This window comes from Strongylocentrotus purpuratus, unplaced genomic scaffold (assembly GCF_000002235.5).
Source record: "Strongylocentrotus purpuratus isolate Spur 01 unplaced genomic scaffold, Spur_5.0 spur5_scaffold_2, whole genome shotgun sequence".
NCBI lineage: Eukaryota > Metazoa > Echinodermata > Echinoidea > Camarodonta > Strongylocentrotidae > Strongylocentrotus > Strongylocentrotus purpuratus.
In genome coordinates, this window is record NW_022145605.1 from 10,226,639 (window position 1) to 10,499,330 (window position 272,692).

General features: G+C 37.7%; 7 protein-coding genes and 1 long non-coding RNA gene across 10 annotated transcripts; 5 read left to right on the top strand and 3 right to left on the bottom strand.

Annotated features, from left to right (window-relative positions):
* Window positions 1–7,921: 7,921 nt before the first annotated feature.
* Window positions 7,922–15,581, bottom strand: LOC105444095. The gene is made up of 4 exons (XM_030991003.1): window positions 15,476–15,581; window positions 13,425–13,646; window positions 8,314–8,415; window positions 7,922–8,055 (listed from the first exon to the last, which is right to left on the bottom strand). Exons 1-4 carry the CDS (start codon window positions 15,510–15,512, stop codon window positions 7,922–7,924), a joined length of 495 nt encoding a protein of 164 aa, XP_030846863.1. The 5' UTR covers window positions 15,513–15,581.
* Window positions 15,582–38,896: 23,315 nt separating this feature from the next.
* Window positions 38,897–76,485, top strand: LOC590499 (sodium/glucose cotransporter 4). The gene is made up of 16 exons (XM_030991004.1): window positions 38,897–38,986; window positions 42,153–42,353; window positions 53,590–53,802; window positions 57,631–57,702; window positions 59,346–59,450; window positions 60,140–60,199; window positions 60,779–60,883; window positions 64,303–64,489; window positions 65,467–65,678; window positions 67,143–67,278; window positions 67,952–68,059; window positions 68,578–68,728; window positions 70,817–70,985; window positions 71,665–71,880; window positions 72,884–73,010; window positions 74,407–76,485. Exons 1-16 carry the CDS (start codon window positions 38,897–38,899, stop codon window positions 74,631–74,633), a joined length of 2,379 nt encoding a protein of 792 aa, XP_030846864.1. The 3' UTR covers window positions 74,634–76,485.
* A 4,650-nt stretch (window positions 76,486–81,135) lies between these two features.
* Window positions 81,136–89,094, top strand: LOC583657 (RING finger and transmembrane domain-containing protein 2). Its single transcript, XM_030991624.1, has 9 exons — window positions 81,136–81,344; window positions 82,291–82,762; window positions 83,387–83,463; window positions 83,962–84,062; window positions 85,162–85,315; window positions 86,341–86,487; window positions 87,142–87,207; window positions 87,810–87,911; window positions 88,268–89,094. Exons 2-9 carry the CDS (start codon window positions 82,375–82,377, stop codon window positions 88,397–88,399), a joined length of 1,167 nt encoding a protein of 388 aa, XP_030847484.1. The 5' UTR covers window positions 81,136–81,344; window positions 82,291–82,374; the 3' UTR covers window positions 88,400–89,094.
* Window positions 89,095–95,094: 6,000 nt separating this feature from the next.
* LOC583678 (MLX-interacting protein) lies at window positions 95,095–141,585 on the bottom strand. Of its 3 annotated transcripts, none has more exons than XM_030991626.1 (18): window positions 141,118–141,585; window positions 126,831–126,937; window positions 115,783–115,853; window positions 114,648–114,794; window positions 113,997–114,153; window positions 112,065–112,160; window positions 111,273–111,361; window positions 107,693–109,772; window positions 107,062–107,288; window positions 106,013–106,184; window positions 105,166–105,278; window positions 103,564–103,599; window positions 101,243–101,305; window positions 99,932–100,019; window positions 99,033–99,132; window positions 98,246–98,369; window positions 97,527–97,656; window positions 95,095–96,704 (listed from the first exon to the last, which is right to left on the bottom strand). In XM_030991626.1, the coding sequence occupies exons 1-18, from the start codon at window positions 141,465–141,467 to the stop codon at window positions 96,589–96,591; spliced, it is 4,266 nt and encodes a 1,421-aa protein (XP_030847486.1). In that variant the 5' UTR covers window positions 141,468–141,585; the 3' UTR covers window positions 95,095–96,588. The 3 variants fall into 3 exon arrangements, with proteins under 3 accessions (XP_030847486.1, XP_030847485.1, XP_788672.4); XM_030991625.1 differs by having other exon boundaries at window positions 113,997–114,156; XM_783579.5 differs by lacking the exon at window positions 103,564–103,599 and having other exon boundaries at window positions 95,096–96,704; window positions 113,997–114,156.
* Window positions 141,586–149,385: 7,800 nt separating this feature from the next.
* LOC589275 (ribosomal RNA small subunit methyltransferase NEP1) lies at window positions 149,386–164,445 on the top strand. Its single transcript, XM_030991627.1, has 5 exons — window positions 149,386–149,572; window positions 158,105–158,206; window positions 159,965–160,106; window positions 161,050–161,258; window positions 162,835–164,445. Exons 1-5 carry the CDS (start codon window positions 149,438–149,440, stop codon window positions 162,961–162,963), a joined length of 717 nt encoding a protein of 238 aa, XP_030847487.1. The 5' UTR covers window positions 149,386–149,437; the 3' UTR covers window positions 162,964–164,445.
* Window positions 164,446–166,618: 2,173 nt separating this feature from the next.
* On the bottom strand, window positions 166,619–172,306 carry LOC100894057 (TLC domain-containing protein 3A). Its single transcript, XM_003726068.3, has 5 exons — window positions 172,076–172,306; window positions 171,248–171,334; window positions 170,455–170,656; window positions 169,235–169,330; window positions 166,619–168,290 (listed from the first exon to the last, which is right to left on the bottom strand). The coding sequence occupies exons 1-5, from the start codon at window positions 172,213–172,215 to the stop codon at window positions 167,952–167,954; spliced, it is 864 nt and encodes a 287-aa protein (XP_003726116.1). The 5' UTR covers window positions 172,216–172,306; the 3' UTR covers window positions 166,619–167,951.
* Window positions 172,307–179,254: 6,948 nt separating this feature from the next.
* LOC591930 (serine/arginine repetitive matrix protein 2) lies at window positions 179,255–205,369 on the top strand. Its single transcript, XM_030991628.1, has 4 exons — window positions 179,255–180,540; window positions 193,723–194,259; window positions 194,715–194,861; window positions 204,499–205,369. Exons 1-4 carry the CDS (start codon window positions 179,359–179,361, stop codon window positions 204,934–204,936), a joined length of 2,304 nt encoding a protein of 767 aa, XP_030847488.1. The 5' UTR covers window positions 179,255–179,358; the 3' UTR covers window positions 204,937–205,369.
* Window positions 205,370–240,227: 34,858 nt separating this feature from the next.
* Window positions 240,228–261,335, top strand: LOC115926654. Its single transcript, XR_004065192.1, has 2 exons — window positions 240,228–241,034; window positions 259,474–261,335. It is a non-coding gene; the product is annotated as an uncharacterized LOC115926654 (long non-coding RNA).
* Window positions 261,336–272,692: the final 11,357 nt, after the last annotated feature.

Consider the following 272,692-nt stretch of genomic DNA (forward strand, 5'->3'; position numbering starts at 1 on the left):
CCCTATCAAAATCTGATGGGTGCCCTTTTTCCGTCAACAAATGCCTATTTCCCATTTTCGTAAACGCCTCTTTTTCATCAGGTGAGTGCCTCTTTTCAGGTGAAAAAAATGCCTCATGTTCACCTCTTATAATTATCCTTTGTACTTTGACACGTGCTCCTTTTCTTTTCTAATAAGTGTCTTATCCCTTTCGATAATTGTCCCCTTTTCATGAAATCATTAAACATGCCCCTTATTTAAAGCGACTAAGAGCAATTTCCCCCAAAGTTCGCTCGCTGCGCTCGCTCGCATTTAAAGATGATATAATTATGTTAGTTATCAAAGGTCTTTTCAGTCTTCCGTTAAGAGAATGTGCTTATAACCCCATCACGATTGGCTTTTTTCCTCTTTATAAGATGTAATTTTTCGCACTGCGACCTCGCAGATCTTTAAAATTTTTCTCGCTCGCTTCGCTCGCTCGTAAATGCATATTCAGACATCCCACCCAACTGTAAAGTATGATGCTTAAGCGATATCTTGTATGATGTATGAAGAGAAACAAATATTGAAATCATCCCTGATAATGTAATCACAATGCAGGGGTATGTACCAATGTCTAAAAAATTGTATATTTTCGCTTTGAGATTTCCCACTGTAGGTGCCCTTTTTTCTTCAGAAAGTGCCCTTTTTTGTTGGTGCCCCCCCACTTTGGAAGTCGCTCGACCGCCCCTGACAATCAATCAAAACAAGTTTAATACCAGAAGAAAGCTAACGATTAGTATTTTCATTAACCGCTTGCCCCAAAGTCGCTTGACCACAGTGAAACGAGTGAGAGCTTGCGAGAGCGGCCAAAGTGTGATTGAAACTCGCTATTTGCTCTTCTCCAACGCAAAAAGAGACGACATTGTGCTGGATAAATGTATTTTTTCCGACAAAAGTACAGAAAATTTGCATATGGTCTTTTTATATTATACTTTATGAAATGTTACCCGAGTGAATTCCGGGCGCCCCAATGCTGGAAAAGAACGCACATTTTAGACAACTTGACTTTTTCATGGAAAAATGCTTATTTGTTCTATGCACGCCAGTCAGATTGAGCGGAGGATACAACGTTTCCATATGATGAAAGAGGACACATTTCTGCAAGGATTTTCGAAACAAATGTGTTTGAAGTCGCGGAATATTAATGAAAACAAATAAAAAAAATTAGGTTTCAGTTCTGAGTACAACAGAAAACACAAATTACGTATTCTTGTATCAAAATTTGACTTCACACAATTTTTTTTTTTTTTTTTTTTTTGGGGGGGGGGGGGGGGGAAATCTTTGAACAAGTGTTTTCTCCAATGACATCCTCTTCACATTATGATACAATTTAGGTGAAATTTCGCCATCAATTTTTTTTGGCGAATATGGAGCTCCCAACATTAACGTATCTGTTGACCAAACTGTGGCTACATACTCTGTGAACTATTTTTTTTTTTTTTAAATATAAGCCCTACCTTTTATTTCGATTTTGAACAAAAATATATTGAAGTTGTGGGCCTTGTTAATCTATTAAGTCAGTTGTGGACATCCATTACAGTACAGCTACAGTAAACCACACCTGGATATATCTTAACATCTTATACATAATATGTGTAACCAAACTTGAAGCAAATTGTTTAGGTACCACTTGTACCACCCCCATCCCAGATCCGCCACTGCCTAGACAAGCTCGTGGTTGTTAAAATTCATCACAAAATCCAAGGTGTACCAATCTTTTTTCTTAAACGAACTTGAACTTGCAAACAATCCGAGAGTAATGAGAGCAGACTATGCAGTCAGTCAATTGCCATATCATTCTCGTTCAAACTTCAATATAGTCTGTAGACAGAGACTCTAATTTGACACTTAATTACAATTCCATAAAGTCTTGAGCAAAGCCTAACTCTGTCGATCACTGGCTGAGTAGTCAGAAGCAGCTAATGTACAGAGCCTATGGAGTGCAGTAGACCATGCATAGTCTCACAGTTTAGACTAGCTGCACTCTGTCACGACGACAAGGCATCGAAATCCAAGTAAGTAGAAGGATTTTCCGAGACCGCTGAATTGCACCGCCGTGCGCCATCTTGGATAGAACGAGCGTTGTGAAAGCGAACTGCGACTACGTGCTATGTGTATGCTCAACTTTCGTCTGCTAAATGCCATATTGTGCAGCTTTCAACTGCACCAATCGCCTTAAAAGAGGCTCTGGAATAACCTTTCATATAGTGATCACTTCATTAAAAACATGGCAAAAATAAACAGTTTTGCATGATAATCCGAACGCAGAAAGCCACAGACTAAAGCGTGTATTTGTACATCGGTCCCATCTATTCATTTCCATGTTTGTGAACTGTTTTCGCTCGAGTTCAATGACATCGGCTATGAACTATCAAAAATATTGAATTCCACAGAGCTGCAAAGTATTATAAACCGATAATATCGAATACATGATATCCAGAGAATACTGTACTGTTTTGTGTTGTTGTTTTTTTTTTTTGGGGGGGGGGGGAATCATTGGGGCATAAGCAGGTCACTTTCTTTGTTTGACTTGGTGAAACTTGGTTCAAGTTACTTTGAAGATTAACTTGAACTTATGAACATGTTGCATCGCGGCGCTGGTATTAATAGTGACACAATTTCCCGTGATTCGTCAGACTTTCAAGCATCATTGTAAGAAATTTACTGGAATTTACTCAAAATTTAAACCTTAAATTTGGACATTTAAATTGTTGTAAAACACAAGAAATTTTACTCATCAAAGTTGGTCATTGTGAAAGTTACGACCTGTCAGTCATGGCAGTTGGAAGCTACCTGCATGAACCTTCCTACGTCCTCTAAAACTTACTCCTCAGATGAATATGTGTAGATTATGTAGTGATTTCATATGGCCTAGTAAAGCACAGCACTTGAAATACAAATCAAGACAAAAAACACCAGGCAATATTTTGCGAAGCTCCCATTATTCTGGTACATGTATATCTTTAAAGACATATACATTTTGAAATATTTGAGGATTTCTGCTGTAAAAGGGTAAAAAATTGGTCAATCTTATTTATGTGTATTTTTTACATAATATTTCACCATTGATGAAATAAATATACTAATTCAAACAGACTATTTCATCTTCTCCTTCCCAATGAAATGACAGAATGTGCACTACAGGGATATAGTATACGATATTTATTACGATGTTTGCCCTATTGGTCTATTCTGTGTTTTATACATCTAGGCTTACCCAGAGAGAAAGGAATTGTGTGATTCTATTATTGACACTAGCCTGTCTTCTGTCTGACAGGTTTAGGTATAGTTTGAATCTGATTGCATAAATTAGATTTGAGATTAGAATTTGCGAAAGAGGCATCAAAGAAATTTAAAAAAAAAACTGGATTATTGTCAACGTGTTTCAGGGAAAGGGATTTTCTTTAAATTTTGTATTTTTAACTTGACTCTGATCACTTATGGTTCCCAAAGCTATTTACAAATGTTTCTTGATAATGGATAATGTTTCGGTGATGGCATAGTGCCACATACATGTGTGTACAAACAAATTGTTTCGTCAAATTAGATAAGGAAGTGACTCATTATGTTGTATGAAAATCTGTATACAGAGGTTTACGGTGTATGCAAACGATCCCTGTTTTGTTATAAAATATTGTCCAATGATTTTATTGTTCAATGTGCAGTGTCATCTATTCTACACTATTGAATTCAAACTGTAGTTGCAATGGTTGTATCCATGTTTACCAACTGAAAGAGCTTGAGCTAAATGAAAGTTGCAACTTTCATCTAGAGTAAAAATCTGTTTTAAAAGTTTTCACTGAAATCACATGAATCCATACATTGCTTCATGAACAAACCAAAGAGAGGGAAATACTGATTCATATGTATTATATCTTGTTGATGTCTAGTTTTTTAATGAAGTATGTTCAAGTTTTGAGTGCTAAAAGGGAGAAAATCTTGCCTTTTGTTCATTGTAGTCAGTCAAATGCAAATGTACATGTGATTATTTCTCTGTGTGTTAAAATGAATAAGAAATGTGCCGGTATAAACATAATGTGCCATGATTGCTTGCTTGAGGAACGTTTTTTCCACACCATTGAGGATTTTTTTCTTCATATCCACCATTGCAATAGTTCATGGGTGTTTTGATATGTACTGTATACATTCATGTAATACATAGCGCAATGCCAAGGTTAAAAAAAAAACTTAATAAAGATGAAAGTATTCACAATTATGTGGAAAGACATGTGAATAGTTGCCACAATGTGTCATTACTTAACACTAATTTTCTTAGATAAATCTTTAATATGCCTATATGGGATGAACATAATATCTGGCAGCTAAATGGTAGCCTCCAAAGGGAAAGAAAAGAAATAATATTAATATTCAGTGGGCCTACTTCTGCAGTGCCAAGAATCAAAGGGATAGAGAAAGAGAGAGGGGAGAGAGACAAAAAGAGAGAGGGGGAGAGTGAAAGAAAAAGGGGGAGAGAAAAAGAGAAGGGGATAGAGAGAAAGAGAGAAAGAAAGGGAGAGTGAAAGAAAAAGAGAGGGAGAGAGAGAAGGGGATAGAGAGAAAGAGAGAGGGAGTAGAGAAAGGGGTAGAGAGAACGAAGGGGAGAGGGGGAGTGTGAAAGAAAAAGAGAGGGAGGGAGAGAAGGGGATAGAGAGAGGGGGAGTGGGAAGAGAAACACAAAGACTGAGAATTTACGAGTGTGTGTAAAGAGAAAGTGGGAGTGATTTATATAGATAGAGCCTATATGATTTGATATATTCTTTCTATCACAGAAAGAGACAAAACTAGCCTAATACCACAAATGATATTTAACAAATAGTCTAGCTCTTTTAGTCTTAATGCAAAAAAAACCCTAAAATTTCAACTCCCCTATTGTCCAAGCTGCCGCTCTTATTCTAATATTCAAGTCATCAAACATCTGTATGGGACTTGGAAAAGGGCATAAACAAAATATGTAAAGATATTTTTCACCAAAACTAACAATAAAACCCTGGTTTCTGGACGTCCCTTCCTCCAATTGCAATAGGAGCTTGTACACAATACGTATGCGCAGGCGATTTCCTGTACTACGCAAAATGGCGGCGGGCGCACTCGAGCGGTGCCATTGCGCTGCGTGAAACGTGAACGGACACAATCCTTCTACTTGGTTTGAGTTCGTTGCGACAAGGGCGTGTGCCTGTCAACTAATAACAGTATAGGCTTACTAATCAGCCTGGAGACACGTGTAGGTCAAGTTGAGATACTTCGACGTCCCACCACAGGGGTCCCCGAATTTATCATTTCCAACCTCGAAGTTGCATGCTGAACCCGAGGGTTGGCAAATGTCCGCGGCGACGTCCTCGATACAGGCGGTATTTTCCATCGTCTCTGGACGTTCGTGAGGGCAGGCGACCGGATCAGTGCGTCCGTAGATCGCGGACAGGATGCTGATGACCTCTCCCGGTGGGCATGCAATGTTTATCATTTTATCTTCACAAGTTATTAAGTTGCGGAAATCATCTGGGACGGAGAGCAAAGAGAAGAGAGATAGAAATGTCAATCAAGAAAAGTGAGTCATAGGGTATAACACGAATAAACATGTAACACGTTGCAAAGACTTTGGGGAAATCAACTCAGGGAGATTTCACTGTCATCTCCCTGTTGTAATGGCCGATATAGAAATCACAGGATTACGTAATACCGATCGTCATTGTAATGTTCGCATATATTTAAGGAAGTTGTGATAGACCAGGATATTCAAATTGCATTTTTTGTTTAAAGAGACCGACACCGATCCGACAACAGACCGAAGAAACGGTTTACGTTTTACAAGAATTGGTCGGTTTAGATTCGGTGTGGAGTCGGGTTAGCGGTGTGCGTCACAACAACAACACCGACTCGAGACCGACAATAGAACAAACAAGAAATTACATAACCTACAATGGTACTAAAATTGGTCGGTTTGGAGTCGGTTTCTTGGTGTGACTTATACCTCTTTCCAACGTGACCGACTCGTGACCGTCAACAGACCGAGTAAGCTTTTACATTGGGTTGACTGAAATAAATTGGTGAGTATAAGGTATGGCCGTAGAGCAATCGTCGCCGGAGCGTGTGTTATATCATACAACCAAGCACTAATGACTCGGAAGATAACCCACATCATTGTTTTTGCTATAAATACGTATAAAGCCATACTTTTCTTTCTGATAAAATTTGGTCGGTGGGATTTAAGGAGGAAGTCCCCCTCGATCCCCCGATTTTTTTTCGGCGTTTGACCCCCCGTTCCCGACAGAATTATAATTATAATTTTTGTTGGTGTAATGTACCGGCGATCTGCTTACTTTCGCAACATTTGGTGCATATCCAAGATGACGTGAATTTTTTGAAGGCTTTGGGGATTAACCCGATATCGACGGTGAATGGCCAATGTAACTATGGGATCGACGGGGTGACACTTTCGGAAAAGGCTGTTTGAAAAAATGAAATAACGTGTGATAATCATCGTTATCAAACGATTAGCAAAAGCCATCAAGTTGGAGTGACCCATACCTGAGATTCCCGTTGTAGTAGGTGGGCATGCCGAAGTCGTCTCAGTCGTCATCGCGGCCGTTTCCGTCGTCATCTTTGCCGTTTCCGTCGTCATCATGGCAGTTGCAGTCGTCATCGTGGTCGTCTCAGTCTTCATCGTGGTCGTCTCAGTCGTCATCGTGGCCGTTTCCGTCGTCATCATGGCAGTTGCAGCCGACGTCGTGGCTATTTCCATCGTCATCGTGGTCGTTGCAGTCGACATCCAATAAGTAAATGAAGACGTCAGTGAAGACCACATCGACGATGATTGCTGTGTCGGTTCCTGTGTTGTGGAAATGGAACTGGTGCTCGTCGAATCAGATCGATTGTCTGTCACGTTTGAGGCATGAAGTACCGAACCCGTAGTCATTTGGTCAGCTGTATGAATGTAAAAAAAGGCACAAATAATAGCGTAACGTGCTTCAGAAACCACTTAGACTACATGGGTGGTATTCTCATAAGTTAAGCCGGGACTAAGTCCAGACTAAACAAGAATTTTAGTTCACACTTCTATGGAATGCTAGGTTTCATCTTCCTACTTCAATATTCATGACAAAGATAATCTACCAAAAACTTTGTTGAAATTCAGTTCATACTCATATTATCTTTTTCTTCCCATTTCATTGCAAAATTAATTTTTTGAACACTTTTCATTGAAGGATTAAAATAATCTGTACAGGGTAAATTAGTTTGCAACAGGCACTCCATAGAAGTGTGAACTAACTAAGTACGCGCTAACTTAGTACGCGCTACCGGAATACCACCCAATGTCTATATAAACACAACCTTTTGTTCCGCGTTAAAGGTAAAGACCAGTATTGGAAACGCCCCAATTTCAAAAAATGAAATGGAAGCTCTCATTACCAATCATGTGAAAGAATATGTTTTGACTAATACATGATTATAAAAAATTTGCCGGGAAACCGCCTACTAATTCATATATTTGGTAAATTTGTTTCTCTCATGGTCTGTGAGAGATATAGGGTAGTCCCATATACATCTTTCTGTGTATAGTGCTTGTAACTTTACGAAGAATGGGCCAAATTTCTTATCATTTTGATGATTCCAGAACCTTGCAGATGCTAGGTGCTAGATGATCAACCTTTTCTGATCGATTTCACAACGTTTCTTTCACAATGCAATCGCATGACCATAACTGGTCTTTACCTTTAACAGTGATTCGCATTGAAAGTTGTTTGAAATGGACCTGCTCATTAAAAAAAACTCCTGTCTCTAAAAATCATGTTTCTTGTCTCCCTTGAATGGACTTTATATACAGGTTTCACTGTAGTGGGTTCTTGTCTACCTTTGATACTCTGACTGCTGTCAAGGTTTTCTTTTTGAGTTAACATACCCATCACACCGCCAAACTGACTCCAGAGTTAATACCGACCGACAGATGTATGGTCATTTTTGTTCGGTCGGTTGTCGGTCTGGTGTCTGTCTTGTTGGGTGAATGAGGTTTAATAAGAAACATGCCTGGACCTGGACCTGTGAATGGACAATATCTGTCGAATCATTATGTCTTATATCTAATTTCTTTAAATGCACCCCATACCGCACGAATATCTATGAATAAAACCTATATAGTTTATTATACTAAAATAGCAAATGTGAAATATTCATGTCGGTGCAGGCCTATGATTCAAACCGAAAACTCAACAACAAAAAAGGGTATTAGTTCCAATGCAAACTAATAGAATAAGAAGAAAAGGAAAGGAGAATAAAATCAACTTTCTCCAGATGTACCTATTGAGCAGTCTTTTCCGGAGAATCCCTCTGGACAGTGACAGAGATACGCTTCCATCGTCTCCTCACACCATCCATTCATACATGGTCCAGAAAGGCAATCTATAAATAAATAGAATTTAAGAGGAGTAAAATAATATCTAGGAGACCGATATCTATGCATTTGTCTTGATATCCTTAAATGTTAGACAAAATTGTGTATAGGGCGATCTGTACAATGCTTCCCTCACGAAAATTTTCTTTAATTCTGGAATTACACGTTTTTTCAAAACGTTCATGATCCCTAAACACAAATTTCCCACACCAAACATGAAATAGGATTCATAATTTGGAAATGAAAAAGGGTATATTATTACGAAAGTTCGTAATTCCGAAAAAGTTACAGGGCTATTTAGAATTACATGTATTCATAATTATAACTTTTTTCATTTCGGAATTAGGAAACTTCGGGAAAAAATGAAATTGAAACTATAATTTTATGCCTCATCCTGAAATGAAAATTCTTTGAAATTACCAATGACTAATGGTTATTTCTTGTATTATTATTGATCAGTAGTAAAAGATGTAACTTAATAACGTACAAGGTTAGGGTTAGTGTTAGGGTTAAGTATTGTGTTGGTTCCGGTGAACCGACATTTGCCCCGGTACTTCTGCTCTGGGCTTGATTTCGTCAAAGTATAGGGATAGGGTTGGGGACTTGGGGGTTACAGTTGTGTGTTTATAAGAGAAATTTGAGAAATAATGTATTAAGATTATCATATGCTTAAATTTGAAGGATAATATATTTAGATTATTACATGATAAGTCTTGAAGGAGAATGTATTCAGATTATTACATGATAAATCTTGAAGGAAAATGTATTCAGAATAATAAATGATGAATTTTGACAGAGAATGTATTTAGATTATTACATGATGAATTTTGAAAGATAATGTATTCACATTATCTATCACGAACGCTAAGTATATCCGGACACCTACCCCTGGACATCCATCCCGGATAACCACCCCCAGTCATATACCCTCTATGACAACTACCCCCTATACTACCCCCTAGTGCAACCACCCTCTAGGACGACTACCCCCCCCCCTCCCCCAGGGACAACTACCCCTGGACAACTACCCCCTAGCCAACTAACCCTAAGACAACTACCCCCTAAGACAACTACCCCCTAGGATGGTTGTCCATGCGTAGTTTTCCTAGAGGATGGTTGCCGTAGGGGTTGTTGTCTGGGGGAAGTTATCCGGGTTGCAGTTGTCCAGGGGTAGTTGTCCTAGGGGTTAGTTGTCCGGGGGTAGATGTCCCGGGGCTAGTCGTCCAATAGAGGGTGGTTGCCCTAGGGGCTTTCCTAGGGAGTAGTTGAATGGGGGTGGTTACCCGGGGGCTGGATGTGCAGGGTGTAGGTGTCCTATAGAACCAATGCTAAGACTTTCAAAAATCAACCAAAGACACTCACAAAAGTGTTTGGAACCTCTCACAATGTGCGAACATGACAATAACATATGACATGACCCTAACATAATTTCCATAGGGAATACAATAGGGTATTGAAATCTCCCTTCACTTGATGTCTTTGCGATCTTATCAGTTCTAACAAAATTTGGAAAGATTGTGTTAAAACTATATCATACGATGAAGCTTGGTGATAAAAAAGGTTGGTAACAACTATGAGAATCGAAACTTTTCAAAGGATTTGAATGAAATCTTGATTAAATTGCTTTTACAAAGACGAACTTGGTGAACATATTCAACTGAGGCACATCTAGTGAGACGAAATCAAACGAAATTTGATGCAAATGGATGGATCATCTTGACACTGACGAGCTATCAACCCAATACAAATTTCAAATTACCTAATTCCCTCGGGCAATTTGCACTTTGCAAGATTCGTGTAAAGAAAATATTAAATTGACGAAATGATTTAAGAAATGAATTTGAAACTACTATCGCAGAATGAGCGAAAAATACATGAATATACATATATATATATATATATATATATATGTTTTTTCAAATTGAAATATGAACAAATGATTTCTTCCATTACATTGACTGTAGATGAATATTTAACATAGCTCAGTGTAATTGTTTATAAAGTAGCTTTTTTTTTAATTTGCCGAACCATTTTAAGAGTCTATACCTTATATCAGAATTGCTGATTGGCGATTGCTATTATGGGCGTATCCCTAAGTATCAATACAATCGACGGCCTTGTAATATGCTATTAGTTGCATGCCATGAAAAGAATATCCAAATGACAAGGGCCAAAAACATGTAATTTATAAGATAGAAGCAATTAATCGGCGCTTTTCAACAGAAACCACTTTTGCGATTGGTGGAATTCTATGAAGTGAAAAAGAGCAAATTAACTTCTCGATCGGATCAGTATACTTCGCTGATGATATTCCTGTTATTTCGCATATCATGCATGAAGAAATATATGATGAAAATGTCGCTATTGAAAGGCTGCAATTGGATAATTGGCCTAATGAAAAAAAACATGGTAGCAAATTACGGCAACAAGTGGAACAAATTAAAAGTACAACATAAAACTGTCAGCTCTGAGGAGTCAATCAAATTAATTAAATAGAATAAAATAAAATCAGGCCGAGCGTGAACAAAACAAGTATAATAGGACCCTTTACTTTTGCAAAATACTCGAGGTCGAGAGGGAGAGAGAACTAGAGTAAGAGAGAAAGAAAGAAAGAGAAAAAGGGGATGTATGGCTTGAATTTAGGCCATGAAGACCGGTTCTTTTACATAAAGAAATTATTTCAAAAATGAATTTGAAACTACTATCACAAAATGAGCAAAAAATACATGAATATATACATAATTTTGTTCAAAATTGAAATATGAACAAATGATTTCTTCCATCACATTGACTGTAAATGAATATTTAACATAGTTCGGTGAATTTTTTTTATCGTAGCTTTTTTAAAATTTGCCGAACCATGTTAAGAGTCTATACCTTATATCAGAAACGCTACAAGTATCGATACAATCGAGACGACGTCCTTGTTATATGCTTTTAGTAGCATGCCATGAAAAGGGTTTCAAAAATGACAGGGGCGAAAAATATTCAATTTATAAGATAGAAGCAATTAATCGGCGCCTCTCAACAGAAACCACTTCTGCCATTGGTGGAAGTCTATGAAGTGAAAAAGAGCAAATTAACTTCTCGATCGGATTAGTATACTTCGCTGATGATATTCCTGTTATTTCGCATATCATCCATGAAGAAATATATGATGAAAATGTCGCTATTGAAAGGCTTCAATTGGATAATTGGTCTGTTTACAAAAACATGGTAGCAAATTACGGCAACAAGTGGAACAAATTAAAAGTACAACATAAAACTGTCAGCTCTGAGCAGTCAATCAAATTAACTGAAATATAATAAAATGAAATCAGGCCGAGCATGAACAAAACAAGTATAAAGACCCTTCTCTTTTACAAAATACTCGAGGTCGAGAGGGAGAGAGAACTAGAGCAAGAGAGACAGAAAGAAAGAGAGAAAGGGGATGTATGGCTTGAATTTAGGCCATGAAGAACAGTTCTTTTATATTAATGTAGTAATGGATGTACACTGAATATCAATAAGGTACAGGGTTAGGGTTAGTGTTAGGGTTAAGTATTGTGTTGGACTATTGCTCTAGGCTTGATTACGTCAAAAGTATAGGGCTAGGGTTAGGTTTACAATAGGGTTAAAATTAGGTTTAGGTTTTGGACTAAATATATGTATATTTTTAGGTCTAGGTTGAAGATAGGAACTCGGCTATTGTATTAAACTGCCGGGGGGGGGGGAGGGGTATTGCAGGAACATGCGTTGAAGAACTGTGCGACCGGGATATCACAAGCATCCTTATGTCAGAAATGACATCACTGTCCTTGTGTTAAGATCTTGTGTGATTACTACCTGCACGGGTTTGGTTGTGGTAGTGTACGTAGAGTTGTGGAAAGTGTTATTTTATACAGTGCGACCCAGAAAAAACGAAACCGAGAATTATCGATGTGTTATCATAACTTTGTCACATTTTTAATTAATAAATGACACATATTTGGAAAGCTGAGATCCCCCTCTTTCATTTGATGCAACTCATATGATGCATATTTCACGCATGAGTGATTGAAATGAATTTGAAGAGAGGAAAGCAAAAAGTCATTTGGCGGACGGTATCACATTTCCAGAAAGTTGAGTTTCTGCCCTTTCATATGACACCTCAATCAAATACAAGTGATAGGTAGAGGTTTAATGCATTTTACTAATGAAAAGGGTATCGAAATGACGTGGGCGAAAAAAAAAGCAATTTATAGGATATACAAGCAATATATTGGAGTCTGGCTCCTGTCAACAGAAGCCAATTTCGCGATTGATGGAAACATATGAAGTGAAACATAACGATTTGATACCTCGATTGTTTTCATCTAATTCACTAATGACACTGGTATTTCGCAGATCATGCATAAATAAATGAATACAATTTCACGGCCGATCATTAACAAAAGGTACAGGGACCCTCCTCTTTTGCAAAATACTCCAGAGAGAGGGGGAGGGGGAGAGAGATAGAGAGATAGAGAAAGATAGAAAGAGAGAAAGTGGATGTTTGGTCAGAATTGCGCGATGTCGATGGCATGAAATGTTTGCCATTAAAGTGACATCCTTCGACTTGGTTTCGAGCCCACGGCTCTACCAATGAGCCATCGCCCCCCCCCCCCCAACTCCGGGGTCGGAATGACCGCATGCGTGTTACCAAAATGTCCGGTAAAGGGGTACTTTTCGTGCGAAAAAGTCCGGCCCGAGAATTGTAAAAAAAAAAGGGGTGTATTTGACTTTTCACCCGGAGATTTCTTTAAAAAGGGGGTGTTTTTCTTTTTTTTTCTCTCATCTCTTTGGACTCCTGAGAAATTATTCCGAATTTAGGGGGGTACATTGAGCATTTTTCCGTATTTAAGGGGGTCTCCAAGGCAGGAAAAGCCCGCGAAAAGCCCGCGAAAGGGGGTTCAGAAATGTTGGCAGTCCTCAGATAGGGGGTGCTTTCAAAAAGAGGGAACGAGCATATGCGTACCCTAAATAACACTGAGTGGGGGGGGGGGGTCGCGCCCCTTACCTGGCCTTCGGCAAATTCGGTAACCAGCCGGTATGTTGTCCCTCCGGCAGCTCTTCATCAGTGGTCTGGGGATCAATTTAGGGATCTTGATTATCATGGAACCGTTGCTCAGCCGGAAGTCACCACAGGGAGGGTGGATGGGCAGGGAATAATTCAGTTCCATATCCCCAAAGGAACTGCGTTGGCAGGAGGTCGGGGTCTTTGCTGAGGTGAATCCACATACTGAAAATGATAAATGGATGAAATGAGGCACTGATGACATAAATTTAACAAGATCATTGCAGCCTTATGTAAAACTCACCAGGGACGTTTCGATCTCATCAACTAAAATCAAACCAACCAACAAACTCATGTTCAAAATATAGCAGACTTCGAGATCATAAATTCAAATATGATCCGAATTATATTTGGCGCCATATTTTTGTTTAAAACAGACTTTCAAAGGCACAGGCTCTTCCTACTTTTTATGCGCCATTGAGCATCTCCTGGATACGTGCGCAGTATGAAATTTGAAGCCATTATTATCAACTTTGCCAACATAATAAATATATGATATGATATTACATTTATCAAGCGCATTTTCATGTCAAAAAGCGCATAAACAAGGATTACAAACAATACAAAGAGAGAACATTAGGATAATAAGCTTAGTACGTCAATTACAAACAGAGGAATATTACGACAAGTTTAAAAGAAAAGTTTTCAGACACTTTTTGAAAACTGTAAGAGTATGGCAATTCTTAAGTAAAGCAGGTAAGGAGTTCCAGGTTTGGGGGGCAATAACGGAAAGAGCCCTATCCCCTATCGGATGGTATTAAGTTTTTTTATACTACTGGCTGATGGTGCGAAAGGATTAGATCACCTAGGTATGCTATGGGGCCCGATTATTGAGACACTTGTAAGTTAGAGTTAAAGATACTATGTCCCTTTTGCAGCCAAAATCAAATTCTGTAGAACTTTGCAGGAATTATGAAGACGTTATGTACGTCCTAACTGTGAAATTTAAACTTTAGCAGTGTCCTAATATTCAAATTATGCAAGAAAACCCGTTTAATCGCTAGACTTCACTGTCGGACACTATTGAGTGACTGACTGGCTTTTTTTTCTTGATTGGTAATAACATACATAAAAATGAGCTGTAAAGGGTACATGAGCATTTGTCTACATCAATAACACACTTCTTGTAATGGCCAATTATTAAACTGAGTGAATCTTAGTATAAAACGTACGACCATTCGGTACAATGGTCTGAAAATCAGACTATTACTTACTGGCTCTATAGCTCTTAAGTCTATTCGACATCTTATAGTTGTTATTTTTCCACTTAAAGACTTTTTCAAGCCCCCGTTCTAAATTAGTATTATCTTTCAAATGCCGTTGGAATTTAACCTTTTCATTTTGGGGGCCTGCAAATGGGACATAGTACTTTTAAGGTCTTACGTATGATGCTTTATTTTGGGGGAGTTGAAGGGAATTAAGATCTTTAAGCGATTTACCATGGAGTAGGGAATTACAATGAACTAGATGAGACAAAACAGGAGATCTTACAACTGCCTAAGAGGAATCTTTATCTTCCATGAACGTATTGAAAGTGGAAATTAACAGATTTGGATACAATCGGAACATGATCTGACATATTCATACTGTCAGAAGTATTGATTTTCCAAAATTTGTTACTCAGGAAGGTCTTTCCTTTGTAGAGGGTCGATGACGATATATTATTAATAGTAAATGTTGAGTAGTGCGCAAAGGGAGAAAACAAATAAGAGAAAAACTGAAAAAAAATTCTACAAACGGGAAAAAAATGTCTCAATATAATGACTTAATTGCCAACTTGATATTCGCACAGATTTAGTGATTTCGTATTTCAAATATTCATTATATACTTTCTTATTATTGGTCCGGTTTATTTCAACTATCGTCATTCTCTTTCTCTTGTTTTTTCTGCTTTCATACAAATTAACTCATACGATTTAATCAGACACCAAGGCTACAACATACGATCTGAGGAAAAACAAATGGAATATTACAGCTTTTAAAGTGCTACTAACCTGATGTGAAGAAGACTACAGTTACGATGAGAATCATGACTAAGATCTTATGATGCCGGACTTTAAAAAGAGTCTGCTGGATGAGAGCGGAGAGACCGTGGATAAATGGAATCTATATGGGTAAATCAGTGAGAGAGAGAGAGAGAGATGTAATTTTTCTTGTTATAATATAGGAGGCGCGATAGCTCAGCTGTTGGTAGAGCAATAGTGTCGTAATCCGGCGACCCGGGTTTGGAACCAAGTCGATGCGCTAGTGCCCTTTGGTAAGGATTTAATCCTCATAAGCAGGACCCTCGGAGGGGACCTAAAGCCGTTGGTTCTCTGGTTGCTTTCTAACAAGGCTAAATACACCACTAAATATATCTCCTACGGTTGTTTCATTATTTCTTCTTCACTTCTATATATTTATATTGCATTTGTCCTTGGTCTAGTTAGTAACTTAAAAATTGCTTTAATAATCAATTTGGAATTTATAAGAATAATATTGGGCAGATATAATCGTGTATAATCAAAAGCAGAGACACTGTCAACATATTACTTTTTGGTTAGGAGTTAGAGAAGAAAGATATACATGTACTTCTATGTCGTGAATAGATGAAAATCTTTAATTCAAATACCCTATGGCTTTCTTCCAATTACGTCCATACAATATATGACATGCTTTGCGGCAATATATTGCAAAGTGTGTGCTATTGCAGTCAGCTTGTGATTACCATTTACAATTGCCAGCATACTTCATGCGAGGCTCGTTAAAAATGTACTTGATTGTGAATAAGACAAGTGCAAAATACCACAGGAACGAACATCAATAATGTAGAGATTGAGTACAATGAACCGATTGGACCCAATTTTGAATGAACGTAAGAGCTGTCATTTCATACACTCGCAGTTCTAAAGCTATTGTTAAGTAAGCACTCTAACATAGACAGTGGGGTAGTCACAGGGGGTACGAGGGCACGTACCCTCAATCGAATGGCGAAATATGATAGAAAAATGGGGAAACGAGAGAAAGTGGGTGGAGATGGGTAAACAGGGAACTAGAAAAAGAAGATGATATGACTGTGCGTATCCGGACACCTACCCCCTGGACATCCACCCCCGGATAACCACCCCCCAGTCAACTACCCCCTAGGACAACTACCTCCTAGGGCAACCACCCTCTAGGACGACTAACCCCGGGACAACTACCTCCGGACAACTACCCCCTGACAACTACCACCTGGACAACTACCCCTAGGATAGTTGTCCGGGGGTAGGTGTCCTGGAGAATGGCTTTCGTAGGGGTTAGTTATCCGGGGGTAGTTGTCCTTTGGGGTAGTTATCTGGGGGTAGTTGTCCGGTGGTAGTTGTCCTAGGGGGTAGTTGTCCTAGAACCGCAAGTATTGATTAACGACAAAATACGTTAGTGCTTGCCTGGGATTAGAACCCTCAACCTTGAATTGGGAGTCAAGCGAATGCACCACTATACCACAGTCATGGTTCTAGGACAAGTACCCCCTAGGACAACTACCCCGGACAACTTTATTAAAGCCGATGAGGCTTCCCTGGGTAAACAAACTTATCATTATTATATTGTAAACACTCAATAAATTCTTAATCACCCCCAGAATCAATCAAAAGCCTCGGTCACAAATGCCATTACGAACTGCTACGAACGCCGTACGAACGATTTTCAGACAATGGAAAAACAGGGAGATTCGTACGAACCTTTGTGACCGTAGCAAAACTAGAAACATATATAGAGAGAGCACCAAATCAATCAAATGAAAAACCTAAAAATGTATAATTATGTTGCTGGGCCAAAGGTACTCAAAATAAAAGATGTTGACACGAAGAAGTCCAAAAGTGTTATAAATTAATGGCCTACACAGCAGACCTCACTTTCTATGTTTTTACAAATATATTCAAGTATATTCAAATAATACTGAGAGATAACCGGTAAAAACAGGAAATGAGAGAAAATGAGCTACACATAACAAAGTAGAGATTTGAGGTATAGTCATCGATCAATTAGCCATAAACAGAATTGATTCCAATACAAAATAATTATACGAATGAAATCGGTGACCACTATTCAGTCTTCAGCTTTGCATATCTCATCATATTGCCACACTGTCGGCTGCACACAATAAGGCTGTTACCGCTATTGTCAATATATAGCTGTTAGACGGCGATATTCTATCCATGAATTAAAAATCAATTCCATTTTTGCCACACTTATCATCTCTGATTAGCACAAGCGGTTAATATTAGAAAGAAAATCCGATTCATTTTGGTCAGCGTATCGGGATGATCTATGAACCGTCCTTTCTAGGTCCCTTTTGAGAGAAAAAAATGAATAGAAGCGCTGAAGTACAACATATTTGCAAGGTTCTCGAATATGGACATCGCTCATGACAATAACAAGTCATGGTAAAAACATGGACACGTGCATATTTTCTTGTTAAACATGGACTCTTTATCAAACAAACAAACAAGTCTATGCTTACATTGAACAATTCAGTTCGTCGCTATGATACAAGAAGAGTAAAAATAGAATCCCTCAGGGGATGTTGCTATTAGACAGCTCTTTCATCGCTATGATGCAAGAAGAGTTTTTTTGTTTGGTAAATCCGTCAAGGAATGTTGCTATTTTTTTCATATTCAGACACCATGAATCAGTTAATAGGATTGTGTACCATGTGAAATCAACTCAGTCGAAGTTATTTTTTTAAAGCGTATTTTAGAGAATGCAAGTTATAGTTTGATTTCTTCTATATAAGAAAAGTCATTTCGTTTGTGTCACTTAGCTTGTGGTGTTGGAACTTTATCTCTCTTAATTATTCTTTAATTGAATTGAAATTATCAACAATTTATACAAACGTGTACAAATAAACTGTTTTCGTCAAATTCCACTAATTATATGTTTTTATTCAAAGTTACCTTGATATTACCGCCTTTGTCTGTTATTTTTTTCCGTGATCTTCATTCCATTCCATTCAACATAAATTATATTTCACTTGTGGAACTATATAACATGATCATACAGGAACATAAATAAGTAAATGAATTTGAAGCACTGGAGCTTTGGTAAATTATTACATTGATTTAATGATATAATAGCATTTAATTATGATATGGTAACCCTAATTACTACATATCCAACACACACCCACAACGTTCATTGCCATTGTTCAATATATTTCTTGTCGTTTTTGTTATCACTGTTTGCAATACAGATTTAAGTTTGTAATGACTTGCTGAGAAAACTAAAACAGCCTTGCGGCTAGGGGCAGGTTTTTATATTCGTTTGTGTGTTGGATTTTATTTCTGCTTTTTTCAACATAATAAAAAGTAATATACAAACTAGGTACTATTATATATTATCGAAATAGTCAAAGTACATATATAACCATATCATAACATGAGTCGATTAAATAATTATACTTTCAAAACAACTGATAGTTGAAAAATCGTTTTAAAATTGAAAATTTCAGGAGGCCGCCATCTTAAGCTAAAGCTTCGACATGAACATGATGGTTGCCTCAGGAAAGGAATATATGTGGGCAACAAACCTATTATATATAAATATAATCAGAAACAAATCATTACAGTAAGCATTATAAGTACTGTTGTATTATACAGTGCGTCCCAGAACAAAAGAAACCGAGAATTATCGATGTTTTATCATAACTTACTCACAATTATAATTAATAAGTGACACATACATGTAAAGCTTAGATCCTCCTGTTTCATTTAATGCAACTCATATGATGCATATTTCAAGCATGGGTGATTTAAAACGATTTGAAGAGAGGGTACCAAACAGTAATTTGGCGACGGTATCTGAATTTCAAAGAGAAAATCACATTTCTGTCCTTCATATGGCACCTCAAAAAGGAAAAATGAGCTAGGAATAACACAGTTCTCTTTGTGTAAAGTAATGCTTTCATTTCCATAATTTGATTAAACGAATTCGTTCACACTGGCTGCCTTCCGTTTCATTAATGCATGAAGTCTTTCGCCTCTTTGTGCATGGCTGATCGTCAACTCTGTTTGTGAAAACGAATTCGTTTAATCAAATTATGGAAATGCAAGCATTACTATGTTACCATGTTAAAAGGGAAGTCCGCCCTGACATTAGGTTTGTTTTAATAGGAGCAGGTAAATGAGAGAAACAGGTCAGTGGAAGTTTGAGCAAATTTCGATTACAAATAAGAAAGATATGAATTTTTGAAGTAGCGATCAATCAAACACAACTTGGCAGTGAGCACTTAGACACATCCTGCGAGCTCCTCTGTACATAAAATTTGCACTTACTTGCATTCTCTTTGTTATCATGACGGCATAGATTTGTTGCCATGCAGGGGTTGGATAGAAACATATTTGCAGTTATTATATTTAGGATGCATATATGCTTTAAAAATGAATAATATTGCTTAGTACGGAGCAAATGGAAGGGGACTCGCAAGCTCTATGTGAATACATGCCTATTTTAAAAATATGTGTTTTTATACAATTTTACATTTTCTCTAATATGTGTGTTTGGATAGATAAATCGCAAAGTGTTGTCTCATTTATCCCACGATGAAATAAACTTACTCTCATTATACTAGACATTATACTCGTCTAACATGAAGTCTACCATAGGAACATGACACACCTCTTCAAGTGCAAACATATGTAAATAATTCACATCCGTCCGTCGTTTCCGCTATAAGAACATCTTTTAAAACACTGACGGTAAATTTAAACGCCCCAAAACCTTTGGTGCATATTGCAACATTTCAGTTTTGACTTCGCCCCATATTCACGTGTACTGCACATTCCATGATTACATAATCATTACATATTGGGCGTCATTGTAAAGGAAAACAAGTATGGCATTTCAATGATACTACATTCAAGTATGATAATAATAACAAGCTAGATATTGGCACCAAAACCTGAATTGCAGAACCTTTTTAAGGGGGTTTATATACAATGTTGCCCACAAAGTTGGAATATCAATATTTCCCATACCTCTTTTTATGAAATGATTGTGACACTATATTCATTCTGTAAAGATAACATTTGTGTTTTCTCACAACGTAATTGATCAATCTCTACAACTCTTTTATATAATAAATTATATCCTGCATCAAAAATTTGTTGGCTTTTGATTGGTTGAGAACTCGTCACTTGACCAAAAATATTTGAGCTATTTTTAGAAAGTACTATATGAGAGTACTATTTTGAATGTGAATTTTTTTTTAATTGAATCAATTTTTTTTTCTTCAAATCTTGATATAATGAAAACAAAATATTTTTAATCTTTTTAGATAAAAATTGAGATTTTTTTTTGTTTTAAATTTGTTTTTCCCAAAAATGATTTTTTTTATTAAAAAAAAATAATACATTCTTGATGCAGGATATAAAACAAATATACCATGCCTTCTATTCGAAGTACTGGTTAAACTATGGGCCTCGGTGACTCCAAAAGTACCATTTGCTTCGGGGCTGCGCCCCTCAGCAAATAGTACTATTGGAGTCACCTCTTGAGCATAGTTTTAACCAGAACCTCTCAAGGCAATGTATATTTGTATAATATATACAAACACGATCGCAGAGACTATCAAAAAGTTAATATTAGGATATTTTGATAGCCTTGACAAAATAACCAGTGCAACGACAAATAAGAGACACGTAAAAGAAACATTTTATATTTATCTAAAGCGTTTAATACGCTCATCAATGCTAAATTGATTTAAAACTTTATACATATGGGATTGGTTTAAAAACTACTTGTCGAACAGACAACAATAAATTACAAATACAAACGTAATTGGACGGTTCTGATGTCATATATTGAAAGAAGATTGACGATTTCAACACTTGTATTGAAGAAGAAAATAGGAACGCCGGAAATCCTACTCTGTTGGGATAAATTTTGATTTGGGATGTAAATTAGAGCGGGTAGTCGTAACTCTTGTTAACATGTTTAAAAAAGAAATATGAACTTACAATTTACTGCGGTCCACTGCAAATGATAAGAGCTCGTTTTATACCAGATCTTCAAAGCAACAATGTGGATGGAGCGTTACCGTCTGAGAAATTAAATTCCTTCCTGGTGTAAATTAGAGCGGCTAGTCGTAACTCTTGTTAACAAGTTTAAAAAGAAAGATGAACTTACAAATTACTGCGGTCCCCTGCAAATGATAAGAGCTCGTTTTATACCAGTTCTTCAAAGCAACAATGTGGATGGAGCGTTACCGTCTGCACTAAGGAACGATGATCGAATGAGCAAGGCTTCATTTTCTCAAATCAGGAAACATTATGTTGGTCCTGCTCTTTCGCTTCCGAGCTACCAAAAATACCAACCAATACCATCCACCAATTAACACGAGCTGTTCTTTTTGCCGCCACCGCCACCCCCAGAGAGTGGTGATTATTCATACACCATGAATGATCTTAAAAGCTTATCTGCCATATTGTTTTTAATCTTATTCGCAGAATACACTCACATATATTTATCCCATCGTGACCCACATCTTGTATTAGATACCGTTAACTATGAACTTACTTTAATTCATGAATGGATCCAGGCAAACAAATTCTCCTTGAATATTCACAAAACCAATTACACGTTATTTAGCAATATTATTGACTCACGTCCGGGTGAAGTATTCATAAATGGAGCAGCCCTTGATTGGGTTCAATGTACGGAATTTCTTGGAATATGCATTGACAACAAATTATCGTGAAAACTCACATCGATATGCTTTGCCGACTTGTTTCGTGAAATATTGGTGTGTTATAAACAAATTTGGACTTAAATTTCCTTACAAAATAATCATATCTTTACTCAACCCTAATACTGTCGTACTTACATCATTGAATTCTTGCTTGGGGCAATTCAAACACCACATACAGGTATATTGATAGAATACTTCTCTTCCAGAAACGTGTACTCAGAGTGATAAATAATGCTATTATTTAAAATTATTACTTTAAAACTATTGCTCACATACCGATCTTTTAGTTTTAAAAGACAAACTTTTAAAATTAAAGATTTATACCTTTCAAATCTTGGCACATTCATGTTTCAGTTATCCCGCCGAGAACTCCCATGAGCCTTACTTTTAACTCTTTACAAAAGATGACGCCTTACAAACCGACATGCAACACCTGCAACTTATCATCTTCCTCGAACCAGTTTTCGCCCCCAAAAAACAATTTCATAAACATCGGACCAAATTTCAGGAGCAACATTGATCCCAATCTCAAACAGCTTTAAAAAACTGTGGTAGCTTTATTATCAAGTTGTTATTATTGAATTTGTACATGTAATGCACTACTATTCTCTTTCATTCCGACTGTGACTCCCGACCTTGAACATCTCATATCGTATCTAAGCGTTTAACACATATTATGCCCACCCCCCCCCCCCACTCTATACGCAACTGTCAGCAATTAGCTATCTGGATTTATATCGTTGTTATGGCTCTCTTTATGAAGAGGCATTGATCATGCTAATGAACAGTGCAATCATCATTGAGTTAATAGGCCATTTCCGTAATAAAGATAAACTTATTAATAAATATCATAATGATAAGAGTAATATTCAGAATTTATAAAGCGCTTGGTACATTGACGAGGACTCTAAACTCTCTTAAAGGTTCTTTGTCCCATTTGAAGGCCCAACAAATGAAAAGGTTAAATTCCGACGGCATTTGAAATATAATACTAATTTAGAACGTCCCTCAAGACGAAAGGGCTTGAAAATGTCTTTTTGTGGGAAAAAACGACCGTTAGTTGTCAAATTGAATTTATGGATTGCAGTCCTTTTATTAAATAGTCTGATTTTTAGACCCATGTACTGAATGGTCGTACGTTTTGTGCTGCGAAAAGATTCAATCAGTTTAATTTTGGCAATTACAAGAAGTGAGTTATTGATGTAGAAAATTGCTCATGTACCCTTCACAGCTCATTTTCTGTATGTTATTACCATAGAAAAAAAAAGTCAGTCAGTCGCCCAATAGTGCCTGACAGTGAAGTCTAGAAGTAAAATGGTTTCCTTGCATGATTTGAATATTAGGACACTGCTAACGTTTAAATTTCACAGATAGGACATACATGACATATTCATAATTCTTGCAAAGATCTACAGAATTTGAGGTTGGCTGCAAAAGGGATACACTACCTTTAACCGGCCTTGTATTTTAATAGCCAGAACGCAAACTGCATAATCCATGTATTGTTTAGGTAGGGAGAGCCATAAAGTGTGTCCTTCCTAGCAACACATAACAAATACTGTATGCAATTCCTTTTCTGACTATTAAGATACAATTATTGGTAACACGAAAATATAAATAATTCGAATTGAGGTACTTCACGAAGGCGTATTCATTTACTTTGGTTACATTAGAAAAATGTTGCAAATGAACAAAGGTAAAGTGTATAGGGTCAGTCCCAGGATTTTTGGAAACATATAGGGCACATTTACGAAGAAAAAAACCTCTCTAACAAGCAAATGTATAAATATGTATGTATATACTTTTTTTATTCAATAGTTTTTGTTATTGATTCCAAACAATACACGTCAATCTTAGAAATAAAATACAGTTGTTTTCCTTGACATGAATTCAAAACATTTTCATTACATAGATTGTACGATTGATGAAAACAAAAATGAAATCAGTTGCAACATAAAACAAATAACCCCATCCAACCAAACACACTACTACATTTACAAGCTTCCACTAACTCGCACACGCACAGGAATATACACACGTACAAACGTAAACACCAAAACGCTTTCAAACACACGCACACACCAAACACACACGCGCGCACCACCACACACACACACACAGTCCTTAGTGGTCTATAAGCATTTGAGAATGAGAAATTATTAAGATACAAAGTAAAATTATGTCAGTCTTCCAAGTAGGTACGTTTAAGATAACCTTCTAAACCTAGAAAGAGTTGTACTATATTTTATATCATCAGGCAAACTGTTCCATTCTTTGATGCAAGAGATATGGAAAGAGGTCAGAGTGATTTTTGTTCTTGCAAAAGGCTGATGAATAAGACCCCTTTGACGTGTATTATAATTATGAATTTGTGAGTTTTTACGGAATAAATCTTTTAACGTACATTCATGAGGCATAAACTGAAGTTTATACATAAACAATACGCAATTGATTGACACAAGTCCACAAAAACACAGTCACAGCCAGGGCTCAAAGTATTTTTTTGTCCACGGGGGCTTTTCAAAAAAATTCTCACGGGGCTTTTTTAGTACCGACGGGGTTCTTTCTTATACAAATTTCCATTGAATTGGTACTCATGGTCATGATACATTCTTTGCCATTTCATCATTATCATTTATTTAAGTCACAATTTTCCCTCTTACAAATTTACAAGTTACATAGCTGTTACACTGTGAAAAGGTTGGGCAATATTTTCCAACACTTTGCCAATAGTCAACCCAACCATCTATTGGGCAATATTTTCATATTTTGCCCAACAGTTGGTCAAGATTTTCCCAACAAGTGGGCTACCGTAGTCGGGCAGTTGAAGGGTCATATCTTTGCACAAATTTTGGTCAAAATACGAAACAATTATGCACGAGTGAAGTAGGGTACGTACGTTTACCAATACCACTGGGCAAAATATTGCCCAATATATGGTTGGGTTGACTATTGGCACAACGTTGGGCAAAGTGTTGAAAAAATATTGCCCAACCTTTTCACAGTGTACCGACTTTCATCCCGTGATAACATTTTTTCCGTTTCTTCCCGTTCTGCACATTATTCCTCCTTATTCGGAGCAACCTTATTCACATTCTTTCTTTACTTTAAGTCTTTACCCAGGGACGGATTGCTAAGGGGAGTTAACCCAATGACGATGCGGAACATCGTCTACGAGCCGCGTTGCGGCGAGGCGATTTTGTTGTTGTTGCTATTTTGAACCCCGTAAGTAATGTTTTCCTGGCATCTACTAAAACTGTGTGGGTCTGGAGACATGATGGCGTTTTTCTATGCAGATCACATTTTCACTTGGCAGCCTAAGGGGGGGGGGTTAAACCCCCTAACCCCCTCCCCCATTAGGTCCGCCCCTGTTACCATATCCTTCCACAATATTTCTGGTTTTCCTCTTCTTCTCAATATTGATTTACTGGTCGTGGTTCATTATTAGCTGGCCTTTTGGAATCACCAGATTTCAGAGGATTCACGCTTTTCACAACGAAAAATTCTCCATGTTTCGGACCTTGCGCGATCGCCTCTAGCTCCAGCAGATGTGGGGCATCAGCGTGCACACCGGTACTACCGGCGTAGTTTAGCCACTTGACTGTCGCAACGTACTGCACTGCGAGCTTCCGTTGTTTATCGGTAATACTCATAGAGATATGAAGATATAGCGCCATCTTTCTGCGAATAAGCGTACATTTGTTAACAATATGGCGGCCTCGAAACACCGTAAAATTTAACCAAAAAAAATCCTGGCCGCTAATCTAACTTCCATCGATCCATTTCATTGGTTTAAGTTTTGAAAGTTGAAACTCAATATTGTATGAAAGTTATAACAAAAAAGATAATCTATATTTTATAATTCCACTATGGCGATTTTTAATTTTGCAATCGCCCCCGTCAGCAATATGACGGAGGCGATTATTAGTAGCTCACTGTGAAGAGTCGCCTGTCGCCCCCGTCATGTATTTAAAACGAATCATACCCATGTTTTAAGTTGTCTAATTTTTCTCATACTATATACCATGTGAGTCAAAAAAAAGTTTACACCTAGAAAATTGCTAATCATTTTAAAAATCATCTATAAACAGTAGATTATTAAAAATCTTATGAAAGAGTGTTTTATCCCAAATCATTTGGTATCATTTTTGTGTGGTATGTGTTCACGCTTGGATGAATAGGAGGCATTGTTTTAGAGAATGCAAAAATCGACTTGCGCCAAAGTGATGCCTACAGTATGCAGGCGCGTACGCAGGGGGGGGGGGGGGGTTAACATTTATAAATCGGGCCGAAAATTTCGCAACGACTCAGCCAGCCGCTGAATAAGCCGGGGGGGGGGGGGGGGTTAGAGGACACCTTTTTTTTGGGGGGGGGAGGGGGGGGGGGGTAAGAGGATACTTTTTTTTTGGTCTCGAAATTTAAAATTGGGGGGGGGGGGGTAAGGTCACCTTTTTAGTTCAGCCATGGGAATAATATATATTTATTTTTTTTATATTTTTTTTAAATAATTAAAAAAAAAAAAAATTCAAAGGGGGGGGGGGGTTTAGGGGGGTGATGGGGGTTTATACACATAAAAATACCAAGGGGGGTTTAACCCCCCCCCCCCCTGTGTACGCGCCTGACAGTATGTATTATTTGGGATTAGCGGAATGAGAGAATGCATCAAATGAAATGCATTGCATATGCTTTTGCAGAAGCAAAGTCACAGACACACACACGCGCGCGTACAAATATTTGTTGATATTTGATATTTGTTATTTATGACGAATTTTTTTCATGATGTTAGTTGGCTCTGCAAAGACTGAATTAATACCCAAATGCCAATTGTTTGATTCAAACATCACATAAGCAACTTTGGCGCAAGTCGATTTTTGCACTCTCGCAAACAATGCCTCCTATTCATCCAAGCGTGAACACATACAACACAAAAATGATACCAAATGATTTGGGATAAAACACTCTTTCATAAGATGTATAATAATCTACTGTTTATAGATGATTTTTAAAATGATTAGCAATTTTCTAGGAGTTTGTGCATGCAAACTAATGTAGGGCCTACAGCGTGGGTGGCGCCCTTACGATACAAGCCGCTGAGCCATCGATTAGGAGAATTTGATTGGATTTGAATATCTTTGATTTGGCCAATCTAGTTCGAAGAGGGCACAGTATTTCGAATTCTCTTTGGACCAGGAACAAAAGACTAAACACCACGGTGTGACCAACTAAAACCACTTTGGCCAAACTCTGTTCAAAAAAGGCCCACGGTGCTGTACGTGTGGTTAATGACAGTTGTTGTCTTTTCTTTTCAATATTGTAAAGACGAAGTTTAACAAATATTGTGTTCCATCGAGATTATAAAAATGTATCTGATGTCAAGGAAAATGTAACTCTTTGAAATGTTACAATGTCAATTTTAATTTAAGGGGAAATATTACTTTTAAAAAACCCAACATTTTCAATATTTAATGGAATTTGATGGCAAAAGTGATTAAACTGTCAGAATTATTTGTCATGGGTGTGATCGCATACCACGCATGTCACAGTTAGTTGCTATAATTGATCACGCCTCTTTATATACAAAACTCAATAACTACCTTGGAGTAATGTAGCGTTGATTTTTCTAAATAGACATAAACGATAATTATTTTCTGTCTGATAGGTTAAAAATGTTAACTTATCAATTTAAAAAACATCTTTCAAATCATGATCCTCATAAACGGACAATACAACTAGACAAAATACGGATAGATAGAGTATGTGTAAAAAGAATAATGAATAGACGGAAGGGAGAGAGAGAGAGAGAGAGGGGGGTGGGATAGAGAGAGGAGGGTAGATGGAAATGGAGGTGCAGATCGAGAGAGCGAGTCACTGTCACGGATGGATGCTTATTAAAATTCCGATGGTTCTCTTTTTCGTCTTCATTTTCGCAATTTTGAACCCAAATGCCATTGCGGAAAGAAAAAAATCTTGGGATAAATGGTACTTCAGATAAACAAATCTTGGGTAAAATGAACTTTTGAAGAAGAAAAAAGGAAAAAAAATTGGGAACATTTGCATGAAAAAGTAATGGACCATCGGATAAATGAACGTTCGCGTTCGGAAATAAACATGTGGAATAAATACACATTACGAGAAAAAATATCCTATATCAATAAGACTATTTTTTCTCATTTCGACTGTATTGGAAAAAAGACAGTTTAAGATTCGAAGATATTAATCTTCTTTTCATAATAAACTGAATACTAAATGAAATTAATATTTTCATTCACGTATACAAATATTTAAAAAAGCTAAATTCCCCTAAATTCAAGGCTTTATGACGGGTTCCTCATTTATTTATTCATTGAATTATTATATTTATTTAATATCCAGAAAAAACGAAATATAACACAGTCAACAGTATAAACAATACAGATATATTGGGTAACAGCCAGTGCCATGACTGTAATGTTTTCTCTTCAAATATACGTAATACAAGAAGGATAAAGCCTATTTGTAGAACGGGTACTTTAATAGTATTTGACAATTCGACTTTGAATCTTTGACCCGCTTCACCATACAATCTGATGAATAAACGAGATTTTTAGACCATCGTTAAAAGAAAAAGCCACTTGTGGAGAAAGATTGAGGTGATGGGTGAAGATCATACGAGAAAACGCCCTCCATCGCGGTCCATGCCTCTTGGACGTGTATTTCGACGTTAAGGTCCATGCCTCTTGAACGTGTATTTGGACGCTAAACAGCTTTTTTCTCCTTTAAGTAAATACTTCTTTATAACTCTACCTGTCAATTTCATCTCAAAACCCCCTGAAAATTTTAACTATAGATCATATTCATTACTGATAGATTTGAATGGAATTGTTCTTCTGATTTCAGCATGGGAAACCGTACTCACCTACTTCTGTTCATTGATTTAGAACATCAACCATCATAGATGCATGGTATAATTATTCTATCAATGGCCTCCACAGGCGCGGATCCAAGGGGGGCTGAGCAGGCCTTGGCCAACCCTCCTACCCCCCCCCCCCAAAAAAAAAATCTGGCAAAGAGAGAGAGAGAGAGAGAGAGAGAAGGAAAAGAAGGGAAAGGGAAAGAGGAGAGAAAAGGGAAGAAAGAAGAGGGGACAGAAAAGAAAGGGGGGGCCGAAAGGGCCTTGCCTCCCAGCTGTTACCTCCCTCCCCCCCCCCCCCCCCCCCCCATCAAAATGTAAGAGAGATGGAAGGAAAGGGAAAGAAAAAAAGGAAAAGGGGAGATAAAGGGAAGGAAAAAAGAGGAAGAAGAAAAGAAAAAGAAGGGGGATATCAGTTGTATTTTTTCCCGCCAACAAGTTGAAGTTCGGAGGGGGGCAAAAGGCCCTTGCCCCCCCCCCCCCTCCCCACCCCCAAAGGGAAAAAGGAGAGCTAAAAGGGAACAAAAAGAGGAAGAAAAAGAGAAAAGGGTGAAAAGAGGGGAGAACAGCTGCGATTAATCCCGCCAACAACGTGTACATTTTCCGAGATTTTTCCTCAATATCTAGTAAATTATACTTTTTTATGCGTTTGTTGAAAAATGGCAAGTTCCAATAGAAAGAAAGAAAGAATAATGACCTGCCTTTGTCACAAAAAGGGTATAGGAATATGCTCATCTGACCGTAATTTATTGCCCAAAACCCCAGAGCTTCCTGAGGCTCCGCCCCTTGGACCCCACGCCAATTTGCGACCTGCCAGTGTCACATATAAGGTATCAAAATATGCTCATCTGACCGTATTTTATTGCCCAAAACCCGAGCTTCCGGGGGCTCCTCCCCCTGGACCCCACGCTTATTCATGACCTGCCAGGTGTCACAAATAAGGTTTCAAAATATGCTCATCTGACTGTAATGAAATGCCTATACCCTCTGAGCTTCTGGGGCTTCACCCCTTTATCCCTTAGACCCCACACCAATTTACGCTACGCTCTACCTAGTCGTAAAGACCATTCCTACCTACTTAGAGAAACGTTCAGTGCCTGCATGTGGGGGTGATGTGGATTTTTGTTTTGTCTACCCCCCCCCCCCCCTCCAAACATTTTGGCTCATTTCGCCAGTGCCAATACTACGTACCAATATTTGGCTCGCATAATTTCAAATTTGCCCCCCCCCCTAAGACATCCTGGATCCGCGCCTGGGCCTCCAAACCACTGTCTCACAGGGGCGTCGCCAAAGGGGGGGGGGGGTGTGGGGGGTGCGACACCCCCACCTGTCAGGATATTGTCGGTAAAATTGCGCTGCCGTCGGGAAAAAGAGAAAAGAGGGAGGGAAAAAAAGAGAGGGAAAAAAAGAGAGGGAAAGGGAAAGAAAAGAAAAGGAAAAGAATAGAAAGAAAGGAAAAGAAAGGAAAGAAAGGAAAAGAAAGGAAAGAAAAGAGAAGAAAGAAAGAGAAAAAAGAAAAAGAGGGGGGAGAGGAAAGAAAGGAAAAGAAAGAAAAGAAAGAAAAAAAAAAAGAAGAAAAAAGAGTGAAAGGGAAACAAAAGAAACGGGGGATGAAAGAGAGGAGAGAGAGAGGGGAGGTAAGAGTCTGAGAGAGGAGGAGTGGGAGTAAAAGAGAAAAGGCCCAATAAACAGAACACTGAAAAGTACCCTCTTTTGGGAGTGTATTTTAAGTGATTTGAAAGTATAGTGCCTTTTGAACTAGATTTAAACGTTATCGACACGTGCCTTCATTTAAACAAAGAAGGTACTCCTGTTCACGTTATTATCTAACCTGAAAACCACCAATTTATCACGCGACTGGAGTAACGTGATTCCACTTACCTCTGTAAATCAAGTGTTTATGACCAAATAACCACTTGACCAAGCAACGAGTTTTTTGTCCGTTAACTGATGGTGGTGATAAATACGTAATTATTTGGTCTTGTAAGCATCTTTATCGATTGGTTTCACAGGTTATTCAAGGTTGGTGGTAAAAATCACGTTACTTACACCGGCTAATCGTCTTATTGTTCTGTCCGTGAATCTCTGGTTATATTAAATTAGTAATTATGAGGTGTCTTACACACCTCTTAAATTGGTTTCAAAGTTACCATAAATTTCTTGGTTATGATCACGTGGCTCAAGCTGATTACTAATCTAAGCTGTGAATTCGTGATATTTAGGTGTGAAAATGAGTAATTATTTGGTGTCTTAAAACACCTTTTTAAATGGTAGTCAAAGTTGCCATAAGTTCCGCGGTGATGATCTCGTGACTCAAACGGATTATTAATCTAAGCTGGGCATACGTGACTTTTAGGTGTGAAAAATTAGTAATTATTGGGTGTCTTAAAACACCTTTTTAATTTGTTTCAAAGTTACCAGAACTTTCATGGTTATGATCACGTAGTTAAAACTGATTACTAATCTAAGCTGTGAATCCGTGATATTTAGGTGTGAAAAATTAGTAATTATTAGGTGTCTTAAAACACCTATTTAAATGGTAGTCAAAGTTGCCAGCAGTTCCGCGGTGATGATCTCGTGACTCAAACGGATTATTAATATAAGCTAGGTATTCCGTGTTTTCCAGGTGTGAACATGAGTTATTCTTGGGTGTCTTGATGGTTTCACAGTTACCATTTAAGTTCCGTGGTGATAATCCCGTGACTGTTGGCATATTTCTATGTTCACCAGTTGATAACTGACTGATGGCATATTTCCATTTGCACCAGCTGACACAAATTAATTTGCATATTGAATATGGGGTGCGTGCAGATCTATGTTTTTTAAACAATTTATCTGAATTTACAGCATATTTCTTAATTACTGATGATTTAGTTATATGCAATTCATTTCGAAAATACTACAAATATAAATTACCAGTTATTAGGACATTTCGCTACTTCGTATAAATTACATTTAGTTAAACATGAATAAGGGAAACATTAACTATGAACTAAAATAATTTCAATAAATTACAAGTATATGAACAAATGTCGATTAATTAAATTATGTAAGTCTACTTATTACCAATGCCTTTACATTGGAAATACAGACGTATACCATTATTGAAGTGTTGTTGCAATTCAACTGGTTGGAAGTTTTACCAAATGGTTCTAATGGCTCAGCTAGACCAGTTGAATTCTAACTGGCCTGGATCAACTGGATCATTTAGCCCATTTCAAAATCCAGGGTTACCAGTTGGCATTAACTGGTTCATCAACTGGACCAGTTGCAACTAGCTTTCTCTTCTTGGATGTTTGCACCCCCCCCCCCCCCACCCCCACCCCCTCTAATCCCAAACTGCTTCCGGTGCGCCTGGAAGTAATTATGGAAGATCCAAGACACGATGTTCAGAAACGGGATGAGAACGTCATTATTTTGGTTAATTTATTGTGTAACATTTGCGTAATTATTGGGTTGAACGCGGGTTACAGTAACATATTTCCTCTTCGACGTAAATTTCACGTAAATGAAGAACATGATTCATCTCAAGTCAGCCTCGCCAATATTCACGTGAATTTCACGCAGATATTTTGACTAAAACTATCACTAACGCTTCACTTGTTTCTGTGACGCGATAATTTCGTTTATGAAGATGTAATTTCATAACAAACACGGGAGTATTAGGTTTACAAACCATGGTCTCCAAGAGAGGGATAATCACGTTATTATAATGGTGACATTGCAGTGACAATTGTGTGATTTGGTGTACGTGTGTTTTAAGTTACCTATTTTTAGTGCAATAAACGTATTAACACATTTACGTAAATGTCAGGTGTTTGAAGAACGTAACTCTCCTCAAGTCGATACCTTGATATTGACGTGATTTTCACGTGATTTTGTTTATTGGGGGGGGGGGGGAAGGGGTTGTTGGGTGGAGTCGTCTCGTCGAGGGAGCAAGAAAGACACGGGTAAATATGTTGCTGTGTCGGGTCAGCTGTGTCGGTATTCTTGCTCGATCCTCAATGCATAAGTTTGAAGTCAGTGAGATGTATATTGTCGGTCGGCCGACAAGTTTTTTCCCTACGAACTGCGACTTCTTATCCGCTGTGACGACTTCGAGAGTGACTACAACTACAATACTTGTATTTTCTCGAAGTTTCACTTTCCTATATCAGCTAAAGAAATCAGAGGTTTAAAATTTTCGGGGAAACTAAATTCAAACAAGGTTTAAGAATCAACAACGGTACGACGAATCATTTTCCTTTCTTTATATTGTGATGAAACGCCAAAAATTCCGCGCTTCGCGCGGAAGGGGAAACTTCGTTTAGACGAATCGAGAACGGTACAACGAATCGTCTTCTTTCTCTAATAATTTAAGGAAACGTCAAAGCTTCCGCGCTTCGCGCGAAAGTGGGAGACTAAATTCAGACAAATAGGGCTTATTAAAAGTCGAAAACGTTACAACGAATCGTGTTCTTTCTCTAATAATTTGAGGAAACGTCAAAGCTTTCGCGCTTCGCGCGGGAGGGGGAAACTGAATTCAGATGAATAGGGCTTAATAAGAAGAAGATTCGAAAGCGGTATGAGGAATCGTCTTCCTTTCTCTATATTGTGATGAAACGCCAAAAATTTCGCGCTTCGCGCGGAAGGGGAAAACTTCATTTAGACGAGTCGAGAACAGTACGACGAATCATCTTCTTTCTCTAATAATTTAAGGAAACGTCAAAGCTTCCGCGCTTCGCGCGAAAATGGGAAACTGAATTCAGACAAAATTAATAGGGTTTATTAAAAGTCGAAAACAGTACAACGAATCGTGTTCTTTCTCTAATGATATGAGGAAACGTCAAAGCTTTCGCGCTTCGCGCGAGAGGGGGAAACTGAATTCAGATGAATAGGGCTTATTAAGAGTCGAAAACGGTACGACGAATCGTCTTCTTTCTCTAATAATTTAATGAAACGTCAAAACTTCCGCGCTTCGCGCGGGAGGGGGAAGCTTCATTCAGATTAGGATAAAGAGTCGAGAACAGTACACCGAATCGTCTGCTTTTTCTCATAATTTAATGAAACGTCAAAGCTTCCGCGCTTTGCGCGGGGGGATACTGAATTCAGAAAAGGATAAACAGTCGAGAATGGTACAGCAAATCGTCTTCTTTTTTATATAATAATTTAAAGAAACGTCAAAGCTTTCGCGCTTCGCGCGGGAGGGGGGGGGGAACTTCATTCAGCCTAGGATTACCAGTCGAAAACGGTACAATTAATCGTCTTCTTTTCCTAATAATTTAAGGAAACGTCTAAGCTTCCGCGCTTCGCGCGGGAGGCTCATCACCCACACCCCCTTATGAGCGCGCTTTTAAGTGATTCTCTTGCTCACTACCGCCCCTCCCTAAAATAAGATCCTAGCTCCGCGCCTGCATTAAAATATATAGCTATGATGCTGACTAAATTTAAGAAATAATTCGTATATTAATGCCGTCGAGGAAAATGACCATTTTGCGCATATGCAAGTACTATAGATAGTCCATAGGAAACACAATTTAGCCTTCGGCCCCAGATTTATAGAATTGACTTTGTAGATATTGGAAATTTAATTTTGTCGGTAATTGGTGGCTACTTTTGTCGGTAATCGTTGGCCTCTACACCCCCCCCCCCCCCCCCCCCCCCCACTGAAAAAGGTCTAGCGACGCCCCTGCTGTCTCAGCAACTGAGAACTAATTGGCAACTCTCCGGGGATACCGTTAGTTTCGCCAAAAATGTAAACGTTGAATTGGCTGAGGTTAATGTGCCATGTTATTGTATGTAATCAGTATGTGTAGGATCGTCATGTGTAGACTCACCACGTGACACGTTGTCTTTATAGCGCTTCTGAAAAAATGCAGAGTTGGCAAAAAGCATCTCTATGGCAAACTGTTTTGTTATTTAAAATGATATTTCGATATCACTGATTCAATTTCGTGATATCACGAATTCGAATGTGTGATATCACGAAATGGAATTCGTGATGTCACGAATTGAATTCGTGATATCACGTATTATATTCCACCGTCATACTAAGAATCTTGCTCTACGATTGGTCAAAATTAAATAACGTGATGAAAGATTGTTCGCCCATCATTGATGGGAGAAGAAAAGTTCGCTACACTGAGTACTTAACAGTGCAACGCACTTTACCGATGATATCGTTGCGTATACGTACGTACGTAAGTACTACACGTATCGTACATCATTTGCTAGCTGTTAATTGACGACTTGGTGCTCTAAAATGACGGAAGAAGTGAAATGTTTCCGATGTGGAATATTTGGCAAATGATCATCTTTTAGTTTCAGGCAATGTCAAACTATCACTTCCTCGGTGATCTGTATGTATACGCTTTCTTTCCTCAGCTTCGCTTCGGAAAGATAGCAACATCCAGAATGCCTCGGAAGTGATAGTTTGTCCCCTTCACCAACGGTAAATATTTGCCTCTGTAATTCATGATATCACGAATTCAATCCGTGCCATATCACGAAATCGAATTTTGGACATCACAGAATGGAAAAGGAATTCTAGCACTTATTTTGTGCAAAAAATCACGGGGATTTCGAGCTTTAGGCAATTCGAGCTTTAGTTTTGTGCCAAAATTCAGCTCAGCTGGGTATCGAGTAGGTTGCGTGCTCAAATTCAGCTGGGTATTCGAGCATTCACTTTGTACAGAATGTAATATAAGTTAAAACAAAAATAGGAAGAGACTTTACGCATCCATTGATTCGCTGGAAACGATTTAGAAATAATTTTAGACGAATTGATAGAAGTAAATTGAGTGCCACCATATCGAGAATTCAATTACAAGTAATGATATGTTGTTAATTAAAATGAAACTCATCATTCTTTTTCAAATAGTTTCGAGTTTTCATTGTTCATGATACATATTTGCCTGTAATTGTACATATCGCATAACAGAATACATGTTTTCATTTGCATCATAATTCAATCAAGAAAATAGTCTCAAAATCAACTTGTTTTTATTTAGATTGGCAACATAGGCCTATAAGTAATTCATGTTACGATTGAATTGAATTCGTGATATCACTTATTCCATTTGGTGATATCACAAATTCGAATTTGTGATATCAAAAAATCGTTTTAAATAGCGAGACGGATTGCTATACGTTCGATACCATAACAGGTCATGTAGAAATATCTAGGATTCATGTTAAATAAGTGTCTCTATATTGCTATGGATCTTATATTCGGAGCTATAAACATTAAATGAATATCTGAAAAGAAATCGAACGTTGGTTTGAAAACTCTGATATAGGTCCATAAAACATTGTCGACGGCAGGAGAAATCAACTTGACTGGGGGATAAAAAGGTAACTTGACATTACAAAAATGTATTACACACCAAATGATAATAGTGACGGAACGACATTAAAAACTCATAACAAAGGTTACGTGTAGTTTCTTAGTTTCCTTTGTTTATCATGTCTTTGAAAAAATCATACCCGTGTTAATAAAGTGTCCAATTTTCTTCATACTATATATATGTTTCTTTATCTAAAAGTCACATTTTTCTGCTGTTATTAAAACCGAGCTACTCTTTTTTCTCTGTTTCGGGATCATACTGTGCCTGAATGATTTGAAAGAAAACTCCATAATAACAAGCTCCTACCCAGACCAGAACACTCGTAGAAATTGAATAGACAGCTTGCGTCTCATCTAAGGCCACTGTTTATAAACAGTCTCTGAACGATGACCCTCAAGGTACGAAGTTCGAATCCCTGCCAAAGAGGCTATATGCAGTATGCCGAAGTATAGTCTCGCAGCGTAGACACTGTTGAAGTAAGTGTAGTTTGGCAAATACTGGTTAACGCCATCTACTGTTGGACAACTGCACGTAAACGAATGGACTTTATTAATGGTAATCAGCGTCTGAATCTCTAGACGGTCAGCGTTGGCGAAACAGACCGAAGTTCACCTCACGCTCCAGTTTCGCGTATGTTGCGTCGTCCGTAGTCGTGTTTTACCCGATTGGCGCCGAGTGAGGCCATGGGAGGGAAAGACACGTAGTCTCGTCAGGCTACACTCCCTTTAAGCTCAGCGAGTTTGTGCCTGCAAACTAGTGTGCAGCGTGGGTGGCGCCCTCTCGATATAAGCATTTCGAATGCCTTTGTTAGACAAGAAAAGAACAAAAGACTAAACGCCATGTTGTGACCAACTAAAACCACTTTGGCCAAATTGTGTATAGATGGCTTTGAAAAGCCCCACGGTGCTGTGAGTGTCGGTAAATGACAGTTTTTGTTTTTTCCTTTTAATATTGTAAAGACGAAGTAAAAAAAAATCTTGTGCTTCATCGAGATTAAACAAAATATGTATCTGATTGAATAATGCTGTTCTAGAAAATGTGTGGCAAAGGCGAGGCGAATGTAATATAACACCGACATCAGTATAAACAATACAGAGATAAGACAATGGGTATCAGCGAGTGCCATGACTATAAATCTTCTTTATTTTTCTCTTCAAATAAACGTAATACAAGAAGGATAAGGCTTATCTGTAGTACTATAATACTTGACAATTCGACTTTGATTCTTTGACCCGCTCAACAAAACAATCTGATGTGTAATTTAGATATATAAACCATCGTTAAAAAAATAAGCCTCTTTGTGGAGAAAGATTGAGGTGATTAGTGAAGTCCAACACGAGAAAACGCCCTCCATCACGGTCCACGCCTCTAGAACGTGAATTTCGACGTTAATCAGTATCTCATCTTGCTTTTTTTCCTTTAAGTTCAATCCTTCGTTATAAATCTACCCAAGGGCGGCGATTTCTTTTCATGACCGGGGGAGGGGGACGAAGTGCAAAGGACGAGAGAGCATAGTGTAAACTGTGCTTACGTGATATCAACGGAATACGGATTTTCTACAATACTTACTTGTACATTTTGAAGGATATTATGCGAGGGAGCATAGGGACGGAGCGAAAAGATTTTCGTATTAGTATTAGTCTAAACACTGCACTGTTTAGACATTCAGCGCCTAAAAGTGTGTCGCAGTCTTTAGTCAGAATTTGCTCTACAATTTTTTTTTTTTTAATTTTTTTTTTTTAATTTTTTTTTTTTTTTTTTTGGGGGGGGTGTACTTTTTGAAATTTTCCGTGGGGACGATCCTTTTAAAAAAATCGAGGGGGGAACTTGTCCCCCTGTTCCTCTTTGGATCGCCGCCCCTGACTCTAACCGTCAGTTTTCTCTCAAAACCTCCTGAAAATCTTAGCTATAGATCATATTCATTACTAATAGATTTTAATGGAATTCTTCTTCCTATTTTAGTATGGGAAACCGTACTCGCCTTCTTCTGTTCACTGATTTAAAACATTAACCATCAGAGATTCATAGTATCGTTAATGGCCTCCAAACCACTATCTGAGTAATTAGAACACTATTTGGCCACTCTCCCAAGCTACCGAAAAATGCAATGTAAACACAGACATGGGTATAAACATTACAGAGAAGAAAAAAAGACAATGGGTAACAGCCAGTGCCATGACTATAAATCGTGTTTTCTCTTCAAATAACGCAACATCCTTCCAGAATCTCGGGTAAAGGTAAAGAAGGATAACCCTATTTGTAGAAAGAGTACATTCATAATTCTTTACAATTGAACTTTGAATCTTTGTTCCGCTTGAACCAAAACAATGGGCTGAGTAGGTGAGATTTTTTGAACCATCGTTACAAAAAGAGAATAGTGGAAAAGATTGAGGTGATTGGTGAAGAACGTACCAGAAAACGACCTCCGTCGCGGTTCAAGTTTCTATCAGATCAGTATCAGTATCACTATCAGTATCTCGTCTTCCTCGTCATCATGGGAAACCTGACTTCGGGCAACCTTGCAGGGTGGGATATCGCCGTCATTGCTATTAACTTCGTCGTGGTGTTCGCACTGGGAATCTGGGTAAGGAACTTGTTTTTAGAGACTTGAAACTAAAGCCGTTAATACTTGTAGCTATTGTTGGCATTAAGTCACTCATATGGGTTATTTGACACCATTTATCTTTGAAATCTCATACGTCTATAACCTTCCATTCCCCCCGAAAAATACAACACCAACAAATAAGGGATAAACTTTAAAAAGAGAAAGAAGAGTAAATAAATCATAACTCGTTTAATAGTGATCTAGTTTTCAAATCTATGAAGTTTTCGTTAGAATCTATGTTTTTATGGTTCATTCAAATTAATGAATAATGTGCTTCTTTCGCTATTTGGTCGTTCGATTTGGCGCAACACGATTTCTGAAATAGCGAAGGTGTACTTTTAGCATTCTAATTCATTTGTAGCATTCAAATTAGGACTTTGTGCACTTAAATTGATGGTCAATGTACATTTCTCGTTTCTTACACACTTTTTATAGCTCATCCTTTTTCTTTCAAGATTGTTTTTTATGTGTATTTCATCATATTTTTTTTTCTTGCATTTATACACTTTATATACATTTAGATTTATCTGATATTCATAATCATTTAAGTTTGATTGTTAAGAAGAAGAAAAAAACGACTTACATCTACGGACTTGGTGGTCTCAATATGTTTGTAAATTTTCATGTTAGGAAGTTGTTTGTCTTGTGTTTCTTCATAAATTTATCACAATTTCATTATGGAGGAAGGGTACAATATTGGGACTGGGGTAGGTATTTTGGTATCCCCACTTAATTTTCCGGGATATATGAACATGCCCGTGCAGAAATGCCATATCCCTTGATTTCGCCCCTTCTTTGCCTAATGTCTGACTACACCCATATGCATTGTCCTAAAAATTAATAAATTGAATAACAGAAAAGACCCCAATGGAAAATCATGCATTTAATTGCATTTGTAAAACTGTAAACGTGTGTTGCATTTCTTCCCCCTAACATTCCTAACTTGAATAAACATAATTTGAATACGAATGACAGGTATTAATTTGAATGATAAAAAAGACGCCTCGACAAGTGACGATTAATTTGAATGCTAGTTTAGCAGTTTCTAAATTAAATGACAGATCTATGAAATCCTGCGACCCAAATCCTAAATTAAATATCGAAACGGGAAAATTGAATGATGATTGGCATGGCAAACCCGATCTGCGTTTACTTCAATTCAAAGTATATGAATTCGAATGACAAACTCGCGAATTACGCCGGGAAATCCTATATTATTTCTTTTGCTGCCGATGTAATAAGATATTGCTTAATATCTGTCACTTTATTAGTAAATTAAAAGTTGTGCTATTGAAGAAAAAAATTGCCCTAGTTCGTGATAGACTTGACTCTTGGAACAAGAAATGGGACTGTAAGCTACAAATATGTTTAAATAATTGAAATTTCTCCCAGGAAGCATTACGTTTGTAAAGTTATTGTCCTATGGCGGACTAATGAATATTAATGAGTCAGAATGAATCAGGAGAGCTTGGGTATTTGTTCCAGTTCATCGTGACTGTGCCATGGACCAGTGGCGGCCTGGTGGTAGAGACGCTGCCCGGCAAGCAGTAGATGGCAGGTTCAAGTCCCGCTGGTTCCAAGATTTTGTCTGACTTAATTTTTCAATACAGATCGATCAAATCGATCTTATTTACTGAGTGTATAAAGAAATGGGACCTTTTGAATTTTGAACGTGCAGTCATGTCGCGCTGAATACGGCCTAAACTTGATTATGGCAATCAGATATTTCTCGAATAGGAATGCGATCGTGAACTTCATTAATATTTTACTGGCAAGGGGATTTCATTTGTTCGTTGATATATGTAACGTAGGCATATAATTATCCTTGTAGAAATACTTTATATTTCCAATGTCATAATTATACAGTAACATTGAATCGCCTATCATCCATAAATACAAGGCCCACAACGCAAGTGTTCGTCAACTAGCTCCTGAATGCACTCTTAAATGGGCTTTTTCTTCTTTCTCAGTCTTTCACCATTTAAAACTATTGATAAAATCTCTGCCTAATTAAGGTTTGCAGATCTCCTCCGTATTTTATATTTCAAATTATTGTTTATTACTACATGTACTGTGCGAGGGTGCGATTGAGCGATAAAAGGGTGACCATTTCGTGAGTCTTTACTTTATGCTTGTTCATGTCACCTCTGACATTTAAAAGTGTGATGTGTAGCCTACTAATACAAATTTACTTTGGTGCATTTTCTTTTCGTGGCCACCATCGCTCGATAAGTGAGATAGGGATGGAGGTGGGAAGAGCCCCCTACCCCCTTCCGTCTGCGGTAGAGAGTCTTTGCATTGTTAATATTGTAGCTGCGGCATGAATAAATATTTGTGACAAATCACAATGTTCTCACAGCAGAAGGACGAAGAAAGTTCCTTTCTCCCTCTCTCTCTCTCTCTCTCTCTCTCTCTCTCTCTCTCTCTCTCTCTCTCCGTCTACTGTATCTTTTGATAAAAGGGACTGCCTCGATAGAACCTTACGGTTTTATTTGCAGTTCCCCCAATTCATTTCTATTGATTAAATTAAATTTGTATAATTCTGGTATATTTGTAGACATATTTCCATTTTGTGTGTGTTCTCTGCTTTCTTTATCATCAGCATCAGCAAACTGTAAAAAGTGTGAAAATAGAGAAACAGTACACCATGTATTGAACGCATGACAACATACTTTTGTATCTTGCCGAAATTATTCAAGAAGGCATCTCCTCTCTTAGCGACACTATTATTTACACAGACCTGAAAGTAGAGCATGGACAAAGGAAGGCATCTCCACAATTCCACTAGAGTGTGCCCAAACCAACCTCATCCCAAACATTTGTGTTTTTTGGAAGAACTTAAAGAAAATCCTCATACTTGAATTATCAGTCCCCTTTGAAATGAATGTAGTTAAGGCACATAAATATAAATCGAACAAATTTATGTGCCCCGTTAGTTGCCAGTGCCATGACTATAAATCATGTTTTCTCTTCAAATAACGCAGCATCCTTCCAGAATCTCGGGTAAAGGTAAAGGAGGATAACCCTATTTGTAGAACGAGTACATTCATAATTCTTTATAATTGGACTTTGAATTTTTGTCCCGCTTTGAACCAAAACAACGGGCTGAGTAAGCGAGATTTTTTTGAACCATCGTTATAAAAAGAGAATAGTGGAAAAGATTGAGGTGATTGGTGGAGGACGTACCAGAAAAGGACCTCCGTCGCGGTTCAAGCTTCTATCAGATCAGTATCAGTATCTCGTCTCCCTCGTCATCATGGGAAACTTGACTTCGGGCAACCTTGCAGGGTGGGATATCGCCGTCATTGCTATTAACTTCGTCGTGGTGTTCGCACTGGGAATCTGGGTAAGGAACTTGTTTGTAGAGACTTAAAACTAAAGCCGTTAATACTTGTAGCTATTGTTGGCATTAAGTAACTCATATGGGTTATTTGATACCATTTATCTTTGAAATCTCATACGTCTATAACCTTCCATTCCCCCCGAAAAATACAACACCAACAAATAAGGGATAAGCTTTAATAAGAGAAAGAAGGGTAAATTAATCATAACTCGTTTAACAGTGATAAGTGAAAATTGAATGATTGTCATGTAAATCTTACCGAAACAACAACAGGACCAGGATGTAAAACAGATTTTGTTTCTACAATGCATATCTGATTCTTGTTATCCTGATTAAATATATTTCAATAAAGCATTTTTTTAAAAATTGTATTGGTCAAACGATTCTGAGGATATTTGTTCTAAGATCTAAATTTGTCTTGTAGTATAGACAAGAGAAAAGAGCTCTAGGTTTGTGCGGGTGTTGTACATTTATTTAACAAATCTAAATTTCTTAATCGAACCTTATATACGAAATTGATAACTTTATTAACTTCTGGAGAGTTTCCTCCCCAAGTTTGATAATTTATTGAAAATTATCTTGGGATTCTTAATGTACCTCGCTACCGATATATAGGAAGGTAGTTTCTCAATTATTTCTATTTCAAAGGGAGGGGGGCAAAACTACCCCAGTCCCCCTCCCCCCATCCGACTTTCCCGGCCTCCTACCCATGCTACTCGATCATCTCCAACTGCCATAATGGGAATGGGCGGTGGCAATAATCGTGCGATTGGTAATTAGATTCCTACAGGGAACACGATCTCCATTTCAATAGCCTTATCCGTGTTGGCCACCACCTTGTGTGAAATGTATGAACCTGAAAGTGACATATTAATCTGACCATGATTTCTATAGGGATCATGATAGGGGATTGAGATCGCCCTGAGGTTGATTCTCGAAAGTCTTTATGATCGAGATGTGGGTAAGAGGGTCTCCCGGAGGAAAGCATTACCGTGGATGGATTCAGGATTTTATAAAAAGGGGACAACATTTTGAAAAGGAAAAGAAGAAGAAATGTATTGGTGTAAAATCAATAATATGTTTGTTAGGATTGCTGTTAGTTCATGGTGTCATTTGCTTATGAAACGATTATCAATAATTTTCATGACCAGATTATTTGGAATAACTGTAGGGACGCGATAGTCGGGTTCGAAACCAAGTCGATGCGCTAGTGCCCTTTGGTAAGGCATTAGGGACTTTTAGATGTGCACGTCAACAGCTTTGACTGCAACGTGTGACGTCATTTTAAGGCACTGCGCATGCGTTACGTCGTCTCAGGCGGCGATCGGGAATGCGTCAACCTTGATTTTCCTAAATCTAGTACATTTTGTAACTTGGGGATCTTGGATTCTTGTCCTCCTTAATACTCCGAAGAAGAGTTTTGACTGGAGGTGGTGGAGGGTGGACGATTACATTTTGGAAAAAAGTTCTTTAGTAACTGCATTTTTAAATGAGAGCGGGGAGGTTTGGTCGATGGTTGCTTGTTGTAGGTTGTTCCATGTCTTTACAGTCCTTGGGAAATATGAGTTGGCATAGACGTCGAGTTGGTGTGGCGAATTTCAAATTGGTTGGAGTGTCCTCGTCTACGTCTGTCTGGCTTAGGGTTGGTGTGAGATTGGTAGTCGATGTCGAGTTGTCCCTTGATCATTTTGAAGAGGCAGGTAAGACGGTGTGCTTCCCTTCTGTCTTTAAGAGATCCCCAGTTGAGTTGGTTGAGTAGTTTGGTAACACTGGTGTCCCATCCGTAATTATCGGTGACAAAACGTGCAGCCTGACGTTGAACTTTCTCGACAGCATAGATGTTTTTGGCTGTATAAGGGTCCCATGCTGCAGTGGCGTAGTCAAGTTGTGGATGTACACGAGTAAGAAACAACTTTTCTTTAACATTAGATGAGCAGTGATGGAAGTTGCGCCTTAGGAAGTTAAGGACCCTTGAGGCTTTGCCGGTTGTGTAATGAGTCTGGACATTCTAGCGTAGATCTTTCTGGATATTGATGCCAAGGTACATGTATAGGGTCTGGTTCGTTTCCTCCAGGGTAACATCAAGGATTTTGTAGGATTTAGTACCCGGTGTTCTCTTTCTTGAAACACGCATCGTTTTGCATTTAGAGGGATTGAAATGCATGCCCCAAGTCTTGGACCACTGGACCATAGTATCTAGGTCTTGTTGAAGAGCTTTCTCATCTTCAGCAGATTTGATGGGACGGAAATGGTAAACAATCACCAGCAAAAAGTCGTGTTGTACTGGTAACCTTTTCATGAATGTCATTGATGTGGAGTAGAAAAAGGTGAGGGCCTATTGTGCCCTGTGGAGTGACACTGAGGACTGGTAACCACTCGGAACATTTACCATTTACACAGACACGTTGCAGTCTCTTTGTCAGGAAACTAGATATCCATGTCATATTATTTGCTCGAATACCATAATAGTCTAATTTCATGAGGAGACGCTGGTGCGGGATGACATCAGTCATCAAAAGCCTTTGAAAAATCAAGCACTGCCATGTAGTATGTGGTGATATTTCTGTCTAAGTTCATGGCAAGGTCATTTGTTGTAAGGATGAGCTGATATTCACACGACCTGTGTTTCCTGAAGGCATGTTGATTTCCAGCCAGGATGTTATGCTTGCCCAAGTGTCGTATCATGTTACTCTCTATGATGTGCTCTAATAACTTACAGCATGTGCATGTCAAGGAAATGGGACGGTAGTTTGCAGGGAGTGGTAGCACCCTTCTTAAACAGCGGGGTGATATTCGCCTTTCTCCAATCTAGGGGGAGATCTCCGGTGTCCAATGACTGCTGAAATATAATTCAATTCAATTCAATTCAAATTTATTGGTCCAGAAGGAAATTCGTTTCGTTTACATGCATTGTTCACAGAGAAAAATAAATAAAATGTACATGTGACATGATAAATACAACATAAAACGAGTAGATAGAGAGAATAAACATATAGCACATTATATAGATATTTTCTCTGAATTTATATTATATTCAATATTTGTTCATGTATTTAGAGTAATTACCAAAACAATATCACATTAAATATTATTATTATTATCATTATCAATATTACTATTACTATTATTACTATTATTATTTGTATTGTTATTATCATTAGTTTGACTCATTATATCATTATGATAATAGAATATAAAAAGGCAAACATTAACCACAAACAGTTTAACAATCAACGAGATTTATCATAGTTATTGTCTATATGGTGGAAAAATTACCATGTATATATATATCCTGATATTCCGATAGATCCACAACAATTATTGTCCCTATACATGAAACCTAAATATGGGTGCACTCAGTGCAGTATGTATAAAATATGAATACCTATTGAAGGCAGTATGAGATCAGTATTAATAAACATGCAATATATTACGACATGTGAGTATAAATAGAAAAGAGACTTTTTCATTTAATTTGAGAAAGAGATGGCTATTGTAAGAAATGAAATATACGTGTCCTATAATAAATACAGATATATATTTTTGATCATTTCCTACAATCAAATAGAACAGAATAAGATACAAGTGATACATTTTTTACATTTTATATATCATTCAGCAGACGGATTGAGTACGGAACAAAAGAGTTCAGGTACCTCGAAGTGCGGGATTTCTTTGACTGCCACCTTTTACCACTTCTTAACTTGACACAATTACCATTACATAACTTGACACAGGGGCGTACGCAGGGGGGGGGGGGGGGGGGGGGGGGGTTCAAACCCCCCTTTGGTATTTTTATGTGTGTAAACCCCCCTAAAAAAACCTAAAACCCCCCCCCCCCCCCTCCCCTTTGGATTTTTTTTTTTTTTTTTTTTTTATTTTTATTATTAAAAAAAAAATATATATATATATATATATATATATATATGCCCACGGCTAACCTAAAAAGGTGACCTTACCCCCTCCCCCAACGAAGACAAATGTAAAATTTTCAAATTTCGAGACCAAAAAAAAAAAAAGTGTCCGCTTAAGATCTGGGAACGACGACGGAGATACATCCTTACGTGTGAAGACACCCTGGAATTGGCTTGCAAGGGCTTCGGCTTTATCCTTGTCATTCGTGAACAGCTTGTTGTTAGCTTTCAGCGGCTGAACTCCAGTGTTATCAGTTCTTCTTGATTTCACATATCTCCAAAAATCGTTAGGATGGCCATTCTCTAAAAAAAGAAGAAACATGTGTTCTATGTGTATTCCTGATGGAACGATCAACTTGCTTGCGTACTCTGGTGAATTTTTCCCAGTCCAATTTCTCACCACTTTTCTTGGCACGCCTATAAAACTTCTCTTTCTTACTGCAGAGACGTTTCAATTTGCTTGTAAACCAAGGTGCTCGCATTCGTCCTTTGAGGAGCTTGTGGGGAATATACTTGGTGACAGTTTCATTAAGTGAGTTTTTTTAACCAAGTCCAGTTTTCTTCAACTGAGTTTTTGTCCGGTTGGAGATCAATAAATTCTTTGGCAAGTTTTGCACAGAATGTAGCCATGAGAAGCGTCAACATAGATCAAGTGACCGTGCATTATTTGGTACAATCTGAACGCTACCATCTGCATGGTGTGCATTAGTGATAACAACCGTGGATGAAGGTTGCGGGGGACATCTTATGGCCTTGCATAGTAAGTTTGTCGACCCATTTGATAACACAAATAATATACATGTTATGTAAATTATTAAAGAAAGCAAACGATTCGTTGTACCGTTTTCGACTCTTAATTAGCCCTAATTGTCTGAATTCAGTTTCCCCTTGAGCGCGAAGCGCGGAAGCTTTGACGTTTCCATAAATTATTAGAGAAAGCAGACAATTCGCTATACCGTTTTCGACTCTTAATGTAAACTTACTCTTAATGTAGGGAGTAAATTTACAACCCCACAAGAAGGTGTAAATTTGAACCCAAGGTTATGATTTTACTCCCTTTAAGGAGTGAAAATTTGCACCCCATGGTGCTTAATTGACATCTTTTGGTTCCATTTTCATGAAAAATGGGTCCAAATTTACACCCGTGGGGTTGAATTTTATACCCTATATGATCGATTCCACAGCCTGTGGGGAGTAAATCTACACCCTTCGTATGCACAGCATCAACCAATCAATCATCAATGCTTCGTAATCACCTAACAGTAATTGATTCTCACCGTTTGTCTACGTTTCACTGCTCTCACCTGATCAACGAGTTATATGTCGAAAAGCTTTAATGTTTATCTAAACAACTGTTGAGTGTGAACTCAACACTAGTGCAGGCTGGCCTGGGTGGACGTAACGGATCAAATGTAGTGGAAATGCTCAAATACACAATCCTGCCTTTACGGAAATCTTCCCTTTATATGTACGTATAAGAAGGCAATTATGTACTAGTTAGTAAAACAACACTTCTGCTAATTTCATTAAATTATAAAATATAACCTTCGGTGCAACCCCTTATTCTTGATCAGATAACTTTCACACAAATAATATGCTCAAATGAAACATGATAATTCCCCCAACATGACTAAAATATGTAAATTATGCTAATTTCCTTCATTTGGTAGTACGTATATCGACACGATGCGCCATTGCTGTACCGCATATGTACTCACTAAATAGGGTATAAAATTACACCCCTCAAATGACTATTCTGTACACCCTTGCGTATTTCCGTGTTTTACTCCCTATAAGATGTAATAGGAGGCGCCCTATTTTTACAATTTCGTTTTAGTCCCCAAGAACGCCTTTTATTTCTCTGTGTGTACAGACGACGCAACCACAGCAACCATCGTGCGTGCAACATACGCGAAACCGGAGCGTCTGGAGAACTTCGGTCTGTTTCACGAACGCTAGTGCGTGCTGACCAAGTAGCTGAATATCGTTAATCAAGTCCATTCGTTCACGTGCTGTTGTCCAAAAGAAGACGTAGATGGCATAACCAGTATTTTCCAAGCTACACTCCCTTTAAGATACTTTCAATTTCGATTTCTTCATCGCTATCTCCCTCTGAATAAATTTCTTTTTTATATTAAATTGATTGATTTAAATCGTTGTTCCTTGTGTGAACATCTTTTTCAGGCTTGTAGAATTCTAATTCCTTTTCGTCAGAAGTGCAAAAAAATAAACTGCACAAGTAACTGCACAACAGTTTCACTATTACTAATAGAGATTTTTGGTATCATGGATCCCGCTTTTGACAAATTTAATTTTGTAATTCTTCATGCCAAACATAGGATATTCCGGCCGAATTCGCGAGTTTGTCATTTAAATTAATTTGTCTTGCGTTCAAATTCGACGGTTTTAGTGCTGTCAGATATATCTTGTGTTTATATTCCTTTTTCTAGTTTTCAAATCTATGAAGTTTCCGTTAGAATCTATGTATGGTTCATTCAAATTAATGAAAATGTGCTTCTTTCGCTATTTGGTCATTCAATTTGGCGCAACACGATTTCTGAAATAGCGGAGGTGTACTTTTAGCATTCTAATTCATTTGTAGCATTCAAATTAGCACTTTGTGCACTTAAATTGATGGTCAATGTACATTTCTCGTTTCTTACATACTTTTTATAGCTCATCCTTTTTCTTTCAAGATTGTTTTTTCATGTGTATTTCATCATATTTTATTTTCTTGCATTTATACACTTTATATACATTTAGATTTATCTGATATTCATAATCATTTAAGTTTGATTGTTAAGAAGAAGGAAAAAACGACTTACATCTACGGACTTGATGGTCTCAATATGTTTGTAAATTTTCTTGTAAGGAAGTTGTTTGTCTTGTGTTTCATCATAAATTTATCACAATTTTATTATGGAGGAAGGGTACAATATTGTGACTGGGGTAGGTATGTTTGTATCCCCACTTAATTTTCCGGGGTATATGAACATGTCCGTGCAGAAATGCCATATCCCTTGATTTCGCTCCTTCTTTACCTAATGTCTGACTACACCCATTTGCATTGTCCTCAAAATTAATAAATTGAATAACAGAAAAGACCCCAATGAAAAATCATGCATTTAATTGCATTTTGTTAAACTGTAAACGTGTGTTGCATTTCTTCCCCTTAACATTCCTAACTTGAATAAACATAATTTGAATGACAGGTGTTAGTTTGAATGATAAAAATGACGCCTCGACAAGTGACGATTAATTTGAATGCTAGTTGAGCAGTTTCTAAATTAAATGACAGATCTATAAAACCCTTCGACCAAAATCCTAAATTAAATACCCAAACGAGAAAATTGAATGGTGATTGGCATGGCAAAGCCGATCTGCGCTAACTTAAATGCAAAGTATTTGAATTCGAATGAAAAACTCGCGAATTTCGCCGGGAAATCCTATATTATTTCTTTTTCTGCCGATGTAATAAGATATTGCTTAATATCTATCACTTTATTAGTAAATTTAAAGTTGTGCTATTGAGAAAAAAAATTGCCCTTGTTCGTGATAGACTTGACTCTTGAACAAGAAATGGGACCTTTTGAATTTTGAACGTGCAGTCATGTCGCGCTGAATACGGCCTAAACATGATTTTGGCAATCAGATATTTCTCGAATAGGAATGCGATCGTGAACTTCATTAATATTTTACTGGCAAGGGGAATTCATTTGTTCGTTGATATATGTAACGTAGGCATATAATTATCCTTGTAGAAATACTTTATATTTCCAATGTCATAATTATACAGTAACATTGAATCGCCTATCATCCATAAATACAAGACCCACAACGCAAGTGTTCGTCAACTAGCTCCTGAATGCATACATGGCTTGATGCCTACTCTTAAATGGGCTTTTTTCTTCTTTCTCAGTCTTTCACCATTTAAACTATTGATAAAACCTCTGCATAATTAAGGTTTGCAGATCTTATCCGTATTTTATATTTCAAATTATTGTTTATTACTACATGTACCCGTGCGAGGGTGCGATTGAGCGATAAAAGGGTGACCATTTCGTTAGTCTTTACTTTATGACTTGTTTATGTCACCTCTGCATGGGTGTCGATCCCGGGGGGGGGATGGGGGGATATATCCCCCCCCCCAATTGTACAATCATCCCCCAATAATTCACCATCAAAAAAAAAAAAAATGAAGAGAAAAATTAAGGATGAGAGCCCGATGAGAGTAGTTAATGGTTATTACTCGCAAGATGACCATCAATATACACATTTTGCTATCTAATTTTCATAATACATACATATATACGAAGTAAATAAGACCGTATATGAGACAAGAATAAATTGAATTCTCGCTCATACGGCTTCATCAGGAATTGATGAATTTATTCAATTTGTTCAATCAACAGCATCATAGAAATGCAGTGCGCCAAATGCAAAGACGCAGCGTCAAAAAGCAACGAGCTAAATGTTAAACGCGAAGCGCAAAAATAGCAATCTGCAATGCACATCAGACAATCCTGGACAGTGTAAACGTAGATGAATTCTGTGACGATTTCGTGATGAGATCGGAGACAAGGAGAAAGATTTTCGGACATTAGTATGACTTATAAAATAGTACTCTAGTTGTTATGTTGTTTCCGTTCACCCTTTTTAAAATTCACGTCATTGTATCTTTATTTTTGTTTTTTTTCACTCATTTTATTTCCTGATATTTCCTAAAAGATTTTTCATTTTTGGAGAAAGATTATTATGTCACAACTTATTTGTAACACAAATTATTTTCAATGGGGAAACTGAATTCAGACAAGGATTAATATAGAGAAGAGTACAACGAATCTTCTTCTTTCTCTAATAATTCAGTGAAAAGGGCAAAGCTGTAAGGGGGCAACTGAATTCAGACGTGGATTAAGCGTAATAATCAAATGAAACGTCAAAGTACACGATACAACGAAGCGTCTTCTTTTACGAATAATTTAATTAAACGTGAAAGCTTCCGCGCTAAGCGCGGAATGGGCGAAAATGAATACAGACAAGGATTAAGAGTAATAATTTATTGAAACGTTAAAGCTTCCGCGCTTTGCGCGGTAGGCGGGAAACTGAGTTCATGAAGGACACGATACAACAAATCGTCTTCTTTCACTAATGTGAAAGCTTCCGCGCTTCGCGCAGGAATGGGCGAAAATGAATTCAGACAAGGATTAGGAGTCGAGAATGGTACATAGGATTGTCTTCTTTCTTTAATCATCTAACGAAACATCAGGGCTTCCGAGTTACGGGCGGGGAAGGGAGAATTTGATTCAGACATTAACGATTAAAGAGTCGAGAATGGTACATCAAATCGTCTTCTTTCTTTAATAATCTGATGAAACGTCAGAGCTTCTGCGCTACGCGCGGAGGAAGGGGAACTTGATTCAAACAACGATTAAGAGTCGAGAACGGTCCAACGAATCGTCTTCTTTCTCTTATAATTTAGTAAACGTCAAAGCTTCCGCGCTTAGCGCGGTAGGGGAGAATCTGAATTCATGAAGGACACGATACAACAAATCGTCTCTAATGTGAAAGCTTCCGCGAATGGTAAATAGGATCGTCTTCTTTCTTTAATCATCTAATGAAACATCAGAGCTTCCGCGCTACGGGAGGGGAAGGGAGAATTTGATTCAGACATTAAGGATTAAGAGACGAGAATGGTACATAGGATCGTCTTCTTTCTTAAATAATCTAATGTAATGTCAGAGCTTCAATGTCAGGGGAACTTGATTCAAGCAAGGATTAAGAGTTGAGAATGGTACATCGAATCGTCTTCTGTCTTTAATATTCTAATGAAACGTCAGAGCTTCCGCTCTACGCGCGGATGAAGGGGAACTTGATTCAAACAAGGATTAAGAGTCGAGAACGGTCCACGAATCGTCTTCTTTCTCTAATAATTTAGTGAAACGTCAAATCTTCCGCGCTTCGCGGGGGGGGGGGGACTCCCCCTCCCTGCACGCAACCCCCTAGGGACCGTGCTTCGCGTGCTCACTACCGCCCCTTAAGATTAAATCCTAGCTACGCGCTTGGGAGGGGTGCAACTTGCCACACGCTTCTACCTCTTGATTGCTTTGATCCATTGCCGAAAATATTTTGGCACCTATCTTCCCCCCCCCCCCCCCAACCACGGATACAAACCGACACCCTTGCACCTCTGACATTTAAAAGCGTGATGTAGCCTACTAATACAATTTTACTTTGGTGCATTTTCTTTTCGGGGCCACCATCGCTCGATTAGTGGGATAGGGATGGAGGTCGGAAGAGCCCCCTACTCTCTTAAAAAAGAGAGTGAATTTTCACTCTATTTTCACTTTCTTGGGAGTGACGTCCGTGATCACTTGTTCAGGAGTGAAAATCGATTGATTTTAGAGTGCTCTCTAAGAAGAAAAGAGTGAATGTTCACTCTATTTTCACTACATTTTCACTCGCCAGAGCAGTGACGTCCGTGATCACTCGATTTTTTTAGAGAGTACCCCCTTCCGTCTGCGGTAGAGAGTCTTTGCATTGTTTACATACGCTGAGGCACGAATAACAGTTTCGTGACAAATCACAATGTTGCCACAGCAGAATGTTTCCTTCCTTCTCTCTCTCTTCTGTATGTTTCTTTTGATAACAGGGACTGCCTCGATAGAACCTTACGGTTTTATTTGCAGTTCCCCCAATTCATTTCTATTGATTAAATTTGTATAATTCTGGTATATTTGTAGACATATTTCCATGTTATGTGTGTTCTCTGCTTCCTTTATCATCAGCATCAGCAAACTGTAAAAAGTGTGAAAATATAGAAACAGTACACCATGTATTGAACGCATGCCCTGTGTCACTTGAAGAGGGACGCTATACTTGGCGCCATGACAACATACTTTTGTATCTTGCCGAAATTATTCAAGAAGGCATCTCCTCTCTTAGCGACAATATTATGTACACAGACCTGAAAGTAGAGCATGGACAAAGGAAGGCATCTCCACAATTCCACTAGAGTGTGCCCAAACCAACCTCATCCCAGACATTTGTGTTTTTTTGAAGAACTTAAAGAAAATCCTCATACTTGAATTATCAGTTCCCTTTGAAATGAATGTAGTTAAGGCACATGAAAATAAATCGAACAAATTTAATATGCCCCGTTAGTTGCCAGTGCCCTGCATATAAATCATGTTTTCTCTTCAAATAACGCAGCATCCTTCTAGAATCTCGGGTAAATGTAAAGGAGGATAACCCTATTTGTAGAACGAGTACATTCATAATTCTTTACAATTGGACTTTGAATTTTTGTCCCGCTTTGAACCAAAAAGAGAATAGTGGAAAAGATTGAGGTTATTGGTGGAGAACGTACCAGAAAACGACCTCCATCGCGGTTCAAGCTTCTATCAGATCAGTATAAGTATCACTATCAGTATCTCGTCTTCCTCGTCATCATGGGAAACCTGACTTTGGGCAACATTGCAGGGTGGGATATCGCCGTCATTGCTATTAACTTCGTCGTGGTGTTCGCACTGGGAATCTGGGTAAAAACTTGTTTTTAGAGACTTGAAACTAAAGCCGTTAATACTTGTAGCTATTGTTGGCATTAAGTCACTTATTTGATACCATTTATCTTTGAATTCTTAAACGTCTAAAACCTTCCATACCCCCCGAAAAATACAACACCAACAAATAAGGGATAAGCTTTAATAAGAGAAAGAAGAGTAAATTAATCATAACTCGTTTAATAGTGATAAGTGAAAATTGAATGATTGTCATGTGAATCTTACCGAAACAACAACAGGACCAGGATGTAAAACAGGTTTTGTTTCTACAATGCATATCTGATTCTTGTTATCCTGATTAAATATATTTCAATAGAGTTTTTTTTTAATTGTATTGGTATTCAGTTTCTTTTGACGTTTCATTAGAGAAAGGAGACGAATCGTTGTACCGTCCTCGACTCTTTATCCTTGTTGGAATCAAGTTCCCCTTCCTCCGCGCGTAGCGCGGAAGCTCTGACGATTCATTAGATCGCGCGAAGCGCGGAAGCTTTGACGTTTCATAAATTATTAGAGAAAGAAGACGAGTCGTTGTACCGTTCTCGACTCTTAATCCTTTTTCTTCCTACGTCCTCTTCCTCTCTTCTCTTTTTTCTTCCCCCTGGCTACGCGCCTGATACACCTTGTAACCAGTCTTATATTTTGTTTCTTTTGCTCGCCTCTTTTCATTGCCTGGCATTGACAGAATCCTCTTTGTATTAAACATTAACTCAAATCAAACTCTTATAATACTCATTATGTATGCTTCGTATTTATCATAAAATTTCAATTTTTAGCTCCTCTTATTTTATCTACATGCATAGCTAGGAATATCCATAACTCCTCAGTTTTCACTATGTTGTAAAATTAGTTAATTTGTGTTGATGTTATATAACAGTGTACACTGTATATCTACATGTATGCACTTTTAATGCCCTGCATTTTCCAGTTAAATGGAATTGTCCTGGGCTTTTGTATCTTCTCCTTTGTTGTGCAAGTTTGAACAATAAAGTGATGTTTAAAAAAATATATTATCTGTATTTTATACTTTCATAAAATGTGTTTTTTATGGATTTGAATTGAAACTTCAAAATAAAATAAAATAACGTTTTTATGAAATGAAATATTTGCACGTAGTTACCATGGTAACAGTGATATTCCATACGTTTATATTTGATTAAGACCAACGAAGCGAGCGAGAAAAATTCATTCATCACTACCCTCGAAATTACACTTTAAGTGGGACAGGTGCATTTTACAGCCCCATCTTATGCAAGGATAATGTATTTATTTGTTTTAGGATACTTCAGACTGATTTTTTTCATGAAATGAAAACCGTTCGGTTTGAAAATAGATGCGAATTCCTCTAAGAGGATGGAGACAATTAATTATTTACAAGAAATGCATAAATCTTTTTTCAAGTGAATGTAGATACATAATTTCATCTTATTTAAACATGTGGTGATTCGCTTGGTGTAAATAATTATGCATGATGTCATCCGTGATTTGTATCTGAATAAAGGTTTTGTAAATATTTAAAAAAAAACACCACCTGGTTTGTATTTTAAGGCAATTAAAATTAAAATTGAGAGAATCTCAGATAATGTTTTGATTGACATTGGGATTTTATTACGACTTTTCAGAATGTCTTTGATGACGATCGTTCCTGCTGTAGATTTTGCATGAGACTCGTAACCTTACATCTCCGGCCCAGCATTTCAATTCAATTCAATTAAATTCAATCAAGTTTTATTAAAGACATGAATGGCAGACATAGACTAAATTGTACATGCTTTCAAAGTGCAAGTAAAATACATGTACAATGCAACTATGCAAGTATAAAATAACAACATGAGATCAGGAAAAATGGAATTAAATATAATGTGTACAAACATAAATTAAAATTGCATCGGTAGTAAAATATATACGAAATTAAAAATGACTGATTGATATTGCCCCACTGTTAAAAATAACTTAATATTGCACAGTTCTTAAGGCAATTATAAGCTTGGATGTGCATAGTGAAAGTTTAACATACGTGTGAGATTGGGAAGATCACTGTCCTGGAATCGCTTAGTTTTACAAGAAAATCTTTGATTTTTATTGACGTTTCGTAAATTGTATTTGTTGGTTTTCTGTGGCGGTAACCATGATTTGCACAGTAAGTTCGTTTCTAGTGCATTAGCCAGATCTATATGGTGAGTTTTTCTCTTCGAGTCACAAGGGTTAGAAATTTCGGTCTCTAAAGAGCATCGTCATAATGAAGTATAATTTGATCCTAAAATTATCTGACAGGTTCTTTTGTGTATACTTTCTATAACATCAATCTGTTTACCAGTTAAACTACCAGAAAATAGAGGTATACAGTACTCCGTAATTGTGCAGCAGGCCGTATCGAGAAGAAAAAAACTGAAATTGAACTTTTTCAAGTTTCTGCCTCTATTAAAATTGAACGGTACGAATCTCAAGACTGATCACAATCAAGTCATTGGTAGATGGAATGACATAAATGATTTCTTGGGGGTACCTAACGGTACACTAGATATAACATAATAACAAAAAACATACTATAAAGGAAGACCGAGAAATGTGTTAAGCATGTGACTTATATGAGAGTAAAGAGCACAGACTGAAATCATCCATTAATGCCTAGGTCACATTTGCTCTACGGCTAGGATACGGCGGCCGTAGGCCTTCGAAATGGAAAGATACCCGCGGCGGCCGCAGAGAATATGTGGTGGCCTCAGGGTCATCCAGGGTCTATCTCTATCTTTGCAGGCCGTACGGGTCGCCGACTCGTCGTGGGATTTTAGTGCGGAGTAATAACTTATTTCATTTCAATGTTCGCCGTTGCAATTAGACATTTAGACACAACGTATCCATGCCGTAGAGCGGTTCCACGGCAACCATACGTCGTGCGTCCGATGGCCTCGCGGCTACCTTGCGTCTGCCTTCGTATTTGTCAAACATTTACGGCCGCTGCAGGGACGGCCTAAGTGACCGTTAGCCAGCGCTTCAAAGGTCGTACGGCAGTCGCAGGTGTTCCGTCTTCACAGATTAAAAATACGTCGTGTGGCTCCCCTTACGTTTGTGACTGCTGAACAAACTCTGTGTGGCCATGCCTTGAACCATAATGTATGGCCGTACAGAGGAATTTTTCCTTTGGGGGACCGGGGGGAAATTGCAATAAATTATTAATAAATTATTGCATTTTCTTTGCGTTTTTTTTAAATTTTTGGGGGCTGCCCCCTACCTTAGCCCCCACTGCGTACGGTCATGATTCAGTGGCAAAGCAATAGCTTCGTAACTGTGAGGCTCCAAGATCAACACCGTGTCGATGTGCTATATTAGTGCTCTTTTGTGGGGCATTAATCCTCATTCTGAGAATGTATATTACTATAGATCTAGTAGGAATAAACCATTGTCAAAATCATTCCATAATTGGGGTAAAAAAAAAACACCATTATGACCAACAGTGTATCTTGGATGTATGGGGTAGGGGCGTGTACCAGTCAGTGAAGCGTTAATCATGGGTGTGTGTCGCTCTCTGGCTTATCTTTACAACTCATAAATGTTACGTGCTGTTAAGTGCTAATTGCTACTTCTATTTACAAGCTTATCTATTGAATCGCAAATATCACCATTCAATGTAATCCCATAACGACTGCATTTTGTATTCATCTGAAATGGGGTGAAGACCGATTACTAGACTAAACATTTAATCAAAACAGCCTCTTGTATAACGCATGCCTTATTTTCTTAATACATGGTACTTTAATTGATTTTTTTAAATTCCCTCGGTCTTTCTTTAATTGTTTCTCCATTTTGCAGGCATCATGTGCAGGGAGCAAAGATTCGACAAGCGGCTACTTTCTGGCAGGTCGAAGCATGCCATGGTGGCTGGTAAGAAAGAACAAACGTGAAATAAAGTTGGTCTTTTTTCCTTGTAATATCATATAGCCTATTCAGGTGATTCATTTTCATTTCATGTGTTTTGGGAAAATTGGATGTCTGATATTGAAGATGCGGGCCAAACAGGGGATCGAATATTCTTTAAAAAAATAAGACTTTCAATCGGAAAATTAAATTTTTAAACGGAAAAATTAAAACAACAATAAATAAAATAATATAATTAACCAGGATTCAGCTGCCTCAAGGCGCTGAAATGGTTCAAGGAATAGCATCCTACTAGGGAAAAAAAAGAGCACTTTTTTTCCCCTTTTTTTTTTCAATTAAAAAAAAAATTAAGGGTGGGGTTTTAACCGCCCCCCCCCCCCCCCCCGCCCTTCGGCGTACGCGTCTGCCCCAACGTATAATTTTGACCCAAAAAACATCCCAGAGATGTTGGAAACAGGGCTGATCACACCATGATCACACCTAAACGATAGAGTTGACGATAACGAGAATTTCAATAAAACGTACGCCCTTTGCTTGCATACTCGAGGGTCTATACACACACTACACAGAAGAATCGTGGTGTATGCAGAAGGGCAATTCCACGGTTACTTCAAACGTTAAACTTGGAGGGACGTTGAATTTACTCTTCGAGCTTTCATTCTTTTATAACAATGGTTTGAACCAAGCAAGTTTGCGCTAAACGAAAGTATACATGACTTAACCCTCTTTTTCAGCAAATAGAATTTTGGAAAAGGTTGTCAGCTTTGAACGCTTTCTGTAAGCTAATGAAACGTGTCTGCTTTCTGAAAGCTAATGAAAAGTGCTTGTTACTCACGTTTCATGAAAAGGACAAAAGAGACCTTTACTGAAACATGTCCGTATATGAAGCTTTCTTCTAAAATTGATGTACCCTTTTGTAAGAAGTTTGGTATAAATGAGACATACACTTTTAAGTATTAACAAACTCTTGGACATACCACTTTGTCAGAAATGACAAGAATGCTGGTTACTCGCGTAACGGTTATTTCTCACGTTACATTTTGTCCTAGTTGTTTCTAACTGACATACCGCAAAGATTGAAAACCATATTACCTCCAAAATTCACTAGTGAATCAATATTTCACACTTCATCACATTTTGCACAAAGGAATAAAGAGAAGAACCAGTGCGAGTTACATTGAAAGCGATTTTTGTTGACTGTAGTCCCACATATACATTTTTGATGATGGTTCCAGAAATTGAAGAAATCAATCCGAATTTTGTTTTTTTCAAAGTTATAATTTGGGTAAAAGAAATTGAAGAATTATCATTAAAGACCATTTTCTTTTAGGTCATCATAATATGTCCACCAACCGAATGCCCCAGAAGCATATTGCTACATTGTCCTGGTCTGGTCTGATCAGCCCTTAATCCTCGTAAATGCTATGTAATTATGTAATTATGCTATGTAATTTATGTATGATCAATCGGGCAAAAAGAATTTCCGTTTCGGTTTAATAAAATTTGGAGTGGACTATTAGACTATTATTATTATTATTATTATTATTATTATTATTATTATTATTATTATTAATATACATGTACAATATTGTCGTGCTTATGTAGCTATAAGGAAAATCTTATATCACAATTTATTTGCATGTGGACAGGTGGGACTCTCTCTCTACATGACCAACATCGGAAGTCAAGTTTTCATCGGAATTTCGGGTACTGCCGCAATATCCGGTATTGCAGTCATCGCTTATGAATATTATGTAAGAAAGTCGTCTTGTCTCTTGATAACTTTAGCCTCCAGTAGCGCATCTAGGGGAGGGACCCAAGCCCACCGCCACAAAAATATTTTTTAAACCGCCTCACTCATGCTAAAATGATGTTTTGTTGAAAAAGTAGTCTCCAACAATAGTTATATATGGCGGCCAATTTTGTTCCAGCAGCTTATTGTCAAGGTAGTCCACCTAGACATTACGCGGGGAGGTGCCCTGGACACCTTGATACCTAACAAACTTTTACAATATTCCATGTTTCAAGAAACTGCTTTCCTCCCTGGGCAACATGTTTGAAGCCCCAGGACCTCATCTTTGTGTAGTGCATGAAGTTTCGACAAGATTGTGTCAATTTCTTAAAAATTTGATTATACACAAAAGTTGAAATGTAGGCCTACGTTAATCCTTAAGTACTGCATAATCAACATTTTCCAATAGCACCTACACGGTTTCTTCCACAATAAAGCTGCAAGACCAGTACTCATCTTTACATTTATGCAATCGTTTCAACGGCCTCTTCCTTATGAGTCAGGAAAAAAAATCACCGATTAAGGCCTATAACAAAACAGTAAAATTTGCAATATATATTACTTAGTAATGAAAAGCAATGATGTTGTGGAATGAATTTGCATTGTTTTTGTTTATGTTTTCTTTTTCTTATCGGTCTCATTTACTTACAGGCATTGATATGCTTACTTCTCCTTGGCTTTGTGTTCTGTCCCGTGTATTTCTCTTCAGAGGTGAGTTTCATCATAATCTTGTTATATCCTTACTGTAGACGAATTAGAGCTATCAATTTAAAAGCTGACAGAAAGGAAAACAAACTTACATGATTGTATAGAGTATTTTAACAAGTAGTGGAATGAATCGAATGTCAATATACTTTAGTTATAAAAGAAACCCCGTTAAAACGTGAATGATTTTTTTTTTTCACGGGAGAAAACATTATGTGTCAACATTTTGCTCCTGGTTGGTTCCTCATTGATGTGTAACATTTCAGTTTTCTGAAGAAAAACAAAATCGGATTCGTACTTTTTCTAATGATCATGATTTGTTTTTCTTTCTGAGATATGCAAAGTCAAGGGGTTGTTGTGCTGCCCCTTCTTGGAGGATACAAAAAGGGGATATAGCAGTATAGTGAGGGGAGGAAGAGGGAGGGGTCGTACAATATTCTGTTCATGTTGCGCCCCCCCCCCTCTTTAAATTTCTCTCCTTTCCCCATTTTCGCCTTTCGGTTTGCGGAGGCACGCTCCCAGAACGCCACACCCCGTAGCTATAACAGATGCCATTATCCGTTTATTTTCTTCTATTTTTCTCAGATTTCGACGGTGCCACAATATGTGAAGAAACGTTTCGGAGGAAACAGACTGCAGACATTTATCTCCATCATCAACCTCGTCGTCGCCGTCACCATTATGTTGGCGGTGAGTAGGGGGAGGGGTGGTAGATATTGGGGAGTAATAGAGAGAGGGGTGGTAGATATTGGGGAGTAATAGGGGGAGGGGTGGTAGATATCGGAGAGTAATAGGGGAGGGGTGGTAGATATTGGGGAGTAATAGGGGAGGGGTGGTAGATATCGGAGAGTAATAGGGGAGGGGTGGTAGATATTGGGGAGTAATAGGGGAGGGGTGGTAGATATTGGGGAGTAATATGGGGAGGGGTGGTAGATATTGGGGACTAATAGGGGAGGGGTGGTAGATATTGGGGACTAATAGGGGGAGGGGTGGTAGATATTGGGGACTAATAGGGGGAGGGGTGCTAGATATTGGGGACTAATAGGGGGAGGGTTGCTAGATATTGGGGACTAATAGGGGGAGGGGTGGTAGATATTGGGGAGTATGGGGAGGAGTGCTAGATATTGGGGACTAATAGGGGAGGAGTGGTAGATATTGGGGACTAATAGGGGGAGGGGTGGTAGATATTGGGGACTAATAGGGGGAGGGGTGGTAGATATTGGGGACTAATAGGGGGAGGGGTGGTAGATATTGGGGACTAATAGGGGGAGGAGTGGTAGATATTGGGGACTAATAGGGGGAGGGGTGGTAGATATTGGGGACTAATAGGGGGAGGGGTGGTAGATATTGGGGACTAATAGGGGGAGGGGTGCTAGATATTGGGGACTAATAGGGGGAGGGTTGCTAGATATTGGGGACTAATAGGGGGAGGGGTGGTAGATATTGGGGAGTATGGGGAGGAGTGCTAGATATTGGGGACTAATAGGGGGAGGAGTGGTAGATATTGGGGACTAATAGGGGGAGGGGTGGTAGATATTGGGGACTAATAGGGGGAGGGGTGGTAGATATTGGGGACTAATAGGGGGAGGGGTGCTAGATATTGGGGACTAATAGGGGGAGGGTTGCTAGATATTGGGGACTAATAGGGGGAGGGTTGCTAGATATTGGGGACTAATATGGGGAGGGGTGGTAGATATTGGGGACTAATAGGGGGAGGGGTGCTAGATATTGGGGACTAATAGGGGGAGGGGTGGTAGATATTGGGGAGCAGGCAACGGAAATTACCCTTTACGCCCGTTAGATAATAATACATACTCGGGAAATAAAAGATCAGGAAAATAAGGGATGGTGTAGGGATATCTATTTCGAACAAATTCCAAACCGAAATTTTAAATGAGTTTAATCATTATGCCAAGTTTTGCAGTAACTGTTTTTAAAAAAAAACTTGTCATCCTACGTAAAAAGAAACAGACCTCCCCAAGCCAATCCTAATAAATTTCTTGATTTACTTGAAAGCAGAATGTCTGCACCATCTCTTGTAAATAAATTTGTTTGTAATATATGTAATGCATATTATATGTCACAATTGTATGATATTATATGATATTTATATAATATTGACTGGCCTTGAGGGGTATATCAGAAATATTGACCAAGCTCAGATCATATTGCCCCGAGTCGAAAGACGAGGGCAATATGGTCTTAGCGCGGTCAATATTCCTGATATCCCCCGAAAGTAAAGCCAGTCAATATTTTTATTGTTATCCAAATCAGACATCTAGAGCAAATACAGACATCCACCATGACAATCTCAAGAACTGAACAAACTTTGTCAAACCAACACTGTGAATCCAGTGCTTGACAAAATTTTCGATACACTACAAACAGTGTGTATTTGGTGTGATTATTACGTCACAATAGAGTGCGCGCAAAGAGCGCAGGTTCTCGTACGCATAATATTAATAGATGCGCAATGAAAATGCGAGACCGTAGAAAATACCAAGGTATATTTTCACTCGTCTCTACACGCAAAGTCAATACGCGCAGGGAGACCAAGGAAAATACAAAGAATATACCCCTCCGTTCCCACTGCTAGTGAAAACTAGGGCAATACGGTTTTGTAAATGACCAGCTCAGATGTCTGATACGGGTAATAATTATATAATATTGACTGGCCTTGAGGGGTATATCAGAAATATTGACCAAGCTCAGATCATATTGCCCCGAGTCGAAAGACGAGGGCAATATGGTCTTAGCGCGGTCAATATTTCTGATATCCCCCGAAAGTAAAGCCAGTCAATATTTTTATTGTTATCCAAATCAGACATCTAGAGCAAATACAGACATCCACCATGACAATCTCAAGAACTGAACAAACTTTGTCAAACCAACACTGTGAATCCAGTGCTTGACAAAATTTTCGATACACTACAAACAGTGTGTATTTGGTGTGATTATTACGTCACAATAGAGTGCGCGCAAAGAGCGCAGGTTCTCGTACGCATAATATTAATAGATGCGCAATGAAAATGCGAGACCGTAGAAAATACCAAGGTATATTTTCACTCGTCTCTACACGCAAAGTCAATACGCGCAGGGAGACCAAGGAAAATACAAAGAATATACCCCTCCGTTCCCACTGCTAGTGAAAACTAGGGCAATACGGTTTTGTAAATGACCAGCTCAGATGTCTGATACGGGTAATAATATATGATATTGTATGATATTATATGATATTATATGATATTATATGATATTGTATGATATTATATGATATTATATGATATTATATGATATTATATGATATTGTATGATATTATATGATATTATATGATTATGATAGTATATGATATTTATATAATATTGACTGGCCTTGAGGGGTATATCAGAAATATTGACCAAGCTCAGATCATATTGCCCCGTCTTAGCGCGGTAAATATTTCTGATATCCCCCGAAAGTAAAGCCAGTCAATATTTTTATTGTTATCCAAATCAGACATCTAGAGCAAATACAGACATCCACCATGACAATCTCAAGAACTGAACAAACCCTAACCCATAATAAACAAACCCACCAAAATACCCTCAACCCTTGCCTCTCTCTTATTTTCTTTTCTTTTTCTTTTTATTATTTTAAACATAAGCTCATGCTCAATAAAATGCTCTTATTTATAAAAATGGGAATCTACAAGCTACAAACTTCAATGTAAAAGCTTGTCTTTTTATTAGATTCCCCCGTATATCACTTCAAAATCATTTATTTAATTTCAGTTAAAATGTCATGCGGTCGTATTATTATATCCGTATGTTAATTCGACTGTATTTTTATTATTCTACGTATTTCTTTTTTTACCTATTACAAGAAAAATCCTTTTCATTATTATTGTTTATTGCTTTTAATTTATGTAATGAATATGAATGTGAAATATGGCATAAGACTAAACGGAAACTAAAACCAGGAAATATATTTTGTCATAACATCATGTTGTGCTATTCTCTTTACGATTGTGCATTTAATTTTTATGCTGCGAAATAAAATCATTTAATCAATCATCCAACCGATCACTGAACTGAATAGCTTTATCCATTTTTTTTCCATTTTCTAAAAGGGTGAGATTTATGGAGGGACGGTGATAATCTCGACCGCTCTCGGATGGAACGTCTACTTGTCAGTGATCGTTCTCCTATTGATGACAAGCATATACACCGTGGCCGGAGGTCTGAAGGCCGTCATCTACACTGACGCTCTCCAGGCCATCATCATGCAGGTCGGCGCATTCGTTCTCATGGGAATATGTAAGTAAATGCTTTTTATACAATCCCAGAAAAATGGTTCTTAAAGGGGTCGGGTAACTTTGTCTCCGATTCTGAAATAAAATCCTGGATTTAGCTCATGCTGTAATGATAATTTTTAACCTTTAGGTTAGTCAGGAACCCCATGACTTTTACAAGCAGTTCACCTGTCTGATTATCAAGATATTTATGACTGAAAATCGAAATTAAATTTTCCTGACGGTTTTCATAACACTACAGTCTTTTGGGGAAAACGAGTATGGTAAAACCGGTCATCTCAAAGGTTTTAATTTTTTTGAGGTACTTCTTGATCATTTTATAGCGCAATTTTGGGGGGCTTCAATATTACATCATATCACCAGGCACGTAGCCACGGGGGGGGGGGGGGGGCACGTGCTCCCTAAAAAAATTCCAAAATCGGGTGAACTTTTTTAGACCCTTTTTTTTTACCTTGATCGATTACATGTGTGCCCCCCCCCCCCCCCCCAATCATCAAACTCTGGCTACGTGCCTGTATATCACAGACACTGATAACATTTAGGGCCGTGCATCTCAGATCTAACATTGTTAAACGATGTCTTTAAAGGGTTCTTGAACTGCGTATCTTATTTTTGTTAACGTACCTTTTATACGAACCTTTAAACGTTCAGCAAATACCTTTAAAGCTTCCTTCAAAAGATATATACCAATGTGATTATGTTCAAATTGTTGATTCAGTCTTTCTCGTTGGTCTACTAGATTAACATCAAGAAAAGGTCTCCAAGCACTTGGACCAAAGGGCTGCCATTTAAGGGTTTTTTCTTCATCAAAATACCTCTTTACAAGCGTGTTCAAATTTGTAAATAATTCTTCCAAGAGTGCCTCTAAGGAGATTTTTTTTTAAGCAATCACCTGCTTCAAAGATACGGTGCTGGTATCATCTATAATCTCTGTATCAAATACATACCGAATGGTTTTCCATGTTTCTGACCATCATGCAGCAATAGCAGAGATCGGTGGCATCAGTAACCTTCGTCTGCTCTACATGACTGCGATTCCTAACACGACACAGATCTACGGCAACACAAGCTGCGGGATCCCGACAGAGGAAGCGTGGCATATCTTCAGGGATGCCCAGGACGATGATCTCCCGTGGCCTGGGCTCGTCTTCGGTGTCTTCTTACTGGGACTCTACTTCTGGTGCACGAACCAGGTGAAAAAAAATTGAGAGCTGAAGAAGGGGTTTTAGAGAGGGGGGGGGTTGTTGCTTCGTTTCGTGTTATGTGTTTTAATGCACAAAAAACAGTGAATACTCTGAATGCACCCGGAATCATTCTGGCTCACACAATACCCCCTATCAGTGTCACCAGTGGTGTGGCCTTGGTCAAACGACTTTGCTATCATGAGGGAAGGAGGGGGGGGGGGTGTCATCGGATTTACTCGGCAGATGAATATGCCATTTTCGTAATGTAACCAAATTTAATGCATAAGTCTTTGTGAGGTGCCTCAATACAAGTTATTTCATTCACCTGATAAGAATAATAGTATTTCAATAGTCAGAATGCAAACTGCATGATAAGTGTTGATAGGTAGGTCAAGCCATAATGTTTGTCCAACCTGGCAACAACTAATGTATGCAGTTCGGATTCTGTCTATTGAAATACTATTATTCTTTTCTGGTGAATGAAATAATATGTATTGAGGTACTTCACAAAGACTTATGCATTACATTTGGATACATTACGAAAATGGCCTATTGATATACGAAGAACAGGTCTTTTGAGTAGGGTGGAGATGACGAATGACGACCATGCAACTTGCATTCGGGGATACAAAGGGTCTTTCACATGAAAGTCTATTAAAGCATCCCACTGAATTTGAAGAAAGTAGAAGACATTCTACGGAGGTTAAATGCATATACCTGGGGGGGGGGTGTTTCACAAAGATCCCAAGTCAAACCTAACTCTAAGTTGGACTTAACAATTATGGAAAGCCGTTAGCATCATTCGAAAAATATTTTGTACAACTTATTTCAAAAGGCATAACATTTTGATTCAAATCATTCATAATTATTTTCTATTATCAAGAAGATTTCATGTTCTTGCTGTGGAATTTATGAAAGTGTAAAATACTTGAACTATTGCTTTCGAACATATTTGATTTTAAGGCTACAAGTGGCTCTCCATAATGTTTAAGTCCAACTTAGAGTTAAGTTCGACTTAGGATCTTTGTGAAACACCCCCCAGGTCTGCATTCCCAGGAAGAACCACCTAGTGATCAAAGAAGACACGCGAGCTTGGTCAAAGAGCTCCGTTCACTTATTTATTTATTTATCTATCTATCTATTTTAACAGGTTACATATCAATATCAGGTATATTGGATGCTCTATTTCAAGAAGAATCAAGACTGCTTAGCCGCGAATTATCTCCTGCTTCTTGTCCTAAAATCATTGGTTTCTAAGGAGCATTCTCGTTTGTTATTATTCTGCTTCTTTCTTTCTTTCTTTATGTGTGTGTGTGTGTGGGGGGGGGGGGTTCGCACGTGAGGGGTGCTTCAGCCCCCCCCCCCCCCCTCCTCCCCTGGATACCCGTGTGAAGTTATTTTAGGCTTATCATATTTTTGTCCAGACTTTTACGTTTTGTTTTTCTCCACTTTTTTGTTCTTTGAATGTTTCAGGTAATCGTGCAACGTACTCTATCAGCGAAGAACATAACCCACAGCAAAGCGGGGTGTATCATGACTGGTTTCTTTAAGCTCGTGCCCATGTACCTGATGATATGGCCTGGGATGATAAGTAGATCACTCTGGCCTGGTGAGTAGCTAGAGGCGAACGAAACCTTTGGACCGCAACAAGATTTAAAAATAATTGAAATGAGATTTTAGACAGGCATGATTAGGGCAGGTAATGACGCAATCACAATAACGCCTCGTGTGTAATTGGCAAAAAGGAGTGTTAGAATCAGAAAAAGGCAAAAACACATTCGTGAGAAATATTTTCTAGGGATAATTATGCCTGATAAGATTTAAAAATTACAAAAAGTTTTTGATTTAGGGCATTTATGCCACAGCACGCGTCATACGACGTCATATCAAGATGCGTTTTTCATTCACCTAAATCCCATTCGTTCTCTTTAGCATGCCGTTAAGGCCACTAAGCTCTTCGTCGTCCAAAATCACTCGTGCGTGACCGTCCAGGAGCCATTTTGTCCGTTTTGGGCCGTTTTTTGAGGCCTTTCTTTCTGTCTATATATATATATATATATACCTAACTCCACTCTCATAGATGCTACAGACTTCTAATAAATAGTCCAAGAGACGCTCTTTCGGATGACATGTAGAAACACGGGCGTCAATGCATGCCCGGCGTTCTAACGCGATTCCAGTTCTAATTGTTATTATTGTCGTCGACCAACTGAAAGGCTTTTCACCACCAGTCTTTCCTGTCATGTTTTTTTTTTGTTTACCTTGTTTGAATGGCAATCTAGATGAGATTGCGTGCGTGGAACCGGAAATATGTCAACGAGCTTGCAACAATCCGGCTGGCTGTGCGGATATCGCCTACGCAAAATTGGTCGTCGAACTCATGCCCACGGGTAAAAGTCGACACGTCATGATATTTTATTTGTATTTTTTTTAAAGAACTTAGTTGACATAGGACATCATATTCGTGTATATTTGGTAAAACAACAGTTTAATGCATATGAAGCATAATATGAAGAAAAAAAATACATATGTAAACTGAACAGTAGATAAAGAACCAAAACTAGTATGCTTAATTTCTAAATAATATGGTGATTTCAGTTCCAAATCTCATAATATCTATATTTTCTAATTCTTGAGATCAACTATATATACATATAAGTATGAATTGTAACTTTTTGCAGCTATCCCCGATTAAAACGGAGAGAGTAATGAGGAACAGTGAATTTAATGCTAACCGAATCATGTCACTCTACATGATTATTTCTGTAATTTTCGACTCCAATTTTTCTCTATATATATAAAAAAATAAATACATTATTAAATATATTTATGTTTGATATTGCATGAAAAAGAAACCATGTGAAGGGTTTAAAAATAAAATAAATATCTATTCGTTCTTGTCCTGAAGGTGCCAAGGGCCTGATGTTGGCGGCCATGTTGGCAGGATTGGTCAGCACTCTGACTTCCATCTTCAATGCGGCCAGCTCCATGTTTGTCCTTGATATCTGGGTCAAGTTTCGGCCGTCTTCAACAGAACTTGAAATGGTTATCATTGGAAAGTAAACTTTCGTTCCTTTAAAGTACATTTCTCATACTAACGAAACCGACACCCGGGCCCTGTTTCATGAAACTTGTTATCAATGAAAAAAAAATGCTAAATTTCTATGGCAAATTTGCACTCAGCCAATCAAATGCCACGAATTCAGTAGCTTATAACAGTTATTGTAACTTTATATAAAACAAGTTTTATGAAACAGGGTCTAACCTCAGACCAAACAAGAACTAGTTTTACCCTTAAGGGCTTGTTCATACTTAACACGGTAAACCACCACAGTTTTTTTTTTCTTCTTCATTTTCGCTTTAGGTCATATCTGTGTCTTATTAGTAAATATACGCGCAGGACATTTTAATGCCCTTTTAATCGTTGATTGGAGACTAAGAAGTAGATTCTAAGTAAAAGACGTCAGCTAAAGGCTAGAAGACCGCTTACTCTACGTCAAAAAGTATATGACTTAAACCCTTTTGTCTCCAGGATAATATAGCATTTCCCGTCCATTTTTAACACTTTTTTTTAATTAAAATTTATCTTTGGGCACTTTAATCTTGTCCTAGGTAATTATCCGGGATCGCGCAAAATTAATTTAGTCATTTTTCTTTCAAGTTTCTCAATGGTCACTCAATTTCAACATAATTATGTCCTTTCAATTTTGTCAGACTTTATTAAATTCGGCTTACCTAACGGTCCGCTCCTGAATGTCATGATCAAAGTCGTCTTTAACCAATTAATTTCAATAGAGTTTATTTCAAATGTGTCGGGATAGACAAGAAATTGAGCTAAAAAAGTGCCCTGAAGTTAAGGCAAACACCCTTTTCCTAATTTCTATACACCTTTTTAATTGTTGAATAAGATACATGTATATGAACGGCCGCTTGGACTAGGATAGCTAAAGACAGAAGAGAATGGAAATGGTATGAGGAGGGCTTTGTCCAACGTCTGGATGAGCTATAGCCTGATAGATAGATAGATAGATAGATATGAACAAATATATACAAGCCTTTGTTTTGCAGGTGTACATACAATTTTCTTTCATGAACTTTTGCCTAATTTCAATATGAGCAATGAAATCTGGTTTCCAAGGGACAACATTAAAAAAATGTAGATAACTGTTTTCCACATTCCTTTTTTGTTTCCTTTCATGAAATCGATATCTTATTTGTGTGAATTCCAGCTTGGTGTCTATACATCGTATTGTTGGTCATTCATAGTTTTTAAGGCAAGTCTGGGTTCAACATGATCAAAGTTGGAACAATCGATGAATAGCCGAAAAGAAGAAAAAACATATTAAAGAACTCAATCGAATGGTTCTGATGGTGATAAAGATAATTCATAGACCTACGCAGATACGCCGTCAAAATAAGTATTTACCCATATACACAAAGCAAGATGCATGTAGAAATAAAAGGACAAATCGTAACAAATATCCATATGGCTAACGGACACGTGACTAATTTGAATGGCGTTTAAACGAAATTGACATTGAGGTGTGCAAGACCAAACAGTTTCGGGGCAAAGTATGAAATATTTGTGTCTTCAACGATAATTAGATTTGTCACTTCAAATCAATTATTTAATTTTTCAATCTTATTTTGTTCGTTTAAGTGTGTGTGTGTGTGTTTACCTACATCACCTGCTAATTTTATTTGATTTATTTATCTAGTTCAGTTTTTAGTATTTACATGTTTGAGCAAAATTTTGTGTCGTATATACCCACCCCCTCCTCCTCCACGCCTTTCCCTACGAAATCTGATCGTATTACCAGATTTAGGAAACAAGTTACATCTTGTTTGAATACAGTTTTCCTTTTCTTGTCGACGTTTTGATATATCAATCTTTTTGTCGAGTGTTTTATGATCATAATTATGTCCTGCATTTATTTGTTTTCTTTTGTTTTGTGGAGGTTTTCGTTCCTATTAAGCATATCTCGGGTTTGCTTTGTTTTGGTTCTTTGTTTTTCGTAATATTACTTTCGTATCAGGGATTGATTTCAAATGAATCATATGAATTTGAATTTGAATTCTCCCACTTTCCTTTTCTCCATTTTTACCACTCTCACCACACCACCACCCATGTTCATCACCGATACCAGGCTGTGCACCTTGGTGATCATGTGTTTAGGGGTATTGTGGCTTCCTGTCATCCAGTCGTATGGTTCTGGTGGTATCATGTACTACGTCCAGTCTGTCCTCGCCTACCTCTCCCCGCCTGTCTTTGCCGTCTTCTCGACATCTGTCCTCTGGTCGAGAATCAACGAGCAGGTGACCTTGATTTGATTTTTAAAGATTTCTATATCATATTTTCAACATACATTTCTATTTTTCTATCTATTTTTTTTTTATTTGTTTATTTATTTATTTAGTTATTTTATTTTATTTTATTTTATTTATTTATTTATTTTTGTATTTTTTTTATTTTTTGGGGGGTATTTTTTTGTATTTTTTTTGTTTTTTTGTATTTTTGTATTTTTTTTGGTTTTTTTTGGGGGGGGTCCAGTAAGATATTTAGAATTTGATAAGTTATTGAAGAGAAGAAAATCACCGAAGTATGTATCGTATAACCCCCAAAGTTTGCCTATGACATCCTTGACTTTATTAATACACTCTAATGGTGCTTTGTGATCACCCTAAACAAATATCAATTCATTTTTCGTTTGAATACCCCTCAATCTTAACTCATTTAATATATTCTATTTTAGTAGTAAGCGATGAATTATTATCCATATACTATGGCACCTTTATATAAAGACCGCTAAAAGGAGATAAGAAAAGCGGTCTTTATGAAGATGTGGTCCTTATGTACAGGTAACTTTAATGATGTTAATACATGTTTCAATGGGAAAAAAAAATTCAAGGGTAAAAAATGGCATATGTACACGAATGGTCTTTCTATACAGATGGTCGCTGTAACAGGTTTGACCCTTTTTGTTTCAATCTGCAGGGTGCATTCTGGGGGTTGGCGATTGGTTTTTCTGCGGGGGTCGCCCGAGCGATCATGGAATTCGCTTATGGCATACCAGGCTGTTTGGATGAGGACAACCGACCAGCAATCCTCAAGAACTTTCATTTCCTGCATTTCGCGGCATTCCTCTACGCTTTTTCCGTCATTCTCGTCGTCGGTATCAGCCTGATGACCAAACGCATTCCACATACCAAGGTTTATATCTCATCTTTCTGACAGAATTTTCCATCTAATCCCGCTCCTCTCTCTCTCTCTCTCTCTCTCTCCCTCTCTCTCTCTCTCCCTCTCTCTCTCTCTCTGTTCCACTGTCTCTGTTTCTGTATGTCTCCTTCTCTCTTGATAACATTTCCTCCATGTTTCTCTCTTCTTTTCTTTCATCTTAACACTCTCCTCCTTAGACTTCTGTCTATATGTCTCCCTGTCTTCTCTTTATCATCCTCTTTATCCCTTGTTCCCTCCCTTTCTCTCCCATCTCTCTCTCTCTCTCTCTCTCTCTCTTTCTCCTTTATCCCCTGTTTTCTTGTGGTATCACTATAAAGCAGTAAAACTATAACTACATCTTTATTTACATTATATAACTGTTTTTTTTTTCTTCTTCAAATCAGATAACAATGAAACAAAAATACGAAGGTAAAAAAAAAACTAAATTTAGTAAAATTGATAGAAGTGAACTTCTGAATCGAACAATGCTATCGAAGTTTAACTTCAAGATATCATGATGGTCTCTTTTAATATGCTATTATTGTCCCGATTTGTTATATTTGTACAAATCGGAAAAGAAGGAAAAACTCGGTTATCCGAAAATTTCAGAGATAGAACACGTTTGACATAGAAAAAGCATCGATACGAGGTGATGGAGGAAACTATTTGAAGTTCTATGAATATTATTGATCAATCAGGAGCGAGCAACTTTTGGTGAAGTAACTGTCTATCGCAGGTGTGTGTGTTAATAATGGGGTTGTACAGTCAGTACAGACGTGTATTAATCACATATGACTTTGTACGTATAGGACCGATCTTGAACATAACTTTCCGAAAGACACGACTCAGTTTCTCGAGAAACTGGGTCGGATAAGACTCAGTTTGGTAAGTGAAGACAGAGAGCTGGTCGTAGCACGGATGCTATCGCTAGGCCAACTCAAATGTGATTTGACAAAGTCAAATGTGACTTTAAATTAGTACATTTTTTCCCCAACAGCTGGTCAGGTTGACATTTTGGACCAAAGATTCGACTTCCCCCCGGGAGCCTATGTCAGTAGAGGAAGACGAAAGACAGAAGGAATACGATGAAATTAAGAGCCAGCGAAAGAAGGAGTCTGACATCAGTAAGTTGTACTCCCAATGCCCCACCAGTATTTTTGTTTGATTGCGGAAGTCATTGTGAGTTGCAAGTTCAAATCAGGACGGTCAAGTTTGTTCTTGATGCGACCTCTGTACAAAATGGGTCTGTGCTTTATTGCCAAACATGTATCTTTCAAAATGAATATAGGTTTTCTCGCCCAATTTCATCAGAGTTGCATCCGATTTAATGATGCAATCATTCAATTTCGAGCGAATTTGAATGATCACCAAGATCAAGATTAAAAGAGGGAACTAGTTCATTCAATTTGATTGTATTAGCCCGCGATTTCATAATTTTCTGACATATAAAACGTCTAAAAAGCGCGTTAAAAATGCACGTAAATGCATTCGAATTCGCACCTGCACGGCCCATGAACGTTAAGGTATTCAAATTTACAAATAGGCAATCATAGCATTTGGGCAGTGGGGTGGGGGTAGTGAGCACTAATTTTTGTTGTTTTTTGTTTAGTGAGTAGTGAGCAGTAATATTTCAAAATTTTGTTTGCCCCCGAAAATTTGAAAAATAGCCCCCCCCCCCCTTGAGAACCAGCTGAGGGGGCCCATCTTCTTTTTTGTTAAACTAATAAAGGCAAAATTAACGTGATTTTACCTGTCCCCCCCCCCCCCCCCCCCCACCTACCACCTTCCTGGATCCGCCACTGGAGCAAGTAACATTCTAGATTTAGAAAATTTGGGGGGTTCAACTTACCTTCAATTCAATTTGTCTCTTAACACTGCTACTATGATGCACGAAGGTTCCAATTAGACCAAGGAATACTGTCAAACCTGTCAAGTGCATTTAGGGCTAAAAGATATATTTTATACAATTTGCTTATGATAGTATCTCCCAACCCCCCCCCCCCCCCCCCCCCCCCCTATGAGCTAGAATTTACATGTACTAAAACAGTATTCTTCAATATCGTATACGTATTCGATATCCATCTAATGCAAGCTGCTAAACAATTTTAAGTTGCATTATGACAGCGGAGGCATATATTTTATGTCTGTACTACTTGTTTGTCTTTCGTTGTTATCGTTGTTACCTGGAATCAGTCGAATGCTAATAATTTATCATTTCCTTGCTTTGATTAGAAGACTTTAAGTTATTTATAACTAATAATATATTATTTATATTCATAAGTTTGATAACTGTCTATGGCCGGTTCTATCATCTCGTTTTCACCCCGCTTTTAGCGGTGTGTCCAAACAGAATAAGGCAATACAAAGCACCAACTCGACCCCTCAGGCTGCCATTGCCATCTGTATAGTCCGAAGTCTGCCCTCACTCATCCTGGCTACTGGTTCCCATACACCCACCCCCACCCTCCCCCCCCCCCCCACACACACACACACTATAACGTATCATTTTCCCCCTTACAGAGTATCACAATCGAACCGGGCTCAAATGGAAAATTTGGACCGTTCTCTGCGGCATCAGCACCTCACCAATTGACGATGATGATGACAGAACAAAGGCGGAGAAGGAAGCCGAGGCCTTGGCAGAGAATCCAGGGACAGCCAACGACCCATTTTGGGTGAAAGTTACAAATTTCTTCGGTCTACTTTTGGCTGGAGCCACTATTTTTGTTTTTGGATATTATGCTTAGGTCATTCTGGTTAGGATTTTCGGCTTGTGTGTACAATTTCCTTTTTTTTAAATGCTGTTTTCACATTTATACGTCATATATAGATCTGCATTGTCATTAACGCAGCCACGTAACATAGATAAAACATTTTAAAGACGTACCATCTTACTTTCACTTTAACCCTAAATACATATGAAACCCTTGAGGCTTTTGTGACATGTCATTTAGACTACTGTAATGGTTTGCTGTAAATAAAAAAAAAGTTATATTCCCAGCTAAATGCTACTATAATCGGATTTAGAAACTAATTAACGTTTATTCTATGATGTTATATGATATTATAATCATGTAACAACGTTTTCTTGAACGAAAAAGCAAAGCAAAACAAAACGAACAAAACATTCATTCAGTACGAGGATACTAAATACTTTGTAAATATGTGTATACATGTTTTTACTTATTCTTTGTTGTTGTAATGAGTCTATGTTCATGATTTTGTGATTATCATTATTATTTCAATATTTGTGTAACTATTTTTCCTTATTATATGTTTAACAGGGCCTAATGGAAGACCACCATTATTGTTGATAATGAGTCACCCTGTCTAATAATAGATAAATAAATAAATAAATAAATAAATAAATAAACTCCGAGCAATTCAGAAATTTCCTGCAATATTGATTCCCTGAATTAAAAAATATTCTCAGATAACCCCTGTCTATAATTGTCATAATAGTTTAACTTTCCTATCATAGTAGGCGAGCCAAACATAAATAAGGCTCTAGAAAAAGATTCCATGGCGTTTTGGGGTAATGCATGGTATTCATGATAATTCATGCGCATTTCAAAATTAAAAATGTCATTTTATGTATGTCATTTCTCTCTACAGTGTTATCATCTTTGGGAGTTTTAATAATTTTGTAATAATGTTTTCATTTTTTATGAATAGTAAAGATATTAAAATATCAATAAACTGCCGTTGACTTGGAGAAAGTTGTAAAAGAAAGAATCTATTATTTGTTTTTAAAAGAAAGATGTAAACATAATTGTATTGTTGACATGACACTCATTTTGTTTTTGAATGCGAAGAAGAAATATTAAAAGAGTGGGATGGAAGAGGCTTCTTTACATATAAATCATTTAATGCAAGAGGAGTTGCAATATTGTTAGACAAAAATACACATTTTCTTATAAAAAGAGTAAATAGTGATACTGATGGAAACTATGTAGCCCTTATAGTATCCAGGTTGGTTTCTAGAATTTTCACTGAGAGCAATATTATGGGCCTAATAATGACTTCCCATAATTTTTTAGTTGTATAAAAACCTCTTACTAGATTATGATGATCCTCACAACATTATTTGTGGTGATTGGAACCTTGTACAGAGTATGGAGTTACACACTTTTAATTACCTTCGACTTGGTAAAAGCATGGGAAAGGTAGATGAGATTTAAAAAATGACTTTAACTTAGTAAATCCATTGCGTCAAATTCATCCTGATACAAAATCATATACCTGGCGACAGCCTATACCTTTGAAACAAAGTAGGTTGGATTACTTTTTAATGTCTGCAGATATACTTTCCTTGCTAAGAAAATGTGAAATTGATTTTGGCTATCGCACTCATCATTCATTGATCAGTTTAGACATTGTGGTAGATAAATGCCATAAGAGATTTAACTATTGGAAATTTAATAACTCATTTTTGAAAAAAAATCTGAATTTGTTAATCTTATTAAGGAGAAGATGAAAAAATAAAGTTTGTTTACAGTACCTTAATGTTGACTGTCTTGATGGTAAACAATTTGAACATGTTAGTAAAGAAGATCTGAAATTTACAATTAATGACCAGTTGTTTTTTGATACTTTGTTGATTGAGTTGCGAACAGTGACAGTTATGTATACTTTTCGACAGAAAAGAAGAAAAAAGTGCAGAAAAGAATCTTGAGACTGAGATAGTTGAGTTCTGTTTTCAGCCCGCAAATGCCTTCAAAGTGCATATTTATTGCTCTTATTCTTATCCAAGACATTTATAGTGCCCTTTTAATACCTAAAATTGCTATGAAGGTAATTTTAGACCCCAAAATGTGTGAAATTTAGCCAATACAATCATACAAATTCAGCTCCACTTTCAAAAAAATACGATGACCGTTATATAATTAATGAATTAATAATAACAATACATGGGCCGGCTGGTTGTTAGTATTATAACAAACACGAAAAAACAAACAAAAAAAGCTAGCATCGGCATTGGCTGAAATACGACGTAAAAGGCGCCATTTCGTTTTTTCAACGGCTTTTTCAAATAATCTAATATTTGTGGGGGTACACAAGTATTATAAATCGTTATATTCATGGTTAATTCAGCCGTCTCTGAACCGATTTTGATAAATCTTTGTCTTCAAGTACATCCTTATTTGCACCTTTTTCCGAGTTGCGCATGATCACATTAATGTTTTATTTATTCTATTTCTAGTGTTCTCTTACCTTTAGCTCAGACGATGGGTATATTTCATGAAAATGGCGGCACCAGGAGGCCATCAAACAGATAAAATGAAAAATGAATCGGATTCTCTGTACTTTTAAACACGATAATAATATAAACCTCCATTATTCAAGTCCTATATCTATTAATTAAAATGGACTTTCAGGTTAAATGGGGTTAAATGCCAACAAATTTGGATTTTACCTAAAAGATGGCACAGGGCTGGGGCGCCTTCATTGATATCAAATGAATGGAATAACATCAGAATCAGATTATATGTACCTGTTAACTCAATAAATGTTTAAAAAGATATTAAAAAATAGCGCTTTTTATTTTGAGTATATGGTAATCCCATTTAGGCGGTCATTATTGGACTTTACCAAAATGACGACCACGGGAGGGGGGCGCCCTTCTTCACATCAAATCAAAAGAATAACAAATTCCCTGTTCCTGAAAACCCCATTACTATAACATTATAGTAATCTTATCAATTTATCAAATCATGAGCTCCAATGGGCGGCCATTTGGATTAAATTTACCAAAGGGACCCCAGTTGGGGGGGGGGGCATTTCTTGACATCTAATCGGATTCTCCATACCTGTAAGTCTCATTATACAGAATTTGACAAAATGTCAGTATCCGTAGCCCATTTGAAAAATGGCTCGACATCTGGTGGCCATTTTTGATGTGACAAAAATGGCGGCCCCAGGGGGCTAGCGCCCGTCAAGAAACATAACAGTATGGCATGGTCAAGGAGTTACTCCTTGGTGTATGGTCGACATCTTGTCCAAAGTTTGGTGCTTTTACAATCTGAACCACAATATCCCTTATATCCCCCACTATTGTGGACAATCTTGCACTAGATCAGCTATCTCCCAGGTTACCATCCTTTGTACGATCACCAACTCTGGATAATCTCCCATGAGAACAACCACCCTCAAACTTCAAAGACAACAATTAACGTTTTGCACACTGCAGAAAACTTGTGCAGATAGTGACCAGTGTCCAGTGCACACCAATCAACCTGACTATTGCTTTTGTCTTTTGAAGGATGTCTCCAGACTGTATACAATTAGGAAGAACAGAAGTTGATCCAGTGTCCTTGATAGAGGGTCGTAATGTCTTTGGTGCCTTCAATCTAGAAAACAGATGGAACTCATACAGACTATTTTCAATAGTATGTCGTGGGAGGCATAATACAGGGGGTGTTTCATCGAATCTTAAATCAATTTTAAGGCCGAATCACTTTTAGGTTTAAACTGATGCTTGTGAGCTGTTTCATCCAGGCGCGGATCCAGGATTTGTTTGTTTGTTTGTCTATTTGTTTGTTTGTTTGCTGTTGTGTTTGTTTTTTCGGGGGGGGGGCGTAAACAAAACAAAATCCGCATCACCCCCATTCTTACATGCAAGCCCCGCTGAACGTTTCTCTTAGAAGTTGTGGCGGGGGTGGGGGTGGTATTTACGATCAGGTAGAGCGTAGCGTAAATTGGCGTGGGGTCTAGGGGCGAAGCCCCGCCGGGGATCAAGGGGTGGAGCCCCCAGAAGTTCAGGAGGTATAGGCATTTACTAACGGTCAGGGGAGCATAATGTTGATACCTTATTTGTGACACTGGCAGGTCACGAATTGGCTTGGGGCCCAGGGGGCGGAGCCTTGGAAGCTCAGGGGTTTTGGGCTATAAATAACGGTCAGATGAGCATATTTTTATACCTTATTTGTGACACTGGCAGGACACAAAATGGTGTCGGGTCCATGGGGCGGAGCCCCCAGGAGCTCAGGGGTTTTATACATTTTATAACGGTCAGACAAGCATGCAGGCCCCGCCTTAGGGCCCCTGGCGGGTTCGAGGGGCGGAGCCCCGGAAGCGCAGAGGTTTTAGGCATTAAATTACCGTCAGATGAGCATATTTTGATACCTTACTGGCAGGTCACAAATTGGTGTGGGGTCCAAGGGGTGGAGTCCACAAAAGCTCAGGGGTTGTATACATTAAATTACCGTCAGATGAGCATATTTTATACCTTACTGGCAGGTCACAAATTGGTGTGGGGTCCAAGGGGCGGAGTCCACAAAAGCTCAGGGGTTGTATTCATTAAATTACCGTCAGATGAGCATATTTTGATACCTTATTTGTGACACTGGCAGGTCACAAATTGGCGTGGGGTTCCAGGGGACGGAGCCCCCGGAAGCTTAGGGGTTTGGGGCAACAAATTACGGTCAGATGAGCACATTTTTATACCTTATTTGTAACACTGGCAGGTAACTGATTGGCACGGGGTCCACGGGGTGGCGCCCCCAGAAGCTCAGGGGTTCTATGCATTTTTATAACGGTCAGACAAGCATGCAGGCCCCGCCTTAGGGCCGCCGGCGGGTTCGAGGGGGCGGAGCCCCGGAAGCTCAGAGGTTTTAGGCATGTAATTACGGTCAGATGAACATATTTTGATACCTTATTTGTGACACTGGCAGGACGCTAATTGGCGTGAGGTCCAGGGGCGGAGACCCCAGAAGCTCAGGGGTTTTAAGCCTTGAATTACCGTCAGATGAGCATCCAGGTGCCCGCCTTAGGGCCCTAGGTGAAATCAAGGGGGCAGAGCCCCCGGAAGCTCAGGGATTTTATGCATTTATTCACGGTCAGATGAGCACATTTTGACACTTCATTATTTTGTGAGAAAGGCAGGTTGCTATTCTTTCGTTCTTTCTTTAGGAATTTGCCATTTTCCAACAAACGCATAAAAAAGTATAATTTACTTAAGATTGAGGAAAAATTTTGGAAAATTATGTCATTTCAGCAACATTTGTAAATCACCGGTACGAATTAGAAATAAACCACGTTTGAATTATATTTGGGGGCATCTGTCTCCCCCAAGCCCCCTCCCCCATCAGTATGTCTGTGCCCCCCCCCCCCGATCTACACCTTGTTTGTGGGAAAAACGCAAATGATCCCCCTACCTTTCTTCTTTCTCTTTTTTTCCTTTCCCTTTCTCTCCTCTTTTCCTTACCCTTCCCTTCCTTCTCACTCTGTTTTAAGTTTGATGGGGGGAGGCAAGGGCCTTTCGCCCCCCCCCCCTCCGATCCACACGTTTTAGAGGGATTAATCGCAACTGTTCCCCCTTCTTTTCACCCTTTTCTTTCTTCTTCCTGTTTTTGTTCCCTTTTAGCTCTCCTCTTTTCCTCTTTCCCTCCCCCCCCCCCCTTTGGGGGTGGGGGTGGGGGGCAAGGGCAACTTGTTGGCGGGAAAATTACAACTGATATCCCCCTTCTTATTTTTTTCTTCTTCCTCTTTTTTCCTTCCGTTTATCTCCTGTTTTCCTTTTTTCTTTCCCTTTCCTCCCCCTCTTATTTTTGACTGGGGGGGGGGGGGGAAATAGGTAACAGCTGGAAGGCAAGGCCCTTCCCCCCCCCCCCCTACCCCCGATCTCCTTCTTTTCCCCCTTTTTCTTTTTTCTTCCTCTTCTTTCTTTCCCTTTCAGTTTTTTTTGTTGGTTTTTTTTTTGCGGGGGGGGGGGGGACAGGGCCCGCTGGCTCCCCCTCCCCCCCCCCCCCCCCCTGGATCCGCGCCTGGTTTCATCAATCAATTATAGCGGCTTTATTTCTTCAAAGTTAATGGATCGATCATGGATTATTGTTATTATTATCATTATTGGTACTATCAGTATTATTATCATCATCATCATCATCATCATCATCATTATCATTATTATGATTATCAATATTATTATGGTTATGATTATCATTATTTGATTTCTATTAATGTTGTTGTTGTTTTTGTTATTACTTTATTTATTTATTGTTATTGTTATAGCTAGTATACACTATATGAATATCAGCTGTATGTTTAATATCAGGTAGTCTACAATGATTATTATTATTATTGCTATCATTATTGGTATTATCATTAGTAGTAGTATTATTGTTACTATGATCATCATTATTATTACTTCTACATGATCATTATTATCATACCACCTCCTTTACGGCATCTTTTGGAGGAATCCTACCAAGTACATGTTATGTATTTTAATTTCAGTGGTGATTGTGAGAATGCACTAGTGACGTCATGATTGCCTGTCACTGAAGATTGCGATTGAGGGCACGTACGACGTCTTCTAAGTTCTACTAAATCGTACATTTTCTATGTTTTACTATCTTATTATTTTACTCTACTGATTATATGTGTCAATGTTTGAAGCATACTACTGTACTTTGTTCCTTTTTGTATGATGACAGTCTAGGCTACCAAGAATCAATAGGGTAAGTCAAATACAATTTTCCCCACAGTCCCACATGCTCTTATTTGAGTTAAGATTAGATACTTAATCGGATCTAACACAAACGTTAGAACTGAGTTAGAATAGAAGTTGAAACTCTCGAAGATGAATTCATATCATAACACTAGATCTAGAAAGAAATAACCGTCTGGTTTTGTGAAGAAAACAGACATTTGTCGATATTTTTTAATCATTTGAAATCACTGACAAAGTGACTTTGGATTGATGTTGACTGTTGGAATTTTTTTTTTGAAAATTGAATCGGAAATCTAGATCTTTTATTGTCAATCCTGCACATAGAACTTTACGCAATGAGTGCTGTACGGTGAGTTGACGCGCTCCCAGTGGCTAATCCGCTCGAGCGACTTTGAATTTAAGTGAGAGAGGGCCTGCTGACACTGAGTGCTGAAGCAGAGAGCACAATGGCAATGCCAATACCGAATCCTGAAACGCGTAGCAACATGTCAAAGGTGAAGCTATGTGGCGTGCCACTTTGAACGATTATCGAGCAACCTGGCCTGCGCCCGATGCTGTTGGATAGCAATAAAGCAGATCTCATTGTATTCTCTGTGTGAATTTCGGAATACATGTATAACAACTTTTGCAATTTGGCACCCTAGATCACTTCCGGTACAGAACGCTTGTAGAAGTTTAGGTCCTCATTGAGGTACAGTACAGTTTGCCTTGGCACGCTCTGGATCACCTTGGGAGGTGGTCCTGCATGGCAAGCTTCTGGCGGGGTATGGTACAGTACGGTTCACATTACAAGCATTTAAGCCCCCTCCAATATTTTGCTCTGGACCTCCACGACAAAAAGATTGTTAGGGCCTTGTACAGTCCATGTAGCAAATTGTTATTCGATTGATTGAAACAATCAAACAAGGATTCTTGTAATAAACTGAGAAGTTTCATCTCTTCTATGTCAACAGATACCAGTTGTTAGACATGGGGAGGTAATATGCAAGTTCTGTTTCCTTGGGAGCCACAGCATCGTTGAAGACGTCTGTAACGCGATGGCAGCCAGTAGTATAAGGACTCAGTTCAATCATGCTCTCCAGAACATGATCCCAGGTCTCCAGACCATGGACCCACCTCCAGACGTAGAGGCCGCAGACGGACACCCGAACGAGGATGTCGTCATCGACATGCCAGACTCCGAAGGGAGGTTCCCCTCTTCTAGAGGTGGCCCAGAGGGTGGCAGGAGAGGAGGAGGAGGAGGAGGGGGAAGAGGAGGGGGTGCATCCATGGAGGAGGCAGAGGCAGAAGGAGACAGGGATCAGAATAGAGGGAGGGGATCCCTGGCAGACACAAACCTGTCCAACTACCTGTCAGAGGGGATCGCTGAGCTACTCCTCTTTGTTCTCATCTTGGCATGCAAGTTAGCTTATGACCACAGATTGGGTAAGAATATTCGTTTGTCAGAAATACCTGCTCGTACATGTACAAGCTGTCATAAACCAAGATACATATGAGAGAAATTTAATTTACTATCAAGTCTCTTTTTAATGGTGCGTTCATGTCAGTTGGACTGTCATGCTTAGCAAACTTTCAAACTTGCTGTATTTGTAGAACATCATTTTAGTCAATAGGAAATTGTAAAAACGTAGTATTTTTAGTGAATAGGCGATCGATTGTTTTGGAGGTTGAAAGATCCTTTTAAAGATGTTAGATTTTAGGCAAAGGAGGTTAATTTACTGGAGCACAATGGCCCGTATTATACACAACTTTAGACCTGTCAATGGGCTATAGCTTTTGTTTTAAAATCTGGTTTAACAAAGGAAGTAAGTGTGAGATTTGTTTTCCTTTGTTAAATGTGATCTTAGACCAGGGTGTGTACTTAGCTGAATTAGTAGAATATGGACCATTGAGTTTTAAGCTTTTGAAGAAGGTTTTATTTCATTTTACATGTATGTTATTGTTTTAGTACATGCAGATTCTGGCTCGTGGGGGGGGGGGGGGGGGGAGGGAGAGACAATTATAAGCAAATTTTATGAAATATCTTTTTTCCATATATGTACTCAACAGGCTTGACAGTATTCCTTGGTCTAATTGGAACATTCGTTCATCATAGTAGCAGTGTTAAGAGAGAAATTGAATTGAAGGTAAGTTGAACCCTACAAATTTTCTAAATGTAGAATGTTACCTGCTCTGTTTATCAAAATGGGTTCAAGCCAAATTCCCTGTCATTTTCTTTCCATATCCTTACATGCCCTTGTTGTACCACCATCACTATGTTCCCCGTCTTTTGTTTTCATATCCCTTCTCTTTGTATGCTCTCTCGTCACTCCCCGTCTCCCCTCCCCGTCTCCCCTCCCCACCCCCCCCCCCCCCCCACCTAAACAAACAAAAAATGCTCTCTTTATTTTAGGTGATGTGAGAATTTGGAAATAGATGGTAAAAAGAGAATATGGAGATGAATATTATATTTATATTTTGATGAGGGAATACATTATCCTTATTCTCTACAAATGTGGCAAAGAGCTTTGGATTATTTCAAAGATTTGTTATCTGAATTGATATGCCATACATATAGATCTGTAAGATTTGAATTTCAATGATGCCAGAAATTTGATTGGTGATTTATTTGTTTTTAATTGTAGGAGAAAAGGAGCGTGTTATCTGTAGTGATGCGGTTGGGATTACTGTTCATTAACATCATCTTCATATACTACGCCTTACAAGAACAACAGCTTTATAAATGGTGAGCATAAGAGAGGCATATTATGTCTTGTGATTTCTAGTACCTTATTTGCCGGCGTAAAGGCCACAGTATTTTTGGAAGAGAAAATATCAAAAAGTTGGGGTGCGGCCTATGCGGCGAAAGAGTAAAAAAAAAAAAAGTAAGTCAAAACGAGCACGAATTTGAACATATGGGACTACTAAAGGTACAATAACTTTACCACTATGGTACAGGACATTTCCACACACCTTACCGACAATTTTATCTTGCATTGTTGACATGAAGACGAAAATAAACTTCCAAAAACAACATCTGCTGATAGATCTTGATCTAAGTTCCTGCCATTGCATTGCAAATGTAAAAGAAGGGCCTGTTTAACGGAGCTGCCGCAAGCATCCATCACTCGAAGTCGCTATTTTGAATCCATTTCAATACACAAGAGAGAGGCGCAATGTATACATCACAGAAAACTGCATAGGCTAGCATCAGTGCGGGATGGCCGAGCGATCTAAGGCGGTGATTTTAGTCACATCAACTTTTGTACGCAAGAGATCAAATCCCGTCTTCGACAAAAGTTTTTTTTTTTTTTTTTTTTTTTTTTAATTGTCAAAATCGGGGGTGCGGCCTATACGGCGCTGCGGCCTTAATCGCCGGCAAATACGGTATACAAATAATACACAGCAGTGAGCGCAATAGTAAGAATACAGTACATTGCATTGTCCTCAACAAAAGAAATGGGACTTCGGAAGTTTCTGGAATAGGTGAACAGATAGAATACATGAACAGAAGAAACTTTGCTGCTACCAATGGAAAAGACATTTCTCCTGCACATTTGTGGGACCTTTGATTAGGCAACTCGATATTGGCGCTTTATAAATGCCTGGATTGGATTGGATTGGATGACGGATCAGGCACTCCTTCCAATACATCGAAAGTTCACTCACATCCCATTGAAAACACGCTTTTCAATGTGATGTTAGATTGTTAGCGAACTTTTACTGATGACGGTTTCGTGAAATGGTGCCCAGGATACTAGAACTTACACCAAAATATCTTGTGGGGATTGGTCCTTACTAAATTCAAACTCACCATTTTTATGCATTCTCTTTTTTTCTCATAGTCTTATGTTCCTGCCACCGAACATCGCTGTGATGACGTTATGGGCGGTGTTATGGTGTGTAGGGATAACTGATTTTGTTGTCAAGTATTCAACACTAATACTCAAGTGTCTGGTCACCTTACTTCCCGGATCAGTCCTCAGCTTCAAGAAAAGGGTAAGCTCATCATCTAAACATAACCACAGCTGCTCTTTTTAATGATGATGTTAGTGTAATAAGCTTCACCTCATCTGTATCTTACAACACAGAGCTCAGTAAATACTTGGACATAGCTGCCACTAAACTATTACAAAATCTTTGTAATTATTATAAATTTCAGACCCTCTTGTTGCATAATTACGAATGCACCTTTTAGAATGACAAATATGAGGGCAAACATACATATGCATGCACAGAATACATGCCGCAATAGCAAACTCATATGAAAGTGGTTCGCCATTCGCACTACATGCTTGTGCATGCCAGTACGTACATACTGTACATGCAGTTTTGCATGCGAAGGTTGCCTCAAGCGGTGTTTGAGTTTAGTGCTATTTTGATGAAAATAGTGAAGTCGGAGTAGTACAAGACCATTGACCTGCAAAAAAAGGATTGGATTTGGCATTATGACCAGGTATTGTACACCGAGAATCAATGATGCAAACAGCAGCCGTCTTGTTACTCCGGCATCTCAAATATGAAAAATATCAAACATTTATATCAGACCTCAGACCATATAAGCATATTAAGCCAGGCAGATGTTGGATATGTTTAATATGAATGGATACATGAGTAAAATGGATAATATATTTTTGGCCAGTGGTGAGGAAAATCAATAAAGATATAAAATCCATAAAATACAATTACCGGAAATGAAATAACTATTGCAATTGATCAGCACTAAATTCATCTAGAATTTGAAAAAAATAGAAAAATAAAGAAATTGAAGGAAACAAAACATGTGTGATGCTGCTGATGTTGTTCTTGTAAGTTTGATTGTTTGTTAATTTTTTGTTTTTTTTAAGTGTAGGGGCAAATTGCCCTAGGTAAATATGCACTGAAATTGAGCTGAGTTACATTTGTTTGCCACCCTCAAAATAGCCCTTTGGGCAAAAAAGAAAAGTGTAAGATTTATTGATACTGTTCTGAAAGGTAGATGTAGAAAACATGCTCAGTTTTTCTTTTTAATGGTTGTCTTTCAGGGTAAAATCTACCGTGCTCTGGAGGAGATATCTCAAATGTATCGACTTCTTCCGGCATTTCCTATGTGGGTCTCCTACTTCTCAGACTACAGGGAATCACATTGGGCCATCGGCTACTTCTTAACATTTGCTTACGTTATACTTAAAGTAAGTAGAATCTGCAAGTTCTGGGCCTGTATTCATTTCAATACTTGAATTATGTCATTATTTTACTTAGCATGTAGCTCAGCTGAGTAAAATGGCTGCTGTGTTAAGATCACATTTAAGTGTTTTACTGTAACATGGAGGCAAAATATGTAATGATAGCCATTGGGACATTATATGGCTGATTATGGTGATGAACTGTTGCATTCATGTCCTATGGATTATATCATGTGCTTGGAGACAGAAGGGCATTACATTAACCAAGCTTTAATACCCTTCTGGCTCCGAACAGACAAATTTCCGTCATTATGCAAAATGTTAATTGCACACAATGGTTGTTTTTAATGTTTGCTTAGCATCAAGAAAAGCTGTTGAATTGTGGAAGAAGAATTTCGTTTAATGTCTAAACTTCTCTTTATCATTACTCTTTATTTTCTATGAAAAGAAAAAGGAAAAAAAAAAGTAATTTGTTTTCTTCATCAAAGGTACAATTTTCAATCATTAAAAATACAAGGATGGTTATTGGTGAAGAGTGTCTACAATTTCCTCTGGTACATTATCAGGAAAAAGATGGCGCCCTGTAGAACGTTGTTTTATATGAAAACATTAACCACTCTGTGAACGTTTTTAAATCTTTTTGTTGTCATTCATTTCCAGGCCTTTACTGTGTACAGGAAACAGAAGGATTTAAGAAAGTCTCTACATGATGTTTTTATAGATGTGGTAAGTGCCTAGTATTACAACTAGGTGACATTATATTAAAAAATCATATCATAACATCATTACAACGCAACAGTAACCACAGCATGAATTAAAAACAAAAATAATAAAATACCTGTGCTGACATTCATAGGTTTTTTAATTTGAAAAAATCCACACTTACAATTCAATTATTATTGTTGTTTGTTATTTCATACTGTTGTTACTGTTGTGTTATGATTTTATGATACGATTTTATAATTTGATGTCACCTTGTTGTGACCTAGCTGATATCTTCTTTTTCAGAATTGTCTTGAGATTCCATTAAGACCATTATGTAGCGAACCCTAATTTCCAATATTTTTATCCAGATATACACATAGCCAATTTTCCTATTTGCAACTCCTGTTATCTTAGTGATCTGACCCTTTGGAACATTCATAACTTTGAAGTTGGTTGATCAAAATTTGTCTATTTTGTGCTTTCCCTCGAGACACGGTACAAATGAGATAGAATTAGGCAGTCATTACAAATAGATGATTTTAAGGCCATAGAGTATATTTACCATGCATGCACCTGCATATATCACATTTACAACTGAATTCCTTTTTTCTTCCCAAATGCAGCAATATGGAATATCGCCCTCACAGGACCAGATTCGGAGAGTTGGTGAGGCTTGTCCGATATGCCAGGACGACTTTCAAGATCCTATCCAGCTGGCTTGCAAGGTAAGGATCAAACCTTTTTATAAAGACCACCCAATAACCTGCATGTGAAGGCTATTGGGGGGGGGGGGGATTTGGCAATTTACATTTGCCACTCTCCATCCAGGTATAGCATATGGCTACTTCTTATGAAGCATTCTTTAATCCTATTATTCCTATTTTTTAGCTAGAATAATATCATAAGGGTCTTGAAAACCATACATTATGAATTTGATTTATTGTTGTTCATAGTAGTAGTAGTAGCAGTAGCAGTATCAGTATAGTCATGATAAGCATTATTAATGACATATTATAATAGTTTTCTTTCTTAATCTGTAAATAACTGTTTATATGATTGCTCTGTTATCTTCTCTTTGCAGCACATTTTCTGTGAAAACTGTGTGGCCATGTGGTTTGATCGGGAACAGACCTGTCCAATGTGCCGGGCTCAGATCGCAGCCTCGCCTATCTGGAAAGATGGCTCCACTGCTATGTCTATACAACTCTATTGAGAACCAAGTACATGGGGATTACAGACCCAAGACTATTTTAGCGTTGTCAATTTGAGGAGCCCTTTTTTTTCTTCGCACGAGCAGTGATTCTTAAACGGTATCATCCATTGATGAATTTGTAGGAATCAGAGGAACATGTTGATCAAGCTTGGCTGATGTGGACAATTGGAGGAACATTTAAAGAATTACATGTGTTGCTAAACTGAGCAACCTAGAAACAAGTCTGGCCATGTGTGGTCATTTTGAGGAATGTTGTTTTTTATTCATTAGCCCTCTTGCATCAAAGCCGGGTGACCGGTCTCCTGCTACTTTGTCAGGTCATAGAATTAGGCCGAATCAGAACTCATGCAGTCGCTTCTTATTCGTGATAAAATGATCAGATGAACCACTGAGCTGTGGCCAATTGAAGGATTGTGTTTTGAGAGATTGGTGGACGAGAATAATCTGGAGATGCAGTTCCTGTGAACAAGATGAATGCTCTGGCATTGCCAATTTGAAGAACATGAGGAGAAAGAAGATTAGTATGAAAGGCTTTTTCTGGATTATCTTGAGACTCTGAGCTCTTTTGGTGGTCATTTTGAGGAACATTGTCATACCAGTGACCTATATGAAGGATTCTATATGGGAATAGTAGAGAATCAAATCATTCCATGTAACTTCCACCCTTATGACTTGCTTTTGAACGTCAAGGTAGTTTAAAATATATTGCAATTAGAAGTACAGTGTACCCTTTAGGAGATATGTGGATTTAGATATATGATTTAAAAGCAATCAAAATATATGACATGAACTTTCAATGTTTGATTGTTAATATGGAACTACATGTATATATGACAGACTGTGATATATATATGAAAGTACTTGATAAAGAGTCTTTTTGGGGAGAAGATACAAATATGAAATAGCTGTTTATATGTTGTGAAAGAAAAAGCAATATTTTTATCTTCATCTGCTATAAGTTAGTTTGTAGTATATTTAAAATTGCACATTATTTGAGGATTATGAAATTTCTACAATTTCACCAGCCATCAAGTATGGGTTGAAAGTGAGCCAAGCTTAGATATCATCCGGAGCCAGAAGGGTATTAACTCTGTATAATATGACGTGAGTTTTAACGCCCTTCTGGCTTAAAACAAAGGATACGGTCGTCTCATTGCTGTAGCTAGTAGAAACCAGAAAACAGTCTCAAACTCGCAAGACTAGAGATTTTGAAATGGACACCTCTCCTGTATGTTCATAGTTTCGAAGATTGCAAACAACTTTTGAACTGTTAAAGCTTACATATTGTTACCAATTTCTTGTGCATTTATGAGAATTTTGAGGACCTTCATATATTTTGATATATATTGTCGTACATTTGCCACGATATTGATTCTATATTGCACTTTTTTGTAATATTCATACACTGAAATATTGTGACTTTCAGTTGATCTTCTCTTTGGAAACGCATAAGATAAATTTTGAATTAGCTTGTTGGCTAAGTCATAAGATTGATAACGGAGGAAAGAGTTGCCCTACAGTACAAAACAGTGGCATGACTACTTGGCAAGTTGGAGGTTCCCATATTTTGTAGTGATCACTTCTTCCAAATATTCATAACATTTTGTTTATTTATTCATCTGTATATTTGTTCATTCATGCATTCAATATCATTAAAAATTTCTCACTGATTAAAAACTTTTTTTAATTTTTAACCCTTTGAGTATCTCATACTAGTATAATTTAATATAAGGTGATTATTTTAGTGTCTTTTCTTCAATAGGTAAATTATTGCTGTTACTATTTATATTCATATTTATGGGGAAGGGGAAGTTCATACTCTTGAAAGGCACCCTTTTTTCCTAGTGATACCCGCATTGCTTTTTGTTTTTTGTTTGGGGGGGGGGTCAGTACTACATTTTTTAATGCTATGAAAGTAACATCCAACTTTATTGGGCTTCAGTTGTTGTGTCACTGTTTTTATCTTAGACATCAAACAAGTGTTGGCTTCTTTTTTTCTATTTTTTGAGATGTTACTTTTAGTTTACAAGCACTACCGTTATTCCCTTCATTACCATTAGAGTTTTGATCAATCATGAACAATACATGATCATTTTAGTCCTAATGAACAAAACAAAGTTTAAAATATTTGTACAGAATCCCCTTACATATTTGCATGTATATGGTTTTGATATTTTTAAACAATTATATTTAGTTAGAAAATGGTCAGTGGTGCAAGTAGTAACTAATATGTTCATGTGCAGCAGATTTGTATAAAGATTAAAGAGTATGTTATATGCTGTTCATATCTGTTAAATATGATAAATTATGATAAATTGTTAAAAGTGAAATAAACTAAGTTTCTACATAATCTGTTTCCTGTGCTCATCATTTCATTACTCCATCTCCAGTCGGGCCATGGTCGACTTACGACTTAGAAAGTTAAGTACATATAACCCCTTTTTCTGTTAAGTGCAATGAACACCAAGATAATCAAAGACAAAGTAAAATAGAATAGACCTACAAAAATAATACTTTTGAATGATTGCATCAATTGTTTATATTTGCCAGTGAGACAAAATACGATTATTGTGCTTTCAAGTTTCAAGCATTGAAAGAATTGTGGTCCACTCAACCATTTCATTTTTGGAAAGTAGATACCTTTGTAAATTTGTTTGTTGTGATGCCTTTTTTAAAGCATGCTCTAAACAAAAATTTATTTTGGAGAAACTTTTCAACTTTAGTCTGAGCGTACTCTCAACTTTCTTCTACATAGTAATCTCTCTCTCTTCCTATCTCTCTCTCTCTCTCTCTCTCTCTCTCTCTCTCTCTCTCTCTCTCTCTTTCTCTGTCCCTCCTTTCCCTAACCCCCACCCCATCTCCCCCTCTCTCTCTCCCTCCCTTTCTCTTACCCCACCCCCTCTCTCATACATCACAGCTCCATATAGAGCACTGCACATATAACATGAGACATGCAAGACACTGAATACATCAATCTTCCTTTGATATTTTTATTTTGTAAATTGTTTTCCTTCAACTTAGGTTAGTCAAGATCAAATGATTACAATGATGGGGCAAACCAAAAAACCAAAGTTTACACACACACAATATGCATTACATAAAAAGTCCCTCACATATTTATAATCCCTTTGTACACATTTTTTTACAGGTGATCCAAAAAGGTTCAACATAATTTTATCACTGCCCATCTTCCCCTAACCATCACACAAACAAAACTGAGGAGGGACAATAGGCAAGAAAGTAAAAGAGGACTGAATCTTAAGAAAAAAGAGAGCATGATAGAAAATTGAACGCGTATCAAAAAACGTTCTGTTTCAAATTCAATATATCATACTTCGATACATGTACGTACTATAAAATAATAGGAGTGTAACTAATTTGAACTGCAATTGAAGTCAGAATTGCTGTACATTTGCAACTGTCACAGAGGTGTGCTGGGGAAATATATTAACCATCTGAGCTTGCAGATGGTTACTCTTTTATGGCTAAGGCACTTCAACTGCATTTTTTCAGAATTGTTATGCATTACAGACAGAGTACCATGATACTAAACAACAAATTCCATTGACCTTACAAATGGATTAAATAATACAAAATACTGCATTTTCATGCTCACTGCAGCACAACGTTTTTGGGGAGCCTAATCCAAACATAATAATTTGTTTATACAGACAGCATTTCAAAACAACTTTTTGAAGCAGCAATATTTCAGATGTTTTGAGCAAAGGATGAACACAAAGTGTCAGCAAAAACCTTTGACAAACTACATGTGATATTTTTTTATATTTTTGTTTACATATTCAATTTTTATGAAGGCCCCTCAAATGGACACCAAAAAATTGGATGTATGAAATGTGAATTAGAAGGGTGAAATGGTAATTGTGTACCGTAGTTACAAATATTTCAGAAATGGTGCCACTTCTGACTTTCATGTAAAAAAAAAGGTTGCAACAATAATTATCGTTTTTGCTCAATATGCCTGCAGTAACAAAGCTGTTGTTTAACTACTTGCCCTAAAATGTAAAGTGCATGGTGATCAAGATTCTTTGCCAGATGTCAGTCAATCTGATTTTCCTGCCTGCTGTCATACTTTCTTTTTATCTGGGGCAAGCGCGCAAGTAGGCTTGGAGCATACTTGAAAATTAGTGACCATATAACCCTTTGTATACCATTTCATTTCATTAAACATGCATTTCCAATAGAGAAACACGTGAAGAGTCATTCCAGCCTCAGTATCTAATGGCTAAAGAAAATGTTGAGTTCAAAACGCTTGACCAAAACGCAACTTTATCTTTAATCATGTACAAAAGCGAGTTATGCATACTTGCCTTTTTAAAAAAAAATTGCACACTGTCAACGTTACCCTTCTCCAAATCTTTTTGTGATATTTAAAAAAAATAACAATAACAGAGATACTAAAGAGCTCTTCTCCTGGATAGACATGGAGGGGATGAGTGAAACATGTACTATGTTCATTCACATAAAACAACAGTTTGGATGAGAACGTAGCAGCTCATCTGTTGAATATGTACAGATCATGGGGAAATGCATTTCACTCAATTTTCCACCAAGTGAGTTTTACCACTTTGTGCCTATTGATTCGCTTCACGGCCATACGTGAGAATGCTTTTTAGCAACAATGTCTAGATTCTATCTAGCACAAAAAAGGAGAATACATTGGTAACAAATAAAAATGAATGAATGCTTGAAAAAATTATAATTACACTGTACATGATACACGAGGAGGAAAAACAGAGATGTGCTTGATAGACCAAGCAAAAGACTAAGACAAGGATATAATGATATGTACAACAATCTTAGGATATTAGTGAGAAAATACTTGCATATATGTAGCACGAAATTCAAAACCGTGCAGAAATAAATAATTCCCATTCCCACTACACATACTGCCGATCTTAGATCGACGCCTACATGTAGTACCTCGCGAAATCCCTGCCGATAAAAATTACCCATTAAATGAGTGAACGTAGTTTGTCTTTACATTTCCATTCCGTACAAGATGGGGCAAATTTCGTCATGAATACAAAAACAACAGACAATAAGATCTAGGTTTAAATGGCGAGGTAACAAACTCGCAGGTTATATAAATTAATTTATTGGAAAGGTTCTTTGGAAAGAAACTGAGTAGTTAAAAACAGCAAATCTGATCCTGCTGTTTTTTTACATGAATTTAGAATTAAACCTGAAGTGATGCTATAATTTAGAAATATAGATTAAAGCACACTAATAATGTAGCTGTGTTATCTGATGAAAATAACTTTTCTTACACTTATACATCATTCCAGAGAGATTTCCATATCTTTCAATTTTGTTTAATGTGTTGATTCTGTAAACAAAAAATATCACCATGGAATATGTTTGATAAATCAAAATTTGGCATGAAATTGGAACACCCTGAGGACCAAAAGATGCTACAATTATTATACATAGTAACAGAACATGCTATAAACAAAATAAATGATCTTTTATTCTGCTCGCAATGATCTTGTGTTGCCAATTTTTTTTTTTTTTTAAACAGGGTTTCGACTGTTCCTGCGGTCTTGCTTGGTTGGATAGAATTCCATTCCTCTAGTCTATATTTAATGAAGTATCTTGGTGCAATGACATAAACAAACTTGGATCTTACGTTAACAAAAAATATGCATAGTCTTTGTAAAGCTAAAATTCATTGTTAAAGAACCCAAAATGTACAACAGACATGGTGGCATATATCTTATTATTCATCATGGTTACTTTTGTTTGCTTGGTGCCTGTCTATTGTAGCACACACTATTCTGAAATTTATCCACAAAATTCCAAAGCTCACTTGAAATTTTTGCGAGTGTTTATACAATGTGGTATGCTTCTTGGCAATGACCGTGATTCTCTTGCTTGTTAACCCACACTAAATACCAGTGAAAAAGATAAACTTCTCCTATATAACTTTTGGTCTTAATCCTATAGTTGCATCCACACTGCATATTAGTAACGATTTTCCAAATGACCCTATGCTAACACACATTACACAGTAACGAATGAGACGAAAACATACAACGGTGCGGAAACAAACTAAAAGCGTCTAAGCATTGATCAGGAATACAATTTCTTACTTACTTACATGTACCGGTACTTCTCCCCTCGCCAGTCTTTAGACATGACTATCGGACTTTACCTTTAAATTGGCAACACTTTTCTCTCCTTCCACCTTCTCCCTAGCATGTGCTCTCTACTTATCTATACAAAAGTACTGTACATGAATAAAGCCTTAGCTAAATTTTACAATAGGATATTTCATATACATTTTACTAGTGCCAGTATATACACACACACACAAAAAGAAATCTTAATTAACCGGGGATCCATAATAGCCATCCAAAGGCAAATACAGATTCTACCGCTCATGGCTTTATTTCATCAAAGTACAGGGTTACAGTTAAGCTATGGTCACAAATCAGAGCAGCGACCGACCAATCAGTAGCCTGCTCAGTCGCTGCTGGAATCAGGCATCGCCCAGCGATTAGGTCGGTGCCCGGGCGGCGACCGCCCAGGCACCGAGCGTATTTTGGGCGGCGAGTGAAAAGTGAGCAGGCGCCGCCCAAATTTGAACTCCGCGCTAAAACTTCAGCAGCGACTGAGCGATGCCCTAAAAACGAGCGGTGCCTGGGCGGCCGCCGCTTGGTGGCCGGGCAGCCGCCGGGCAGAATTAGTTAAAAACTCGCCGCTCGGCCGCCGAGCAGGCTACTTTTGGGTAATGTGACCATAGCATAAGGTAGGGTAAGGTAACGTGTTAGGTCTAGGGTTGAAATCAGGAATCGGATAGCGTAGGAAATTACCACAGACCATATGTTGCAGGCATCTGTCAAGATTACGAAGGTCAACAAGATGAAATTTTACTTTTCAAACCACAGACCAGGACTCCACACTAACTATTGTCCTTGGGGGTCCAGACTGAAATCAAGCATTTAGCCCTATGCAGAAACGTAAGGAGTCCAAATCTAGATCTTGGGCATCCTACCATCACGCTATAATCATCCTTATTACTTATTATCAAATTAGTTAAAAAATCTCTTTATAAAAATACATCTATCCAAAAGTCTAACATAGTCTTTGAATTGCTGACCAACCACTGCATATAAGCTCTACACTTTTAACCTTTTATCGTTACATAATAATAATAATAGTATATTATCTACTCATCAGCTGCAACTTATAAAATCATTCACAGAGTGAAATTTATATAAAACATTTGTTGATTTTCGATTTTCATTTATAATTTCAGAGTTATATTGTAATGCGACTTCATAACATGTTTTCATGTTGTGTTTAGAAGGTATAACTAGAGAATAAAGATCAGAAATATGAGTTTTGTGTGAAGTTTTTATAAAACATGATATGATTATGCTGTTCAATGTTGCCTATTGGTGTATTAATCAAACAAAGCAGTGTGTTAAATGAATTTAAAATACTGCAAAGGACAAATATCTGTACTACGAATGCAAATAGCACAATTTGCACATATTTACCCTATTTAGCATGCTATGCCATGAAATAAGGATATATTCAATAAGCCTCACCCTACCCCACCCACCCCCCCCCCCCCCCAACACAGGTTTGTAATTCTAAACACATGAATATCAGGAAATAGCACAAACATTCCAATGGCAACATGAGACATGCACAATATATTGCCAGACTCGATGGTACACAAACTCTTTGACGGTCGGTCAAATTTTGTTCATCTTTCTTTTCTCATGTATGACTTCTAAGGTGGACACCATACATTCAGTCAACTCCAAGATCAACAACAGCACAGACATATTTCAAAGTCCGTAACGTGGCTCCTCAACGGTTCCAACATCAATATCCCAGTGCCTTGAATTCATGCCTCAATGACAAGAGCATGGTAATTTATCATCGTCCATCACATCAGTTTTTGGAAGGTCTACCGTTGCTGATGTCCAAGTGCCTCAAGGTCTTTCACATCTTTCTCTGATCATTACCACAGCAAAAATATCGTTCTGGCATGTTAAATGTTTCCTTTAAGGGCTCTGAGGCATGTCTGTTTATGGGTTTCGGTGTTGAGGATGTCCATTTACCTCAAAGTCATCCACATCATCCACACCAACACATAAATATCTTCCAGTCTGTTGCATTTCGCTTAATGGTTTGACCATTCACAATGCCCCAAGCTAGTCCACTTCATCATCCTTGCGAGTGACCGCATCAATGGCCTGCTGAGGGATCTGGGTGGGGTCAGACAGGATGGACGTGGTCCGACTGAGGAGGGTCAATGAAGACAAAACGGCTGGAGAAGGAGGGAAAACAAAAATGATGTAAATATTAACTGTGTGGCGGGGTATTCACAGAAGGAAAATAAACCACTGACATCATCACTTCATTTAGGGTATGGCTAGCCATGTGTGTTGCCATAGTGTTTGTTGCAATTGTTCCGGTTGCAATAAAGCATAGCATGACCGGTAGAACAGTGCCAACAAAGAAAATAAAAATTTCTAAACATGACATACATATAAATGCCATACAGGGGCTTGAACCACTGATCTTAATGTCTCCCAGTCATCTCTTCAAACCACTCTACCACCACACCTCTATCAATATTATCTGTTTGGAACCGAAAGGGCAGTGACTTGTATCATTTTACACAGGGTTAATTTCCTTCTGGCTCCAAACAAGGAATACCATCCTTCCGGAGCCACAAGGGCCTTCAGGCTCCAGATGGACAATATAAAGCTCTTCTATCAACAATAAACCTAATATCTTGGGGTGTTTTACAAAGACCAAGATAGACTTTAAGTTGGACTTAACTATGGCAGGCCATTCGAGCCACTGTTTGCTCTCACCGTTTACTGACATTGGTCTCTCAAGGGACGTACAAATCATGGTCACAAATCTACAGAGTAAATATTTTTTGATAATTCATTATTGAAAGAAAAAATATTATCTAAAGATCATAATGGTGAGAGCAAACAGTGGCATGAACAGCCTGCCATATTTAAGTCCAACTTAAAGTCGATCTTAGTCTTTGTGAAACACACCCTAGAACCAACAGCATAACCATTTGATAGTCTACATGTGCGTAAGGAAAACTAATAAATAAGGGGAAACTCACTGGGTCGAAGAGTTAGGAGGGAGCAGTGCTGATCGAGCCAAGACCGGACAGATCTTGTTAACTCCTCATTACTTGATGTTGACACCGTGCTGTTGAATGACTCAAACAGAGGTCGGATAATAATGCTGAACTGATGGATGAGGACAAAAAAAAGCTAAGGAAAGTAAGATATGTTTGACTCGCAAGGTTATTATAATAATAATAATAATACTCAGTTTTTATATAGCGCCTATTAGAATCACTAAGGCTTAAGTGCTTCCAAACTTGGAGATTATTACCCCAGCTTTAGCTGTGCTGCCATTGCGGCGCTCTAGCATTTCAAAACATTGATTCCTACCAGGTACCCATTTACATCACCTGGGTTGTGTGTGGCAAATGTAGATCAATGTCTTGCCAAAGGGCATTAGTCCCGCGACGGGACTCGAACCGCGGACCTTGTGATCTACAGTCTACTTCCAGTATAATTCCATGTTATCTATACCCAGTATGTAAAATACAAAAGACCATTTTCCTAATGTATTAAAATTCAATTAATCAATCCATAAGTCTTTGTTAACCCATTAAATGCTGAATTCATTTTTCCCATGGGCTTAATACAGTACCCACTGTAGGTCAAAGGTTAAGTGACAAAAGTCAACTCTTCATTCCCTTGGTCAACCAAAGTCTGCAAAGAGTTCGGCTTTCAACGTACGACTGTTTTCAATTTAATAAAAGGATACAATCCAGAACTTCCAGTTGTGCGTGGTTCTCTCTCTAACATATTCATCAAACACATCTCGCATCATGTCGACCCGTTGCCTGGTGACGGGGACTCCACTCGCCGGCAGCTGTGATTGGCTCTCACTGATCATGTGACATAGAAATGAGAGAAAAGGCAAGGTTGAGCGATTTACTGCATTTTATTCTTCACTGAATGGTTCTGCTTTAAAAAAAATGGTAATTATACTGTAACAGAAGATAAAATCTTCCAGCACTGCATTTGTAATATTAAACTTTATAGCATGAACTCTCTTCAAGTAATAATTCAGATTGCTCCATTTATATGGACAGGAACAGGGTCACTACCAAAGACAGTGATTTTATTTGAGAAAAAAAGGAGACATTTTCAGAACATTTTCTAGCATACAGACCTTTACAAATTGCATGCAGTGCATATATACCAATGCACCCACAAACATGTATGATTTGTGGTGACACGACATTTGCTCCTGCGACAATTGCTCCGGGCTTTATTTCGTCTAAGATGTAGGGTTAGGGTTAGGGTTTCAATAGGGTTTTATGTTAGGTTTAGGGTTAGGTTTAGGGTAGGGTATAGTGTTGAATCCAGGGTTGAAGTTAGTTATTCGATAAGTGTATGAAATTTACAGCGGAGCAATTGTCGCCGGAGCAAATGTCATGGAATCATGATTTGTATAATGTACAATAAGTAGGCATGACACTATTGCCAAAATATCTCTTTATTCTGGCAGAGTATTGCCTACACTGATTCTGACTGAATGAGCTTACCTGATGTCTGTATGCAAACCAGCTATTTCTTGCTTGAGCTTGTTGATCTCTTCCTTCATATGCCTCCGGTCTGACTGGAGTTTCCTGGTGTATTCCACACCTACAACACCAAAAGGAAACCATTCATGGAGTGAAGGATAGAGTGGAGGTTTGGTCATGCGATTACATTTCAATAGAAAAAGAATGAGAAAGTTCACATTTATTTTGCACCTTCACCAGAACTCAACCTTCTCTTTAATCTTCTTAATTTACTTAAAAGTAAATTATTTCCTTTTGTTCCCTTTTTATCAAAAATAAATGATTAAAAGAATTTACAGACTTTTGCATGAGGCCCAACCTTCTAATACTTTCACTAATGTTCATGTTTACATCCCCTTGTTCTTTGTGTCTCCTCTGCTTGTGTTATTCTCACGTTATATATTGATATTATTTGTTTAACTTTTTAATGTTTGTTTTCCTTCGTATATTTTTATGAACTTGAACTTGAACTTGTACTCTTGACTCAAGCACTGTTCAGACACGACACAGAAAACAACCTTGAAAGATCGGTGTGGGAAAACTTTGCACATAAAGAGGCATATCTTGGGAACAGAAAAATGTGACCATAGACTAAATGTGTATTCAAGGGTTCAGTATAAGTGTTACAAGATAGAGAAAAGTCAAGATTACTACACTGATTTCATATAGTTTTGCTGTGGCACCTTTCTGCCACATGTCTGAATGAGTCGCAAGTTCATACTAATGGGTCGTATGCAGGTGCTACGTTGTATGTGTATCTGATTTAGAATATATGAAATGGTCTCAACAATACTGGGACTTGCAATCATGTTCCTTAGAAGATACTAGTATCTTTAACAAATATTCTTGCACATGTACCACAAAGAAAGAGTAGAACTTACCTTTGACAAGCATGTTGGCCTTGCTTATCTTAGCGCTAGAGTTCTGGGCCAAGGACGGGATCATTGAATTCAAAGTGTCAAAGCCAGACTGTATGGAGATTAAATACCAGAAACAAGCAACCAATTAATATCAAAAACTCAAATTAGGCTGTCTTAAAAAATGGTAGCAGAGAAATACTCGGATGTGCAAAACCTGCTCTCGACAATTGTTTTGTATCAACTAACAATAGACCCAACACTTCACCCAATCCTAACCCTACCCCTAACCCTACCCCTTAGCTTAATCTATAACCCAATAACAAATCTCACCATACAACTTTGACAAAATAAAGCCTCAAGGATTTGTCATCAGAGCAAAATTCAGATAATCAATTTCTTAGAGCTTCTTGCTAAATTGCTACAATCAAACCTGTTTTAGTGACCACCTGTATAGAAAGACCATCTGCCTAACAAAGACCAAATTTTGTTTCCCTTGGAAATAGTTTCTCATTGAAACATATACTAAAGGAACCTGTACATGAAGACCACCTGCCTATAAAGACCACTTTTCTTGTCTCCCTTGGGTGGTCTTTATTGACAGGTTTCACTAATGACTTTTTAAAAGTGCCAACCACTACTATTTCTGAAGCAGCTAACATCCCAAAGTCACAATGTCTCTTGAGCTTGTATTGGGTTACAAACAAAGATGTAGGACATATTTCTCTTACAAATTTTCATATTCATAATGACAAATATATATCTAGTTGAATTACCATCACAAGAAGACACTGAACACTACCCAAAGGGTTATCTATATAGAACATATGTCTGCAGTGATTTTCTTTCCATTGTTTGTTTGTTTGTTTGTTTGTTTTGGGTGATCCATCGCCATTAAAAACAAAGGGAATATCAATAATAATTCTGACAACAAGCAATAAACTACATGTACTTTAAAAAATAAGGAACATTCAGGGGCATGAAATGTAAATGAATATCAAGGGTAGTTCAGGCCCCTATTTCATTAAACTTATTATCAATAACAAGATACCATCATTGTTATAAGCTACTGAAATCCTTGCATTTGATTGGCTGTGAGCAGATTTGTCATGGATCTGCACCATTTGTTATTGTTCACAACTTTTATGAAACAAGGCCCAGATTCAAGAAATTTTCATGATGCTAACTTACTGAATCACAACCAAAATAAAACTGAATTTCCAAAATGTCCAAAAGTTTCTAGTGGTTAAAATGGCTGCCATGTACAATTCATGAAAGTTTCATGTCCAAGAAAGATTTGTTTTGTTTTTAGAGTAGTTAATCAAATACACTTACCCTTATGTTGAATCTCCTCTTCTGTTCAGCTGAAATATGAGATAACTTCCCACCTCCTCTTTCCTGTATCAAACACCAAAAGAACAAATTATATCAAGATTAAAAATGATTATAGCAAAGCAATTAAAGTCTCTTTGAAAAGTTTATGTATGGTTAAACAAATGAATAGGGGAAAATTGAGTAATGGGTACCTCTATAAATGATGAAGACCCTTTTTCAATAATTAAATTCCTTTCCTTTCTTCCTTTTCACTCCTAGAACCTTAGTATTTAAATAAAATTGATCTATAGTTGTTGCTGTTGCGAAATTGCTATGAATCAATTTCATAATGTATTTTTCACATCGTAAATTCTACTGTAATTCATTCAGCCTGATCATGCTTTTGTTGCAATAAATACCATTTCAATTCAAATTAAATATGATGAGGGTCACCGTTGTGACCAGGAAATCAAATATGAAATCAAAATTGATTCACTTTTTAATTGTTTGGTCCCTGTTCAAACTGTGTCCATATTCATCCAATACTGAAATAGTGAAGACAAAGGTGCAAGATGCAATGCACGTCAAACACAATATGTCAGTAATAAGTTTTTAGATAAGATACAATGATGAAAACAGATACATGTAATAATATGCTTTTTACAGATAAATTGCATAGTTTTCTGAAACGTGCAAGAAGGAAATATTAATGATGAATAAATCTGATTTATTTACAAAATTAAAATCATAATCTCTTGAAACACTTTGTAACTTTTCAAAAGCAGACTTTTCTCTTGCATTCTGAAATTCACTTTTAAACATGTACGTGTAGATAAAGGTGAAAGAATAAGTCAATAGTATCCCAAAAAGAAGAGTCATGTTCAATCACACAATGCAGGAACTCATACCAATGGTCATCTTTAAAATCTCATGATTCACATATTTGAAATACATAATTTAAATTCTTTTATAATTAAACATATGTGCATATACATAAATGCAAACACCAGTGAAAGAAGTATAAGCCTGGAAACTGTGCAGAAACAAAAAGAAATGAACACCGTTAAATAAACGTAGTAACAACATTTTTGAAAAAACCCGAGGGGTGGGTATGGGGAGGGAGAGTTGAAGGAGATAGCCGATTTAGAACTTTTTTTCATGGTGCAATAGTACACATGAAGGCACATACTTGTATATCCATTTTAAATTATTTAAGAGATGTTAACTCGATAGACGTTTGTCATACCAAAAAAGGGAAGCATCATCAAAAGGCATAGAATATCATGTGCAAAATGAAATTGGGTAATTAAAAAGATTAAATAATTGAAATTATTAAATTGTGCATTAATTATCATATTGTGTCCAATCACAGCAACAGATTATTTCACATGTGCATCTAACATAAGGTCAAACCTCCTTTAACAACCACCTGTCTGTAAAGAACATTCTCTTTTCTTTATTTTTTTTGGTCTCCCTTTGGAACAACGTTTCTCACTCCAACTTGCATTAAAGAAAACACATTCATACAGACTACCTGCCTATGACAAAGACTTTTCCTCTCCACCACCACCCCCCCCCCCCCCCCCCCCCCTGAGCATTCTTTTAGGGAATGCAGGTTTAACTGTACTACAAATCATTGCAGAATAAAAGTATCCATTTCCCTGCAATGTAGATGCAATGTTTTAAAGAAGTATAGAGGGGAAGGTTACTTCCATTTGTTTAAAATTCTGAGAGCTACACCCATCTTGGCATTACATGAAATGAACACAAACTAAAAAGTTGAAACATGTGGGGAAAGCACCAGAAAATAACATGCCATGAACATCAACACAATGCAATGACACAGCAAAACAAAACTCAAAACAGGGCTAGACACCAATAAGTTGCTCTAAACCTAAACATTGGGATATCAGTTGGTTTTATTCTTTCAGAGTGAAAAAGATACCCAAATATGGTTCAAGCTACATACATTATGTGTAATACAAAGCCTGAAATACAATGGAAACAGCCAAATATTCAGCATTAGCCCCAAAACTGGCATCCATATAAAATGTAAAATACAAGTATTTGTCTTTCAAATAATATTTCGGGGGGGGGGGGGATTTGACAATTTTTTCACAATGATTGATACAGCAAATCTGCATTTCCCAGAAGTACATTTACCCATGCCAGACATCCCGATATCTCACTTTCGTGATATAAAAGCTGCCCAAGCCCACGGGGCAACCCCTAATGTCGAGCCCTGCCTAAAAGAATGAAATGCAGTTCCAAAAAAATAAGGAGAACACACAGAGTTGAGCAGGCAAATCATTAAGAATAGAGTCCCTTAATTCTTTGCCTACCTCTTCCTTTGCCGACATGTTCACATCACTCATGCTCTGTATGTATAGAGAGAGACACAGACAGGGCGGGGGGTAAAGGAGTGGAATGGTGGGGGTAGGGTGGAGATAGGGTAGGGGTACAGGGGGGGGGGGGTACGGTGAGGGTACGGTGGTGGTGGGGTGGGGTAGGGAAGGGGTAAGGTAGGGAAGGGGTAAGGTAGGGAAGGGGTAAGGTAGGGTAGGGGTAAGGTAGGTAGGGGTAAGGTAGGGTAGGGGTATGGTAGGGTAGGGGAAAGGTGGAGGTACAGTAGGAATACAGAAGGGTAGAGGTAAGTTAGGGTAGGGTAGGAGTATGGTAGGGATATGGTGGGTTGGGGTAGGAAAAGGGGAGACTCGTTACTCTCTAATCATAACATGACACAATAAGAGTTTCCTAACACTTAAGGCTCATTTACATTAATTATCTAGATACTGAAGCAGGATCTATTTTTTTATTGATACCATCACAGTTTCCAACATCAAATATGAATGAGATATTACTATGACTACCGGTTTGGCTATTTTTCGAGATTTCACCCCAAAAATGGAGAATGTTTACATTATTTTGCAGCTGCCAAGTAACTCTTTCATTATGTGTTTTGCATGTTCATACATGTTGTATATTAGGGTAAGCAGATGAAATCTACGTCCTAGCAATATCTAAAAGGCAGATTAGGTCACGCTATATGATGAAGAAAACAAAACAACAAAACACCTTGGAAATCTGCACAGGGTATTTCTATCCTAAACACATCTATACAATGTATGATATTTGACAGGACGAGCCATATCTACATTTCACACCATGAATGAATCAACCCACGGATAATGCTCGCTATAAAGTTACATAAATCTATGATGAATAACTCATTCCATTTGTTACCTGCCTTGTTCTGACAGCATCGACTGTCGGAACAAGACTGGCAACACATGGAATCTATTCAAAGCCCATTTCTACTAACAATGGATAGCATTACTAAACTAGAAAATTTTGCAGAAGAATTTTTAGGGATAGATAATATCACCGTAAGAGCAAGATGGCTTAAAGGGATCGTTTAACAATGTTAAATCTGAGATGCACGGCCCTACGTGCTATCAGAGTATGTAATATGGTGTAATATTGAAGCCCTAAAACAAATTGCGCTTCAAAATGATCAAGAAGTGCCTCAAAAAAGTAAAAGCCTTTGAGTGACCGGTTATACCATACTCGTTTACCCCAATAGACTGTAGTGTTATGAAAACCGTTTGGCAAACGCAAGATCTAAGACAAAGTTACAGGATCCCTTTAAACTTTTATTTCTTTCTGTTGATATTGACAGAGAACTAGAATTGTGCAATTCAAATTGAAGGTAAATGGCTAGTCTTGAGTTGACATGTGAATCTTCTTTTTATCAAGTGTCGCATGTCCAGTACACATAACAGGAGCAATACAAGAAACTATGCAAGGGACTTATTTTTTTTCTTCATAACTTGTGTAAGGAACTATACATACTGCATGAAAATAGCCCACTGCTGAAGCGCTATATGATGCTAGTATGCTTCTTTGAATACGGAATAAAGAATTCTGTCTTTGCGATTACTTACATCCATATCTTCGATGACAGACATTGGGCTCGGTGCCGGACTGATGTTGATGGGTGTGGTACTCAGAGAGAATGCTGGTAAGGACACGAGCGGCTCTTTCGCTGGCTCTATTTCTGAGAAAATAATGAGCAGATCAAGGAGTATGATAAGAAAAGACCTGTGCAGTTGATCAAGTTTATATATTTGAGGGAGGTGAGATGAAGTGGGAGGAAGGGGACCAAATTGACTCAGGTGTTCCAAAAGGATACTGTTAACTTACAGAATTATGACTATTTTAATTGAACATTTCATTATACAAATTTCTGATCAAAAAAGTGAAACATTAATGCAGACCAAATGTGATTTTGTTTTGCATATTCAGTGGCTTGTTAGTACAGAGAGGTAGTGTTATATCAAATGTTACTTTATAGGATGGCAAAGGATTACAAAATCAGAAATCCACACAAAACTTGAATTGCTTTTTTCTTCCAATAAACATTAGCTTGAACACAATAAATATACAACAGTATTTTGTTTTCTTCCTAACAGGAGTGCTGCACAAACAAGCACAATTCATTCACTGTGATGCTCCAATGTGATGATACCTGTATACCTCCAGAATTAAACAAGTCATTTGCTTCTATCATCACCCCCCCCCCCTTTTTGAGTAAGAAATTTTGAAAAAATCTGGAAAAATAGGGAAAATGAGGGAAAAATCTGGAAAATAGGGGTAAAATTGGGAAGACAAAGCAAACAAAAATCAGGGAAAAGAAAAAAAGAAGAAAAAAAATTGGGAAACTGATTTAAATCAGTAATTATCAGGCCTGGTATTAGAATGAAAAGCAAGATAAATATAATTTTGACTCACTTTGCATGGGTTTGCTCGACTGACCAATGGTACTGGTTGCTATGGTGATTACGGGGCTAGCCGTTGTTGCATTGTTGGATGACTGAGGGGATGTGAATACCGATGCAAGCGATGAGGTGAAGAATCCCGCTGTGGGAGGCCGGGGAGTCTGCGTTTTTGGCGGCTCACTCGACTGAAGAAGATAAATGTTAGATGCTGCTTGTAAGTATCGTCTTGCATGGTGATATAGATATACAGTAGGCTTGCGGGTGCACCATGTGAGAGAGAGGGAGGATTGAGGAGTCCTGAAAAGGACTCTCGGTTATCTTTCTTGAGGGTGTGTAGTTCTGCAAAGGACTGTTGGTGAAGTCTTGAAAAAGACTGTTGGTTATCTTTCTTAGCTTTTAGTTCTAAGGAGAACTATAGCGCTTCGAGAGGATGGGTGGCGGGAGTGGCTCAACGTTTCGAACAGGTTGACTTTTTTGTCGTCAGGATGTTGTAAAGGGTAGTGGATAACACATAGCATCAAACAGGCAGTTTCAAAGATCAATGTCAGTAATTAATACACTGTATCAACATTGCGAACGACTCCAAAAGACCATATATGCACCTGCAACAATTGCTCTGCAGGGGCTTCCTGCCCTTACCAAATTCCCAACTTTAACACTGGACCCTACACTATACCCAACCCTTAAACTTAAAGCCTGTCTGTACTAGTTTGGCCAGGGAGGATTAGACCACCCAGCGTGGTAATTGACATGTGGCTTTCTCATCAACTCAGCTATCAATTTACATAAGAAAAAGAGGATCTGGGGGGGAGCAAGTAGCTGCAAGTAGTGCAGTGGGGCTTTAAACCTACAGTATCCTAAATTCAAAATGCAATCCTAACCCTAACCCTAACCCTATACCTTTTAAGAAATCAAGCCTGGAGCGATTGTTGCCACAGCAAATGTTGAATCATCCCCTGGATATATCATATCTTTTTGTGCTTGGATGGGGGAGTTTCTTATTTTGGGCCAGTTTCTAGCCAAGTGGAAATACAAATCATGAGGAAAATGTGTTGAACTCACCAACATCTTGATGGGGGTGTTGCTTATTTTGGGCTTGTTACTAGCCACTATAGTAGGACTAGAAGCCAAGGCCAGTGAGAGGGCACTGGCCTGGGTGCTTGGGATTGCTGCCTTGGCAGAAGATCTAGGTTCTGCCTTGACCTGCTGAAAGACAACCGTCCGAACCGGAGTACAGGACCCACCTTCAGGCCGTATTGAAATGCTGGCTGGTGATGTATCGTATTTGCCTAGGTAAGGTTGGAGAACAGAATCAATTTTCAATTTAATTTGTCACAGTCCAAGGTGCATTGGTACTATAGAAGAAAAAAAGCTTCAGTCATTCAAAGTAAAATTAATGCAATTTAATGCAATAATTTTGAAAAATTATATAATCTGTAGAAATCGATTCAGAAAATAAGGATTGTTCCTCATTTCAACAAGATTTTTTTCTTCTCTTTTTTTAACTAGGAAAATAAATTAAATATTAAATTTTCTTTATTTTAGATTATCAAAAGGTTTGATATCTAAAATCTTATAATTAAAAGGTTACTTTTCAATTGATAGAGTCATGATATGTGTAGATTCCTTTAGATTTGTTTGACAAATGTACTAACTTTGACCCAAAAGAGAAAAATGAAGAAGCAATAAATACCTGCTCCTTCTGCTAGGAGCTGAGTAAGAAGAGCCGTGCTGCTGGATGAAGTACTGGTCTTTCCAATTTCACTCTTGGCCATAACCATAACCGGTGCTGGTTCAGGAGCTGGCGGTGCCGGTGCAATCTTGGCCGGTATCTTGGGCTTGATGACTTGCTTAGGCTTGGTAGCTTGCTTCAGACCAACTCCTGCTACAGGCTTGGTCTGGAGCTTAAAGGTGGTCTTGGATCTAGTGTCGGCGTTGTTCAGGTCTGGTGAGGGAGACGCGTTTGGTTGCAGGGAGGTGATGGTGATGGGATTTGCCAGTGAGATTGTAGGCTGTCCAGTAGTGAACTGAATCGTTTGTAACGTTTGGACCTGCCCATCTTGTTGTGGTTGTTGCTGCTGCTGCTGCAGTTGCTGTGCCAGAGATTGGGTTTGTGCAAAAGTGGTTGGCTGGTTTAGAAAGTTTTTTGAACCAGAAATGGTAGCCATTTGAGAGAGTCCTGTGGTAGCAATGAAATTGCGACCAAGAATTTGGGTAAGAACAGGTTTATTGTCTCTTCCAGATGTAGTCATACCCTGCAGAAGGGTATGCTGTTGTTGGGGCTGTTGTTGTAATCTCTGCTGCTGCATTTGTTGCTGTTGTTGTTGCTGTTGTTGTTGCTTTTGTTGCTGCTGCTGCTGTTGTTGTAGTTGCTGCTGCTGTTGCTGTTGTTGCTGCTGCTGCTGAATCAACTTTTGCTGTCGCTGATTATTTTTCCTTTGTCGCCTCTGCTGGGCCTGCTGCTGCTTTTGCTGCAACTGTTGCTGTTGCTTTTGTTGTTCAAGTTGTTGTTGTTGTTGTTGTTTTTGTTGTTGTTGCTGCTGCTGCTGCTGCTGCTGTTGCTGCTGTTGTTGTTGCTGCTGCTGCTGACTATTTTGCAAGAGCTCACCAGCAGAGACATGTTTGGCAACCTCCTGCAACAACTTGAGTGCCTGTGTCTGTTGGACGGTCAGACCCGTGACATTGAGGGATCCACTCAACCCCTGAGCCTGCTGCTGCTGCTGCTGCTTCTGAACCTGGGCCAGGGTGGATGTGAGCGTGTTCAGAAGCTGTCGAGCTTTAGCCTGCGTCTCGTTATTCACACTGGCAAACACACCCGGTGTTTGGGGTTGTCCTTGCTGTTGCTGCTGTGGCAATTGCAATATCTGTGCCGTGTTGCCTCCCTGGAGCATACTTCCATTCTGACTGCCCTGCAGCAACTGACAATCCTGTGTCAGGTTATGAGTCTTAAAGCTATTTGTTGGTAAACTGTTACTTCTCTGCATTGATGCTGTCCTTGATTGGGGTTTCTGCTGCTGTTGCTGGTTCATGGTGTTTACAGTCTGTAAGGTTATAGGGGTAACAGTCTGCAGCTTGCTACTCCTTGCTGCAGCTTGGCTGGTCGATGGATCATTAGCCTGCTGTTGCATGGGAAACTGAGGACTGATTTGGTTGATCTGTACCTGCAGAGGCAAGTATTGGTTGATCACCTCGTTCTGTTGCTGCTGTGGCTGCTGTTGTTGCAGCTGTTGCTGCTGCTGTTGCTGCTGCTGTTGTTGTTGTTTCTGTTGTTGTTGTTGCTGCTGCTGTTGCTGTTGTTGCTGCAAAAGCTGTTGCAGGACAGTATTCTGTAAGTCGGTCAACTGCAGCCCACCGCCCAAAGCACCAAGCTGCTCAAGGATAGTGTTCTGTGGAGGCTGCGCACTAAAAATGTTCTGCTGGCCCTGAGAAGCCAGTCCGACCTGGTTGGTATTCCCAGGAAGAGGGTTCAAGATCAGATTGCCATTGCTGAGATTCAAATCTCCTACTTGGACCTGCTGCTGCATCCCAGCCAAGTTGAAAGAGGACATGGTGTTCTGGGTCTCCAAGGTCTGCTGAAGCGGTTGAAGCATTTGTTGCTGAGGCTGGGATGGCTGGATATGCTGCAACATTGGTTGCTGCTGTTGCTGATTCATTCCGCTGGTTCCGGCAACAAGTTGAAGATCATCCATAGGCACCATACCAACAGACTCCTCTCCTGTCATCGTTGGAGTAGTCTGAAAAGATGACATCATGCTGTCAACACTCTGGGAGTTCTGCAGAAAAAAACAATCAGACAGTAGCAATACCTATGTGATAAAGCAATTTTTGCATAATTCTGCTCCTGACACAAACCTCAAACATGCTTAAAGGTAATGCAAAGTTTTGGGAAATTTTGAAAATTGGATGGATAGTTATTCTTTACCATTTGATATACTTGGATGCCCCTGTGGATGTATTATAAGCACTATCAAATTTAGCCCCTAAAACACTTCTACTTTCGAGAAATTGAATATCAAAAAATTTACAGGTGCTCCCGGTAAATTTCAAATATTTCAAATATGGCCTAAGGCCATTCCATGGTACTTGTAGCTGCAATCATGAAAATCTCAAAAATGCAATTCTTATATATATATTTTCCAAACAGGAATAGCAAATCGGTGGATTGTAGTCAAGGACATTGTTTTAAAGATAAAGTAAAATCAGTCTTGAGAGGGCGCTATGCAACATAAAGAGTTTATTATTCACAATTTCATCACTTTAGACTCGATTTCAACCACGACAATGATCATTGAATATTGTAAAATCGCATAATGCTTTCAATATGTTTATTTGAACCAAATTCATGACGCCACACCAAAACTTTGTATTACCTTTAAGGCTTCAAATTATGGTGAATTCGGTTAACAACCTTCATTTAATGTTTGGATGTTTCAATCTGGGGGCTACTACATGTATCACTTTGTCTACAGACTGTATATTCTGACATTCCCGTCCCACAATAAGGGGCTTAGTAGAGCCCATTGCAAGGATGTCATCATTATTCCAAGTGGACAATAAGTTAAAGGGCAATGGACATATTGAGAATTACATCAAAACGACATTATACAAGTTGGCTAGTGAACAAAGTGATGGAAGATAAACTGGGAGTAGACAAGAAAGAACTAGACTACTCGAAGGTCATGAATATCAACAGTAGTTTAAATGGTATTATAACCAGTATCAAACATCTGAGCAGTGGTTTTACAAAATCATATTACGCTTGTTGTAATCCTAAAAGAACTAATCAGTAAATATAAGACCATATTACCCTCTTATGAAAAAGCCTATGGACTTTACGTGTTCAAAAAACAGTAAATATAAGACCATATTCACCGCGCCATATTTTGTCATTTTCATTGCACATCTATTATGCATACGAGAACCTGGGCACTTCGCGCATACTCTATTGTGACGTATTAATCACACCAAAGGCAAACACTGTTTGCAGTGTATTGAAAATTTTGTCAAGCACTGGATGCACAGTGCTAGCTGGTTTGACAAGGATTTTTTCAGTTCTTTGAGATTGTCATGTATGTATTTGCTCTAGATTTCTGATTTGTATAACAACAAAAATATTGACTGGTTTAACTTGAGGGAGATACCACATATATTGCCCTCACAAGACCCATTTTGCCCTCGTCTTTGACTCAGGGCAATATGAGTCTAGTTTGGGAATTATATGTGGTATCTCCCTCAAGGCCAGTCAATATTATATAAATATGTTGGCTCTGTACCTGTTGAAGGAGCTGCGTCTGAGTTTGTTGACCGGTAAATATGTAGGTGTTTGATGGAGCAGGGGAAGGATAAACGGTCTTTAACATTTCTGAAAGAGAGAAAGCAAGGAGAAATTATTTTCGACAAATTGATAATAAGATGGATGAATCTAGCCAGTGCGTTTAACACACCTGGCACTTATACTACCATGCATCAGGGAGTTCAGATAGAAGAAAAATAAACAAATAAATAAAGGAGGAAACAAACAAACAAAGAGGAAAGAAAAATAGAGAACAAAATGAAAGAAGAAAGAGAGCAAGCAGTAAAAAAGGAAAAAACCTCAACCCTCCCCCCCCCCCCATACAGAAGAAAGAAAGAAAGAAATATTAATAATAAAAAAAAATAATAATAATAATAATAAAAAATATGCTAAAACAAAGCTAGTGTGATGTTCTTACTGACTGAAACAGGTATAAACTTTACAAGGTCTGTAATATCAATATTTTCATTACATTAGAATTCAAAAGTTACAGACTTTTGCACAAGGAAGACTCCATTGTCACTAATGGAATTACGCAGAGATTTTGGTGTATTTTGTGTTTATAGCTTAACAAAAAAAATTCCACTACACCGAAAACCAATATATTGCATGACAAAGTAGTCACCCTTTCTGAAGCCAACTTCCCCTCTAAAATTCAACTCTGTTTCTGATGTTGACTTCTAAAAGGGTCTTCAGTTTTATGGGCTGCTCATCCCCTCTCCCCCTCCCCCCCCCCCCCCCCCAAAGGGAAAAAGTGGGAACTGATTTGTACCTGGTAAAGGCTCGAAAGTATCCATCATATCATCCAGTGACGGCTGCAGCTGAACCAAGCCAGGCTGAATGATGTCTGCATTCATACCAGCATGAGCTATGGTGGTTCAGAAGAAAAAATATAAAAAGGAAAGTAAGAGTAAGATTCAAAATATACACATACCTATATTTACAAAAATTCTTAATAGATTTTTTGGAAAAATAATGAAGCCTCGGAAATTTACAAACCTGCTTGAGCACAAGAATTTAAAATGACCCTAAACTGTCAAATATGCATTCCCTCTGCCATCTGAATTATATAGAGCTCTTACTCTGTTCCAAAAATTTACATTTTCCTCTAACAATAATTTCTGATGAGTTGAGTTAACTAATCAGTTACTTCAAGCTTTGTAATCAACAAGTTAATAGCCCTATAACCGAAACTAATGTAAATAATCTTGGTTTACTCTCTGGTTGGGAAAACAATTCTGAGATCTGAATTCTGTGATTTGAGATTTGTTTCAATGAGAGTTGCTTTGGCGTTACTTCTCAAAGATATCAGACAATCGATCATGTTGCAATTAGGTTTTAGGTTAGGATCAAGGGTTTATTGCTGTTTGGACTACTACAGTGTACCAGTTCGTCTACTAACCAATTGGTCTATTCCTGTATGGTCTACACCCAGCCCATCTAATATCCACATGGTCTAAAAATCATTTTGTCTACTTATCATTTGGTATAATGACCATTCAGGGTAATAGACTTTTGGTCTTATCTCCAATAAGTCTACTACCCATTTGGTCTATTGCTCATTTATTCTAATTTCCAGTCGGTCTAATCCACAGTTTGTCTAATGCCCATTGTGTCTACTATCCATATGGTAAAAAAAAATGTAATACAAAAATTATAATTAATCATCAAATGATTATTAGCGAATGGGAATAGATGAACTGGTTGTGGACCAAACGATAATTCACCGGATGAAGGAGAGGGTTGGATTAGGTACAGTGTTGGGTCTAGGGCAGAAGTTAAGAAATTCTAAAAGTTTAAGGAATCAACCTCGAGCAATTATCACCATACTAAGGGTCATACAATCCTGACACCAGCTACTTTTTACTTGTCTCTCTCGCATTGCCCTCTACTCTCTACAGTAAAGTAGATGAGGAAGGAATTCATATACTTGGCAAACTTCCAATGCTTTAGCACGATTTTACTTCTAAAATCCTGCTTATTTTCAGAGAAATTGACTGGTGAAGGGGTATTACGCATATCACATTCCAGCTAGTAACCGGAAATTGACACTTGTGTACTCATTTTCACCAATCCTTTCCAGGGACAAATTGCTTTGATTGTATTTCATATGCTACAGAGAGTTGCATGGGAATATTCACGAATTCCATTTCAAGCTGGTTGTTTTATCCGTTCGATCCTGATTATTTTAAAATCTTCAATCGATCTTTAAGTGCAATCTTTAAGTGCACCCTAACAAGTGAATATTGACAGAGTAAAAATGAATTTTAAAAAAGGCAGACATAATGCCCATGTTAAAGAATGGGGCAATAGTACTAACCAGAAATATTAATATAGACTGAGGAATTTTAAGCACCATACTAGCATTTCTGTGATTCACGTTTGGTGCATCACAACTCTACAAAAAATATCGTATATAATTTATTTGTAGCTTGGCATCCTTTGTATATGATATGTTCATTTCCATGAATTTGAGTATTCTATGGTCATTCTTTCTTTTTTTTCATTTAGAAATTAACAACTGTCTTTACATTTGGTAGATACATCTGTAAAGCGCTTAGAGACATCATAGATGTATCAGCGCTATATAAAAGTGGAATATTATTATTTTATTATTATTATCCAGCATTGAAATAGGACACACAATTTTAATTTTGCTTCTGACAGTTTCTTGGGCCAGTGCACCATTTGAACTATTGCTTACCCATTTCCTTGGGGTTCGGGAAGGGGAAGTTTGGGTTGAGGCTGGTGAAGAGGGTATCCGAGAACTCGGAGAGGAGCGTCTCTTCGTCCAGGACCATGGGTGTCCCTTCGTCCGAGCTGGTGTCCAGGAAGGTCTTGCTCAGGCTCTGGAACTGCTCCTGCTTTCATCGGCAAAGAGAGGGGGAGGAGAGAGGTAAGGAGAGAGGGAAAGAAGAGAGAGAGAAAGAGAGGGAGAGAGAAAGAGAGAAAGAGAAAGAGAGAGAGAAAAAAAGAAAGAAAAAGAGAGAGAGAGGAGAGAGAGAGGGGGAGAGAGAGATACAGAGAGAGAGAGAGAGAGAGCCGTGGGGCAGATGGGAAACATGGTGGAGAAAGAAGGGAAAAACTAAAGTCATCGTCAGGTTTTAAGGTATAATGGAGTGGCCTTTAAAAAAAAATTGGCATGAGATCTTGAGCTGAACAGAAAATAATAAAAATACAAACTTCAATGGAAGAGCTTGTGCAATTGAATGATTTCTGGGTTTTTTAAAACAGAAATATGAACAATAAAAATAACAATCTGCATGGACATACTCTAGAAACCCCCCCCCCTCCCCACCTCCTTGCAGTGTGGGGCAGGGGGGGGGAGGAGGGGGAAACTTGAGCTTTGAATTACCTCCCGATTCAGCAGGTCTTCCAGACTCCCTTCTTCCAGTAGTCCTGCATGGCTGAGCTTCTTCTTGTAGAAAACCCGCCATTTTTGGTACTCCTTGACGACTGCACAAAGGGTTCGCTTCCAGTACTTGCCTTCCAGAATCACAGCCTTGTGAGGAGTAAAACAAAACAAAACAAAAGTAATCGATTGAACACCTGAAGACTGAAGTAGAGAGCAATACATCTCTAGAAAAACTCTAACAGAGGTCAGGATGAATGGAGAAAAAAATTTAGTCTTGGAGACAAATGATGAAATAGATAGATTGCCCACTTTTTTAACAGAAATTCCCTAAAGAAGAATACCCATGGACGAAATTAAAAGTAATTTCTATGCTACAATTTTACAATTTCATTTTTCCCTTCCAAGTTGTAATCATGCTTGATCAGAAAGGTTTTACATCAACAAATATATATGTAAATGTATTTCAAATTTATTATTTGACCATTGTATAATTTTTTGCCATCTCGCTAGATTACAAGTTCATTTACGATATATATATATATATATATTTCTAATATTCAGTTTCCCTAGATAATTAATTGCGTTATTTGTCTAGAATTTGTTCCATTTGTTCCATTTCCCTAAATTACAATCTGTAACACACTTGCCTATAATTTGTACCAGTATCATTTCACATAACGACACTTGGTGCTACCATTTGTGCCTATAATTTTAGATTATTTCCCCTAGATGATAATTTCTGCGATGAATTTTGCCATTTTTATTCATAATTCAAAAAGCTTGTCATTTGCCTTGACATAAGCGTACGTCCCACTAAAATAAAGCAAACACTGACTGCATAGAAAGAAAGAAAAAAAAAATCAGCGTTGCTGCTGAAAGGAAAGCAAAAAATGTAACTAATACAATGTGCCTGTACATGTGAGCAGACCTGCCAGGTGTTAAACAAATATATATTGTGGTTGACTTCCAGTAAATACATGTAGATATAACCAGGTCACTTTTGCAACCTCTATTAAAAGGTCTTAGGGTTTATCTCTGTTGACATGCAATCATAGTCTTATCCCCCAGACTCTCATAAAACCAGAGGAGGGTTAGGCTAAAGCCAGGGTGATTTGCTGATATATTTTGAGCTTACCTGTGGGGCAGTGTAGCTATCAATCAGCGGAGAAGAAAACTGACAAATAAGGGGTCTCCTTCCCAAGATAACTGCAATCAAAACAACAACAGAAAATTCAATATCATCATGTCAGGTTCTTTTATCGATTTCAGGACCACATAAAGGGAATATTGTACAAACATTGCACTTGAAACCTATCAGTGGTACATGTACAATGCAAATATGTATGCCACTAAATTGACCTTCCGTGATTTGCAGTTGTATTTCATGTAAATATAATTCATGTATTTAATGCATACATACCATGATTGTACTGTAAAAATACAGGGGGCCCTGGTGGAAGATAGAACAAATAATCACAAAGGGCCTAAATGTACACCTGTAGAGGAGTAATTAATTTCATTCCATGCATGTAGACCTAAACATACATGTACATTGTCAATATTTTGCAAGTTGCATGTACATGTACCTGTACATGAACACTTTTAAGGTAAAGACCAGTATTGGTAACGCCCCAATTTCAAAAAATGAAATGGAAGCTCTCATTACCAATCATGTGAAAGAATATGTTTTGACTAATACATGATGATAACAAATTTGCCGGGAAACCGCCTACTAATTCATATATTTGGTAAATTTGTTTCTCTCATGGTCCTGTGAGAGATATAGGGTAGTCTCATATACATCTTTCTGTGTATAGTGCTTGTAACTTTACGAAGAATGGGCCAAATTTCTTATCATTTTGATGATTCCAGAACCTTGCAGATGCTAGATGCTAGATGATCAACCTTTTCTGATCGATTCCACAACGTTTCTTTCACAATTCAATCGCATGACCATAACTGGTCTTTACCTTTAATAGCCTTTCAATTGCATGAAATTTCCTATAATTTACAAGTTACTTCTGTTTTCCCAAAACAATATTCAACTACTGGTAAAGGTTTATTTTCTTTATTAACTCCAGGTTAACCCATATTTTTTTTTTTTTACTCCTCTCCCATTATAATAACTGAATACAGTACGTGAACCCACTTTTTGTATCTTAGTGTGGATCTTTAAGTCTAATAAACATTTTCCATAACAACTTAATCAGAAAAGGTCAAGTCTGGATCACCGGTGAAGTGGAGTTCAAGCCAATAGCAGGAGATTAAAGGTACACTACTTTAGAATCTTTTTTCCACTACTAATACTTTTTCCATTGATAAATTTTTGATAACATTGGATTATTTTGCGCATATTTCATTTAATTTGATAGCTCTTACATATACAAAGATGTGATTGGTCCACAGTTAGTCACATGATATGAACAGCAGATAACCTGGCATTGTGTCACAAAAGTGTCATAAGTTCACCCACTTTTCATCGAAATGCATGTATCAAAATAAACACACATGTCAATGGGATGTCAGTGAACTTGTACTTAATCCAGTTTTCATGAAACAACGCCCTGATTTCCTTACCATGACCTGACCTTGTGAGTTTAATTGTTTTAGGACAGGAGCATAAATGGTGAGGATTATTTTGTAGGCTGTTGTTTGGACGGTCACCAAATTCAAAGAAGGAATAAAATATGCTAAATGGAAGGAACATCCTTCAAAAGGGATGGTTATTGAAAGGCAACAATATTTGAAGAAAAAAACTCTGAACTACCGGTCTCTCCAAATCCACCTCCTCCTCCTTTTCTTCTTTTTCTTCCTCTTCTTTATCTTTTTGATATTTTTGCACAGAGAAGTCCATCTTGATATGAAGTTCACAAAAATAATAGTAATACAAACAGAAAAACAGGAAGGTAACTGTTTAAGAAATATCTCATGAATAATACCTGTGGAATCAAAATAATGTACTGTACATGTACATGTAGGATTATATCAATTGATTAGGGTTTATTTGTACTTTACAAATAAATTCCTATTTCACGTATTGAAAATCAACATTTGTTAAAAGTTTTTAAACTAAAAACATTGGTCATTTCTCTTGAAACATTCATGAGATCTTTTTTGTTTTCATTCTTTTCTTCTCTTATTTCTGGGACAAATATTCACTACCATGTCAAAATGTTGAGCAGTACCTTTAAAATAGGAGCCTTGCACTTTTCTTTCATTCTTGAGGACAGGTTGAGAATGATTCCACTATTTCCACTACCATGTCATAATATTGAAGAGTACCTTTAACATAGGGGCCTTGTACTTTCGCACCCCTGGCCCTGGTGAAAGTGACTTTGAGACACTGAGGTCCTATAGATAGGACCGAGACGATGTTATTCTGCCTGTGATAATAAGGTGCTTCCTGAAAACTTTCCTGTGACTAAAAATCAAAGGCCCCCCCCCCCCTCCCTCCCTCCACCCACATCTAGGGTTTATCTGTGTCATCAACCAGTTTGTAGCTGCAAAGCCTTGCCATTCCGTGACCTACCCCCTGCATTGTACATGGGACCTGGATGGTAAATAGGGGGGCATATCTGAATTGAGTCATTAACTACCAGATTGGGGATCCATACAAACTGAACTAGTATTTGATAGTTAAAAGGTATAGCATGTACTGTATGTGTATGTAATCAGGGAGGTATTCATTTTAATTAGAATGCAGTTCTTTTTTTTAATGTAGGACATACATGTACATGCACAAGTAGGGCATGAATATAACTATAGATCAGTAAATCACACTCATTTTAAATGAATACTAAGTTGGTTTTAGTAGAAACAGAAAATGAGAGAAACAGGACAGTGAAAGCTTGAGCAAAAAAAGGTTATAACAAAAGAAAGTTAAGAATCTTTTAAAGGTCTGATCAATCAAACACAAATTGGCAATTCTGTGATGTATCCAGACCTGCCAACCTCTGGAGTTCAAAAACTGTATTCTTTAATCCCAAAAGTTGTATTTTACTGACAAAAGTTGTATCAATAAACATGGACTGTTACATGGATCAATGCCTCTTACAATTCCTACATACAGGAAGAAATGTATGTATTGATCATTGGTTAAATATGCACGATTTCGTCATGACTGGTGTGTCCGATGAACCAATTAAGTTCCCCAAATTGCTGATGTGAAAAGCTTGTAGGATACTTTACAGGACAGAATGGGCATTTTGCCATTGAAAATGGCACACACACACACAAAAAAAGGTTTTTTGTTTAGTTGGAAATCGTATTTTATTTAGGAAAATCGTACTGTCGTATTTGCTTCTAAATATTGTTCGAAATAAGACTACATCGTACTAGTTGGCAGGTCTGTGTATTTTGCGAGGTCCCCTCCATTTTACCCTTTACTAAAACAATCCAAAAAATTTACATTTTTCCTCAAGAAAATGTTCAATCATACATTCACCCTAAATATACAGTTCATGTCATTATTACAATTATGTTTTTATACAACCCATGTATAAACAAAATCTATTCCATCATCAATAAGTATGAACAAAAATAGTTTATAAAATTTTTTGTAGACAGCAAATTTGGAAAGGAGCTACATACGTTAAAATTTTGCAAATTTGTGTCTCAGATATGACAAACTCAAACTTTCACTCACCCGTTTCTCTCATTTCTCTGCTCCTATTAAAACCAACTAAATATCAGGGTGGACTTCCCCTCCCACCTTTACTCATATTTTGTACATTCTACGCTAAAAGGACATTATTTGTCGACATATGGTGGATACATTTAAACAACTATGGCACAATGCATGACTGGGCTTGCAATTTCCACTCAATCACCAATAATATGATAGTGCAATACCATAAGAGAATCATAACACACAAAGCTACACCAAAACAGTGCAGCTTTCATGTACAAGCATGCCTCAACAATTGATTTGTGGATAAAACTTCTTTTTTTATTCAGATATATTTGATTGTACTTTGCCTCAGATCGATGAATAGATTCTGCTTTCGTATCAACGGCCTTCGCCTTCCACATGCATGTACAGTAGTCTGCGAGGCCAGACTCTATTCTGACACAATTCCATAAAGCATTCAACGGAACGCATAAAAAATCTGAAGAATTATGTCTCCCAAGGTATTACATAATGCAAGGTTTCAAAAGGAGGATTAAAACTCTATACAAATTTCTGTAAAGTTTTAGTGAAATTGTTCGAAAACTTGGCACATTGATTAAGCACGTCATGTTCTTTATTATGTGTAGGTATCAGTGCAACTGCTTATTCTGTTTTAAATCTATCGAGGATCAAAATGAGACCAGTAGCCAGGGTCGTAAATACAGTGTAAATAAAAACTACTACAACAAACTCAAGATCAGAAAAAAGAAGGTCTCCAAAACACTGCTAAAATACCATATTTAGATTGTTCGGGGCTCCCAGTTTTGAATTACAGAGAAGAAAATATAATCTGTCAGGAAATTACAAAAAACTAAATTTGATCATCCTGACCAAATACACCATTATTGAGCTCTAACTAAAAATTACAACATGCAACTTGTTGGTGGTTTAGTGGTGCACTGTTGGAGCACTGCAATTAGTGCCTGTCCAATAACTCAACAGACTGTATCCATCTGGTATGCCCTCATAAACCATTGTCAGTCGTAGAGCGTAACAGTCTCTGCACTTCAAGACTTCAAGACTACAACAAGCTCTGGTACTTTAGCCAGAAACTGACAAATCTAGATGTATACTGAGGAGCTCAATGCTTCAGGTATGGTGGTAAAGTATTGAATTTAAAGTCTTGTGCTTGTAGACTAGCAACCAACACACCCCCAACACACCCATAAACACACCACACTAGCCATCACAGCTGAGGGCATATAAACAATGAGCTTGGACATAACATGATTTGTGTACTACACAACACACACCCCACATACATGTACATTCTAAGCTATGGCTATTATAATCTCATACACAAGTTCCTTCACATGCACTGTATGTAAGTTTCATTAGAACTGGAAAGCCCCTTACTCATTAGTCTGCAGATGTAGACCCTTATCAATCCTTGTGCATAACAGTGTCTGAAATTATAGACTATATTGACTGCACGGTCCTCTGCACCCTATAGGCTCTGTACTATAGCTGCTCCTGACAAAGCCATAGACTGGAAGAGCTAGGCTCAGATCAAGACTTCATGAAATTGTGTTTGATTGTCAAATTGAAGTCTGTGCCTGCAGACTATCTACTCATCAACTTTGAGTTATAGCAGTACACACTGTACATGTATGAGCACATAGACTTACATGAAACAAGAAGAGTCCATGCATGGAGCATCTGTAGTGGAATTTATTGGAACTGGGGCTGCCTACAATGTGTAACTTTAGTTCCTACATTAATACCATTCTAATTCAATGCACATTTGTATGTAAATGTATTTTGGCAATTTCCATCATATTACAAAGTAAATTTGTACATATCATGTACACTGTAAAAATGCATAATTTCCACTGAGGAAAGCATTGAATGACCACATCGAAACTTGAAGACAGCCTATATTTTGAGAACAAAGCTTGCACCATGTAACCTGAAACCAGACATTTCTGTACACATGAAATAAAAATGTAGTCATGTACAAATGTAATAGGCCTAACCTAAAAGAAATTAAGACAGCAAATATGCAAATAGATATGCAATTAGATATACATACACATGCACATGTATGTCTACAAGTTGAGCGACAGTGTTTAAAGGTAATACAAAGTTTTGGGAAATTTTGAAAATTGGGTGGATAGTGATTCTTTACACATTTGATATATTTGGATGCCCTTGTGGATGTATTATAAGCACTAGAAAATTTAGCCCCTAAAACACTTCTACTTTCGAGACAAATTGAATATAAAAATTTACCGGTGCTCCCGGTAAATTTTGATAAATTTCAAATAGCGCCTACGGCCGTTTAATGGTAGCTGCGACCATGAAAATCTCAGAATATGTAGTTGTGATATATAATTTCCCAATGGAAATAGCTAATCGGTTGATTTTAGTCAAGAAACATTTTTTATATCTTAATTGATATCTTGACCTTGAGAGGGGGCTATACCACATAAACAGTTAATATTTTCAATTTCATAACTTTAGACTGGATTTCAACCGCGACGACGATCACTGAATATTGTCGGATCGTATATGCTTCCAATAAGTTCATTTGAACCAAATTCATGACCCCATACAGAGCTGCCAACCTCTGAAACCAAAATCAGTAATCTGAAAGCTAAAAATCAGTAATTTTGGATGGAAATCAGTAATTTCAAGCGCGGCGCTTTCAACATCAAGAAGACTGCATTTGCACGTACATTGTAGAGCTGCACACAACACCACAACACAAACTACTAGTACCATGGTAATAGCATCACTCTGAATGACAGGACTTGAAGTAAAAACAAGAACATTCTGTTTATAACATCATTTTAAGTGCTATAAAAAAAACAATGGTTATTAGAGGATTGATGTATCATTACCCTGTTTCAGGGAAGGCATTTTTGACAAGTTGTGAAAGGTGGTCTGCTGCTGAAAACGCGATGTTGTGCTCTATCAAAAATTGAGTAAACTTCACTTCGGCGTTCGTGACAGAATTGTCCTTTGCGACGAAAAACTGGGCGATGTCATGACTGCGGGAATTGGAACTTGCCTCCACCGCTGCAGTCCGGTGCTTCACCGACTTCAGATGTACCTGGATATCGTTCGAACCGCCATGACCAATTCCAAAATCGGATGAGCAATGTGTACAACAGGCACTGTTTGTATTCCTTTTCGACGGAACAATGCATGACCATTTCTTGGTGTAATCACCTGAGAAGGTTTGCAGTTTTTTAGAACGCTTCTTCGATGAAGTTGAAGTCATTTTTCTCCGTCGGTTACTCGAAGTTTGACGCGACCACGGCCGACCTGCTGCACATGCGGTAGTGTAACACTCGGCCAATGCATATTTCGCCCAGATAAATATCGTGCCACTTGTTTCAGCACATCCACCATGCATGCGCTTTCGTATCGGTCAAAACTTTGTGTGTCAGCTCATTCAAAATTTATTTGTGTATCATATTTTGTTATCAACAATGAAAAGGGGTATATGAATAAAATGAAATGAATAAACATGATCCAACAAATAATGTGAAATAAAACACAATGACAATAATTGTTGAATATAAATTCAAGTTTAATCAAGGAAGTACATTCATTTTCCTTATGACAATTATCATCATCATCATCATCATCATCATCATCATCATCATCATCATCATCTTCATCATTAGTCGAGTCGTACTTTTATTATCATAACAATGAGAACCCATCACTAAGGGGAAAAAAATTGTAGACCTGCTATAAACTACACATGGACATGGTACCGTACGGGTTGGTTTGCAAGGTGGCTAAATGGACTTGGGACGAGTTTGCCGTCTCCCCGATATATATTGCATGCTGAAAGCTAGCACACGCAGCCCATATAAGCAGGGCGGTGTGCATATCTTTCGATGGTAGCTACATGTGTGTGCAGTGGTCGTGGCTGAGGCGCGGATGATATTTCTGTGCGCTCAAAAGTTAACCACCGGGCCGAGGCCCGGGAAGTATCGCGATCATTACCGCTAAAACACTCGCATATGCATAATGCATGTGTTAATACATAGGCATGTCCAGAAATCGGGGAATCCGTAATTTTTGAAGGGGTTTCCGTGCTTCCGTAATTGCCGTTGATTTCCGTACCAATTACGGAAAATCCGTACTAGTTGGCAGCTCTGCCCATACCAAAACTTTGTATTACCTTTAATAGCCTTTTGGTCTATCTATCAACTATTATTCAGACATGTTTTCATAAAAGATTAAGAAAAACATGTAGGTGTACATTGTGTAAATTTTGAGCACATTAAATAACAATAGGGTATATTTCAAAAGGGTTGGGTGTAATATTATACAGTGATGATCGCAAATAACTAATGACTAATGCTTCAAGTTCTCTATTTATAGGTCCCTGTGAATGAATACTATTATCATTATAATAATAATAATAATAATAATAATGGGTTCTTGTATATTGCTCATGTCAGTCGGATTTTACCCTCCTGGCGCTCCCGATTATTACCCTGGCTTTAGCATGGCTGCCATACAGCGCTCTAGCATTTCAAGGAATAAATTCCTACCAGGTACCCATTTACTTCACCTGGGTAGAGTGTGGCAAATGTATATCAATGTAGATCAAGGACATTAGTGCTGAGGCGGGACTCGAACCGCAGACCTTGTGATCAACAGTCTGGCGACGTATCCACTCGACCACAACACCTATACATCTTAAAATCTTACTGTACATGTACTCGCCCTGGGTTGAGACAGACAAAAGCTCAAACACTCTTAACAAACCCTTTCTTCTGCGAAACTCCAAATGACAATAAATCAGATTTGATTGTTAATCTCTTTATCAGCCTGTTGAATAAACGCCTAACAGTTCTTTTCACGAATGCATTTACACTCTAATGTTCATTATGCTCTGATGACTCTCAGTCTCATTCCATCAACAGCAGCTGCCTATGCCCTATAAATGGGACTGATCAACAGACCTGGGCAGCATTTTACATTGAAATGTGTGTATTAAATTTACATGTGTCTCAATGGTTTATCGCACCTATTTTTGTTGTATAAAAATGTAATCATGAAGGAATTAACATACATCTATAGCTACAGGTAATCTACTTTAATGCAAGGCATTAAATGAAAATCTGCAATTTTTACAAAGCCAATTCATTTACAAATTCAAAATTATGGTTTACAAAAGATGAATTTCAAGATTTTGTATCTAGTGTTTTGTTAACATGTACATGTACTTGTACGGTCCACTAAGTACATGTATGGATACTGGATAGATTAAAAAAATTGATACAATAATCTAAACCTGTAAGTTGGGGCTTTGGTCGGATCGGAAGATCGGAGCGACACCCTCGCACCTGTAATCGGTATCGGGCCGCCATCTTGGATTATAATGCATCATGACTTTATAATCCAAGATGGTGGCCTGCATGTTTTGCCTCTTTTCTTGGACCAATGTTATTAATTTCAAAGTCATGAAAAGGCATTAAATATCAACAAACATGGTCTACAACAACTCCAAATGACAAAACAATCCCAGCTATGAATTTTTTAAAGGCATTTGATAGCCCAAACTTGAGAATTTTCGGCATGTAATTTTTTTTTATTGATCGGCGATCAGAAAATATTACCCGATATCACCTGATCGGCTCAAGATTGGCCCCCGATCCGATGATCGGTTACAGGCCTACAATAATCCCTGTGCATATGAACATGCACATGCATTGTACATGTATGTATGTGACTGTGTACATACATTATCCCAAGCCTAGAGGAAACCAGGATATACATTATGACAGATGCACGTACACGTATGTACATGTAGGCCTAATGTCATGTCATGCTGTGTCCCAGTTAAATTCCATTTTAGGTACATGTGTGTTTAGAGACCTGGGAATTGTTTGCGGTTTTGGGTGGAAATCATAACATCCTAATCGCAACAAAATGCTACATTAGAGTAAGATCATTATAGACCATTAACCCATCTCTGCTTTTACGTTCGGGGCGTTTATTAAACAAACAAGTAAATGAAAATAATGAGTTCAAGGATTGAACACTCAGGACTACAAGTACATGTGAGTGTTCCAAATGCCCAATTAACTACCAGTAAATGTAAAAGCAATAAAACTGAAAATAGCTGAACAGTGATTTATTGTTCTTATTTTTCTTTTTTTCTTCCAGGGATATGAAATATCATGAACATGAGTACTTGAACTTTCAGCCTGTATGTATGTATACATGGAAATTAAATACGCCCATTTCAAATGAAAACAATCATTCAAATTTCATGCACAGTTGTACTTCAACAAAGTTGCTCTTAAGACCTGAAAAGTGCTAGGTTCATGTACATGTTCAGTAAGAGCACTTGCAAGTCAATTCAAATCAATTAAAAGTAATATAAGTTTTCTTCCAATCATTTTTTTTTTCTTCTGTTTTCCTTGTAAATTTTACAAAGCAGGGTTATAAAAAGTTTTGATAGCAAAATGTATCTCTTGCAAGTGCGAGAGCCGCGAGTGTTCAATTTTTTTACACATGTGACCATCCTACAACTGTTTAGTTACAAAATATAAATCTAAAGGCAATAAAACATTCATTTTTTAAATACGCAAATAAATTTGATTCAATAAATCTAAAGTGGATAGGCCGACACAAAGCTTCAACACAACACAGAGGACTACAATATACAATGTACATGTATATTTATAATACAAACAATGCAACCACAACAGACTGTTGCCAGCAACAAATTATTGCTTGTAAAGTCTATTTTTACACATTGTCTCGCTTCCTATTGTCTAAAAACCACATCAGGAACACCCTTAAATCAATTGTCAATCTGACCTTGACCTCCAAGTCCAGCTGTAGGCCGAAATGATTATACTTGGTCTGAAACGCTTGAACTATAAACGTTGTTCATTATTCTGCTGTTTACATTGTGGTAATAGAGTGGGCATCTAATTCAATGATGTATCCTTTAGGTATTGTTGTTCTTTGTCTACTGACGTCAATTTCGGAGTAAGTCATTGTCATGGAATGCAATCAAGCCAATGTCGGACAGGTGGTACATGTATGATTAAATAGGTGTATGTGCTTCACTTGGACACAGGATTCTTGACATCAAGTATTTACATTAGGTTCGTAGTACACAATGTACTGTATACAGATACAAGATACTGCATCTACTGGATGTACAGGGTGTATGGGGGATGCTTGCTATTATATAAGGACCGCTATTCATAAAGAATTGCTATTAATTTTGTATTGCGTTATAGATAGTGGTCCTTATGAATGGGGGTCCTTCTCAATAGCGAGGTAAATTGTCTATGGTTTGCTTACTATTAATAAGGGCCGCTATTCATAAAGGATCGCTATTCATTTTGTCACACGTTATGGATAACGGTCCTTTTGAATAGCGGTCCTTATGGATAGCGAGCTTGACCCGTTATGAACATGAACACTTACAGTGCAATTCATAAGATAGTTTAAAATGGTTGTACCTAAAGAACCACTGAATTTTTGCATGAAATTTAAGATATTGAATTTCCATTGATACTTACACTGGTTATGCCACTCTCTCCAAATGGCATTGTTGAGTCGAATCTTGTCCTTCCAAGTCAATTTCAGTCCTTTAAAAGTCTTCCATTTTGGTGACACTATGACGCATCTAAAAATTAAAATTAAGAAATTTTGATTAAAAATAATTACAGCATATTTTACAATCAGGGAGCTCCTTTTTAAAATACATTTTTATGAGCTACAATTTGATGATCAGTACCAGTATAATGAAAATGTATCGCAATATGCTCTACATAAATAATGTACATGTAGGTAAAATGTATTATAGACTTTGCCATTGATACATGTATTACAGAAACCTGTACACAAGGACCACATGCCTACATATTAAGACCACTTTTGAAATCTCCTTTGAGCAGTCTTTATAGTCAGGTTTCACTGTACAAGTACATCATACGCCTATAGTGTATGCCTACATGTACATACACTAAGTACACTTTATTTAGTACACAGGTCAACACCTGTCAAGTGTTGTGACTGTCAACTGTATTATCCTAGAGTTACTCCAGGTGTTTATGATTGGAAGAAAGGTATCATGTTCCTGTGCATACAGTCATCTAATCTGACCAAGTCCAAAACACAGCTGACCTTCAATCCAGTTGACCTACTCGTGAGGTCATAATACTGTTGGTAAACATGGATATTTTACACTAGAGTCTATGCTTGCAGACTAGGCCCACATAGTATGGCTGCAGAGGGGGAGTGGTCAGTGGGAGGCTGGGGGCTGGCACATCCTTGTTATTTCTTTTATGTACCATGTTTCGTTCGTAGAAAATCTACGAACCCCCTGTAAAGCTCTTTCATGAATATTTATGTAGCATGGTCCAAAATAGGCCAATGAGCAATGGGGAACCCGGAGATGATATTTGATTGGTTGAATCAAAGTGATCGATCACCAAATAAGGCTAATCTTAAGAATCATGCATGAGAATACGCTTGTCACACATACGATAATGATGAGTTGACCAGTGATGATAGGCGCTCGGGCTGGCGCCCGCGCCGATGTCAGTCTCCCAAACGTGATTAGTACACTTGCCATTTAGCCCGACGCCTATCGGATAGGCTACAGGGTACACTGTTCAAATCCCTGCCACAACACAAGATCAATTGGCAAGACCATGGAGATAAGAAGAGATAATGCCAATGCAATGGGTACCTGGCTGGAATTAGAGCGCCATAATGGGAGCAAATATTTGTGGAGCAAGAAAAAGATACAAGAACCCATCATTACAAGCAGATTGATGCAACAAGATGACCCATGGATAAACAATTTGGAATTTATTGCTAACTTTGAGCACCTCTTCATATTCTGCGCTCAGGATTGCCAAAATAGACAAAAGACAAAAAACTATGTAGCATGTACATTGCATCTTGCTCCGTGTATCACTAAATGTTGAGTTACCAAATCATTCAAAGATCATCAAATTTGTAAACACATCAAGTCTTGCAATCAAGCAATTGATCTTTATAGTTCTACATTATTTAATTGGCCTGTATTAAGGCTCGTTCACAAAAAACACTGTATGACATAGTAAACCACAGCAGTTTATACTGTATACATCTATAATAGTAATACGCTAAGGCTCCGCGGGGGGCGCGACGTCTCCGCCGGCCTTTGTATTCTATTGTTTTTTAATGAGATCGCCGACCGAAGTTGGTGCGGCTATCTCCTCCTGAACCCTGCCCTCGGGGTACCCGTGCCCGGTGCCGTCGTGCGCGGGAGAGTCTACTCTAGCGAATTGGCTATACTCCGCCCGAGGTCCTCCTCCGTGTCGACGTCCAGGGCGAAAACAGACGCGATATGCATAATGCAGGATATGCGTGACGACAGAGATACCTCATGGATATTCAACATGACATCCGTAGACACACGACCGATGACTGTCCACTCACATTAAGTTGCGTATTAAATGCACGACGCACAGGGTCGGGCTTACCCGAGTAAAGCATCTTTCTATAGGATATCCATTGTATAGTAGCTGCACGAGCCACAGAGATACACACGAAGCTTCCCGTCCACGTCCAAACTTAGGGACCTATTTCCATCATTATTGCCGCGATTTTTATATAGGTGTCGTGAATGGAGGTATGAAATGAAAGCTTATTTTGTGATTATTACGGCCATGCTACTAAATTTTGATTATCATTTTCTAAAGGAAAGTTTTCACAAGAAAACCATTGGACTGACAGTTCGGTCGCAAGCTGCCTTTAGTCAACACACACTGTGCAGTGTGTGTGAGTTGAAATGAGCTTGCAGGAAGCTCCACACCAGGACCGCGCACCGCAGGCGTCCGACGCCTGCGGCGCAGGTGTTGAGCTCCCTGGAGTTACGCTGTGCAGTGTGTGTGAGTTCAGCAGAGCTGCATGAGCTTGAGTCGAAGAGATTTGACACTTTGAAATTTTTATCTGTTAGTTTGCATCATTATTGCCGCGATTTCAATATAGTTTCGTGAATAGATTTACGAAACCTGATCTTAGAATTAGTAAAAGTATTACTAATGTTTACGTTTTTAAACGACTGTCTGATTTTCTTGTGAAAATTTTACTTTGAAAAATGATTATCGAAATTCATGGTCAGAAATAATCACAATCTAGGGTCTATTATGTTACAGTTCTTTCATCAAATCAATGCATGAAAACTTACTTATTGAACTAAAAAAATGTTGTTTTTTTTTAAATAGGCAATTATGAAGTATAGGAAGCCTGAAACCTTAGCCTACTAAACAAATCTCAACAAAGTGTAGGCCTATCCTTTTATGAATTAATGAAAAAGTAGCCCCCGAAAAAAGAGCCCCCGAAAGTTGGAAAAAGTAGTCCCCGAAAATTTCCCAAAAATTTGAAATGGAGCCCCCAAAATGAAAAACTTAATTTTTTTGCCTGCGCCCCCCTCTAGAATCCCTCGGGATTTCCGCGGGTCCTGAGTTGAGTGTATATATAATATAAGCGTGGGGTCCACGGGTTTCAAGGGGCCATAAACCCCCAAAAGCTCGGGGGTTACGTTCTTCAAAGTTGGGGGGGGGGGTGGGAGATCGAGATCAGATCGCAGCGAGTTGAGTGTATATATAATATAGGCGTGGGGTCCACGGGTTTCAAGGGTCCATAAACCCCCGAAAGCTCGGGGGGTTTAGGTGTTTAATTAGGGTCAGATGAGCATATTTTTAATACTTTATTTGTGACACTTGCGGGTCACTAATTGGCGTGGGGTCAATACGTAGAGTTGCGTAGTGTTGCGTACAAACTACGCTGGCCTACGTTACTATATGCTGAGGAACGAAAAGGGGTACGCAAGATGAAAGAAAACAATTCAACATGTTTAATTTTTTTCGCGTACTTTCGGCGTAGAAACTTGACGCAGAAAGCAGCCTTTTTACGCAACACTACGCTACATGCCTACGCAACAGTACGCTACCCTACGCCAGATCGACAAAGCAGTAAAAGCTTTCCACACAGTAAGCAACCATAAGCAAACCTGTACGCCAGCCTACACATAACCTACGCAGGGACTATTTTCCCATTAATACGCAGCCTAATTTCTGCGTAGTCGGTACGCCACACTACGGAACTCTACGCAGTTCCAGTGGCTTAAAGAATAATTACCGGTACAGTTGGATCGTTTTTTAAATTTTTATATAAGGCCAAATTAAAAAAAAAACATTTTTAGCATCCTGTTTTTTCGAAAAATGGGAAGGAGGAGGCCCTTTTTTTTTTTCTTTCAAAATGGCCGCTCCGTACATTTTCCCTGACATTCGGGCTATTTTTCAAGATGGCGGCCGACAATTTTTTTTTTTTTTTATATAAAATCAGAAATACATTTTAGCAGTGCTTTTCATGTTTTTTTTTCTTTAAAAAAAAACAACAAAAAAAAAAAAAAAAAAAAAAAAAAAAAAGGAGGCGGCCCCCCAAAAAGGAAGCAGGCGGGGACGCTGTTTTTTTTTTTTCAAAAAAAAAAAAAAATAGGAGGCGGCCCCAAAAAGGAAGCGGGCGGGGACGCTAAACATGTATATTTTTTTAATGGCCTGAAAGGCAAATAAAGTTCTTGGTGGTTTTAATTTAGACAGTCTCTGTATATCTATTTACATCCCCCCCCCCCGCCCACCTCTAGAATCCCGCGGATTTCCGCGGGTCCTGCTAGTGTAACTGTAATACGCTTAAGAAGTGTGAGTTTGCACACTGTGCATGTAATACTGTATAGGACCTTACATGTAGGCGTGTGCAGTTACCTTATTGCCATTCATTTACACATGAAGAAACAAAAATATGGTAAACGTATCTAAAACCATCATGGTTTCCCCATCATATGCGAGCGAGCCTTAACTACGCACTCCAAACATTGCAGGCAACTGACCTGTGGAGGACACACACTGTAGGATCTTTGGAAACAAGCCAACCCAGGCCCAGCAGGGAAATGCAATGATTAATTTGCCTCTCCTGTACATACTGTACATACTGTAGATGTTCATCCGTTTAATGAACACTACATGTACTTTTCAAGGAGCCTGTGTTTGAAGCCCCTTGATATTATTGTACGTGTATATTATTTTGTCATGCAGAGAAATGATCCTGTAGCACTTCTCTACATCATTCAGTGGGCCTTGACTACTACGGTAGTCAGTGTTGGTTTATACTTGCATGCACATCTTGTATTTTGTTTTCTCTCCGATTCAAGCTAATTCTTGTTTGAGTATCAATTACAGACCCCAACTACTGTGATTACATGTAGGAGTCGATAAGCATTACAGCATATGCATTTAATAATCTTTTCTCTACTTCCGGCCATTGTCGGCCATCATCAGCACAGATTCTCTCTGTAAACATGTCATACCATACAGTATGTTAATGATATTTTACATGTACATGTACAGTACATGTGGATCTTTGAAGAGATCAACAAGCCATATTTTGTTTAAATCCTAAAATACAGAAGCGCACATCAATGCAAATGCACCATGAACTTGGATACATGCCAGTTTTATTATAGATGTTAGATAACAAAGTTAGAATCTAATGACTGGTCCATAATTATATTGCATGTTTGCAGCAATAAAAAAAAATTGATTTCACAACGACAAGGCCGTGTGTACAAATACAATTCACCATTTCTCTTTTTATCCATAAGGGTTTTGCAGTTATTCAGACATGATTCATGTACAAAATACCAGTACATGTACCCACATTGTACATGTACATGTACAGATGTCATCATTAATTCTAAATTACTCCCTCATGCCATAGAAGTTTTTAATAATCTAGAATGGTAGAACACTTATTATTATTAAAAAGGGGCTTACACAAAGTACATGTAATAGAACCTTGGCTCGGGTCATTTTTGAGGGATTGTAATGTACACCTGTACATGTACATGACCTTGAATGTACGTGTACATGTACACACAAGTACATGAGTCACAGTAAAAAATTACAAACTAAACAAATCCACACACACACACACAAGGGTTGTTAACAATTGAGCTCTAGAAAGCTCTCAAATACACGGAAAAGTATACATGATCTCAAAAAGTGCCTGGGGAAAAAAAGTGAAATACATTAAAATTCAGAGAGAGCTCCCACAAACTGTTATTGATATACTGTACCATGTCAGACTGATACTTCCTATGAACACATGGTTTTATCAAGAGCTCAATTATCTTGCAATGACATGTAGAGTAAACATATCAACAAGCAGCTTCAAGTTTGGAGATATCTCCGCTCCAATTCTTCATACATCACGTACATGTAGGTTCTCCAATATACACATGAACCCTGAAATACACTTCAATTAATATTTGATTGTTACTCCATATTTAGGTCAAATTTCTTCAATCACAAATCCATTTGTAAATGTACAGTACATGAGTGAATATTTGTTATTCAATTATTGTATGGAAATATATTAGTAATATGAAAAGTTTGACTATTCACAATTTGAACCAGACTTGAAAGGAAAGAAAATATGAGGGCTGTTTAGAGTACTAAAAAAAATATCTGTCCTCATCAATGATTTTCTCAAATTTGAACTGTTCACAGATCTCCTGTTTTCGGGCTGGGGTAGGTCATTAAATGTTATGAAAATTAAAAGAAATGTAACTACACAGTTTCAGAATACACATGTACAATGTAAATGTACATGTAGAAATACAATGTTCATATACCACAGCTCTAGTGCAAAATAAAAATTTCATTTTGTTGTCCTAAAAGTACTTTTCTTTTTTTTTAACACTGTAGGATCCGTTTCTGGATTTGTTATTAACAAATTTTCACAGTGATTTGATTACGTTTTATTTGTGTGTGTGTGTGTGTGTTTTCTATCTGATTTTTTAAATTTGTTTTCAATGACTCTTTTCAAGATCGCTCACTGTTTCTGTATTTTATTTTTCACCATACTACTTGATGGTCAGTCTATATATACACAATGTACATGGACATGGCATTAAATGAGGATGCAGAGAATTACAGTTCATTAGAGCTACAGATGAAAAAAGGCCAAGTTAATCTGTTATGATCATCACTTGTACATTGTCTGATCTACATGTATTACATGTCAGTTCTCAGTGGAGGCCATATTACCCAGCCCACTACTACACATACATGTGTACATAGCAAGGAGCACACTTGAGTCTAAACCTCATACTCCATAATGTAATGTACACATGAACATACAGTATGACACATGTGGTGACATACAATGCATGTACGCCTATAACTATAAGCACAGTATTACTTTGGTAATAATTCTAGTAATAACATGATCGCAGGCAGGGCCCTCAGGTAGAACAAGTTCTGATGAGGCTACCCGGGTAAACAAGATGTAATGTTGTTATTCTTATTATTGTATATTATCAATTACTATTATTATCGTTATTATTATCATTATTATCATGATATAAAGCCATACAATATTATTATTATTATCTATATCAGGCCGACTTGCTAGAAGCTACATTGAGTACAGTGACCAGGTACCAGCGAAAGTGTTGTTGATTTTCGATTTGTAGTGACAGTTGAAGTTCTCGGATGACAGAGCAATACAAAAACAATATTGATCTGTCATCCAGGTACTGCACTAAAGATATTAAATACACTGATCAATTGTACCAATTGGAAGCCTTACTTGTATATTGTTTAAAATTATATTATTATCAATATTATTTCAATTCAATTCATCTTTAATCAACGATATAAAAGAAAATAGTACAATGCAATAAAACATATTGACATAATCATATACATGTGTAAAATTAACATATCGTTAGGGGCAGCCAAAAAAGATCAGGATCTTGTGGACTGGTGCCCCTTTGACAAAATTAACAAATTATAAGTAAAACATTAATAATAATCACAAGCAGACACATCCAACACACACACACACAAACACACAAACTCACCCAAGAGAAGGGAAGGAGAAAGAGAGATTACATGTACAGTGTACATATATGAGGTAAACTTATGAAAAAGATATATGGAAAATTGGAAATCAAGAAGTATATTTATGAATAAAGTGACTTTTAAGTAAGGCTTTGAACTTGAAGGAGGAGGCTGTTGAACATGGACGAATGATTGTATTTAAATTATTAAAAATCTTCGGTCCTACATGTTTAAAAGAATTATACATTTGCTTATTAGAAGTTAATGGAAGGTGAAATTGGGAAGCTGAACGTGCGTAATATTGATGAAAATATTTATTAAATGATTATTATTACTATCACTTTGATTGATTTTTTCAAAGAAAATTAAAATGAGATGCTTCACTTACTAATTTACACGAAACAAATAGGTAGAAGGGAGAGAGGACGAGCAAGAAAGAGAGAGAGAGAGAAAGAGAGAGAGAGAGAGAGTAGCCTACACGTGGATGCTTTCCACCACGATGTACAATCATTTGATGCATGAACTTTATGTATGTATCTTCACTATTCTTAATTCTTTAATATTTACACTGTAGCAAGATTTGTTATTCTTATCTCCCAATTTTTATTACATCTGTAACCATCGTCTCCTGGTCTCTTATGAATAAATAGTTCACCAATAACGCGAACTTGGTGTTACATATACGCCTATATGCACTTGCACAAGAACATCATGCCCTTTATAACATTCGCTGAGCGAGTGATCAGTTTGACCTCTGAACTTTAGCATCAACAGTTTAAGCGTAGCCTGGGAGGCACGTTGCTTTGCCTTGGGCAAATAAGGAGACTAGATACAGCCCTGATGTACCAACAAAGCTACAGATTACTGAATTTCCAGGTAAAAAGCGAACAATAAATATAAAGATAAACCCTTCCTTTGCGTAAAATCTGACAAATTGAAGGTTAAAGACTGGACACTTTTTTACAAAAATTGACATGTACCAGTACGTCATGTAAGCCAACATGTTCAGTATAGTGCAAGATATAGCAATGTATACGAGATACACTGTACATGTAAACAATACCTGCATACAAAATATCCATCTAGAAAATATGCTCTAACTTTCTGTCACTGTCTAAATGAAAAGGAGGATACATGTGCATCTTTGTAATTGAATTTGCAATGAACTGCCCCCCCCCCCCATTGCAAATTATGGAAACAAGTTTGTATGAAATGTAAATTTAAAGAAAATCATTTCTTTTTAATGACAAAATAAGAGTTTCATTTTAAAAATAAAAGAGTGAGGGCACTTTGCTCTTACATGTACATGTAGATTCTTGAAAACAAAACGTCACTGTAAAATGTAGAGATAGCTACCACAAAAAAAATTCAGTCCATAAAGTGGTAAACTTGCTTAAACTGCGAAATTTGATAAATGTAGATGTACACTGTAGATGTACTTATTAATATGAACGTCCCTCTCCTATTAAGAACAGTAAATGTACAGGTACATGTACATGTACATGTACGTGGACATGTAGCGCTACTTTGGTGGACGTGGAAAGCCCTTAATATAAGCAACGTTTTATTATTATCATTTTCAACATGTACATTAATCCTTACCCTCTTTTTAAACATGTCCTTGGAAACTGTCAAGAGTATTCTTACAAGCCATTGTTTTGCTGCACCGACATTGCCCCTAGCAATTACATGCAAAGTGGTTTCTATGTATAGCAGCTGATTTGTGTGTATGTGTGTGTGTCTCTCTGTTTGTATGTTTGTTTTCTTGTTGTTGTATTGTTGTTGTTAAGTGTGTTTGTTAGTTTGTTATTGTTGTTGTTGTTGTTGTTTTGTTTTTTTTTGGGGGGGGGTTGCACAATATCACTTGTCTACAACCTGCTTTCAATTTCATTCTAAAGAGGTCAATACCCTTACATGTACAAGTATGCATGTCATGTTTATAATTATACAGTCAGTGTACTTTTAATTCATGTGAAATATACTACTGTATACACTGCAACACACTACATGTTTGTGAAAACATTGACAATTTAAGAAGTCCTTGAATGTTATCTCCTCTTATCACCTTCCTATTACTTGATCAGTTTTCCTGTCAGTCTACTTTTTACAATCCTTCCTATCAAACATGCGTACCTGTAGGTCTTTCACGATACATTGAGTTCTGATGTTATGTTATCTTTAGAATTAGGGCATGTTTGGGGATGTCACCAAATTATCAGTGACTGAACAGAATGTACAATTGCCTAAAAGAGGAACATGTGGTGCTGCTGGTCAATACCTGATATCACTGGATATTTGACCGATAACTGACCCCCATACTGCATGACCCAAATACAATGCATTATGTGTTAAATATATTGTAAAGCAATTCTAATCCGATATCCTATGTGTGTATTTAAAGATAATATTCCATGGCCAGTCTACATTGTCCAGTACATTTATATGTATGTATGTCCCATCCTTTACCAAGTATTATTGAATTGCAGTATGGGATGTCAGACATAAATTGGCATAACAATAAAAATATCATTATATTTGATGTTTTTGTGATTCCAGCTCTAGTAAATTTAGGACTCTACACAGTCATGAGATATCTTCTTCTTTAAAAAAAAATCCTACTTATCAGTAATAACAGTTGAGTTTTGAGTGCAAGAAATGCAGAGAGATTAGTAATGGAGGAGCAAGAAGGGATGTGGGAGATATTGAGGTTGATATGTTTTGTTTTCTTAGGGATACAATCAACAGAGGTGGTGGATGTGAGATTGCAGTGGCAAGAAGATGCAGACTGGGGTTTCATGAAGTTGAATGATTGGTCTCCATCCTAGCTGGTACGTTACCATGAGAATCAAAAGCAAGATCTATAAGACTTGTGTTAGAAAGTTGATGGTACATGATTCAGAAACTTGAAGTGTGATGACAGGAGAAGGAGGTACAATGTGTCTTGAGGAGAAAAGAAAGAGCCATGATACATACATGTATGGTGTGAAACTGTCTGACAGAGAACATATACAGGAAGAAAAAATTTCTGGCCATGATTTTGCATGTTGCGTTATAACAAATACATCGGTATATGGGTCAACAGTAAAGATATTCACTCAAATTGAATGCTTTTCAGTTTATAACACAATTTTAGTTGGATTCACATTTTTTTTTTAATGGGATTGCATTGTCCATGATAAAAATTCGGGACAGAAAAAAAGACTAAATAACATACTACATGTACGTTAGCAGTATGATGGCCAAGGAAAAACACAACTTATTGTTACAGCTTACAATATGGCTTTAAGAAAGTAGCTCTCACTTTTCTTAAATAGCCCCTTGGTTTTGGAAAAAATAGCCCTATAAAACAAATTCCTAGCCTGACCTGAGGCCATTCAGAGTAAGAAAGTAATCCAAAGAAATCTATGCAATCCTTCACAAATAATGATAATCCCTGCAATACTATCCTGCAGTAGCTTCATGTTACATAACAAAATCAGAGAGTTAAATAAACAATGAATTCCAGGAAATCACCAGAAAATGGGATTTAAACAACAAATGCCTACATGTACATGTAGGTCACTAAAGCCTTAGCACAGACATCACACCTCATGCACTTTAATAAAAGGAAATCTTTCAGCATTATTTTGAGTATTTTGAGAATCCAAGAATAAGATGCAATCCCAAAGAGAAATACATGTACTTTCACATGTACATGGGAGACTAGGGTTCTATGACTTGGTCAGTGTCTACATGTACTGTACATGCACATCATCATCAGTAAAGTCAGCATTTTCTCTCTAACAAGGGGTAAATGACTTTCGTGCAATGACACTTCCTCCCTCCAATTTTTCTTGTCGTGAGCATCTTCATCAATTAGACCATCCTAACTGCTTTCTTTCTTCACCACACCTTTCCATGTACACTGTACATGAAGATGGAGGTCATTCTTTCCATTGGTTTTGTCCAAAGTTTGAAACATTTTCAAATTTTGAATATATCGACCATCTACAAAATGTATTATCAGTTAGAGTGTTTATAGTGAACCATGATTTGTATATTTACATGTACATGTACTCCATTTGGAGCTCTATTCATAAAATGAAATAAAGATTAACACTGATTTTCTGCATGTAGACCAAAATTTCTGTCTCTTTTGTTTGTTAGCCTCTGATTTGGGTAGGGTCGGCTCCTCTCTTTAGAGACAGAAACCGACCATAGCGCTCTTGTGCGGGTTCGGTGGAGTGGATCTCACCACCAAACTTATGCCCAAATACTGTTAGGCCAAATTTTAAAAAAACATGTTTAGCGTCCTGTTTTTTTCGAAAAATAGGAAGGAGGAGGCCCTTTTTTTTTTTTTTCTTTCAAAATGGCCGCTCAAAATGGACGCTCGGTACATTTTCCCTGACAGTCGGGCTATTTTTCAAGATGGCCGCCGACATTTTTTTTGTTTGTTTTTTGTTAAATCAGAAATAGATCCATTTTAGCAGTGTTTTTCAAGTTTTTTTTCTGTAAAAAAAAAAAAATTAAAAAATTTCAACAAAAAAAAATTTAAAAATAGGAGGCGGCCCCCAAAAAGGAAGCGGGCGGGGACGCTAAACATGTATATCGTTTTAAATGGCCTTACCCGATGCATATTTGGTGCATCTCATTTTGAAATTTAGGCCTAGAATAGGCTATTATATTATCGGTTTCACTAAGCAACTTGACTGAAATAATCTGTTTACTGGTAATGGTCCCTTTTCAGGAAATTATGGGTCAAAATTGACATCCATGTTGAAAATCTTGAAGCCGTATTTTAGACTCTAGCTGCGCATGACGTCATCTAAATCTCTTCCCTTCTAGTCTACGGCTACGCGCAAGGCAAAATGATTATGAAGGAAAAACTGTAACAATAGTAACACTAAAATTCAATTGAAATGTCTCTGACTCTGCCAAAAAAGCCCAAATAAATTTGCTATTGACATTAGAAATTCAGACTTTAGTTTCAGTTTCATGCTCACATACATGTAGGGTCTAGGGTAGCGCGCCCGGTATTCGGTCAATTCCCAGTATTCGGTCAGACAGCTGTTTCAACAACTGTAACAATTAAAAAAATAATTTATGAGCCACGAAACCTGCACAAATCAGGCAGCTGAACAACTTTTCTTAACTCTCAAAATTAAACCAGGTATAGGCTATAGGGCCCCGGAAAGATCTCCAACTTAACCTTGAAATTGGTCAGTGTCGCACAACTGTCTGCACTTCCGGGTTCTGTTAGCACATTCACTTACAGGCATAGCCATATGTAGAAGTCAAAATATTTGTGATTTCCCCTTAAGTAACCGAATACCGGGCGTGCTACCCTACACAACACAGTTCGTATTGTCTTCTATTGGAGTATTGATATTAATAACATTTCATCGTTTAATGACTGAAAAGGGGGCATTAACAGTCAGACCGCAGCCGGTGCGAAAACCCTCTATTTTATTCAACACGTATGCAAGAATTTACGTGTCTTGCACACATAATGTATTGCAAGTAGTGCAAACGGTCTTTCCGATCGGCAGTTTTGCCTTTATAATTGTTCATTTCTCATGAAATTGGTCTTATTTTACAGATAAGACGTTGCACTTTCCGTATACTTATATAACAATCATGTTAAATATATTTTGGGAACAGGTATTTCGCCTAGAAAATAAAGAGTCTTATAAAGAATCTTAAGAGTAGGGCTGATTTTCACATAGAAATCATTCTTGCGTCACAAAGATGTTATAATCAGCATAAAGCATAGATATTTTTCTTTACAATGATATCAAAATTATTATATTTTACGTTGTACCAGAGTCAGGAACCAAGAAAAATCATGCGAAAGTTTATGAATAATTAATAGAAGTAGTCAATTTTGCTGATGTGATAATAGAGAGTTCTGATTGGTCAAATACGTCAACTACGTCACATATGTTTTGCTTTGGTTCATTAACATTCTGAATACCATAATTTAGTAAGTATGCCTTGTGGCATGCGCCGGTAATGCACGTTCGCGCAAGTGGTTATGACAACAATCTAAGGACCTTGGATCAAGTACTTCACATGCCTCCAGGTATTTCTTTTCTACAATATTTCTTTTTTAATAATTTTTCTTATTTTTTTCAGCCAGTCGGTGGCGCGGCGGAGCTCGCTGGAGTTTAATAATCAGTTATGCATTGCCATTGCTCAGACGGCGAGCGTGCACAAGTATGAAATCACACAATTTTGCGCCATCATAGAAAGAACAAATTGGTAATTTCCAGGTTTTTAGGGTCTTAAGTACTACAGTATGATTATAAAGAGAACATGATTTTGCGTCAACTAGGTTTTGACATTATTTTGATCAGTGACTTTTCATCTTTCCAACGAATCTCAAAGTAAACAAATTAATTACGTACCAGAGTCAGGAACCAAAAGCGAAATTCCGGGTACAAAATAGCTGTTGAAATGTTACAAAAATAACGACAATAAATTAAAAGTGGTGAAAAAGGATTGTTTCCAAATTGTGAAATATGGCAAGTTTCATATCAAACTGAAGCTGAAAATCTTGAGAGTAATTACCATTGCATTTTGCCATGTTGACTGAAGTTATCGACCACAAAATCAGCTGCATGTACAACCTTAAAAATCTCATGGAAAATCTCGTGAATTTCAGCACACGTGAATGCACGAGATTACCAAAGAGACAACTGAATAAAAATCTGCGTACAGCCTCATTATCACGCACGCTGCGGTCTGACTGTTAAAATGCGCGGCTTGTCACTTGTGAGTTTTTTTAATTTTATTTCCTTATTTTACATTGTATTCAAAGGCAATAATTAAAACATGACATCATAATCATTCATTAAAAAATAATGATAGACTCTAGACCTAATCGATTGATGGATGATGGATTGACAAATTGAGAAACAAATCTTACTCATGATAAGCCAAGCTCATGCATTCGAAAAGCTTAGCAAAAGAAGAATCTATTTCCAGCTGCCTGTCATCCCCCGAAAAAGAGTAGTTTATCGTTGTTTCCTTGGTCGCATCGTCAAAATTGTAGCCGCCGCTCTTTTTCACTTTGTGCGGGTTGCTGACCATAAAATGACCCGAATGTATGGTCTCACTCGACGGGCTCTTGGGCGAGGCATCGAGGCGAGACATGCCAGCTGTTCCAGCCTGGTTTCCATGAGTATCCCTCGAAGTAGCAGGATCCCTCCATCTTGTTCCATCAAACTGAGCCATTCCAAAAGTATTTTGAAGCATAGGGAAATCGTCTCTGGCCATTTCTAAGAAAAATCGACCTACTTTACTCCTTAAAAACTGCTTTACTTATGTATCCACAAAGGTAACGCAGAAATTGTAACGCCATGTTTTTCTGCATGAAGAAGCGCTATCAGTGACGTCAGAAGACAGCTGAAACCATCGACCAATACAAAACATACACGAAAAATGCATTTACTATGGTACTTGTGAGTAGGCAAACACACCGTTTGCATAAACGAGTAAACAGTAGTCTAGTACTCGACGAAGTTTTTTCTGGGCCAAGGGAATAGTGATGTTTTTCACCCTCTGTTGGACAATATCATATTCGAATACGATATTTTGATTTGCTTATCCCCTTAAAAGACAAACGTAAATCATTCGATTATTCCTCAAAAAAATATATAAATGCCTCATACTACATAACTTTTTCTATAATTTGAAATATGTAGTATGTCTGAAAGCCTGAGAAAGGCATCTTTTCCACAATATTTTATTTTGCAGCTTGCGATAGCTAAATCAAATTAAAGTTGATCCATTTTTGAGCCTCTTCAAAACATGTAGACAATAAAGAGATTCTAGACTGGGCGCTATAGCCCCCCCCCCCCTCCCCGAACAATTTTTTCCCCTTCAAACCCCCACCCTAAAAAGTCTTAATTGTTAAAGAATATAAGCGATAGGGTCGAGTCGTGGGGAGTGGTTGGTAATCCATTACTATCATGTTATATTTTTATGTTCCCTTTTTATTTGAAAAGAAAAGGGGGACAAAATGGTAAAAAGTATAACAATTAATATCAGTTGATTTTCATCTCTATATCATCCTGGTTATTGTCAACTTTATTCTTACACTCTGACAATTATCTATGTTACACTATAACGTTGGAATTTGTTATCTAATGTATACAAAAACAGAAATTGAGAACGATCCTACTTGTTTGGATTTAAATCTATAAAATTTGAATTGAATTGAATTGAATATGCGAAGTATATGTAGAAAAAAAATACAATAACCCAACGCGCTACCCCTCCCCCCAAAAATTGTATTAAGGAATCAAGCTTGCATGGTGTAGGCCAAAGCTACCAGATTTAAATTAATTCTTTCCTTTTTACATGACACCTTCACTGATTTTTTTTTCTTCATAAGCTTCATACGTAGGACTATATGTGTTAGCTTTATTACTTTGTAAGAAGCTTTGTAATCTAATATTCGAGGAATTGGTTTAATCTTAATCTGAGAAAATTCCTTTTAGCTGCCCATGATACCACAATACTCAGTCATGTATATAATGGGCGTTTGGATTGCTAGCATCAGCACTACTACACGTATGGGGCGTGGCAAGAAAGTTGCGATTGATTGCAAGTTGCAACATTTGCAACTGATATTTGCTGTCGATTGCAATTAAAATTTCTTGGAACGCCTCACTATATAGAGTCCTAAATTTTGTATTATAGGATTTTTTAAGGATTAAAGTTTGAAAAACTAAATTCAGTTAACTTCTCCCCACCCCCTCTCTCTCTCTCTCTCTCTCTCTCACTCTCTCTCTCTCTCTCTCTCTCTCTCTCTCTCTTTCTCTCGCTCTCTCTCTATAGGCGTTGCAAGAAAGTTGAGTTGCAAATTTGCAATTAATCGCAAAACTATTTGTCTACATTTTTAAGCCCAATACAGTATCAGTGGCGGATCCAGGAATTTCTTACCGGGGGGGGGGGGGGTACGAAATGGCATGGGATGAAATCAGTATATACGCAGGATTTTTTCAAGGGGGGGGGGGTTAACATTTTTAAATCGGGCCGAAAAGTTCAGCAACCTAGCTAGATGTAGTTAGGCCTACATTGTTAAGATGCAGTAGGGCAAGACTTCCAAGATCCCCCCTGGATCCGTCCCTGAGTATCATAAATTAATAACCTGTTCGCTAATTTGATGTATATGCTTCTTGAACAGAACTTTCTCTTGAGAACTCAGAAATTTGTCAGGTTATTGCCAGACATAGCAACAGCTAATGAATTCAAAGTAGATTACACCGATAGAGATGTCACTGTGCATATAACAATGGGTGTGAATTAGATACTTCGATAGTAAACTAAACTGTATGGGTTCAGGAGGGAAATAAGTACAATTACATCGAAATACATCAGCTATAGGCTTGTTCTCACCCCCCCCCCCCCCCCCCCCCCCATATCATCAGACGTCGATCTTTGGCAAATTGAGTAGGCCTACATTGTTAACATGCAGGAGGGCAAGGATTCCAAGAAATTAACTAAGGAGCGATTCAATAACCTGTATTAGGCGAATTCAAATTATGTAACATACCATTGTTCCCCTGGATGCTGGATGCTCGGCTGACTGTAGAGTTATATACCTAAGACCTCTGAGCTTCCGGGGGCACTGCCTCTGCCAATTAGTGACCTGCCAGTGTCACAAAATAAGGTATCTAAATATGCTTATCTGATCGTAATTTAATGTCTAATAACCCTGAGGTCGGGGGCTCAGACCCTGGACCCCACGCCAATTTACGCTCCACCTGATCGTTATTACTCCACTTTGAAAAACGCTCCGCATCTCAAAAGGTGACGGACGAGACTATTGAAATTTCCTTAAGCCCCAGTCCCATATAAAGCCGGACGAGCACGGACGAGCACGGACCACTCCGGACCATCCCGGACCATGGTCTGGGGTGATCCGGGATGGTCCGGGATGTTTTGTTAAAAAAAGTGTGATGCTTTTAAAGCTACAGTCCCATATACGTCCCGGACCGTCCCGGACCATCCCGGACCCCATCCGGGGTGATCCGGGATTCGGTCCGTGTTGACACCGTGTTGGCACCGGGGTGGTCCTGGATGGTCCTGGATGGTCCTGGATGGTCCTGGATGGTCCTGGGCGGTCCGGGAGTCGACCCCGGATGTTTTTGACGGTCAAAAACTGCCGGGGTGGTCCGGGACGGTCCGGGACAATAGTTTGATCCGGGGTGATCCGTGTAGCCACCGTGCTGGGTCCGGGGTCATCCGTAGTGGCGCCGGGGCGGTCCGTGTTGATCCGTGGCAGTCCGGGAGTGAGTTATTGACCGCCCAGGACCATCCAGGACCATCCAGGACCATCCAGGACCATCCAGGACCATCCAGGACCACCCCGGTGCCAACACGGTGTCAACACGGACCGAATCCCGGATCACCCCGGATGGGGTCCGGGATGGTCCGGGAAGGTCCGGGACATATATGGGACTGTAGCTTAAAAGCATCACACTTTTTTTGAACAAAACATCCCGGACCATCCCGGATCACCCCAGACCATGGTCCGGGATGGTCCGGAGTGGTCCGTGCTCGTCCGTGCTCGTCCGGCTTTATATGGGACTGGGGCTTTAGCTACAGTCCCATATACGTCCCGGACCGTCCCGGACCATCCCGGACCCCATCCGGGGTGATCCGGGATTCGGTCCGTGTTGACACCGTGTTGGCACCGGGGTGGTCCTGGATGGTCCTGGATGGTCCTGGATGGTCCTGGATGGTCCTGGGCGGTCAATAACTCACTCCCGGACTGCCACGGATCAACACGGACCGCCCCGGCGCCACTACGGATGACCCCGGACCCAGCACGGTAGCTACACGGATCACCCCGGATCAAACTATTGTCCCGGACCGTCCCGGACCACCCCGGCAGTTTTTGACCGTCAAAAACTTCCGGGGTCGACTCCCGGACCGCCCAGGACCATCCAGGACCATCCAGGACCATCCAGGACCACCCCGGTGCCAACACGGTGTCAACACGGACCGAATCCCGGATCACCCCGGATGGGGTCCGGGATGGTCCGGGACGGTCCGGGACGTATATGGGACTGTAGCTTTAGGTTGGTTTTATGAGAATCTTTGCTTAGTTATGGTCACAGAAGAACGAAGAATATCAGTAGGCTTCTATGCTCTCTTTCCATGCACGGATTACCCTTTTCGAAATTAATGCTGAAATATGTTTATTTACATAGGCGCCGGCAGGGGGAGGGCACTCGCCTCCCCCCTCCCCCCGAACCAAAAAATGTGGATGGGGGGAGGGGCAAAACGCATTCCCCCCCCAAAAAAAAAAATAAATAAAATAAAATAAATAAATAAATAAATAAAAATAAATAAATAAAATAAAATAAAATAAAATAAATAAAGAAATAAATAAATAAAAAAAACGCCCCCCTTCCAATCATAAAAAGCAGTAAAGGAGTAAAGATGGTTTGTAATTTTAACCTGAATTATATCACATATAAAATTCCATTCAAATAAAGGGAAGTAAACAGGAATTAAATTTCCTAAACATTGCGCATGCCACCTATATCAATGGTTTTTTTTATAATAGCGATACGCGCATGTCGTGGATACCGCCTATTGTGAGAGAATGGGAAAGCGTGTCTGTTTTTGTTATATGGGTGAGAAGAAATGAGCCCCTAAACGCTGGCGCACTGATGGGGGGGGGGGGGGGGGGTTATTTCTTATTCGATACCAGTGATTTACAAATGTTGCTGGAATAATATGATTTTCCGGTATTTTTTCTCAATTTTGTGTGTAAGTCATACCTTTTTATGCGTTTGCTGAAAAATTAGAATTTCCCAAATTTACAGTCGGGCGAAAAATATGCTTATTTAGAAGCCTTCATGTAAGGGCCTGCAGAACGGCTGGGCTCGGGGGCTCGAGCCCCCTCACTTTTTGAACAATTATGTTACAGAGAAAAAGAAAGAAAGACAAGAGAGAAGAAATAAGTGACCTGCCAATGTCACAAATGAGGTATAAAAATATGCTCATCTGATCGTAATTAAATACCTAAAACCCCCGAGCTTCCGGGGGCTCTGCCCCCTGGACCCCATGAATGGCCTTAAAGAGGACCACTGTCTGTTCAGCTGCATGACTGTAGAGTTAAATACATAAAACCTCTGAGCTTCCGGGGGCTCTGCCCCGTGGAATCCCCGCCAATTAGTGACCTGCCAGTATCACAATTAAGGTATCTAAATATGCTTATATATCTGTTATCTATTAGATATATATATAAAACTAATTTGAAATGCTAGAGCACCGTAATGGCAGCTATAAAGCCAGGGTATACTAATCTCCCTCTGCGCCTCAGAATAGTTTACTAGATCGATGGCGCATTATGCTGGAGTATTATTATTAGTTGGGGAATTTCTTGTTTGGCTGTTAGCCCCCCCCCCCCCCCACCCCCGCCACCACCACCACAAAACTCTCTCTCTCTCTCTATCTCTCTCTCTCTCTCTCTCTCTCCTTATCTCTCCCTCTCTCTCTCCTTCTCTCCATATCTCTCTTTATATTTATGTATCATCGCTATTGTGCGTTTTAAGTACTTTAACAATAATGATGTTCATAACTCTATAATGCAGTGTGTACCTCTCTCTCTCTCTCTCTCTCTCTCTCTCTCCCTCTCACTCTCTGTCTCTCTGTCTCTCTCTCTCTCTCTCTCTCTCTCTCTCCTTTTCTCTCCCTCTCTCTCTCTCCTTCTCTCCATATCTCTCTTTATATTTATGTATCATCGCTATTGTTCGTTTTAAGTACTTTAACAATAATGATGTTCATAACTCTATAATGCAGTGTGTACCTGTGTAACGCGGGACGATCCGTGCGGTTCTGGGTTTGCTATCCGCACAGTCTGTCCTCATTTTGTTTTACGTGTATATTTGATAAAAGGAAGCAACTCGGTAAATCATGTGGTAGACATTTTTTCTAGAAATTACATAATAATAACTCTCTACAATTTTTTTAAAGCAAATAGGCCAGTCCTTTTGAAAGTAGAAGTGAATATTTTATTTAAAACCTTTATTCTATGAATATCGGCCCCACAACTGTTGTAATCTATTATGCTTTTGTACGTGGCTTCGTTCTTTAACCAACTCACTACTAGTATATACTCGTGATCCAGGCCCCGCCCCAAGTATTTGGGGGCGTTTCGAGGTTTAATGAAGGCGTTAAATGGGAAATAAAAGTGATTATCTTGATTAAAAAAATTGTGGTTGAAAGTGAGTGGGGGAGGCTAGAGTATTTAAGATAAGGTAGAGCGTAGCACAAATTGGCGGATGCTCAGGGGGTAGGGGCATTTAATTACGATCAGGTGAACATATTTTAATACCTTATTCATGACACTAGCAGGTCACTAATTGGCGTATGTTCCAAGGGGCGGAGCCCCCGGAAGCGCAGGGGTTTTAGGCATTAAAATAACGGTCAGATGAGCATCCAGGGGCCAGCCTTAGGGCACAAGGTGGGGTCCAGGGGGATTTTAATATACTTTTTCAAAAGTGTGGGGGGGGGGGAGGGGGCTTGAGCCCCCAAGCCCGCCGTTCCACATGACCTGACAAGTATTGTTTCCCTGATCCGTATATAGGACAAGGCCCTGGGGCAGCTAGCCATAATCCGATATTTGGGTCGTTTTCCGGTCAGAACTAGCCCTAACTATCATTCCAGGATTTTGTTTGAGAACCTGAGACAAAGTTACCCAATCCCTTTAAGTTTCAAAAAGTAGACTTCATTGACCTGTACAAAGGCTTAGGAACCGGGGGGGGGGGGGGGGGGGGGCTTGGGGGCTCAGATATCATTGAGCCCCCCAATATTTTTTGCGGGGCTTATAGATATCATTAAGCCCCCCAATCTGTTGGTGGGGCTTAGATATCATTGAGTCCTTAGGGGCTAAGATACCATTGAGCCCCCAATATTTAAGTGGTGCTCAGATATCATTGAGCCGCCCCCGATACTTATTGCGGGGCTTGGATATCATTAACCCCCCCCCTCCTCCCCAATCATTATATTCTAGGCATGAAACTCATGTATACCTATAATCTACAGGCTTACCATTCAAATATAAACATGTTATAAATATTTATTTGGGGAGGAGGGGGGGGGGGGGGGGGGAGGGGGGCTCAGACATCGGATCTCGCATATCATTGACCCCCAAAAATATATTTGGTGGATCTCGGGGGTTAAGAGGTAAGAGCACATTTTTTTCTTTTTTTTTTTGGTCTCGAAATTTGAACATTTGACATTTTGTTCCGTTGGGGGTGGGGTAAGGTCACCTTTTTTAGGTCAGCCATTGGCATAATTTTTTTTTCTTTTTTCTTTTTCTTTTTTCTTTTTATAAAAAAAAAAAATCAAAGGGGGGGGGGGGGGTTCACAAAAAACATACACAAAACATACACATAAAAAACACAAGGGGGGTTTAACCCACCCCCCCCCCCCCCCCTGCGTACGCGCCTGTATACAACAGTGCTTGGGGAGTCACTTTTACAAGGTCTCCTCGTCTTTCTATTGCACTAAAATGCATTTTATGAACTTGTTCCTAATAGTTGTTCCTTTTATGTACTCTGTCACATGTTATGAATTTGTTCAATGGTATTACATTCATTTTGGAAGAAAGACAAATAAACTTGAACTTGAACTCTGTATTGATAGAGTAGTATTTAGTAGTACTAAGACTGCGCAAGTCTTTGAAAATAAAATGAATCCTCTTCAATACAGTCTCTACATTTTCTACCGTCTAAATCAGCTGTGCTAAGAGTAAGTAGTAGCTTTTGATATACAATCATCATTTGAAAGAAATATTGTGAAAAATATTTTAGATACGGACTCAAGTGCGAGTTTCATGGTAAATATCTGTTTGATAAAATTTCAAATTACAATCTGGGTTTCGGCATGTGATCTATATGAGAGTAAAGAGTAAGATCACAGCTTTACATATGTGTAGGTCATCATTTAGTTAAATGTTATATTATAAGATTTTTAATATTTTTAAACATCCAAATCTATATTCTCTTTCTCTTGGGGCCGTTACCGGTAGCCCGGCACGAGCAAATTCCTTTTTTCCTTTTCGATTGTACGATTCGGAGACACTTTAGCTATCATTATTGGTGGCTAGCCTCCTCCTTATTGGTCGCCAGTTTCAAGGAGCGGCTTGTAATACATGATTCAATATATTGGGCTACTTTTGGCGACCAATAACTTAACTCACACTAGCAGACTAGAGAAGCATGGCGTCGCGAAATCACGATGAAGACGATGGAGGCGTACGAAAGAAGCAGAAAATCATTAAAACCATTCATGACAAGAAACAGAAGAAGCGACTTATTGTAGTCCTTGAAAAGGCCTCCCTAGAAACTATCAAGGTATGGAATATCTGGTTTTATTTGTCATGAAACTAAGCAGTGCAAGTCCTTACTTTCTTAGTTTCTTATATTAATACTATGCCCACCTATTCATAACGATGTGGGTAAATACAATCGACAGCGGCGAGTAGACGTAGACAGCCAGACGTAGTCGTCCATGCCATGGCCCATGCGCATGTTGTTGTTGTTTGTTGTTGTTTTAATTTATAGGCGTTTTTCATTCAGAAGTGAATATTTACGCCTCTTCTCTCAGGATTTTTATTCCTTTAAAATTAGATTTACTTTTTTTGATATATAGATTTGGATAAATTGGATTTTTAAAAGCTAAACATTTATTTAATGATGAAGAATTCAGTGGCTGGCGAGCAAAAGGCTTATCGGCTAAATAGGACGCCCAAGGATCAACTCGGACACGGTACGTAGTGACAAGCTTCTCAACTCAGCCTAATGCTGAGCCTAGGCCCTCCGACGTCCACCAATATGTCTAGTCGTCTCCATCGTGTTTCTTCAAAATTTTGACCGAAAACCAAAAAATAAAAAAAACAGATCATGATACATGAAGATTTTAAACGTTAATATAGACTCTAGACAGTTCTCTCTTCTAATTTATTTATTTATTTATTTTTTTTTTTTCCTCTTTCTCACTCTTCTTCTTCATGTACATGTATACTCACTATAACAAGCGAAACATATTGGGCTCAAATAATTATGTGCGGTGCAAGGTGGTTAGTAGGGGTACAGGTGTACCCCTTTAGATCTAACTACGAAGTTAACCAGAGCCTGTTGGTGATTAATATCTGTTGATTTCAGGAGTATTGGGATTAATTCTTCGTTTTCTATTCCAGATTCTGTTATAAGCATGGCTCTCTCTATAAGAAAGAGTGGGCACTTACATAAAAAATGTTTAACTGTTTCTTTTTGGTGCTCACAGTTTGGACAATGACCTGTCTCATGTTGATTCAACTCAAAAAGATTATTATTTAAACCTAAGTTTCCCATTCTTAGGCGATGAAGAATAGTTTCATGATATCTGTTGTTCAGGTAACACACAAATGTTTTTGATACTAGAGTTTGCGTTTCCCGTAGGGGGGATGATGTTTCATTCCATCTTTTTATGCCTCCGTTACGAAGTAGCCGGAGGCATTATGTTTTCGGGTTGTCCGTCCGTCCGTACGTCCGTACGTCCGTCCGTCCGTACGTCCCGTTCTCGTGATCGCGTTATCTGAAGAACCGATTGATGGATTCCTGCCAAACTTTAGTCATGTATGTATCTTGCAGAGCCGATGAACTGATTAGATTTTGGGGTCACAGGTCAAAGGTCAAAGGTCACAGGGCTCATTATGTATGCAAAAACAGCTTGTGATCGCGTTATCTAAAGAACCGATAGATGGATTCCTGCCAAACTTTAGTCATGTATGTATCTTGCAGAGCCAATAAACTGATTAGATTTTGGGGTCACGAGGTCAAAGGTCAAAGGTCACAGGGCTCATTATGTATGCAAAAACAGCTCGTGATCGCGTTATCTCAAGAACCGATTGATGGATTCCTGCCAAACTTTGGTCATGTATGTATCTTGCAGAGCGGATGAACTGATTAGATCTTGGGGTCACGAGATGAAAGGTCAAAGGTCACAGGGCTCATTATGTATGCAAAAACAGCTTGTGATCGCGTTATCTCAAGAACCGATTGATGGATTCCTGCCAAACTTAGGTCATGTATGTTACTTGCAGAGCCGATGAACTGATTAGATTTTGGGGTCATGAGGTCAAGGTCAAAGGTCATGCGGCTCATTATGTATGCAAAAATAGCTTGCGATCGCATTATCATTAGAACAGATTGATGGACTCCTGCCAAACTTAGATCATGTATGTATCTTGCAGAGCCAATGAACTGAGTAGATTCTTGGGTCATGAGGTCAAAGGTCAAAGGTCATGGGCTCATTATGTATGCAAAAATAGCTTGTGAACGCATTCTCACTAGAACTGACAGATGGATTACTATTTAACTCAGGACATCTTGCAGAGCCAATGAACTGAGTAGATTTTAGGGTCATGAGGTCAAAGATCAAAGGGTCATATATGTATATAATGGATTACAATTGAAATTGATTTGAAAAATTTCTTCTGTTTTGGTTTGTAAAATTGCTCCATGACGGAGGCATCATTTTCGACTGCGCGCAGTCGAAGTTCCATCTAGTTTGCCATATCTCTATGTAGTATTTCTTTATAACATAATTTGATTCTGCTCTGGTAAGAGCGTTGTTGATTTCTATATTTTTATTTAGTCCTGCTTTAGCAAACTTATCTGTTATCTCATTGTGTTGTAGACCACAATGACTGGGAATCCATTCGAAATAGACCTGGGTGCCCTTGTATTTTAGTTGACTACACAGGGTTAAAATTTCAAGAATGAAAGATTCGTCTTTACGAGATTCTATGGCCTGGAGTGAACTCAAAGAATCAGAAAAGATGACTGCCCCGGTGTAGAGTCCTGGGAGTTGTAATAGCCATGTCAGGGCAAGTACAATTGCGGCCATCTCTGCTGTATAAGACGATGTGTAATTAGCCAGTCTCTTAGATTGAGAAACATCATAATAAGGTACATGAAATGCAGCAGCAACAGAGTCTTTATCTGGCGATCTTGATCCATCTGTATATATGTGTAAATAATTTGTCCATTTCGAATTTATCAATTCTAGGGCTGCTTGTTTTTGGGCAAAACAGATATCTGTTTTCGTTATTACCTCTTTTAGCTCTGATAACACATGGGGAGGGAGTATTTTCCAAAAGGGTGTGTTGAAAAAATACTTCATTGGATCTTCTAGTATGTAACTGAATTTTAATGTACAATCCTTGGTTCTACGTCCAAAAGCTAATCTAGAGTTAGTACCTCCAAGAATATTAAATTGCCAACAATCTTTCACATCTTCGTTCAGAGGGTGTTTGCGCATACTCTCGATTCGTTTTCTTAGTTTAATTGATAACATTTCTCGCCTTAAATCAAAAGGCATTTCGCCTAGTTAGACTTGCAGCGTTTTAAGGGATGTACCTTTCCGAGCGCCTGCACAAACAAATAACGATTGGTACTGAACTGAGTTCAACATATTTTTTGCGCTTGTCGTAGCCGAGTTGTATGCTTCGCAACCATAGTCGATAATTGATAGTATTAATGCTTTATATATCATCACTAGTTCTTTAGCATCTCCAGACCACTTGGCGTATGCTAGACTTTTGATAACATTAATCCTTCCTTTACATCTTTTACTAATATCTAATAAATGAGGTCTCCAAGTCATCCGTTTGTCAAATGTGACGCCGAGATACTTGTGCTCTTTATGTGGTGTCAACTTTTGACCTCTTATATATAACTCGTAATTATCATCATTTGTATTGTTCGAAAATAAGATAGGAGTCGTTTTCTCTACCGACATAATAAGTCCAAATGGATTGAGCCATGAGTTCAAGGAGTTTAGATATTGTTGTATGTTCTGGATATTTTGTTTTACATCATGGCCTGATTCCCAAATTACGATGTCGTCTGCATAAATCAAGCTATGTATATCTGGTCTCAAAGGTATGTCACTTATCATTATATTAAAAAGGAGGGAGCTCAAAATGCTACCCTGGGGTAAACCGTTTTCAGGATGCGTAATTGCCGATTTGGCATTACCTATTTGCACTTGAAAGGTACGGTTCAACAAGTAGTTTCTCAAAAAAATCAATATGTTTCCTTGGAGACCAATTCTACGTAACTTGACGATTAATCCTTTCGTCCAGAGAGTATCATAGGCTTTGGCTAGATCAATAAATACGACTATGGTTTTCATACCCACAAATAGATATTTCTGAATTTCATTTTCTAAATGTACTAAGTTATCTATTGAGCTTCTCTTTTTTCTAAAACCATGTTGTATACTACTCAAAATTTCGTTTTTCTCTATGAACCATTCTAATCTCTCCTTTACCATACTTTCTAATATCTTGATAAAGCAAGGTAATAATGAGATAGGTCGGTAGGATGTTAGTTGGGAGGAGTCTTTATTTGGTTTTAATATTGGTATCAACATTGCGTGTTTGCATTGTTCCGGAATCGTCCCAGAAGACCATATTCTGTTATAAAGACAGAGTAATGTTTTCCTAGCCCTGGTTGGAAGGTTTTGAAACACAGTATATATCAAGCCATCTTCACCAGGGGCTGATGTCTTTTTTATATTAAGTACTTTTTCGAGTTCCATCATAGTAAAAGGTTCATTGATAACTGAATCATGTTCTCCTTTATAATCAATAGATTTATATTCATCTAGCAGTTCTTTATTTCCCTTTTTTGTTTTACTACTGATCTTCAGAAAATGCTTTCCAAATTCGTTAGCTTTTTCTTGATCATCTATAATTACTTTAGATTCTACTTTTAGTGCTGATATCTTAGAATGAGTTTTATTTGGATTACCCTTCAGACAACGAATCAAATTCCATAGTTCTGAGATTGAAGTGAACCTGTTTTAGTTTTGAAGTGTAATCCAGCCAAAACATTCGTTTTGTCTGTCTAATAATCCTTTGGGCTTCGGCCTTCTTTTGTTTGTATAATTTTAGATTTTCATCATTCCATACTCTCAATAACCTATTTTTATATTCGTTCCGTTCCTTAATCTTTATTTTGCATTTTTCTGTCCACCATGGGACGGGGTTGAATCTCGCATTCTTGTTTTTATTTCTTTTGGGTACAGTGTGTAATTCATTTAAGATATTATTTAGAGATTCCATGAAGTTTCCGTAAAAAGTTTTGACATCTGCGTCTAGCAGCGAGTCAGTGTCCATTCGTTGATCGCACAGTTTATTGAATTCGTGCCAATCTATCTTCTTGAATGACCGTTTTAGAGTTAGGTCATCTTTCGTACAATCTGATTTAGGAGTTTTTTTGTCGATTTCAATATATATTGGAAAATGGTCACTTCCGAATTTGTTTGATAGCACTTTCCAGCTAGTGGAACTGGCTAGAGCGGGAGTTGCTAATGATAAATCTAAACATGAGGTTTCGCCAGTAGTTGGGTTTAGGCGAGTACCCGAGCCATCATTTAGGAAGACTAAATTGTGTTTCAGTAAATATTCCTCAATCACTTTTCCATTTTTATCTGTATTTTTACTGCCCCATTGAACATTATGAGAGTTAAAGTCTCCCAATATTAACATTCTACGTTTATTCTTTATTTCCTTTATCAAGAAATCTAGTTTATTCATAATTATGTCTTCACATGGATTATAGTAATTTATCACGGTTATGGATGTGTTGTCAAAATACAAATTAATCTGTTGCATTTCGATGTCAGTTTCTATGATTGGGTAATCATAATTTAAACTGTTGTGTACATATATGGCACATCCTCCACCGCGCCTTGTTTTCCTGCTTTTAGCAAAACATTTGTAATTAGCGATTTGTATTTTGTCGTGATCCCGGAACCATGTTTCCTGAATACATAGTAAATGAATGGTTTCACTTTTTATAGAGTTTAAGTAGAGCAATAACTCATCCCCGTGTCCCTTTAATCCCTGTGCATTCCACTGTAGGATGCGGAATGCCATCTTAGTTCCTTTAATTAACTCGCTTGCATTAATAGCTGACCAGCAGCTATCTTAATTAAAGACAACACCTCTCCTTCTGACTTATCTTTCATAATTTGGATCATTAGGTGAAGAAAGAAGGTTATCAATTCCTCATTTGTTGCTTTAGTTATAAAATTTTCCTTGATTTGTGAAGACGGTCGCACTGTTTTTTCGCTAGTTTGCCTATCTTGGCGTTGTGGCAAGGGAGGATCTGCCTTTGGGGTGTGATCCGGAAACACATGAGAGTTATCGACTTGGGGGTTGGGGTGGTTTTGCTTTACTGTATTTAAATCAAGATCAACAGATGGTTGGGGATTATTTGCGGTGTTTAGATGTTGTTGGTGACGAGCTAGTTTACGCTCCAATGGTATTGGAGCTTGCGCTTGCATATTATCTTTTTCTTCTTTCAATTGGCGAGCGGCTTGAGCATAGCTGAGATTATTCAGCACTTTTATCTTTTGTACTTCTTGCGCTTTTTGTGCTTGTTCGCATCCATTATATGCAGCGGAATGTTCACCTCCACAATTTACACATTTGGGAGTGTTCTTTTTTATGCAATCGTCGAAACTATGCTCCTCTCCACATCTGACACATCTCTGTTTCTGTTTGCAAACAGCTATGGTGTGGCCAGATCTTTGGCATTTAAAACACCTGGGGCTTGAAGGTATATAGGGTTTGACCTTTATTCTTTGGAAACAAAGAATGATGTCTTGGGGAAGTACTGTAGCTTCAAATGAAACAATTACACTCCGAGTTGGAACTAAATCTACATGTACATTCCCATCTTGAGGTTCTTCCCTCTTTCGATTTTTCCTTACTATTCTTTTCACGTTAACTACCTTTTGACTCATTAGTTCTGTTTCTATTTCTTTTTCTGACATCTCAGTCGGTATATCTGATATGACACCTTTCTTCAAATCAAGTTTCAAATTGACCTTCACTGGTACGTTATCAATGATTTGTATATCAGACAATTTCTTATGTTGTTTCGTATCCTTGCATTTAACGAGAATTCCGTTCCGGGTAGACTTTATAAATTCTGGCGATGAGCCGATACAGTTTTGGATAGATTTTGCGATCTTTAACATGTTAACGTTTCTTAATGATTTTTCCCTGTCAATAGGTGTAATGAAAAGCTTTAGATCTTGGTCAGTTGCTATTAGAATTACTGGATTTTGGTTACGAAATACTGAGTTTTGTGGTTCCATATTATCTGATGACGAATCCTCTTTTAGTGATAGGTTCTCAACATTGATACTTCCTTCACGTATCTTTCTTTTTTTTCTTTGAACACTTGCAGACGTGACTGTCTGGAATCCGTCCTTTAGCTCTATTCCTAAATCTTTGGCTTGGTTGCCTGAATCAATATCTGCCATAGCGTTAAGTGAGGAGTCGTCGGGGTTCATGGTCCGCGCCGCGTGCGGCGGGAGATTTAAATCTACTTTGATTTGTTAACTTATTTATGGTGCAGAATTATGTATAAAATGAGCCCAAAATGTTCGCTTACCTTTAGCAAGTCATTTCCTATATGAAACTAGAGTCGAAAGTATGGAAAGTCCCGTGAAAATCCGATAAATATCCAAAAAAATTGCAACAAGCAACAGACAGACAGCCACGTGCACCGACCTAGCATCCCAATGTGCTGCGGACATTGGGATGTCTTACTCTTTCTTAGACTCGTGTTGAGCATGTTGAGACATAACGTATGAGGACTTCTTTACTAAAACTGATGTCGCTAATCAGTAGGGGCACTGGTTCGAGAAGAAGGATCGTCCGCGTAAACGAGGATCGTCTTCGTAAACTTGTAAAGGCGGACGGACGTGTCCACAAAAATAAGGATCCGCATTTTTGCAGATGTTTCATATTTCCAATCTGTGTATTGGCGATGCGGAAAATGGATTCCGCATTGATATTCTTGATGCATTTTAGAAGTCTACATTAACTTTGTACAGAGACTTTCACGTTCTTTTTCCTTTTGAGTAGATCTACAGACCTCTTTACAGAGTATTATCGTACTATACCGGGGGTGTGTGCAGGTGGACCACTACACCGGGGTTACTCTTATACGAATAGTGCAGTGGGTTCTTAACGTGCAAAGGTAGTGACTCTTCTCTACACGGGGCCTCCATTTAACGTCCTATCCGAGGGACGGAGTGTTTTCCACTTGACATAGCCTGCGTCTATGAACAAGGGAAGGGGCACGTTAACACACAACGCAGGCTTCAGTCATCCGCCTGGGTGGGAGTCGAACTTGGGATCTTTGGTTCGACAGACGGACGCTTTACTGACTGAGCCAACTCGCCTCCCCTTATGATATGAGCGATAAATCCTCGGGAAGATGGACAACCCTTAAGAGTAGATGGTGAACTGGGGTTATTTTCTTACGCGGAATCCGTTTTTTGCATCGCCAGCGCGCGGTTCAGGAACCCAAAACCCGCAGAGTGCCGGTGAAAAGAAACGTCAGAGAAAATGGGGATGATCCTTATTTATACAGGATGCAAGTTGTCTGCGTTTATGACGATTATCCTCGTTTATTCAGGCGATCCTCATTCTCGGACCAGCGCCCCTACTGCCAATTCAGAATCATATCCATAAACATACAGATTAATTTAATGAGGATCTGAGATTCTGCGTTCTTGGAAATTGGGTGGACAGTAACTGAGGACAACTAAATAGTTCAAATCATTTATAAAAACTCAAAAGCAATGGTATCTCTCACTTTATTTTAGAAAAGTGGGTAGACAAAATTGAAAGAGTACACAATTTGCTGCACTTGGTCCTTTCTGTCCATTTAAAAGTTACACTTTCTATTTTCTGGACAACATTTTGATGGATAAACCACAAAATGGGTTAAAATCGGTTTACAAATACATATGGATTCAGTCATGCTTGTTATAATTTAAATCTGTTTATTAATTTTTGTCTTATTCTCTAGTCACCAAAGGGGTATGAGTTGATGAACTGTGATCATCACAAGCATCTGATGAAGAAGCATAAAAGGGAGCCATCCGACTGCAGACCGGACATTGTTCATCAGGTAAATATCTCCCTGGTCCCCCCCCCCCCCCCCTCTCTCTTTAATTCCTCTTTCTCTCCCTATCACTCTATCAGCCTGCTTTGCCAATCTCTCTTATATTTTCTCCCCCCTCTCTCTCTCTATCTGAGGAGGCGCGATAGCTCAGTGGTCTCGTAATCCGGTGACCCGGACTCGAAACCAAGGCGATGCGCTAGTACCCCTTGGTAAGGCATTAATCCTCATTACCAGATCCTTCGGAGATGACCTACATGTAAAGCCGTCGGCCGTCTGGTTGCTTACTTACAAGCATTTATGCTTACCGTAAATCTCTGTGTATAAGGCGCACTTTTTTGCCGCCGAAAAAAATTGAATGTCAGGGGGTGCGCTGCGCCTTATGCACAGGTACAGAATTTTTTTTTTTTTTTTTTTTTTTTTTTTTTTTTTAGTTTTGATTTATGGCCCTATGCCTGGCAATGTCTCCCAGCTCAGTAATCAATGTGTTGACTCACCACTCGGAAACTACAACAACACTAAAATTTGTTTGTCATCTTGGTTTGAAAGTAATCTTTCTAATAGATCTCAATATGTAGTTTATAATAATAATTCCTCAATTTTTTTTATATAACAAATGGTGTACCACAAGGTTCTATCCTAGGACCTAGATACTCTATTGTTTTTAATTTACATTAATGATCTTACACATTCTTCTAAAAACGACATTGTTACTATTATTTGTGACAAGTTTACAAGCACAAATCAGCGCCTTTAAGTGTACCTCGATGTTAAATGAAGGTCCTTCCCCGCGTGGGTTTTCGGCAACAAAACAACAACAACAACAAAACAATTTTTTTTTTTTTTTTTTTTTTTTTCCCCTCCCCAAAATAGGGGTGTGCCTTATACACAGGTGTGCCTTATACACAGAGATTTACGGTACTTACAAACATTTATGCTTTCTTAGTAGTCAGGTAAAATAACCACCATCATTCAATCTCTCTCTCTCTCTCTCTCTCTCTCTCTCTCTCTCCGTCTCTGTCTCTCTTTCTTCTCCCTCCCCTGTATCAGTCTGTCTTGCTGTCACTTTCTCTATGAATTAGTCTCCTATTGTTTTCCTGATGCTGTTTGACAGTCCTCTCAGTTGAGCTGGTCTCCTCTCTCTCTCTCGGCCCTCTCTGTATTAGTCTGTCTTTCTCTGCCCCTCCAAAACTTTCTTTGTCTTCATTTTGTCTCCTCATCTCTCTTCCAGTGTTGATGCTGCTTGGCAGTATTTTTAATTGAACTAGGAGTAGTTTCACAAAGACTAAGATCGACTTTAAGTTGGACTTAACTAGACCTAGACTTAACTACGGCAGGCCATTCATGCCACTGGTTGCTCTCACCATTGGTCTTTCAATTATGATCTTTAGATAATTTTTTTTCTTCAATAATGAACTATCCAAAAATGTAAATTCTGTAGACATGTGACCATGATTTGTACGTCCCTTGAGAGACCAATGCCAGTAAATGTTGATAGAAAACAATGGCATGAACGGCCTGCCATAGTCCAACCTAAAGTCAGTCTTAGTCTTTGTGAAACATTCCCCTGGTCTCATTTCTCATCTCAAAACATTCCTTTTCAAGTCTTGATCGTTTTTCCTGTTTACACGCGCCTTGAGCACTCCACAGAGTGGATTTGGCGCGATATAAGTTACATTATTATTATTATTATTATCACCTCTCTCTCTATCGGTCTCTCTTTGCCCCTTCCACGCTCTAATAAATACTCCCTCATCTCTCCCCCAGTGTTTGCTGATGCTGTTTGACAGTCCTCTCAATCGAGCCGGTCTCCTTCAAGTCTTCGTCCACACACAGCGCAACGTTCTGATTCAGATCAGTCCTCAGACCAGGATCCCAAGAACGTTTGACAGATTCTGCGGTTTGATGGGTAAGACTAGAGAACATTTTTATAAACATAAGTCATATTTTCCAAAGACATACTTTTAGTCACCAAGAATGTTCTACGGAGTCTGCTGTTTGATGGTTAATACAAAAGGACAATATCAAATGGAAGTCTATAGTTTGAAAAATGTTTTGTGTCAACAGTTTTGTGTCACCAGAAACTTGATATATCCTGCATTATGTGTACTGGTAGTACAAAAGAAAAATATAAAAAATGTAAGCCAAAATTGAAAAAGAAAATCAGTTTGTGCCAGGTATGAACTCTGATAGATTCTACAGTTTTTGCTGGGTTAATTAAACCACAAATTAATTTACAAGCGGACCCCCCCCCCTCCCCTCTACCATGATTAGTTCCATGTCACCAGCATAGGCTTCCAGATTATGCAGTTTGATTGGTGTGACAAGAAAATACTGTAAAACATAAGCCCCACCCTCCAAAAGTGCTAGTTTCTTGTCCCTGCATACATCCTTTCTTTCATCAAAATTATTTGATAAAGGAAAGTCTAGCAAAAAGGTTAGCCATTTTGGGGGCAAGTCTAATATAAGGTATTTGGTCATTTGGTGGCCCACATGTCACTATAAAGTACATGTATACAGTCAAACCTGTCTACAGCGACCGCCCAAGGGAAACATAAAAGTGGCCTTTGTAGACAGGTTCCTTGTACATGTTTCAATGAGAAACCATTTACAAGGAAAACAAAAAATGTGGTCTTTGTAGACAGGTGGTCACTAAAGCAGGTTTGACTGTATTATGATATCAAGAATTTGAACTTATATAAAAACTATAATTTTTTTCACATTGGATCCGATTCAGGCTTCTAATTGGGCTTGCAAATTAATACAATCATCAGACGTTCTAAAATTCTGCATGTGGTCGATAAAATAGAAAAAATAGCTTTGATGTGTTGTATTCTTTTGACCCCCTGCAGTCCAACTCCTTCACAAGCTGAGCATCCATGCTGCAGACGGTCCTCAAAAACTCCTCAAGGTCGTCAAGAATCCCATTACTGACCACCTCCCTGTCGGCTGCCGCAAGATATGCAGTTCCTACAGCGCAGAGAAGTGCGTTAACCCCAGAGAGCTGGCAGAGTCAGATGAGCCTGTTGTCATAGTGATTGGTGCAATGGCTCATGGAAAGGTAAGGCAATCCCTCACCAATGTATGGCTTAAGATATATTCCCAAAGAAAGCTTGAATCCAAGGATACACTTTATTAGCATTTCAAGTAAATTAATTGATGACCTGACATTTTCTCTTGTGCCAGGTTTTATCTCGTCAAAAGTATGGGGTTGGGATAGAGTTGCAATTGGGTTTTAGGTTAGTTTAATGGTCAGGAATAAAGGTTTGAGTTGTTAGGCATATATTTTAGTCTAAGGTTAACTCTTTGTTTGCTGTAGATCGAAATTAGAGACTTCCCATTTTTGTCTCGCCTGCGTAGCAAAAAGCGAGACATAGGCGCCGCTTTTCCGGTGACGGCGGCGGCAGCGTCAACATCAAAAACTTAACCTAAGGTTAAGTTTTTGAATTTTTGATATAATTTTTAAAGTATAAGTTCTTAGTCAATGAAACTTTGACTATAGGGTAATCACGTATCCCCAATCATGTGAGTAGAATTTTAGATCACAAAGTCAAGGTCAAAGGTCATTTCAGTTCAACAGACTTGGACTATGTTGTAGCATCATCATCGAAAACTTAACCTAAGGTTAAGTTTTTGAATTTTTGATATAATTTTGAAAGTATAAGTTCTTAGTCAATGAAACTTGGACTATAGAGTTATCAAGTCTCCCCAATCATGTGAGTAGAATTTCAGGTCACTAAGTTAAGGTCAAAGGTCATTTAAGGTCAACAAACTTAGACTTTGTTGTGGCATCAACATCAAGATTTTCAAAATGCTTCTTCTTCGTTATTTTTCAACCGATTTTGATTCTGATTGTTTCGTATGATAGGGCTAGGAGGGGGATTTGAAATTTCTACACAGAATCGTGAAATTCATTATCTATGCTAATTTATGCAAATTTATTCAAAATCACAAAAAAGGCTTCGTCTCCTTCATTTCTTGACCGATTTTGATTTGGTTTGCTTTATATCGTAGAGCTAACTTTGGTACACTAAAATTCTACACAGAATTTTGAAATTGTTCTCCATTAATTAATTATGGTAATTTATGCAAATTTATTCCAAAAATAACAAAAATTGCTTCTTTTCCCTCATTTCTTGACTGATTTTGATTTGGTTTGCCTTATCTGGTAGAGCTAAATTTGGAACACTAAACTTCTACATAGAATTTTGAGATTTTGCTCCATTGATTATTTATGGTACTTTATGCAAATGAAATGAAATTATGTCCCTTCCAGGGCATCAAATTTTTATTTTTTGACCAGTTCAAAAGTGTACCACATAAAATTTATGATATTGTTGTTGCGAGATGTGGATGAGTGCCACGTCATTGACGTTCTGGTTTATCATATTGAATTGCGTTATGCAGGCGAGACCGCCGAGAGCGTTTCCCTTGTTTAAATTATATGGTACATGGAAAGCTGTGTGTCTGATGGAAGACAACTGTGGGAGTCCAGTGTTTGTTCAATCAGTCGGAAAGAGCTAAGCTTGGAAAATCAGTTGTCGGGAATCAACAGGAAATAAATTGTACCCAGGGCATTTGTCATAGAACCAAAATAAACACCCATTTAAACCTCAAAATTCTCTCTTAACACCTAGGTGGAGCCGGACTACACTGAAGGAGATGTATCCATCAGTCAGTACCCTCTGTCTGCTGCCCTCACATGTGCCAAGATCTGCTCGGGTTTCGAGGAAGCATGGGATATTGAAAGTCTTGCAGGAACGTAAAACTCCCATGGACGCCCAACCTATGAGACTTTCTTACGCACCCGTACAATATTACTGACAAACGTGAATTCATAAGTTGAGATCTGCCCTCAAGAGTGCCAAGATCTCGTCTTGATTTGAGGAAGTGTGGGAGGTTGGAACTTTAGCTTGAAAATACATCATGCACAGATGCCAAACATTTTGAAGACTCCTCCTTTGTGTACCTTTTCAATATCATCAACAACCATATAATCCCACTTGTCTGCAGCCCTTGACCCGTCACTGCTGTTTGTCATGGCATCAAGGACAACCCATTATTCCAGTTTGCCGTCTCATGCCCTCTCGTGCGCAGTCATCTGCATGGGGTCTGAGGAATATGCGATGTGGAAGCTGTAGATTCTGCACAGCTGTCAACATTAGAAACTGTTATATACCAGTACTGTACTGTTCCCTTCATTTAAGCTGAATATCAACCTGCCTACTGCCCTCTTGTGTGCAATGATCTACTAAAGGATTGTTCACATTATGACAATAATTGCAGTAGCTGTTTTCCCCTCTAAATGAATGGCCAGGGGGGATGGAAAAAGTTAGTTGCACACAACAAAGGTCCTTTACATACCGGTACTCATTTACCTCTGTTTTAGAAGATGCAGAAATGTGAAGTCCTCTATGTTAATTTTGCCCCAATGGTTTACCGCTGCATATGTAAACAAGGTTTAAGAGTTTAGGGAAGAGCGGGTTATAGAAATCCTGGAAGGGTGTTGATCTGTTTTGTAGACTTATAATTTCAGACTGTATTTTTTTTTGGGGGGGGGGGGGGGGATCATGGACTAGTCAAAATGGGCGAAATTCATTATTTTGACACAGGAATTCAAAGGTGTTGCTTTGAAAGAAAGCAATTAAAAAAAAAAAAAGATCAAGTATGAATGAAAGTTACAGAGATGTCAAATTTTGTGGTGGTGAACAAAAAATCAATATCCTCAAGTGTATAGGTTACACTGATGAACCTTATATTTACTGCAATTTAAATACAAATGAAACTGGTTACATCTAAATGAATTGGATGTCAACATATCGTTTTCTATCTTCACATTGTAACCAGGCATCTGTATAGAAAGAACAACTGACAGTGTAATAAAACCTCTGAAACATATTTGTGCTTAATTGCTGTTCTACAAGCAAAGGTCATATGAATGAATGATGGTGAATCTTGAATAGATTATGATAACTAGATAACAACAAGTGAATTTGAAAATTGTCAATCTCATAATGTATAATTCAAATATGGACCAATCAAGCCAATCTGCTTTTGCTCTTTTACTTTATGTGTCCTACTAGGGATTTATTATTATTCAGCTCTCTCCTAAATTACATGTACACAAGTGTAAGGCAGGGTTCTGTTTTACCTTCTTCTAGAGAATGTTCAAAAAAGCATACATGTATATTAAATGATAGCAAGTGCTTTTTATACATACAGTCATTACTAAGTATGTATGGGTCAAATGTTTGTGTCCATTCTGTTTTTGTGTGTGTGTGTGTTTGTTTTTTCTCATGACAGTCTTTGAAGGGGGTGGGGGAACTGGTTGACAAAAATAAAGTTTGACACATGGAAATTAACTTAACCCCCCAAAATATTCAAGGCTTCAAATAAATATCTTTCAAACTAATTTCAAAGTTCTACAATCGTAATTAGTAATAACTTAGTCTGCAAAGAAACAAACAAATAATTAGATGTTACCTTTCAGTACTCAGACAGTGCTAAATGTTAAGACTCGCTCATTCATACACAAAAATAAGATACAACATGAGTGCTCTCCATATTTAGAATACATAAATGTTTATTTCAATACATCAGAAATGACACACACTTTGAGATAGGAAACACATATTGTTCTTCTGATGCAGCTTCAACTTGTGCTGTTACTGAAACATTTTACGATATGGCAACCAGCTTCTCTGTGAACTGCGTATTTAACTAACTTTATAGAGTTTCTAATAATATTTCTTTAATATGTGGTTGCTCAACACATGCTCTTGCGACAATTGTTCCGTGGTCAAATTTATGAAATAACAGAATTTCTAACATCAACCCTAGATTTATATACTTAACTCTTACTCTAAACCTCACTTAAAACCCACTTGCAACCCCAACCCTAACCAAATATTTTGCGCAGGCATCAAACCCGGAGCAAACGTTGGATCGCAGTTACAAATGCATTCTTATCCCATAAACCATTCCCAGCTATTGCTTTCTAGGACAGTGTGGTTGCAAATTTCCTGTTAACAGTTATAATATCTTAAATATTTGTGCATAGGTGAAATCTATTGCATGTATATCTCTTATCAATTCAGTGGCTGTGCCATTTGCATAGGTAATGCAACACAATCTAAATTACAGTTGATCTTGCTAATTCGTCATTGCACAAGTCAAAACATCAGCTACGTTGATGCTCAAAGGTGGTTCTTTTCTCTCTCTCTCTCTCCCTCTGTTATTTGACAAGTCTTTTGGTCATTCGGTGTCGAAGATGTTATCAAGTATTCTCTGGACAAAATTTACATCACTTCACTTCATATTTGGTTTTGTCAAGAGAAGAACAAGAATGCCAGTCCCCCTGCTGGGCAAGCTGACTGGAATGTCTGTCTGCATCTACATGTTGAGGACCCTTAAAATGTCCAGAAACCTGAGATAAAATACCCTGAATTGTACTTTTATTTAATACAATAATCAGATGTAATGCAATCTGAGATGAAGTCGGTAGCATGTAGAACAAACAGCTAGGACTTGCCCAATTTAGTTTCATCCAATTCATGTCAACCCCATATATCGTAGTGTCGAAACAAATATATCTTGGAACATGTATAGCAGCATGAAGGTATCAAAAGGTGCAGACATTTTGAAGGAATAATGAGCTATCACAAGTACAGTACAGTACTTCTAAGCATAATACAACAAATAAAACAATTTATAAATATCTCAATTTACTTGTACATGCATATTAAACAAAATATTGTTAAGAAAATTAAGACGCTTTAAATGTTACATGATACTGATAGACTAATGAAATACATGGATGTTAATGCATATAAATAAATCTGACAGATGAAATTACAATAAATCTGAAATACAATATCAAAGTGCATCAATATCACCAACATTTTACAAAGAAAAATCACTTGCATACGTAACATCCTAACTATATATTGTAGCAAATATTGTTGAGATGGATATGGATAGAGTACTTTAGAAAATGATATTGCAGTGAAAATATATCTCATCTTAAGAAAGTTTAACAAGTCTTAAGAAACATGAGATGAAAAAGGACTGCTACACAGAAGTAAACCCTATGTACTGCTGTAGACCTGAATCAATCTCTTCATCTTTTGTTAGGATTTTGGGGACAGATCTAAGTGTTACAGTGTTTTTGAAAGCAAATCATCGGTCTCAAGAATTGTTCCGCTTTTTATGATTATAAACGTAGTATGACAGGCTTTTATCATGTGAAAGGTTGATCTGGACTTGTTTTTACAAGAAACATTTCATTTTTTACATTATACATTTGTGGCTCCTATATAATTTTTTTATTTTTTATTTATTTTTATTTATTTTTTATTTATTTATCTATTTATTTATTTATTTATTTTATTATTATTATTATTATTATTTTTTTTTTTGGGGGGGGGGGGGGGTCTTAGGCTCATTATGGTATCCCTGATATACATTCATTTAAATGAAGAGGCAAACTTTGTGCAATATCAACAAACTGATCAAACAAGCATAGTAATTTCTCTGACATAATAATTGGACAATATTAAAAGAGTCCTGAATAAATGATGCTAGAACTAACTAGAAATCATATTCAACATCCAAAAAAAAAATTGATTTGGCAATTAAAAAAAAAAAAATCTTATTGCATAAAACAGGACATGAAAACAAATTGGACAGAACAAAAACATTTCCATGGTTGCACTGAATATTGCAGATATTATATTTCAGCTACAATGCCACAGATGACCTTGAATGAATTTCATTTAAAGATTAATTTACTTTATGGTTTTATAATCCAAAGACATGCATAAGAGGCAGATCCAATAGTTTGTGACATGAGGGGAGGGGGACCATCAGCCAAAGGTCTCTGACGAGCAAAGAAATGTTAATTTGGGTCGGTTTAGAGGACGGAGTATGTTTTGGCTGTTACATTAAATTAGACTGATTTATATTAATCAAAATATTGTCATAATCCTCTTGTAATCCTATCCCTTATTATATGAAGATGTGGCAGTATACAAAGACAAGGCACATAACCGTAGAGAATGAAAGGCAGAAAAATATATATATATAGTAAAATGTAAATACTCATTCCACAACTATATATTTCACCTCAAAATAATCTCTGATCTCAAGAACTCTGTAAAATTCTTATTGCTGACATAGACAATATAATTGAAAGCTGAAAATGTTTGCACAGTACCTTCAATCAGACTTACCCGTAAAGAGAAAATTGAGTTCTGTTAACGTGAACAATTTTTTTTCAAATTATGGAGTCATTTGAAAGAACGTCGTTTCAAACATGTTATACAAGCATTTGCTATTTTTAAAATGCCAGTTTGAAAAAGTATTTTCATTTTTTGGTCCATAAAATGTGCGATTTCAGAAACTTTGGTTGCTAGTATCACTTGCCCCATTTAAATTCACACATGATTATCAAGGGAACCACACCACTGTGTATACGATGATAAGTCACAGATGCTTGTCCTAACACACTGCACACACAGTGGTGTGTGACAATATTTACTGGTAGATGGCTTGACTCGATGAACAGTTTGAATGACCAAGTTTCAAACTAATTCTTATTTGCTAAAATGATAAACTCCAAGAAATTTTTGATATATTGTAAAACAGTTTTGCATATTGTTGTGTTCCTGCATTCGATAAAATATAAGAATGCTTTCATCTTCTTCATTTCAATTTGTTTTCCCTTACCAAAACACTAACTGACCTTTAATCAAAGTTAATCGGCTTTGCCAATACTTCGTACTGATGGAGCAGTGAGATTATTATCTTGCATACCATTTCCTATCTGTTTGGACGGACTTGAATCCCTGACCTTCCTCTCACGAAGCACTACTTTTAAGAACTTGTAAAACCACATGATCTGCATGGCAAGAAGGGCCGCGCAACCCACGTGGCATATCGCCCTCATGGTTGAGAACGTGTCGTAGATGGAGAGCCCCTTGTTGTTGGCGTAGGCCCAGTACAGGAACGGAAAGAGTAAGACTCTACAGAAGAAGAAACTAACTAGGTAGGTAATGCTGTTCACTCTGTAGAGAAGTGTGTCTCCCATATCAAGCTGCAGAAAGAAATCAAATAGCAGTCATGAATATTTGAATTCCATTTTGTTTTTTTGTTTGTAAATAAAAGCTCATTCAGACAAAAGTCTGCAAAACTATTTTTAAATAAAGGAAAGATTAAGTCACCTGCTGGCATGTCGAATGAGATAAATGTAGAGAGCTTCACATTTGTGTACCCTGCACAAACAGGTCAATGAGTACACATAGGGCCATTGGTTTTGCAGAATTTTTACCCCCCCCCCCCCCTCATAATATTGCCTCGTGCCATTTCATGTATGCAACATTTTGCTGCACTGTTTTTTGCATTAGATTATCTTTGATCTACTTCATGCAATTTCTGGAATGAAAAATAGAGTTTCTACAAAGGAAACCTGGTTCGAGTGTTAAATAGGACTTTGAATGCCCAAATCTCCAATATAATACACCAGTTATACCAACAAAACCATTATCATAGTAACAATAGACCACACATAATATAATATTATCCTGAATGACCAAAGATTTTGTGAGAAAGAGGTCGGTGTCTAGACGGTCTGTGACTGACTATTAAACTACGATTATCTGTGGTGGTGGTAGTGGTTATTTTACCCGACTGCTAAGCAAGCATAAATGCTTGTTAGTAAGCAACCGAGGGACCTGGTAATGAGGTTTAATGCCTTTCAAAAGGGCACTGGCGCATCGACTTGGTTTCGAACCCGGTCGCCAGATTACGAGACCACTGCTCTACCAACTGAGCTAACGCGCCTCCTCCAAGTTATAAGTAGAAAAAATAATCAAAAGTATATACATAATACAGCAAAACCTGTCCATAAAGACCACAGAAGGGAGTCAAGAAAAGCGGTCTTTATTAGCAGGTAGTCCTTCTGTACAGGTTAAGTACATGTTGCATACACTATTCATAGACAGGTGGTTGCTAAAACAGGTTTGACTGAATACAAAATACCTTAATGAGGATGGTTCTTATGTTGATTGCTGGGGTGCTTAACTCTGCCAGGAAGAAACAGCCCACAAAGAAATCACCCTTTCCATTGCGAAGAAGCTAATAAAACAAAGTGGATTAATAAATAGGCATTTCATGAATCTAGAATCTAGAATACATCTTGTCAGGGTTTCTTAAATGATGCATCAGACTGTCCAGAAATATACATAATATATACAAAGAGTTTCACCAATTTCATGGTTCCACTAAATAATTCTGGGGGTTTCTCGTTTTACATTTTACAAATGTTTTACAAAGATATATGCACATTGAATATTACTGCTATGATACTCACATCATTCATTATATAAGCATTAATTATATATTGAAAGATAATAAACATGAAAATAAAATAAAATTTAAACTTGAAAAAAAAAAAAATCAAAAAATCTGAGCATGTACACACTGCCAAGCCCTGCATGCACACTTACTCATCACTTCCTAATCATCAAGATCATTATTACATCCTACTTCATCTCATAGATGATTACTTGTTAAAAATACACTAATCCACAGTTCTTGAGTTGAGCAATATCCTATTTCTATCGATCGAGTGATCAAGAAGATTTTAAATAGACATGATACATGCAGAATCACTGGTAATAGATACAAATGAGTGAACTCAATAGGGACATTTTGTATCACGAGAACTGCATTGCTTGGACATTCTAATATTTAGACTTCAAACACACTGATTAAGTTCATGTTTTGACATCAATGGAAAAAAATGGTATATTCTACTTGGTAGAATGAAAAACTACAATCATAATAAAAGTGTTCATTGTATTCATACTTATAACGAAAAGTTGCTGACTAGACCAAAACAAAAAACAAAACAGCACAGCATGACACAGTAAGCACGGTACATCACAAACCAAAATAAAATAAAACACCTTCTTTATGCTTGTGCTTAAATATGCTGTTCCTTTATGTCTGTCATGACGTATGTACCTTGTTTTTATGCACAGAAACCATCACTTTGTTGAAAGGCATCCTTTTGAATAAATGTTTAAATACCTTTAAAAAATAACTAAATAATTAAATTAATAAATTAATTAATGAAAATCAATAAAAATGGATAAACAAACAAACAAATAAATAGACACACTGACACACAAAGGAATAACTAATTAATGATAATTTACACAGCTAACAGACTGGTAAACAATCATATCTCTCCTTACCATTACAAAAGGGTAGAACACAGCTGCCAGCACAAGATGATGAGATACTAGTACCCACTGCTTGTTCAAGAATGATGCTATTGCCTTTCTGGTGGGGGCATCATTCAACTTTTTTTCCTCCCGATGAACGATATACATAGCACCAATATCGTAGATCATGTACGGAACTCCGAAGCTGCAATAGATATCAACTAGCAAGCATCTTTCAAGTAAGAAGTAAAGGAAAGGAAAGAGTTCTAAGATTTTTTTTTTTTTTTAAAGGATTCTTTACTTCTGAAATGATCAAAAGGACGAATAACATTGCATATTTTTAATATTTTGCATTAAAATAAGTGTCACCAGTTGTTTGATTTATCTAGTTTTTTCTCCTTTAATACTTTATTAATCAATCATAAGAATTCCAGCTACAGTCAAACCTGCTTTAGTGACCACCTGTCTACAAAGGCCACATTTTTTGTTTCCCTTGAAAATGGTTTCTCATTGAATCATGTACTAAAGGAGCCTGTTTACATAGGCCATTTTTTGTGTTTCCCTTGGGTGGTCGCTATAGAGAGGTTTGACTGTAATTCAATCCTTATTAGCTTGTTCCTCCATACCTAGTGTATATCCATTAAAGGCCGTCACTGACAGGTGGCTATCTCATCAACTCAGCTCTCAATTAATACAAGAAAAAGAGGATCATGGGGGACCAACAGGAACCAATTAGGCATTGTTTTCTATATAGAGAGAGCAAGTAGCCACAAGTAGTACAGTTGGGCTTTAAGATCTAGACGAAAACTAAAAATTGACTTACCGGCTGAAAAGAACATCTTGATAAGTTTCCCTGATAATGTTGATACCCACAACTATAGCAAGAAGGGCTTGAATGATAGATGTACATCTATTAAAAAGAGTGAGAGGTAGAGACAGAGAGAAGAAAAAAACAACTAATTATACCTTTTATGTCAAATCTGGGTTGTATAATTTTGTTTACTAAAACTATATCACAAAAGTCATTGACTACCGGTACTAAATGCATCTTTTCAACAAATGTGATGTATTTTCTGATATAAAACTCTCATATATTATGAACAAATGAATACAGCACACCAAATATCAATCATCTTTTATTTTCACCCTAAATTAGGCTTGTCTGGTCATGAGAAGAACAAAAAAGAAATGATAAAGAATCAAACAGATGGTAAATAAGAAATAAGAAAAATAAAAGAAAGAGAAGATCTATACAAAGACATTAGGAGAAGAGGAAGGAGAAGACAATAAAGAAAAAGAAGAGAAAGGAGAAAGTGAAGTAGGTGAAGAAGCAGAAGAAAAAGAAAAAGAACACAAACGTCAAAGCAGGCGCAGAAAAAGCGAACGTACAACCGAAGAAGAAGAGAAACTAACCAAGGAGAAGTGAATAAATAAAATCAATAACACGTTCTTTCATTTGTATTGCATCAAATTATAATTAAGCCCTTATACATGTAGAGTGTTATTTGATTAACAATTAAGCATTTATGAGCTTATATAGTTATATTCCAATACAGACTCGAAGTCCACATTAGGCAGTTAGTGGGACTGAGCAATTGATTTTGTACATGAACATTCCCACAATAAACAGATGATTAGTGGAAAACATTACCTTAATGCAATTGCTGCACACGACGCTTCGACATCATTTTTACTCTTTGAAAACAGTGAAAATGAACATTTACGCACAACTAAAAAGACAGACGGGAAGAAAATAGATCCTCCCACAATCCAGGCAACGTCTGAAGTCATCCCGTTTTAACTTATTAACGTTGTCAATGAAGCCGACACACATCATGACGTCAGCGTGCCAAGTGCGAAAGGGGGAACTCCCGAACTGTGTGTAAATCCGAGAGCGAGGCATCGAGCGTGTACCTGTGTACGAATCGAATCAAATCAGGTTAAATCAAGATCATTGAAATAAACTGTAATCATATAAACTGAAATAAACTGAAATAAAATAAAGTCATACAGATCACATCATATTAAATCAAATCAAATTAAATTGAATTATTATTTTATTTTTATTTTTAATGGATTTTATTTTATTTTCTGCATTTTCGCAAATATAATAACGGAATAACAAAGAACATATTAACGTAATGATAATAAAAATATACATACAATAATAACTTTATGTCAACTTGTTGTTTACATATATAATTAATTACAAAATTAATATTTCTATAACATTATTGTAAATTTAAATTATTCGAACTGTCTATCTGTGGAGAAAGTACAGAAGACCACAATCATATAGCGATGCTTGACTATGATGGCGGCCTTAAAATCAAATCAAATCTATTCTAATATAATCTTATTTAATAAAATCTCAGTAGTCAAATCATGTCAAATCGAATCGAATCGCTTCAATCAAATCAAACCAAGTTAAGTCATTGACATATTAAGTCAAATGAAATGAAAATCATATCAAATCAAATCAACACAAATCGGAGAACAATGTAACCTATTCAAATCAAAATGATAATGAATTCAATTAAATGATTTTTGGGATAAAACAAAAGACATGTATTCGTTACTGTTTAAAACATTTCATGAACTAGCACCTAAATATATGACGGATAAATGTGTATTTAACGAAAAGAGTTACGGGCTAAGATATAATGACAATTTAATGCTTCCAAAACCAAGAACCAATCAGTGTAAACGCCGGTGTAAACGTACATTCTTATATCGTGAATGTGTGTTATACAATGAACTACCTCTTAAGCTCCGTCAGTTAGGCACACTAAATTTGTTTAATAAACATGTTCAAAAGTACTTCAGTTATTTTGATATTTGAATTTCGCAATCCCATTGGCTTTTGCCATAAACATAATCAATTTAATAACAGACTAAATTAGACAATGTGTAGAATATTTTAAAACTAATTAAGTTAACATTAACATTAACATTAACATTAACATTAGGGATGGTAGGAGATATTTGAATAGATTTTAATGATGTTTGTTAGTGTTTTTTGTTTAATTTAATTTAATTTAGTTAAGTTAAATACAAGTACAATGTTTTTTAATTAAGACTTACTATTTTGTTATATCATTACTTATTATAGTATCATTATATATATATATATATATATATTGGAATCCATGGAAGAACAGAGCCATTAGGTTAATGGGTCTGAAATGGACTATCCAACCGTATTGATCATTCTATCATTGTTATATAAGTCTTTGATTTTGTTATATTGTGTTATTGTTTTTTATGATCATTTTCGGAAATAAAACAAAAGATGTAATTCAAATTAAAACAAATTAAATAAATGTTTTAAAAGGCCCGAGAATAATTAGGCCTATATTTATCAAGTCAACCTATATATACATTATGTTCAACATTCCCCCCTCACTTTTCTTTAGTTTTAAAACTGTAACCAAATGTAAAGGACATTTTTTTTCATTCGTAGCGGGTAGGCTACGATACACTGTCAGAATGATATATTATCGTTTATGTAGAATGATATAATAAAAGCAGTCGTCCCTATGGAAAGGAAGCCCATTCAATCCCATTTGTTTTCCCTCATCCACTCTCAGGCTTTGTCCGTCCGTCTCAATAATTATTAAATTTATCCCTCCGTGTTCATTCCCGTTTTGATTTCGGCCACTTTAAAACAAAACTAGGTTCAGGGCTTTCGCGTTTTTGAAGCATGTGCAAGGGATGTGCTATAGGATTTTTAAGGGGAGGTGTTTTTTTTCCCCAATTCATGAGAAAACTATTTAGTGGCGAAACAGCCAGCCGGCGAATAAGCGGGGGGGGGGGAGCACTAATTATGTTTGTGAACACTCTTTTTTTTCCCCCTCAACATCAACCTCTCCCCCCTTGAGCCAAAAAACAAAACAAAACAAAACATTTTAAACTTTTTTTTGCCGGGGGGGGGGGGCATAGATAACACACAGATAAAGGGCATCTTGACATTCTAACACACCCCCTTTTGCCAGGGGGGGGGGGGTGTTTGAACACCTAAAACACCCCTGTTTGCCAAGGGGTGGGGTGCTTGAACACCCAAAACACCCCCCTCGATACGCCAATGAGCATGTGCATACCACTCCCCTCCCCGTCTCCTCTCTAAAACTAAAAGAATGTTTTTGTTCTTGAAAACTTGAATAATTAGAAAGGATGCAGGCACGGAACGACCAGCACTGCTTTAATTTACTCGATCGATAGGTCAACGGAAATAATGATCTTGTCAGAAGGGAGCTAGGCGCTACCATGAGAAGGGGGGGGGGGGGGATACTTTCGAAGGGATGGTTGAGTGACGGTGAAAGGCACTTATTTTTATACAACAAAGAAAGACAATGAAATATTATTTTTAAAAATCGGTTTGATTTAAAAGGAATTCTCTGTTTAAGTTAAATACAAAAACAGGTTCTTTAAAGATAATTATGTTCCTGCAGCCAATATCGCATTATGTAGAACTTTGCAGGAATTATGGATATGTCATGTATGTCCTATCTGTAAAATTTAAACGTTATCAGTGTCCGAGTATTCAAATTTCACAAGGAAACCCGTTTACTTCCTAGACTTCCTTGTCAGACACTATTGACTGACATTTTTTGTTGTTGGTAATAACATACATGAAATGAGCTGTAACAGGTACATGAGCATTACAGTCATCAATACCTCATTACCTGTAATGGCCAAAATTAAACTGATTGAATCTTTGTGCAGCATAAAACGTACGACCATTCGATGCAAGGGTCTGAAAATCAAACTATTACTTAAGTGATTGAAATCACTTATGTCGGTTTGACAACTAATGGACGTTATTTTCCCACAAAAAGCCATTTTCAAACTCTTTTGTTTTGAGGGAAGTTCTAAATAAGTATTGTTTTTCAAATGCCGTTGGAATTTAATCTTTTCATTTTGTTGACCTGCAAATGGGACATGGAACCTTTAAATAAGACTAAAAATCCTTTTGAGTGATAGTCCAGCTCTTTGACATGACTCCTGAAGCGAAAATAACTATTCTTTAAGGACATCCAAAAAATGTCATAATTATGTAAGATTGATTTAATATGATTATTTAGATTACGTCATCTATATAGTACGGTCCCAAAGGAACATAAAGATGAAAAATCCCTGAAGACTTGGATTTTAATCAAAAGGGATTCTCTATTTTAATTTGTTTCCAGTAATTAGTGAGTGGGGCCAGCTTTAATAGCTGCCGGGGCCAGAAAAAAGGGGGGAAACATCACATTAGGGGCCTGTGGCGAGGGGGTGGGGACAGTGTAGACAAATACTACCCCCCCCCCGCCACATGTTCCTTTTTTTATTTACGCGAAATTCTTTGACCAAGTAACGCCTTTCCCTTCCATCAAGAACCATACATGATATTACATTTTTATATCGGGCTTTCCCGCCAAAATATTTAAATATTTATTGTGATAATTGGATCGACTTTTTCATACTTGACTTTAATTGATTTATGGGTTGTATTGGTTCTTTTTTGTAGTCTCTTTTCGGCTCTCTCTCTCTCTCTCTCTCTCTCTGACTGTCACTACCCCCTTCCTTCTCTCTCTCTCTCTCTCTCTTTCTCTCTTTGCATATTTCACACCAATCTTTATCACTGGTGCTATCTCACTCATACCATCTCCGCAAATCTTCTGCCCATCATCCCTCATGGTTATTCGGACTGAAAAAAGGTATCGAATGAAATTATGTTTGATGGATTAAACAAAATTGCTAGCCTTTGTGTACTTTGTTCACTTTGTTCAGAAGTTCATTATTGTTTTGTATTCATTGAATTTACTTCTTAAAGCTCCAATTCTTTTTGGTACATACCATAGTTTATACAAAACTGCAACATAATATAACAAAGCTTTTTTTATCATTATGATAGATGATAAACAAACATAAATACAACATAATTCATTGTTCATTATTTCACAATGTAGGTTATATAGTAGGACGAAAATATATCACAAAAAGACAAAATAGAAAGATACTACCGCACGGCACAGTTAAACTAGAACAAAACAATGCTCTTTTCAGAAAAAGACTGAATACTTAAACAAAATATACAAAAAAATAATGAGTTTCATATTTCTCAACATATAATTATACCTGAAATAATTTTTTTGAGTTTGTCTGTTTTCACGATCTATCCCAAAACACTCTCCCTTCCGTTTTTCCTCTTAATAACTCCTTGGACTTCCCTCCCTTTCAGAACATATGAGAAATGAAATGTATAGTGGTGTAAATGGTTTGTTAGAATACTACTAGTGATAACGATAATTATGATAAGAAGAAGAAAAAGAAGAAGTAAGCGAAGAATAAGAAGCAGAAAATATTGAAGTACAAAGCAGAGAAGCAGAAGCAGAAGAAGGAGACGAAGGAACAGTTTAAGAAGAAGTAGAAGGAGAACTTGCGAAGAAGAAGGAGAAGGAGGGGGAGAAGAAGAAGAAGAACAACAACAACAACGACGACAAGGTAAATAAGGAGAAGGAGAAGAACAAGAAAAAAAAACAACAGGAAAGATAAGAAGAAGGAGAAGAAGAAAAGAGAAAAAGGGCACAGTGAAAATACGTGCTTTAGTACAGTAGAGTTTGACTTTTTGAGGATACCATACGTAGTTTCCTGTTGATTTGATTTGTGTAGCTACAACATGAACGTAACGTGTACAATCGCTCGAAGACGACGGAAATATCACCACTTTTGCTTCTTTCGTGGTAAGGACTTGCACAATTTTTACATATATATGATTAAGAATAATAATACAATTCATAACATTTGTAGTAGAATCTCATAGTATTGCTCAATATGCTATTTCGATTCTGAAATTTGTGTGTGTATATTTTTGTATTCGGCGCATCTGAGCTGCGGCGTCCATAATTTGGTAGCGGTTTACCAGACCCCCTGCAGCCATAGGCTTCGGCGTGGCTCGTCACTATGCACACAGCGCCGATTCAAATGAACTTGGCGCTCAAGCATTTTCACCCTCCTCGTTCAGCTCAGCCCTCTAGGCTCTAGCCTACCTCGTTCAGCCTCAGAGGACAACAGTGTTATCATATAGTTTGATATGCATGATAATAATGCCTGAGACAACATTCATTATTTAACCCATCATTTGATTTTGAGAAATGGGCTAGACTAGACGTTCTAGGTCTAACTGTTAGTCACTAGAGACTAGAGTCTAGTTCTAGTCAATTTAACTTTTGCAGACTAATGAAAATCAAGTCACTCATATTCAGTTAGTTTTCTTAAAATTAAAGTAAACGTTTAAGTTAAAGCTATAATAGTTGAGTAAATTTAATGCACCAGTTTACGGTCATGGGCGCCATTTTAATTTACGAGTAAACAAACCAAATGACCTCTAGAGGTCAGTGATTTATGCGTAAATTAAGATTGCGCCCATGCAAATTATGATGACATCACTGCCTGCGCGCTGCGTTGTGCGCTTACATCATAATTTGCATGGGCGCAATCTTAATTTACGCATAAACCACTGACCTCCAGAGGTCATTTAGTTTGTTTACCCGTAAATGAAAATGGCGCCCATGTCTGCGCATGCACACTGTTGTAAACGTAAATGGTGTATATTACCTACATGTAGTCTAGTTTTTGTTTTTGATGTGACTGATGTGACATGATATTCTGTAAATATCCAGGCAGATTCTCAACTCCTTAACCTCAAGTCTGTTCAGCCTAACCTTTCATTTAAGGGCATACGGCCAAGGACTTGGTAATAATAATAATAATAATATTAATAATATGATAATAATAATAATAATAATACACAACATTTATTAGGCTCTTAATACGGGTCTCTCTAAGCGCACCATAGTCTGAATTAAAATTATTTACCAAAACTTAATAAACACACAACTTATACATCTGTTCTTTATTCAATAAATCATGCATACAGTGTATATAATAATAAAAATAGGAACGAGAACAAACATACATACACATGTACATAAGGTCAAAAAAAGGATCAAACATAATAATGATAAATGATTCAGAGTTGATATCAGATTATCACCCAAACTTTTTTTTTATTCCTAACTCATTTGAATAAATGCAGTTTTACTATAACTACTTTTTTTTTTAATCCAGTGGAGTTGTGACTAAGGGCACGGCTATGTCTTGGCTCCTCTTCTCACTGATAGTATCAATTTCATATTAAAGATGTCTAGCTAGTGAGCTCTTCGTGAAATGGTTTAGGAAGATCAGAGACATCTCTGTATTTGGGGGATAAAGTTATGACTGTCTTCGAGAAATAGACCCCATGTTCCTCTGTAAAGGGTGATGTACAATGTACACAAAATCTCAAATGTGGATGTATGTAATCACCCAATCTCGCACACTACAAATCTTCCAAAATCTTCAGAATTTTCTAGTGGACTCTTCTTTCTATTTGTACAAAGCACTTTAAAATCGGACAAGAATTTAACCAAAAATGTGGCAATTTGTTACTGGAGTGATAAAGCTTGCCAAAATTGCTGATCTCTGACAAGAGTTCGCGATGTCGCTCCTGCTGGTAACGCAATTACTGTACATGCAGTGTATGTGAAAATGGTAGTTTTTGAGTTGCCAATATGTCCCTGACTTAACAATAATAGTTACTTGTAAGTGTACTTTGGCACGTACAGGGAATTCGCTCAATTTAGCGACACTCTCCGCATGCCTTTTAAAACTAATTCTGCTAAAATAGTGTTAATTAGCTTGATCCTGTACATGTAATTTATTGGATTTTTACATTATGAATGCTGATATGATCAAGGTACATTCTCATTTTCATGAACTGCTTAATTTCATTTCAGGATACACATGCAAGATGTACGGTACATGTAATGTACATGCTGCAATGCTGATGGTAAATTCAAAATGAATATTGACTGACCAGTATCATTTCCAAGTGGTGCTTATCTTATCAACATGTCTTCACCTCCAAGAAAATCAGCCTTCAGGGCTCCCCCTAGCAGAGTCACTGCTGAGAGAAAGTCTCCAGCGCCATCTACGGAGAGAGTACCAAAGAAAAGTGCTTTCAGTGCCAGCGCCCCACCTAAGAAAGTTACCGGAGGAGGTGGTAAAGGATCGCTCTTGGCGGGGGAAGTCCTCAAGCGACGTCTCGAGAGATTGAAGCAAAACTCTAATTCTCAGAATCAAAATGGTGCTAAACCCAAAAGTGGAACTCCGTCTGTGGAGAGTTCTTTAGGAGATAGGGGACTTAGAACGTTTGCAAGTGGTAGTAATAACAGGGTAGACTCGCCACACTCCACACCTACCCCCGTAAACTCTAGTACTCCATTGTTTGTGCGTAGAATGAGTGATAATGACCCAAGACGGCACTTGATCAAAAGCAGTATCCCTAGTAAACGAAAGGCTAGTTATCCCTCACAATCTGCAAGGTCATCATTCAGTATTGGTCCTTCCCCGCTTGCAGCTACGGATATTAAACCTAAAAGAACAACAACAAACTCTGAGATATATGATAGCGTCAGTCAAAGTTCCACACCAAGAGGGAACACTGTTAAAGAACAAACGAATGCTGCTGTGAGCAAGAAGAAAACAAGACCCAAATCTTCATCGCCAAAAACCAAATCTTCATCACCCAAAACCAGTATTGGCTTCTCAAGCCGGGACAACAGAACTTCAAGGACAACTCGTCGCGACAGCGACTTAAGCCGGACCTCTACTCCAGATCGGATGATACGGGTCATATCTCAGGAAAACAGTGATGAAGGTCATGTGCCATCAAACCCCAAAGCCTCTTCTCTTCCTCGAAAAAACTCCTCCCAAAGGGAAGACCTCTCCGGAGGTCATCCTATTGGGGAGGGGTCATCTCGGGATAGGAGGACCAGTGAAGATATCCAGGACCATGTCAGAGAAAGTAATGGTGATCGTAAACATTCCTTCTTGAGCAATAGCTTTAATGAAGACAACAGCACAAATGTGGAGCTTGAATTGAGAAGTTTGAAGTCGGAAAGCGATAGCAGTGTAGCGAGCGAGAGAACACGTAGCAAAAGGAATATCAAAGAGAGTACCAGTACTGAAAGAAGGAAGGATGTGAAGAGTTCTGGGGGTCGGAGCAAGAAATCACCTCGAATGCAGGAACAGGTGAGAATTGTTTTCCTCTTTTTATATTTTCTATCGTTAATTTTAAATATATTTTTAGTCATATACATGTACAATGCGAGTCACAAAGTCAAAAACCCAGATTCAACCTTTAATATAATTGCAGTCAATGAAATCTGATTTAAAACAAAACAAAAACATCCATCTCATTGTAGGGTATTGGTACACGTTCTTTCATTTGACACTATGAACAATAAAAATAAAATCTGGCCGTCGACAGCTGAATGATAGCACCTGTCCTGATTCTTTTCAAATATGACTCTGCCTAAATTTTCATTGAAACCAACGGTCAAACCCTGCATTTGGTTGAATGGAATGATAACCTTTCCAATTGAATTCACTCTTGCCTAATGACAGTAACTACTGAGCACCATTCATCTAACACTTGGGCACAGGCAAGTTTAATAGACATGCATTTAACAAAAATCACCTGTGCTTTTAATACCGGTAGTCATCTGTAATTGCAATTTAATTCCATAAGAAGGAAAAGAGGGCATTGTCAAGTCAACTGTCACAACACTCATAACATTATACACCTGTACAGTACATTGTTTATGTTTCAGCAATATCACAGAGTTATTAAGATTTATTTGGGGGGCTTGATATGGTTTTCCTGTTTTTCTTTTACTCTCATTGTACAGTATATTTGATTTATTCTTCAATGTAAAGCAGGTTTACAACACTTTTAGGTCTTGGGAGTGACTTTGAAATAAAATTATAAAAGTCAATTGTCAAACTTAATTTAGAGCAAAATAGGAAAGAGGAAAGAAATATCATTTTTTTTTAAATTCTTCGTATTACTCATAGTGTATTCATGCCTGTCTGTGACTGTGCAGTATTCAGTGCATGGAAGGTTTTTATTACATCAGTCATACCACTATACTCTTGTGGAATTTCTTGCTGCTGAATAGCTTCAAATTGAACTGATGCTATTTTGAGTGTAGGCATTATCTGAGCATCACTCCCACTTTAATTTAGAAGCAATTTGAAGTGAACAGCTGAGAAGAGGAAGATACTCACTTCCAGGCATTGTGTTCCCTACATTATTTAGCCTACAGTGTACAAGACCCTGTAGATGTATTGTTGGATGCTACATAGATTTATTTCTTCCTTAAATTGTAGACCTTTTTTCTTTTAATGGTAAATTAATTTTTGCTTCATTTTGCTTATATTGTTTTGGTTGGTAACTAAATGTGTAGGTTACATTTGAAATCATTCTTTGCTCAGTATAATGCTATTTTCTATTGTCTGTTTAAATTTGAAAGAGCTTTGATTCATATCGATTTACATGTTAAAAAACATTCAGAGTAAATAGGTTTAATTATCAGAGAGTTCAGTTAATTTATTCCTCGGAATCTGCTTTTCGAACATGCTTTTACAATGCTATTTTCATTGCAATGACGACCTTCGTCATTGCCTTGTTTTCGTTCACATTATTAATATTCTTACTTCTTCTTCCTCTTCTTCTTCTTGTCGTCCGGAATCCCATTCGTTTTGCACGTAGTGTTTGTTATTCCTATCCAGGTCCTTTTCTCTTGCTCGATTCCTTTCAAACTTCGTAGGCGTAATCTCTGATATCCAATCTAGGTCACCTACTTTTTCGTTTTTTGAAATCGCTCATGCGTAAACGTCCAGGCGCCATTTTGTTCGTTTCTGGTCCATTTTAAGGCCTTTCTATCTTCCTTCCTATCTCCAGTATCCTAGATCCTACAAACTTCTAACAAATTCCTCTAGATAGTCTGAGAGATGTTCTTTAATCTGGGATGTATAACTTGCCCTTCAAAATGCCATCTTCATACTCAAAATTCAAATCTGAAACCATCTCCGTCAACAATCTCTCAAATTCTTGAAAAATTGACCCCTAAATAATCTAAAACTGCCATAACTTTCTCATATAAATTCTGTTTTGTATTTAAATCACACAGTATCTTTATCTTATAATTGCACATAGCCATGCCAAATTTCACGTTTCAATGGCTTTGCAAAAAATAAATAGCGCCCTCTAAAGTTCTGGGAATTGGCTTTCTTTCTGTAACCGTACAGTATCTCCATTATGGCTTGGCAAACCCGTACCCTTTTTTGGATTCAGATACTTGGAGATATGCCCTTTCCAGCCATATACAAATTTATATACCCTAACACTGACCGACTTTCAGAAAAATGCCCTCCAAATTCGCCATTTTCAAGAAAATTCCAAAATAACTTAAACTTGCTCTAAAATGTCGATCATTATACCTAACTCAATGAAACTTGGCACACATATGTATCTATATACCTGTACGTGACAACTGTCCGCCAAGTTTGGTAAAATTTGAATGTGTCAGCGCAAAGTTATCGCCAAAAATGTTTAATTTACTATGCATTACGTAATAGCGCGTTTAATGCGTGCAATACATTGCGCGAAGATAACAATGGTGTCAAACTGACCGCAATGAAGTGCCCTTTCTAATGATACCAAGTATAGTATATGTTTACACAGAAAATTGTGAATAAATCGCATTTGAACAAAGGTCACTATAGGTCACGAGTTTCCGCCCGAATCTAACACGTATCGGCTATGACGTCATTTTTTCAGACTGCTTTTTGCCCCCTAAACGTCCTTCTTTTTCCTTGAAAATTTGCAGTGACATGCCGAGTCCAATACGCAGGGCACCTCATGGCCGGATTTTTAAAATTGGTCAATGGGGCCATTTAAGACGCCATTTTGTCCTATAAATCTATTTTACATCACCTGTTTCGATAGGATTATCATAGAAAAAAAGAGAGTGGTTTACAATAACAATCATAAAATTCTCTTTCTAATGATACCAAATACGGCCCATAAAGAGACATAAAGAGAGAGAGAAAAAACAATTTAACTCCGGTCATAATACAGATCCTGTACGTTTTCCGCTCATGCATTACACGCATTGTCTATGGGGGCATATCGGGTTCACACTTTTGACCCCCAGAACGATCTTGATTGCAATGACACACATGCACCAAATCCCCTTGGTTTTTGCACGCAGTGCTTGCGAGCCCTTTCTACGTCCTTTCCCATATCCCAATTTCTTTCAAACTTTGTAGGCATAGTCACTACCATCCCATCAAGGTCACTGTTGAGGCCTTTCTTTCGCCCTACCTATCTCCAATATCACGGAAGCTACAGACTTCGTACAAATTGCTCTGGATAGGGCGAGAGAAGCTCTTTCGTTTGACACGTAGAAACATGGCGTCATTGCACGCACATCGTTGTGACATGATTGCATTTCTAGTTGTATCTTCCTATTGTTTTGCAAATCTCCTAATTAATGAGCAACTTTTGTAAAAGAAATTAAGCATTAAATGTAGAACACCACCTAAAAAAAAAGAGCAAAAATGAGTGTCCTTGGGCAGGTCCAAGCTATTTGGATTGTGACGTACGGGACATTCAGAGACTTTAAACAAGAAATAACAATGGATGAAATTATTTATATGGCTATCTTTTGGTATGAGTCTGTGGCTATTATGGGCTAGTTCATTTGTGGAAAGTTTTAGTTCTGACCAGTTCATAAATTAATTTTTAATGTAATTAATGTGCTGCGTGACGTACGGGACCAGAGAATTTCTGACTTTTTCAAAAATAAGTTTGTCGTAAAAATTCTCTGAATTTATTAAGTTATGAGATTTATGGTAATGATATCTTAATTCATTATGGAATCAAGCATTAATCACAACTATAACCATATTTTTCTGACCTTCCGTTGTTATGTAATATACCAAAACATAAATGTGTGTATGTGACGTACGGGACACGTGACGTACGGGACAACTTTTCCCTATGGGAAAATGCATTGAAATGAAGAATTTTCGTCAAAATTTGTTAAATATGAACAATTTTAACTTAAATCAGTGACAATTAGAGTGTTTTAGAACCCAATTAGATCCTCTGACCATCACTCAATATCCTCTGTGTTAATTTATGAGGTAAATCAATACAAATATTACTTTAATAAAGAAAACAAATTAAATTACTTTCATACACACACACACACACTATATTACCATTTTTATTCCATTTACCCATCTATCATGTGCAGTCATGTTTCTTTTTCTAATTTCTTTCATCCATTCCATTCAACAGTGCTACATGTACACTGTACATGTAAATGTTTTTAAATAATAATTAATGAAGAAGATGAACTTGAACTTGAAAACTTTTATTAAAACTTGTTTGAAACACAGGGGCACACTCGGCACATCATATTTTGTGAACAAAGATACAGTACATTACAAACATGAAATCTTTTCTTCATAGCTGGTTTGAATTACTTGATAGTAATATCATAGAATTTTGAAGGAATTCAAAGATAACGCTGAACATATTGTCTTATTTTAATCTTTTTATCACAGATTAGAACATGTACATGTATATGTTGCTGTCATATATTCAAGAATTTTAATGTTCCGGTACATTAATGTACATGTTTGTGAAAGATGGATACAAAAATATAAATCTTGAATGTATTTTGTATTGATTAAAGACATCTTATTAACACCACCAGATATAACCCTAAAGGTTTGTGTGACCTTTCCCACAATTCAAAAGATTAAAGCGTAATTCAACAAAAATGCATGGGTGTGAAAGTGATGAAAATCCTAAGTGGGTGAGAGTGAGAGAGGCTATCCTTCCTTAAAAGTTATGATTTAGTTTTTAGGAGATTAAAATTCCTGAGCTGGCTCCATAACATGTACATACATGTACTATTATGATTTACATATTTAGCATCCTGCCAATGTTGGGGACATCAACTGGCAAAATACCAAAGTTGATAATACCAGGGGTCTGGCTTGAAGACTAATTACATCAATAAATATTCATAATTATGACACATGCCTTTAAGACTAAAACAATAACAAAAACAACAGAACGAGTAAATTCCTAGAAGGGACCCAGTTGGAATGTTCATATCCCTGTATACAACAAGTTTCCTAACACATACATGTATATATTCTCCTTTTGGTCATTTCCTTTTTTCACATCTTGCATTGGTTTTATATGGGGTTGTCCCGTACGTCACACACTTGTCCCGTACGTCACATTTCTTAATTTGATTATGTAATCAACACAGAATTTTCGTAATTTTTGTTAAACCTATTTTTTGTTAGGTATTCATCTAAATTAGAACTTCCTAGAATATCTTTAAAAAAAAAAAATATTTTCATAATTAAAATTAAACAAATTAATGTCAAATTGTGACGTACGGGACATCACACTTTGGAACCTACCTCATTTGCATAATTAATTAATTTTGAAAGTTTTTATATTTTTTTCCTATTTTCTAGTATGATGGTCTACATGTCCTAAAATATTTAATTTTGAAAAAAATAATTCAAATGAGATACAAAAATTAAAATGTAATGTCCCGTACGTCACGCTAATTAACACAAATCAAAGTTCATGACCTTGGCATTCTTCGTATTTTGATGATTTTTAATTTTTTTTATCAGATTCATAAAATTCATAACTTCAGCTTTAAAATGATGTATAGTTTGTTAAATATATATAAAGATGAAATTTGACCCCCAGAGGGGACAATAGCTTGGACCTGCCCTTTAATTGCTTAGAAGAATTTTTAGTACATGTACCAGGAGTTTGCGTGGAAATATAACAATCTGGTCTGCACTTCAAATTCTCTTGCATAAATTTGTTTTCAATTTCATGGGAACTGTGGTTTGGGATGCCATATTTCATCCTGATGAAAATGATGTATTTGTGCATGCGACAATTTACAAACAAACTCTCCCAGGTTCTATTTGTTATGGGTGTGTTTGAAAAGGGTTGTATTGCACAAGTTTTTATGATGGCGTTTTGTTTACAGAGTGGTGGCCATATGGTGTGTCGTCTATCAGTTTTTAATTAGAATTTCACCGGTATACTCATTGTGGATGTAAAAATTCACATTATATGGTTAGGAACATGTTGAGAACACTGAGTATTTACAAATTACAAATCCACATGCTGCTAATGCTATCAGGGAAAAAGAAAAGACATTTTATCCAACATTTCTCTAAATTGGTTGAATTACTTTTAAAATATCTTGGCTTTGAGCTTAAGAAAACATGTGATCTCTTGAATTTCTAGGAAAATGACCAAACTTGAGAAAGGGTAAAATGAAGAAGAATAGATGGAATTTTGTCCTTGCAGCAGTAAAAATAATTCACTATTAATTGATATCATTAGTAAAGGAGTGATTACAAAGGAAATTTAATGCCATTCATCTTTCATATGATCTTGCTTCCCGTAGAATTTTGGACTGATTTGTCAAACATTGCATGTATTACCGTATTTGCCGGCGTAAAGGCCGCAGTATTTTTGGAAGAGAAAATATCAAAAAGTCGGGGTGCGGCCTATGCGGCGAAAGAGTAAAAAAAAAAAAAAAAAAAAAAAGTCAAAACCAGCTCGAATTTGCACATACATGTATGGGACTAGAACTACGAACGGTACAATAACTATACATTTCCCCTCATCTTACCGACAACTTTATCTTGCATTGTTGACATGAAGATGAAAACTAACTTCCAAAAATAACATTTGCCGATAGATCTTGATCTAAGTTCGTGCCAATGCATTGCAAAAGTAAAAGAAGGGCCCATTTAGCGGAGCTGCCGCGAAGCATCTAGCATGCGAAGTCGCTATTTTGAATCCATTTCAATACACAAGAGAGAGGCGCAATGTATAGATCACAGAAAACACCATATGCTAGCATCAGTGCGGCATGGGCGAGCGGTCTAAGGCGCTGATTTTAGTCACATCGACATTTGAACGCAAGAGATTGAATCCCGACTTTAACAAAAATATACATATATATATTTTTTTTAAATGTCAAAATCGGGATGCGGCCTATACGGCGCTGCGGCCTTATCCCCGGCAAATACGGTATTTAAAAAAACATTAGATACATACAGGGTACCTTTAAAATTAAATGTAACCTTTAAAATGCGAAAATATGAGTTAAAAAACAAGTTCAAAAGGTAATAGGAAGCAAGTTTTTAAAGAGTGTTGGCAATTACATAAACTTCCTTAGAAATTATTACTCATGAACTGTGTTGTACAGTACGTGTAATCGTGTACAGAATTCTTTCCAAAAAATATTCAATATTCGATTATTTGTGTAAAACATCAAATGTTGCCCTTTAAAAAAAAAAAAAAACTTTTATAAAGATCAAACTTTCATGTTTACTATGTACAGTAGTAGCAGAAAATGTATTATAGCCTATTCACAGAAATTTGTTGTTAATATTTGTGTGCTCATTCACTGTATGTACCATATTTCCTGGCGATAAAGCCTCAGCGTCGCATACCGTACATGTAGTTTACGCCAACAAATACAGTATGCTTCTTCAAAAGTTCTCAGGGCAATTTGCCTGTACCCCCGTTCCCCTTTCCAATTTTCCAGTTAGACCTCCTTCCCTTCAATGTGCCAATATCAGGGCTCCGTCTTTATACAAAGATTCATATCTCAGGAAAGCATATAAGTTGTGATTGATATCAATCCTAACTATGTACACAAGATTGGAGACTGCAAACTTGCGATAGATACAAGGACTTGCGATTGATCAATCGTAAGTCTTTATAAGACGGCCCCAGATCTTTATTGTACTGTAAAAACCTTTCATCTACACACACATTGAAGGTTACGCTGCAGTTCTAAGACCCTTTTGTTCTTTGAACATTGCTTCATTGTTAGCATTGTTTATTGTCTACTTGTGCAACACAAACGAATTGATTTCTCTATACCCGGTAGTTGACTAATGAAGGGAACCAAACCTTATCTCTCTCTACCTCACAGTCAGTTTTGAGCAGGAAGAATGTTAACTTGTGTACCTCAACACAGAGTTAAAATATCCTTCTGGGTCTGAAGTCTTCAGGAACAGATGATGTGTTTGTTGCCAAAGTAAAAATTCCATTTTGCAAGACAGGGAAAACCGAAAATATGTAAATGGAAAGAGATATTTATAAAATATTGAATACGGTAGCCTTGAATGAGATTCAAGGGTATATTGCTTGAGCTGAGCTGTGCAAAATGCATTAAACTATACAGATTCACTACATGTGGCCTACATGTACGTTTTGTTTACATTAGGTTCTCTACTTACAGATTTATATTTACCTTGTAATTTGGGATGGTAAAGGTCAATAAAGACTTATACTTAGAATGACTGACCAATGCTATGGGATGTCAACATCTGGACTTTTAAAGGGGGAGCTCATCCTGGTTATGAAGTTTGCTTTAAAGACAAATAAAATAGACTGATTGATTATTGAACATTTGAGGACAAAGGATAAGAAAGTTAAATTAAATTTTGGAAATTGAAATGAATCAAATTATCAAATGCATTGCGACATCTGTGTGACATACTCTGTGAGTACCACTCCTTTTTATTTAGAATTCTTAATTTTTCTGTTTTTTCTAAAGTTACTAATGTTCACACACCCTTGATATATATCATTGCACTACCAAATTATTTTATTAAAGTATTTTAACGACATGAACATTTTAACTCAAACATTGGGAGACCAATTAATTTCATGAAGTTTCATTCCCATAATTAAAGTACTCACCTAACTTACATTGTAACTATAGTTACACTTACATGTACATGTACATGCACATCAGCTGCGTTTACACTGTAAGCAACAATTAAAGATATAGATCACATTCTGGTGTTTTGTCTGTAATTTCTAAGCAGCTACTGGCAAACCCAACGATAAACCACAATTAAAAAAAAACCAACTCTAGTGTGTGTTTTAAAATCCTCACAGAAATGTCACAAATTTTTGTAATGTAAATGCCCGCTCTCGAAACATCAGTGATTGACTCTTTTTTTTCGCCGTCTTGTGACTCAATCTCCTCGCTTCCGTGTTATCGCATGCAGAGCAGCGACAAGTCAAAATAAGCCAACACCAAACTTTTTTAATGTTTTTTTTCCAGTAGTGTGAATAGCAATAAAAAAAAAAAATACAATTTTTAAAGTGATGTTTGGGCTGTGGAATCTTTAAATGTTGCTTTTGTCACAACCTGCTATTGAGTGTTCATAGACCTGTGCTAATACCTACCAGGGCACTTGCAAGTAATCACTAAATGACAGGGGATTAGTGTTCATTGCAGGATAATGTACGCTTTAAGGATTATCCCGGAATAGGATAATCCCATGTGATGGCTTCTGTTTCTTACCCAGGCACTTCCTACATTGTACACATGTATGCATGTACAATGTACACGAAATACATACACTGTCAGGTCTTCATGCACTTGAACATGTTCTGTACAGTAGGTACAGTCGGTTTACAATTTGCAAGCGAAGAAGACCTACCGGTATATATTTGCAAGTTATTGTTTTAGTTTGCACAAAATTCAAAGGGCTTTTTTTAATAGCAATTATTTTTAAAATCTATTTTCAGTTGTAGCATATTTCATGAAATATGCATGCATCTACTTATGTAAATTCATAATATTGTGTCCCATAATTTTCCCCTAAAATTCTGTCATTTACTAGATTTTATATTTTTGCTGGTTGAATATCAGGTTTATGATTCAATTTACAGTCTACAGGTGTATTTTTAAGTTTTAACACTTCTTGTTTTGGTCAGGTGTGAACCCTCGTTGTTAAAAAAATATCTGTACTAGTACAGATATTTTTTTAACTTTGAGATTCTGCTAAATTTACGTTAAAAACTATGTTGGTCATACATGTATGAGCATACACTGTAGCTATTGTAAGTTAATTGGTTGCTATTTTTTAAAGTCTATTGGAGTTTCCCCACGATGTACTGCATTATATTCTGTGTATTTTTGTTTGCTTCTGGACCACCTGCAATGGTACATTTTGACTTCAAGTGACTTCATAGAGCTTTTCAAAACTTGAAAGCTTCAGGTTTTAGCCATGGCACAAAAAGACTTACAGTTCATCTGCTAAGAGTCAGAAGGGCTTTAAGTCATATTTCTAAACACAAAGTTAATTCCCTTAATTCTGGGTATCAGTGGATAACATGAGACTCTAACAATAACACAAAGGTGGTGCAAAATAGGGTCATTACGGTACCTATTTATAGTACGCCATATTAAAGGCACTGAATTGTTAATGATCTTTATTACTGATTGCAAAGGAAATTATACCTCACTTATGACCCCCAATGACCCCCATTGATTGTTACCATACAGTTTCTGAAAGACCAAGGGGATGCCAATATTATCATTGCTCATTGTTGTTCTGTTAGTGTTAAAACCATGTTAAAACTTCTAACCATAGTGCATAATAGGGTCATTAATTACCTATTTATAGTTCGCCATATTAAAGGCTATGTTGTGGAACAGAGTATTCTTTGTTTGTTTCTTTGAATTGTTAATGATCTTTCTTGGTGATTATAAAGGAAATTGTACCTCACCAATGAGCCCCAATGGCCCCCATTGCTGGTTACTATACTTTTGGAAGACCAAGGGGATGCCAAATTGCCAATATTATCATTGCTTATTGTTCTGTTTATAGCATCAATGTGAATGTTTTGATGTACATGTACAAAATTTACACCTACATGTAGTTCATTGACTCCTCAAGGGCAACTTGACTCCTTCACCTACACACAGTATGTATCAATAATTATTTTACTACACACATCCAATACATGTACAGTGTATGTCTTCCTACTGTATTCAGTCTAGTTCAATGTCAAATTTAATTTTCATTGTCTTGTTTTCATTTATACATGAATGAACTTACAAGTGATAAACATGTAGTCTTGACCATAATTAAGACTATATCACTTGTAAACATGTGCAGTAGTTGTTATTACATTCAGACATTTGCAGCATGGCCATATTAAAAAATGAAATTGTTTTTCATAATTTCTAAGAAAACATCTTAAATTCAACATACATGATATTGTTAAATTGAGCTTTGTTGATTTTCAACATGTTTCAGGATCCAAGAGATGTCAATTTCACACATATCCCACAATATTAAACCATGAACCTAATAGAATTTGTATTAGGTTCATGATTAAACACAGGCGCTGTTAGGAAAGCCAATCTCAAATCCAATTTACTCAACAATGTTAAGTAGTTGGACTTCATTGAGCAGCTTTTTCTTCAAACTGTTTACGGTTGCCATAGCAACTTTCCCTTGATCTTCCATACTTGTGTAAATCTAATTTGTGAGGTTCGAAGTTGCTCATATGCTTTTTCTGGTGTAAGGGATACTCAGGGTTGAGTGATGGGATCAAGTTATTTTAAAATTATGTTAGTATGTGCCTTGGGGGATCAGAAGGCAATCCCCTATAGTCTCTTGTGCTTTGAAGATAAAGTCATGTGAACATGTATGTTCACATAAATTGCTAATGTGTAGGGGTATGACCTCATAAGAAAACTTCAAGGGAAAACTGCAGTACAGAATTGTGCCATGATTTGGAATCAAGGTTTAGAAGGTAAATCATACCTTACATTGTAAATGTACATTGCTTTGAATGATGTGACATGATTGTAAAAGAGACAGATTTATCAAAGTTTGAATGAAAATGGATAAAAGAAATTGGATCATCCTTTGCCAATCTCTTTCTCTGATTGTATGCTTTTGTAGACCATTGAACTTCATCATAATCTATTGATCAAGTTGCAAGTTTGTTATCAATCAATAGTTATTTTCACTTACCATACTAAAAGAAAAGATTTTTTTGTTATTGTTTTTATTCTCAAAAATTTGTTTCTTCTTATTTGATCAAAAGTTACTCATTTCAAAGCTAGTGTTCTCCTTTGAGGATACAGAAAGAGATTGGTTTTGCCATAAAATCTACATAGATGTTCTGTACATGACTTGTACAGTGTTATTGTGTTAAACTGATTAAAAAAAAAAAACGAGACAAGTTAGTGTCTAAATTATTTTTCAAAAACTCTTCATGTATACAATGTACAAAAATTGTACATACACAATTCCAGACACTTCTTTTCATTTTTTCTGCTAAGATTTTTAAATATGTAATGTATGTAGCATAGATGAAAAGGGGAGAATTTTTTTGGTGAAAATTATTGTTCACAATGATACACATTGGATCTCAGAGATTAACTACACTTTACTCCACTCTGCTCAGGGGTGCATAATGTTGGCATTCTAAAATTATGCTCACCAAAGCAGAGTTGGAAATTGATCCTAGTTGGTTGTAAAGATGTCTGCTGCCATCTCTTGTTCAATGAACACACACACATTGCTTGGTGCTTCTGTCTGTGATTCACATCCCTCATAAAAAGTAATTCAAAGTATCTGAGATGTACTGAAAGAATTGCTCTTCCCTTTTTTGTTGTTAAGAAAATAAAAAATAACCAGATACACGATTTATCATTGACAGCTTTATTTTCATGATAGAACAAACAGTATTAAGTTGAACTTTGCAAAAATGGTTGCTGTTGTTCATTGTGTGAACACATACAGCCATTTGGAAAAGTGAAATGTGTTCCTCCATTCATCCCATATTCAATTAAGGAATATAGGGCAATCAATTTTAATGGCAGGTTCATTCATGTACATGTATGCACACTTACAATACATTGCAATTTCAATTATTAAATTCATTCATTTGGTCTAGTGACATTTGCCCGCTTTTGAGCTGGTTGCCTTTGTTGTTTTCTGGTTTCAGAATTCAGTAAAAAGGTTATGAATATAAGATACATGTAGGAGTGTAAATTGTGTTTAAAAATTGAAAAGAATTAAAGAGAATATCAAAATTCGTTCTAAACTTTGAAGCTTGAATTGTTGTGTATTACACTATAATAATTACATCTGCTTTTACATGCCTCCATTCCAAGTATTATTCTTGGATCACAAGAAAAATAGAACATAACTGATACAGAGACAGAAAGAACATTTTTTTTCTTTCTTTCTTTTTCCTGAAATTCCGCCCGTATTAAAAATAAACCTTTGTAGATATATTAGATTACAGCATATATGTACATACCGGTAGAAGGTGTTTGTTGTAATGTTTTAAAAGGTTATATTTTAAATTAGAAATGAGTAAATACATGTACACTGTAGTATGAAGTTTGTAGGTAAAAAATGTATTTTCATCAAATTCCATGTACTTTGGTGAGGAATAATATTCAGAGTATTTTATTGCATGATGAGTATCTTTTCTGTTTTCTTATTTTGTATTCACAGCCTGAACATGATCATGAACAAGCACCAGTAAGACAATCAGTCGCAGTCAAAGATGAGTTGGTCTTCCAGCACACAAGTCTTGAGGACTCCTCTCCAAGACATGAGAACAATTTAGAGGTCATTGACCTTGAAACCAGAAATGAGGTCAAAGTTGAAAGTGAAGGAGAGTCAAGAAGAAACTTGGAGGATGTCAGTGATGACGAGAAGAGGAGGCGGCGGTTAAGCTTTCACTCTCGAGGGACAGATGAGGAAAGGACGTCATATGGGATTGACCCAGAGTTCAGAGGTGACCTACATGTAGATGGACAGAGAAGAAGGTCAAGAACATTGATAAAAGCTGAAAATCAAGGTCATGAAGATACTGCCACAAACATCAAGGATGAAGAAAAGAGGCCGCTGGGTGGAAGTTCAGAGGTCATAGGTCGTAGTTCAAGACTGAGAAGTGGTTCCCGGTCAAAGTCTCAAGACACAGATGATGATGCAGATAAACTAACCAGAAGCATTGATGGAAGGGAGGACAAATCTCCTAGAAACAAGGTATGGTCATAAGCAGGCTTCTCTGAAGGATCTTTTAAAACTCTTGGTCCTATAATTGAGTGATATGGTCTTATGGCAGCCCAGGAGTGATTCTAGACAATCAAAACAAATTTGTATGTTGTCAGTTTCCATTTAAACTAATGTAATCATTACCCTTCTCTGGGAGAAATTGCCCTTGCAATTTTTCATTTAAAGTCTCCCATGCTTACTGTGGCATTTGTATTAAGGGTTATGCATGGTGGTTATGCTGCTAATGACTTTTAGGTATTAAAGGTTAGGGTTAGGGTTAGAAAGGTTAGAATTATTTGTTGGTGTAGTGTTAGTTCCAGAGATGAAGTAATGCAAATATGTGAGTGTAAGAAATTTAATGTGGAGCCAATTTTGCTGGCTGGTGAATGTGTTGTATATCATAAAGCTGTATATTATTCTTGAAAAAACAAATTGTTTCATTTTAGGTTGGGACTTCATCCCCGCGAAGTGAAGAGCCAGCCACGGACAAGAGAGAGATGATAAGACAAAGAAGCACAGAGCTTGCTGCTATGGCTAAGAAACTTGAGGAAAAGGCTAAGGCAATGAAGAGTAGACAAACAACACAGTGGAAGGTGAGATGATTTAATTAATAGGGGGAGGAGATGCGAGGAGGAGACGGAGAAGGGGACGGGAGGAAGGGAAGGGAAGGGGGAGGTTGCTGTTACGGCAAAGAGGCGAGAGGCGAGATAAGTATAGATCTATAAACCAACAAAACTTTGAAAGTTGAGTGGATTTAGGTTGGGGGGAGGGGGAGGGGGAGGGGGAGGAGGAAGAGGAAAGAAGAAAAAGGAAGAGAAGGAGGGGGGGGGGGGGGGGGGTGGAAGAGGAGGAGGAAAGACAAAGAATAGAGAGAGTAAGGTGGTTTTTCTGATGGCTATTAAAGAGACTGGATGAGATGTAAAATAAACCAACAATTTAGTGAAAGCCAAAGGTGGCAAAGGGCAGGAGGGAGGGAAGAAAGGATGAAAGGAGAGAAGTAGGAAGGAAGGGAGGAGGGGGTGATGTCATAATGGCTTAGAGACTGGAAGAGAAAGCTAAGGAAATGAAGAATAGACCAACAACTTTAATAGTCGAAGGTGAAATGATACACAGTTCTGCTGATTTATTTTGAAAGCTCTGTGGGCCTGAATTGTATGCATCGCTGTTTGTCAGTCAAAGGGAGCTTGACTTGGACTTTCTTTTAGACATTTACACCAGAATTCAAAGGATGATCACAGCAGGAACATAAATATATCTGGCTCATATATACATGTATGCTTGAACAATATGAGACTATATTCAACAGGTTCCTTTTCAATTTCTTTTTTTAGCTCGCAGCGCTCTTTACCGTTACCATGACAATGTGTGGTGGCTTCACTGCATAATGAAAGAGCGTGTTTTTCTCTTCCTCAGAGTTTTCCTTCTCTACTCATATTAATCTTATTCTTTATATCCTCTATCGTCATGGTGATTGTAATTATCAAAATTAGTCTGTCAGCTAAATGCTATGAATAGAACGATGTGTAACATGCAGTGCTATTAAATTGGCTAGGTGTTGCCTTGAAATTCAAAAGCGATTGTACACAAAAAAGAGCTAATATTTTAGCTTGCAATTTGTTTTCTTCATGGATGAATAAAAGAAGTAGAAGATGAAGCAATTTATATGTAAAGAGATTACGACGTGGTTTGAAAATTCACTCTATAATTGTTCAATGTAATGTTAACATTACAGTGAAAATGCTGAATGTTTTAATACTCTGCATGATTAAACTACATTGTGGTTAGGCGAACATCGTTTGTGAAGAGCCAGAAGGGCGTTTACTCTTTTACTTTAATATAGAGTTAATGTCCTTTCTGCTCCAGACAAGCGAGTTATTCATTCTAGCTCTTAATAAATAGCCTTGCTATTTAACACACTATTTAACACACTATTTCAGGCACTTACATGTAAGAAGTTATGTTATTACATCATTAATTTTCATCAAATATAATTGGTTTCCAATTTGGTTACCCAGACCTATGTTTAAGGTTTTTACGAGGTACTTGACATGAGACAAATGATACCGATATATTTATGAGGTACTTAAAGGCATCGTTTAACAATGTTAAATCTGAGATGCATGACCTTGCGTGTTATCAGTGTCTGTGATACGATGCAATATTGAAGTCCTTAAAAAAAATTGCTCTTCAAAATGATCATGAAGTGCCTCAAAAAGTTAAAATCCTTGAGTGACCGGTTTTACCATACTCATTTCCCCCAATAGACTGTAGTGTTATGAAAACCGTTGGGAAAACAGAAAACTTGATTTCGATTTCTAATCATAAATATCTTGATAGACAGGCAATCGGCTTGTAAAAGTCATGGGGTTCTTGACTGACCTAAAAGGTTTATAATTATTATAGCAGCATGAGCTAAATCCAGGATTTTGTTTCAGAATCTGAGACAATGTTACAGAGTCACTTTAATGTAATATCAATACATTTCTACAGGAATAGGTCTCGACTTTACAGAATGGAATGCAAAAAACAATGAATATTCAAATAAATATGATGGACTTCAAACAAATATATATGCAAAACTGTTCTTAATGATCATTGGAAAATAAAATCATGCAAAATTCTTCCTATATTATTGTTTTTGCTTGAAACCTGTCGGCAGGTTGAGTGGAGAAACGAACTACTTTTGCACTATGTGACGTCAGACTTCCTACTCTATCATGTTCTTTTTTATCCAGGCCAAGCCCCCTCCCATACCAAAGGTACAAGTGTCTGGATGCATGTTTCCAAAATAAAATTGACCCTGTGATATTTGCCCATCGACTGGTTTCTATATTTCAGATTCTGCACGAGCCTTGCTTGCACACCAAACACGTTTCTCCACTTCTCTGAATTCTGTAGTCTAGGAGGGCAAACTCTTTTTTAAATTAAAACAAAACAAATTAAACTCAATATTGGATTAAAGACCATGTAGGGTTTGGTAAATGCCTCAACTTTTTTCAGATTTCTTTGATTTTAGTTGATAATAGCAAAATTTTTGTGATATTAAGCTAGTACTGAGGGTTGTTTTTTTCTCTTGAAGTTTAGCAAATGATAGGTACAAACATTTTGCAAATGTCACACGTGTGACCTGGCCAAAAAAAAAATCCATGACATCAATTTGCATCAGGCACAGTGTATATAAAAACATATGTCCTTGCCTGTTGTTGGCGATTTCTGCAAAACTCTTGCAATTGCTGTTCCGGGAAGCTGCAACATGGAAGGATCCTTGTGCAGAACGTTCTGTACATGTACATGTAGCCATGATCTGGCTTTCCTTTCAGATGTTTACACTAAAATTCATTAGATATCGTGGATGGAATATCATTATATCTTGCATACTTTTGACACAAGTAGAAGATTGCGATACCATGTTAAATGTTTAAATAAAAGACAGGTAAAACTCCCAACCTATTACCGGTATGCAAAAATTATTGTACCCTAGTTTTTGCAAAAAGACTGCTGAATGGACACAAGACTATATTCTTACTTTGTTTGTTTGTTTGTAAATTTACTCATTTCTTTTCTCCACTCATGCTGTCAGTTTCTAACTCTGATCCATGGTTTGTATACATGGAGGCGGACCTGAATAATTAATGAGATAGCTGTTTAGAAATATGTGGTCTGTCTATTAGGATGAATAGGGTCCACCCTGTAAAGGTGTCCCAATAGTCTTTAATTTCATACCCTATTGAATCACACATATTGGGTCACTGTGTTACAGTTTATATCATTTGTTAGGTGATGAAATCATACTTATCTGGTATATGAATGCACTGACATATCAGAGTGCTTAATAGTCAAGTAATGAAATAAAAATGTACGATAAAATACTAAAGCTGATTTTTTTTTCTTCCCCTTCTTCAATACCTGTACCATTTGACTTGAAGAAGACTTTGGGATCGATGCAGATGAATTTAGTAGAAAATTACTCTACATGTAGGCTACATTTAGCAAAAACATGTTGAATATCGACAAGAAAACTAAGACAGTAAACCTTGTTGGATAATGCCACAGGCCCATATCAAGGTTAAAGGGTCTGTTGCTACAGCAACCATTGACTATAAATAGATGAGAGCAGTTAAAAACCTTGGTTAGTTATAACAGGGTCTGAATAATCTAAACTGAAGACTAAACCAACCTCTAGCCACCATACTGTAGCTTTTCTGTTGTACACAAACGTTTTTAATGTAATTTCAGACTTGGCTAATATTGCCCTACATTTTGTTGAGATGTCAAAAAGAGTCTGTGAATGCAGACTAGGTCACACCTCACCGATTCTCAGTCCCAGCCAATCAAAAAAGTCTATCTTGGGGAATCTATTTCTGTTTATGGTCTCTTTATTGATCGTGCAGCTTGGGAGAGTTGTGGAGGTTCCGCCTTTCTTCCACCTTTCTTCCACCTCTGTCCCCGACAAAAGAAAAAGAAAATCAATAATTTTTGGTCAGGCCTCGTTCACTAAGGGTGTGCCTATCAATTGTTCATCCATTTGTAATGAACAGCCTTCATTTTCCTCTATCTCCTGCGGTGCCCCCTGCCGGTATTGATGATGGGCAGTTGATGGATGATTCAATGGTGGTAAATGCTGAACTGTTAAAGATGGAGGTGACTGGCCAACTTTCAAGGCTTTCAGAGCCACATTTGGTGAACTTTAGATTTTGGAAAGTGTTATGTACGCCCATATGACGTTTTATTGACTTGAGTCCTAAGTGGCCGCACGAACCAAAAGTTTGAGGTGTTTTTGTACAAGAAGGTGCTTGAAAAAATTGCCGAACTGGGAACTTTGTCAGATATAACTTCCAAGCTGGTGTGGAAAGGTAGTCTTTGGAATATCCCCATCTCATCCATTAATGAAGGAAAGGAATAGCAGTTGTCATTATTGTCAGACTTTTCCTGAAAGGATCGCTGATAGTGCAATGCCAACAAAACCTGAATGTAAATCTAGGAGAAACTCTTCAAAGGAATTCACTGTAGTTCTTCTGCACTTGTTGATGTGAAGCAACACTTCGATTACATTCATTGCAGTGTGTGTGTCTGTGCCGTCATAATTTGATTTCTCGAGTAAACAACTGATACTTGTTTGATTTTGATAAATTGGACCTGTTGAATTGTTTGAATGGTAATTAGATCAGTGACACCTGACATTCAAAAGAGAATACATTCAGAGACTCTCTTGGACTTTTCATGCCATTGCCTACTTGGAAGAACTTTGTCAGTGAAATTCTATGGTTTGCTGTCTGTCTTGGTGAATGAAATTCTTTCATCTTGTCATCAGTTACACTGGATATTTAATGGAATATTCACAAGAGATTATCTTTCCAAAGAACTGATGTATTTGGAACATTTTCCTGCTCCTATGGACCTGCTTGGAGTGCACTAAAAATATTGAAAAATAGCAAACAATAGCTGTGATGATTACTGTGTAACTCAACCAGACTACTGACTGTAATTTCTTATGATACACTGTACTTGAAAGAAGTTCTTGGCATTTCGTTTAAAGACATGGAAAAGTGAGCAGTCATGAGTTCTTTCTTCAGCATCCGTCTTCCTTTCGAGTTGTCCTTCTTCCAGGATGGACCAACGTCTCAGGATGATCCTACCGAGCTGACGGCAAAGACCACATCCCATCCTCCAGTCATCCAGGAGAGCACCACCACCATCCAACATCAGCAACGCATCCTCAATAACACCAACAACGCCCAACAACACCGTCGCATCCTCCCTAGCAACACTCCCCACCAGCACCGCACCCTCCCTGGCAACACTCCCCACCAGCACCGCATCCTACCTTCCAACCCACATCTCATCACCAACAACAACACAGACCCTATCATCCAGGCCAAGAGAGCAACGCTTCATCATCGTCATCATGACCACCTGGCGCTGACCAAGAGCAGTCGGGACAATTGCACCAATGCCTGGAAGGGGTCAAGAGAGGGTCTGGGTATGGGGGTCAATGCTGGTGTTGGTGTCAGGGAGGATGGTGGTGATGGTAGCACAAGGGAGGAGTTTCACAACCTCCTGCTCTCTATGTATAAATCAGAGGTAAATGGCAAAATTATTGAAATGAAGAGTTTTCTTTTGTAAAATTCATGTTCATTGCAGTGTCTACATTAGTTACTGAGGTGGACAGTACCAAACAAAAATTGCTGCAGTCTTAGACTTTGGTAATTGTTAATCAAATACATCTCTTCACTCCAACATAATGAAATTGATTCAAAAATTGGTTCATGTCAAGGCAAATTCCATCATGTTAATCCACTTTGCAACAGTTTTATAAGATTTCTTATTTTGTATGTCCTCCCTATATGCCTTATCACTACCTTTTAATAACAAATGCCTCATAAGCGACAATGCCAGCCTGGCCGACACTATCGGTTCATTGAATATTAGTGACCTGGGCATTGAGTGGCAGAGGCGATAGTGTGCAAGTGGGTGGAAAGTAGGATGTCAGCTGCCTCGGAATCATGCTCTCCTCCCTCTTTATTTTCTCCCTTCCATCTTAATTGTGTTTTTACCCTAGTCTGATACCATTCTCTTTGGGCCTAGCAATTATTTTCAAGACTTTATCAATTTGAGGATGGAAAGGAATGAAAGAATACTGCAGAGTGGTGAAAATATGAAGCATCTGTTAACAAATTTAAATTAAAAATTTCTTATTGGCCTTTTGTAATGTTGACACATGTTTTTGAGCAAATATTTGTGATACATGTTCATACAAAAAAAGAGGGAGAAATGTGACCGAAAGAGAGAGAAAGGTAGAGAGAGAGAGAGGGATAGGGAGAGGTATAGGGAGAGGGAGGGGGAGGGAGGGGAGAGAGGGGGAGAGAGAAAGAGGGAGAGGAAAGGGAGATAGAGAGAGAGAGAGAGAGAGAGAAAGAGGAAGAGAAATAGGAAGAGAGAGAGAGAGAGAGAGAGAAATGGGGGAAGAGTGAATCTGGTGGAAAAGAGGTTAAGAAGATGGGAAAAGATGAAAAAAGAGGGGGAGGGTAATACTGTAAGAGTAGAGGAAATGACAAGAAGAGACGGAAATTGATCAAAAGGCAAATATATATTTCATGAATGAAAGAAAAAGCATATAGAATAGAAACAAACAACCTGCAGGCAGGTGGTCATTCTAACATTGCAAGGCGATCTCTGCATTGATGTTGAAGTCACAGCCGAAAAGGGTAGTACATGTATCAAATTAGACCCATAAAGTGCAGTGGCCGTTTACGCAAGGGTCATTTCTTTATACCTTTTGCCTCACGCAATGTTTGCCCATTCTATTATGCTGCCCTTCTTGAGTTTAAGAAAAAAGGAAACCTATAAAAAATATAGTTTAACATTCACCATACTGAATAGTGACAATAATGTGTTTATTGCTCATTTCAACATCTTCCTTAATGTGATTCACAGAGACTTTCAAGAAATCAATGTTAGGGAAATTTCAATACCCTATTGCACTGCTTTTAGATATTCAAGTTCAGAAATACGTAATGAGTCATTATAGTGTTCAGAAAGTGATGCATTACACTACTGAAATCACCTTTGGTCGATTTTTCAAAGTTTACAATCATGTTCATCATACATTGTGTACAGGAAGACGGTAACCTTTATTCCCCAAGAGATTCAACCTCTAAAATGTTCTCTTAAAGAAATTTGGAAGAATATAGGATGGCATCTATTAGATGGAATAGTAATGCATTGTTAGACGCTTTCTGTGCAAAGTGCAATGACACAGGAAGATGCGATCCCACTATAGTCTGTTACTTTGCTCCCGTATGCAATGTCACGCATGCCCATCCTCGTCCCCATTCCCCCACCCTCCTCACACCACACAGTAAAACAGATGGTCAGGAAGCTTTATTTGAATTGTGTAATCATGAGGGAGGGGGGATGGGGTGGGGGATGGAGGATGGGGAGGTAGAGAGTGAGGGAGGGACGGAGGGAGCTAGGGAGGGAGCTAGGGAGGGAGGGAGCGAGGGAGGGAGCGAGGGGGGAGGGAGGGAGGGAGGGAGGGAGGGAGGGAGGGAGGGAGGGAGGGAGGGAAGGAGGGAGGGAGGGAGGGAGGGAGGGAGGGGGAGGGAGGGAGGGAGGGAGGGAGGGATGAGAGAGTGAGCGTGTGTGTGAGCGAGAGAGAGAGAGAATGGGGAGAGAGAGAGAAATAGAGAGAGAGAGAGAGAAAGAGAGACAGAGAGAGAGATACATCTTTATATAGAGTGCGAGAGATACATCTTTATATAAAGAGCAAGAGATTGTACTTATCATATAAAAAATAGAGTTCCAAATCGACCTCTTTCTCCAAGAATATTCACCTCTGGCTCAGGCATACATTGGAGTGCAGAAGGCATCTGCCCGATGAATACATCAAAGACCTGCTTTTCTGATGACAAATTGGTGCAACATCTTGAGGCATATTTTTCAACACATGTATTTAGATACTAATGTTCATCTCTCCGGAAATGATTCTGAAAAGTTTGCATTCAATAGAATTCTCTATCTAATGCAAAGTTCATTTTAAAGTAATAAAGTTATATTTGAAGTTTGTTAACAAAACTATTTAATTCTTTTATTTTTAGGGGGTAGGGGTTAGATCACAATGGTTAGATTAGACCTATCTGTGATATTCAACTACATGTATGTGACCAAAAACATACTGAAAACATTCAGGGAAACCTTTTAATAGTTTGTTACGAGAGGACTTTATCTTGTTTGTGCATTAGACTTATAGGAATGAATGTTAAACTAAACCAATAAAATCTACAGTATAGTAAATGTATCTTTGATTGCTTCTATGATGAGAAGCTAGATCAATCGCCAAGTTCCAGCTGTAATTTCAACAAAGGACTGCATTTTCTACAAGGATGAGAATTCTACCTTTATATTGGAACGTGTGCTCTGTCAAGGAATCTTAAGAACTGATGTGAAAGGGTTCTGACATGCTCATTGTAATACTGATATACATGTATATGGAAAGATACTTCGTAGTATTAAAGGTAATACAAGGTTTTGGTAATATTTCGACAGTATTGGATTACGAAATTTAAAATTTGCATTACAATTGTGAAACCTAGTGTTATAATAAGCAACTTAAAACAAATTGGGCTCTAAAACGCTAAGGATTTCAAGAAATTAAAATATCAAATTTATCGGTGCTCCCGATAAATTTCAGGTAGCGCCTATGGCCATACAATGGTAGCTGCTACAATGAAAATCTCAAAATTTGCAGTTCTGATATATAATTTCCAAATGGAAATTAAGTATGAAAGCACCAACTAATTAATGCTCTTCAGCCAAAAATTTATTTCAGTTGTGAAATGGTACATGTTATCAGAGCAACATCATGTTTGTAGCTTTTTTTCATTGTACATTATTAAAGGTGAAATTTATTTTCAGATACAAGAGGGTTTGGACATGCTCACTGTTATAGACTGTTACTAGAAATTAGTTGTCTTCATTATATATTTATGCATTTACTCAAGCTTTTGAGGGAAATTAATTCTTTGATGTGGAATGGGACCTTAAACATCCTTGCCATGTTTGCTGTTACATTAATGTCATGTCTGCTGCCGTGGATGACAGACACCGGCTATGTTTGTAATCGATAATTACGTGATTTTGTGGCATCAACCGTATTCCTTTGGGGCAATAGGAATATGTACTTGGTCTGCACTCTCCTAGTCTATTTCCTCCACCTTTTTTCCACCACATGTCTCTCTCTATTTCTTCATCTCTTTTTTTTTTTTACTCTCCTTTTTTTTTTAAACTCTCATATTTTCATCTCTATTGATCTTTTTATTTTTTCGTCCTTTTCCTTTCTCTCCTGTTATTGAACTAGCCCATGAATTTCCACCTTTGATTTTTGACCCCTTCCTCACTTTTAAAACTTCTTTACCTCCTCATTTTACATTTTCTCTCTGTCTTTTATGATTTGTGGTTGGTTGTCACTGTTGTTTCATTTTTACATCTGTCACATATATCATGGTTTAATGTGATAAAAATTGTCATAGTTTGAAGTCACATATGTATGTTTAGACACCTCAAATACATTGTAAATTTTACTTAATATTTTACTACACATATATAATTTAAGGTCATCTTGATACAGTTTGATAATGATCTACATGTTTTTCTTTCTCATTGTCATTAAAGAATCAACTTCACCTGAACGTAACCAATTACCATATGTTTTTTGATGATTCTCCTTTGCAGAGGACAGGTACAGACAATGCCCCCCTGGTACCCACTTCAACCACGCCCCTCTCCCCTACCGCCACCACTACTCCTACCAATGCCATCACCACTAGTCCTAAAGAGCCACCACGCCCGGCCACCTCCACCGGCATGGTACCGGATCTTGAGCAGATGAAGAGGATGATGGTCAAGCAGAAGGCCAGGGAGATGGCCGAGAGTGCACAGAGGGCTCTGGTCAGGGACCGGGACGTGGAGCATCTCAAGCAGGAGCTAGAGGCCATCAAGAAGACGCTGGATATCGGCAGGCAGGACCAGCTCATTGAGGTAAGCCTCACACTGCCAGCTTGCTTCCTCAGATCTCTGCTCTTGTGCTTTAATAGATATTTATATGATACTTTCCAACCAGAGGCTTTGTTGAGTTGTTTGGAATTATTTTTATTCATTTATTCACTTTGAACAAAAAACTTATGCTACTTTACACATATTTTTGTGTGTGTTATGATTGATTGAAACTAGGGCATGAAACATTTTGGAAGTTTTTGCATTGACAGAAGTCGTTGTTGTATGTATCTTCAGCCCAGACAAGGACTAGAAGATTGCCAACTCAATGTTGTACGGAGGCCCTTCTGATATCTTCTGTTAGCTAGGAGCCAGAATGGTGTAAACTCCCATAGATTAACACAGAGTTAATAAAGCCCTCATACATGTAGCTGTAAGCAGATAATATGTAGATTCTGACAGGAGATGTGACTTAGAGATATGGCAAAGAGAAAAGCCAAGAGTGACAGACAGATACTTTAATTGTCAGATTAATAAAAACTTGCTTTGGAGAAGAGAGAGAGAGCGAGTGAGAATAGGAATGAGAGATAAAAGGAGATCAAGAGGGGGAAGAGTAGAGATGGGAAGAGAGTGAGATACAGTCAGAGAGAGGGAGAGAGAGAGAGAGAGAGAGAGAGGGGGGGGGGGATAGAGGGAGGGAAGAGGGAGAAGGAAAATAGAGACTTAAAAAATCAGCGGAGCAAAAATACCATCCATCCTTTATTAAACTGACTTTTCCAAAGCCCTATGATCATGAATTATTATTATGATTATTACCACAGGCTGGCTCTAAAAGCCTGTCGTCCTTGTACAGAAAATAATTCCTTCATCTAGCCGGCAATCGTCCTATTCCACTGATTAAGATAGAAACCCTGATCCACTAACTAAACCTTGAAGTAGAAAGCCTGTCACTCAATTATGCAGTCCATTTCGGAGGGTTGTTTTCCTTTGCATTGTTTTGTCTTTGGATTTATATGTCATAGGGCATATTGTTTGACAAGGGCATTAAATCATATTCTTTTATCTGTAGGTAATGTCCTTCTTGCTTTCAATACAAGCCATCAGCTCATGATGCACTTTACGATTAGAGTGCCTTGGACAATAGGGGAGGGGAAGGGGAAAACAAAAGGTTTAAATGTCTGTTTATTTATGGAGCTTAATGGACATGATTATGATATACCTGTGCAATAAATGGATGACAAGATGAATATATCATTAAGATTTGAATTAATCATACTCACTTAACATTAGCTATCTGTTACTTTATTGATAATTTTTACTTAAAGTCAGCAAGAAGCATGCTTTTTATTTTAATTTGGTGTTTAAGATCATTCAAAAATCTCATAGTTTCTTTATTTTAATGTTTTTAATAGTGAACTTCTTCTTTTTGGTAATTATCTTCCTCAGAAGATGTATACATTTTTCTGCTTCCAGAAGAAGAAGGGAGAAAAAATAAATTTACGATGTGTTTCTCACAATGCATTCACCTTCTACATGTATGGGTGTGTGCAGGTACTTGACAATGTTTATAGAAACTTTTTGAATAATGTCTTTATCTGTTTAAGAATCAAATTTATCCCTATTGTTGGAGATTATGGCAATGGACAGGTGTTTAAGCTAGACATTTTTCACATATGAAATCATCTGGTTGCAAAGATAAGATATTTAAGATAAAGGGTAAATAATTATGTCATTGGTAAAGGAGCAAAGAGCATTTATCTATGGATGGGTTTGGGAGTTTTTAATGGTGAGTTTGTTGTATTAATACCCCTCCCCCTTTATAATAACCTGCATGTTGAATTACTCAAAATGAATTGTGTGGTTGAGTGAATTAAAAATACATTAAAGGAGATCACTTTACAGATTGAATGACATTAGCTCTTAAATAAAACTGTAAATTAGGCATCAAGAAATTGAAAAATGATGCAAACAAAATTGAGGGATTGTATCACTACCCTATTTTCGTTAATTACATGTATGATGACCTCAACAGGGAAGGGGTTGGGGGAGGAGGAAGGGGGAGGATATTGAATGGAGCTAAATATGCAGGTGGTAGGTGGAATAAGAGGAGGGGGGGGGGTGGAGGAGAAGAGAGAGGAGGTGGGAGACAAAATGATGACAGGGGGGGGGTTTAAGTTGGAAGAGAAGGAGAAGTAAGGGAGGAGGGAATAAAGGGGAGAGAAGGAGGAATAGGAGGATGGAATAAAGGGGAGAGAAGGGGGAATGGGAGGATGGAATAAAGGGGAGAGAAGGGGGAATGGGAGGATGGAATAAAGGGGAGAGAAGGGGGAATGGGAGGATGGAATAAAGGGGAGAGAAGGGGGAATGGGAGGATGGAATAAAGGGGAGAGAAGGGGGAATGGGAGGATGGAATAAAGGGGAGAGAAGGGGGAATGGGAGGATGGAATAAAGGGGAGAGAAGGAGGAATAGGAGGATGGAATAAAGGGGAGAGAAGGGGGAATGGGAGGATGGAATAAAGGGGAGAGAAGGGGGAATGGGAGGATGGAATAAAGGGGAGAGAAGGGGGAATGGGAGGATGGAATAAAGGGGAGAGAAGGAGGAATGGGAGGATGGAATAAAGGGGAGAGAAGGGGGAATAAGGGAGGAGGGAGAAATGGGACGGAAGTGGAGGAAAAGGAAAAGGGGAAGGAGGGAAGAAGAATGAGCATCCACCTTATTCTTCTTGTAACACGCTCCTTCCATTAATGCCATCTTAATAAACAAACCTTTGTAATCAATTCTTTATTTGCTCTACCGATAAAGTCAAACCTTATCTCCAAACACACTTTACATATATATATATATATATATATATGTGTGTCCTTCAGTCTAATATCTTAAGCTTTCAATTTTGCTTTGTGTATTATTTCTAAACATCCATACAAGCTCGACCTTCATTGGGCCTATCTCGTGTTTGCGGAACGCTTGTCTCATAATATCAGTCTGTGCTTTCATACCCGTCAGAATCAGAGTCTGTTCTTGGCATTTACTTTGGGATTATTAACCGTCTCGCCGATGTGTTCCTTTCCATTTCTTGAGCGATTCTTTTGTGAAGTAAACCTCAATTTTTGATTGGCTCGTCATGTTCGCCTCTCTCGCTGGACTTTGGCGAACATGAGGCTGTTATTGCATCGTTCGTTATCGCGCCATTACACTTGGGGATAGCGGAAGCAACCGACAAACATGCCACCCTTAATATAGCAACCTATGTTGCTTGGAAGATATCTAGGCTTTTCATATCTCAACACCTTTCTCCGACGTCAGCTCTGCTCTATACGATGTCAAGTCTGATTTGGTCGAAAAAAATGTCTAAAGATTAATGTTGCCAAGAGCATGATGAGATAGGGTGGTGTAATGCTTATGAAGCAGAATATTACACGTTTGGCTATTCGTATTAGCCATTTTGTCTTCAAAGTACAACTTTAAAATGCACGGTGGACATTATTTTTGTAGCATGCTGTAGGAATGATTTCATATCTTATGATGATGGTGTGTATGCTTTGGAGTTAAAGCACCTAGGGGACTTATGGCTTTGCATCCTATCATATGGTTTGAATAACTGGATTGAGTTACAGTGAGTTTCAATGAAGGAAAAAGCTGCATCACCTTGTTATATTTTGGTTGCTTTATAAACCTGTTACGAGTGTATATGACGTCTCAAAATGCATGTTTAGTGTAGGCAAGATTCCTCAAACTGCATTTCAGATTTCTCAAACTGCATTTCAGATTTCTTTAAAGTTATTTGATCAATTGCCACATATAGCAGCTGTTTTGATTTTTTTCCTGAAAGTGGAGTATTAAGAAAGGAGAAATGCAAAATAATATAAATCCTGGCCCAGGAAGTAAATTCTCATATTGTGACCGGTGTCTGTAAAATTACCAGGATAGCTGTATGGCGCATACATTGCACAAACATGTGGAATAGGCCATTTTCAAAATGTTATCAAATTTAATCCACAAATCTATGTTAATTGCCTCGCTACAATTTATCTAATTCACCTGTTACAAATAATTGTAATTCAATAGTCAGATGGCGAATTGCGTACATTCCGTGTTGCTAGGTAGGAAAATCCATAATGTTTGTCCTACCTAGCAACAATTAATGATGCAGTTCTCTTCGTAACAAGGCACCTTAACAAAGATTTATGCATTAAATTTGATTACATTACGAAAATGGTCTATTCCAGCGTGAGTGTGGTGTAGACAGAGATGCCCAGTGGCCTCGTTTTGGAATTCCTTTCAGATGTTAAAATGACATTAAAATTCATTGGAAATTATTGGTGGAACATCAAAATATCCTGACACATGTATATTTTAATTGAATTTTGAAATATTTTGTTTGGGATGATACCGTTAGTTGAGAGCCTGAAGGGCATTATTTCATATAGTTTTATATGTAGTTAATGGTTCTCTGGCTCTCAAACTGAAGGTATATGAGACCATTTTCATCGAGTTTCATTTGTATGAATATTACTGTCAGAAGTTTTTGTTTATAGCTCAGTCTAATTAAGCTTCATTACATTTGGCTTTAGAAGGATGAGACCTGAATAGTTTATCAATTTCACTAATTAAATTTTCATTAGTTTGATTATTTATTAGAGTTAGTATTTTTTGTCCATGTTTTTATTACTGATGATTAATTCTGATGATTGAGTTTTCTATTGTTTATTTTCTTTTATTTTTCATTCTGTTTTTTCTTCTTCTAATCAAAGTCACACTTTTTATAATTGCATTATTGTATTGATCTCCATGTCTGTGCATCTTATATCACTCCTCACCTCTCTCTCTCTCTCTCTCTCTCTTTATCCTTCTCTCTCTCTAACTCACTCTCTCTTTTTCTCTCTCTTTGTCTTTATTGCTCTCTTTCTCTTCTGCTCTCTTCCTCATCTCTCTCTCTCTTTCTCTCTTTCTCTTTCTCTTCCTCTTCTACTTCTTTTTTATACCTGCTCTCTTCCTCATCTCTCTCTCTTCCTCATCTCTCTCTCTTCCTCATCTCTCTCTCTTTCTCTCTTTCTCTTGCTCTTCTGCTCCATTTCTTACCTGCTCTCTTCCGCTTATCTTCTACTCTTTTCCTCCTCTCTCAATTGTCCTTATGTGATTACCCTTCCCACCCGTTTCTTGAATCTATGGAAACTGCTGTTAAGGATTTAATAGCCCCGCCTTCGATGATTGCTTCTCTATATCTCTGCGCATACCAATAAGATCCAAAGTGCTTTCAATGTAATGCCTGGAAGTGGCGAAATGATGAAAATAAAAAGAAGAGGAAAAAAACAACTCAACAAAAATAGTTATGTGTAGATGTCATGGGATGAGCGTACATTTCACTCACTCGTTAGGCTGACGAGCTGATTGCTGGACTAATCTATTTAAGTCCCGAAATGAACACGAGGCCATTTGCATATTGATCGCGACAAGATGGGGTAGTGAATTGGGCAGTCGGTGATGTGCCCAGTCGATAGAGCAAAAAGTAAAACATATCATAACACAGATATCTATCCAGGTGGCTTAGCCGAGCTAATGCAATCTGCCAAGTGAGTCGTTGATACATGTATTTCGAATGGCTTACTTTTTGACGACGGAGAACTAGGGTTACATGTAGCTTTTTTTGCATTGTGTGGTGATATTTCTTTATCATCCATTTACTTCAAGAGACCAATGTAAAGTTTTGTTTTAGGTCTGCTTGACTGATCGAGGTGGAATTTCTTCGGATCTTGTATCTCCTTCCATTTTGCTTTTATTCAAGTTTGGACGGGACAGTGTTCAGCTGATTTGATCGACTAGGAAGGAGTGAAGTTACTTTGTGCGGTGATTGGCAGATATGACACCACATTTGTATAGTGAATGTAATTTATATTCATTCTATAAACAATAAAAGACATTGAGGTAGACATTACCAACCAATGAGTAAAATTTGGAGATTATTTTGATTTTCAGCTGATTTCTTGTCATCATCTACGTCTATCTGGGATGCCTGTTTGATCAGAAATCAAATAAACACCTGAACCTTGACAGACCAAATTTTGTTCATTTCATCATTCTCGTAAATCAGAGACTTAGTTCATCAAGTTTGGCTTATCGTGCTGTAGCCGACTCTGCCATTCTCATTGTTGTAATGAATGCCACTTCGTTCAACTGCACCTTATCAGGAATCTCTGATTGGGGATAATTTGCCATAATTTGTCATCTCATCGAAGGATGGATGCTGCTTCTGCGATTTCCAGCAGACGATAAGATGCGATCAAGTCACGATCCCTCCCCATCTCTTTAACAAGAACTTTACCCATCTCTTTAACAAGAACCTTGCCCAACGCAGTGGAAAAAATTGAGTGTACTACATTTTCCGGTCAATCATTTTTCGCTTGCGATCGGGTCCCAACAACGCGGAATAAAACCTGTCCCGTGGAAATCTGATTGAGGATTATCATGGGAAGTATACCGTCTTTCCGGGGAGCAATGTAAGTTTACCGATAACATCGCTCAAGAGTCGATCAGCTATACGTTTCTTGATAGTTTCATGGACAAACGACCTGTTTCCTGTTCTCGACGATGAACGGCTCCAGGATGAATGGTTCGAAGATGAATGGTACAAATGGCATCAATGGGATGAACGGATATAAACACAGTGTCCATGGAAATGGAATCTCCAATGGTTATTCGGTAAGGCTTTTTAAAAATAACTCTTATTTTTTTTAGTCCATATCAGCTGTAGCATTATCTGTTACGATTTGGTTTATTTTGATTTGATATATGATTTGATTTGTCAGGTTATAAATCACAAAAAATATTCTGCAATGTAAGGAAATATTCATATATCCTGACAAGTATCCTGACTTGTCAACCCATGCTTGGACTATTGCCAAGGGGATATTAAAGATATGCTTAAAAAAATAAAAAAATAGTGATATTTTTTAAACATTAAATCACACATTTAGTTTGGAGAAAAACAAAGTAGAATAAATGTTTCTTTGTTAATAACCTTATTTAATAATAGAAGAAGTCTTTGGGTTTATTGTGTTTTGATATTATATTTAATTTTGAGAGAGTAAATAACTTGAAATCTAAGGGTTTTGAGTTTGATCAATGCCAACAAAAATTCAATCAAGTTAATAGTTTTCAAAACTGTCCTCTGTCACAAAAAAAAGTATGAGGATGTTTATGATCAAAGAGCCCAGGACCATGCCTGTATATTTCTTTTAATTCAACATTCACAAGTACCGGTATTAAACAAAAATCCCTCATCTGCATTTTCATGAGAATTATGATTGGATCATATAAGAATTTTATTGTTGAATTGCTTGTTTCATCTGCTGAGTGCTAGCATTGAATTAACAGATGTCCCTTATAAAACCCTTCTATCTCTCAGCAGACAATATATCAGTTTGGTGTCAGAAAAGCATTAACTCATATAATATAACACAGAGCTAATGCCCTTCTGGCTCCAAACAGAAGATTTCAATTTGAGATGCGTTTGGTTGCGGACTGAAAGAATTTCTTAAGATTTTTGTTGTGTGTATATGATGCCATATATATCAGTGATGCTGAGTTTAAAAAAAAATGAAATAAATAATTTACTGCAATTTTGTATTTGCTCTCTAAAATGTCTAAAAATTGTAAAAGGATAAAATTATACTAGTCTAAATAAGTTTTAAAAGGGTTGATGGGTGGATAGTGCGATGTCTAGACAGAGAGAGAGAGAGAGAGGGAGAGGGAGAGAGAAGAGATTTTTTTAAAACAGGGATTAAGAAGTAATAGCGATGAAATGGTGAGAAAAGAGATATAGAGCAAAAGGAAAAAAGAAAGAGAAAGAGAAAGAGAAAGAGAGAGAGGGAGAGGGGGGGGGGGGTGCCAAAAAAAGAAGAAGATTAAAATGGAAAGAAAGATCAAGGTGAGAGAAAAAAAAGAATCTTATACAGTGGGAAAGAGACAAGGGAATGAGAAATAGAAATAGAAAGAACAGGAATAGAATGTTTCCTACCTGTGAATTGCTACTCTATATTGAAACTATCACTCCAATTTACTTGATTTGTCTTAGGGGCACTCAGTCGCAAATTTGATAAGTCCCATTTGTGCATCGCCTAGGGCTTTAAGAGCGCAGAACATCGTAACAGTTACCCTTCATTGTTATTTAAAAGGGGTGAAAATAGAGCTCTGGCACTTAAAAATAGACATATTAAACCAGAGCATGTATTTATTTAAAGGCATTGTTTAACAAATGTTTCCAGTTTTAAAAATCTGAGATGCATGGCCGTGTTCTCACTGTCTGTGATATGGGGGATGTTTCACAAAGATTCTAAGTTGAAATTATCTTTAATCTGGAAAGCCATTAGCATCTATGAAAATATTTTGTAAAAAGTTATTTTAAAAGGCATAAAATGTTGATTCAAATCTTTCATGTTTTCTATTATCAAGAAGATTTCATGTTCTTGATGTGGAATTTATAAAAAGTCTAAAATAATTGAATTTTCGCTTTGGAATATACTTTATTTTAAGGCTACAAATGGCTCTCCATAATTTTTAAGTTCAACTTAGGATCTTTGGGAAACACCCCCATGGAGCCCTAAAGAAATTGCTCTTCAAAATGATCATGAAGTGCTTCAAAAAAGCAAAAATCTTTGAGTCACCGGTTTTACCATAATTATTTTACCCAATAGACTGTAGTGTACCTTAATAAAAACCATTGTGAAAATAGTTTATGAAATTTCAAATTCCAATCATAAATATCTGAGTAATCAAACATGCGATCGACTTGTAAAAGTCATGGGATTCGCGACTGACCTAAAGGTTTATAATTATAATTGCAGCATGAGCTAAATCCAGGATTTTGTTCAGAATGTGAGGCCTAGATACCTAATCCCTTTAATTGTTTCATATTTTTGCATTTGTATTTGTTACATATCGTCGCTGTTTTCACAAAGTGACGGTAGTGAAAAAAAATTGCATTCACTTTGCGTTACGATTTTCCTCACTACCGTCACTTCGTGAAAACAAGGACGATATGTAAGTGCTTCCCTGTATTGTCTTCCTTATTTCTTTTGTTGTTGTTGTTTTCTTTTGAATGCCTAATTTGTATTCAATTAAAAAGTGGAAAATCAGAATTTTTTAAAGTTTCTTGTGACTTGTTCGGAGTCAGAAGGGCGTTAACTCTTGTACTATAACACAACACTTCTAGGTCCACACTGCGAATCTATGTTTGTTTTAAAAGGGGCGGTTAACTTTTCTCCAGTGTTCTCATCCTCCCTGCATCCTATCCTTCCTGATGTCCGTCTATTGGTGGCGATGTAGATGAAGATGGTGATGGGTCCTCCCTCGAGTACCAGGGGTTGCTCAGGATGGTGATGATGTGAAGCTTGGCCAAGCATACCATCAGATGGCTAGTGGGCTGACACCACATTCTCACTTGCAGAATTAAAGGGTCATATTTGAATCGCTCCTACATGTCAGCCTCATTTACACGTGACATGGATAACCGGTTGTTTTGGGTGGTGATGATGATGATGCATTGCACCGTCAAAGCACACCATCAAATGTAATTTTTCAAGCACACACCAGTCGTGGTGCATAACAAAAAAATGTCTGAACTGCAAGACTGTAGTTTTCATGGTCTGATCCACTCCATAGGCTCTGTACTAGAGCTGCACCTGATACAGCCATGTTGTTGTTTTAGTTTTTATTGGCGTATATAATCCATTTATTAATATCTACGCCGAATTCAAGTTGCGTTAACAAAATTAAATGGAAGCAGAAAAGAGAAGGGAAAACAAAATCTACGCTGTTCAATTTTTCGCATTTTGCGGAGATTCCAGACAGGCAGTTTACATAAAATCGTTGACCGTTTTGTGTGTATCTTCTTGCGAGAGACTGTCAGAGTTAGGCTCCTTTCAAGGTTTTATTGAATTTGTGTTTAAGTGTTGCAAAGAGGCTGTGTCCGCAGACTAATTTGACCCCTAGGGGACAGAGACCACTCACTTGCAGAATAAAAGTGCTGTTGGAGGGGTCCCACTTAACCCTTGTTCATATGTGGCATGGTTAACCACAGCAGAGGGGGAGGGTGATATAATAGTCAGCAAGATGTATTGTGGTCTAGTGGATGAGTCACCCGACTATGAACCAGGGGGTACGGGGTTCATATCCCTGCCACAGCATCAATGTCCTTTTGCAGGATATTAATCTACATTTGCCACACTCAACAACCAAGGTGATGTAAATGGGTACCTGGTAGGAATTACTCACTTGAAATGCGAGAGCGCCTAATAATGGCAGCCATGCTAAAGTTGGGGTAATAATTGGGGCGCCAGGAGTGTCCATTCTGACAGACATGAGCCCTTAAAAGAACCCACTATTATTATTTTTTTCAAAATCATTATTTTCGTCATCATCATCATCATAATTATAATCACAATCACAATCATAATCATAATCATTATAATCACAATCATAATCATCATTATCACTATCATTATTGTTAATTATTAATTTAGTTAGTATGGGAAAATCAACAGTTGAGCAATGTTGCATATGCATATGTGGTGGGAACATACATGTGTGTTTTAGAGCGGCAAAAATATCAGATATTTATTTATTTTTACGTCACTTGCTCGCTGAAACAAACTGATCCTCTTGAAGCAATAAAAACATAACCCTGAGCAATATGAAACTATGATTAAAACTCTGATGTGTCTGACATTGCAGTATCAACAACAGGTTATATCGGTATGGTCAATTGAGCAATAACTGAAGTTCGTTTCTGGCTGAAATTTTGCCCAAGGGCAGGAAAAAAATGCCCAAGAAAGCAAGACTGAAAGGGCAATAATCACAATAATAAATGCGGGATGGTCATGGTAGTCTGCATGCTACGGACCTTGTAATGATTGAATAGATCAAGTACTGTGTTTTTATGCATTATAAAGGACACACATTTGCTTTATAGCAGACGAAGAGGCAGCCAGCCAGGCAATTATGACGTCTCGTTATCTTTTAATTCGCTATTCTGGAAATGGGACTGTGCCTGTCGATGCAGCGCGGGAGTGTGTGATATTAATAGAAGCACAAATTGAAGAGCACACACTCCGGGATATAAATGAGCGCACACACACTGTCACCCTCGTCATGCTCCATACATTATGGGACACATACGCACACACACGCACCTCCACACACATGTAACCCGTATTGGGCTTCGTTAATGAAGATTCACGGACAACCGCACACACACTCACACACACTCACGCACGCATAACGACCGACCAACCCGGCAGACGTCCACCGGTCTGACTGAGCACCCTGAGTTTTTCTTCGACCATCATCATCTGAGGTAGATATCAATATAGCGAGTCCCAGCAAGTGCACACAGTCATTGTGTTGCCATACAGACGGCTGCTAATATTTAGGGGTAAAGGAGCGTCTGGTACATGTGCTCTTTATAGTTTGCTAAACTGGACAGTCTTGTATACATGTAGTCTGCTTTTCCACTTGATCTGGATTTTGTAGCTAGGAGGTTGTGAGGATTCTGCTGTCTTAGAAGCAAGGTAGGAGAAATGTCTTTCTTTTTTTAAAAAGCAGAATGAGATAGCTCTTCTGCCCCTCTTTCCTTCTTTTTCCCTTCAATAATATCAACTGGGGATTTCAATGAACCTTTGCATTGACCATTAAAACCCAACTTTTATCCATTGGCTAGACATTGGGTATGAGTTCAAGATAGGTGGCTGCCGTTGTGTGTACATTTTGAAATGGTTCTCTAATTCCCCCAAAAGAGCAATTTATATTTATTTATTTATCCTCCTTTTGATATCAACTGGTCATCTGGTCACTGGTTAAAATGTAATACCAATATAAATTGTATTTTTAGAATTTCACAGTCCATGATTAACTATGTGAATGAATTTTGATAGTTTTTATCTCAATTTTCTGCATTATTGAATATTTCTGGCCATCTCCCCTCATCTGTAATGATAAGGTACCCTTTGTCTGTCTCTTCCTCTCTTCAACTCTCTCTCTCTCTCTCCCTCTCTATCTCTTTCCGTCTTTCTCTCTCGTCCCCCTTCTCTCTCTTTCTTTCTCTCTTTCTCTCCTCTCTCTGTGTCATCACTCCAACTCTTCCTCTCCTACACCTCTCCCTATCTCTTTCTTTTTTTAACAAAAATTTGAATCTGATCAATGAATTTTTATGAAATGTCTATATATTTGATTATTGATTTATGTCATATTTTGTGTTATTTCAATTTGAATTGCAATTGTATTGTATATAACCTTGTGAAATGGATCGCAATTCAGCCATTGGCTGCGATGATCTTTTTAATAAAAACCATTTCTATCTATCATTTCTATCTATCATGTCCTCGTAGAGTATTACTGCCTTGAACCCACCAGTATATTCATAGCATCGCATAGATTAGAAATGCATAGTCTATCCATTGGCTAATGTAAGTTTTAAAGGTAAAGACCAATTTTGGAAATGCCCCCCTCTCAAAAAATGAAATGGAAGCTCTTATTACCAATCATGTGAAAGAATATGTTTTGACTAATACGTAATCATACAAATTTTGCTGAGAAACCACCTACTAATTGATATATTTGGTAAATTATTATATCTATTTGGACCTGATAGATATAATGCACGTGTCGCGCACGTGTGGGGGTAGACCTATATACATCTTTCTGTGTACAGTGCTTGTAACTTTATCAAGACTGGGCCAAATTTCTTATCATTCTGATGATTCCATACTTAAAATGCTAGATCATCAACCTTTTTTTATCGATTCCACAACTTTCTTTCACAATGCAATCGCATGACCATTAATGATATTTCAATGTTTGCTTCATGGATATAAGTCATGCATACAAGTACCTGCCAACCATTTGTGTTAGGGAGGAATTCTTTCTATTTTTGTCAGCCTTCAACTCAAATTTGGTAACCCTTGATTCCTCTCTTTTTCTGAAAACTGCTGCGTAAAAGTAAATAAAGTACATGTACAGTATCCAATTTCCTAATTTTACCTTACAAGATTCCTATATTTTTCTCTGTAAAATTTGCGTATATCGTCATGGAAGTCCCTTAGGAATCTCTAAATTTAATTTAATTCATTCTCCCAGGGTAGGTGATATTAATGCAGATGTCAGGCAGATGTACAATCCATACTCATACAAATCAACTCTTTCTATCGAAGGTCATTGTTATCATGACATTCTAATTAAAGTTGGGAGATTGATTGGTCACTATCATCACTTTTATTTTTCTGTTTTGATACTGCTGTGTTCACTCTCTCTCTCTGTATAAAAGGTATTCCTATTCATCTTTCTTCCATGCATGTTATCATCTGTTCAGAGCCAGTAGGTGTTAATTCTTTGTTAGAGACATACATACATGTACATACCGTACATGCATGGCTTAATTCAGTTCTGATGTACAATCTGTCATTTGATCACCATAATGATTTATTAATAGCACTTATTTTTTGCAAGGATTCGATGCAGAGAATGAAACAGCAAGCTTTCAAGTCTTTTGCATGTTCATATTATCCATTAAAAAGCATAAAGGAGAGTATCTCAATATAAAATGTCTTTTTGTGGGAAAATAATGACCGTAATTAGTTGTCGAATCGACTTTAGGGATTGCAGTCCTTTTATTAAATAGTCTGAATTTCTTACCCTTGTACTGAATGGTCCTACGTTTTGTGCTGCGCAAAGATTCAATCAGTTTAATTTTGGCCATGACAAGAATGGGTTATTGATATAGACAAATGCTCATGTACCCTGTACAGCTCCTTTTATGTTTGTTATTAAATAGAACTGAAGTCTAGAAAGTAAACAGGTTTCCTTGCGTAATTTGAATACTATAGGACACTGCTAACGTTTAAATTTCACAGATAGGACATACATGAACGTGACATATTCATAATTCCTGCAAAGTTCTACAGAATTTGATGTTGGCTGCAAATGGGACATTTCAATACCCTAATGCATGTCCCATAGAAATCATGTTAGAATTAAAGTAATACATCATTGTCATGTTCAGACTTTTCAATCTAGGTGATGCGCAAGGCTTTTGAAATTCTCTTAGATTGATTTTTTTTTCAAAAGCAGTAGCTATTGTGCCATGAATTTTTACATAATGATATGGTAACCTACATAATGATGTGGTAACCTACATAATGATAAGGTATCAGCCCATGCTGCCATTGTGGCTTGCACCATATTGTCCCTTACCCTATTTTGCTTTTCAGTTCTTACACCTGTAACCTTTATGTAGTAATGTGACCTCTTTGTCCAGACTGGCCGCAGGAATTCCCACCTGTCTATAAAGGTCAAAATTTGTGCAGCCAGAAATTCAAGTCTTCATTCCCGACATTTATAGCCTGGCCTAAGTAGAAGTAGTAGTTGTGGTGTGGGAGGGTCGATATTTTATCAGAATTGGACTCGGTGGTGCTTACCTGTACCTGTATGTGCCAAGATTGCATATTTCTGAAGACCGTCTTGAGGAATTCCCACCTGTCTACAAAGGTCACAATTTGTGCAGTCAGAGATTCAAGCCTTCATTCCTTTGGCACCACATGCAATAAGAAACAGCTCAAGGAAAAGTTGTTGGGGTTAATAGTTTTTCTGAAATTCAATTCGCTGGGTATACCTGTACCTCTATGTAGCAATGTAGGATGCAGAAATATCCACCTGCCTATAAAGGCCACAATTTATTTTTTCAGTCAGAGATTCAAGTTTTTATACCTTTTGCATAGTTTCTTTGGCTGTAAGAGGAATTGTGGGGGCTAATAAATTTTTCTCAGAAATTGGTTTCACTTGATAAACCTGTCCCTGTATGTATCAAAGTACCTGTACTTGTACCTGTATGTACATCAGTGTGAGCTCTTTGTCTAGACTGGCTTGAGGTATACCCACCTGCTTACAAAGGTCACAATTTGTGCATTTAAAGATTCAAGTCTTACTTTTATACCCAGGTATTATATGCCTGGCTGAAAGAGAAGTTGCGGGGGCTAACATTTTCTTGGAAATGGGATGGTAAAGCTTGTTTGTCCCATGCATAATCTATGGCTTATATCAGGCCTATGATTCCTAGTACTATTATCCATATCATAGTTTCTAATAAGATCAAAAAGGGTGTTACCATTAGACTTGTAATCTGACATAGTTAATGCCCCTCTGTATTCTTACATTAGGAGAATAGACAGGGAATTTTTTTGTCTCTTATCAGCTGAAGATATTAATCTCTCAGAGACCCGCCCCATATTACTGCAAATTTTTGTCCTTCTATCTTTTTCAAATTTTCCTTTCTATGGAATTTCTTTTTTCAGATAAAACAAGATTGGAAATATCTTTTGAGAAGTTGTTAAGCAGCTTATCTCATGTAGATGTGAACCTCTCACTGATCTTCCTGTCCTGAGAATTGTATGTTCTTACTTGTTTTATTTTCTAATTCAATTTGTGAGGAAATTATATATGTACAGATAATAACCAGTGTGTAATGTGGGTACTCTCAGGCCTCGAATTACATCAAATTTGGGTCAAGGCCACTTTTTTGAGAGGGCACAAATCCACTGAAAGGGGCACAAATCTATCCTAAGGGGCACTAAGGCCAAAGTGGAAAGTGCGCGTAAAATCACCTCACGCCGTTGTTTTCAAGGTGGGGGGGGGGGGGGATATGTGCACCCAGGGGCGGATCCAGGATTCCTTCCTTAGGGGGAGGGGCCACCTTTTTTTTTTGTCCCCCCCAAAAAAATCGCAACGACTCAGCCAGCCGCTGAATAAGCGGGGGGTAAGAGGACACTTTTTTTTGTTTTTTGGTCTCGGGGGAGGCGTGAGGGGGGGGGGGGGGTGAGGTCACCTTTTTTAGATCAGCCATTGGCATAATTTTTTTTTTGTGTGTGTGTTTCATTTTAAAAAAAAAGGGGGGTTTGCTCCAAAATACAGACATAAAAAAAAACCGAAGAGGGGGTTTAACGCCCCAAACCCCCCCCCCCCTCTGCGTACGTGCCTGCTCGTCTGAATACAGTTCCCCTCCCTCCGTGCAAAGCGCGGAAGCTTTTACGTTTCATTAAATCATTAGAGAAAGAAGAGGATTCGTGTACCGTTTTTTACTCTTAATCCTCGTCTAAATTCATCCCCCCCCCTCCCCCGCAAAGCTCGGAAGCTTTTACGTTTCATTAAATCATTAGAGAAAGAAGACGATTCGTTGTCCCGTTTTTTACTCTTAATCCTCGTCTAAATTCATCCCCCCCCCCTCCCCCGCAAAGCTCGGAAGCTTTTACGTTTCATTAAATCATTAGAGAAAGAAGACGATTCGTTGTCCCGTTCTCGACTCTCAATCCTCGTCTGAATTCAGTTCCCCCCCCCATCCGCGCGCGCAGAGCGCGAAAGCTTTTACGTTTTATTAAATCATTAGCGAAAGAAGACAATTCGTTGTATCGTTCTCGACTCTTAATCCTTGTCTAAATTCAGTTACCCGACCTCCTGCGCGATCGAAGCGCGGAAGCTTTGACATTTAATTTAATTATTAGAGAAACAAGACGATTCATTGTACCGTTCTCGAAAATAATCCTCGCCTGCATGAATACAGTTTTCCCCTTCCCGCGCAAAGCGCGGAAGCTTTTATGTTTCATTAAATCATTAGAGAAAGAAGACGATTCGTTGTACCGTTCTCGACTCTTAATCCTTGTCTGAATTTCAAAAATGTTTTTTCTCTGCTCCTTTTTCTTCATACGTCCTTTTCCTTTTCTCTCCTCTCTTTTTTGGCTTTTTTTTGGGGGGTGCCCCCACTGCCCCCCCCCCCCGGCTACGTGCCTGCGGTCAGATGAACATCTTTTGATACCTTGTTTGCCCCCGGAAACTCATGGGTTGACGGCAAATTACGGTCAGATAAGCATTCAGGGGCCCGCCTCAGGGCCCCTGGTGGAGTCAAGGGTGCGGAAACCCCTGAATTTTAGGGGTTTCAGGCATTTGATTACGGTCAGATGAACATATTTTTATACCTTATTTGTGACACTGGCAGGATACTGATTGGCGTGAGGTCCAGCGGGCGGAGCCCCCAGAAGCCCATGACATTACATTATTATCAGATTAGCATCCAGTAGGGTCCAGGGGGCAGAGCCCCCGGAAGCTCAGGGGTTTAAGCATTTGATTACAGTCAGATGAACATGTTTTTATACTTTATTTGTGACACTGGCAAGACACTGATTGGCGTGAGGTCCAGCGGGCAAAGCACCCAGAAGATCAAGGGTTTTAGGCACTAAATTGCAGTCAGATGAGTATCAAGATGCCTGCCAAAGGGCCCTTGGTTGGGCCCGGAGGCAGAGCCCACGGAAGCTCAGGGGTTTTAGGCGTTTAATTACGATCAGATGAGCAATTTTTGATACCTTATTTTGTTGAGAAACTGGTAGTTAACTATTTTTTCTTTCTTGCTCTCTTTCTTTCTATTTCTCTTTAAAATGCTTTTCAAAAAAAATTGGGGGGGGGGGGGAGTTTCCCCCTTTGACGTTTCATTGAATTATTAGAGAAAGAAGATGATTCGTTGTACCGTTCTTGACTCTTTATCCTTTTCTGAATTCCAAGGGAAGCGCGGAAGCTTAGACGTTTTTAATAAATTATTAGGGAAAGAAGACAATTCGTCTCGATCTCGACTACCGGTATTATCCTTTTCTGAATTCAATTCACACCCCTCCCGCGCGATGGGCGGAAGCTAAGACGTTTTAATTAAAACGTACGGGAAAGAAGACGATTCTTTGTACCATTATCTCGACTCTTAATCCTTTTCTGATTTAATTCCAGACCCTCCCGAGAAAAATCCAAGTTTTTCACTGATTAAAAACTGTAAAAACACACCAAAAAAGGTCACAACGCGAAGTAAAGATGTTGAACCAACGATGGGTAAACCAAACTTCCCGATATTGATTGGTTCAAATAAGAAGGATGGATTGAAAAACTAAGCCTGAGTCATTACGGATTTTGTGCCAAACGTTTCAATCATTTGGATGAAGACATTCTTTTATATCTCCGTATCGGCAATTAAGTCCCGCCAATTAATTTAGGAGTTCCATAGTGGAAATTAAGTCTCGCCAATAATTATTGTTTTAGATCTCCGTAGGGGCAACAAAGTCTTGCCGATTATCATTGTTTTAGATCTCCGTAGGGGCAACAAAGCTTTGCTGATAATTATTGTTTTAAGAGCTCCGTAGGGGCAACAAAACCTTCCAGTAATTATTGTTTTTAGAGCTCCGGAGGGGCAACAAAACCTTGCCGACTATTATTGTTTTTAGAGCTCCGGAGGGGCAACAAAACCTTCCGGTAATTATTGTTTTTAGAGCTCCGGAGGGGCAACAAAACCTTCCGATAATTATTGTTTTTAGAGCATCGGAGGGGCAACAAAACCTTGCCGACTATCATTGTTTTTAGAGCTCCGGAGGGGCTACAAAACCTTCCGGTAATTATTGTTTTTAGAGCTCCGTAGGGGCAACAAAACCTTCCGATAATTATTGTTTTTAGAGCCTCGGAGGAGCAACAAAACCTTGCCGACTTATCAATGTTTTTAGAGCTCCGGAGGGGCAACAAAACCTTGCCGACTATTATTGTTTTTAGAGCTCCGGAGGGGCAACAAAACCTTGCCGATTATTATTGTTTTTAGAGGTCCGTTGGGGCAACTAAACCCTGCCGATAATTAGTGTTTTTGGAGCCTCGGAGGTGCAACAAAACCTTGCCGACTATAATTGTTTTTAGAGCTCCGGAGGGGCAACAAAACCTTGCCGACTATCATTGTTTTTAGAGCTCCGGAGGGGCAACAAAACCTTCCGGTAATTATTGTTTTTAGAGCTCCGGAGGGGCAACAAAACCTTGCCGATTATTATTGTTTTTAGAGCTCCGTAGGGGCAAAAAAACCTTCCGGTATTTATTGTTTTTAGAGCTCCGGAGGGGCAACAAAACCTTCCGATAATTATTGTTTTTAGAGCTCCGGAGGGGCAACAAAACCTTGCCGACTATCATTGTTTTTAGAGCTCCGGAGGGGCAACAAAACCTTGCCGACTATTATTGTTTTTAGAGCTCCGGAGGGGCAACAAAACCTTCCGATAATTATTGTTTTTAGAGATCCGGAGGGGCAACAAAACCTTACCGACTATCATTGTTTTTAGAGCTCCGGAGGGGCTACAAAACCTTGCCGACTATCATTGTTTTTAGAGCTCCGGAGGGGCAACAAAACCTTCCGGTAATTATTGTTTTTAGAGCTCCGGAGGGGCAACAAAACCTTGCCGACTATCATTGTTTTTAGAGCTCCGGAGGGGCAACAAAACCTTCCGGTAATTATTGTTTTTAGAGCCTCGGAGGGGCAACAAAGCCTTGTGGTAATTATTGTTTTTAGAGCTCCAGAGGGGCAACAAAACCTTGCCGATTATTATTTTTTTAGAGGTCCGTAGGGGCAACTAAACCTTGCCGATAATTAGTGTTTTTAGAGCCTCGGAGGTGCAACAAAACCTTGCCGACTATAATTGTTTTTAGAGCTCCGGAGGGGCAACAAAACCTTCCGGTAATTATTGTTTTTAGAGCTCCGGAGGGGCAACAAAACCTTCCGATAATTAATGTTTTTAGAGCCTCGGAGGGGCAACAAAACCTTGCCGACTATCATTGTTTTTAGAGCTCCGGAGGGGCAACAAAACCTTCCGGTAATTATTGTTTTTAGAGCTCCGGAGGGGCAACAAAACCTTGCTGACTATTATTGTTTTTAGAGCTCCGGAGGGGCAACAAAACCTTCCGGTAATTATTGTTTTTAGAGCTCCGGAGGGGCAACAAAACCTTGCCGATTATTATTGTTTTTAGAGCTCCGGAGGGGCAACAAAACCTTGCCGACTATTATTGTTTTTAGAGCTCCGGAGGGGCAACAAAACCTTGCCGACTATTATTGTTTTTAGAGCTCCGGAGGGGCAACAAAACCTTGCCGACTATCATTGTTTTTAGAGCTCCGGAGGGGCAACAAAACCTTGCCGACTATTATTGTTTTTAGAGCTCCGGAGGGGCAACAAAACCTTGCCGATTATTATTGTTTTTAGAGCTCCGGAGGGGCAACAAAACCTTGCCGACTATTATTGTTTTTAGAGCTCCGGAGGGGCAACAAAACCTTGCCGACTATTATTGTTTTTAGAGCTCCGGAGGGGCAACAAAACCTTGCCGACTATCATTGTTTTTAGAGCTCCGGAGGGGCAACAAAACCTTGCCGACTATTATTGTTTTTAGAGCTCCGGAGGGGCAACAAAACCTTTTTGAACATTACAAGTCGGGTTGGCTTAGATGACTATAATGTCGGCAAAACTTTTGTGGATTAAAATATTGTGGCCGTAAACGGTTTGATTTTGAAAAGGGCATTCCGGCCAGTGAGAGGGGCATGGCGGCAAATTGCCGATTGCCGGTGGGTAATTCGAGCCCTGTACTCTTTATAACCCCTGAGAGGGGGGGGGGGGGGTAATTAGCATCCCATCAGGGCTAGATATGAAGCCCCAACTAATCCACACTTCTACCTTTTTACTAATCAGGTAACACAAGTGCCACAAAAGCTAATGTAGTTTTCAAGATATAAGGAGGGGGGGGGGGGTGGTATTTAGCAACTAATCAAATATAGATATGAACCTCCTACTAGTCTGCCTTGCCCCCACCCCTCCCCTCTTGCTCCCAGTCTTGCCAATCATCATGATGATTATTATTGTGCCACATAAGCTGGATTATTTAGTTAAGAGGGGGTATTAGCACTTATAATCAGGTGTAGATATGAACCTCCCACTAATCCATCCTCCCCCACACCTCCACCTCCAGCTGATCCTCTCTGTGGAATAATGCTTGATTAGGTAGCTCGTTTCATCTTAAGCTGTCCCCCTTTACCCTGTTATTGATACCCCATTAATCCCAATAGGCCCGGGTCGTTTGAAGCAAGGTCCTAGTGGGCGGATGATGAGAAGAAATCATGATTGGATACATGTAGCGCCTACATGCCGTAGGATACAAATGCATACTGTTATTTTCATAGCCCTGGATGGATTGAGTCTGCTGCCAGATACACCTGTATAACCCATTAAAAACATTCATGGAGTTTCATTTTGACTGTAGAGAGCCAGAAGGGTCAAACTATAAATTAAGTATATGATTTCACACCCTTCTAGCCCACAACAGGCAACTTATTGTCTGTGAAAGCCAGAAGGACATTAATTCTTTCTGTTGTGACATGTACTTATGCTGTTCTGGATCTAAGCAGACATAATAGAAGTTGATATTCTTGGATAGAGAGAGACAAAGTATATGATTTAATGCTCTTCTAGCGCTCAACAAATAATTTATTGTCTATGAAAGCCAGAAGGACATTAATTCTTTCTGTTGTGACATGTGCTTATGCTGTTCTGGATCTAAGTAGACATAATAGAAGTTGATATTCTTGGATAGAGAGAGACAAAGTATATGATTTAACGCTCTTCTAGCACTCAACAGATAATTTATTGTCTGTGAAAGCCAAAAGGGAGTTAATCCTTTCCGTTGTGACATGTGCTTATGCCATTTGAGTTGTAAGCAGACATAATAGAAGTTGATACAATAGGTGGAGAGACAAATGCAGATAAAATGTCTGCTTCTATGGGTATACATGTAAGAAATACCTTGTGATTATAAGTCATAATATTTTGACAGAATGAAAATTTGGTCACAGTTCAATAAGGCTTGAAATAATTGAAACTAGTAGCAGAAGTAGCACTAATTAAGAAGTATTCATTTTTAAATTGACATTTAATGAGCTGACAAATGTATTTCTGCAATGGGCATTTTGTCAATCCAAGTAATGTTAATTCCCACAACCCAGCCCTTTCATCAACAGACACAAACATCCTATTCAGTAGACTGGCAGTTTTATCTCTGCTCAGGCAAAATTAATGGATCATATGCTAAATAATGCATGGGTATACCGTCATTAACCATGCTTAGTCTAATTCATTGCGTGAGGTTAATTGAAATGTCCTCAATATTTCAAGTCTTTGGGAACAGTGAAAAAATCTATAGACAAACACAGATCACATACTGTCTTTATAAGAGAGAACAAGTTTCAGTGCTTTAGACATGTTGTTGAGTCTGAGCTCAGATGGCTTAACCACTCCAAACAGAGAAAGTGCAGGTAGCTTCTAGTCTAATTCTTTGCTTGTGGATAATTGAAATGTCCCCAAAACCTTTGAGATGCAGTCTTAATTCTCAGATAAAATTCCTGCAAACATAGCAAAGACTTGTGAAACAGTTATCTTATGAATGCTGCCAAGTGGGATTCACCTTGCACCTTGTGGGCCAGTGATCTTATCTTCAAAATGCTTTTTCACTTCAGGGTACCCTACATTTTTCATTTTAAATGTCACACATGTCAGGGTTCAACCAATCTTTCTTTTAGTGTAAATTATATGAATTTGTATAAGAGTACATTACAATTGAGTAACTTTGGTGATATAAAACAACCCTGTATTTCTTGAAGATCACCAATTACTAGGTGATAACAAAATCTAGAAATATTCATAGAGTCTTTGAAAATGCAATTTTAGTGTGAGAACTTTATGCATAGATCAAATTTTCCCTAATCTATCCTCAGTAAATAAGAGCAAGAAAGGTTAGAACCAGGGTTACATGATTTCATTTGTGATTATGGGAAAATAGTCTTCTTATCACATAGGGCCCAAAATACTCAGTCCCAAGTGAGTATTTCTGTGTTTGTGCTTTTCAGACTTGAATTTTGCTGATCCAAATGAACAAATATATGCATCATGATTTCTAATCACCAAATTGCAATCCCTCTATCAGTCAAATAAAACCAAACAAATCGACAAAATTTGGATCCCTTACACAAAACGATATTTGGCCTTTAAGCCTGGGAATATGGTCTACTAGACAAATCTCTGCCAAACCAGCCTTAACAGAGAACTGGAGCAGAACGATTACCTCACTTTGAATATTAGAAGCAAAGTCATATTGCTTGACTGACAGATCTGTTACAATGTAATGCGAGTAAGATGTAAAATTGGCCATGTATATGACAAAAATTGTTTGTTCAAGAAATCAGATCGGATATTGTTCTGTGATGAGCTTGCCAGTGTCTGGGGGGAGATTGATATACTTCCCCAGTAATTATGAAGAGAAAAATAAAACAAGGAAAAACAGGGGGAAAGAAAGAAAGAAAAGAAGGAAAAACTAGTTTAAATGGACTTCATTTCCTCAGTATAGGACAATTGTTGTCTCACATTATAAGAAGAGTTTATCGAATTATTATGGCCATCACTCATTGGGTGGAGAATGAAGTATCGTTACATGCCCACATGAAGATTATGGAAAGAAGGAGAACCAACATAATATTCAAGTACTATCATGTAGATTTCTTGGGAAAGAGTATTGAAATAGAGGGATTTTTAAAAAAGAGCTAAAAATATAACATTTAACATTTAAAAAGTACCTACAGTCTACATATATTAATGACTTTTGAATCAGTTAACATAAACACATGCATTTGCACCGAAATAATGACTCATGATGGTATTATTCAAATTGAAACAATTATTCTGAATATCCAGCTGTTATGCATAGAACGGACTAAGGAGATAATATTATCATGTCATAGGGGAAAACCCCCTCAGGGTAAGCTTGCTTTACAAGCATACACAGGGTGTGTTAAGACACGTTTCATGAAACGATCTTAGAAACATCATTGACAGCCGGCAGGCATAGGTTTAAATCACCTATGAAATGCTACATGTAGACATCCAGCAATAGTCCCGTACAAACGTGGAGTATCTTAGATTTGTGGGAATTAAGACTCCATATGAAATCTTCTTCCCCAGATGGCTTGTTTACAGGCAAAATTTTGTTGAGGAGTAGATTTGTAAATCTGATTGAAGATAAGGTTGAGAATACGGTACATACACTCTTTTCTTTCTGTTTTGTAACAGCACTTGTATTTCTCAATAAAATTAGAGGAGTTACAGCTTTCAAAGCTTACCTTTTATGTATAGCTCCCCTTTTCTTGTCTCTTTTAATATTTGCGTGACTTTACTTTTTGATGTAGTTTTTATATGACGATGAATAATGAATGAAATTGAAATTTCTCAGGAGCTTGCATGTTCTAGAGGAGTCTGGGTTGAGTGCAAACGGGATTTTCTTTCTCGACCTTAAAAATATTTCACCTCTCTGAGAATACATTCAAGAAAAAAAGTCTGCTGTTTCTTTCATTGCCCATAAGAATTCAATCTCCTGTCATTGAAATGCATGGGAGCTAAAAGTGATTATCAAGTCAAAATAGTGAGAAAAAGAGGAGATTAGGTTACATGAAGAGTATGCATTTTCCTCCCCAGGGTTAATAGTCTGTCCTTGCATCTTGTTGTGGGATGATGTGTGTTAGCTAGCTAGTAATCTCAAGAAAATGTATCTCTGTGTGTTTACGGGGTGGATTGATGAGTAAACAGTTTTGGGGGTATTACTGCAAATCATGAAATGCCATGTTATGCTTTCTAAATTTGGTTCAGTTTTGTAACTTTATACAAAGTGGACGAGGTGACAAGTAAATAGACGGCTATCACTCTTCAGTAACTAAATCAGCAATAAGAAAAACATGGAAGCAGTGATTGATTTAGCTGTGAAAAAGAGCTCTGGTTAAAAACCAGTATAATACTTAATATCATTGTGAGAAAATTACACTTATACATGTGCTAAATCCTGAAATAGCTCCCTTGAACAGACAAGTATTTTTAACACTAATTACTAAAGATATGATTTGTACTACAATATTGAAAGAATAGCAACTATATATATATATATAATATATAACAAATAAATATATACTACAGCTTTAGTATGTTTGTATTTGTTGCTGTTTCACTCCTAGGTAACCTGATTTCTAGTCTAGTCCTATGGATCTTTTAATAACAGCAGAGACCATGTTCCTACATCACTTATGTTTTATAAGTTATTCTTTATTCATTAAGTTTAGGGAAATCCTGAACAGTAATCACATGGGAAGTATATCACATCTACATACATCTCATCGAAGTGCCAGAATGCAAGGTCAGCTTTGAAATGGGGGGATAGCGGGCCCCCATTTAATCCAATGATGCTGGAGAGGAGAGGAAACTCCGGATGAGTTCCTTATCCACCTTGTCTCAGACCACCTGCTCTGATAAAGCCAGAGCTTGTAATGGAAATGGAAACGGAAGGTACTGACATACTTTTCACTGATATACCTTTCAATTCATGTGCGTATCACAAGGTACATCCTCATTAGCCCAAACAAGATACTAGATCGACAGCTTCTCAAGATAAAAAGTACAAGATATTAGATCGATCAGCACTTTTTCAGAAAAAAAGTATGAGTTTGAAGTTCCTGTTTCCATCAGCCTCAGTGGAGCGATTCACACTCACCTGAGGAACTAGCAGAAGCTGCAATGCATACCACAATCTGAGTGTCTGTCTCCACTGGCAAATTAGCCCTCTAATTGGCCAAATAGTAGGCTATTTTGCAAAGAAGCGAAGGTAAAATTCTCAGGCTACTGCTTGGGATAAAATCTCAAGCTAATATCTTTAAGGGCAGGGGTGAAAAAGAGCCTGCTTTTTTGCGTTGTCGCTGCAAATGCACATGAGCCTGCCTTGACTTAGCCTAATTTTACCCAGATCAGAATCATCAGACTATGTTGAAAAGTTGGGCTAGTGAGGACAAGCCTCTCCTCTATCTATCAAAACAATCCCACGGAGGAATCGTCTTCATTTGTCAGATGTTTGCCTCAAGGTCGTGACATTGATCTTGTTTCTCTGCCCGAAAACAAGTTCCGGAGTAGGTCCCAGAATAAACCATGATTTCTGATGTAGTTCGGCCCAAGGTTAGTCATTCATACTAACTCGATAGCTGTCTATACCTTGGTTTGATTAATACGATGTTTTCTATGAGGGGGAGGAGGGGGGGGGGGGGGCTAAAGAAAACAGTGGTGATGTAACTTTGGCTTCAGTAGTTTTTATTTCCTTCAGGGCTCGTCTTTTTAGTTGATATTCTGTAATTGAAATGCTCCTCTGAGCATCAGTCAGTTTCATAGGTCATTTATCTTTGTTATTATTTATGAAAGCATTTAATCAACTTCCAAGCACTATTGAAGTAGAAACTCATTTCAGCTACATGTCTCGTTCACCTGACTGGATAAGTAATGTTACATGCCTTCAATGCTAGTTTATTTATGGTGGTATTGTTTGGTAATTTTGCAGTAAATTGTTGCATAGAATTGAAATGAATTGAACATAATTGAATTTAAATGAATTGAACATAATTGAATTTAAATGATGTGAACATAATTGAATTTAATTGAATTAAATAAATAATGAATTGAATCTGATTGAATTGAACTGAATTTTAAAAGTGAAATAGATTGAATTATACTGAATGGTAAATCAAATACCCTTCTTACTAAGTTCATGTTTCTAAATGTTATTATTGACATGTACATTGTATTAGCATTGCAAAGGTTATGAGTTTCCTTGAAAGCATGAAAGCACTGGTAAGACACTTTCCAGCTTCCTGTACAGTGGGCTCCCTATGGTAGTCCGAGGAACGTTGCAGAAATTCTACAGTTGTTTAAATTGAACCAAGACGTAGGCACACACATAATCCCTGCATCGTAATTAGTAGCTGAAGTATTGCTTCTGCATTCAGCTACATCTGAATGAGATAATGAAGAATGCATCTGCCATGTCTTGCCAATTAGTACAAAGCCCATTCCGGACTCGCGTTCGTGTAATTCGATTGTAATGCAGACGGCATACGGGCAATATGACATTTAAGCAATTACAGATTGTTGATACAGATGCAATGTTGTTTGGTACTGATTTCAGGTGCGTTGCCACCGGCCAGAGACCATGATCTCAATCGGGATTAAAAAACATTAATTTCATTGCAATATAAGTAATATTTACGATTCATACTTGTGCTTAATACCTAAACAGTCTGATTTCACTTTTTGTATAGTCACTCATCACTTTGAGGTTGTCTTTAGGTGGAGGTACCTGGAGGTACGTGGAGGTACGTGGAGGTACGTGAAAATGACTTTATTGTACTCCTTCTCATATTAAGACCATCATGACGATGACCTGATTGCAACCAAATTTTTGGAGCAATGGCAATCATATCAAATATGAAAATTCTAATTTTTGAAACTGCAGATTATGGTTCTACATTGTAAATAGTGATATTGGAATGTAATACCAATAATTCAACATTGTCATTGAAATGTATTGTGAGCCTACCCATGACTTCTTTATAATACATTTAAAAAAGTAGAAACAATTTATATTTGACCGCCCTGTAATCTTTCTATGAGTGTGGACAGATAGAAATGGAACAGTGTTTGCAGTAGCTATAAAGCAGTCTATTACCATGGTAACAGTGTCAATATACACAGTTGTATAAAGATTCCACTATTTTAAGCTGTGTGCGATCAAGGCTTGTTCTTTTCTTTATGAATATGGTTTTATTTCATAGAGCGACATATGAATATGAGACAGACACTCGAAGATAGAGATTTAATTTAGATATCAGAGAGAGAGAGATAAGGAATTAGAGTAAATTGTAGAGAGAATGAAAGAGGAAGTATAGGGAGGGGAGGAAGGGAAGGAAAGAGAGTGAGAGAGAAAAGGAGGAGGGGGGGGGGGGGCTGTTGGGGAGCATGAGCTTCTTTCAAAACAGTCGCTTTAATAAATAATCTGTTGATTTCACCTCATATTGAATTTTGTAAATGACCTTTTTAGGCCTACATTTATACCATCATTGAACACAGAATCTTTAAGTAGTTTTGCAGCTGTCTCTTTTGGAAGTTTTGTTTTTGTCCTTTGGGGGGCAGAGGGTATTGTTTGTGTACAAGTCATTTTATCACCTGCCTTCTGACATGATGCAGAGAATACATTGCAGATACATGGGGACCAAAAGTCTCTGCCAGATCAAAAAAGGTTTCATGAACTGTTTCAAGGTCAAAGCTAATTTAAAATATCAGTTTCAGGCCTGATAAAAACCCAATTTAAATCGGTTTCCCGATTTTTTTTTATTTTTCCCGATTTTTTCAACAAAAAAAAAAAAAAAAAAAAATCCCTGTTATCTTCCCTATTTTTCCCTATTTTTTCCCCAATTTTTTTACTCAAAAGGGGGGAATGTTGTTAAAAGCCATTTTTTCCCTGCAAATCCTCTTCTCTCTTTTTTTTTTTTTACTCAAGGGGGGCGTGGTTGAGGGCTAAACAAAAAACCTATTTTTTTTTTTGTGCTCACTATCACCCCTGCAGTTTGTTTAGGTCTACAAATTTACAAAAGTTTGTGTTTTATTATAAACCCTTAATATTGCTTTTATAGTTTTTAGTTTTTTTAAAAAACATCACTTTATTGTTCAAACTTGCACAACAAAGGAGAAGATACAAAGCCCATTTTACTGGAAAATGCAGGGCATTAAAAGTACATACAGTGTATAATGTTATATAACATCAACAAAACAAAAATAACTAATTTTACAACATAGTAAAGACTGAGGAATTGTGAATATTCCTAGCTATAGATGAAATAAGAGGAGCTAAATATTGAAATTTCATTTGATATCTCAACTTGGATAAATAGGAAGCATACATAATAAGTATTATAAGAGTTTCATTTGAGTTAATGTTTAATACAAAGAATCTCTCTTTAAATAACCAAATTAATGTTATAAAACGCTTCACATTAACCAGTCTGATATGTTTTCAATATTTTAATTCACCTTTCAACCATATACAAGATAGATACAAGAATTTCTTAGATGCATTTTCATAACAATACCTTTAAAGATTTATACTTAGCATCCTCTAGACCTCTACCGTATCTTAGTGACTCAGACTCAGCTTAGAGAAAAGTTTTCCAAACAGGAAAATAAATTGATTCACGTTTCGTGATTGATCTTTGCACTCTGTCACTGCGTGGGACTATAATACCTTGCTTGAGAGCTAGCACTCGCACTCCAAGCTGTCTCGAGATGTACAATTATGAAATCCAAAAAGGATAGAAATAACGCAAAATTCATTAAAAACGACATCCATGAATTGATCCTCAAGAGCGCATGTACCATGAGCCTGAGTGGTCTTGAAGAGGATTTCTCCGCTACCCCGGTGATTCTCGCGTGTATTTGCTCAATGGAGGAGGCAATTAAACGGGCAGGAAATTAGTTTCCAGGTATGTGGGGTTTGTAATTACAGCCCTCAGCCATTCTTAAGGTGTGTTTTTAAATGTCTAATTCTTTTGTGTTCCTGGTTTTCATCTGTGTAGTCCCAGAGCATGAGTTCCAGCGTAAGTGCATTATGCAGCCATTGCAGGAAGGTGGAGTGATGATGTAGTTTGTTTTATTCTCTCTTTGGTTGATATGATGAAAGCTTGATGTTGAGACGTATCTCGTGATAAGTTATAACTGTTTAGTATCATTAACAAAGTGATTAAATAGAGAAGAGAAAAGAAGGGAAGAGAGAAAGAGAGATAAAAATCAATACTCCATATGTATTCAAGAAGGGTGCATGATTTCAATAAATGTTATCCTGCTTAAATGTACCGTGATAATTAAGTTAAGAATATAGATAGTTGGATTAAGCACATAGAGCAATATCATTCTCAGCCAAAAAAGAAGAAAATATGTATTTTACATTTTCATTTTCAGTTTTAGCTTTTTGTAATTACTGCTGAGAGCCAAAGGGCATTGCAATTACATGAGTCATGACATCATTCTGTTCTGGCTGTTAGCAGATGGCATTTAGGTGACACATTGTAGGATGTATGTAGTTGAGGAATTATGACTACCAGTACCCAAGTGCACGGAACATAATCACAAAGACTTTCCCAAAAAAGGGCTAGCCTCGCCCATTATCTATTGAAGTATGCAAACATTACAATTACAAGATATTTAGTAATCTGAACATTATTTCTGTGGGCTAGACTGTCATTGGGGTATTGAAATCGCCCTTGAGTTGAATTCTCCAGTCCTGCAATCATGTTACTGGCAGTGTTTTGAACCTATAACATCCTGAGTCAGGAACTGCTGGGACTTCTGAGCCATTTGTTAAAATGGATCACCCAAACTCACGCTTTACAAACTTGGACACCGGTAGTGCCCCCTATTACCCTCTACATCAGTTAGCGGTTATGCCATCCCAATGTTTGTAGCATCTGCTAATTAAACAAGCCCATCCATCACATGTAATCTCCCCCTCTGCTTGTCTCAGCAGTGATATGTCAAATACAGGCCCCTTTTACACGGCAGTCACTGGAACGTGTCAGATTGTGCTGAGTGCTTACAAGTTATGTCATAGACAAGTTATTACCTACCTGCAGAGCCATATGTGATTATTTATGAACCTTTTGAATCAATTATGAAATCAGATTATCAAAATATATGGGATCTTAAAATTTATGTGATGGATGTTTTTGCCAAGTATCCCCAATAATAATTTATTCAATCATTGCATCTTTATGGACAGAATCCATCTGGCATATATTAGCTGTTGACCAGTCTTTTAAACCTCAGGAAATCCTTTGATTCTTGTGTGAAAAAGGTATATAATAATTTTTTAAATTCTATTCTATGTTTGTTTATAATGAAAACTGTTTTTTAGTGCCAATTTCCCATTTTTTTAATTGTATGCTGATGTCCATTTGGTTTGTTGTCTCATGATATAATTTTTCCTTCATTTCAAAATATTCTCTCAGTAAAATCCAAAACAACGGTCAAAGCAATTCCTAATCATGTACAATATTTGAAATGTGCAATATTAGATATTTAGAATATTTCATATGTACAATATTTCTCACATATTATGAATCCAAACAGCTTTCATATTACCCCTTTAATCATATTTCCAATAATGTAACCAGTCGCACAGGACTGACTTGTCGGTTGATCGGACCTCAAGGCAGTCACTGGACGATGCCAATGTGCACATCCTTGTGACCTATCCTAGTTTAATTGTACTTCAAATAACGTATGGATTGGTGTGGGCAAACATCCTAAATAATAGATGAGGTGCACCATCCCTGGTATAATGCCAAAGCTGAAGTTCAGTCCCGATCTGTTTATTCAGAACTCTGTGATTGTATGTAATGCATTGAAATAACCTTTAATTTGTAGAGTGTAGAGTATAGCATGCCTCGTAATACATCTTTTTGAGAGTCCAAAGAGTATCCTACACACAGAGTTAACACCCTTCTGGCTCTTGAAGGGTTAATAATTAAAATGTGAATTGCGGAGATGTTGAATTATTATTTGATGGGACATTTTAAGGTTATAACATACTGTTACATCATAATGGTTTGAATGCAGTTTATGGGGAGAATTTATTATGTGTGATAGGTAATAGGTACAATATGGGTAAGATGTCCTGATCTGCACATGCTTATTTTCAGAGTTTTTGGAATGATTTATGAAAATGCGAATATGTGATATTTTTTATGATCAAATTCCATTTGAATTAATCACCCAATTTAAAATAGTTGTCAAACATAGTCATTAATTATATTTCTTTTCTTTAAAAATAATCTTGTTAACTCTTTCAAGTTTCAGTGCTGTCTAGCAGTTTTAACTGTCCAGATAGTGAATGCTTTATTTTAGGATAAAGAGACAAAAGATAAAGAACTGTTTGTCTACCCTTTGAAAAATTTAAAAGGGTCCAGCAATTCTGAAGTCCAAGAATGGAACACTGTTTTCTCAAGAAAAAAGGACAGTAAAAAACAAACATGGTGAAGAAATGCAATCATAAAATCGTGGTTTATGATAACATATTTGTTAATTGGATCTCACTTTAGGGAATATAAGCTCACCGACATAGGCTTGCTTTTAGTATGTCTATTAATGTAATGGGTCTTACGCATCATTGGGATTTTATAATGAGATATTTGATAAATGCCCATGAAAATAGTAGAAAGCTTGAAATCACATTATTGACGCATCGTGGGAGATGAAAGGAAATGCGAATGAAAATACATTATCATTCAGAAGGAAATGAAACCATTAAAGGTAACTTTTTAGTATCCATATTTGACGAAATCGACAAAAAAGAAAAACAGTAAGCTTGCTATTATTTGGAAAGCAAGGTAACCGATCGAGATTAAGAAATCTGATTAATTTTGCCACTAAACAAATTTCTTTACCATTTTGCTCAAATTAGTTTATTTTCAACCAATTTTATTAAAGATTTGCCCATTATTCCATATTAGGTTTTACTTGAAAATGTGTGAATGTACATTTAAAGGGGAAATCCACCCTTAAATTAATTTAATAAAAAACAGTAAAATGAAAAGATATTTGAATTAAATATCCAATGAAAAAACAACAACTGATGATTAAAACAAAACAAACATTCTGCCCTCGAACTTTCACTGATCTGTATCTCTTATTTTTTGTGTTATGATTAACACCAACTTTGATATCTGAGGGCGTGCCTGGTCTTCCCCTTAAATTTGTGATCTGATTCCCTCATACTTTTCCGACCGGTATGCATCCCATTGTGAAACTTGGAAGTGCGTTATGTATACTTTCCTGTAAAGGTGACATTTAGGGAATTCTAGTTCATTGGCCAAGGAATGTGTGTAGCATGTTCAGACTATGGTAAATTTGTACAAAACTGTATTAAGAAACGTTTGAAGAATCATCATGTAGTGTATACATGTGCAACAAATATATAAAAACATCATGTACACAAACTACTGTAGTTGTGAAGAGGTTATCCCCATCCAGTTATTAGGTTTCCGTACAGTATGGCATTCACACTAGATGTGGGCCCTCGCTCTTTTTCAAGTTTTATACGCAACAATGCTCAAAACTTAGTTTCGCTGTTCAACGTTTCATAATGCAGCATTTGTAACACTATGGTAAAGCCATACTGTTTTGTATAGTTATACAATAAATTCTGTTAGTCTAAGGGCGCGTTCATGCTTGATTTTGAAGGCAGAATGAGCGATTTGTAACGCTCATCGTAAACGCTCATCGTAATCACAGTTCCACGGTGCACTGTTCATGCTCACTTCTCCAGGCAATTCTCCTTGGGTGGCCTTCAGCTGGATTCGCAAACCTGTGTGCGCATGCTACGTAGACCCACTAGAGGTCAGTGCGTTGACCCCATTTAAACGCGTTTACAAATTGTAAACGCATCTTTTTGTGAGTTTACGATCGGCGATCGTGATCGCCGTTTTTCGGTGATTCTACAAAAGTGAGCATGAACGCAGTCGTGTTTTAAACTAATCGCGTAACAGATGCCTGATTCTGGCTGTCAAAATCAAGCATGAACGCGCCCTAAATGAGGGGTAAGATTGGATGGTTCAATCATTGGGCCAGTCATAAATGACTCAATCGTCTGGTTTAAGCAGTTTTGGGTGCGAATCGGGGTGAAATAGAGCTCAGATAGTAGTTGCATATTGATCTAAGTGAACTTTTGGGGACTTAATTTTGCAAAGAATTATGATCCAAATGAAGCGAAAGTTCAGGTAGTCCTCATTCAGTAGCGTAATGTGGTTTCAGAGTATTCAGACACTTTAATTGAGAAAGGGGGGGGGGGGTGTGGGTGGGGATCCAATCTCGCATTGTGGATGAAATGCAGTTTAACATGCTTCTCTCCCCCCCCCCCATTACAATTGTTCTCAATCAACTTAAAACTTACAATCTCCTATGCTTATGCACACAGTTGCAATCAATATTATTTTCTTTCAGCTATGATAGATTCACATCAGAGGAATTCTATTGATATCAGAAAGTGAAATACAGGTACTTTAGAGCATTCTACTCTTCAATCTTAGAATAAAACAAGTAATACTTATAATGATTTCAATTTCCCAGATGAAACAATATTTTCTCTTTATGGTGAAATTTTGAATGAATGACAGATGAAAAATGAAAATTTCAGTGCTGTTTTTAAAAGTTTGGATCAATGTAAATCAATAAGCTCACGTAAATGAGAGAATTCAGTCGTCAACATGTAAAATACAATGCCTGAAATTTGAAGAAAAAAATGTTTCTGAGAAATGTTTTTACAGTAAGCATTTTACAAAAATATCAATTTTTATCATGTTCGTACCTGCCTGATCCTTTCAACCATCTTTCCTCCTCTCTGTTGTTTTTCTTGAGATTCTTTTTGTGTTTACATATTGGATTTCCGTCTAAATGGACTTGTTGAGGCTAGAGGGAAGTGGTAGAGTTCTCTCATATCCTGTACCAAAGTGCCTCGAAACAAGAGACAAAAGGTCATATCAGTTCCATTAGAGGGTAAGATGAGATACTCTCATTCATACCTTACAAGCAAGGAAGACAAAGATATGGTAGCTTTGAATTACATTGAAAATTGAAATTTGTAATTAAAATATTGACAGATTATTGTAAAGCAATAGATCTTACGGAAAAAAGAAAATTGGCATTACCTAACTCTTCTAGTGCTTATCACATGACCAACAAGAGCAATAAATAACTAATTAAAAAAAAATAAAATCAGTTCATGTAGACAACAAGTTTGATAGTGAAAGAGAGAGAGAAAGACAGATAAACAGTCAGAAAATGAGAGTAGAGTTATGGGCTCCTTCATGATTTACCACAATTAGGAAGATAATTTAATAAAAGTATCCAGAGATTTGTATCCCTATGAAAATGCACTTTATAAGTTCAACTTGTAATTATTGTACAATGACTTCCAACAATATCAACCTATTAGAATGACATCTAGACATTTCACATCAGAATGCAATTTAGTCACCTCAAATAACCTTTTAGATGACTGCTTTCGATGTAACATGCTTGTATGATGGGAAAAAACATTGTTTATTTAGTACTGCTTGGTTGGTGCTGAAAAAGGGCACCCAAATGCATCGATATGTGATGGAACTATCAGAATTGGGCTGGATCCGATGGGGAATCAATTGAAATCTTTGATACCTCTCCATTGGAGTACTAGATAGACAAATAATTAAATGGGGAATAAAATCCCCAAATTAATTTGAGTTTGGATAGAATTTATGATGGACAGATGCATAATGTATAAAGAAAAAGGGAGGGGTGGATGGAGTGACAAGGAGAGAGAGAGAGAGAGAGAGAGAGAGAGAGAGAAAGAGAAAAGAGACAGCGAATGTCATGAACTGAACATGTAGACGGATGTGTTGAGAACATACTTGAGCAGGAAGTATGACAGGCATGAAACCAGCTCATGTTGATACCAATCGATACCAACAACCTACTAAACTCATTATGAGAGATTAAGAGAAAGAGAGGGGAAGGGGGAGAAGAGAGGGATATATAGAGAGAGAGAGAGAGAGAGAGAGAGAGAGAGAGAGGAAAAGAGGGATAGAGAGAGAGAGAGAGAGAGAGAGAGGAAAAGAGGGATAGAAAGAGAGATGAGGACAGAGAAAGAGACAGATAGACTGACTGAAAGAGAGAGAGAGAGAGAGAGAGAGAGAGAGAGAGAGCGCATGTAAGATTTAAAGAGGAAATAAAAGACAAATTACAAACAGTAATGGAAGAGTAATAAGAGTATTAACCTGCATGGTGTGAAAGTACATGTACATGTAAATGAATGAACACCCTTCGTGCACCAAACAGATAGAACAGAGAAAACAAAGGACAGAAAGGAGCTCAGCAGTTCAAGGAGGAATAGAAGGAGGTGGAGGAAATAAATAGAGAACAGTGAGAGAGAATGAGCTGGAGAGAGAGAGAGAGAGAGAGGGAGAGAAAGAAAGACAAAAACATAGAGGGTACATGGTATACAGGTGAAATATGTACTAATATAATAAAACAAACAGATCACTTTTGTATCAGAAAATTGCTATCAGTATTGAAAATTAAATCTAAATTAGGTAATTAGAAGAGAAGGGAAGAGAAAGGAGAGAGAAAGATAACAAGAAAAAAAAGTTTGTCACTAGGGTTATAGCGACAAGTAGAACTAAATGGGGAAGAACAAATCATGCAAAACATTATCCATAATCACACACACAGACAGGCTCTTTTACAGGAAATGAGGCAGAGCAAAGACAGCTATCTATTGTTTATGAAAAGCTTCTAAAACCAGTCAAGGAACGTTTACTCGCCATTCGGTCGGCTATTCACGTACCGGGTGAAATATATCAAACCATCTGTAGCAAAGCATCAATTAACTATGAATTAATAGGACAATGCTGGGAGCTGCGGTGTCGTTAGGCTCTACGCCGCCCATCATGGGGCTGAGCATCCTGAAACGCAAGAAGGTAATCCTCTCAATTCTTGCCTTTTCTCTCTCTAACGGTGAAGTGGTTGTCAATGCCCCGTAACGTTGGATGATATCACAATCAGAATTGGTTTCAGATCTTGTAGTTTGTTTTGAGTGGTTAATTTCAAGCCCCTCTTAAATATGCGAGTGTGATAGCTTGATGAAGAATCTCAGTGTTATGATAAAAGTGTATTGCAAGTTTCAAACCATTTGTCAGTCACTTTACATTCATTTATAGTCCGATTAAAGTCCTTCCTGATTTGTTTAAACCATATATGTATAGCCAAAGTGTTGAACTCAACATTTATCTTCTGAATTCTTGCTCCAAACAGACAACAAACAATGTATGTATAGTGAATAGTTCGTGACATTTTAGTGATGAGCTCTAAGAAACAGACATGAATTCTGTAGTGATTCTGCATCTACTCAAAATGTCAAGCTGTATATTTTTTCATATACTAAATTTGGGTGTCTGCAGTATTGTAATTTGATAGAGAGTCACACTTTGAACCATTTCACCTCAGAATTTATCTGTTTATAGCCGGAAGGGCAGAAAATCATATTTTAACACACAGTTAACACCCTATGCCTCTGAACAGATGAATTACCTTTTGAAACTGAACTCTTAGAACATGTACAGACATGTATATAAACCGCTTCCCTGAAAAATACAGAGATCTCAATTCCTAGGGCATTTGTTTTAATTTTCTTTTGGAAATATGTATCAAAATGAACGAGACATACCTAGGAATTATGCTCAAATCTTGTTTAAATTTAGAAACAATGTTGGCATGAATATTTGATGGTTCAAACCACCGTCTTCGGTCTGAATACAACTTTGATAGGCAATTACGACCTATGCAAGAAAGCGAGCCCTCCTCATTGTAAATTCATGATATTCCATCTTGCTCCATCCAAAGCCCAGAGTTGTGGGAGGCTGTAGACAAGAGAAATAAAGAAGTAGATGAGAATTAACCATATTTTGTAGGAATGTTTAGTTAGTTTCCATTTGCCCCCGAAGGACTTGTGAAATCATCTCAATGTTGTACAAAAATATCACTATTATAGATACATGTGTATATACTTTTACTGAGCCCTTGCTTTATTCATTGAGCCCTCCAAAGTTTTCATGAAAAGTTTACAAATACATACATGTACTTTGAAATCGAACATGTAATGCAAGAACCTTTTGTGAATCATTATTGGTTGGGTATTTTGTGGTTAAAAGAACTTTGCGAATCGCACAAGTTCCATATTGTGATTCAATTATTTCATCCATTGTGCTGTACAAAATTAAGTATAGTGGATGGTATATACTGCTTTGTGCTATCATGTGACCATAATATACATGTACTACGTATATACATTTATGTATTAAAGGGATACACAGGGGAAGTGAAGCACTAATTGTATTTGTTCAAGGCTCTGCTCACATATGAAACCATAGTGTGGTGAATAGCTTCTTCAAACATGGAGTTGTGTTAAAGGAGTGTTGCTTCAAACTCTGCATGGCTAATATTGCAGTACTCATCATATCATTCCAGAAAATTTCTCCTACCAAAAACATATTGTAAACACTTGTGTCGAGAGAGGCAATTTAAACTAAAATGCCTCTTTTAAGAACATTATCTTCTGGCCAAATACACCTTAAAAGAAAAAAGACCCAACATATATATTTGAGTAAACATTCTTATACTTCCTACATCGATATTTCAGCTCATAAGGGAGCATAATTTTCTTTCAAACTTTCTTTTGATATTGGATTAAAGTGGTTAGGTTGGAATCTCTCCTCTGGTAAGCATTTCCTTGCATGTGAGGTAGACCAGATTTCCTTCAAGGGAAATCCAACCTCCAAAGAAAACTACTCTCAAAGAAAGCAGGAAATCAGAGAAGCAGAATGGTGAAAGTTTGATTGAAATCGGACAAAAAATAGAAAGTTATGAAGTTACGAAAGTTGTAATCACTATATGTAGCTGAATTTCAAATTGACTGAATTGGTAATGTCGCTGTGATATAGTGGCGCACAATATTACTGGAATTAAATTTTCCTCATAGTGTATGGTTAAGCTAGGAGCCTTTTTCTTTTTTAGAGAACCTATATTAATATTCTTTTATTATTTATTTTGAGTAGTGCCCCAAGGGAGAAGGCACTTAAGAGAAAAACAGAAATTGATGATATGTTTGTATACAAGACAGGAGAGTTGCCAATTTGTAATTCTCATACTGATCTCATATTTCAAATATTCATAACTCTCTTATTTATTAGTCCAATGTATTTAAAACTATTGTCATTCTACCTCTCTTAAGTGAAAGTTTGATTGAATCGGACAACAAAATAGGAAAGTTATAAAGTTATAAAAGTTGTTACCACTATATGTATGGGAATTTCAAATTGGCTGAATCGGAAATGCCGCTGTGATCTAGTGGCACACAACTTTCACATTTGTTCCAACACCCAATATTACTTGTACATGTTATTACATTTTTTCTCAAAGTGTATGGTTTAGGAGCCTCTTTTCTTTTTGGAGGACATATATTAATGTACATTGTACTATCCATTTATATATTTTGAGTAGTGCCCCAAGAGAGAAGGCACTTAGGAGAAAAACAGAAGTGTACGGTATGTTTGTACACGATAGACTGGAGAGTTGTCCGTGACAGTGTCACAATCCACAGACAGAATTGCCAATTTAAGATTCCCATAGCTATAGTGATCTCATATTTCAAGTATTCATAACTCTTATTATTAGTCCAAACTATATAAACTTTTGTCATTCTACCTCTCTTATTCTTCTTCTTTCATACAAATGAATTTATTACTATGCTTGGATCGCCCTTTAATATCAGGACCTATGCATACATGTATATCCTCAATATAAAATACTCATAATTCATTTTCCAACTCAGTACAGGAAGCAGGATTGACTGTTATTTTCCTGTTTAAGCTTTAATGGGTTGTGGTCTTGTGGTTCTTAATGTGCATATCATCTTTCTCATTGTATTGATTAAGTTGTCATAATGGGGGAATAGCTTTTAACAAGAATATGCATGTACCTTCGAATGAAGGCAGACGATGCTATGGTATCTCTGAGAGTTTCAGGAAAATAGGAAAGACTGTTAAGAATTTGTAAACAAATTTGTAGATCGTAAAGTACATTTAAAAAAAAAATCATGGTATGATGGTTTACAGTCACATGACTTAAGTAGCCAATTTGAGATTTCACTTGAAAGTCTTATTTACCACTTGAATAAGAAACTTGCAGACTTTCCCGTAAAAAATTATACTTCTTGTAGCTCTTTAATTGGGAGAATCGTAATCAGACATTGCTAGAACGATACCTAAATTGCTTCTGAAGGCAATCTAGCATTTCAAATGAGAAAACTGTCAGAATTTAAACTCATTGCCGGCATGTGGTGTGCGGGGGTGTTCGTCTGTAATAAGTTTTTTTTTTTATATGATTGCCAAGAAATGAAGAAAAATAGATAGTTTTGTCTGCAGGAAGCATTCCCTTGGTGTGATCATGCGGGAGGGCTGTTTTGCTCTGAGGGAGAGGGAAGGATAGTTCAATATGCAAAGGAGTAAGCAGTAAGGTGTAAACTTGATCAATTTGTTGGTTTCTTTCTAGAAAAGATTTTTAAATCACGAGATAGATAGAAGGAAAAAAGTAAGAGGGAGCAACAAAAAATATGATAATAATAAAGATATTGATTGGAGCCAGTTGCGGCCAAGATTGCTCTTATCTCTTTACTAATTTTTTGTTGTTAATTGTTCATAATGATAAAAATAGTTTTGAGTTTAGAATTGAACAAAATCATCAGAAATTTGTCAGACTTTTGTTTGGTATGATGTTGTGTGACATACAGACAGTTTTTACACTCCATGCATTAGTATTACCAGTGCTCAAAGATTGCCTGTAATAATATACATGCATTCTTAAGCCCTCCACACACTATATGATCCATTTTTGGAAGAAATTGTAAGTACATAAGATATGGACATTTGAACACATATAATCTTCCTGATTTTGGTTCTGGATAAAGAGATGAATACTGACAAAGAGAATTAGAGTATTGCATGCTTCAAAGTCAAAGTAAAGCCCAAATTGGCTTCAAATCATAGACAATCACATGACTGATCAAGCGACACTACAATCTGGAGCCGATTGGACCTTCTACAAGATAGCGTGCATGCAGTCCCCCAATATCTTGGTGTTATCATTAAAAATTGTTGAGATTCTGCATGTTTGAATGCTTATATGAAATGCTCGTAAAAATTCTTCTAAAATCTGGTTATAATCGGATCATGCAACGTGGCACGGGTATTAGAAATGTTAATCAAATACCTGTAGGAAACCTAGAATCTTTAGTGTATAAACTAGTTTCGTACAATGATAGGTTACAATAGCCATGCAATGATTAGATGGAGTCATTTTCCAAATGGCCAGACAATTATTTGCAGTCTGCGCTGGAAGTGAATGAAGGTAACCAAAGGGTCTCAGAAATCGATTGATAGACTCAAGGAAGCAGTGTAAGATTGAAAGAACGATCGAGAGGGAGGAAAGGGGCCAGGAAGGGGATGGAAGGAGGAGGAGGAGGGAGAGGGAGAGGGGTAGGGAGGCAAGGGGGGTATGGAGAAGGGAATGTAGGTTGAGGGAGGGAAGGAAGGAGGGAGGGAGGGAGGGAGGGAGGGAGGGAGGGAGGGAGGGAGGGAGGGAGGGAGGGAGGGAGGGAGGGAGGGAGGGAGGGAGGGAGGGAGGGAGGGAGGGAGGGAGGGAGGGAGGGAGGGAGGGAGGGAGGGAGGGAGGGGGGGGGGGGAGGGAGGGAGGGAGGAAGGAGGGAGGGAGGGAGGGAAGGAGGGAGAGAAGGAGAGAGGGAGAGAAGGAGGGAGGGAGGGAGAGAAGGAGGGAGGGAGGGAAGGAGGGAGGGAGGGAAGGAGGGAGGGAGGGAAGGAGGGAGGGAGAGAAGGAGGGAGGGAGAGAAGGAGGGAGGGAGAGAAGGAGGGAGGGAAGGAGGGAGGGAGGGAGGGAAGGAGGGAGGGAGAGAAGGAAGGAGGGAGAGAGGGAGGGAGGGAGGGAGGGAGGGAGGGAGGGAGGGAGGGAGGGAGGGAGGGAGGGAGGGAGGGAGGGAGGGAGGGAGGGAGGGAGGGAGGGAAGGAGGGAGGGAGGGAGGGAGGGAATAATTAAATATTTACCTGTGAAAGATCAATGTAAAGATTGATATCAGCTGTGCATGAAACCTTGACATTCATGTATCAAAGTAAAAAGAAGAAGAAGAAAAAAAAAAGCTACAGGAAATACAGTATCATTACCCAGACAGGAAATAAAAATGAACATTGATGTCCTTTTGCTGAGTTAGAGTTTCCCTTTCCGAGAGTGTATTAAAGTTTTATAGGCCTTTAGAATAATCAATAGGGTCCCTCATGAAGTTGTGTTATGACAAGACAGAGACATAAGCATTTGAGTCACAGATATATTTTTAAAGGTTGAAGGCTTTCATTACAACAAAATATTTAAAAAAATGATTTGTTGTACATTTGCCTTGCTCTGATTCACTAATTGGTCAGAATTTTGAGAAAATATATATCGCATATGTTTAGGTAAAACAAAGCTTACCTCATATATTATAACCTACCTACAACTTTCTACGATAATGTAATTGTGTTTATGAATAAGATAGATTTAGTTCTGGAGCATGTAAGATCGTTGTATACTTTAAACCAGAACTTTACCTTCTTATAAAAGAAGATGAATTAGTAAACACACTTTTGGTTTTCAGTAGATGACATACGACAAATAACAGTGGAAGCATGGTGGGAGCATGGTGGTATATTGGCGAAGGCACTCCATTCTCATACGAGCGGTCCTGGGAGCAATCCTTGCTTGGTTCTTAATTCCTTGGACAAGGTGTTTTATTCTCATTTGTCTCTCTTAACCCAGGTGTATGAAATGGTTACATGGCAATTCTAGGGTGATAATAATAGCAAGGCCCTCAGGAATAGCAGTTTTAAAGCTAAAGAGGAGAGCCAGGGAAAAGAAGACCGTTGTTCTTGTTATATTCTTAAATTGACAATATGCCCACACAAATCGTCTCACATTTCTGCAAACGATGAACCGTGGATAGTACGCACCTGAGTTATATCACCAGAAAATAGTGTGTTCTATAAATAGTGGTAATGGCATTAGGAAGCATTATACACCTGAGACTTATTAAGTTCTATATTTGATCTGCTAATGTAACCATCACTAGACTTTCTATTTCTAATGAAGGAAATGTGCCTGGATGGTGCTGGGTATTTTGTAATTGGATGAGGATCGAGTCAAGATCATTACAAGGTGGAAGATAGGGTATAAAGGAAGAGGAGGGGATATAAAAGACCAAGGTACTGACAGTTTTAGCTCTTTTTTGTGTGTCTGTGGGTGGGAGCTCTTTTTAGATATTCTTAACAGAAAATAAGATTCTCCCTTCTTCAATTTCGATGAATTCTTCTTTTTTAACCAGCACTCTTTTTGAGATTACCATGCTATTTTAGAGCCTTCCAAAGCTAACAGGAGATGACATCTTGAATTCATAATATGAGACAGACTTTTTTAAAGATCCGTCTTACTGTTTTATGCGACTCTCAGCCCTTCGGTATATTTGTAATAAAAGGGCACTGCCAAAAGGTGTTGCCGCCCAATCACTTGCACTTCATTTAACATTGCCACTAAGCCAATATGTTTTTTATGGGCCCAGAGCCTTTAGGTTTCTCCTAACCTAATCCGTATGCCCAGGATGGGCGGCAATCCACCCATATATCATCCGTAATGTCCACATTTCAAACATCCTTCCATCTTAATCAGGGGATGTTGGCCGGGTTCAGAACGGGAGGATGGGAGTGAGAGATGCTGAACATGAAAGAGGAAGGAGTAAGGGTAATAGGCGAGAGAAAGAGCGAGAGAGAGAGAGAGAGAGAGAGAGAGGGGGGGGGGGGGGCTAGTGAATGAGAGCGAAATAAAGAGAAATGGAGAGGGGGAGAGAAATCGAGAACAGGAGAGAGAGGATGAAAAAGAGAGAGGAGGGGGTTAGTCGAGAGGCGAGGGAAGGAGAGAAGGTGGAATGTAGAGAGAGAGAAAGGGGAAGGGCTAGTAAAGGAGAATGAATGCAGTAGAGGGTGAAAAGCGAAAGAGAGTTTGTTTGTGAAGGATAGTGAACAAGAGAGGGGGGAGGGGGCGGCGTCAGACAGAGACAGCTTATGACATTAAAATGGTCAAAAATGAGAGGCAAAGAGAGGCAGAGACAAAGAGGGAGATATGAGATGATCGTAAAAGTGTTTGCAAAGTGTCGTTGTGTAATTGCATCGTCACAGACATGGCCATTTGGTATTGGACCAGGCTCTTCATATTTACTCAGACTAAATGGTATCAAATGGTAAACATGAAGAAAGGAAGAGCAAACCTTGATTATGCTAGAATTATATTTAGGTCATGTAGGATTGCTAGTAATTGCCTGTGTTGGGAGGAGATATAAAGTGTGGATTAGTTTGCAGTTCACATGATTCTTACGATTGGTTTTACCCGACAGTCAGACACAATTCCTACATTGTCAAAATACTCTTTAAATGATAGCTAATGTGGATTTTATTAGGTTATTCATATTTACAAACTCTATATTGATATCCTGAACACACACACACACACACACATATTAATATAAGTGTGGCCCAATTGTTTTGGTGCCTAAGTAAGTATTAATCAAGACGGTTGAAAAGAGGATAACGCTCTCTTTAATAAGTAATCATGTGTTTGAGATAGGTACATCTGAGAAGCTGATACTGATATAATTTTCACAACCAATTTCTTGATGAAACAAGCATTTTACGCCAGAATTTTAATCTTGAATTTCCCTTTACAATGATTGTCCAAACAATATAATGATCCAGAAAGTTTTTAGATATCATATATTCAAAATGTTCCTTCTTTCTAAAACTGTGATCGTCTGGGAGGGATGGACACTCCCCTTTAAGAAGTAATCATGTGTCTGAGAGAGACTCGTCTGAGATGCTGATATTGAGATGCAGACAGATTTGTATGACAGAGGTTTCTCATCATCTTGACTGTCTAGGGTTACCTGTAATTGGTGGAACAGAGCGTATCCGCGAGGTTACATTTCATCTCCGAGTTTAGCAAGTGCCGAGATAAACTTCAGCGTCGAGAATCGAGATACACCACAGTGCCCAGTTCACCCCGCTACTGTAAAATTAGAAACCTTTGCGTGCATGAAAAAAATGTTATTGTATTTTTCAAGTGGTTCTGATTTGTTGGAAGTTTCTTGCAGTGAAATAATAAAACCATTGACTACTGAATTTCTAATTCCTGCAGGCACCTCTCCATTCCCTTAGGCAATGGTTGAAATTACAATTGATTCAACTGAATTGAAAATTTGCAAAAGTTTCTAGCTGTGAAAATGGCTGTTCTTAAGGAGTTGCGAAAGATTCATGTCTCTAAAGTTTCTGGTTTTTACAATTCCCTTTTACCTGTATTTCTGAAACAACTTTGTGAATATCTGTGTGCTGTAAACATCCCCAACTTTAGCATGTGCCTTGATAAACTGCAGTGCTGAGATGCACCATAGTGCTTATTCACCTGGCTACCTGTTTCTTGTATTTATGAAGCAACTTTGTGATTATGTTAGTGTGCTGTCAACTTCCCCAAGTTTAGCAATTGCCCAGATAAACTGCAGTGCTGAGATAAACTGCCATGCTGAGGTACCCTGTATTGCTGAAATGCGCCCCACAGTCCTCTTACTGTATCTATCAAACAACTTGGTCAAAATGTTAGTTAGTGTGCGCTTAATTATAAATAGATTTGCCCACTTGTCCCCTGGTGGTGACATTGATATGAAATTTCATTAAAATTAATCCTCGAGTCAAGGCTCTACACTAACTTTTTGGGGAAGGGGGTCTAGATTGATCATGAGTCCTAAGTTAACATAGTGAAATTATGGTGGTCTGAGCTTGCATCCTGGGTAACTGTTAGTGTCGTGCTCTGCTCAAGTTGTGATGATGCATGTATCTAAATATGATTTAGAGTCTTCATATAGCATTATGTTGAGAATCATTATTCTTATTGAGAATCACCAATCTACCAGCACACCGTAACTTGTACATGTGTTATTGTCACTTTGATTATAAGTTAAAAACAGCTTGATTCATGAATAAATAATTATTCTTCAAGCTTCAAAGAGATAAATTTTGTAAGTGTAATTTTTGGAAGAATAATTGTACGATGAGCAAAAAAGGGGGAGATCTGTCACCAATGTGCATGAGTTTACTATGGAAATGTTAGGATGTGAAAATGTGAACAGGTCTACTGTTTGGAGGTAAGATTTCAGTGGCTACAGCGCTACCCAGACAATTTTTTTTCCATCTTCCATCTTTCTTCCAGGCTCTTCTTTAGCCAGACGGTATCTCTCTCCTCCCATGAAATATTATCTGTGAGATAAAACAGCGTCAGGCATAAAGAGCTGACTTGTCATCGTTCCTTCTGGCTGTTTTTGAGCAGAAATTCCAGGCTTCCGTGCAATCTTGATTGTCTCATGGTAGACATTAGTATGACATGTTCATGAGTAAAGTCTGTCATAGGAAGCATTTTGAAATATTTGATGATATGAGATATAACTTGAAATAGTGAAGAAGGTCTATGAAAACCTGTTTTGGTTAAGACCATTGTTTCTCAATGAAACATGTACTAAATTAAACTGTACATTGAGATCACCTGTTTGTAAAGAATACATTTTATTGTCTCTCTCAAGTTGTACAGATTTCAGTGTATCGGATAAAAATATTTCATTAAGTGAAGCTGTAGTAGTAGGTATTGCAGGAGGGGGGGGGGGGGGGGAAGGATAATATTGAATTTTGCGAAATCATGAATATTGACAAACGGAAGACATCAAAGAAAGATGGAGAGAGACAGAGAGACAAAGAGATAGAGAGACAGAGAGAGAGAGACAGAGACACAGAGAGAGAAACATAATGTGATTATCATCTATAGTAGATATGAAGCTGTTTTATGAATTATCAAACAAGGGGATTTTTGAAGCTGATGTTCATTTTTTTACAAAACATGTTATCCCCTTCGAGAAAATTGAATTGCTTTATTTATTACACCTTCCCTCTTTAGCTTTCAAAAGCCCATTCCCCTTTGAAGAAAAGATCCAAAGTTTATAATAACACAGTCTTCATCAGAGGCACTTTATGTCTACGCAAACAGCCTTGCATTATCTCCAAGTCTGGCCTTCCATTCATCGGTCTTTCCCTCTGTACAAAGAGCCTCGCCGCCACGGTGCATCTGCTACGCTCCCTGACCCTCTCAGAAATATGCCCTTCAGCTTCTAAAACATCCAGATATTGATTAGAGTGCATGATACTAACATCGCTGTTTCACCATCGTCTTCCGCGTCTCTAGCCTAACCGGGTGCATATCTTAACCCCTTTATTCTGTATGTGGTCTTACAAAAGAGTTGCTTCTTCTTCTATTTAAGAACATCTAATCCGTTCCTGTCTAGCTTTATGTATAGAGCTGGTATTAAGCATGAGAAAAGTAAATCCCCTACCTTGTTTTATTGACTATTTTTGCTTGAATCTACCGTGTAATATTAGGTCTTCATAGCACACACATGTGTAATGGCTATGGCGGACGTGTTCAACTATTTTATATTTTTCTCAAATGTTAACTGACTCCTTTATTTTGTTCTGTTTTTATCGAGTCAACTTCATATCGAGGTGGAATTAATACCCTCGTAAATAATCCACGTCCATTCAATAAGTAACCATATGTTTCCTGCGGTGATTAATATATTATATGAAAGGTAAGATGTTGATGTGTGTCACATAGCCTTCGCTTAGAACTCCATCAAGAATATATAAGAAGAAGAAATGAGTATGGATCACCCGAGTATTCATCTTTCATATTTTTCTGCCGAGTACTTTCATCACGCTACATTTCCACATCTCCAATCACCCTTCTAAACAGACAGGGACCTCTTCACAAAATTCAATTTTGTCCTTCTCGGCCGCTTCGTTAATGACGACGGAGCCTGGATGATCTCATTAAAGATACTCTGTATTTAGAAGTGAAAACAAAGAAAAATCAATGGAGCTCTTTAATTGGGTAAGCTATCGTGGAGCCCCGCACGGAAGCGGGTGCACGGGACCGTGATTTACTTGTGGGGGGCCTCTGTGCAGCGTCCAGGCCGCAACTGGAGTTACGTATCTTGTGAATATAAGAGCAGAAATCAATTGAAGCTGTGTTCAGCTGTGTGAAGTTATCCACATGGGTGAGTGATTACCCCTACACCAGGCAGACTGTATGGGACTGTAGTCTTATCTTATCTTATGATGGCATCTATCTATCAAATTTGTATGCATATCTTGTCTGTACATTAGCAAATGGCATCTTTCAATGGAAATGTATTCATTTCATTATTTTCCTTTCTCACAGAAAGCAGGCGCTGAATAAAAATTAGTAGCGAGAAAGTAATAGTTCACTGTTTTATAGCTGTGTCTTCTTCCTGTTTATTATTATCGATTCTGTAGATATTCATTAAACAGAAATTCAAAAGATATATATCCAAATGAAGAAATAGTGTAGTTCTTATTTTTCTTACAATATGTACATTTCTGTAAGAATGTGAAGATGTACAGTACATGGCTCGTTTGATCAAAATCACTTCAATATATTGGCATATTTTTTCTTCTATACTATAGCCATAATTCTGCAAAAAAATGATCTGTGGATCTCTTCAAGCTCAAAACCTAACATTTTATAGATTGCTAGGTTATAATTTGATAATTGTATGATTTTGACATTTAATCCATTTTGATCTTTGTAAATGTTTTTTTTTTAAAACCTTGTATCTTTCATTGCGTGTCATACTATTTTCAGTGTTTTAATATAATTTGTTTTCCTTTTTTTTGAAGGGGGGGGGGGGGTTAAAAACAGCAAATATCCAAATGTAATCTCCTTGAATAAATAAAATAAATTGGAAATTGAAATTGAAATTGAAATTGAGAATTGATCCAGATATGTGTTATGATAATTTCAAGCTGATTTTTAATCTTAGCGATATAGGGATGTGGCGTTGCTTGAATTTATTCTATATGTCGTATGATTATTTTTTGCTCAATTTCAAACTTTTCAGCAGAAATGTTGCTGGGATAGTGCTTATATTGATCACACATGTCTTATGATAATTTCAAGCTGAAACTCAAATTTCATACGTCCTGTGGGCGTCTTTGCCAGTCCAAAATTGACCTGAATTTGACCTTTTTAGCCATCAGACGACACACAGGAGACTCTCAAACCAACTGTAGTAGTAGCTAAACATCCTCGAGATAGAGGCATCAACCATCATGATAATTTCAACCTGTAACCGATTCAATTTTAATCCGATGACCGGGGTAATAATATATATATATCTGTAAAGCGTTTGAGAGGTCCATCGGTCCTGAAAAGCGCTATGTAAGAACTAGCTATTATTATTATTATTATTAATTCTAAGCTTTCAATACCTGTAATGGTGCTTGCATTGATTTGTGCATGCTTTATGATGATTTCATTATGAAATTCAAACCTTTCTGCAGATATGTTTCTGTGACATTGCTTAGATCAATCCACACATGTCTTATGGTAATTTTCAAGCTGAAACTCCAACCTTTCTGTACTGTGGGGGCGCTTGAATTGATTTCTGTATGTGGTATGATAATTTCAAGCGCTACCTGTGGATGACTCACTTTCCAGCAGGAGAGTGGAACCACCTTGCCCAGGTACCGTGGCCGGCTTCCACTATATACTGTACACAGAGAAAGAGAGAATTCATGAATATGTTCAAATGTGCTTTATTGACATGGTCTTGATTGTGAAATAGCTGCAAAGGCAAACAGACACCATTTTGAAGGGGGATGGGAGGGGGGGGGAGGGCTGATATATCTTGCCAGAATATTTTTTTAAAAATTGACTTAATTCTTCATTTTCTCTCTTGAAATCTAATTTCACCATAAAAATACACCAAAGAAGATTTGAAAATTACCAAAAGACTATCTTGCTGCTTGAGTATGATGTGTGGCTGCCTGCATATAAAAAATTGTAAATTTTAGTATTTCGTAGGGGGCTGCAACCCCTCCCAACTCATTTGCCTATGGGAGTGATTAGCAGTGATTGTTTTAAAATAGGTGTTGAATAATAGCTTTAAAGACGATCTGAAAATCACTCTACCTTCCCCTTCCCCTTCATGACTCAGAGAGGGTACTTGTGTGTCTACGAACGAGAAACGAAGGCCAGACATTGCCCCTCCATTCCGCCCGAGTGATAATATGGCTTTAACTGGATCGAGAGACGGCTCATGAATATTCATGCACATGTCACCTGTGTGGTGTAATGGGGGAGACAGGGAATTCATGATAGAAATAACTTAAAGGTCCTGATCAGCAGTGTGCATGATGGCAGAATATGAATGAGTGACACATTCAACCCTTTTCATTCACAATACCTCCAGCTTTTGGTTAAAAACAAAAACAACAAACTTTGACACAAAATAGTTAGAGCATTTTACACACTGCAAATCTGCAAATATTTAAACGTTTTGGTTTATTTGAGGCAGTGCTTTTCATCTTTTCATTTACATTTTACGTTTTGAATTATTTTACACAGCTAAGTAGACAGACACCCCTTGATAATGGATAATTGGAAATCATTTTATTACTAGTACTTAATTTGATAGAACTTTAAATGTTCTGTCTCTATCTTTGAAACTCTGCATTCTTTTAAAAATTGATTAGAAATATGATTTATTTTGATGATCATGAAATTGTTTTGAAAACTGGAAACAAGCTGATTTTTCATTGAACAGCAGTGTCCTATTTGATGTTTTAGCAGTGAGTTTTCCACATGAAGCAATGCCATTCAACAGATTTTCTAAATTCCAGCTCAAGGTTTAGACATTGTCTGAACGGCTGAAGACTAAGTCTAGACTCGAGTGGATCATTATCATTTTTATTTCATAGAAATTAGCCCCATGTGACCATTATTGTCTGGCGAACTGTCAGAGAAAGCGTTACCACTCTTGACTCCTACCTCAACAGTCATGCATTTTTCAGTACTGATTGTGGGTTAATGGCATCAGTATAAGATAGTTTACAGGTATCTAGCCTAGTCAGTCGCAACATACAATGCAAATGTAGGGTTTGAAGTATATAGGCTGTGGTCTAATAAAAATCCATCGGCCTAGCTCCTACCACAATCGATGGAAACCCGTGTCAGACTTGATTCAAGGCACTTTTTATTTTGTGTCAGGGTGGAGTCTTTGTTTTCAGACTATATACAGTCAAACCAAACCTGCTTTAGTGTCCACCTGTCTACAAAGACCATCTGTCTATACTTAAAGGAGCTACACAAAGAAAATTCAGTAACAACTCATAATTAGAACAAATTACATATGGATGGAAAGATTTACTCTTGAAAAACACGAACAATTTGCTGAGAAATCATATAGATATCATGGAAAGGCGTAAAATGCCATTTTTCAAGACCCTCCTTAGACCCCCGAACGCCCCTGAACGTAAGTCAAACACACAAGCGTAGCGAGCTCTGAAAAGTGACGTCACACACTGGACAAACAGCTCAGTGCCGTGTAGCAGTATGCAGCTAGCCAGCCGTGTCCTGTGTGTGACGTCACAAATATTGACGCTCTACAAAGGACCGCTGAAGGCAGAAAATCTGGATCTCAAAACTAACATTTTTGAGAGTTGATTACTGCGGGCCCCAAACATATTTTGAAGAGGAGAGTTGTTGTATTTGATCAGTAAGGCTTCCCCTTCGCAATGATATGAGTTTTGCATCAATTCAAAGCACTTTTGTTTCTTTGTGTGTCTACTTTAAGACCACATTTTTTTCCCTTGAAAAATGATTTTGTATTATAAGCACCTGTACATAAAGACCACCTACCTACGAAGACCACTTTTATTGTCTCCCTTGGGAGGTCTTTATAGACAGGTTTCACTGTATATTGCTACTGCTTAGAGCCAGAATGGTGTTCACTCGCATCATTTAATTCCAAGTTAATGCCCTCCTGGCTCTCAGCAAATAATATAGCCTCCTTTTATAATTACCTTATTTGCCTGAAATGCAGATGGAATCCCGTCTGGAAAAAACCCCCAAGCCCATCAAGAGCACTGAGGGTCATTAGAATGGTTGAATATCATTGCTAAGCGTGTAATTAACTCATCATCATCATCACTCTCCTCGCTGGTCGCCTGTCAAATAATATGAGCCCTTTCAAGGACTCATATAGGCTCCTCAGCTCTCTCACTAATGATGGATAGTGGGAGTAATATTGCCAGCAATCCCTGCCTTGGCATTTGCTTTTTGGAGATATCTTCTTATATCAAGATTTGTATGCAAATACACAACTGACTGGTTGGAAAGGTTTGCTTCATGGTGTAGCATTAGATGATTCATTTTCTCAAATGAACTCTTCACTTTATTCAAAATTTGTTCCAAAAAAACCCCAACTAACTAGGAGAGATATTGAACTTTGTATATGATTTGATTTAAGATAATATATGCCATCTGTCGAGTAGACATAAACACTCTTTAGACTGGAAAAATGAGGTCACTCGAAGGGTACCTTGAATGGGTGGCACATGAATGTTAACTTATTTCCTTCATTGTCAAAACAAATATTGGTTAACTGTGTTTAAAAATAGATTTTAATTATTTCATTTAGCCTTTTTTGGGGTATAATGTTGCCATAGTTGTTCCTCGTTATATCTCAACCATAGAATTTTTTTAATTGATTTTTCGTTTCAGTAGTTTGTGTGTTCTTTATCATTGAGGAGACATTTAAAGAAATTTGAAATTGCGTTCCTATTCTTGATAAATAGAAATATTAAGAGAGAGTGAGAGAGAGTGAGAGAGAGAAAGAGAGAAAGAGAGAGAGAAAGAGGGGAAAGAGAAAGAAAGATAAAGAGAGAGAGAGATAGAGAGAGAGAGAGAGAGAGAGAGATAGAGAGAGAGAGAGAGAGAGAGAGAGAGACAGACAGGGGGTTAAGGATAGAGAGAGAGAGAGAAAAAACAAAATATAATTTGCAAAATTATTATATTATGAATAAATAAAACATATGCAAACAAATCACAGACAGACATACAGGCAGGTACACAGTTGGACATATACAGACACAACTAATGAAAGGAAATGAATGGCAAACCTTCTGCTAAAACAGGGATGAAACCAAGAGCTGGTGAATAGAAAGCTTTCAATCTCTAGATGGAGATCCCAGATATCCAGTAATGCCCAGTGGGCCTTTGAAATTTCCTATTAACCCCTACCCTTATTACCGACTTGAAATTGAAGACGTTGCAGAGTAATTGGGGCTCATTCTAACCCTTCTGAATTTCCTTGCGGTTGATCTTATTTTGGGTCTTTTGTTCATGCAACCCTCAAGTAACTACCAATTCCAATTGCTTGTGATTTTTCGCACATATTTCTACCTGAGGCAGCGGTGATGTGGTATAGTGGTTCATTTACTTGAATCTTTATCCAAGGGTTGAGGGTTCGAATCGCAGCCTGGCACAAACATTCTTTGGCAGGACGTTGATCCACGTTTGCCACTCTCCACCCAGGTGTTAAATTGGTACCCAGTAGGATGTGAAAGTTGTTGGTTGCTCAACGTTGTGAATGTCTGTAAATGGCGCTTTGCTGGAGTTCTCCCTAGGGAGTGGAGAATGTGCATATATTGTGTGCAGGCAAAGCTGCAACCCAATGACCAGGGAAATGTTATTTCTGTAAAGGTATTGGCGACAGCGTATATATATATATATATATATATATATATATATATATATATATATATATATATAGGCGTGAAGAAAAGGGTCTAGGAATGTGAGACATAGCTGTACTTTACAATTTTATTATGAGCTTTCGGCTTGTGAGGCCTTCTTCAGGTTCTGAAGTGCAAACACATACAGAAACATATACATTGTATGAACAAATATACATGGCATACAAACTAAATATCACTCAATCATAGCCAAGCATCATGCACATATAAAAAATGTATAAAATGCTATATGAACCAAGAATATTGATATTAATATTAATATCAATATCATAGAAAAATATTGATTTTGATATCAATATTTATTATATAAAGAGTTAGATAGGTCTCATACTAAAATACCCTTATAGCTCCCAGCAGAACATAGTGACATGATAACAGACATGGTGCAGGCAAGTCTGCACATATGCAGAAGTTTAGCAATTCCAGCAAGCAGAATAATTTCATTTTTTTTTCACAAAGCCACATGAAAGAAACCACATAGTTTCATTATCTCAATCAATAGTCTGGCTTTAGTTGGTTAGGTAGTCTATGTGGTCAGAATATAAAACAGTGTGCAACACAAGCTACACACAACATGCTCATACATGCTTGGGAACACTGGCAAGTCTGATGAAATATGTAATAATCAATTTTATGGCCTGCTGCTTCTTTTGTGCCACAAGTATCTACTTCACAAGGCATGTATCTTTTCACAGGCATGTATCCACTATAACCAAGAAGCGACAATGGATATATACGTACAGTTTCATTTTTAGCGCTGAGTAAATCATGCAAATGACTTATTAGCATGCATATATGCTGTTTCTTTTGTGCAACATGTTTTGATGTAGAGAATACAAGCTTGACTGTGTTGTGTATCATCATATTTTAATGAGTGAGCTTCTGATCATCCCAATATTGGAAATAGAATATTGATTTTTATCATTTCTGTGGAGCTAAAAGGTATTAAATCCATGTTAATGCACCAGCTCCTCGTATAGCTTTTGATAGCATAATGTATACTTGGACTGCATTTGGGGTCTAGGAATATACTACATTTTTCTTTGGATGAAAAGGCTTTTCTTCCTTTTTCCTAATGATAATTGAATGCTTTCAAATGAAAATTGGAAGATTGTGGTATTTAACTGCAGTAATTTCATGAGATGGAACTATGCAGGGTGACATTGTAAGCCAGTAGCAAAAAGAAGCAACATCATTTTGAAGAAGTTGTGAGTCCATTTCATTTAGGAGAGAACGTAAAAGGGAGTGCATCTTTGATATCAGCAAAGTGTTTATGATACACTTCATTTCGTCAGCTTGGTATATATAGATTTCATTTTTTTATATTGCAGAACATGGTATGATACATTAACATGGCTTGTTGTTATGTGTATAATTATGCTTTAGAAAGGTTCAGGGCTATTATAATGTATGGCTTTGGGGTTGAAGTTATTCATTAATTAACCACAGAGATATTATCACTGTCCATGTGTGGCATACAACATGCTTATCATCTGATTGCCTTCCGTTTTGCATTTCACAATGAAGAACCACATTAACCTCTGTATTTCATTCTTTACAGGGGGACCTACAGCGCACCCTTTCTACCGGTAGTGGCATCCTTAAACTCAAGGCTCTTGAAGACGCCAATAGCGCCCTTAAGGACGAGCTACAAAAGGTCCAAGAGGACTCGAAATCCGCCACTCAGAGATTGGTAAGTTTGTCCGAGGTCAAGCTCGGCTGTTTTTTGTTTTTCTCTGTAGGTATAGCACGAGTTTCATTTCCATCCTGCCCTCTAGGGAGCTGTGTCAAATTGCCAATGAAATATCATCTGCTGAGAGGCAGAAGGATGTTATATATTAATTTAAAAGTTCTAAGTTAGTGCCCTTCTGTCTTGTAGCAAACGATCTATTGGAACACGATTTTTTTTTGTTTGTATGTTTTTTTTGTTTTTTGTTTGTTTTTGTTCTCTTAAAAAAAAATAAAGAGCTGAAATTGACTTTTAGTTGCCATAAGAAGGAGAGATGTGTCTATGAGCCTGCTACCTATAATGTAATATTGAATGTTCATTCCAAATCAGAGTAGTTAATGGATGTGAAAGTGAATGAAGCGTACAAATGCCTGAACATTTCCCCCCCTGCTAAGATTGCCAGACTTGATATGCATAGATATTTATTTGTGTTAAAGCATGATATAGTGTGGTCACTGTGGTGGGAGTGTGATAGGAGATGAGTCGTCAACAATTCAAGTACGTCCTGATTAGAATCCTGTCTGGTAGGCTGCTATCCCTTATTGGGCTTGAGAGGGAGGCAGACATCATTACCATTTGATTCTTGATTGAGGTTCCATGTGGGTTGAGATGGTATGGGACTTTATAGTGGTGGTGGTTATTTTACCTGACTGCTAAGAAAGCATGAATGCTGACGGCTTAAGGTCCTCTCTGAGAGACCTGGCTATGAGGATTAATGCCTTACCATCGCCTTGGTTTTAAACCGGGGTCACCGGAATACGAGACCACTTCTCTACCGACTGAGCTATCACGCCTTCTCTCCTTAGTAGCGATGTACAATGTAAACTGTAGCTGCACTTATTTGGTTGTTTATTTGCATTTGTGGTCTTTCCAGAGGTAAATTTTGTTTCAACCCAAAGGTTTAAAAGTTCAAATTCTTGTGGCAGTGAGTACGTACCCCTCCTCATAAAGATATCATTTTAGTCCTTTCAGCTCATGAGCCAAAGTGAACAGAACACTCTAGACAGTCAGTTGATAGGACTGCGAATGCATAGCTAGTGACTGACTACTCAATGAAGCTATGGAATCAAAACGTGTCTGCTGCCCTCTCCCTGCCAGACTAAACCACTTGTTAGCTTCCCACTTGCTGAATGTCGATCTTGCTCTGCAGATTTTCAGCATTGCTGTAGGTTTGCTTATGTCCTCTTTTGTATATCAAGAAAGGCTTCTCTGTTTATGGTTCCAGAATGTTTTAACCTTTGCAGTTCGGTACTACAACTTGTAAGCAACCTTGAATTCAAATCAGTTGAAGCGCAATAATTTTTCTCTTTGTAGCATTTGTGTTGTCTATAGTAGATATGAACATGTTAAAAGGATGATTTTTGGTATTTTATGATTAAAAGTATGTAATGGAAGTAAAAGACGGTTTCATGAAAAAGAGATTAATTTAATGAATGAATCCATACAAATCATAGAAAAGGTAAGGAGAAAGAAAACGAGAGAGAGAGAGAGAGAGATACAATACAATACAATTGTTTATTTAGTTCGTATTTATAGCTGAAATTGCTTATCTGAAACGTGAATAATTTGACTTGCTATATGGATGCGACCTTAGAGAAAATAGCATTGCATATATGCACATATTCTAGCAATCTTTAAAGGCTCGTGCAGCCTTGACAAGGAGAGAGAGAGAGAGAGAGAGAGAGAGAGAGAGAGAGAGACAGAGAGAGAGACAGAGACAGAGACAGAGAGAGACAGACAGAGAGAGAGAGAGATGAAGAAAAGTTAGTCATTCATATTTATAGCAGCTTGTTGTTGACATTTCTTTGCAGGGAAAATCCCACTCACTTTATCGTTATTGGGAATGGATTTGTATAATTGTAGACATATATCTGTTGATATATTCATAGGCAGGCAGGCTTAGTGGTGTGTGATTAAAGGCTGCTGAAGCACAAATTGCAGATCTACTGCAATGCATAAATCAACTTTCTGCTGAAATGTTAAAGCTTGTTCAGATATGGCATGTTAAACCGACCCCCCCAAAAAAAATTTGCCTCGCTTTATTTCCAATGTAAATAAATGGCATCTGTGCGCAACAAAGGTCCTGCGCATATTATTCACTGAGCTTTGTGTTGTACAATAGAGAAATATGACGCTTATTACACTTTGAGTTATGGTAAAAACAAAAAAGCTACTGATTTGCCGCGTCATATCTAAACAAGGCTTTAAAAAGCAGGGGTAAAGTGCATTCCATTAGGGATTAAAATGAGGTACTCCATGCACAATCTCCAATCGATGGTGGAATTAAGAGCCTGCCATTACATGCCAAATGGCTGTCAGAATTATCATTGCGTGACCTTGGATTTTTCTCTGTACAATTTCACTTCTCTCTTCTCTTGCATAGCTTTACTCCCTTTTAATTCCCTGTGTTGTCCTTGCATTTCTCCCGCATAGTGTTGTTTATTTCTCAATGAACTATTGTACTTCAAGACTATTACAAACATAATTTTCAAAGTCTATACAGTACACATGCTATCATTTGTTATACAGATGAATTCAAAGAAAAAATAGTTTTACAGGGAAACCTATATCAATAGATGATAAATAGAGGAGAAAATAAACATAATTGTATGTGTATAATATAATTCAGTGAGTGAGTGTGTGTGTGTGTGTGTGTGTGTGAGAGAGAGAGAGAGAGAGAGAGTTGAGGAGGAGGAAAGATCAGACAGGTATATTGGATATATATATATCATGAGGCCAATTTTGGAATAGAGATGGAGAGAGGGAGACAGTGTGAAGGTGAGAGTAAGAGTAAGAGTAAAAGCAATGAAAGAATAAAACAAAAAGAGGAGATGGAGTGAAAGCATCAGAAAGAGAGACGGACAGACAAATAAAGCAGAAGAACAAATCACCCCTCTCGTCTATGGCAGCGGTGCTCAGTACAGTGGGAGAAAAGTATCAGATTTCTGAATTTACCCACGTTGAACATACTTGCACTGACATAAAGGATTGCTGTGACGCCATCGCATATTGACAATATTACCCCAGGTCTCGTTAAAATGAGACTTGCATCCAAACTTCATCTCTCCCCCAAGACCGGTCCTCTTTTCCATCACCCCCATTCCATAGCCCCCTCATCAATGAAACTAATGAATTTATGTATGAAGTTCCTAACAACAATCCAGTCTATGCATCATTCGTGTTTTTAATCTCATACCCTTCTCTATCCCCCCCCAATTTAATATAAAGTTTATAAAAATTGTTTTCAATTCTGTTAACTAATTCATCACTCTCATTTCTAGTGCTTTTTCAACTTCATATTGAAAACCAACTTTTGTTATCGACTTTTGCGATGCTCCAATAAGCCTGAAGGAGTTATATATTCATACCTGTTTTTGTAGAATTAATCTTGATCGCATTTCCATCTTGTATACTATGTTTGTTATGAAATTGTGAGGCCCCTTGTTTATTCATTGTAGACCACTGGCAGATATTTTCATCTCTGTTCAATAAATCGTGACCAGAATCAGATATATTTGATTTATTACTAACAAGTCCCTGTTGTGTTCTTTGTGTGTTGCTTTCTCGGCCATTTGCAGATTTTGTCTAAATTTTGATCACATCCGTTTTTAATCTAAAAAATATGAATTTATGTTTTTGTTTTGCAGGCAGTGTTGTTATCCCTAGATTATCATCGTCTATCATCTTCTCTTATATGGTTATTCTCCCTTTTGTGGCTTTGATGTTTATACTTTTCTATTTCATTATTTAGATTACCCTCATGTTTTGTGTCTGTTTCCAGTTATTTTCATCTCATGTAATTTTATCTCTAGATTTTGTATCTCTGTTGGATCTTGTTTCCCTTTTACACCCTTAAATTATTTTTTTTTAAAGCTTTCTTTTAATATTTCTCTTACTAGTATTATTCTTCCCAATCAGTTGTCTTGTATTGTATAATTTATACTTCAAAATGTATTACTTTTTATCCCCTTTTCTACTCTGCTTTTCTCTTAAATGCAACTTTCTTTATTAATAGGGGAAAAGATACGCCAGGTTGGCAGTTTCAGTCTTTGACCTACCATCTTATATATGAAATATATAAAAAGAATATATAAAAATATTGTTTCAGCTGCCTTAAAACCACCTTAAAATAAATATGTACAGTATCAATAATCAAAATCATTAAGAAGCTATACTCTTTTTGTATGCCAGGGTAGAACATTGTCAACAAAACAACATTTTAAAATTGTGATACATGCCTGTGTTAAATTCCAGTTTGCACGATGGTTTGAAATAATGACCTTTGCTTGCAACTTTCAAGGACTCATTAATTAGAAATTCAATCAATCGAAATGAATTTGTCCATACTTTGTGACAAGTCAAATGGCATTTAATTATATCGTCGCTGTTTTCACGAAGTGACGGTAGTGAACAAAAATTGCATTCACTTTGCGTTACGATTTTCCTCACTACCGTCACTTCGTGAAAATAGGGACGATATATATGTGTTTATGTTGGCATTTTGAGCTGCATACATGAAACAAGGTTTGACAGTACGTGTGCATAATTACCCGTTCTTGATTCTGTTCAATTAATTGCCATTAATGCATTCATTCCACATATGTGGCAAGTAATAAATTACATTTAATCAGGTATGTGTTTGTGTTGGCGTTCTGAGCTGCATAAATCAAATGAGAATCGACAGTACCTGTGCATAGTTCTTCGAATTAGATTGTGATCTAAAGGAAGAAGTGGTGTACTGTAACAACTCTCACCTTTAACCTTTCATGGTTTAATTGATTGCCATTGGTGCATTCACATTACATCATGTGGGACAAGTAAAATTACATTTAATCATGTATATTGCCATCAATAAATTCATGGTATGTGATTATCTTTATTGCCATTGTAGCTGTAGCCTGAGCTAGCAGTAATCTGCATATTGGATATGGTGTGAGATGAATAGGAATTGTACAAAATATTTTTCTTTCCATAGCTCTTTGCAGTTTTTTTTATTTTAAATAATGAGATTTTCTTTAGTGTATTTATTTATTTGTGATTTCATGAAGAACTTCTTTTTCCCTTCTAAAAGTAATTTTTGAGCTTTCCTGTGTTTGACCTCTTCTGTGAATTTTTTTTACAGATGAAATTGATATTGGTACAGTCATACGATCTAACACATCAAATGTTTTTTTTTTTTTTTTTTAAACATAAAATCATTTGATAGAAGGTTGATTTGTCATCTTTCAATGTTAATGATTTGTTTCTTCCATTTACCCAATTTTTAATAAAAATACATTCTAGTCAGGTTGTACTTCAAGTTGAAGTTATTTCATCAAATTGGGTCTAATTTCTCAATTGTCAAAAAATTACAAGAAAGGTGATCCTGTATTAGGTTACATAAGGTGAGGGTTGCAAATTGGGTTTAAGATTAGTTTTAGGTTTAGGGTTAGGTGCAGTGTTTCATCCAGAGTTGATGTTAGGAATTCACATACTGTCACAAATTGACAGCCCGGCAATCATTGTCGGAGCACGTGTCAAAGAACCTTTTAGCGAAGGTCTGCTAAAGAGACCCTAGCCCGTAACCCTGAAACGCTGATGAATGAGAGCGTTGATTGATCGTCGTTAATGAGTTTACACCATGTGTGTAACAGTGTGTGATTGATTACCGTCTGACACTCCGGGTATGCGCCCTCGTTTGTGGGTCCGATCTGATACGTGGAAATGAGTCACGAGTCTCGGAAAAGCTAGGGGAATGCAGGTAACAGATGCGGAAGTGCTCTGTCGATAATTAATTGTAAAAATAGATTAAGAGTGTTGTTATAGACAGCAAAGTCAGCTAGAGAATCAATCTAATTTTAAAACGTTGTAATTTTCCTCACATAATTATTGAAGGGATTTAGAAAAACAACAAATAACAAACACCAAAAACAGAAAATAAACACCACTCACATTTTACTTTTGATACTACATGATTAATTTTCACTTGAAACTCCCAATTTTAGTTAGATTTATGCCATATATTCATTAGCTTTAAATGCACCAGCCCAAAAACTAAAAATGATCTTTGAAGACAGTGAAAATCTTTTAAGACTTTTCATAATATTATGACTTTCATAAATAATACACAGGAAATCTTATGATCATAGTTAATGTAATGTAAAAATTATAAAATATTGTTTCCCTTATGATTGTTGATGGTCTTCTTTAAATAGTGTTTCATTTATATGGCTTTTAAATCTTTAAAAAAATGAGAGATTACGTGACAAAAATACTTGTATGAATGCATTTTGTTGATTAAATCAACAGATCATTTTGAGATCACTGCAAAATAACAAACAAACCCTTCAATGTTATTTCTCAGTCTGGAAGATCAGTGTCAAATCTTCCAGATTTCGCAAATGAGCAAAAAAGAGGTTGAAAACTGTCTGAGCTGTATACAACTACTGCTCTGTTTCCTTCTTGTACTCTCCTGCCTCATCTATACTCTGGATTTTAAGGAACTGTCGCATACAAGTTGTTTCTATTCAAAGGTGAAACAGATCACTCTGTATTTCCTATGGCATTGATCATCAATAGTCTTTCTTTTTTCCATGCATTCTCTCTGTCTCTCTCCCGTTCTCTCTCTTTCTCGCTCCCTCTGCCCCCCTCTCTCCCTCTCACCCCTCTCTCTCTCTCTCTCTCTCTCTCTCTCCCCTCTCCCTCTTTTGTGCTACTTATCATGGTTCTCGTCTCCTCTGTTTAACGTTATAAGTGGTCAAGCCAATTACAAGGTAGATATGAGCGATGAGGTCCGGTCCCGAAAGGGAATCGGTGACATCATCAGGATGGAAGATATGCCCTACAGAAATATTCTATATCCTCTCTCCTCCTTTCGTCATTTCATCTTCTCCTCCTCTCTTCTCCTCCTCTCCTTATCCTCCTTCTTTGCCTTCCTCTTTAGTCTTAGCTAGTTTGATGTTTGCAGACCCTTATATGACTCTGAATGTGTTTTGAATGTATCAAGCTATCAAGCAGGGAAATGAAATGTATGGGGCTTCCGAATGATTTAGATATAGAAAGCACCCCCTCCCCCCAAAAAAACAAAAAAACAACAAAAGAAAACAAATGGAAATACATTTTTTCTCGCACAGTTAGAGATCTTTTACTTATATGAACGCTGTATTTCGTTGTAAAATGATATTACCATGATTGCAGGATCTAAATGTAGAAACAGAATTGGGTCAGTATTCAATTCAATACTTGAGTCAGAAATATGAGTATTTTAGTTATTTTTAGGCTTAGGTAAAATACTTAGCCTACTTTGGTATTCAGTTGAAGCTTTTGGCTTAGTAGTTTACTCCTAATTTATTAAGACAGCTTCCTAGAAGACTTAAGCCAAGTATCTTAGAGGCCTTGATTTGCATGCATATCATTTTCAGTCACAGTTATTGGGAGCTGTGTACAATTATATTAGCGTGCAATTACCATGTGATGTCGCAATGCTTATCAGTAAAGTCTTAAAGTCGTCTTACTAAAATAAAATGCTAAAATGGGAACTGAATACGAGTCATATATGAGACACATTATTTATCCCAGTAAAATACTGACTTAATACTGCATTACTTAACCAGTCTTTCATTGCATTGTTGTGAATCACGACAATAGAGTATCTTATGTAGACTATGCCTGTGAATAAAGTTTTTAGATTCTGAGTGGCTGTAATGAAGTTCACATAGATAAAGATGCTTTCTCATTAAGGACTGACCCTACTAAGAAGTATTATTGAAAGAGAGAAGGGAGGGGGGGGGGGGGTGCTGAAATTGAAATTGAGAAAGCTTAACTACTCTGACTTCTAAAAATAGGTACGTCAATTAGTGTACATGATTTGTACAGAGAGGAAGCTCTACTCCAGAGAGAGAGAGAGAGAGAGAGAGAGAGAGAGAGAGAGAGATAGCGACAGAGAGACAGAGAGGGAAGAAGTAGGTGAACAAATTTGAAGTCCTGAAACATAATTTGATTATCATCTACTGTAGATATGAAGCTGTTTTATGAATTATCAAACAAGAAGGGGATTTTCCTTAAACAAATTCTGAAGTTGATATTCATTTCTGTCTTGCCTGCGTAGCAAAAAGCGAGACATAGGCGCCGCTTATCCGGTGACGGCGGCGTCAACATCAAAAACTTAACCTAAGATTAAGTTTTTGAATTTTTGATATAATTTTTAAAGTATAAGTTCTTAGTCAATGAAACTTTGACTATAGGGTAATCAAGTATCCCAAATCATGTGAGTAGAATTTTTAGATCACAAAGTCAAGGTCAAAGGTCATTTCAGGTCAACAGACTTGGACTATGTTGTAGCATCATCATCGAAAACTTAACCTAAGGTTAAGTTTTTGAATTTTTGATATAATTTTGAAAGTATAAGTTCTTAGTCAATGAAACTTGAACTATAGGGTTATCAAGTCTCCCCAATCATATGAGTAGAATTTCAGGTCACTAAGTTAAGGTCAAAGGTCATTTAAGGTCAACAAACTTAGACTTTGTTGTGGCATCAACATCAAGATTTTCAAAATGCTTCTTCTTCGTTTTTTTTCAACCGATTTTGATTCTGATTGTTTCATATGATAGGGCTAGGAGGGGGATTTAAAATTTCTACACAGAATCATGAAATTCATTTTCTATGCTAATTTATGCAAATTTATTCGAAATCACAAAAAAGGCTTCTTCTTCTTCATTCCTCGACCGATTTTGATTTGGTTTGCTTTATATCGTAGAGCTAACTTTGGTACACTAAACTTCTACACAGAATTTTGAAGTTGTTCTCCATTAATTAATTATGGTTATTTATGCAAATTTATTCCAAAAATAACAAACATTGCTTCTTTTCCCTCATTTCTTGACTGATTTTGATTTGGTTTGCCTTATCTGGTAGAGCTAAATTTGGAACAGTAAACTTCTACACAGAATTTTGAGATTTTGCTCCATTGATTATTTATGGTACTTTATGCAAATGAAATGAAATTATGTCCCTTCTAGGGCATCAAATTTTTTATTTTTTGACCAATTCAAAAGTGTACCACATAAAATTTACGATATTTGTTGTTGCGAGATGCGGATGAGCGCTACGTCATTGACGTTCTGGTTTATCATATTGAATTGCGTTATGCAGGCGAGACCGCCGAAAGCGTTTCCCTTGTTTAGAAAATATGTTATCCCTTCGAGAACATTGAGTGAGAGAGAGAGGGGAGGGGGGGGGGGGAGCCAGAAAGAGAGATAAGTGGCAGGGAGAAGAGAAACAATGAGAAAGAGGGATAGAAGGAAAAATAAGGAAGAGAAGAAACAGAGAGAGAGGGAAAAACTAGAAAGGATAGATAAAAAGACGAAGGAAGAGGGAACAGAGAGTGTGAGAAGAGTGTGTAGGAAAGAGAGGGAGCAAGAGAGTGAGAGATGGGGAAGGAAGAAAGAATGAGAGCAGCTAATGATGCGATCCGAGAAAGCTGCCAAGTGCAATACTTCTGCATCCATTAAGGGAATATAAGCCTCGTATTCCCTTGATTCTTGACCTTATTCAATGATCAAACCTGTTGATTGTAACGCAGGCGATAGGGAGCACCTTGTGTTTTTGAAGTCTGTGGATGTACTCCATTAAACCTGATTTTGTTGTTGTAGTTTCAAGTACCAAGAAAGTCAGCTATTTTTGTCTCTCTATCTCTCTCTCTCTTGTGGAGTGTTTTTCCAGGCTTAATTGTCACATCTTCACAATCCATTGTACATATTTATGCCAACAACCTAACATTTCTCACTATTTATCTCTTTTGTTATTGTAATGCCTTGTTTCTGTGATAATCCACAAGGCGTTTATTTTATTTCTAATCAAGTTAAGCCAAAGATGTGATGATAAAATACAACAACTTAACTGCATGGAGTGTTGTTTTGTTTAATATTTGCGTGTTTACGCTGTAGCAAGTTCCCTATCCACTATGAACATGACAGACAAATAAGGGGACAAAATATACAGTTCCTCAGGTAGACAAAGGAACATCCCTTCACTGCTATTATGTAAAAAGGTGAATATGCATGTGACACCTGTTCTACAAATTTTTACATAATAGCAGTGAAGGGATGTTCCTTTGTCTACCTGAGGAACTGTATATTTTGTCCGCTTTCTTTGTCAGTCATGTTCGTAGTGATCGTTCCCTAAACATCAACACCACCTCCTCCTCCTCTTCCTCCTCCTCCTCTTCCTCCTCCTCCTCCTCCTCCTCCTCCTCCTCCTCCTTCTCCTCCTTCTCCTCCTCCTCCTCCTCCTCCTCCTCCTCCTCTTCCTCCTCTTCCTCCTCCTCCTCCTCCTCCTCCTCCTCCTCCTCCTCCTCCTCCTCCTCCTCCTCCTCCTCCTCCTCTTCCTCCTCCTCCTCTCCTCCTCCTCTTCCTCCTCCTTCTCCTCCTTCTCCTCCTACAGTCTCCTCCATTCTTCACTTTCCACCCTTTCCTTTTCCTCTCCTCCCCTCCACCTACCAGCTCACCCAATGCTCTCTCGTTATCACCTGACTCTGCCACCTGTTCTTAAAACACCTTTTTCTGGAAGAAATCGCTGCCTGAAGAACTTGATGGGAAATGCCTTCAGGTGTAGTCTCAAGTATCCTTGCTCTACAAAGCAAGAGCAATCTCCATCACTTCCATCAAGAAAAGAATAAAGATGGTGGGGGGGGGGGGGATGGGAGACAGGATGGGTGAAAAAGGAGCACTTTGACCCCATCACGACGGGCTCTTTACAAGGGGGGAAAGTGGCTTCTAACCTGCTAAATGGCCTTCCTCAAGTTCACGGAGCATGCTCTATGTCTGGAAAAATCAATGCCAGAGACATCGCCGAAACGGTTTGGCTCTTGCCCGGGGAGGTTGTCGCCTTTCCTGTCGTGTCGGTGGGAAGGGCAATTTACCAGCAAGATTTTGATCAATAATTAGGGGCCATTAGTGAATTAACCGGGGCTTGTCGTTTATGGGTGAGAACGAAAGGGAAAAAGAAAAGAGAAATATGATCTTGTTGATGAGCCGAGGATAAAGTGTAAGTCCACATTATCTTGATTTAAAGTGGGAGGCGAAAATTTCCTTGTAATGGATTTTTGTGTAATGTAGAGGACGACATTATTATGTTCAATAGAGATATAACTCCAAACAGATAGATAGATTGGAACATAGATTTAAGGATGGTTGACTGATAGATGATTTGATAGACAGTTAACTAAGAAAACAGATGATAGATTTAGTTGTTAATAGAATGTGTTCAAGAAGATCTGTGTTTGTTTGTTTTTTCTTGGAGAGGGAGAAAGGAGGGGAGAGACGGAAAAAGGAGAGAGAGAGAGAGAGAGAGAGAGAGAGGGGGGGGGGGATGGGTGGAGAAGGGAGAAAAAGAGAGGGGGAGAGGGTGTGTAAACAGGTGAGTTGATGAGAAAGATACAATTAATGCATGGAAGCTTCAAGTATTTAAAAAAAAAGGATAGTGACTGAAAAAAAAACCTGATAAAAATTAAGAATCATAGACACAGATGTAGAACGGAGCAGCAATATTTGTAAGGAGTGGAAGTTGAAATATTTGTCTTGTTGCTTTCGATTCTCTGTACAAACCACAGGAGGGTAGGAAACCACATATTTCATTCACTGTCACATATCCTACTGTGTGCACAAGACGAATGTTGAAGCACGACACCACACATTAAACATGAACAAATAATTGGGGAAAGAAGGTGAAAGAAAGACAGGGCGCCATAGAAAGGGAGAGATCCATATAGGGAGATAAGAGGCAGAGAGAGAGAGAGAGAGAGAGAGAGAGGAGCATAGAGAAAGGCATGGGGAAAGAAGACAGACAGAAAGAAAGAAAGACAGAAAGATCATGAAAGAGAGATTAGGAGTGGTGAGATAGATCAATTAAAAAAGAAAGATAGATAAAAAGATAGTTAAAGAGGGAGAAGGGGGGGGGGAGTGGATGAAGGTTATATGAAAAGCGGAAAATTACAAAAAAACTCAATAAGGGAAGGCAATATTTGAACAACTATTACAGGCACAACAATGAAAAAGTAATAATCAAGAGATTTAAGATGTAAAGATGTAATATTTATGGTGACAATTTGAAAAGGGGCTGGTTTTTTTTTTAATCATAGCCCTCCCCCTCTCTCCTCCCCATTCCACTCCAACTCTATGCTATCACCCTTATTCACATATACAGCCTTAATACCCACCCACATATATGTAACTCTCAATTCTATTAATCTGGTCCCAAGTGGTGGAATGCTAAGTTCGGTGATCAGTGTTCTCTTTCACACTGGGTCGCGCTTCCTCTTCCTCTTCCTTCTCCATCTTCACAAGCGCGAAGACACACACACACACACACACACACACACACTCACACATGAACCCACACACATGAACCCACTACAATCCCCCTGAAAAGAAAAGCATTGAAAACTCTGTGCATGGGGGTACACACGTGTATGCTCATTTCGGTAGCGAGGCTGGACGTGTTTCCCTGGCTTGGTCATGTGGACTGGCATTTTGGCAAATCGGCATACAGTGGGTGCTGTAGGCATCAATTATGCACACACAAAGCACTCGGGGTTGAATTCTGTGTCTCTCTGCACCTCTCTTTCTCTCTCTCCATCCCCTCTCCCGTCATCTCCGTTTAAGCATCCTCGCCGTCTCTCTGCCTCTATCTCCCTCCTCCTAATTTCCAACCTGTAGCCTGTATCATAATCTGCTCGCCAGCGATACGACCGTTGTCTGTTTGGAGCTGGCCATGAGGAACGCCGGTCCCAAAAAGGGATTAGTGGACAATCGCCACTGTATTATCCAATCACAGCTGATGAGCATGCCCTACTTTCACCAGGCCTTGTGCATATCGCTTTGATTGTGTGACAAGAGAAGAGCTCTCCGGGCCTGTAACATGCACGTTTGAAGATTGCCCAATCCCGCAAACTTTGAACCGAGGGAGCTGCCTCGCTACGGCTTAAGCTCATTTCGATTATTGTCAGCTTGACACATAGTTAGAACAGGCATGTTGGATCAATAGCGACATTCGATACTTGAGGAGTGGTGTTTG

Bases quoted from the DNA above. Each gene is read 5' to 3' on its own strand.
- LOC589275 (XM_030991627.1), top strand. From the start codon at position 149,438: ATGGCGTCGCGAAATCACGATGAAGACGATGGAGGCGTACGAAAGAAG. The intron at 149,573-158,104 runs GTATGGAATATC...CTTATTCTCTAG, and splicing joins CCTCCCTAGAAACTATCAAG to TCACCAAAGGGGTATGAGTT. The intron at 160,107-161,049 runs GTAAGACTAGAG...GACCCCCTGCAG, and splicing joins CAGATTCTGCGGTTTGATGG to TCCAACTCCTTCACAAGCTG.
- LOC100894057 (XM_003726068.3), bottom strand. From the start codon at position 172,215: ATGACTTCAGACGTTGCCTGGATTGTGGGAGGATCTATTTTCTTCCCG. The intron at 171,335-172,075 runs GTAATGTTTTCC...TCTTTTTAATAG, and splicing joins TGTGCAGCAATTGCATTAAG to ATGTACATCTATCATTCAAG. The intron at 169,331-170,454 runs GTAAGGAGAGAT...TTGTTTTATTAG, and splicing joins TGTTCTACCCTTTTGTAATG to CTTCTTCGCAATGGAAAGGG.
- LOC583657 (XM_030991624.1), top strand. From the start codon at position 82,375: ATGGCAGCCAGTAGTATAAGGACTCAGTTCAATCATGCTCTCCAGAAC. The intron at 82,763-83,386 runs GTAAGAATATTC...TGTACTCAACAG, and splicing joins AGCTTATGACCACAGATTGG to GCTTGACAGTATTCCTTGGT. The intron at 85,316-86,340 runs GTAAGCTCATCA...GTTGTCTTTCAG, and splicing joins TCCTCAGCTTCAAGAAAAGG to GGTAAAATCTACCGTGCTCT.
- LOC105444095 (XM_030991003.1), bottom strand. From the start codon at position 15,512: ATGATTCTCATCGTAACTGTAGTCTTCTTCACATCAG. The intron at 13,647-15,475 runs GTTAGTAGCACT...TATCATTTTCAG, and splicing joins TGTAGTCTTCTTCACATCAG to TATGTGGATTCACCTCAGCA. The intron at 8,416-13,424 runs GTAAGGGGCGCG...ATTTATTTATAG, and splicing joins CCGAATTTGCCGAAGGCCAG to ATTGCCTTTCTGGACCATGT.
- LOC591930 (XM_030991628.1), top strand. From the start codon at position 179,359: ATGTCTTCACCTCCAAGAAAATCAGCCTTCAGGGCTCCCCCTAGCAGA. The intron at 180,541-193,722 runs GTGAGAATTGTT...TTGTATTCACAG, and splicing joins CACCTCGAATGCAGGAACAG to CCTGAACATGATCATGAACA. The intron at 194,260-194,714 runs GTATGGTCATAA...GTTTCATTTTAG, and splicing joins ACAAATCTCCTAGAAACAAG to GTTGGGACTTCATCCCCGCG.
- LOC583678 (XM_030991625.1), bottom strand. From the start codon at position 141,467: ATGGCCAGAGACGATTTCCCTATGCTTCAAAATACTTTTGGAATGGCT. The intron at 126,938-141,117 runs GTAAGATTTGTT...TTTAATTTTTAG, and splicing joins ATGAGCTTGGCTTATCATGA to ATGCGTCATAGTGTCACCAA. The intron at 99,133-99,931 runs GTAAGTTCTACT...TTGGTGTTGTAG, and splicing joins GGCCAACATGCTTGTCAAAG to GTGTGGAATACACCAGGAAA.
- LOC590499 (XM_030991004.1), top strand. From the start codon at position 38,897: ATGGGAAACCTGACTTCGGGCAACCTTGCAGGGTGGGATATCGCCGTC. The intron at 42,354-53,589 runs GTAAGGAACTTG...TGAACCAAAAAG, and splicing joins TGTTCGCACTGGGAATCTGG to AGAATAGTGGAAAAGATTGA. The intron at 71,881-72,883 runs GTTTATATCTCA...TTTCCCCAACAG, and splicing joins AACGCATTCCACATACCAAG to CTGGTCAGGTTGACATTTTG.